The following is a 270,683-nucleotide window of genomic DNA, read 5'->3' on the forward strand; positions in this document are numbered from 1 at the left end:
TGTTGTTTGACCAAGGCAGAATCGAGTGATATTATGACTTGATCAGGAATCTATACTTCTGTTAACGCAGTCTATAATAGCAATGGCTTTTTTGCTCCTGCATCGCACTGTTGACTCATGTTAAGTTTGTGGTCCACTAAGACCCCTAGATCCTTTTCGCATGTACTACAGGCAAGCCAGGTGGTTCTTCCTGCCTAAGTATGGAACCTTACATTTGTCTCTATTGAAATTCATTTTGTTAGCCTTGGTCCTATTCTCCAATCTGCTAAGGTCATTTTGAATCCTGATTCTGTCTTCTGCAACGTTAGCTATCCCTCCCAGAGCCAGTGTGGTGTAGTGGTTAAGAGTGATAGACTCGTAATCTGGTGAACCGGGTTCGCGTCTCCGCTCCTCCACATGCAGCTGCTGGGTGACCTTGGGCTAGTCACATGTCTCTGAAGTCTCTCAGCCCCACTCACCTCACAGAGTGTTTGTTGTGGGGGAGGAAGGGAAAGGAGAAGGTTAGCTGCTTTGAGACTCCTTCGGGTAGTGATAAAGTGGGATATCAAATCCAAACTCTTTTTCTTCTTCTCCCAGTTTGGTATCACCTGCACATCCCCTCAGTTCTTTCATCCAAATCATTTATAAAGACATTGAAAAACAATGGGTCCAGGACTGAACCCTGCAGCACCCCACTTGTCACTTTTTTCCAGGATGATGAAAAATTATTAGTGGGCACTCTGGATTTCGCCAGTCAACCAACTACAAAGCTGCCTAACTGTTGCCTCATCCAGCCCACATGTTACCAGCTTCTCTGCAAGAGAATATCTTCTCTGCAAGAATATCATGGAGGACTTTGTCAAAAGCCTTACTGAAATCAAGATACACTATGTCCACAGTATTCCCCTGATCCGTCAAGCTTGTAACTCCATCAAAAAAAGACATGAGATTTGTCTGGCATGACTTGTTTTTGAGAAACCTATGCGGGGTCTTAGTCATTACAGAGTCCTTTACTAAATGTTCACATACCAACTGTTGAATTATCTGCTCTATGACCTTTCCTAGTATTGGCATCAAGCTGATGGGTTGGTAGTTACCAGGGTCTTCTTTTCTCCCCCTTTTGTGCTGGAATATTCTAAAAAGAACTTGAGAATTGGTCTTGAACAGGTTGCTAGGCAACAGAAAAATCTACCCAGCAACAGGAGACTTTGTGAAGGGCATGTGATCGACAAGAGTCAGTGTAAAGTGTCAGTGTGTAAATGAGCATGAGTCAGCATTAGGTCTCTAGCTGGATGGCTGGAAGAGGAAAGGATTACGGTATGTTATTTTATTTTTATTCGACTAGTGTAAATATTTGTAAATAATAAAGATACTCAATTAAAAGGAAGCTCTGCTGCAAGTCTATTAAAAGAAGAAAACCGAAGAATAGATGCTGCACACACATCAACATTTTGAAGACGGGGACAACATTTGCCTCCCTCCAGTCTGCAGGGACCTCCCCTGTTCTCCCAGAATTTCCAAGATTATAGACAGATTACATCCACAAGTTCCCTTGGTTGCAGCTAATCAGGCCCTGGAGATCTGAATTCATTTAAAGCAGCTAGGTGTTCCCTTAACGCCTCTTTTCCTATCTTGGGATGCAGCTCCCCCCTGGCATCATTTATTCTATTATCACCTGGTTCATCCCTGCTTTCCTTTTGGGTGAAGACAGAGGCAAAGTAGGTGTTGAGCAGTTTCACTTCTCACTGTCACCCAACGGCATTTCTCCATCTTCTCCACACAGAAAATCTACTACTTGCTTGTTCTTCCTCTTGCTTTGGACATTGCCAAAGAAACTGTTTTATTATTTTTTAACCTCTCTTGCAAGCCTCAGTTCATTCTGAGCTTTGCTGTGCCTTACCTTCTCCCTTCAACTGTTGGCTACTCGTGTATACTCTTCCATGATTTCTCCATTCTTCCATTTCTTATACATGCCCTTTTAAATTTTCAGCTCATCTGTAAACTCCTTTTGTAGCCACACTTTTGCCTCCCACTTTTCTTTATTGTTTGCATTGTCTGGATTTGCGCCTTCAGTGTTTCACCTTTAAGAAGTTCCCATCCATCTTGGACTCGCTTCTCTTTGAGTATTTCTGACCATGGGATCTCTCCCAATAGTTCTTTAAGTTTTCTGAAATCAGCCTTCTTAAAGCCCAGAGTGTGTGTCTGACTACACTCACCTTTCCCTTGCCTCTGTAACATGAAACCCAGGAGGACATGATCATTTTCTTCCAAGTTTCCCAGGACTTCTACTTCATTCATCAGTTCCTCCTTGTTAGCAAGGACCAGGTTCAAGTGAGATTACCCTATCTTTTGCACCATAACACTCACTTTTTTCCTCCTAGAAAGTAAGGGGAAATGTCTGTGCGTGTTATGGAGGGAATGCCTACGGGTGGGATGTCTATGGATTTTCCTCCTCTAAAAACTATGTTCGTGTTATGGTCGGGTGTTATAGAGCAAAAAATACAGTATCTCCTTGTTGCTTCTTCCTCCTTCTGGGAAATGAAATTATCAATGAGGCATATTGGTTTGAGTTCCAATAAATATTGAAGTCTCCTGTGGCTACTATATCTCTTCTTCTTTTTCAATGGTTGGAAATGGCTACATATTTGAAGCAAGTCCCATTAAAACTAATGGAACCAAATTCCTAGTAAAAATGTGCTTGAGGTTCCCCTGCCCACAGAAACACAGCAGCAACCTTTGTCTGGGAGAACTATAAGAGAGAACATTGCTAGTAGACACACACAGTGATGTTTTATTTTGTTAGTTGTTTTATTATCAGGCTGCCATAATATTTGTAGTTCGGAAGAGCATTCAATGTTCATAGCTTTTATTTTATTCATTTTAAGATTATGTTTTATGGATGTGGTTTGTTACTCCCTTCATTGCAGTAGGATTTGTTATTGAAACCTGGGTTTCTGTGTAAAGATGATAGATAGATAGAGGATAGATAGATAGATGATAGATAGATAGATGATAGATAGATAGATAGATAGATAGATAGATAGATAGATAGATAGATAGATGATAGATAGATAGATGATAGATAGACAGACAGACATTGGCCTTTTGTGGTCAAGATTTCTTCAGTATACCTTCTGCCAACTGATATTTATTCACAGCTGTTAAGGAGTTCTATAAATATCACTTTCACCCCACAGTTAGAAGCGTAGTGCTCCATAATACTGCCATGTTGTAGTTTTAACTTCTCCAAAATAATGACTTGGATCCACTGAGATTCTGATTTAACTTGGTCTAGAGAGAAATTAATAGTGGTGGGGAAAACTTGAAGTTACATCAAATATGTAATGGCAAAATTACAATCAGTCTTCCCCACCCACCCCCTTAAGCAATTTGGCCATGTAAAAGGCCTTACTCTGTGTTCTTTCTTTGAAGTCTGAAGGCGGGGGGGGGGGGAAATCTGGCCTTCGTTCTTTTACTTGGGGAAAACGAGTTTTGCTGTGTGCAGCAATTGTTCCCATAACACCATGGGACACTTAGGGCACATTGTGTTGTCCTAATCCAAACACTTAGCTCATGTATTGTTTTACACTAAGGACTACTCAATTGAGCCCTGAAACATTTGGAAAGGAAGCCAAAGCCACATTTAATAAGGGATTGTCCCTTCCTTAGACCTACTGCTTCCCAAAAGCTGTCTGCTTTGTGTAATGCATTATAATTATATGACAGGGGACCAGGAGAGAATATGGCATACAGTTTCCCATAGGTTTCCTTTTTCAGATAAGAAAGATAAACATTCTGCTTAGCTTCACAACAGCCTTTTTTTTTAAGACCCTCTGCAGTTTCCTGAGAAGCAACTGAATGTTGGATGATCTTTGTAACTCTTGTCCTTTAAGTGTCCAGACAATGATCTCTGGCGTATGGGGAAATTGGGTGCACAAAGTAAGGAAACCCCCTGGATTGAGGTGCATGTCCTATGCTTCCTGACAATACAGACCTTTATCTGAAAACACTCCCTGGGCTTTCACACTACATTATCAGCACAGATCAGGGAGTGAAAAAAGAGGAGAGGCTGTTTGTTTTTGTGAGTTCTCTTGTTCTATGTACAAAAGAGAGGATGCTTTTCAGTGAGGCTTATAGTGTTGCCAGTTAAAGTGAGCAGGAAGGCATAAACCATGGGGATGGGATGCAGCAAGCATCTGCTTTCCATGCAGAAGGTCCCATGTTCAATTCCAAGCATCTTCAGGTAGAGCTGGGAATGTCCTCTGTCCTAAACTCTGGAGAGTCAGTGTAGACCACCGGGAGTGGCCGCCGGGACCACATAACACCGGTTCTGAGAGATCTGCATTGGCTCCCAGTACGTTTCCGAGCACGATTCAAAGTGTTGGTGCTGACCTTTAAAGCCCTAAATGGCCTCGGTCCTGTATACCTGAAGGAGCGTCTCCACCCCCATCATTCAGCCCGGACACTGAGATCCAGCACCGAGGGCCTTCTGGCGGTTCCCTCATTGCGAGAAGTGAGGCTACAGGGAACCAGGCAGAGGGCCTTCTCGGTAGTGGCGCCCGCGCTGTGGAACGCCCTCCCATCAGATGTCAAAGAGATAAAGAATTACCTGACATTCAGAAGACATCTTAAGGCAGCCCTGTTCAGGGAAGTTTTTAATATGTAATGCTGTACTGTTTTTAACACTGATTGGGAGCCGCCCAGAGTGGCTGGGGAAACTCAGCCAGATGGGCGGGGTATAAATAATAAATTATTATTGTTGTTGTTGTTGTTGTTGTTGTTATTATTATTATTATTATTATTATTATTATTATTGTTGTTGTTGTTGTTATTATTATTATTATTATTATTGACCATAATGAGCTAGACAAGCCAGTGGTCTGACTCAGTGTAAGGCATCTTCCTGTGTTTCTAGAAATGGGGAAATCGACATTGTTTAGCAGCAATCAACTCTAAAGGTTTCAAAAGAAAATGTGGACTGTGTCCTCAAAATGCTGCGCAGAGAAGCTAGGCAGGTGGCGACTTAATGCTCAGTTTTTCTTTAACGGGATTGTGAAGTGGAGCAGGTGCCAGACTTGGACTGGGAGCACCTGAGTTCAAATCTCTGCCAGTGTGGTGTAGTGGTTAAGAGTGGTTGTCTCGTAATCTGGTGAACCGGGTTCGATTCCCCGCTCCTCCACATGCAGCTGCTGGGTGACCTTGGGCCAGTCACACTTCTTTGAAGTCTCTCAGCCTCACTCACCTCACAGAGTGTTTGTTGTGGGGGAGGAAGGGAAAGGAGAATGTTAGCCGCTTTGAGACTCCTGAAGGGGAGTGAAAGGCGGGATATCAAATCCAAACTCTTCATCTTGTCTTCTTCCTCCACAAAGTTATTTTGGTGATCTTGATAGATTCATTGTCATGCATCCTGACTTACATGGTGTAAGGAAGGGCAGGAATAAGCATCAGAATCATAACAAACGGAGGCATGGTCAAAGATGGGAGGGGCAGCACTAAATGGGTGTGTCTAAGGAAGGAAGAGGGGTGGGGCTACAAGACCTATCAGCGCCATATGTGAGAGTGAGTGGGTGTTTATGGTACCTCAGGGACAGACTTCAGTAAGATTAACAGCCATTATTATTATTATTACTTAACATTTGATGTTGCAGCTGTGATTCGACAATGGCATCCTAGTCAGGAAAGTGTTTGCTTTGGGTTGATGTCTTCAACCTAGGAACATTAAACAGCAGACACACACATGCACGCAAGTATATGCAAACACACACACAACACATGCACTTAGCAGTCAAGCTACATGGAGAATCACTTTTAATTAATAACTAAATGTGATCAAGAGGCTCTTTTCCCTCCTGCATCTATTTGCTTAAAAGGATATGCCCGTCCTTGCCTGGGGAGGTGTTGCATTTTAGCAAGGCAAAATTTTCATAAGGAGAGTTTCAAAAGTAGCTGAGGTGTGAAATTCCATATGGAAAAAGCACATGGATGAGAGAGGTACAGTACTCATTACTGTCACTGCGCCGCACTTAGCAGCACCTAACTCGTGCTATTGGTGCTTTTCTATTTATAATCTATATTGCAGCCTCCCTAAGATGTGTGGTGTACTGACATCTGCTGTGTGCTTGACTAATACAGCACAAAGATTCAAAGGTATGAAACATGTATTTACAATTTGGTTGGTAGGCTGCTTGTTGCCAGCATGCATTAGGCTGTTTTGATTGCTTAGAGGAGATACTGCTTTAAAGTACAAATTAAAAACAGACTCTCTGCTCCGAGGACCTTACAATCTAATTGTGGTTATACCATTGGAAGAAACCACAATCCTGTCGTTTTCAGATTCTAGTGAGGTATATTTTGGTAGGTGAACAGAGGAAATAAGCATATCTTTTAGTTGCATTTTATGGGTTTTAACTTTAACAAGGGTTGCTGCCTTACAATTTGCATAGTAAGGTATTGTCCTCCTGACACATCCCTTCAGTGCTGTATAATAGAAACATGTGGCCCAATTCTATGCAGGCCTACTGAGAAATAAGCCCTATTGACTTCAGTGGGTCGTTTGAACTATACAGGTTCTTTTTAGAGCAAGTGTTCAGAGCAAACATATGCAAAACTTATGCAAAACTGGTATGATAGAGTTTGGAAGGTTGCACTTGTAGACAAACAGCACAACATTGCAGAATAGTCAGAAGTGACATTACCAGTGATAAATGTTAAGATAACTTGTCTCTCTTCATTTCTTTCATTAATTCTTCACCAGACCACTAGACCACTTTATGTTCAATTTTCTTTTTGGAGATATATGCTACCCTGAACAATTAAAAAAAATACTAATTTATTACCATAGTCTATTCACTAACTCTTTGAAAGGTTCTATAATAGCCAAGTGGAATTTGAGTTTCCCCTTACATCCCACACTATTCTCAGCATTGTAACGTAAAAATAAGTTTCAAAAAATAAGTGTAATTTCACTGAAATAATTTTGGATGAATCAAATTCATTTAGGGACTGGAGAGTTTTAAAAGCTGCTTTCTTTACAATTTCATTCCAAAACAATGTTGCAAAGGTGAGTTCTTATTAGTCCTGGACCCAAATTTTCTCCCATGTTTTTAATGATAAAATAAATTGCATTTGGAAGTAATGAATGGGGAGAGAAGATTTCAGTGAAATTTTCATAGTTGGGGTGTAGGATTTTTGTCCCACTTTTGTTACTTTGGAGGGGAGTGCCTTTTCTTTCATTCTGTAAATAATCCCAACAGTGGTGTGCACTCTGCAGCCTTCCCAGGCGCCTTCACCTCAATTAAAACCCAGGGGTGAGGCATCATCAGGTAACATCATTGGGGCTGTTTTTGACAAGTGTGGGAAGCCAGGAAGGCTGCAGTGTGCTGGGTAAATGTTTCCTGGAAAGAAACACACATCCCTTCGCCCACCTTGCAATGATAGTGTGAACTCAAATAAAGAATGTTTAAAGTTCCCTGAGAATGAGGCAAGCAAATGGAAGCTTCTTTTGGATGGAAGGAAAACTTCAGAGAAATTGGAAGACCGATTTCAGCACAACACTATTTCTAACCTCAGTCTTAAATAATTCCTTCCCCAAGCAAACCAACTTGGACTCTAATCCAATTAACATAACCTACTCCAGGGTCATATCTCATTTGATAGACAAATACTGAAGACCAGACGTCAATGTATTTTACTTTTGAAGAGTTATGGCAGATGGGACCTTGTGGCTGTAATCCTTTGTATATTTTCCTGGGAGTAAGCACTATTGAACCAAGTGGGGCTTACATGCATAGCATTGCACAGCATGACACTCAAAATCTTGCAAAATATGTTTTAAGACTAGTTGTGGTTTCAGCCTTTACCAGTTCAATCTCTTTGTGTGACAGTGCACTTGAATATATGCAAGCATGCATCCAGAAAGATGGATTAAGTATAGACCACACCATTGCAATTTTTAAAAGATAAAGAAATCATTTTTTTTTCTATCATCTGCTATGTATAATCTGAAAGCTAAATTTAGCCAAAGCTTAGTTCACTGCATTAGATAATTTACCTCCTTAGTTCTAGTTACAAGTTATCTGAAGAAGTGTGCATGCACGCGAAAGCTCATACCAATAACAAACTTATTTGGTCTCTAAGGTGCTACTGGAAGGAATTTTTTTATTTTGTTTTTCCTCCTTAGAAATGCTAAGATGCTACTCTAAGATTGATAGTCATGAGCAGAACCTTAAAAACGTCTGGTGCGTTGCTATATAACGATTTAGACTGTCCTGGTTTTCTTCCTGTGCAAAGAACACTGGGAATTGTAGTGTGGTCAGTTGCAGAGAATGACCTGTTTGGTATCATAGGAACATAGGAATCTGCCTTATACCAAAGCAGACCATCGGTGCAGCTGCTGTCCAGAATTTCAGGCAGGGAAACTTTCCCAGCCCCACCTAAAAATGCTAGGTCTTGAGCAGATCCGCTCCACGTAGCAGTGGGAGGAGTTGCAGTGGACCATGTGGCCACCAACTCCCTCCAGGGGCGGGGGACTGAGTCCCGCATCACCTGGAGGCTCCCTGGCTGGGGAGGTGGGGCCGGGACCCATTTAGACAAAGGTGAAAACCAGAGAGCTTTCTCAGGATGCTTTGAGTTCCAAACTACTTTCCTCCCTGACCATTCTGGCTGTTGGGAATTGTCGTCCAAAATATATGGAGGGCACCAAGTTGGGTGAAACTGATATAGATATGTCCTAAGGCTTTTTCAGATTTTCCTGTAACATGTAGCTTGGTTTGTTTTCCTGAGTAAGCTATGTTTCACTAAGCATATGATTCCATGAGATGATCCTCCCACTCTACAATTCTATTATTCTGTTGTTTATATGGTTTATCTGCCATGGGATTCCTCAGCATCTGGATGATCAGCAGTTAGTTAGGCATGTTCTCTGTTTTAAGGTAAGGGACGTGGGTGGCGCTGTGGGTAAAACCTCAGTGCCTAGGACTTGCCGATTGTATGGTCGGCGGTTCGAATCCCCGCGGCAGGGTGAGCTCCTGTCGTTCGGTCCCAGCTCCTGCCCACCTAGCAGTTCGAAAGCACTCTTAAATGCAAGTAGATAAATAGGGACCGCTTTATAGCGGGAAGGTAAATTGTGTTTCTGTGTGCTGTGCTGGTGCTGGCTCGCCAGAGCAGCTTCGTCACGCTGGCCACGTGACCCGGAAATATCTTCGGATGGCGCCAGCTCACGGCCTCTAGAGCGAGATGAGCACGCAGCCCTAGAGTCGGACACGACTGGCCTGTACAGGCAGGGGTACCTTTACTGTTTTAAGGTAGATCGCTGGGCCCTATGAAATCATTGTTACCTTATTTACACATTGCCACAGACAGATATTCTGTAAAATGTGTTTACTGTTTCAGTGATGGCTAGGGGTTCTCCTTCAAAGAGGAAAGAATTCCTGTTTGTCAAAAATGTCACTAAGTTTGCCTCAGTATCACTGACAAGCAAAATGCTGACACAGGCAATGACATTTATCTGAATTCTTAAAATGTAGCCAAACTTTCATTTATGCAAAATTTCATTTTCTGCTCTAGAAAATGGCCATGGCTGAGCATTAATTCCTGTTTCTTGTCTTTGAAGCTGAGCCAAGCTGTCTATGTTTACAGCTTCCTAAAGGGACATCAGTTCTCTTTTGTTTCAAATGGGGAGGCTGGCCTGTTTGTTTTCATTTGCAATGTTCAGCAGCCTTGCTGTAGGCCAGTGACTGCAGGACAGCAGCAACACAGGATAATCACAGCAGCCAGTAATCCTGTAACAGCCAACTGGATGCCAATCTAACACTGCGTACACCAAGAAAGAACAACACTGTTTACATTTTATCACATGACCAATTGTGTAAATTCAGTAAGGTTTTGAGAATAAAGCTCTCCCCGCCACCCCCCGCCCGGCTGCCGCCTTGTGAGTTCAATCAGCATGCTCCTTCAGAGTATCTCTATTTTTGAATGAATGCAGGAGTACTTTTTTGTATTTTGAGACTCTTGAAAATAGGTTAGAGTTTGGAATTTTCATCTTCACGTTACTCATTTGTTCTTGTCTGCAGTGAAAGACATTCACGCAGGGGAGGATACTGTGTGGCAGAAGATGCTATTGGTTGGGGATTGGATTTGCCCCTGCCCTGAGGAATATGGGATGGACACCATTGGAGTTGAGCTGCCTTTTACAGCAAGGCAAGAGTTAATATTAATATCAAATAACATTTTGCCTTCAGAAAACTGTAGTCCTTTTGACACTTTAATTTCTTGGCTTTCTATCAATGCTAGTCATACTCAGTGTAGACCCATTGAATTTAATGGGCATGACTAACTTAGCTTCATTAATTTCAGTGGATCTTCTCTAGATGAAACTTAGTTGGATACAACCCAAGGTTTAAGATGGATCCCCTCCCTCCTGGGTTGTGTTTTTGTTTCTGGGGCATCCAACATATTTAGTTTAGTGACATTCTCAGGGTTCTGTTCTACAGCTCCCTGATCTCTGCACAGTTTCCTGGCAAAAAGGAATAACTATTCTGCAGAAAATTATAGTGTAGAGACTGTGCTGCTACCTTTCCTGTAGCATGTAACAAGTTATTGTTTTCTTGAATAATCTGTGTTTGTTTAATAAAGCACATCTCTTGTTCTCTGCTATGGGATTCCTCGGCCATTCACCTGCTTATTCCATACTAACATCCGGATGAATGTAGATAATACATGCCCTTCTCTGTTAGACTGCCAGTCCAGCCATACTTTTCTGTAAATAAGTCCCATTAAACTCACTCGGGTTACTTCTTAATGTATATAGGATTTCAGGGTTAATCATTCCTGAGAAATGTTAGAGGATTTCCACAGGGGTAGATAGACATGTTAGTTTGTTAGAACAAAAACAGGATAGCCTTGAGTCTTAAAGAAGGTTTCATAGACAAGAAATGAGACTCAATGACTTTCATGTCACTTTCACAAATTATATTTATAGAGCAGGAAAACTTTATCGGGGATTAACAGTGGGAAACAACAACCTTTGCAAAAAGACTGTGGGGAATTTGTTAAAAGCATGAGCCTTAGTGCACAATGCACAGCTCTTTGACTTCAATAGCAAAATACTCATGGACTTCAATAGATCAGATATACTAGGATATTCTCCAATGCAAAACTCAGAGAACTGAACAGTTCTCATTTCATCTGGGTGTGCATGGGGAAGCATACAGCTTATACTCACTGGAAGACATGCATTAGGTGTTTTTAAATACCCCAGCATTCCAACTGTGTGATCTGCAATGCAATTAAGCCAAGCGCTTAGACTTCTGGAGCCTGTTTAATTCCATTATGAAGTTGATAGCAAAGGCATCCCATCCCTAAGCAATTTTGCCCTGAACCAGTGACAATAATCTGGGCTCCAACTGAATCTGATTAGTGTTGGCATGTGCATTTCTACCCCATACAACCATCACACCCTACATGTAAAGCACATGGCTTCTCCCAAAGAATCCTGGGAAATTGTAATCTGCTGAGGATGCTGCAGTCCCCAAAGCCATGTGCTTTATGTATGCTTTAAATGTACAGTGTGACTACAGTAGTACAGTATGTGGGGGGAAATCCCATTGATTTCTGCTGCTGCCTATGAATTAACAGGACTTGCTCCCCCAAGAGCTAATCAACCTGAATGCAAATATATGGATTCAACAGTGATGTAGAACAAAGTTTGATTTGGATTCTGGGGGGTTGAACATTTTGACCAGGCCTGACTAAGTGCGGCTGTCCAAATGTTGGGCTCCAACTCTCATCAGCCGCAGCCAGCCTAGACAATGGTTAGGGATGATGGGAGCTGTAGTCCAACAACATTTGGAGCCACAGGTTATCAATCCCTGATTTTGCAACCAAAAAAACCCCACCCAAGTATATTGAAGTTTGCTTGGGGTTTTTTTTAATGCTCAGCTGACTAGTTCCCCTCATGTAATGCAACAATTTATGAATGACACAACTAAAGAGTAATGTTTGTTTGGGTGAGTTCAAAAATGATTCAAGGACTTCAAGAGAGTTATAGATTACTACAGGATATTCTGAAATCCATAGGCAGCAATCATATATCCATTTACCAGGCAATAAGTCCTATTGAACTCAGTGAGGTTCCTTCTGAGAAGACATACATAGGATTGCACTGTTTTGTTCTTGTTTGGTATGGGAAGCAGCTCTCAGTAATTTGGGGTGCATGGTCTGGGAGCATCTTTCTGATATGCCCCTGTTCTTTGTTCATGGCATGTTGTAAGTTTGGATTGCATAGACTGCATAGGATTGCATAGTCCTGTTCTGTAGTCAGGACTGGGTGACTGGACTTCTTTCAACTGTGTGATTTTATGGTATGTGTGTAGACACATATGAAGAAACTCACACAGTATCATAGGTGTACTACAGAACTGCAGTTAATCAAACAAATACTATATTCTGAAAAGGATTTTCAAATAAACAGCTTTTCCATTTCTATCGTTTTTGTTTACTAATGAAAGAACAAAAAGAAAGCCATTCCATCAGGCAATTTGCATAAATAAGGTTGTATCATTATATGTTTGGGAGGCCTGTTTAGGTAGGTAATAATGACACCTAGATGCACATAACATGCAAGCGTCTCAAGTGATTGTTGATTTTGGCTGATTAGATGCCTGGTTGATTAAATAAATGCACACATTGAAAATCCTCAATTAAATTACTCATCTGAGGCCTGAGCATAATTTGCATGTCAGTAACTCAATTTGAACACTCAAAATACCATTTTCAGTGTGACTGCATATTCCTTTTTGGTGTTCCTATTTATGGATCTGTCTTTACAATGCTCTGGCTATACTTCTATATGCATATACTGCCTGTTCCCCCCCACACACATGGGCAAACATGTACAATGCATCGTTTTGCATGTAATGCATACATAAATGTGTGAGCATATATGTGGGTTATAATCAAGCTTAGTCTCTTTAGGAGAACCCTAAAAGTGTGGGTATAAATAATAAACTTATTATTATTATTATTATTAATCTTGTGAAAAACCAATCTGAACCTGATGCAAAATCCCCCCTTCAAGAAAAGCTTTCCCTTCCATTTCCCACACTTTATTTCCTTTGGTCTCATTACTTTTAGAGGAAAGAACAGTGCCTAAAATGCCATGTTTATGTGTATGCCTGTTTCTTTCCCCAATTGTTATTGGAACAAATAATCCAGGATCTTTAAATAAAGCATGGCTAGTTTATAAGGGGCGGGTGGGAGAGACCGACTGTTTCAAGATAAATCAATTCTCGAAACTGTTGATGCCGCAAGCCTGCTGAAAATAGGAAATAGGGGAGGGGAGGCGGTAGGTACCGCCAAACAGCAACCCCACGGCTTTTCTTCTTGGGAACGAAGGAGATCACATTCTCCGCCGTTTCATCTTGCTGGGGGTCAATCTGTGCAAGGCTCGGTTCATTCTTAACAGATTGAGGTAGGGAACGAGGGCTTCAGAAGGGCAGGGCTCCTCTCCTCCCTCGGAATTGGTGTGAAATTGACAAGTTGCATGAAACCAGGCCGGAAAGTGGCAAGCGAGAAGTAGGTGATCGAGGGATCCGCAAACACGTTTCCCTTGGTGGAGCGGGGGTGGGGGAAGGGGAAGAGATCCAGTTACCCCACAGTCAGCTGCTTCTTCTTCCCACCCACCTCTTTTGAAATTTTCCGAGAGGATCTTGTCTTCTGTAATTAGTAGCCGCCCTTTCACAGTCTCTCTCCAACAGAAAAAAGAGAGAGAGGGAAGTATGTTTACACGCTTGTGTGTGCCTGGCAAAAGTTGAAATTGAAGTATTCTGTTTTTCTTCGAGTCGGGCCGCTTGAGGACGAGACAAATGGCTTCGGTAGGAGCTTCCGAAAATTAAACAAAAGAGGCTTGGGGGAAGCGGGCCATTGTGAAGAGAGCTCTGCAGGTTTCGGGGAGGCGACCTCTGTACTTCCCTTCATATTTATTCCGTTGGAGTCAGAATAACCTTTACGTGGAATAGAGAGAGAGGAACCGGCTTCTCTAGCTGATCGTCTGTTTAGGGCGGGAGGGGGGCAGAGCTACAACATCCACCAGCGTTAAAAGGTTAAAAAAAGAAAGATATATATGTTCCTTTCAACCTAGAATCGAAACTGTTCAGTTGATAATGATGATATAAAACAAAGACACCGGTCACCTCTGATTGGCATGTATTTTTAAAAGACAAAAATAAAACAAAATTAAGAAAAAAATAAAGCAAAGAATTTAAATGTAAAGGAATATTTCCCTGCTGAATTTCATTCTCGTATATTTCGCCTTACCAGGCAAGAGTTGGTAAGCCCGGGAAAAACTGGCTAACTTTAGCCACAAACTCAAACGTTCAAGTGCGGAAAAGATGGGACTTCTTGGCTCAGGTTGAAATATTATTTGATCCAATGGCGAAGCTAGTTGCTGTCGTTGTACCCTCTGAATTCAGATATAGATTACGTTACAGTGGTGTCGACGATCTGTTTGTTATACTCTCAGTGTCTTAGCCTTCATAAATTAAAAGAATTGTTTAAATGAGTTTATAAAAATCATTGATTTCCCCACAAGGTGAATTCATTACCATCATAAGATTTCATTTCTTTACCTGTCGAGGAATTTTGAGGATGTTCAAAGCGGGCTTGTTCTTTTCGGTAATTTCTACTATGTCCGTGTTTTCTGTCACTTAACCCGCCATGCCATCTTTTAACAAAAACATGAGATGAAAGAAATGAGATATAGTAAAGAACTTCCATTGTGCCGTAGCCGTCAATGTGTGAGAAATTTAATCTGAATGGTCCAAATTCGCTGGTTATCCTCGAAGCCACCCCTGGAAACGTGTTTATTTTTTTTATTTTTTTAAGGGCAATAGCCTCCGTTTAATAAGGAATCGATCTTAATAGGTTTTCAGGATCCTTCACGCTTTTGGTATTGTAGCCGCTTCACTTTGCCTTGCATTTCTTGAGTCTTGTCTGCAAGAACAAGAACAAAAAATTATATCCTCAGTATCTTATTTAAAATGCGCGCGCCACCTTGCAACCCTGGCATAAGATCCAGCCGAAGTTAGTCGTTTTTCAATTGCTGTCAATTGTGCGCTTAACTCTTTCTGAGACCAATGCTACTTAAACAGAGGGAACCATCGCGTATTTACTCCGAGGTAAAACCCACTGCACTCGGTGGGGCCTAGAAATTGTTGAATTGCTAGTCAACAGAAGCAAGGCAATAAATGAGCACCATTTTTAAAGAAAAAGAAAAAGAAAAGAACTGTTGTGATATTTGGGTTAAAAAAACAATGAAAACATCATAATCACCATTATCATTATTATGCTTTGTATTCCGTGGTTTTCTTCCCTTTCAAAATATTGTTTTTGTGAATACCCTGATCCAAGCCAACCATTTTACTCATCACCCTGAGTCAATCTGTGTGATTGAAAGCAATTAATATTTCCTGAGCCGGGGTCATTAAAATGAAATGAATGTGATTTTCCCCCTTGGCTACTTCCTGAATTGCCCAAGCATCTAGGCAAGATGGTTTTCCAGCTTTCTATAGCTAACAGAGCAACTCAGCATGATTTTCGTTCATCTGCCCTTCCCTCTTAAGCGCAGAAAAGGATTCACCCGTGGAAGACTGGCTATTCCTTTCAGCGGGGATGGAGACTGCGCCACGGCGACCTAGATCCTAAACTGTGACTTTGAAGAAAACGCCGTATGGGCCTTACTTCCAAGTTAAACCCGAATCCTAAACCGTTTACTTAGAAGTAAAGCTCGGTTTATTGCTGCAGAACCTTTTTTTCTGGGAACAGGAACCCTATCGTTTAGTCAAAAGAAAGATATAATCCCCTGGAAAACCTATAATCTGTGCCCTAGATTTATCCCTTCTTGATATTATCCCGATTGCCAATAAACCGTAGTATCGGCAGCCGGAGTATTTCAGGTGCTGAAGTCTTATTGGGCGTGTCCTTTTGATATCCATGTGATTGTGATTTATCCCCAACTTTACATTTCAAACCCCGCTAAGCCTGTCGCTCTACTTAACCCTGAATATGTTGAATTTCAACCGACTGGATCTAGATCCAGTTATATCTCGGATCCCGGTGCGTCGGTTTAATTTGGATAGAAAGCAGGTCATAATCTGTCTTGGAGATGCCAAGACTAAACCCTCCGTGTGGGTTTCAGTAGTTCCAGGTTAAGATCCAGATACAAACTTGTGCCTGGCAATGCGATCCTGACCGTGCCTGGCAATGCGATCCTGACCGTGTTTGCTCAGTTGGACCCTCTTCAATGGAACTTGCTGTCATTGGGACTTAACTCGCTGTTAAACTGCGTTGTAAACAGCGTGCGCAGCCTTTTCTGCAGGAATTTAGCTCCACTTCCGATTGCTTATGAATTTTAGAACTGGACCTTGTGAACCTGAATCCACTTTGGCTGAACGCAGATATACCTTCGCCTCTGTGCATTGCACACCCTTTCTAATTTCATGACGTTTTAGCCAGTGGCGTAGCGTGGGGGTGCAGGGGGGCCGCACCGGGCGCAACATCGGGGGGGGGGCGCTCGCACTCGCAGCTCTCTGCCCCTACCTGGCTCACTGAGGGTTAGGGGGCGCAAATTACTTGCCTTGCCCCGGGTGCTGACAACCCACGCTACGCCACTGGTTTTAGCCCTGAGTTTGGGGAGAAAGAAAGGGATGGAACAGTGGCATCCCTAAGAATCTAAGGGCATCTATAAGAAAAAACTGATTGCACCCCTTTTCCTTTTTTGCGGGGTGAGCCCTCCTATTCAAAGAGAAAGGTCTCACAAATCAACTCTTCAAGAAATTTATTTATGCGGAAGATGCTAAACCTGCTGATGTATACAGTTATCCCTTAGCCCTGATAAGAGTGACCTCGAAGTCAATGCCAGGGAAATTACATCTCGATCCCTGGACGCTTAATATTTACAGGCCGGATGGAGCCAGAGCAAATTAGGTACCAACCTAGATATACTTACCTGGGAGTAAGTCCTATTGACCTCAGTGTGGCTTACTCTTCAGTAGGCATGCTCAGTAGATTGTAGTGGAAGCGGTGCTTAGTTCTCCAAGAAACCTGCGGAGAAAGTCTTGTCAGTCTCGAGTTCAGCTGCAGACCTTGCTGCGCCCTGACCTGGGAGTAAGTCTAATTGGCTTCAGTGGGGCTTGCTCCTTAGTAGACATGCGCTGTCACTTCCTTCGGATCCAACCCATTCTATAAACAACTAGATTGCTTCTGGAAAAGCTAAGCTGCATGGATCCTACCATTATTATTATTTTTAATAATAATAATAATAATAATAATAATAATAATATCAATATCCTCAGGAAGGCTTGCCAAGCAGGGACTGGCTGCCAGTGTGCAGGAAAAGGAGAGGGAGCAAGGAGAGATTTTCCTTGAACGAAACAGTGACCCCCGCCAGCCCTGCGCGCTGGGCAGAGACACCCACGGCTGTCCCCTCACCTTCTTCGCCATTTCTGTCCTCCTCCTCCTGAGTTTCTGATTTCCTGTCAGATCCCACTGAAGCGTATGAGGAGAGAGAAAGAGAGACTCCCCAGAAAGCCACCCTTTGGCGAGCGCGCTTGCCTCAGTTGCCGCAGCCGCCGCCGCCTTTCCAGGCTTGGGAAGGGAGGGCTCTGCAGTCTGGCGGAGGTGATGACACACAGCACAATGCTGCCGCTACACCTGCGGAAGGAAATGCCTGCGAGCGGGGCGGGGTGGGGGAAGCAGCCCCGGCCGGCCTGGGTGGTCAGGGGGAAGGAACTGGCCCTCACTAGCTCACGCCACCGGCCTGCGAAAGAAAGAGCAGCCGCGGCTCTGAATCCCAGCAGGCGGCCGAGCGCTCGGTTTCCGTCGGGGGGCCAGGAGCTGGCCCCGTCGGATCCAGAGGCAGGGACTGCCCGCTTGCTTAGCAAAAGGGAAGCCAGGCTGCTGCAAAACCCTCGGGCCGGTTTGCTCCGGGGCAGCCCAGCTGGCCCTCGGGAATCAGACCCGCTTGAGTTCGGCGGTGCATACTTCCCAGTAAATGCGCCCACTGAGCCTCGCAGCTTATTTGGACCCACAGAGCCTTTGGGTGCGTGCTTGGCGTCCGACGTGGGAAAGAGGTTTCCCCGCCAGCTTCTCTGGGCTTAAGATTTCAGGAAGGGGCTGATCCTAAATCGGAGAGCTCACTTTAAACACCCAAGCTCCGGAAAAGCAACAGAAGGGATTCCAACAGAGATGACTCCAATAGAAATATGCACTCCATTAGAAGCACACGAAGATAGATCCTTAGCACCTCGGTTGCAAAACAAAAATAGTGCGCTTTAAAAAAAAATACTTCTGTCCCTTTATGTACCTCGTCTTAGTTGAAACATTGACTCAGGGGCTTCCTGATCTTTAACCACAGTCTCATTCTGTTCAATAAAACTTTTGGCTTTATTTTACTTCTAGGCTGTAATAGTGTTATCAGCCTATGTAAGTATACAAAGATACAGGTCTTAACGGAAAAGAGAGCAGCACTTTCCCCGGTTGCTGTTGGGAGATGCATTGTACAGACAATATGCTCTTAGGAGACTCCTGCTTCAATGTTTCAGTCCTAAGCCTACTTAATTGGAAGTAAATCCCATTAAATACATTTGGGCTTCCTTCTAAGCAAGCTTATTTTTTTCTTTTTCGATGGCTGAACAAGTCGTAAAACTTGTTTTTGGTTTTTTTACGCGTCCAATAGGAAACAGCATATATTTGAACATGTGACTTTTTAAGCTGCGAGAAACAGTCACACTTAACTTGGAAAGAAAGTTTTAGTGAAAATGATGAAATTTGGAGGTAAATGCGTTTGGGACTGTTAGTGACCTGCCACAATTTGGTCACCTCAGTCTTTAACATTTTAAATCAGGAAGATATCAAATAAACCTGATTTTATTGATTCCGACAAAGGGAACGGAACTATTGCCATGAGCGTTTATTAGAAACTAATTGTCAAACATTCCATTTTTTTTTAAAGCATCAGGTACAGTTACAAAGAAATCCAGTTGTGTGAAAGCAATAAAATAATCACAAATTACACACACACACACACACACACACACACACACACACGAAAGAGATCAGTTAGGTGCCTGTTGAGACCCATTGACACCAATGGGTTTTTCTTCTTCTTTTACAAATATTATATTCGGGGGCAGAACCAGCGTGGTGATATTTCCCATTGTATTTAGCTCTATTCTCCACTCCCCAGAATCAAGCGTGCATAATTTCCGAACAGGCTACATAAACCATGGCGGGCAAGTTACCCTGATTCAAGGGCCTACCCACCCAAGGTTAAAATCTCTACAAAGCCCCGCAGCTGAATGGCTGAACAGAGTCACAAGAGCCCTTTCCAGAAGAGAAAATTACAGAGTGCGCAAGAACTGCGTTGACAGAGCCCCTTTCTCTTCTGGAAGTGAGGGCGGCGAGGACTGTCATGCCCAGAATGAATGAAATTATGTAACAGTACATTCGAAGTGGAAATGCAAGACCTGATGGTCCCAAGTGGCCATACGAAATGAATGGCAAAGAAGGACAGTAAAAGGATCCTCCCAGGCCCGTGGCTGTTGAGAACAAGATGAGTAGTTGTTTACATGTCACGGGAACGTGGAAGTGAACCATCTCTATTGGATAAACATCAGAAAATCGAAGGCCTGGTAGCTAACTCAGTTGCTAGGCTTCGGTCCAAGGCCTCGCAGAGATCGAGGCTTCAAGGCCGGCCTGTGCGTGGGATTTGCCCGAAGGCACTGGAGCACCTGAAGGAAAGCTCGAGGAGGAGGCCCTTTCCTAGGCACCAATTAACCCAGGGAAACAGCAGCCTCCTCGAGCTCTTCCTTTCCCCCAGCTCCCCACCCTCCTCATTCATTCGCCGATTTATTTATTTGTCTCGCTGCCTCCCCCCCCCCCTCAGACCTGGAGGATGTCTCTGAAATCTAGAAACAAACAAGTGATACCTGAATGACATGTTTTTGAAAAACATCTTGTCCGGAGCCGGCAGCGAAGCGAGCTGTTAGAGGGCTTGTTTGCTTTTGTGCACGCCTAAGGTGAACTAAAAGGTTGCAAGGACAGAGCCCCAATATGCGTGGGATATTTATATTTTGATGTGTCAAGTGGGAAGGGCGCCCGACTCGATTCTAAGTAGAAATCACGCGGCTCGTTCTGTCTCTAGATGGACAAGATAGATAGGCAGAAAGAGAGGGAGAGGATTTTGACACCCCTTCTATGTATTAGCTTCCTTAAAATATATGAGCAGGGCGTGCAACTTTGTACTCTCAAACAAGGTGACAATAACAGCAACACTTCTTTGGAAAACAGGCGTTGCAGCAAGACGTTGTCACCTTTCCAAGCCGAGATCCTTCAGAACTGCCTCGCGTTCCCAGCCTAAGTTTTCCAGAGCAACCTCGCAGGACATCCCTGAGATGGTGGCTTCCGTCAGCGGCCCCCAGCCAGCCATCCATCCCGGCTCACTGAGGAGCCCCTACCTCCCCAGTCGACAGATCGCCCTTGCAAATTTGCAATCTCTTTGCAGCGTGGAAAGAAGAGAAATGTTTTCCCCAAAACCAACCCCCCCTTCTCCTCACTTGTTTTGCTCCTAAGCTGCCTCGTGCAGGAGTCGCAGAGACGCAGCTTCTTTCTTTTTCTCCTGCCGTGGATTCCTGCCCTCGCCTCTTCCCACCCCCCGCCCTTCCCTCTGCTCTGGGACCCCCAGGGGGCTCCAGCCTCCGGATTCCTCGCTGGGGTGGACTTGCGCGGTTTGACTTCGCCATGAACTCGCCCGTGCCCAGCTGGCTCCCAGGCTTGTGGGACGGGCGGGGGAGGGGGTGGCACACAGAGAGAGAGAGACGGGGGGGGGGTGCGATGGGAGAAAAGGGATCCTGACGAAAGCGGAACTCGCCGGAGCCCATACAAATCAGAGGAGAGCTCGTCCAGAAGTTGAGTGGATATCTGAGCCCGCTGATCAGAGGCTGCCTCTTGCAAGGGAGACAGAAGCGAAGAGGAGGAGGAGGAGGAGAAGTGGGTGGGGGACAGAGAGAACCAAAAAGCCCACCAGACTCAGGCAGGACTTAAAGCAGGCAGGCGGGACAGGCGCTCCCAGCAGATCGCCCTGAGAGATCGAGGGGAGCCTCCCTCGGGATCCGCAAGAGACCCCCTGAAGAAGAAGAAGGCGCCTCCGAGGGGCGCAGCCATCGCAGCAGCCGCAGGTGGTGCCATGATGGCCACCGGCTACCCAGACCCCGCGGGGCCCGAGGACGCCGTGTCTCTCCTGCAGCAGCAGCACCAGGCCATCAAGGAGCCCTGCCTGGGCGGCGAGTCGGCGGCTGCCAAGAGCGAGCTGAGCCCGGCTGCCCCGGCCAAGGCTTCCCCGGCGGGCTCGGCGTCCGCCTCGGCTGCGTCGGCGCCTGCGGAGAAGGGCGACCCGTCTCAGAAGCCCCCTTACTCGTACGTGGCGCTGATCGCCATGGCCATCCGCGAGAGCGCCGAGAAGCGCCTGACGCTGTCGGGCATCTACCAGTACATCATCGGCAAGTTCCCCTTCTACGAGAAGAACAAGAAGGGCTGGCAGAACAGCATCCGCCACAACCTGAGCCTCAACGAGTGCTTCATCAAGGTGCCGCGAGAGGGCGGCGGGGAGCGCAAAGGCAACTACTGGACGCTCGACCCGGCCTGCGAGGACATGTTCGAGAAGGGCAACTACCGCCGCCGCCGCCGCATGAAGAGGCCGTTCCGCCCGCCCGCCGGCCACTTCCAGCCGGGCAAGAGCCTCTTCGGCGCCGCGGCCGAGGCGGCCGGCTACGGTTACCTCACGGCGCCGCCCGCCAAGTACCTGCAGGCGCCTTTCCTCAACGCGGCCGCCTCCTGGTCCCTGGCGCAGCCCGCGCCGCCGCCGCCTCAGGCGCCTCAGGCGGGAGCCTACGCCGCCTGCACCATGTCGGAGGGAGCGGGCGGCTCGGGCGGGAGCGGAGGCGGCGGCTCGGTGGCGGGAGGCGGCGGTCCCCTCAGCCCCGTCGGCGGCGTCAAGGGAGTAGGCCTGGCGGCCGGGCCTGGAGGCGCCGCCGCCGCCGCCTCAGCCTACGGGCCTTACTCCCGCCTGCCGGCCATGGTGAACTCGTACAACGGCATGGCGGGCCACCACCACCACCCGCACCACGCGCACCACCCGCACCACCACCACCAGCACCACCACCACCAGCACCACCACCACGCGGCCGCGGCGGCCCAGCAGCTCGGAGCGGCGGCCGTGGCGGCGGCGGCGGCGGCGGCGGCGGCCGCCACGGCAGGGAGCGGCTCCCCGCAGGGCTCGCCCAACGGGCCGGCGGGCTTGCAGTTCGCGTGCGCCGGGCGCCAGCCGCCCGAGCTGGCCATGATGCACTGCTCCTACTGGGACCACGAGAGCAAGCACAGCGCCTTGCACTCCCGGATAGACATCTGAGCGAGGGCTGGAAGAGAGGCGGCAGGCAGGAGGAGAAGAAGCAGCAGCGCCCTCGTCCCCCACATCCCCTTCTTCATCATCATCATCATCATCATGTTGGATTTCTCTCCCTCTCCCTCTTGTAATTCCCCCTTTCCCCCCCCCCACCCGCTGCTGAAATGGGACAGTGACTCTGAGTGCCAAAACGAGAACCACGCGCGCGCAACCCCCCTTCGCCCAAGTCCTGTGTGCCTGAAATCATACAGATCCTCTCCGTGAAGGCAGCGTAAGTTCACAGGACTTCCACGCTCATCCTCATTGCTGCAGGAGCTCCGTGGGTCCTTTGGTTGTGCGTTTCTTTTTTCCCTGGGTTCTAGGGTTGGCGCGCGCACATAAAGGTGGCCGAACAGTATTTGCCTTTTGTTTCTCTTTTCCTATTTGCATTTCCTTGAAATTCATATCCCCATCATAAGCACTGTTTGGTTAGAAGTGTTGTTGGTTAGAAGTGTTGCTCACTGGTACGTAAATCTCTTTATGGTCGAGGTATTGGTCTCATTGTTTTCGCGGGGAGTTTAAAGAGAGGGAAGGTGGGGGGTTTTTATTTTTGGTGGGGGGAGAGAAAAATAGAAGAGGGGAAAGCGCTTAGTGGGTTAGGGACAGAATTCTAAACTAGAAGAGGTCTGTTTAGTTAGGGAGGGAACGTGCCGAAGCAATAAGCTGCTCTGCCGCCGGGTTGAACAAAAGCACTGAAAAATAATTCCGTTTTTTTGCAGAATTCCTGGCGCTAGCCAGAAAAAGTCAGCTGGGTTTATTGCGAAGTACATCCTATTAAAGTTAAGATGGGGCTTCAGCCGTCCAGCAAATGAGGAAGGAAGAGAAAACCCCGTTGAAATAAATTAATTTAACAATATGTCCCAGCGTTTACATCCCTTTAACTGCGGCAGGGTTTAAGCACGAATAATTTTGCAATCCACAGTCATCTGATTAATGATAATCAGATAGGATTGCATTTGATGGCATCTGCCAACCATAAATGGAATAATTTTACTAGAATATTTTTCCAGGTGAGGTGGCTATTTTAAGCATAGCACTGCGAATGAAAATTCCTTTGAAAGGATGAAGAAAAACCCAAATCACGCACACTGCATACTTGGAATTTAATTTAATTCCAAGTGTTTTTTTAGAGGTGCCAAAGACTCAGCAGTTGTTCCTTGTCAGTTTAATTCACACCTCGGATACACTTGGTCGGGGAGTTCGGCCCAAAACAGTTTCAACAATATTTAGCTCCAAAATATATTTGGGGATGAGCGAGGAAAACCGGTTCAATTCCTAGGGAATGAATTTAGGATCGGGGTCCAAACGTTCAAACTAAAGCTGAGGAAAAACTCCTTTGAAAAACTGCCTTGGGGGTGATCCCTGTATTTTGAAATTCTGCTGATGCGGAATTAAACAAGTGTAAGGCACTAACTCTTTGCCAGTCTGATCTCTGAACCGATTATTTTTATTTTAATTTCCTAAGGGGAATATTGCACTTCTTCAAAGATTTATGTTTCTATCCAAAGTAGTACTTATTTGGAGACTGTATTTGAGCAAGAACAGCCTTTTATACAGTATCTAGTAGCCATGTTGATTTGATTGTTGAAACGCGGAGGAGATTTGAGAAGAGTTGTGGGAACAATAGGTGTATATGTATATGTATTTTTTTTTTATAGAAAGCGTTCTTTCAAGATAGAGTAATTTTATACAAGACTATAATTATTCGGACAAAACAAGACTGTTTCCCGAAATTATTGTTAATAGTAATAATAATGGAGACTATTTTTCCAAATGCAATTGTTATATTTTTATTTTTATTTTTCAATGGATGTTAAGAGTGATTTTTAAATATTTTTGACCCAGACGAATCTCCGTTAGATTCTTATCATCTTCTTTTTCGAACAGAGTTGCAATCCTAAACCCTGGGAGAGCTAATGTAGAAAAAAAATGTGTTTTTAATTGGGGGAGGGGGCAGGTATTAATGATTTCCTCAGTGTCTGTGTAAACAAATAAATATTTGGTATTCTGCCACCCCGGGACCAACTTTTCTAGAATAACCTAGCACTTTTATTGTATATCGTAGCATTGTATAGTCTCCAATAAAATGTGGTTTTGTTCTCTTTTACTAGAGTTTGATTTTCCGTTTGTCAAATATTTAATAATTTAATTGGCTTATCCTCTTTCTGACACACCTTAAAAAGTGACGTTTTGGTAATTAACGTGTGGATTTTGGTGGAACGGCTGCTAACAGCATTTGGAAGGTTTTTATGGTCGTGTGTAGAATTGTCAGGCCCTCAGTCGCTGGTTAGATTATTCCTTCTCCCCGCAACGCTACCCCACCCACTACAATCGTTAAAAAACGACATGATCCAGGGAAAGAAAGACTTTAAAATACAGTCCTCTAAAAGGCTTCTCCCGCCGCTGCTTGCCCCGGTTTTTGGTCACCTGAAAATACAATGGAAATAATTTACTTTCTGTTGGGCACGCTTCAATTGTGTTAAGGCTTACTTGTTTTGAAAAATAATGATAATAACCACAGCTGGTTATCTTAAGCACCTTTATTTGGAGTATCAGTGATGCTTCCTTCCAGGTAAGTTCTGCGTAAATCACTGGGATTTATTTCCAAGTCAATGCGTTTTAAGGGCTGCGGTACCCAACAGGCCTTCTCGACCACGTTTGGTCAGAAGTAAGTCCCATTGATTACGGCGGAATTTACTGCTAAGCCATTGTTCTTATTATGAGCGCTGACCAGGTGATCTATATCCCAATGAAAGCAACAGGGCGCTCTCCCCAGGACATATGGCTGCAGAAGCACATTACCTGGCGAGGCTGGCTTTAGAAAGAGAGTTTAAGAAGGTAAAGTAAAGGTAAAGTAGAAACAGCGTATTTGGAGCCAGGTCTCATCAAACTTTTATTGTAAACTCTAATCAAGTAGCTTAAGCCCGGCGTTCCTTGTTTGGGGTGATGGTTTGCTTGCACGCTTTTAATGCTCTTTCCATTCTGGCGTCTTTGTGCGTTGAAGAAGATGCCCGTGGCGCTTTAAATACTTTTTTAATGCATAGTGGTATGAGTTTCCTTACACATTTTTGTTCACAAGAGAACAGGGATGCATGCAGAATTGCGGCTTGCCGATATCACGGAAGGCAGAGATGATAGAGATCAGAGGCGGGCGGGAGAAGTCTGCGAGTGCGAAGAAATATCAGATGCTCGCGCTGTTCTTTTTAATTTCGGAGAGCGAGGTCATTTGGGGGGAATGCCTCCTTCTTGACACGAGCACGGTGTTATTCTTAAGCTCGCTTGCAACAGCAGCCTGATCCTTAGCATGGCTACTCTGAAGTCAATTCCAGCGTGGTTCAGTGGGGACTGACTTCCTGGTGATTAGGCTTAAGAATTGCAGCCTTATTTGGAGGCAAATTCTGCGAGGATGACGAGGGCTTACTTCCAAGCAAATGTGCAGAGATGTGAATGCCCCCTTCATAATTATCCTATTTAGGGGCAGACTCTCATTTTCAGTGATCCCTGTTCGATTCTTTTAATTGTCACTCTGTTGCTGCTATGGGAGGGCCCGCCTCTTTCAGACCTTTTGCTTTGTTCGTTTGCCAAGCGGCCTTTTCTTGACCAGGGATCCTAAACGCAGCTACTTGATAGCAAGCCCCATCCATTTCAACTGAGCAGCGGGCAAGGTTTCCAGTTCTCCAGACTTCTCTTTTTTAAAAAAAACTATTCTGTGACGTTTAATGCTGTCCTTATGACAGTTTTATCAGGCTGTAATATATCAGACAGTTTTATCAGGCTGTAATATTTGGGAACTCCCCATCCCCCCGGTTAGCACACCGTCAGGGCTACCTGCAAACTTTTGATCTCAGTCCAGTTTTGCATGTGTAAGATTAGGAAAATAGGCTGACAGGACGGCGAGCAAAACTAATTGGGGAGTGGAGGGGAATTTCACAGCTCAGAAGGCTGCTTGCTGGTTTTTGAAAGGAAGGAACGATTCCGCTGACTGAGGAAGCCCGGAGAATCTGTAGTCCCTCAGTCACTACTAAAAAGGAAAGTCCCCCGTCGGATCCTGAACCCAGTTAAATCCAAAGCCCTCGGATGGAAGGCGGATTCATCCATCCAAGTCCTTCGGAACTGCGTGACTGTGGAATAGTCAATTAAGGCTGCAATCTTAACCCCGTTTACCTGAAAGTTAACCCCATTGAATTCAATAGGACTTATTTCTGATTAGTCATAGTTAAGCCGGCTCTGTAAGGCTCCCCTCGCTGACGGGGAGTGCTAAAGTTGGTCGCCCTATTCTTTCCCCTACACGTGTGTGTGTGTGTGTGTGTGTGTGTGTCGGCCAGAAGAGATGTGGTAAAGATCGAAGTGTGCAGAAAAGCAACAACCTTTAGCTAAGCATTGCACGATGGACCCTGCTCAATACTTGGCACCGGCCAATAATATACATGTGCACAGCGTTTGCATAGGCTAATTTTAAAAGTATATATGCCTTTGAGTAAATTAAGATGAGGGTGTTTGGGGCCGGACCCCCATGGTGTTTTGCAAAATACTCAGCCGTCCTTTAAGAAAAACCTTCTTTTTTTAAGTTTGTAAAAACTGAGAGGAAGGGGCAGGAGAGGAAGGGGCAGGAGAGACCCCGAGCCAAAGACGACTCCTGGTCTACCACCTAACAAGGCTCCCTTGCATTCGGCCGGGATCTTTCCTGCTCACGAGAAGGATGCCCCAGTGGAATCCACGGGGGATGTCACTCGACTTAAAATGGCTTCACTGGCTGATAGGAGAGAGAAAATAATGTTAGGGGAGAGAGCGGCCTTTGCAGAACGGAATGAAAAAGCCCGTTCCCAAGCTTTCACAACATGCAGACATATGCAGGTAGATGCCATCACACAACACTCGGAGGGAGATCGGTACGATCTGTTCCGAGGCAGGAAAGTTGAGCCCTGGGTCGCTGCCGACGCGCTGGACCCGATCCACCTCTTCGGAGCACGTGGAGGCTCCCACTATCTATCGCACTGTAGCGGGTTGGGATAGATGACCCTTTGGGACTCTTCCATGTCCACAATTCTATGATCTGCTGCCAGGCGGCTAGCGCTGCTCTGGGTGCGACGACACCGCGGCTCTTGCAAGGCTGTATTCAGTCCGCCTCGCGGGCTCCCCGCTGCCCTTCCGCCCGGATTGTCCCTGGCCAGCCTGATCCTCTGCGCGCTTCCTCCTGAATTCATTCCGATTTACTTTAACTATTCTAGACATTCCTTTGCTTGTTTCCTGGGAAGGAAGTCTCCCTGAGTTCGAGGGGACTTCACTCCCAGGGTAAGAATGCCTAGGGTTATACGCAGGACAGTTTCTTCAGAGTAATCCCGACCCTTGCCGAGCGTGTTTCCTTGCTTATCTGCTTCTATTTTTATTAAGGAGGATCTGTTCGAGGTTTTAAATGATTTTTATTGTTTTTAAGTAGGAATGTATTGTTCTATGCAGCTCTGCCATCTCTTAGGAGAGCGAGGGCGGAAGAGAAAAATGACAAATAAAATAAGCATGCATGGAATCTGTAAATGGTGATGCCTACATTTTAAAACCTTATTCCCCGGCAAACCCTTCGCTCCCTAAGCTGAACTTGAAGGGTTTGCAATCCCTCTTTCTGCAGGCTTCTTTTGGATTTGGCCGTGGGGGTTGTGTATAAATGGGAGCTTTCGGTGCGGGCCTGGACATTGGAATGAAGGCCGGGTATCCTCAGAGAAGTCTAAGTTACTTTTGGAATTGGCGGGGAGTTTGCGCCTCTGTGCAACCCTTCCTTCTCAGAGCACCGGTTCCAAAACCTGTTCCAAAACAGATTCTAACCTGCGTTGGACCCTGCATGTCTGTAACCTAGGCTACTTGCTTGATAGAAAGCCGTTCTGTACTCAGTGGGGCTAATTTCTAAACGGGCATGGATAGTATTGCGCACTGAGAATATATTTTGGGTGAATTAAGGAGGAGTTCCGTGCTCCACGCCGGAATGTTGCCAAGGAGTTCTGTGGAAGCGGGAATAGCCTTGGGCTCATTTGAATCAGTGACCCGCTTTCGAACTCATCCCTCCAACACACACACAGCTAGGACAGTTATTTAACTGCTTCCGGGTCCCGACGCCTTTGCCTGGGGGGATGAGGGAAGCAGAATTATGGTTAGGGAGACTTGCATAAGGTGCGCCTTTTAGAAACCCAGATCCTGAGCACCTTTCTTTTGTCCGATTTGTCCGCCATTCTTTTAAGCAGAGTGAGTTGACTGCTTCAAAGTAGCTCCTTGCGAGTACAATGAAAGGGCAGGAAATAGATGATGGTGATGATGATGATGATGATGATGATGATACATTAACTATTATTGTTGCGTTTTTGGAAAATTGCCAGATAAGGTGAGAGGCTCTGGTGGGAGGAGAACCTTCCGCCTCGAGTACCAAAAATCAACTATCCTTAGGGACAACTACGCACCTTGACTACAGACGGTGGCCGGGCAGTTTTGGGGTCGTCTCTGTATAAAGGAAGGCAAATTCACAGGGAATTACTCTCCCTTGCACCTCAAATTAGGCATGAAATCCCAAGCAGGCTTATTAAGAAGCAAGTCTTACGGAAAACCGTAAACATAGTTAGAAGGTCGGGATGAAAATCGAGCCGAGGCAATCCCTCCGAGGAGCGGAGGTCGGGAATAGCTTGTACTCACTTGCAAATGAAACTGACTTCAGCAAGCCGCGGTTTGTGCGTTTACAAATTACCCCCTCTCCGTATAAACTCCTCCGCCGACTTGTATCCAAACGTCCTGACTTTCCCTCTAAGTGTGCGCGGGAGCGGGGGGGGGGGGGGTACGACGACTCTGGGGCTAGGTGTGCGGAGCTAAGTGCTCGAGCTGAGGGCTTGATCCCGCAGCCCTTAAAACCAAGCGAAAATATAACACCGGCCAGCTTGTGCCAGTTCAGTTCAACTGGTTACGTTCTCAAAGCATCTCTATAGATTCCGTGTGGATTTCCTCCTGGCTTGGTATAGAAGGAGAAAACCTCAAGCAAAAAGCAAACAAAAAATTAAAACTGACGGGTTATGATTTATCGCATAGGGAGGACTAATCACATTCATAAATGTCTTCGGAAAGTCAATACATGCCTTTTTAATGTCAGGGGGAATCGAGTGTAGGAGACACCGGGAGACTTTATTTGCGCTGTATGGGAATAGAAACTCTTGCGTTTCGGCTCTGGGGCTGACTTACTTTATTTTATGTTTTTCTCCACTCTGCTGACTGTTCTTCGGTTCGCTCACAACCTCTTCCCAACTTCTAGGTCCTAGGACTTCTCTGGAGCTTTTTGGAGGAGCGGGGAGTGGAGGGAGGGCTGGAGTGGCTGCCGCGATAATGCCTGCTTCCAGAACTTAATTTTAAAAACCTTGACCCTTTAGGCAGTATTCCAGCACAGTTCAGCGTATTTTGAATGCGGGGGTGGGCGTGGGGGAGAGAATTAAGTCAATCGGACTTTTGTAAAAAAATAAAATAAATGCTGCACTTTGGCAAGATTGTGCACATTAATTTTCTGAAATGTATTTATTTCACTTTCGCTCTCCCCCTGTGTGTATGTGCAAACATTTAGAAATGAAGGCTGCAATCCTGTTCGGGTGTTTTCCTGGTAGAAAGCCCCAGCCAATTCACTGGGAAATGCTTCTGAGTAGACGTAGATAGGCGTGTGCTATAAGTCTGCAATTTATAGCGCATTTACCTCGCAGCAAGCGCCATTGGACCCCACGGGAGTTGTTTCCGAAGGAATTCCCGCTGGTCGAAGCAGCGTAGCTCTGGCTACCAGCTGCTGAGGGTCTCAGGTGGGCTTCCTGTGAGCATCTGGTTGGCAACGTTAAGAACAGGATGCTGGACCAGATGGGCCTTTGGGGGTAAAGGCACTTAGGACAGGAGGCATATGCCTTTATTAAAATGCTCGAGTCCCCCGTTCTCAAATACTATGTTCATTGGAAACAGCTATCACTTGTAAGAAACAGATGTAGCCGTGATAGTACATAAGATTCAAACCTTCCAAAATCCTCAGTTGGGCAATAGCTTTATTGAGACCAGGCAAAATGTCACAAAAGTGTGGCGAGCTACAGGCATCTCCAGAGTTCTTCCGCAGGGAAGACGTCAACACAACGCAAGGAGTGAGGAAGAGGAAGGGAGGTAACAATAAAGTACATAATGATTAGGCTGATGTTGTGTAAGCTGCGTTCCAAGCTGTATCGATTCATAAGGGTGAAAGGTAATTTCTAAATTAGCTGGGTTCTTCGTGAACCCTGGTGAGAGAGAAAGTTTTTATTTTACTTTTTACCCGAACTGTTCTAAGTGTGCTACAATATCTGTGGGGAAGATCAGCCAACATGAAATAACAGCCCGATCCTTCCTATATTTACTCGCAAGTAACTTCCACTGTGTTCGTTGGGACTTACTCTCCTGTAACTGTAATTACATCTGGCCAGGGGTACCTCTGATATCAGCTAGTAATGTAAGTGTGCGCTTGACTCCGAAATCCTATGCACACTGGATAGGAAAATAAGCCCAGTTTAAAGCATTTGAGACGGCTATTTTCCTATAAACTGCATAGGATTGGACTGCGAACCCACGGAAATGAATGTTATTTAAAAAATGTTTTAACTCTGGCTGGATAGGTACCTTAAATCTAAATACCGAGGTCACAGCCAAAGATTAGAGTTAGATTTGCTTAAACCTACTGATTTCAAGTATATGGTATGCGATTGAGACCCAAGTCCAAAACACATAGGGTTGTATTCTACTTAGTTTTACGCAGAGTACACCCATTGAAAGGAACAGGCCTAAATTAGCCATGATTATTAATTTAAATGGGTGTACTCGGAGTAACAGTTGAATGCAATCCGTGGAGCAGAAATTATATTGCTAAGTACGCCCATCTTCTTTTTGCAAAATCCCATATACTGTATAGAGAAGGCGCATTTAAATTTCATCCAGTTCAGTGTGGGGTGCATGACTGTACCGGATTGTGGATCAGATGCTTCGCAGCCGGGTCTAACACCGATCAGAATGTGTATGTGGAACAGCAGTCCGCGAAAGTTTATGCCATAATAAACTGGTGAGTCTTGAAGGTACCACAAGACTTTCTGTTGTTGTTTTCTGCAAGAGACTTAACAGGGTTACCCGGAACTCTAGAAATGTCTTGTTCTAGCACACCTCTCTATATTTTTTAAGGAAACCAAAGATTAAAAACAACAACCTGGGATTAGAGCCAGATTTAGTTACGCTTAGACCCAGTGTGATCAATGGAATTTGAGATAGACTAATTTAAGTCCTATTGATTTCAACGGATCTCGTCTATACATTTTAAGGTCTGGATCTAACTCCTAGTCAGTCTTTGAACATCCTGAGTCCAAAGGAAAAGCCTTTCTAAGAGTCAGGATGGAAACACAACCTAAAAGTAAACAATTTTAAATTGACTTGTGTAGGTTCCTCTGCTTTTCCTTTCAGTGCGCTATTTGCATTAACCGGGCATTGATTGCAGCCATATGGTACCAGCCTCAGTGCTCAGTGAAGGAGTATGGCAAAAATAGCCTTTTTCATAGATATTGGGTTAAAACATGCTAACAACCTAGGGTGTAGTCAACTACGTTTTACGCAGAGTACACCGACTGAATGTGACTAAATACCCCCATTAAATTCATTGGGCCTACCCAGATTAAAATTTAGTTGAATACCACCCCATGCGATTACTCCTGTCCAGGCTCCAGCGCTAACGCCTAGGCAGGGACAGAGACCTGCGGTGGAATCCTAAGCACGTTCCATTGATTCATTGCTGGGTCTTACTCTCTAGTAGGGACCAGGGAATCTGTGGCTCTATAGATGTTGTTGGACTCCAACTCCCATCAGCCTAGCCTGCGTGGCCAACTATTAGGGATAATGGGAGTTGTAGCACATCGGAATTTTGGGGCGCGCGCGCACAGATTCTGCAACCCAGGAAGTGCATTTAGGATTGCATTCATCTGGTCTTGTAGCACATGTTCTTGCGGTTCTTCTGAGTTTTACTTTTCAGAATTGAATCTTGTGCGTAGGGAGGGGGGGTTGTTGTTTTTAAGAAGTTATAGCACCAGTTCCCCCTGTTGTCCGGAAGGGCCTGATGAAGGGCTCACTGAACCCAGCGGAAACTGGCTGGCATTAATTAACCTGGGATCAGCCCTCCCCGAAAGCGGAGATTACGCTCGCCTCAAGATCCACAGGCTTTCCTATTTTTCCCTGCACTGTGTAACTTTAATGTGCGCAACATCCTATTGAAGTCAGTGGAACTAATTTCCAAGTTGTTGTTGTTGAATTGCTATTTATTTAGAAGGCCATTTGCATAGGCTCCACTACCTAACTCGGTTCTTTACTTCTAACATCAGACGTTTTGGTCCCTCATAACTGAAATACTTCTTTACATCCAGTGATACCAAAACGCATTAATTTCAACGGAATTAAAATCATCAGCAATGTGGTTCCAGAGCCACAAGTTCAGTAAAATTTAGCCAGTGATGCTGTGCCCCCTTTCCTGGGAGAAAGCTCCACTGAAGTCAGTGAGGCTTTCATCTGAGCAGACCTGTATGGGATTACACTGTTAACCTCTGCTGAAGTTAATGATGTTTAAGCTTTTTTACTCGGAGGTAAGAAATACGTCGTCCTGCAAGGAGGTTTGAAAAGGAAGACATATAATTTGGGGTTGACTCGATTTAAAGCGCGCTCATTCTGTTTCACTGGGCTATGAATTCCAGCTGTCAGCTCAGCTAACAACAGGGACACCCCACTCGTCACAACATTTGGAACTAAATCCCATCGAATTCGACCCCTGCATTTGAAATAGTGCTTGATCCCGTAGACGTGTTTTCTTCGTGATAGCGGTATGTATGATCCGAACCCCAGGTATTTCGGGTTCCTGGCGTTGTGTGAATGGGAGTACACAGGACAGGAGCGCTCCTTATCGATCAAAGGGAAACGTTCCTCCTCCTCCAGCGAGATGAAAGATGGTAGAAAAAGAAGCAGACCAATTGTTTCCTCTCTGTATTGATGTGCGAAGGGCATTGCTGCTCTGAATCAGATGCTTTCAATCCTGATCATTGTTTATTATTCCACGGGAGCTTTCCGGTGGCTTCCTTGCCTCCCGCCCCCACGACTCAGGTCACTTCGTGACTTTAGTGTGTACACAAATACTCCTCCATGGAACTGAGCGGAGATTTCTGAGCCGCTTGCAAGACACCCGCCTACCTTAAGAAGTCCCCAGTATTTTTAAAAAACAAAACTGGAAGGCTGCAGAGGGCTAAAACTGGGCCTTGTTAGTAGGCCACCTCATCAGAGCGATTGCTATACCTCTTGAGTTATACTTGTATCTTTACTTCCCAATGGGACAAAGGATTGCAGGAGTGGGGGTGCTTAGACACGCGCATCTTTCCCTCCGTATGATTTCGAATCAGCTCTTGCCTATCAAACACAATTACCGGTAAATAATACCGCATACAGTATAAAATTACCCAGTAGTTGTATTAGGACACAAGAGCTGCTTGGACGCCATATGGAGAGAGAAGCGTGTGCAATATTTCACCCACACGCGCACACCTGTAAAGACTACAATCCTATGCCTCCTTAAACACTGTGGACGTACTTCCAAGTAAAGAGACATAAAGACACATTGTAGCCAATGTTAGTTATTGGTTAGACCAACATTGAGCAAATCGATTGAAAGGAACCCATTTGAAGAGCCAGGGTAGTGTGGTGATTAGAGTCGCACTAAGACCAGGGTGCATATCCCCATGATGAAGCTCTCTGGGGGACCTTGGGCCAGTCACCCACACTCAGTGTAACCTACCTCATAGGGTTGTTGTGAGGATAGTGTAAGACGGGGAGGGGGAGAACTAAGTACGCCACCTTGAGCTCCTTGGAGAGAAAAAGGGTGGGTTATAAATGCAAGGAAATATACAATAAATAACAAAGATTGAAATCAACGGGCATGGCTCACTGAGGTCCATTAATTCCAGTATGTCTACCCTGAGTAAGGTAAAGGTAAAGGGACCCCTGACCGTTAGGTCTAGTCGCGGAGGACTATGGGGTAGCGTGCTCATCTCGCTCTATAGGCCGAGGAGAGCCCGCCTTTGTCCGTAGACAGTTTTTCCGAGTTATGTGGCCAGCATGACTAAGCCTTCTGACGAACCATAGCAGCGCAGGGAAAGGCCGACTGCCTTCCCGCCAGAGCGGTACCTATTTATCTACTTGCACTTTGACGTGCGTTCAAACTGCTAGGTGGGCAGGAGTAAGACTTGGCTAAATACAACCCATACATGCACAAAGGGGCACACAAACATGTGAATCACGCACCCAGCCGACCCTCAAGCAAAACAACAACCCCGCGGAGTTGAAGGAATTGCGCAAGGACCGCAGCGCAGAGTTCAAATCCCGCTGTGCCAGCAGGCTGGATGCTCCGCCAACTGTGCTGCGCTTTCCAAGCAGAAAAAAGACTTCAGGAGATGATACCAGGCAGTGCCTCTTCTGCTTTGCCGCAGATCGCTAGGAGGGGTGTGTGGCGGAGAGAGGAGCGGCCTGCCCAGATGATGTCCTCTTGGTGGCATCTCTGTCGTCTGGCAGCCTTGCGTGATAACTGTGGGACAGATTACGGCGGGGTAGAATCAAACGGCTGATCTGTTCCTGAGCATTGCTTCAATGCTGTGAACCGTAATGTCCTTTTTATATTCAAATTCCCTCCATCTGCTTGATTGATTCCTCTCTTCTGCAGTGGAGCCAGAACTGGAGAAATGCAAGGAAGGCCCCGTCTGCATTATTCATTCCGGGGCATTTTTATTATTAAAACAGGGCAGGCGCATCAGGGGGAAAAAGGGGAGCGGCTGGCTGGCTTGATATTTCTCCAAAATGTTCCAAGGAGGCTTCAGCTGGTCCCAATCAGGTCCCCGCTAGATCCTCGAAAATCTTGCATGATTGTTCCTTTTGAAATATGTCAATGCGATTACCCATGTGAAAACAACCATGGGACGCGCATTTCAAGGAGGACAACAAGGGAACAAGCACGGGGGCATTTCTGGGATGCCCTGATCGAGTGGCTGCAAAACGGAACCGTTTGCTTGGGGAAAATAAACGCCACTGAAAATATCAGTGGGATAGCTGAGCAAGCGTGGAAAAAACCCCACCCCACCCCAACACACACACACACACACACACACACACACACACTATAGTGAAGGCTGAAAGTCCCATTGAATTCAACCGGACTTACTTCCGTGTAAACCTACACAAGGAAAGGGGGTACAAATAAAAAGCTGACATTTCGGTCACTTCAGATCTACCGCAAAACATTAAATTTGTGAGCTACCAAAGTCTTTATAGGCTTGGGGAAAAACGAACGGAACGCAACAGCCTCCTCTTCCTGTCTTTGAAGTTTTGTAGTGCTCTGTGCCAGGTTTGGTGTCTTTAATATTACTATTAAGACCTCACAGGGTTGTTGTGCGGATTAATGCAGAGGAGGAGAACCATGCAAACCACCTAGAGCTCCTTGGAAGAAAAAGCAGCATATAAATGTAATAAATTTATTATTAATTATGATATGATTATTATTAGGGAAGTGCTCAGAACCATCTGCTAGATCTGCCAGGTTTGTCAGTTTGGAGAGCGAGCCAAGGGATCGAACCTGCGCCCTCCTCCCTTCGAAGGAATTGATTTCTCTCGGCGTTTATACCTATTTCAAAGTGTCCTCGTTTAGGAAGACATGATGTACGCAACACAACACCGCTCACTTGCTGATTCTCAGTAGCTCATATTCAGGGGCGTCTTGGCTCCGATATTTCCCCCTGGGTGTCTTCGCTGGTGATCACTTATTTCCGTATCAGTGGTTCAGTGAGAAAATTTGGACGTCATGCTCTTGTTTAGGGCGTCTTCGGATAGTCTCCTCCGTTCCTACAAAACACGGTCATTCAGTCCTGCTGCGATTGAGGGTCCTCCTGCTCATTCTGCCGAGTTAAACCTCATTCAACCTCTGCCTGAAAGCCCTAACCAGATCGCCCCATTGCTTAGGTAGGGGATGGGTAGCTGGGTGGGGGCAGTTACTTGACTTTTTATTTATTGGATTGATATCCCATTTTTCCTCCAAGGAGTTCATAGTGGTGTGCGTGGTTCTTTTCCTCCCCATTTTATCCTCCCAACATCCCTGCGAGGTAGGCTGGGCTGAGAGTGACTGGTCCAAGGTCCGTCAGTCAACTTCGTCTCCCAAGTCCTAGCCCAACACGCTGACTTTGCCAGGAAAGTTGGATGTGCTCGATCAGTTCTTGTATGGACCGAGTTTCTAAAATGAGAGAGAGATTATAATCACAATTTTAAACAATGTGATATGTAGAGCTGAGGGGTTGGAACTGAATTAAAAACCGAGGAAGTCGAAGGGGAAGCCAAGCCTCGTCCTTGCGGGCTGTTTCTGCACGATCAGGATAGAGTGTCAGCCTCAGCCTCGATTTCCCTGGGACTTCTGTGCGGTTTGGAAAGCAAAACACGCTCGGCCCAGCTCCATGCAGGTCCCTTCGGTGGCCCGTCCTGGAGGTGCCAGCGGAGCGCAAGGGCCCATCTGCAGCGGATTAAGATAAACCACGACCGATGATGCTGAGGCTCTGGAAGGGGCTGCGCGCGTTTGGCTTCCGTACTTTTACTTTGTTTGAAAAGTCACCCGGCTAATAATTCCCACCTTTCGGAAAGGGTTTCATTTTGCGCTTCTATCACACACGCTTAAGTCGCCGATGCCTTCCCACCCTCTTTCTTCCAATAGTATGGGGAAACTGCTGAGGTCCTTTACAGCGCAGAGCGATCCTATGCGCATCTACGCAGAAGTCGAATCCTAACTGCGTGTTCCCTGGGAGGTAAGTCCCATGAGTTCGGTTGACATGCCTAGTGCTATCAGCAGTCAAACGCTACTCAGTTCAGAGTCAAACCGGATTCGATTCTTAATTGCTGCAGGCTGCGTTCACACCAGCAGCTGCAGCTGCGCATTTCCAATCGCCATGAGACTGCGGACTCGCACACCTGCTGCTCGATCCGAGGCACGTTTACTCGGGAGGAAGCACTTCTAAATTCAGTGGTACCTACTCCTAAGTAAGTGGATCTAGGATTGCAGCTTTGAGTCTTGCTTTTGGGGGAGTGAGTTCCGTTGATCTCAACAGGAGCACTTCTTCCTCCCGAGAAAACATGCATAGGATCGGGTCGTTAACCACTATCCCCCACTGCTCGCATCAGGGACTGGGTTGCCAACACTCTCCTTCTGGTACCGGTGCAGCATGAAAACTTCAGCAGTTAAATATCTGTTTATCACGGGTTCTTAAAGGTAAATAGCGATTCTAGTGGAGGTTTTTTTAAAAAAAAATCGGGCGATCTTATTCGGAAGGCTTTTTGCTCCATATATATATGCAATAGGATATTTCCATTATTTTATAAACAGAGGCCGCAGCTGAATGTAAACAATTTCTTTCAGCGTATTAAAAAGAAAACCTCATGATGTTGCTGTTTGTTTGAACAGCACCCTTTCTTATTCACGGTAGCCCTTTAACATGTAAATAGTAGTACTTCCCCCTCGCTGTGTCCCTCAGCTCTTGGCAACAGCACAGAATAACACAGGCGAGGGGATTTTTGGACAGCTGACCATTTAAAGGATGCGTGTATGGAGATTTGGATGGTAGCCGATTTTCTATCCTCAAAGACTATCTCATTGATTTGTGTGCAACTCCCAAGTAACTCTGTTTAGGATTGAGGTGACAGGCTTTTCTCCAAAGGACTCATTGAAGCCTCTTTCCCACTGCCTGCTTTTCTTTTCATGTGAGAATGTTGGGGATGGTGGTTAGGAAGCAGAAAAGTGGCATTTTGGTCTAAAAAAATGCAAATGAAAAATGCACAGGGCAGTGGTGTAGCGTGGGGGTGCAGGGGGGGCCGGCCGCACCGGCCGCAACATCTGGGGGTTAGGGTTAGGAGGCGCAAATCCACGGGTTAGGGGGCGCAAATTACTTGCCTTGCCCCGGGTGCTGACAACCCACGCTACACCACTGGCACAGGGCATGTATGTTACATGACAGGGCTGGCAGAATACATTTTGCCACCAGAGGCAAACCCAAAAAAGTTGCCCCCTGTCCTTGCCAGGGAAGAAGGGGTGAGTGAAGATCTGCATCAGGAACAAGGGGGGGGGGGAGAAAGACCAACATCAGGATTTGCTGCCCCAGTGGACTTTGCTGCCTGAAGCAGTCGCCTCACCTGGCCTTCTGGGTGGACCAGCCTTCATTACAGGTACAAAAAGCTCTTGTTAGTGTCCTGCGTGGAAAAAGTAAGGAGCAATGGGGCAAACAGGCAATTCTGAAAAGTATCGACAGGTTGGTAACTTCATGTTTTTAAGATGAGATCTGGAATAACTATTATTACATGTCTTAGCGAGTCACTGAAATCTCAATCAATAAACTTTGGATTTAGGCTCATGGATTTGTGGATTGCAGACTGCTGAAGAACAAGGCTTTTCCTAGACCTGATCTTCAAAACTACAATCTTCCAATTACAACTCTTGTAGACTGTGATCTTAAACCCACAATCCAGTTCCTTCAATAAACATATTTAGAGCCAGGGTTTCCATTGACTTTAGCCATTGGAATGAAGAGTCTTTCACTGACTTCTTCTGCAGCAATTCAATTGATACCCATGAGATTATTTCACATAAGTGATTTGGGTATCATGGCCTTAATTAAGCTTCTCTCCCATAAATATTACAATGTGCTCTTAAACTTGTGTTTAAGATTTAAAAACACAACGGAGGGAGAAATCATGGATATATCAATACTGAAAATGCATATTGGAATTGTGGAGACTATATGTCCATTGGTTCAATGAAAATAAGTTTCAGTGGCCAAAATAATGTTTTCCCTCTATGATTTCTGCTATGACTGCTTGTTGAGCTTAGGTATGGAATGGGGAAAGTTTGGCCCTCTCAGTGTCATTGCCTCAGCTCACATCACCCACCGCTGGCATGGCCAGTGGGCAGAGATGATGGGAACTGTAGTCCAATAACATATGTAGGACCACAGGTTAGTCACTTGTGTAATGGGAAGAACCACAACCTAGCAATTCCCATGTTTTATCCTCTTTTCCTCCTACCCACCCCAATCTGAACCATATCAGTTTGTGGAGTTCTAAGTACAGTTCCTTGAAAATTTGTTTTGTTAAAACTGGGATCTCAGTGGGCAAACCCCAGGACTCCAGTATAACTAGATTCAGATTATTAAACTCAATCAGATATTGCTGGTGTATTGTTCTTTACCTTCTTTATTACAGACAGGAATGTTTGCTGGTTCCCTATACATCTGCTCCAGATTGGGCCTCTGTATGTGCAACTCTTGAATTTTCAACCATCCTAATCTATATGCCTGGACAAGCCTCTTCCGCCTCCAGCCCAAGCTGGCTGTCACTGCATTGAGCCTGGCTGGAAATCATGTTTCTAGTGAGATGTTTTCCTCTGCAAAAATTTGTAGAGAGCTGACAGAAGCTTGTTTTGTAAGGATGGGGAGGGGCTGTGAGTGACAGTAACCACACCCATGTGAGATATTTTGTAAACAGCTGGGTTGATGGGGAGGGCTTCTTGTTTGTCAAGTTCATTGTGTCGGATTGGAGCTGTTACCTATAGCCCCAGGGCAACTAATTTCACTGACAGGAATGAGGTGTCTGGAAATATTAGAAAGCTTCCTTATTGTATCATTTCAGTCAGATGCCTTGTCCATGTAGCCTAGCACTCTGATTCTCACCAACTCTTAAAGCAGGGATGAGGAACCTCAGAACTGGAGGCCAAATGTAGCCCTCTCTATCTGGCCCTTGGGACTCTGCATTGACCATGCCATCTCCCCAGGCCATCCCTTCATCTGCCCTGCTCTGTGCTCTCCTTGGGTGCATTTGCCTGACTGGACCTTCTTTTGAACCATGTAGAAAGTTCTGATTGGTGTGTTGCTGGAATGTAGGCTGCTGGACAAAAGTAAGAATCACATCCGTTGTTTCACCCACAGTTGCCATGCATGAGGCCCCTGGAAGGTTCCTCTTGAGGAAAGGTGGCCCTTAGTCCGAAAGAAAGGTCTTTTACACCAATTTTTAGGCATATAATCAAACAATAAAAGTATCTAAAACAGTTAAATGGCCAGTTCCATCCCAATGATGATGACATCCCACCTTTATCCATCATTTAATATATTTGATTGAAGTTCAGGCTCTCATGGAATAAAAAAAGTAGAAAAATAGTACCAATCCTTAGCTGGATCCTACAACTATTAAGACTGCAATCTGCTGAACTCAATGAGGCTTACTTCTGAGAATTTAAGTATAGGATTGCACAATGAGACTTCTGAAGGAGCAACAATCCTATCCATGTTTAAAGAGTGTGGATCAATAACAAACTGAGGGAGTAGATAAAATAATTCTAACAATGCTTTTGAAATTGCTGGTCATGAATGCTGGAAGGAGGTGTTTCAAACTCTTATGGGCAATTTTAAGTAGATTTAGATAGACAGGAAGAAGAATGAGGTCATTTAAAAATAATGTTATTTTGAGAGGTTACCTGAAGGGTCAGCAGGGAAGATATTAGGTTTACAGAAACATGGTTTGATGTTTTACTGGAATTATCAGAGGACAAGTCTAGGATTTGATGTGCCTTTAGATCAGTGATGGCAGCTCATGGTCCTCCTGATGCAGTTAGACCCATCACCCCCAACCAGCATGGCAGGAATAAAGCTGTAGTCCAGCAACATCTGGAGTTCCCCATTTCTGCTTCAGACTGAAATCAGGTCCTTAAAGATCTGATGAGAAACCATAATACACCTCCGACCCCAACGGAAGCCAGAAATACGGATTAATCAGCAAGTAAGCACAGCTCTTTTTATTTTTAAATATTTGCTTTTTAGCATGTAGTTGATGGTTTCCATTTATACATTTTTTCATTATATGGCTTTAAAGGTAGTTGAGGGAAGGTCATTTTAAAATGGGTTCAGAAGAGATATTGGGTTCGCTGCATAAAGAGCTCAACTTGAAATGGCCAATGGTTTTTGTAACCAAAAGGTTATTTGTTTTTGTAAAGCTAGAGACTGTAAATGAAAGATTGTAATCTTATTGTGCCTTTTGAATTTGAGTTGAAATGTTGTTTTGATAAGTGGTACATTGTTTTTTCCTCGGTATTAGTATCAGTTTATTGTGGAGTCATTTGTTTATATGTTTTAAAGTTATAAATAAACAAAAGAATAGATTCCCTCTTCCTTTACATGCACATTTCTTGGTAGGAAAAAAAAATCCAGTTCATTTTAGTGAACCAGGGGGTGCTAATTATTCTGGATTAAGGAATGAAGTGTGCTATTCTGAATTAATTGGTCTGTAATATATATCCTCTTATAAAAAGTTGGTTCCCATTTGTATTGCAAACAAAGACTCTTTTGTTAGACTGGGTGCCAAGCCACACATGTCGTTTTGGTAGGATGTACTTAATACATAATACCTGTAATTTGCTGAGATTCTCTTGTTTGGGTTCTCTCCCTAAACTCGCACTTCTGTGCAGCTTTCTCTATGTCATTTGCATTCATTTATTTGCCATCTGTCTGAACTTGTTTTTTTCCCCTTTTCTATCCTTTAATAAAACTCTCATCATCATCATTTTTTAAAGCCAGTTTTGTTGAGGACCCTCAGAACTGAGGGATGGCATGAGAAGAATTCTATAGGTCATTGGTGGCTGCCCTTTGCCACACAATATGGACTACAACTTCCATTATCCAGTATCGATAGGTGTTGAAGTCCAACATCTGGAGGGCTGCAAATTAGTCACCCTTTCGGTAGATGCTGACCATGGGTGTAATTCAGCATCATGCTATGATGAACAGTCCATCTTCACAAACATTGCTGGATGAAACAAGCCCTCTATTCTTGAGGTTCTCCCTCTCCCTTGAGCCAATTTTGGAAGGCATGTGGGGAAGGAGAGGGGGAGGAAAGACCCATTGTACAAGTGGAAGTGCTTTTGCTTAAATCCCACCCTACATCCTTAATTTAGTTGCATCGTGAAAGTGTTGCAATTAGCCATGGCTTCTTGAGAGGATGAATCCAATATGGTCAGTTTATTCTATCAGTAAAAGGGCACAATCTAGTGAACACTGTACTCTCCTCTATGCAAATATCGGGGAGGGGGGGAGCTCTAGTGTGATTTTGTTTTCTGCACCCCCAAAACACAACTAATTCAGCCATTTGCAATGGAACAACTTTTTAATAAAAAAAATGTATAATAAAAACTTGAGTCAACATTTATTAACTTTTGTTTTATCTTTTTACTTCCTTTTACTCACCAAAGTCTCTGCTGTCTCTCATTCCAAGGAAACCAAATCCACCCTAACATTCAAACCCAGGTAAGTGCCTGGAAGGCTTGGAATCTCACACGCCTCTGAGATCAGGGTGATGTGCAACATTATTATTATGCATTAAGTTCAGAGTCTAAAACAGGGGTCAGCATCCCTCAGACCATGTGGTGGGCCGAACTATATTTTGAAAAAAAATATATGAACAAATTCCTGTGCCCCACAAATAACCCAGAGATGCATTTTAAATAAAAGCACACCTTCTACTCATGTAAAAACACACTGATTCCTGGATCGTCCGTGGGCGATTGGGCTGCATCCAGCCCCCGGGCCTTAGGTTACCTACCCCTGGTCTAAAATAACCCAGGTACAATAAGCCTTTTGGACAGGGCTGGAGGTAGTATTTTTTTAAAGTGGCTTTTGTGGGTAAGTGAAAGTCTTCAGTGGGGGAAATCTTTTTCTTCCTAGCTTCTGGAACGGGGGAAGAGCAGCCCTCTTTTCTCACTCAGCACTTTCTAATTCTACTTCTTCTCTTTCCATACCCAAGTGAATGAAGTAGAATAGAACTAAGAAGGGATTTTGTCACAAGCAGTTGGAGCCAACCAGTTGGCTAAGGCTAGGGAACAATCCTGTTGTGAATTTGGGGTGGGGGTTGGGCTATATGATGCCTGAGTCCCTTTTAATTCCTGGATCCAGCAAGGGTTAAAATCTAATGGAGGATCACATTTTTTAAGTAGCCAGCAAGGGCCATAATGCCCTCTAAGAATGGATTGTTGGTATAAAAAAGGAAGATCTGTGCCAGAGGCAAAATTGGTAGTCCCCTCTCTTACCTGGCTGGTGATGAATGAGAGAGCTGGGCTAGGAGGTGGCAGAAACCAGAGAGGGAGAGCCATGCTTGATTTCTGCTTGAATCCAAGGCTGTGGCTATGGGAGAAGCGATATCTTCTGGGGTGTTACTGCTCTGAGCCCATCCATCGCAGTCTCAGATGTAAATAAGCCACATATCCTTAAGATACCACAGTTTCCACTGCCCTCATTCCAAGGAAACCAAACCCTGGGGAGGCACCTAGAACCCCTGGATTCTTGCACCACTCAGAGATTGGGGTGAGATCACCGAGATCACAATGTTATTTCACACTACCACTTCCACCCGCCTATGTACAAGAACAGTCACAGATGTCATGGTCACCTATGAGATAAGACAGCAGAGTTTCTGCCTCAGCTATTGAAGAATCATGTATATGGTGGTGCCAGATCAGAGGTGGGAAGCCTTTTTCAACCTGAGGGCTGCATTCTCTTCTGGCCAGCCTTCCAGGGACCACCCTCCAGTGGCAGGTGGGGCTAGAGGCACCAGTGGGCAGGCTAGTTTCTATATACATGCACACAACCCTGTCTATCATCCATCTGGGCATGCAAAGGACACTCTCAGAAATCAAGGACCTGTTTCAGCCAGGTGAAACCTTTGTGGAGATTGCAAAGCGGGGCCAATGGGGGGTGTGGCCTGGGGAAAGGGTGTGGTGTGGTTCAGACCCAGAGGCTTGGAGGACCACCCCTGAGGTTCCCCACCCCTGTGCTAGATATTTGTCTGATCCAATCCTCTAAAGCGGGGCTGGGGGATCTCAGGCCCAGAAGCAAAGTACATCTACTCAAGCCTTTCAGTCTGGGTGTCACAGGAGCCTGCTTGTGAGTAACCACATGGTTCAAAGACGACGTTACCTCTTTAGAAGAATTTGGATTTGATATCCCAAAGGAGTCTCAAAGTGGCTAACATTCTCCTTTCCCTTCCTCCCCCACAACAAACACTCTGTGAGGTGAGTGGGGCTGAGAGACTTCAGAGAAGTGTGACTAGCCCAAGGTCATCCAGCAGCTGCATGTGGAGGAGCGGGGAAGCGAACCCGGTTCACCAGATTACAAGTCTACCACTCTTAACCACTACACCACACTGGCTTTATTAGCAAACACACACACACACACACAATCTCTGCAATCTTGACTGAATGTCAGGCCAATGAGAAGAGCAACTCATTCCCGGTGGTCTTCCTTCATGAAAATCAGTTGCTGAGACTGAAAGTCCCTGCCTCCGCAGGGCTTTCCCCAAGAAAGTGGAAACTTCATCTGCATCATGCTGCATGCAGCCTTTTCATGTTTCTCCTGTTTCTGGGACACAAGGAGGGAAGGGGAGCTTGTTGCAGCAGGAGGGGGAGACACCTATGACCAGGGTTTCCCAAACTTGAGTCTCCAGCTGGTTTTGGACTACAATTCCCATCATCCCTGACCACTAGTCCTGCTAGTAGGGATGATGGGAGTTGTAGTCCAAAAAGAGCTGGAGGCCCAAGTTTGGGAAACTCTGCCTATGACTCTTCACCAGCCATTGCCCTTGAACTCTAAAATTGCTTCATGCTTGTCTGCATGGAGAATAGAGAGGGTCAAGTGTGTATGTGTAGAAGCAAGCTTACTATAAAATTTACATTTGTTTCTCTATCCACTTTTGCTTCTGGCCCTGCTCTCCACTGGCCTGCAACTCTCAGCCTGAAAAAAAAAAGAGTTCCTTAGCAACTACCCTAATGTCACACTTTAAACCACATGGAATTTCTCCATGGAACTTACTTGCACTGAAGAGAATTGCAATGTGTCAAAGAGGCCCTTTGTATCTCTGGGTGTTGCAAGAAAGTTCTCAACGCTCCTGGGACTGAGGTCACATCCTCTCCTATTCATCTTGGTGCCCCATGAACAAAGGAGGCCCAGAGTATCATTCAAGGTGCTGTACACCTTTCCCTTGGCCAATGTTGATGTTTGACTCAGCGTGATTCCTGGCATTCTTGTTTGTGTTTTAAGTGTCAAAGAAGCAATTTCCAGTCCCATGCTCTGGGCTTCACCTTAACCCCATTGAAAAGCAAGTGTGGGGTCAGTTCTGTTTATAATACAACTGATTAAAACAGGAAAATATGCAAAGCCTTCATTCACTGAGATCCGGGTATTGTTAAAACAAAATTCACATTTTTGTTTCTAAAATTAAAAAAGGGCATTGGTTACTTGACAGAATTTTGCTGTTTGCCTGCATCTGTAATATGTATTTCTGTCTCTTGTGTTTCACACTGTGTTGTGTTTTGGGAGTAGACACCAATGTGGTCACTGTACTCAGGATTCCTGGAAGTGTAACATGGAATGGTGAACAGAACCTCTTGGAACCAAACAGAGTTCTCATTTTATTTTTATTTCTGCCATTCTTGCTATTATTTCTCCTGTAACAGGGACACACTTGACTTCAGATACACCTGTGCCTACCAGCCGCGGTTACGTGGAAACTTACTATTTCCCAAAAGCATTTCAAGGGTTCTAGAATGATAAATGACGCACCAATTTCCCTGAAAGGCAGGTTGCACCTTATGACCAAATTCCTCTGCTGCATGTAGCTGGAGGAAAATGTTTGGGTCTTGGATATGCTTGAAGCTATATTCTCAGTTGAAGGCAAGCAACAACAATGAGATCCAGGAGCCTGTTCTCTGTACCTTGCCCAAACTGCGTGTGTGCCATACAAGAATAGAATTATGAAGCTGGCTATTACTTGTACCCTGCTCCATAATTCTATTATTGTATGGCACACATTCAGTTCAGACAGGAGACAGGGAATACCCTCATGGACCTCAGCATTGTTGCCTGCCTTCAGTTAAGACAGTCTCAAGCATACATGGTACTCCTCCTTCTGTATGTAGAATCTACAATACAGGATGCAGCTACCTACAGTGTCCCTGGTGGATGGTGAAGCAAGATCTCTGAGAGTGTTAATGCTGTGAGCCCATATACACAGATATGTATATGTGTGTAAATAAAAGAATACATCCTAAAGACATTGCAGTCTTCATTCCAAAGAAACCAACCCCTGGGTAAGTGCGGGAACCCCTGAAGTCTCTCACTGCTCAGAGACTGGGGTGCACACACCAATACCATTAGGAAATGCCTCCTGATGTTAAGTCTAACTATGCTTCCCTGTACTATAGAGACCCACTTCTGCATATCCTTTAGATGCTTGAAGACAGCTGAATGCTGTAATCCCAAACATCTGGAGGGGAAGGCTGACATAAAAGCTTTGGCTATCTAACGAGGAGCTGTAATGGGACCAGTCCAAGGCAACCATATGAAGGTTTGCACCTCCTTAATGAGATTTTGTATAAAGAATTTCACAAAATGGATCATAAGTGGCCACCGAGACCATATAACATCAGTCCTGAAAGACCTACATTGGCTCCCAGTTCATTTCCAAGCACAGTTCAAAGTGTTGGTGCTGACCTTTAAAGCCCTAAATGGCCTTAGCCTAGTATACCTGAAGGAGCATCTCCAATCCCATTGTTCTGCCCGGACACTGTGGTTCAGTGCTGAGGGCCTTCTGGTGGTTCCCTCCCTGTGAGAAGTGAGGTTACGGGGAACCAGGCAGAGGGCCTTCTCGGTAGTGGCGCCCTCACTATGGAACACCCTCCCATCAGATGTCAAGGAAATAAACAACTATCTGACTTTTAGAAGACATGAAAGCAGCCCTTTTTAGGGAAGTTTTTAATGTTTGATCTTTTATTGTGTTTTTAATATTCTGTTGGGAGCCAGAGCTAATGAGCCAGAGCTGCTGCTGCTGCTTCTTCCTCCTCCTCCTCCTCCTCCTCTTCTTCTTCTTCTTCTTCTTCCTCTTCTTCTTCTTCTTCTTCGTGTGAGAATGTCAAATTGTAGAGTTGGAGAGGGGGCCTGTAAGCCATCTTCTAGTCCAGGCACAGGCAAACTCTGTCCTCCAGATGTTTTGGGACTACAACACCCATCATCCCTAGCTAACAGGACCAGTGGTCAGGGATGATGGGAGTTGTAGTCCCAAAACATCTGGAGGGCCGAGTTTGCCTATGCCTGTTCTAGTCCAACCCCTTGCCAAATGCAGAGGGCTGCCCATGCTTTGCTTGAAGTTCCTCAGTGAAGAGAGAGCTCACCCAGTGGTGGCTGGTGAGCATCAGGAATGGTGGGGCAGAAAGCAGAGAGCTCAACAGTAGGTGGAGCCAGAGCTAATGACAGGCAGATCCAAGTGATGCTAATTTGAGCCCTGTGTACCTCCTTTCTGAGTTCTACAAGGTCAACCAGGAGGCTGGATTTCATTAAAAAGGCAGGCAGGTGGCATCTGGCTGAGGCTGACCAAGGTTGGTGAGGCAATGCTCCATTTCATCTAATGGACCAGCCACCAGTGAATACCCCTGCCTAGGTAATTGGTCCCAATGCCAAACTCTTTTTACCTTCAAGGGCGGATGCTTCTAACGTTCAGTTGAAATATGTATAGGAGACTAACATAGCCTCACGTGCTCTATGTCACCTAAAAGGACTAACAGAACATCTGGAGCTGCAAGGCACTTCTAATGGCAATCAAATAAAACTGTATGTGAACATTGCATTAGGTTTAAGGGATGGAGTTGGGGTTGACTGAGAGAAGAAAGCACAGGGACTTAGCCCACTACCTAATCCCAGTGCTGCTGTGCAACTGGGAAGGAAGTATACTCTGCGCACATTCAGAGTCCATTCCACTGTTTGCTCTGGAGCCGGGCATTCAAAGGTTCTAATGCTCAGGATATGTAAATAGCCCTTTCCCGCATGCATCTTTATGTCTGGATACAGTGGTACCTCTGGTTATGTACTTAATTCGTTCCGGAGATCCGTTCTTAACCTGAAACTGTTCTTAACCTGAGGTACCACTTTAGCTAATGGGGCCTCCCGCTCCCCTTGCCCCGCCACCGTGTGATTTCTGTTCTCATCCTGAAGTAAAGTTCTTAACCCGAGGTACTATTTCTGGGTTAGCGGAGTCTGTAACCTGAAGCGTATGTAACCTGAGGTACCACTGTACTTTAGATATTACTGTGGCTGGTGGGAAAGGGTTAATATAAAAAAGAGAAAACAATAACCCCAGCACACTGTGAAGAAATCACTGACACATTTTCCTTGAGGCTGTCCAGCTCGACGTGTACATAAGATCCCTTCTAGGAAATCTCATTATTGGGGATTTTACACTTAAGTTAATTTTTTTCTGCTGCCTACAGACAACTCCCAGCCCTTTCGCATAGGCCTTCACTCCAGTGCTGGAGGAAGCGGGGGGGGGGGGGAGAGAAGGCTGTCCAAAAGTCCAGAGAAGTCAGCCAAAGTTTGTTACAAGAAAATAAGAAAAATGCATTCACAAAAAGCCACCCTTGCAAGCAACACAATAACCAGCTTTTTGTTGTAGAGAAATTCACAGTTAAATTCAGTGGAAAGAAGAGGCTCATTGGGCCTACAATCCTATCGCACTTCCCTAGGCAGTAAGGCCCACTGGTTCTTATGTCCAAGTGGGCATGTAATGCCCTTTGACACAAGCCATTGGGATATGCTCCTCTTCAAGCCCCATTGAAATAAATGGGAGCTGCCTAACAGTACAGCATCATGCTCCTGTGCATCTTCCATTCATTTGGGTTACACCTTTGGTCGGGCATAAGATGAATAAGCTTATTTATATTTTGTTCTGTTTCCATTATCAAACTAAACACGGCTAGAGTCAATGCAAATATTCTACATTAGGGGCTCAGTCACACCACACAGTGGTACCTCGGTTTTCGAGCGTCTCCATTGGTGAACATTTCGGTTTTCAAACACCGTAAACCCAGAAGTAAATGCTTCGGTTTTCGAACATGTCTTGGAAGCCAAACATGCCACGCCTGGCTATTGGCTATTGAGTTTTGGGTTTTTGAACATTTCAGAACTTGAACGGTCTTCTGGGACGGGTTACGTTCGAAAACCGAGGTACCACTGTATATTGAAAGCACTATGATACCATTTTAAACAGTCATGGCTTCCCCCAAATAATTCTTGGAGCTGTAGTTTGTTCAGGGGGCTGGGAAATGTTAGGAGACCCCTATTTCTCCGTTCCCAGAAGCTACAATTCCCAAAGTTCCACATGAAGCAGTATTGATTGTTAAACCACTCTGACAATTGTAGTTCTGGGTGGGGCATAGGGGTCTCCTAACAACTCAGCATCTTTAACAAACTACAGCTCCCAGAATTCTTGAGGAGAAGACTTGACTGTTTCTGTGGTAGCATCATAGTGCTTTAAGTGTATGAAGGAGTCACCAGTCTGGCATCTCCAGACACATGTCCCCCCTCCCGGATGAAATTTTGCTTGGAAGATGAATTTTACAGAAACGGCTGCAGTGTGTGTGGGGTTGTGGTGTGTCTGCGGTGCCCACAACAGTTTCTTTGGTTTGCAAAAGCACCCATGGGCCCCCGAAAGGTTGGCAGCCCCTGTTCTAGAAGACCCTTGATAAACAAATTCAGATGCTTACCCAGAGTAATTATAAAGAAACCAGATGCCTTATTTTTCTTTTCAGCTCAATATTTTTGTAAAGCAGGGCAGGCTTAATTAAGTTACACTGGGAGAGTGTTAAAACTTAGCAGAAGTTAAGGAGTGCCCCTTTACTGAGGTGTTTTTTCTGGTCTCCAGGGCTCTGCTGTCAGTAAATGTTGACTCTATCAACCAGCAGAGGGCAGGGGAAAGAGTCAGCCCTAACATTTAAATTCCTGACAGCACAATCCTTTGCATGTCTACCCAGAAGTAAGTCTTAGTGACTACAATAGGCCATTCTCTCAAGTAAGCAAGAATAGAATTGGGACCACAATTTGAACAAAGTAAGATTTTGCTTTGAATTCCTTTGAATAGGGCCACTATGGGTGGCCATGAAGACAGAAGTGCCTGGCGTGCTCTGGTCCATGGGGTCATGAAGAGTCGGACACGACTAAACGACTAAACAACAACATGGGCGGCCATAGTGATTATTCGTTATATGGACACTTTCCATGTAGTTTCGAAGTATAGCAGGTGAAAAGGAAGAGATAGGGCATTGCTGGTACAGACACATTTGCAGTGCTATTTTTCTAGAAAAAGAGGTGCCAGAACTCACCATGAATACCTCCATTGTTCTCTTATAATAGCTATGGTGCCCAGAGGTGAGGCTTGCTGCTCTGGCACCTGGGGGCAGGGCTAGCCGCCCACGGGGGCAAGGCAAGCATCCCAGGGAGGTGGGGCAGCGATGTCACCCCCCTCCAGGGATGACACCCAGGATGGACTGCACCTACTGCACCCACCTTCCTCTGCCAGTGATGGTGCCCACCTGAGAGGCGAGTTCCAGCTAAAAAAGCTCTTCACATCTGTATATGTCAATTTAGATACCCTGAAAATTAGGGATGAGGAACCTGTCATCCTCTAGGTGTTAAATGGGACTCTTAACTCTCATCTTTCCTGACAACTGACCATGATGGCTGCGGTTGATAGGAGTTGGAGTTCAATAACAACTGGAATATCACGGGTTCTGCATTCTTGCTGTAAACATTTTAAAGGATGTCTCCTAATAAAATATGCTAGGGGGAAAACTTTCATGTTCTGCCTGTGGGCTCCCAGAGGCATCTATCTGCCTGACTGCTGTTGGATTTTGAAACCTAGGTGAGTGAGACCTGCAATAAAATATTGCAGTGTGGAGTGGTCCCTTTTCAGTCCCACCCCAATTTTTCTGTTTTCCCTCCCACAACTCTCAAACAGTGTTCTGTGGCCATTGAGGATAGTCTGCATTGGGCTGAGTTTAGGAAAGTTCGCCCCACTTAGAGTTTTGTTCCCATAAAGTTTTTCTTTATAGACAAACCTTAGGATTCCCTCAAACTTGCAAATGTGTGTGGGTGATGCTGTTTTGGCTTCTTATGAAATGGCACTCACTTCCCAAACGTGGGAAATAAAGGATATGTGTAGAAGCATCTTGGTTTAATCCAGTTAGGCACTTTGTAACATTTTAAAGTTGTGTAAGATATCACTTAAATCACTACTATATGGTATTTTGTTAGTTTAAGCATACTGTGCTCTACATCATTTTGGATAAACTGCATGACATTTCTTTTTTAAACTGAGATTTCTAACTGCTATTGTTCCTCTATGTCCTCATAATTTCCCCACATCCCATCTGCATTGCTCATGTGTCAGTACCTGGCATGTCCTGCTATGTTTTCATATGCAATTATTGTAAATTGCAGGCAGGGACTGTGGTAATTCTCTGTTTTGAAGAGCACATGACATGCTATTGGCAATAAAGATTCTGGGCACAATAGAGCAGGACGTTCTTCGGCTTAAATCCCATTGGAATTAATGGGGGCAGCGCAGGGCAGCTGCAGAGACCTTATGCAGCTCCCATACTTTTCAGTGGGGCTTAAGCAAAATATTGTCATGAACTGGCAGGACAGCGGAGAGGAGGAAGAGGATTCCAGCAAGGGGTGTAGCTGGGACTGGGACACACAGGGATAAGCTGGGGATGGGGAAGAAGAGGTTAGCGCAGGAAGTCCTCACAAGGTGATGGAAGATGATGAGGGGATGGGGTTCAGTGCACAGGAACCAGAGCAGCAGGACCCATCACCAGAGCCAGAGAAGCCCCTGTTTCCCTGAACACGGCAGGCTCTGAGGTGTAGGGAGCAGCAGGTGGGGCGCTCCACGAGGCTGAAGCAGGCCAGGACCCACAAACCAGCTATCTGGCTGGCCAGGTGGGGCACGCTGGCTCTGGAAGGAGGTGTGTGATTCCTCTTCTGGAGTAGGCTCAGAACCGGTGAGGGTCACATGCCTCATCAAACCCAGATGCTGCAATCAGCATAAATAGTAAAAAAAACGGCAGCAGAGATGAGGTATTGTGTCTACTCAGCTGCTCATGTTGATGGGCCTCAGTTTGGATGCTCCAGGACAGGCATAGGCCAACTCCGGCCCTCCAGATGTTTGGGACTACAATTCCCATCACCCCTAGCTAACAGGACAGGTGGTCAGAGATGATGGGAATTGTAGTCCTAAACATCTGGAGGGATGGAGTTTGCCTATGCCTGCTCCAGAATCTCTGCAGGACTGTGCTTCGGGTTTGACTCTGGAGTGTATCAGCCCACCATTTGTCATATTTTAGAAGCTACTGGTTAATATAAATAAAGTGATTTATGAACCTGCCACAAACTCCCCTGAAATGGATATGTGAACCGTTCATTTAAACACTCCCAGCCCCAGCCCCCCCAAAAACCTTAATGCCTTTTTAAATCTTGGATATTCTGGACACAAAGGGAGTAGATGGAAGAGAGAAGGAAAGTAGCATTGACTTCTCTATACACCAGAAATGTCATTAATTTTTTCCGCATCAGCATTTCTTGAGGAGCAATTTTTGAGTATATGCACCAAAGTGCACTTTTGCAACTTTGGGGGGATGCACTCTCTTAGCTTCTCTCGTGTTTTCATTTTCAAAATTGCCAGATTTGGTAGAAAAACCTCAACTGTTTCCTATTAGAGGGGGAGAGTTCTCCAATGTGTCTTTCTGATATTCACTGTTACACATTTTAGAGCTCAATGCAGAAGTACAAACTAACTAGCTGCAGTTGGCCTGAAGTGCAAACTCCTGATTACTTTATCTTTCTGAGTTCAGTGTGGAAAGAAGAGTCCAAATACTACAGAGTTGTTTTGATTGCAATTCCTCACACCTTCCTATCACTGGGACAAATTTTGTTTTCTCAGCACTCTAAACCTTTAGCTTATCTCACAATTGTTCTACCGACAGATTTTCTAAATGGCTCCCTAAAAGTGCAGCCCCCCCACTCTCCTATAACTCTACCTACATCAGGATGTCATAAGCAGTTAACAGAAAGGCCAGATTAGAAGCCTTAAGAACAGTTACTTGCAAGCAACTTTTAGGGACATAGTGAGATCTTGATCCTATTCACATTCAGAAAATGGAAGTTGCAATCAACACTAGTTGCCAAAAATGATCCCGGCAGAGTTCAACAGATGATAACAGGTTTCTGGAAAAAAGAAAGAAAACCACGCAAAGCAAATCCTATATGTTTGCTATAGGTTGGGTGAACAGACACAATTACAAATGACAGCCTGATTCTGTGCAGAATTACAGTAGCTGTGTCTTAAGCTAACTGAAAAAAATGGAACATTATTTTAAAAAAGCTACTTTTCACAACATGATTTATCCAATGTACTGAATTGTATGGAACTCCCTGGGAATGGCGCTCAATTGTGAGTTGTTTGTGATTGCTAGAAAGGGTCACAAATAGATTGCTTGAGGAGTTTAGATCCAGACCAAACATTGGGTTCAGAAGTTTGGATTCCATGCACAGCTACACAAAGAGAGATTATTTTAGAAGGCAACCATAGGCACACTTATTTGGGGAGTAAGTTCCAATGGGAATCTGTGGAATTTGCTGTCAGGTAAAGCTTATGCATACTTGGGGTCTTGAGCTAAGTGGGATTTGTTTCTAAGCTTGCTTGCTTATTTATTTAAATTTAAAATTGTAACCTGCTTCGTTCAGGTACACAAATCCAAAATGGCTTATAGTGAAATAATCTTTTAGGAAACAGATCCGGGTAACAGCTGGATTTTATTTTTCCAAAATGGGGAGGGGATATCAAGCACTGTATGTACCTTCTTCCCTGAAGTCCCAGGTGCAACTCAAACCCTGCAAAGCACCTAATAAAACACAGCACACACCCTCCCTCAAAGAACTGTCATTTAAGGGTGCTGGGAATTGTAGGTCTTTGGTGGGTACAATTCCCAGCATCCTGGAGGGTTTGTGCTTTGAGAGTTTGGTGTACACAGCAAAGTATCATTTGACTGTCTGCTTCCTCCTTCCACATTATATCTTAAGACTGAAACTAAGCACAGACGCCATCAACAGACCCCCCCAAGTGTCCCTGTTTTTCAGGAACACCCCTGATTTAGAGAAGTCTCCCTGGTTTCTAGGGACGCGGGTGGCGCTGTGGGTTAAACCACAGAGCCTAGGACTTGCCGATCAGAAGGTCGGTGGTTCGAATCCCCATGACGGGGTGAGCTCCCGTTACTTGGTCCCTGCTCCTGCCAACCTAGCAGTTTGAAAGCATGTCAAAGTACAAGTAGATAAATAGGTAACACACCGGCGGGAAGGTAAACGGCGTTTCCGTGCGCTGCTCTGGTTCGCCAGAAGCGGCTAAGTCATGCTGGCCACATGACCCAGAAGCTGTACGCCGGCTCCCTCAGCCAATAAAGTGAGATGAGTCGGCCACGACTGGACCTAATGGTCAGGGGTCCATTTATCTTCACCTTTACCCTGGTTTCTGATTTCATCTTGGAATGTCCCACTTTTCCTTTGGATGAGAAATGCTGGATGGTATGGAGTTATCTGACCCCTGAGCTGTCTGAAGGCAATCCCGTATAGGGAAGTTTTTAAAAATGGGTCATTCCACATCAAACCAACGCAAAAAACAAGGGTTTCGCCACCCACCGTCTTGGGTTTTGATGAAACTTGGTGTACACCCTTCCCTTATGGTTGAAAGAAACCCCCTAACGTTCCCCCCTCTATCTCGAACGGTTTTAATTTTATAGCACTTCAAAGTTTCGTGAAATCTGTGTTTCTGTTGCTCTTGAGATCCTCGGCCTTGTGGGCATTTTAATTTTTTTCTCCAAAACCAATGATCTTTGAAATTTTACACAGAGCTCAATAACCTGATGAGGATTTCAGGGAAAAATACACCAGCACTCAAAAGATTTTATAAATGCCTAAAAAAATGTATAAATGTAGTTTTTGTGTGTGTGGAAAAATGAGGTATAGAAAACCTAAATTTTCAGCATGAGGGCACGATGGAATCAGAAGTTTTTGATGGTGAAAATTATTGCAAAGACACGCTCTTTCTCAACAGAGAATAAAATTTATGGATCTCTTATGTCTTCTAACAAAATTTTATATTTTTTGGACATCTTGGGGAAAAAATGGCTACGGGGTACAACTTTCCTACAATGCATAGCTGTAATAGAAAAAAATTAATGAAACGAAGTTGTTCATCTTAAAATCTGAAATAATATTGGTTATTACAGAGGTTCCCCCCCAAAAGTGCAGGCTTGTTTTTCAGTTTGAGGGTATTTAAAACTATGAAAATTGGCTAGAGATAGGTAAAGTAAAGGTAAAGGTACCCCTGCCCGTACGGGCCAGTCTTGCCAGACTCTAGGGTTGTGCGCTCATCTCACTCTATAGGCCGGGAGCCAGCGCTGTCCGCAGACACTTCCGGGTCACGTGGCCAGCGTGACAAGCTGCATCTGGCGAGCCAGCGCAGCACACGGAACGCCGTTTACCTTCCCGCTGGTAAGCGGTCCCTATTTATCTACTTGCACCCGGGGGTGCTTTCGAACTGCTAGGTTGGCAGGCGCTGGGACCGAACGACGGGAGCGCACCCTGCCGTGGGGATTTGAACCGCCGACCATGCGATTGGCAAGTCCTAGGCGCTGAGATAGAGATAGAGATAGAGATAGAGATAGAGATAGAGTGGGACAATTTAAGGGGTTTTCTTTCAACCATAAGGAAAAGGTGTACACCAAGTTTCATCAAAACCCAAGACAGTGGGTGGCATGACCACGTTGAACTGATGTAGAATGACCCAAATGTTTAATGTTTTATTACGTTTTTATGTATGTTGGAAGCTGCCCAGAGTGGCTGGAGCAACCCAGGAATATGTGGGGGGTATAAATAGTGACATTATCATTAGGAATAGGTCGTCCCTATTTTCATCAGAGATGTTGGAGGGTATACATCAATGGTTCCAACATTAGCCATTTTTTATTCTCCCCACCCCCCACTCCCTGTTTAGTTTGCTATCTAGCCTGATGAAGCCTTCTGAAGAATTCAGAAGCTTGCGCGCGCACACACAAACACACACACATTTTGGTTGGCCTGATAAAGATATTGCCCTCCTGTGGATTTTGGGATGAAATAATGGTAACAGTCAAAACTTTTTTTAAAAAAGATTTAAAAAATAGTAGCATGCATATGATAGGGCTGTGTATGCCATGATCTACAATGCTGCAGTCACGCAGCATTTGACAACTCCCAGTGGCATAGCATGGGTGGTTGCTACGGATGCAAAATTGTTAGGGGCACAAAATTTCAACACCCTGTGCTGCCTCAATACAGCTGTGCACTTCCATCGCTGGGCTCTGCTGAAAATGGCCTGTCCATGTGAACCAGGAAGTGACCTCCCCAGACAATGGAGTGACTCTTCTTTTCTTATCTCTGTGGCTGTGATCTCCTGGGTGACGCTGAATGTGCAGGCGTACTCCGTCCATTTCTCTCCTTCCTTCCTACCCTCCCTCCACATGGCCCCGGATGCTGGCAACCCATGCTATGCCACCGATAACGCCTCTCATGTAAGGGCTGGTCCATCCATGCTTGTCCATCACTTGATGAGGGCCAACCTCCAGGGATCACTTGTACTCGAAAGGGAAACATTACAGACCTTTTAATATCACCTTGCATCCGTTCACACGTTCATCTGTTGCGAGTAAGCAGGCCTTGTGCAAAGATGACCAAGCGGGGCAAAACGATGTGTGTGTACACACAGACAATTCCATCCCCTCCCTCCAAGACTGGTATGGGTGGAGGTAGCAGCCTTGGGGAGCAAGTGCATCATCTGTCTGCAATGAAACCAGCACGCCTGTGCACCAGTGGACCTGACACAATGTGAGAACTATTTTTTCTATATCACTTACATTATAGCAGAAATGTGAAATGAACTCCATGTGGCAGCGGCCAATAAAAAAGAGGGGGCCGGTGAATTAAGAAGCGTTCTCCAAAAAGTTTCAGTTATCCCTTGGAGCTATATGACAACATAGACTGCCCTAATTGAAACAGTGTGAGAGCTTCCCCCGCCTCACCCCCCAAAGTTAAATCACTGCAAGTCCTTGTCCATCCCGCTCCCACCCCATCTCCCGGAAAGACAGACAGTTAATAGAAAAGGACACCCCTGCCACCTTTGATATCTATTATTTCCCTCAAGAATTTAACTGTTAAAAATAAGGAATGAGTCTTTGCCTTTCTCCTGCCTCCCCTTCCCCTCAGTCCACAGCATTAGCAGCCTCTGCCTATTCCCTCTGGAGGCCCAGACACTTGATACAAAGGGAACTGTATGGGATGTCGGCCCCTTTGGGGTTTCATGTTTTCCCTCAGCTAAAGATGACACCACATCCCTCTGCCATCCCCTCCAAAGAATTTGCCCCCAAGGGAGCCGCACTCGGAGTTAAGTTACTTGGAATAAACCTCAAGAATGAAGTCCAAGCGACTCGCATCCGTCACAATCAGGTGGGGAGTATGATCCTATGTCATGCTTACCTGGGAGTAGGCCCACTGAACACACAGCAGGATTTACTTGTGAGTAAGCATGCCGGAAGATTGACATGGTCGGTGCATTTACTTGGGCTTGCTGGGTCTGAAGTAAACAGGTGTAGACTCATGCTGTAAGCTTTCTTGAAATAATTATTCATAATAATTTTATTATTTATACGCCATCCATTTCCAAGCCACCTTCAAAGGCAGCCCCATATAGAGCACACTGCAGTAGTCCAAGCAGGAGATAACTAGGGCATCTACCACTGGTGAGACAAGGCATAGGCAGGCAGGGTTTCAGCCATTTTACCAGGTGGAATTAACCTGTGCTTCCATGGGCAGCAGTGAGTTCAAAATGACCCCAAGGCTGTGCACCCAGTGCTTTAGTGGCACAGTTTCCCCATTCAAGATCAGGGAGTCCCCCACAATACTTCTGTCTCGTCAGTCTTTCTTCAGCATGGTACGAACCTGAAAAATACTGGAAGTCCTCTAAGTAATCATGCAAAGACTGAGGATCACTTTTGAAATATCAAAAGTATTTTAAATCATGCAAAGGATCCCATCTGCTGTAGACAGATGTTCGGTTGGTTGGACTTTGAGACTTTTGTAGCCATTTTTTCTTCTGCACAGCTTTGCTAAAAGGGCATGCATTCTATTACTTCTGATATGACAAGTGCAGGAGATCTTAAGAACTTAAGAAGAGCCCTGCTGGATCAAGATTTATATATTACAGCATCCTATGGAAAGCCCACAAGCAGGTCAGGAAGTCAATAGTCTCAATGGGTAGCACTGTGCTCTAAACCATTGAGCCTCTTTGGTCTTGCCAATCAGAAGGTTGGCAGTTCGAATCCCCACGACAGAGTGAGCTCCCATTGCTCTGTCCCAGCTCATGCCAACCTAGCAGTTTCAAGGCAGACCAGTGCAAGTAGATAAATAGGTACCACTGCAGCAGGAAGGTAAACGGCATTTCAGTTTGCTCTGGTTTCTGTCACAGTGTTCCATTGCGCCAGAAGCTGCTTAGTCATGCTGACCACATGACCCGGAAAGCTGTCCCTCAGCCTGAAAGTGAGATGAGTGCCACAACCTCATAGTTGTCTTTGACTGGACTTAACCGTCCAAGGGTCCTTTACCTTTTACCTTTTTAGTCTCATTGTGCTCATGGTCACCTGTAATTGGTGTTCAGGTGCAGTCCCCTTTTGTACCTGGTGGTAGCACCTAATAACTAATCTTCATGGTGGATTATGCCTCCAGGCTTTGTTATTTCTGACTTCTGCCACCACCACTTCCTGCAGGTACACAATAACTAAAGCCTCTAGTAATCTTTACTCACCGCTAACTGGAAGTTAAACCAGTTTAGCTGCCTGGAGTTCATTGGGAATAAATTGGTTTCAATCTAAACACACTCTTAAGGGGCACAGAATTAAATGACAGAAAGTAAATAAATATCAGTAACCAAGCCTGGTATGTGGGAATAGGAAAAAAGGGAGGGGAAAATCTTTCTTCCTCTATATAAAGTAATGCATAAGTTACGAAAACATACAACTGTTGTTTTAAACGAATGGGATCAAGATGGATTATGAGGTCTTTGAAAGGGAAATCTCCTGATTTAAATGTATGCCCCGCTCTGAATTGTTTCCGTTTAGGAAGAAGAACAACTGAAATCAGAATGTCAGAAACAGTCTGAGCAGCTCCAAGACTCATTTCAAATGAAGGAAGCACCAAAAAGCGACCAAAGAATCAGTGGATGTGGACAAACTGTAGATCAGTGTGAGAACTAGACATTTCTGTGCCAAGGGCAAACAGTTCCCTGTCTGCCTCTTTTTCTGAAGCTCTCCAGGGATTGATGGACTCAGCCCATGAGCAGCATGCGAGAAATCAATATTCTTTAGGTGGGGCACTGGAATAATTGACACCAGGCATACCTGGCTCAGGAGGGTGACAAGGCTGGGCACAATTCAAAGTGTTGGTGCTGACCTTTAAAACACTAAATGGCCTTAGCCCAGTATACCTGAAGGAGCGTCTCCACCCCCATCGTTCTGCCCAGACACTGAGATCCAGCACTGAGGGCCTTCTGGTGGTTCCCTCCCTGTGAGATGTGAGGTTACAGGGAGCCAGGCAGAGGGCCTTCTCAGTGGTGGTGCCCGCCCTGTAGAATGCCCTCCCATGTCAAGGAAATAAACAACTATCTGACTTTTTGAAGACATCTGAAGGCAGCCCTGTTTATGGAAGTTTTTAATGTTTGATGTTTTATTCTGTTTTTAATCTGTTGGGAGCCGCCCAGCGTGGCTGGGGAAACCCAGCTGGATGGGTGATGTGTAAATATATCATCATCATCATCATGGCCCTGAGAGAAACAGAGGGTCCTCTGTCCCAAGAATGCTACATTTCCGTTTTACACAAAGTACCCAAGAAAATTTGATGTGACATAATGCCACAGCCCTGAGGACATCCATCTTACCTCTTACAGTATATGGCAGGCAATCTCTACCCTTGCTCAGAAGAGCTTCTGAGATATTTTTGAGTGCAGGTGTTTAGGAATAGGGGGTGTTATTCTCTACAAGCACCTCTCTATGGCAGAAGCTTCTGCCAATTTCTTCAGTATGATTCTGAAATGTGCCAACATTCCTTTTCCATTTTGGACCTTCACTTTTACCAAAGCATCAGAAATCTTTGCCTAGCAACGTTTTTCACTGCCATTCCTTGTTCCCATTATTTGGCACTGGCTGGCGCTGAGTTTGGAAGTTTCACACTCACTCACTCACTCAGCTAATTGCATGGATATTTCTTTTTAACTCCCCTGCTTGCTTCTCGAAGGCTGCCAAGCATCATGGCCAGACTGCACAAAGATGGGGTCAGCTTTGCTTTGAAGTTCTGTTGCTACTCCCCTTCAGGCAGAGCTTCAAAGGAAAATTTCAGTGCAATGCTCAACAGCACCAGGAAGCAACTGGGACTGAAAATGAAATTTTGTAGCAGAGAACCAGGCATTTTGTGGCATAAAATGCAGGGCTCAAATCGAAAGCAAAGGCCCTGAGAAAACCTGAGTGTGCAGCTGAGAATATTTCTACCGCCGAAGGTCACAATGTCAGCATGACTTCTGCAAAGTGAAATTTGCCTCGCTATTATCTTTGTGTTCTACAGGAATGTCGGTAAGCATGCAGATAGGATGAACATGTAGACACTATATGCCTGGATGTTCACATTTCCTTTTAACAAATCACTCAACAAAGTCTCCTAAGGAAACTTAGTAAGCAGTCATGGGGTAGATAAGAATGCAGGAACACAAAATGCAAAGATTAGTAACTGAGCAAGTCAGACCTGCAACAAAATGTTGCAGTGTGGAATTTTCCAGTTCAGTGCTACAACCAGTCATTTAGTCATATCTTCCACCATTATTCATCCATTTAATTATTAAATTTGTATACCTCCTTATGACCATACATCTTCATCCTACTCAGCCACAACAGTTAGTCAGCATGTAAAGGTAAAAAGGTAAAGGTAAAGGACCCCTGGATGGTTAAGTCCAGTCCAAGGAGACTATGGGGTTGCGATGCTCATCTCGCTTCAGGCCGAGGGAGCCGGCGTTTGTCCACAGATAGCTTTCTGGGTTATGTGGCCAGCATGACTAAACCACTTCTGGCACAATGGAACACAGTGACGGAAACCAGAGCACACGGAAACACCATTTACCTTTCCACCACCTATTTATCTAAAAGGTAAAGGTAAAGGTAAAGGTACCCCTGACCATTAGGTCCAGTCGCAGACGACTCTGGGGTTGCAGCGCTCATCTCGCTCTATAGGCTGAGGGAGCTGGCGTTTGTCCACAGACAGCTTCTGGGTCATGTGGCCAGCATGACTAAGCTGCTTCTGGCGAACCAGAGCAGCACACGGAAATGCTGTTTACCTTCCCGCCACTTGCACTTTGACGTGCTTTTGAACTGCTAGGTTGGCAGGAGCTGGGACCGAGCAACGGGAGCTCACCCAGTCGTGGGGATTTGAACCACCAACCTTCTGATTGGCAAGCCCAAGGGGCTCAGTGGTTTAGAACACAGCACCACCCGCATCCCAGTCAACATGTATTTACTTCTTGATATGATTACTTGTGGTGTGTGTGCATGTGTGCGTATTGCCCATTTGACATGTTGTGAGCCCTTCTGGGGACAATTTCATACAAAAGCAGCATATGAATGAATGAGAATTCCACAACCTCTGAGCATGCTTAGCTGTTACCGGGCTATTTTGGGAATTTCCTTTTTAAAAATTCTTAAGCTTTTTTTTTTTTTGTACTTCTGCAAACTTTGGGTTCTCCCAAGCCTGTTGATACCTCCCACTTTTGCATTAATGGTTCTATTTTGACCGCCTTAGGACTGCCATTTGCCTCTGAAGTTCAGAAATAGAGGAAAGGATTAAGGGAAAGGAAATGGTGGCCAAAAAAAGAGATTGTTTTCACAAGGGGTAGAGTGGATATATTATGGGACCAATGCTCTTTAATGAATATTAAGCAGATTGTAAAAGTTGTGGAGCCAGGGTAAGTAGTGAAATATCCAAACTTGTAAATGGCAGCAAATTATTCAAATGAGAATATTATTCACACAATGCACAATTAATGTAGGGCGTTCTAGCCACTTAGACAAACTCACATGCTGCAGAAGTAACCACTGAGGTAGCCTCCAGATTAAGATACAATTCCCATCAGCTGCTGCCAGCAGGGCTAATGCTCAGGGATGATGGGAGTTGTAGTCCAATGAGGCACAGCATTGGCTATCCCTGTGATGAAAGACACCCCCCCCCCCACACACACACACAGTTTCAGAGGCAGCACACTACCTAATACCAGTTACTGGAAACCAACAGTGGAAGAAGGTTTGAGGACTTCTGATAGATGTCTGGTTGATCTCAGTGGGTTGCAGAATGCTGGACCTCTGATCAGACTCAGCAGAAAGAACTCTTCGTCTGTTTTTAAAACCACTTATGAGAAGCAACTAAGTTAAGTGCAAAATGCCAAACATGTCCATATACAGAGATTCCCTGATTATCTGTTTCTGACTACAAACCATGGAAAATGGGTATATTTAGTATGTCTTACATTATACTATTTAATACATTTTGGCAACAGTGTACAGTGGTACCTCGGGTTACATATGCTTCAGGTTACATACGCTTCAGGTTACAGGCTCCGCTAACCCAGAAATAGTGCTTCAGGTTAAGAACTTTGCTTCAGGATGAGAACAGAAATCATGCGCCGGTGGCGCGGCGGCAGCAGGAGGCCCCATTAGCTAAAGTGGTGCTTCAGGTTAAGAACAGTTTCAGGTTAAGAACAGACCTCCGGAACGAATTAAGCACTTAACCCGAGGTACCACTGTATGCACATTCACCTGAGAGTGTGTTCCTTTGAACACAGTAGGGTTTCCTTCCAAGTAAGTGTTCATTATATTGCACTGTTTAATATAGTACACTCTAAACAACTTTGCAAAATCCTTTTGTTAGATATGGGCTATTATAAAGACATTCTAACTGCAGGCATATGGACAGTTGTGTATTATCTTTTTGTACCCTCAGTGTAACATGGAAGGGAAAACAAACCCACATAACAAATCTGCATGAAGCAGTATAGCAGAATTAGAGGAACTTATCTTGCATATGTTCAATGAAATGACTGAGAGCGGCACAAAACTATCCATATATCCAAGAATAAATGCATTGACAGACTAGTTGGAATTCTGTTTTGGCCACTAGGTGGGGCTAATAGCTCTTTTAAGGAACCAATGAGGCTAGTTTAGCCCTTTTCTTATGCTTATGTTGAGTATATATTGCCAACAAACTGGAAGATAGCTTAAAGATTTGTAAGGAATACTATCTGATTATCTGATTCCATAAATACTGAACCACAGTACCGAATGCTAGTCCCAAGATTAGAAGACGTCTATGAAATATCCATTCCTCATCTTACAAAGTAGTTTCCTCATTTTAAGGAATTTAATTTACATTGGGATCATACAAAATGACCACAGGAAATAAACCAATGCACCCTATAAAAAGAGTACCTGGATTTGCTGCAGCCAGCATTCAAATGATGTTCTATTTTATTTACAAAACCGCTTCCTGTTTTGTAGTAACTTTAGTCATGATAACTGTTATGGCACCCTTGGCATCAAATAGTAAGATATCCCGGGCACCCGAATTGTCACAAGTACTATTCAATTCAGTTCAGTGAAGGGGAAACATGAGGGAGCACAGTTCCATGACTTTTTAAAGAGAAGTGGTGATTACATCATCATGAAACACCAGAGTAATTGATGGACTTTCTTTGCTCTGGGAAGTATATTAGGGGATTATAAGGCTTTCAAGTTTCTTCTGTAACAATAGCATAGTGGAACTTGTAAGGTGAGGAAAAATAACCAAAAAGGGGCCGCACACTTCTTTCCTTTGATCAGGTTCCTATTTCAGGCCAATAGGAGCCAAACCTTGTCCGGATTGATAAAGTTAAATTTATAATGTACATAAAATGCTGTGTTTGAATGCTGTAAAGGGAAGTTTATCTTAGACAAGAGATTCCACTCACAGGGTGTGTCAAGGAACAAACTATGCCAGACTTCGTGGGGCAGTCAATCTGCACAGAAGAACAGCATGACTGGAAAAATATTTTTACCCATTAACAAACGTTTTCTCTCGATTCCCCGCCCCCACTCTGACAATAACCACTGGAAATTATTTAAGCTCAGCCAAATAGCTTGATGACAGATAGATGTCACAATACCAGCCACCACAGCCCTCTTATCTACTGCAGTATCTCTGCTCCTTGAGTTTGCCTTGAGTGTCTCATATTCAGATGAGCAATCATTTCTGATCTGAACTGAACTAGAAATGCAGAGATGTGGAATGCAGACATGATGTCAACTACTCCAGGATAAAACTAATTCGCCTTAGGGCAAATGATGTCACAACATGAAGAGCACAACCTGAAAGGTATGCATAACGCAGCAGGTTCTAAACCTATGAATAAAGAAGGGGACATAAGATTTTAAATTCTGGAACAGGAAAGGTTTGGGTGATTTAACACATTGGTGCTATGCTGCATTCTCTGCTGTTGTTCTTTTTAAATGATATTGCTTGCTCATATCTGACAGTACAATACATAGCTTCATTGGCCTGTTGAAAAAGAGATTATTTGTGACTCTTTCTACCATCACAAAACCAGTTACAATCCTGCATATGAGGTGGGACACGCCCAACACTTGGCTGTCAAGCCTCTGGTTGAAGATCTCCAGTAAGTGGGAGTCCATTACCCCTCTAGGTAAAGGTACCCCCTGACAGTTAAGTCCAGTCGCGGACGACTCTGGGGTTGCGGCGCTCATCTCGCTCTATAGGCCAAGGGAGCCGACATTTGTCCACAGACAGCTTCCGGGTCATGTGGCCAGCATGACTAAGCTGCTTCTGGTGAACCAGAGCAGCGCACAGAAACACCGTTTACCTTCCTGCCAGAGTGGTACCTATTTATCTACTTGCACTTTGACGTGCTTTCGAACCGCTACGTGGGCAGGAGCTGGGACCGAACAATGGGAGCTCACCCCGTTGCGGGGATTCGAACCGCCGACCTTCTGATTGGAAGCCCTAGGCTGCTCTTGTTTGCCAGAAGCGTCTTAGTCATGTTGGCCACATGACCCGGAAGCTGTATGCCAGCTCCCTCGGCCAATAAAGCGAGATGAGCGCCACAACCCCAGAGTCAGCCATGACTGGACCTAACAGTCAGGGTTCCCTTTACCTTTATCATGTCCAGTGCCACCAAGCGATGGGTGCTGTTGGTACTGATGCACTCAGTCCGCAGCCTACAAGGATCTCAGACTCTGAGCTTTCATTTTTTAAAGAAGCAATACTTCAGCTCTCCTAGAAAGGAAGTTATGGAACAAAAGGTGCAAGTACCATGCAAAGTGATTTCTGAGAGATGAGTCAGCCTGACTACTACTGCCTTTCAGTGTTTTCAGTGAATGAGTGAAGTCAGAATTGTGACGGGTGAGTGAGTTGTTTGGACACCAGGGGGTTAGGAATCCCTGTGGTCCTAAAGAGCTGCTATTTCCCCCTCCCCTTCAGTGCACTTTCCCTGCTTCTGTCTCATTTCCTAATCCTTGGAATGTCAAATTTCCCTTTTTCCTAGCAACTAGAATGCATCTTTCCTGGTTGGTTTCATCTGACACAAACCAAGAAAATAGTCTTTTCTGAGGCTTGAGAAGACTGCATATAAGCGAAACATACCTATAAGCCCAACATATGATAGTTTGAGATCAGACTTCTCAGTTGACAAGGGAACAAAACAAAAGAAAGTTAATTAGCTCCCTGCTCTACTTTCTTATCCTGCTGGAAGTTTTATAGGATAACAATTTCTAAATAGGCTCTAGGACCACCACCAGCTGGGCAATCAGCTAATTACAACTCCAGGTCTACTCGTTCAATCATTTAGTAACTCTACCCTCATTTTTCCTCTCTTGAAAAATAGTATAGTTTCATGTTGTGACTGAATCTGAACCTTTAGCTTTCCTACTGTGGTTCCACCCCTCCAGGAAACAAACCAATAGCAGATGGAGGGTGTGACAAAGTGGGGATGATATGGAAATAAGAGCCTAGCTGCTTTGAAACACAGGTGTGGTGTGAGTAGAACTTCTGCAGCTTGAGGGAAGGGTCTTCAGAAGGCTAAATGTGTAGAAGTCTGAGGTCACAAGGCGACATTCTTGGCAATTGGCACCTCAGCTTTGCAGCATACTCCACCGCTGCCACTCAGAGGTTTGGCTTGCACCAGCTATCTTTTGGCTGAAGATCTTCCTGAAGACTTGGAGTCTAATTCTGCAGAAAGGCAGGATATGAAGCCTGGGCTCCCAAGGTGGGATGGCAGTGGTGCCTCAGATTTGGAACATTATCCCCCCCCCCAAGTTTGGCTGGTATCAGCATTGTCTAACTTTTGGCATTGGCTGAAGCTTGTCCTCCTCTTTCAGTCCTCTTGATAATGAGACCTTTGATCTATGTAATATGGTGAAGTTATTTTGAAAAGCACATTTAGACCGATTTGTGTATTGTGATTTCCATGTTTTGATCTTTGCATTCTAAAGCTTTGTATCTGCCTTGAGGTCTTTTGAGGAACGGAGGAATATAAATGGCTGAAATAAATAAAATGGAAGACAAAATGCAATAGAATACCTTGATACAAGCTAAGCAAAGATTCTGCCTCCCCCCTCCCCCGCCGCCGCCGCCTCAGGGTTTCTCACTCTTAAAGTCTGTGATGCTTTTACATCTTCCATTTTGTTCTTTTTTCTGTTTTCATTGCTGCTTTAAAGTTCTTGCTGCATTGTAGCTCTGTCCGCTGCCGTGCATTGAAATAGATGTATTGAAGGATGGAGTACAGATGTACAGAGTAAATACGTTCATTTGTCTAAGATCTCCCTGTCCAAGCTGAGGTAATAATAGGAGTGAGTCAGTGTGGTATTGTAGGATGACTATAGCCTTCTGCTCTTGCACTCTAAATAAACTTTTTTTTTTGTCTGTGTGAATGGCACTTGCCCATGAGTAAGCATCCCATAATCTGTTGTTTACATCCAGAGGTCCTGGGCAGTTATTTTTAGAGAGCGTGTTTTGGTCTAAAGTAATGCTGCATCTTTATTTTGCTTCTGTGCCTTTAGGGCAATCTTCAAACGGATGGCTGCGCTCATAGATCTCTGCATATCTTTCAGGCACAGCTCAGTTGCTAAAACTATTCATCCAGCATTCTTACCTTTCTACTCATCAAAGCAGCTAAACTATTTCTTTGCTGTCCTTTGCCACTGCTCTCCTCCAGGCAGGGAAAGAGGAGGGGTTTTCTATTCCCTTCCAGTCTCCGATCGATGACTGTTTTTAGCGTTTATATCAGGGATTCAGGGTTCCTAACAGCACTTTTGTGTCTGTTTCACACAAACCTATATGGTGAAGCCCCACCCCCATTTTCTTCTTCTGTATTCCAAAATATATATACAGCAAAAGAGCTGAAAAGAAAAAAAAAGTACAGCAATCATGACTTTATAGGAAGAATGACATGCCTCTCTGTGGCTTACCTGTGTTAATGGAAACCTAACCAGAGAACCCAGAAGAAGAAACCTACAGAATCAGAACCCGGACAAAGGTAGGAACTTAAATTCTTTATTGTTTTTTTCTTTATTAACAGACCAATGCCATTTATTAACAACTGCCCCTCTCTTTATGAAGTATTGTGTCATGTGTGTGGTACTCCATGCCCTTGTCCCTTTCAGCTTCTTCTATTGGAAATTACAAACCTGCACAGGTGAAATTTAGAGAAAGATTACATATGTCTATAACAGAAATAAGGTGGGCAAAGATATTAATACTATGAATTTTTGGTGTGCAACAGGAAGAATAATACAGAGAAAAGAACAAGGCAAACTCAGTGAAGAATAACTAATAATAGACTAACTAATTTTATTAAAGATGGAGGGCACAAGGAGAAGGGGGCGACAGAGGACGAGATGGTTGGATAGTGTTTTCGAGGTTACAAGCATGAGCTTGACCAAACTGCGGGAGGCAGTGGAGGACAGAGGTGCCTGGCGTTCTCTGGTCCATGGGGACACGACTAAACAACAACAACAATTTTATTTTTCATGGACTGTGGCACACACAACAGATGCATAAATAGTTGGTAGGTGTGGATGCACATGATTTGAGAAGGGGGGGAAACTCCTGAATTAAACAGTGAAAGCTAAAAAATGCAAAAGGTACACTGTGACATTTCTCCACAGAAGGTTATACCTGATCAAATCGTTAACCAGAATCCTAACAAAATATCTGTTAAACATTAGAGAGAAAGTTACACTTTAGATAACCATTAGGTATCAAACAGCTGTGTTACTTTTGTTTTAGGAGGGGTGAAGTTCAAAGATTGGGCATAGATAGCCTGTTGCCTGAACCCAGGCTTGTGACTGAGCTCTCTCCAGACTAACTGTAAATTGTAACCAAAGTTTGTTCTTAGGCATTCACTCTAAGCCAAGGTTTGACTAAGGCTGCATTCAGGCATGGGTTTTATCCTGTTAGGTTCACTGGCTTCTGTCCCAATTTCTAACATTCCTTTTACACTGCAGTACCTGTGGCTTTTGACTGAAATAGTGCCATGTCATGGTAAATTTTAAATGGTGGGAAAGAACTGCATGCCAGGATACTGCTCCAAATTTCATCACGTGAAATTACAAAGCAAAACTCCTGTGATTTTCTGTGTCAACAGGGTTGCAAATGCATTTTTTTCCTGGAAACAATTAACATGAAAGGGAGTGCAAAACTTCCATTGGTTTTCCAGAAGTGGGTTTCACATTGTGTGAAAGGTCAGACAAAATGTGGAAATGAATCAGTAAGGAAATGTCAGGGAAATGGAATAAAGTACTGCCTGAATGCAGCCTTAGTGTGAATTGCAAACTAGGCCATTGATACACAACCCAGTGGTTGAGTCACTTAATTCAATGTTTTTCTTGTTGCTAGTCTTGCCGTACAAGACCTTCAGGGATAATGTATCTCAGGGGTGGCCAACCTTTTTGGCCAGTGAGCACATTTTGAATTTTGAAAGAGTGCTGGGGATACCAGTTACAAAATAGCTGCTGTATCTTCATGTAATTAAAAGTGCATGGAGCACTTTTGCTACAAGGGACATTGTGTCAACAGTAGCAGCCTTGTGTTTTTGCTTTGTTTTTAATTGTAGGAAGTGTGAATTTTGGGTACTGAAAATGTGAATGCACCCTCTCCAAAGTGGGAGGGAGAAAAGCAGTTTAAAAATGAGCATGGCAGGGACTTACAGTGATGTTATAGCTCAAGGCTTTCAATACTAGAGGAACGACTTGCTGCAGTTTACTAGCAACTTGGCTCAGTAGTTTGATAGTTGAGAAATCTGTGATTTTCCCTGCCATGAAAATTGATGAAATGGTGTGTTTTTAGTAACAGCTACACAGTTCCCCATTAAGTAACTTACAGCATCTGGAAAATCCCTTGAATCTCACATATTGGGTTCAGCAGGATATATACCCCATAAAACTTTAAATGTTTGTAACGTGTTACTGTATATTGTTGTAAACCACTTGGAGCTTTGCTTTTTTGCAGTCTAGCAATAGATTAATCTTATTAAAAATAAAATAAATAAAACTTCATGTATATTTTTTTATGTAAGCCATTCTGGTCTGCATGCAAATGTATTCTAAGGTGCCCTTCATACTGTTAATGCACTCCTTGCCTCTTCATGCAATAACAGCCTCCAAGGCCAGTGCTAACTGGTTTGTTTTCCTTCTGGAGCAAAAATTGCTATGGACATAATAGCATTTCTGTATTTTTTTATTGATTGATTCTGTAATATTTGAGTTTATAAATATACCAATGGAGTATAGGTGAAGATGGACAGCATAGCACAGTAATTGCATTCAGGTTCCCAGAGAGAGAGAGATGTGAAATCGGAAAGGTGCCTCCCAGTCTGCAGCTCCCTCCCTCCCTCCCTCCCTCCCTCTCTCTCTCTCTCACTCTGCCTCTCCTTGAATCATGTTACTATTGTTCTCTGTTCACAAGACCTCATGACCCACCTGTAGAGAAAGCCCAAAATGCTATCTCTTTAAAAGTCCTGGTGTACCTGGCACAATGTTCCCGTCTTCCTCACTCATATGAATCATCACATACCTGTCACATTTTACGCATCCTCCCTGTGGAGAGACTGGATTTTCCCTTCGATGGTTTCTGTCTACCAGGAAATCTTGTCCAGTTCCCACTGTTTGGTTCCATCTTTCAGGGTTGTTCTGTGTATCTGTTGGAAATGTAATGTAGTGTTGAAACTTTGGCCCTAGAGAGGTGCTCAAGACCATATAGGCATAACTGGGACGTGGGTGGTGCTGTGGTCTAAACCATTGAGCCTCTTGGGCTTGCCAATCAGAAGGTCAGCAGTTCGAATTCCCATGACGGAGTGAGCTCCCGTTTCTCTGTCCCAGCTCCTGCCAGCCTAGTAGTTTGAAAGCCCACCAGTGCAAGTAGATAAATAGGTACCGCTGTGGCGGGAAGGTAAATGGTGTTTCTGTGCACTCTGGCTTCTGTCACGGTGTTCCGTTGTGCCAGAAGCTGTTTAGTCATGCTGGCCACATGATCCGGAAAGCTGTCTGTGGACGGACAAACAGGGGCTCCCTCGGCCTAAAAACGAGATGAGCGCCGCACTCCATAGTTGCCTTTGACAGGACTTAACCGTCCAGGGGTCCTTTACCTTTACCTTTGTACCTTATAGGCATATCACTTACGATGCATGGTGGATCAGCTGAAATTGATTTGTCGGTTGCTGTTACTACTCTATTGATTTTTCGTTTTATGAATGGTTTCACTGTTTTAATATGGAAACTGTAAACCGCCTCAGGAGCCTTTGGATGAAAGTCAAAAATTAAAAAGCAGTAAATAAATACTGCTTGGATAATCCATACCCTACCAAACTCCCCATTCAATTCCACAGAGTTAAAATGGGGAAACTCAGTGGCTTTCTAGATCAGTGTTCCTCAGCCTTGTGTCCCAAGATGTTGTTGAACTACAATTCCCATCCTCTGCAGCCATCTTCGCTGACAGTCACGGATTATGCCAGATGTAGTCCAACAATAGAGGGACGCGGGTGGTGCTTTGGGTTAAACCACAGAGCCTAGGACTCGCCGATCAGAAGCTCCCGTTGCTTGGTCCCTGCTCCTGCCAACCTAGCAGTTCGAAAGCACGTCAAAGTGCAAGTAGATAAATAGGTACCGCTCTGGCGGGAAGGTAAATGGCATTTCCATGCACTGCTCTGGTTCTCTAGAAGCAGCTTAGTCATGTTGGCCACATGACCCGGAAGCTGTACGCCGGCTCCCTTGGCCAATAAAGCGAGATGAGCGCCACAACCCCAGAGCCAGCCACGACTGGACCTAATGGTCAGGGGTCCCTTTACCTTTACCTAGTCCAACAATATCTGGGGACCCAATGGGTTATACAGCCAATATTAGAAAATTTATCCAGATTATTTGGGGGGCTTGCGGGATATCGCATTGTGAAGTAAAGATCCTTGCAAGGAATCAGAGTACTTATAAAAGGATTTTGGTGAGGAGTCCTAGATTAAAATAGAAAGGTATTAAAAGCACTTGATAAATGTCAGTGTCTTATTCTCGGGATGTGGGTGTTGTATTGGTGTTTGTCCACACACACACACACACACACACACACACACACACGCTCTTAAAACTCTACCTCCTCTTTGTTATGTCTACTAGTACATGTTCTACCCCTCTGCATCATTTTCTGTGTGGGAGGAGAGAAAGTGGCAGATCCCTATTTTTCCTGGTAGGACTAGCTTCCTGGTACAAGTACTGTCCACACCTACATAGAGTTGGAAAATATGCACATGGCACACCGTCTCCTGCTTCAGCAGATTCCCTCCTACCAACCTCCTGAACTTTTTTCTTCTTCCTGCATTTAGATGGAAAGAATAAAACTGGAAATACCTATAATAATATTGGCAGTGTAACAGGCACAGGGAAGTTACAGATAGGTAGCCATGTTGGTCTGCCATAGTCAAAACAAAAAAAAATTCCTTCCAGTAGGAAGAAGTGTGCATGTACACGAAAGCTCATACCAAGAACTAACTTAGTTGGTCTTTAAGGTGCTACTGGAAGGAATTTTTTTTGTTTAGGCACAGGGAAGACCAAGGCATCATCTCAGTCACAACCACCCACTTCAATGACCTTTCCAATGATTGCGTTATTCATTCTATCTTTGATCGTGGCATTCCATTTGTCAACTGGTGAAAATTTCATTTATGCATGTTATGTATTAATAAGCCACATTTCTGGGCCATGTCTTCTTGGGCTGACCTGCTATTTTGAGTTTATTGCTTACTATCTTTAGTGTATGGCTCTGGTAAATATTTGGCATAGTGCACACTGATGTTTCAAGAAATACTGAATACCAAAGGGTCCTTCCAGGCAGCAAGATGGAATGGATATTTACCTTGATTTGTTTGAAGGGCAATTAGGTGTTTATTGAGCATTCATTCTGATTTGTTTGCAGGGAGATTATACTGTGTTGCATCAAGAAACTGTTACCCTTCACTTTCAATTGCATTTTCTTGTCGCTTTCCTTATATCAAAAAGTCTGATACTTTGGGTAGGCGCGTTGCTGTACAAGAACTCCAAATCAGTTTTGATTGTGCAACCTGAATTTGCTGGAATGTGAGGTGTAAGGTTGAATTGATGTGCCTTCCATTTTGATCTTCCTACTATCCTGTTTTCACTGTTTATTTAGGTTCCATCCAATCCTTTCCCACATCCTTCATAGCCTGGAACATGTTTAAAAAGAGCTACCCTCATCTTAATTTACAAGGCAGCAGTGCTGAAAATGGAAATGCCTGACTGCATGCTGTGCAACGAGCAGCAGTGATAAACGATTTTTGAAACCCACGTTTCCCCCACTTGTATGCACCTTCTTTGGCTCCATCTCTCCTCTCCTCCCTCCCCCAGTATTTGATGGGGATGCTTATCCCTTTTGTGACCTCTGTGGTTTTAGTAAATAATAACATGCAGACTTTTACCACATGCCTATTATGCTGAATTAGAGAGCAACTTGGTGACATCAGCCGATCACTGTGTTTCCTCCTTCAGCAGAACCAACATTTAAAGTATCGTCGTTTTCAGTTCTAGGCGCATTTGCATCCCAGCATAAGTTTTAAAGAACAACACATACAATAATGTGGTGTGGTGGTGGTGATTATGGTAGGAAACTTTTATATGCTGCCCCACTATTGATACTTGTAGATGACATGCGTTCAAAATCATCTTTTTAAGATATCCGGCACCTTACCTTCCTCTCCAGCCTCCTAATGTCTTCTTCATCTCACCTCATTTCTACCTGCATTAATCACAGGTGGTAGAGGGGAAGAGATCTAGTATAGATGTGGGGCATTGTTAAGCTTGGTGTGGAGTTCGGTTCAGGAGGGGGCACAAGGGTTGCTACATTCTCAATCATATTCATGAATTCATGTCTTTATTTATTACATTTATCTACCACCTCCCCCTGCCCGCCCGCCTGCCGGGGAGCTCAAGATGGCGTATATGGCTATCGCCTCACAACAACCCTGTGAGGTAGGCCAGGCTGAAAGACAGTGACTGGCCCAAGGTCACCCAGTGAGCTTCTTGGCTGTGTGAGTATTCAAATCCTGTTATCCAGGAGCATCGCCTCATTGGCTCTCTAAATAGACAATGTTGTGGTCCAAGGCAAGCAATTTCTCCTATTTGTTTATCTTTAAGGATGTCTCTCCTATTATATCTTGTTGCCTACACATGAAAGGTCCCCCTTTCCTCACACTTGAGGCTCACAAAACAAAAGGGATGTGGGTAGCAAAATTACTGCTGAATAAGCTCGGCCCTTTTAAACCTCAGCTTCAGAACATTAACTATGTTGACAGCTACCAGCAGAATTCAGGCAAAGAGATGTAAGGGGGAAGTGGAAAGAGCTGTATGTCTCAGTGCTTTTTCTTTAACTGAAGACCAGTTGGAACACCTCTCCTTAGCTTCAGATTGGTACTGATTTAAAGGAAAGGGGGAATGGCTGTTGCTGAAAGCAACCCATTTTTAAAGTCACAGAAGAAGGGCAAAGTTAGTGTGGGTTTAAAATGTAATATTTAAATATGGAGTTAAACAATAACACTCCTGTTGCAAAGTGCAATAAGAGTTAGATCTCCATGGAATACTTTAGGGCAATTCCTGTTCTGCTTTAGCGGAGTTACGTCAGTGCTTCGGTCTAGCAGCTTTGCTTGCATTGGTTATAGAGTAGAATGCTGCAGCTTTGAATAGGCTTGCCCTGCTTCTTGGCTGAAGTTACCACAGGTAACACACATACATAACAACGAACTCTAAATTGGAACAAATCTGAGGAAACACTGCAGCTCTGGCAGAGACCATATATGGCAGTGATAACAATGAAATCACTTGTGCTTTTGAAATGGTTCTGGAGATTCCCAGATCTCTTAGGTGGGTGACCCTAGGTTCTTGGTGACCATAGGAAGAGACTGCCTGCAGGATCAGTCCCTAGGTTTATGCAGTCCCTGAAAGCCCTCAAGCAGAACCTCAATTCGCCTCTTCTGCTGTTGTTTTCCAGAGGCTGGTAATTTCAAGGGCATGATGTCTGTGATTTTGGAAGCAATATGCAACCCTCGTGACTAGTAGCCATTGATGGCCTTATCCTCCATGAATTTGTCCAGTCCCCCTTTAAAGCTTTCTGGCTAGGTGGCTATTTCATCATCTGCTGGTAGCAAATGTACCGGTACCATGTTTTGTCTTACAATAAGATTTGTTAACCTTCTGTCTTGTAGGTTACTCAGAGGGTCATTCGGCATCTAGTGCTGCTTAGCACTGTCATTAATTACTTAGGTTTACAAAATTGGAGAAGCAGTTGCAAATGCTTCAGAGCAGGGGTTCCTAAACCATGGTTTGTCCATTAAAAACATACAGCATCTAATGCAGGACGTTGCAATGATTACGGCATTTTATTAAATTTCTTGATAGTGAATGGGGGTGGTGGAACCAAGCACACCCAGACTTCTGAACCCAATCTATCAGCCCTTCAATTCATCCAAGCCAAATCAAGGTGCTTTATGAAATGCTGAAATAATAATAATAATAATAATAATAATAATAATAATAATAATAGTTTATTTCCCCAGCCACTCTGGGCGGCTCCCAACAGAATATTCAAAACACAATAAAACATCAAACATTAAAAACTTCCCTAAAGAGGGCTGCCTTTAGATATCTTCTAAAAGTCAAATACAGTGGTACCTCAGGTTAAGGACTTAATTCATTCCGGAGGTCCGTTCTTAACCTGAAACTGTTCTTAACCTGAAGCACCACTTTAGCTAATGGGGCCTCCCACTGCCGCTGCGCCGCCGGAGCCCGATTTCTGTTCTCATCCTGAAGCAAAGTTCTTAACCCGAGGTACTATTTCTGGGTTAGCGGAGTCTGTAACCTGAAGCGTATGTAACCTCAGGTACCACTGTAGTTTATTTCCTTGACATCTGATAGGAGGGCGTTCCACACGGTGGGTGCCACCAGGCCCAGACAGAGGGGGCGCCATATGGGCCACTTGGCTCAGGCCTCCCATTCCAAAGCGGGCCTCGGTCAGCATATTTATCTACGGTATATTTTCCATTTTGTCTTTATATGCAGATACGGTTCAAGCCTTGAAATAAAATTATTTGTCAGCATAACCTTTGTGAAAATTATTTATATATTTACTTATTTCTAAGACTTCAGTTATCCCCAGGGTAAAAAAAGGGGGGCACATTATCTACCTGGCCCGGGCCTCTGCCTGGCTCTGCAAGGCCCTGGGTGCCACTACCGAGAAGGCCCTCTGCCTGGTTCTCTGTAACCTCACTTCTCACAGTGAGGGAACCACCAGAAGGCCCTTGAAGCTGGACCTCAGTGTCCAGGCAGAACAATGTGGGTGGAGACACTCCTTTAGGTATACTGGACCGAGGTCAGTTCCCAGCCTTGGAAGTGTTAATTTACTGATTTTTTTTTAAGAATAAAAAATACTGCTTTTATTTATTTTCATGGTACAGAAGATAAATTTTGAGAAAACAATTGTTACAACAGTAAACAAGTACTTGTCATGATAAAATTACTTATACCAAGAATCAAAGTTCAGCCCATCACCGGTTTTCCAACATCTGGCTATCTCAATATGCACAGCAGTCAATAGAAAGGCTAAAAGGTCATCTTTAGGATGATTATGAGCAGATGGGATCCTAAATTCAAGTAATGCTAGTGCAGGGGACATTTCAATCATTTTGTTGTGTATCAAGCTTATTTCTTTGAAGACAGCATTCAGAAGGGTTTGATGATGTCACAACACCACCACATATGGAAATATGTACCTTTGACTGCGCATCCCCTCCCAACAATTGGGATTGACTTCCTTACATATTCGGGATGCCCAATGTACAATTTAGCACACAGGTCGGTTGTTGCCCAGGAAAGAAGGAAATTGAATCATGCTGCCTTTTTGAAGGCTACCAGAAATAAATAGCAGTAAACACAGACTGTTGTGCCTCCTACATATACAGATACTATGACTCTGAGCAGATGTGATGAGTGGGAGGGTGTGTCATTGCATAATGCTCTCTGCATGTCAGAACAGCAAAATACTCTATTTAAAAACACAGCAGGAACTTGGCATCTAATTGAACACTCCCACAGAAAATACTAGTAATGGGAGGCAACAAATTCCAGTGGAAACCTGTGCGTAGTCTTACACGGAAAATAAAAGTGATGTATTTTTTCAAAGCAGCTAGTATAACAATAGCAACCATGTATACTTAAAATAGCAATTACTGTTAGGCATTCATGAAAATACTGAAGGGTGTGCTTGTGTACATTAATGTTCAGAATCATCACAAGTGCTGGGATGAATGCACTGTGTTGTAAAAGCAACAAGGGGAATTCATATCCAGCCTATACAATAAATCATGGGGAGGAAATGTGAAAGTGATGGGTTAGGAAGTGAGGGATTGGTTCAGCTTCCTGAATATCGCTTCTCCAACATTTGAAAGCACTCCCATTGGAATGAGTCACCTGTTAGGCAGTTTGTTTTGTTAGCAGAGCTAATGTAAAAGTTGAAAGGAGGGAGATGGAGAAATCGAGACATCCAAGTTCTCTCTGATACATTGCCAAAGAGAGTAGGTAAGAGTGCTCCATATTTTAATGAGATCAATCAGTAACTGGAAGGGAGAGCGGCATAGCAGCTTTAAAAATAGATGCAGGAAAGTGGGAGAAAAGCAATAACATTATTGACTGGCACTTTTTAAAGGCAATAATAGCTTCCCTCCTTGTTTAAGCTGCTACAGCTGTTGCGGTGCTACTTAGTTCAATGCAAAAAGTACCCTTTTTATAGCTGAACATCAATATATTGGACATTGCCTGTATACCTAGTAAGAGTGGCTGGACTAGACCAGAGCATTATTGGAAACCTTGGGAGTTCTGACAGCAGGGGACCCAGTGCTGATCACATGAACAAGCAAGGTATTTAATACAGTGGTATCTCGGGTTACATACGCTTCAGGTTACATATGCTTCAGGTTACAGACTCCGCTAACCCAGAAATATTACCTCAGGTTAAGAACTTTGCTTCAGGATGAGAACAGAAATCTTGCGGCGGCGGCACAGTGGCAGCAGGAGTCCCCATTAGCTAAAGTGGTGCTTCAGGTTAAGAACAGTTTTACTTTTAAGAACGGACCTCCGGAACAAATCAAGTACTTAACCTGAGGTACCACTGTACTTCTAAGACAGGGGATGAGATCCAGCAAGGCATCCCAGTAACAGCACTTAATCTAATGAGGAAACTACTGAACAGAACTAAATGCTCCCTAGTGATATTAAATAATTATTAAATCAATGGGATGCAATTATTATTGATTCTGCTTCCCTTCCTACTTAACCTTAGTTCATTAATACTTCAGAGCAGCAGTATATCAAGGCAGTAGCAGAAGGAGAGAAATAAGTGACCATGTGCAAGAAATAAGCTTGTATCTTATTTCTGTACTCTGTGCTAGGGATTATTTTATTTTACAAATCTAGCCCTTGCTCTTCAGCCAGTTACCAGGGCAGTTAAGATAATATATCTAAGAAGAGTGGTTCATGCAGGTAAGCAAACTAATGCTGTGCAAGGTTTTAAAAAACCTACATTCCACAGCTGGTGGTTGTAGATTAGAGTAATCTAATATGCCCTATCTTCTCTTTGCAATCACTTCCCTCTGAATTAAGACAGGTGCTAATATTGATGGAGCTTATGTAGCCACACTATAAGAGACTTGAGCAAGTTCATTTGAAGTTCATTTGAATTTTTAAATTATTTTTGGTGATGTTGGAAGCCATGGTGGCAAAATGGCACTGGGCATGTATAGAGAACAGCTTTAGGGCAGTGCCATCATGGGCAAGCTTGTAAAACTGCTTCATTTCCCCCCCCCACACATTTATGTTTATGTGTGGCATGGTGATTTTAAGCGGTATTGAATTTATAGAACTGAAGATTTATTCATTTAAAAATGAAATAAATCGATTGCAGGGTTTTTGTGCACTTCTAAGCAGCCCATTATAGTCAAAAGCACACAGGTCTTCCTTACAGCATGTTTGCATCATTGGTCTCACTTGTGTTACCTGAACAAAGAGTTGAACAAAGTTGAACAAAGAGATGAAGCTTTTCATCTCTGCTTATTTGATTATTGGTTTTAAATCAATATGTTCTTATGCAGGTATTAAAACTGTCTATTGCAATGTTGTTCCCCAAGATACTTTGCAGTAAACTTTGCAGTTCACTGTGTTGGCAAAGAACCAATACTGCTAAGAGCTGCTAATCTCTATGGACATCATCTGCTCTCGGTAATCAGAGACTGAAATTCGTTTGTCCAACACCTGCATTTACAGTCTGGTGCGGATGTCAGGTGAGCCGTTCTTTTTTGGTGTCCTTCTGCCTCAGTTGTGCAGCTGGAAGAAACAAAGGGAAGTTTATCACAGAGAATAGAAAGCAGGAAAAGGCTGCAGTGAAAGAACAGCTGCCTCAAACACCTCAATAGTCTATTCCTCTCGCTGCTCTAGCAACAACAAAGTGCTCACTGTACTGCTGTATGATAATTTTAGCTCTCCATCTTGGGGAAGAATGGCTTGTGGTCAGCTCTGGCATCATGAGACAGCAGCTCATAGGATCAGATGCCAGGTTCCCTGATCATAGGACTGAATAGCAAGGTCCCAGTGCCAGGGGAAGCTAGGCTAAGAGTACAGAACCTTTTCCAGCCCAGGGGCTGCATTCTCTCCTGGCTAACCGTTGGAGGTAGAGACTGTGTGTCACTGGTTGATTGGCCCACTATGCCTCCTCCTCCTATTCGCGCTCTCTCTCTCTCTCTCTCTCTCTCTCTCTCTCTCTCTCTCTCTCTCTCTCTCACACACACACACACACACACACACACACACATCCCACTATACCCCCTCCTCCTATTCTCTCTCTCTCTCTCTCTCTCTCTCACACACACACACACACACCCATTCAAAGCACATCTTTATGTAAACACGCATATATACCTAACACCAAAAATATGCTTCAGAAAAGCAGTTTAGACTTTTTACTCTACAGAGGTCACCGACAGCAACAGAGCTTTGATATAACTGGGGGGCGGGCGCACCCTAATCTTTTAAGACACTTTATCCTCTGCATAGTGTTGCCTATGCTGTATTGTTTTTAATATTCAGTTGGAAGCCGCCCAGAGTGGCTGGGGAAACCCAGCCAGATGGGCGGGGTATAAATAATAAATTATTATTATTATAATAATTATTATATTGCCATATTTCAAAAAGTGAAAATACAGACACAAAAGTTGTTGAGCTTTTTTCTTCTCTTTTTGGCAGGGTTATTGTTTGTAAGGAAAGCCCAAAACAATACTGCCGACATGGGTTACCATACACCCAGAATTTCTGCGATTTCTGCCTGGACACTGCTTCCGACTGCAGTATTCCAGCTACGTCCAGGAAATTCTGGACGTATAGCAACCCTACCCTTGTGGAGCTCCAAGAGTGCAAAAGGAAAACCTGGACAGAGTCTTAGTAGGAAAGGAATAGAGCTTAGTTCAAATCCTGTTCTCTCTGCAGTGAGAGATTGGTTGGCACTTGCAGAGTTTCTGTTACTACTTCCATACACCCTATCGTTCCTCCAAGGAGCTCAAGGTGGCCCATGTGATTCTCCCCCACCTCATTTCCCCTCACAACAACCCTGTGAGGTAGGTTAGGCTAAGAGATGATGAGTGACCCATGGTTACCCTGTGAGGATCATTCCAGCATGGGGATTTAAACCCTGGTCTTCCAGGGTCCTAGTCAAACACTCTAACCACACCTTGGGCCAAGCTGTCAGTGTTGCTGTGTTACCTCTTGTTTTCATGGCAGTGTTTTGCCTTTCCCTTTGCAGCTCAGGATTCATATTATGCCAGCTGTAGTCATGACTTGCCGATCAGAAGGTCGGTGGTTCGAATCCCTGTGATGGGGTGAGCTCCCGTTGCTCGGTCCCTGCTCCTGCCAACCTAGCAGTTCGAAAGCACCTCAAAGTGCAAGTAGATAAATAGGCACTGCTCCGGCAGAAAGGTAAACGGCATTTCCGTGCGCTGCTCTGGTTCGCCAGAAGTGGCTTAGTCATGCTGGCCACATGATCTGGAAGCTGTACGCCAGCTCCCTCAGCCAATAAAGCGAGATGAGCGCCACAACCCCAGAGTCGGCCACGACTGGATCCTAATGGTCAGGGGTCCCTTTACCTTTATCTTCCAGGGTCCTAGTCAAACACTCTAACCACTGAGCCGCACAGGGACACCTTGGGCCAAGCTGTCAGTGTTGCTGTGTTACCTCTTGTTCTCATGGCAGTGTTTTGCTTTTCCCTTTGCAGCTCAGGATTCATATTATGCCAGCTGTTGTCATGCCACAGCAACCCCGCCCCCCAGCATAGCAGTAGCATTGGACTTGTCTGCTCATCTGTGCATTAACCTTTTTTAACCCATCTGGCTATAATACAAAACTAAACTGCTTTGCTTCAAGTTTCTCAAAAGAAAACTGTGACCTGATATTTGTTTGGGGGAGGGAAAATTCATAAAGGCCCTCAGAGCTTAGATAATAAAAATGAAAATGCATAAAGCCGGAGGAAAGAGAAACAATGTAAACTAACAACACCCTTAAGCACCGAAAGGATCAGCTGCAGAAATTTCAGAGCCGTAAGCAACCTTGGTTGGCGAAATCTTGGAAGACAGCTGAGCTGCTTGCAGACTGACAATGGAAGGGCCCTCATCTTGATATCTCATAGTGCTCTGTGAAAACAGAATATGTCAATTACAAGCATCTAACATGAACAGATCCTGCTCATCTCATTGTGAAAATCCAATATAATTTGGTGCTGGGATTGGGGTTCTGGGGCCAGGTGGGTTTCTGGTTGTTGAAATGGGGGGGGGATGCAAAGCATACAGTGAGTGAGCTGATTTATGTTCTCTTGTACAAATTCCAGAAATATGGACCAGAATGCATTGCTATTAGGATCAGTGTGTCAAAGTGGGATGGAATGACAAGGGTTCTTAGGCTCAACTTTTGTCTATTTGCTAAACTATTGGACTGAAGGAATTGGGTGTGATCTCTGGGTGATTTTAAAAACAGATAGAGAACAGATTGAAAATTCACTCAATCAGAACATGATGGGAAAGGGGAAAACCTCCGTACCATTATTTGTAATTAGGTTAACAGGATTGTGGATTGGGCCGTCTGTGTATTTTTAGAAGGATTATCTTTGCTGTTAGTAGTCCAAGCAAGTTAGAGTGTGAGAATGAATATGTGTCTCCTCAGTCATCCAATAAACCTTCCAGACAAATTGTCATTCCTGGCATTTTTCAGATAAAAGAGCAGTACATAACATACCTTACAAGGTGGGTTGGGTTGGGGGAGGAGAATTGTTTGGTTTGTGTTTGTATGCTTTAAGAAATGAGCTTCATTGGCTTTGAAGTAACATAAAATCTACCTAATTCCCACTTTCCAAAACAATCTGCAAACTGAAACACAGCAATTCACGCTTCTCCAAATTTTGCAATGCAGTTCTCCGGCCAAGTAAAGTGTCCAAAATGCAGGCGTTAGGTAAATTGTACATAAAAATGCAGATATTCATGGAAATAACGTACAAAAATGGCATATTCTATGCACTGTTATTCTGGTCAAATGAAACATGATGTTTGTCATGCAATTTGTCCTAGCACGCAAGATTCTAATGAAATAGCTGAGCTGGATTTGCAGCAAGATTTGGGGTTAGTGGAATTTAACCCTGGTCCTGATTGAGCATCAAGGGAGATGTGCTCCCATCCAACTGGATGCTGTGCTGAGTGGTCGGTCAGGTAAGTAGATGGCCATGCCCTGCCCCCCCCCCCGGGCCACCACAGATTGGCTCATTGGAAGGACGGGTTAGGTGGGAACCTGTGAGCCCCTGTGGTGGCTGGAGGAGATGGGGAAACAATCTAAAATGGCACTGCGTGTCCAGGGGAGAGAGGTGGCACCACATCAGGCCGCCACCACCACTCACCAGCAAGATGGTAAGCAGCCCTTCCCATGCCTGTAATTTGCAATGAAAAGAAAGTGTTAGCAAAGTCAATTAATGATGCAGTCCAGATGGGAATGTCTTGATAGCACTTTACTGAGAAAACTGCACAAACATAGTGAATAATTTGAGGAGAAAGGGTTTTGCCTTTCTTAGTTCCGACTTTGTACATAGCAGGGAGACGTTCCGCCAAACATACACAGAAAAAAAATCCCTCAGAACTACACAGCTAGGCAGACAATGGGCTACCTCACTAGAGATCATTTCATTCTGCCTGGTTGCTGAGCAACCCCTCCGGCTGACTTTAACAGGAACAAAATTAACCTTAAGTAACAAACTGAATAGCCCCTGCCATTGCACTTCCAGCACAAAGCACAATAAATGCATTTACAAATTATCATTTCTACATGACAGCAACTATGCGTATACAATTGAGTTCACATGATATGTACAATAACCCATTTCCTCTTCTGGAGACACGGGCACTTTCTGTGAATTAGGTTTCAAATGTAACACTTGTTCCCCCGCATTAATAAACTTCCTTCAGGTGATTCCCTAACGGACTATTGTCCTCAGCACTTCCACTCTGTTCTCAGCACATTGTGCAAGAAATCACGTGGCATTCTGGGCAGGCTGAAAATACTGTGGATATTTTTATGGCAAAAGGGTAATGAGTAATACAAGGTAATGACTAATGCTTTTACTAAAAAGGAGAACTTCCACATGTTTCAGTTTCTGGGGTTTGGGTAATGCATTTCCCTCCACGTCTTTACATTAGAACTGGATCCTCTCTCGGCAGCAGGCAGAAATCAAGAGGAGATGCTTCTGCCATGCAGCTTATTCATAAAGAAAGTGATGGTCTCCTTGATTCTAATACAAGAGACATTTTGTCTGTAGCTACCATTTGTTGAAAGACTAAGGGCCTGGGAGAACCCAAGTAACAGCCAAGTTACCGATGAAAAGTTTTTTTTCCCCCAAAAAATTATTGGTTTTCACAATATATAAACAAACACACAAGATAAAACAAACATAAATCATAGCCTTATTGAAAATTACACTTATCAACTTTGTTAAGTGACTTCCAAATCCCAATTCTTATGAAATTTAACTTAAACATTAACATCCTTAAATCTTCACATTGTGGAATTAAACATATTAGTTCATCACTTAACATAAATAAAATCCTAAGCCAATTAAGTATCTGCAAGCTGTTTTCAGTTAATTTAACTTAACATATTTACCGTAACTAAATAATCATTAAATTTGATCCACTCTTCCTGATACTCCTCCTCCTTCTGGTCGCGGACTCTTCCAGTTAGGTCGGCTAGCTCCAAAAAATCCATCATCTTCATCTGCCATTCTTCTATTGTTGGTAATTCTTGGGTTTTCCACTTTTTAGCTAACAAAATACAAGCAGCAGTTGTGGCATACAAAAATAATTTAACATCTTTCTTGGGCAATTCCAAACCTGTTATTCCAAGAAGAGAGGCCTCTGGTTTCTTTATAAATGTATATTTCAACATTTTTTTCAATTCATTATAAATCTTTTCCCAGAAGTCTTTCACCTTGGGACAGGTCCACCACATATGATAAAAGGTTCCTTCCTTTTCTTTACATTTCCAACATAGATTGTCACAGTTATGATATATCTTTGCTAATTTTACAGGAGTCAAATACCATCTACATCATTTTCATTATATTTTCCTTTAACAGAGGACATACCGATGAACAGTTTAAAAGCCAAATACACTTCATTCAACAGTCTCTTCAATGCTTCAGAAATGACATGGTGATGCTGGTGCACTTTCGAAGTATGAAAGCCAACCTGTCTCTCCTCCATTCCCCTACATTATGTTAACTGCATCTTGGAACCAAATATGACCTTCTAATCCACCCTGACATACAGACTTCTTCAGTGGAGGTGGCTGTCCTGTATGGGGCAGCCATAGTCAACATGTTCAAACTTGGTACACTTAAGTGGTCTGAAGAACATGCCCTTCATGTGCAAAGGAGTTTACATCTATATCCATTATTATGCTTCTCGTCAAAGATTTTTGGTGTGCAGCTGATAGAATGAAAGCAGATTAACAGCAGCCTACAGCCCCTCATATGAACATAAGAACATCCTGACCATGCAGATCGGTTTCCTGCTCTAGCCATGTTTCTATGGGAAGGCTGTGAGCAGGACTCGGGTGCAAGAGCACTCCCTATACCGGCAATTGCTACCAACTGATACTTAAGAGACATACTGCCTCAAATAATGAGGTAGAACATAGCCATCGTGCAGAGTAGCCACTGATAGTCGTATCCTCCATTGGTTTGTCTAACCCTCTTTTAAAGCCAGCCAACCTAATGGTCATTGCTATATATTCCACAGTTTAACTATGTACTGTATGAAGCCAAAGTGGTTTTTTTGGCTGTCTAAATCTTCCAACCTTCAGCTTCAATGGAGTGTTCCAGTTCTAGTACCTCGGGTTAAGAACTTAATTCATTCTGTAGGTCTGTTCTTAACCTGAAACTGTTCTTAACCTGAGATACCACTTTAGCTAATGGGGCCTCCCGCTCCCGCTCCCGCTGCACCACCGCCACCTGATTTCTGTTCTCATCCTGAAGCAAAGTTCTTAACCCGAGGTACTATTTCTGGGTTAGCGGAGTCTGTAACCTGAAGCGTCTGTAACCCGAGGTACCACTGTATTATAAGAGGGAAGGAAAAAAAATCTTTCTCCACACCATGCAGAATGTTATACACCTCTGTCATTCCATATTCTCCATTTTCTAAACTAAAAAGCTCCAAATGTTGTAACCTTTCCTTATAAGGGAGATGCTTGAATCCCTTGGTTTAGACATCTCCCCTTTTGGTTGTCCTTTTTGAACCTTTTCTTGCTCTACAATGTCCTTTTTGAGAGGATGCAACCACAACTGTACACAATATTCAAAGTGTACAAATCCACAGATTTGTGATGGCCTCATATGCCTCCAGACCATTCCTGGAACCAAATGCAGACATTATATGCAACTTGGTCACTGTAGGTGTAGAAAGTTTCATGAGTTTTGGAGTTACCATGTCTATTGCAATGGGATGATATGCCATCTTAATCTATTGGCAACTGTATTGAAAAATGAACTCTACTATTTAAAAAAAGTGAGGTGTAAATGTATGCACCCCACCCCCCTGGAGCAGGAATCCTCTTTTGAGGGTACACCTTGGCTTCTGCCTCTCTTCTGCTTTTCTCCTCTAAGCAAGGAAAGAACCCACCCAAAGGAAATTTATTTTTCTCAGTGGTGTCTTTGGGCCAAGCTACACATGCCCCAGAACACATAACTAGCAATTGCTGCCAGCCTAAAATAAAATGAAATATAAATAATAGCAGACTCCATTCCTTCCTCCAAATTTTCATTGGGGTTGTGGTGTGTAGGAAAGGGTTGTCTCCAACCACCCTTCCCTGTGCCTTTTTAAAAGCACAGTTGGTGATTGCTGAAGATATCATCACCTTTGGCCTTCAGGGTTCCATTCTTCAAGTTTTCCCTGGAGGAAAGGCAAAGACCAAAGCATGTGTAAGACGAGGGAGCGTTCACCAAGGCATAGTGTAAGCAAATTTTGCTTCCTTCCTTCTTTCTGACCAAAACAGATGAATGAGAGGAGGAGCTGTGCTCTTGCTGACACAGCCAGCCTCCCTCTGGCTTCCTGCCCGCTTGCAGGAGCAGGCTGGGAAGCCACAGAGAATAGATCTTTCTAATGCAAGTTTTAGAGAATTGCCTGTTAGTGAGCTCTAGCTTCCCCTTCTCACAAATGAAATTTCCAGAGTTCCCATGCGAGAACTGTTGCTGTCAAGTTGGTTTAGCAGCACCATCCAGCACATGTTTACTCAGAAGTAAGTTGAATGGTAATAAGATGCAAAAGTAGAGTGGGAGCAGGGTGTTGGTTTGTTTTTGTTTTATTATGTATTTTGTGTTCTCATTTTGAATTTTTCTGTTGGGATTCGCCCTGGGATCTTCAGAGGAAGGGCAATAAACAAATGTAATACCTGCAGCAGCAAAGTGCTTTTCTAAGAGCTCACTGAAGAATCACAGTGAAAAAATATCTGACCCCATTAAGAATCAACTAGGGAGCACATGCCAAGTCTAATTAAAGATGGACAAATCTGTCAAATTTCAACTTCTTATTCAAATCTTCAGTTCAACACATTTCCACACCACATTGCAATTGTAAAATAAAAGTCCTCATAAAATTTCAGCAGAATTTATTGTGCATTTATTGTGTAATTTTGCCCATTAACACCTCCCCCAACTTACTTGGAGTACCAGGAAGTGAACAGTCTGAGAAATCTCTTCACCCCATGAGCCATTTCCATCATGAATCCTAGAAGGCACTCAACAACACAGTGACACAGCAAGTCATGTCTTCAACCATGATTGTATATAATAGCACCTGGCTACTATGATTAAGCCACCTGACAGAGTACTGAGCAAAGCCAGTTGAGCACTTCAGGTTTTCTACTACAGTTTCCAATCAGAACATGAAAAGGATTCCTTGAGTCAAGCGTACAAACTACACCTGAGTTCTATTTTAAGGAACGTGAACTTTCAGTGGTTTTGTTAGTACAATTCTACATGGAATGGAACTGGAAAGGAACATCACTGGGAGAGGATTTCTTGCCTCCCCACCCCAGAACCAAGGACAGCTTCCTGGCCATGTTGGTTTTCATAAAAGGCTTTGGTTAGGACTAGAGGCAGAGTGCACTTCTTATTCTCTGCACCTTCATATTCATAGTGCAGAGAACTAAGTCAACATGGTCTTAGCTAGGTAAAGGTAAAGGGCCCCTTACCATTAGGTCCAGTCATGACCGACTCTGGGGTTGCGGTGCTCATCTCACTTTATTGGCCGAGGGAGCCGGCGTACAGCTTCCGGGTCATGTGGCCAGTATGACTAAGCCACTTCTGGTGAACCAGAGCAGTGCACGGAAACGGCGATTAATAGTATCAAACTACTTGATGTGTTGCAATTCAGCAATTTAATGCTGGAGCCTCCAGTTGGATTATTATTTACAAATAATATTTTTATAAATACTATTTATAAATAGTAACACAAAGCTATGCTCACTTATGGAACAAAGTAATCATCTGTTTCTACTCAAGTCAATTTAAAAACACACATAAAGAAATAAAAAATTACTTCACTATAGCAGGAAATTGGCAGTCTTCCTTTATTTGGCTGCTGGTGATTTAAAAATAGACATTGATTGTTGTTGTTAAAGGTTTTGTGTTGCAACTGGCAATTGCCTTAGGACTGTTTTTGTTTTTAAAAAATCCCAATTCATTTAAGGTTCAGGATTTACTGAAGAACTAATAGGCTTTTCTAAGGAAAAGTAGTTTTCACAATAAATCTTCCTTCGGATTGCCAGTGGCCAATTCGCCAATGCTGCTATTTAAACAATGCTTCCTTTAAAAATTTATATCCTGACCTTTCGGTGCTTGTGCACATCATGGTGGCTGGCAACACTTTTACCCATCCATAAAAATGCAATACAATTCCAGATCAGCTACAATACAGCAGTGACGGACTCAAGCACAGTAAATTAAAACAAAACCACTGGATTAAAAAAAAAATTATCCCATAAAAGGAGCAAAACCTACCCCAATAATAGGAAAGTTTTTGTCCTAAGGCACTGCCCTATAATATTCCAAAAAACCTTTGTTCTAAATAACATTATATGTTCTTAATCATTTTAAAACGATGTTTATTATTATTTGATAGCTATTCCAACTTTCCTCCAAGGAGCTCAGAGTGGCATACAAGGTTTCCTCCTTCCACATTTTTTATCCTCACTAGAATCCATTGAGGTAGGTAAGCTTAAGAGGAAGTGATTGGCTGAAGTTTTGTTTCCATTGCATTGTCCTTACTACTTTGTGGTTTGCCACCCTGGGTTGCTTAGAGAGGGAGGAAGGAGGGAGGAAAGGAGGGGGGTGGGTTGGATAGAAAATTAATAAATAAATAACAATAATGTAATAGTAGAAACAACAATTAATAAAATTGTGTCATACTGAGCCTCCTATTCTATAGTTCCAGATATGTGGTTATAGAAACCATCTCGTTTATGTAGCACCCTATTTAATATTCCCCTTTTCCATTGAAGTCTTCAAACTTCCTTATGATGACAACAGACACGTTCAAAATGACAGAAAACCCAGCTCAGCTGGAGTTTGAATGTTGTCTCTGTCTGCCTCTCTTGCTCTCCTGCTCTTTCTCAAGGAGCAATTGGTAGTAGCTAACACTGCTGTAGTATGGAAGGGGGCAGGGACAGAAGGAACTTGATGTCATGTTCGTAGGCTTCCCTTCCCAGGGGTAGTTGGTGTTAAGATGATCCTGTAGAGAGGAAAGGGATAGTCCAACTGGAGTGTCCATTTGGTGCAGATGAGTCCCAAGATCAGTTGCACAACCAAGTTTTCTGGGAGTGGAAATGTTCTCCTACTAGCTCCTGAATATTGTTGTTTCTGAAGCTAGGTTTGAGCCCATTTATACAGACTTGTCTGTATTATCTAGTACAAGCATGTCCAACTCCCAAGAGACTGTGATCTACTCCCAGTTTAAAAAAACCTGGCATTGAGGAGGATCTACGGGTAAATTGCGATCTACTGGTTGGACATCCCTGATCTAGTAAAAACATTCTGTGTAGGACAACTCTTAACATTCATCCTCAGTCTGCAGTATTTCACCTTTTGAGGCAGTGTACATTCTCTTAAAACACAATGCAAAGTTCCCATTAGGTCGCTGCTTGAAAATGGCATTAAATCTTTCTCAAAGTTCAGCATGGCTCTGGGCCCAGCCTTTCCAGGAAAGTCTGAAGGGGTACACCAACATGCTTCACATTTTCCATTACGTAGTAACGGGAAAGGAGAGAAACACAGAGAGGCAGAACCAACAAGAAAATGTATCAGGCTTTGAAAAAGTCTTAGACAAAACTGATGTACGTATAGTAGTTGACCAGTTAATTGGCATCATCTCCAAACTTGTTTTTACTTGTACTGTATGTAAATTTAATAAATTGTTAAAACAGATGATTCACTAAGAATTCCTTAACTGGGACAGCCCTAAATTAAAACTGAAAGATTACTTTGTTTGCCTTAATTAAGAGTGTAGTCCTATTATTATTATTATTATTATTCATTGAATTTATATACAGCCCTATTCCTGGGCGTCTCAGGGTAGTTCACAGTCCTGTCTTTGCCAATTGATGCTGGAGGGGTTACAATGATGCAAAGATGCCTCTTCATGGGCCTCAACCAGCGCAGTGATGGAGGCCCCACCTGCCGCAGGTGGCGAGAAAGCAACCACTGGCAGTAGCAAGCAGAAAACACTAGGCAGATGTAAGAGTAATGTCAAAGAAGAAAGAACTGCATCACTGCCACTATCCACCCACTTCCTCTACTTGGGGCTGGGATGTGGTGGTGCATCTCCTGCCCTATTCCTCCTTGTCCCCCACTTGGGATTCCTCCACAGGTAGTTCTTTGAATCATATGCAGAGTGTTTTTCTCTCCTTCAGCACTGGGTAACTACAGCAATCACTGAGTCTATTAGATCATCGCTATATCTACTTCTACTATATATTTTGAAAAGTTGTCCATCTGTTCTCTATGCAGTTGGACACTTCTTGAGATAGCACCAAATTTGGCAGTGTGGTTCCTGAGATTGAGGACCAGGTCTTTGATTTTCAGACACCACTTTGAATCCAGATGGTGGATTGAATCTTTCAAAATCACACTGATTTTGACCTCACTTAAGATATCTCAACTGCCATGCCTCTGCTGGATGAATCCTGCTCAGAGAAGGACATGGTACAAACCCCAAAGCAAATGTTACAGAGCAGAAGGCTGTGTCAGTGACCAGAGAGAAATACAGTATATGGGGTATCCCAGGCCTTCAAGAGTCACAGGAATGGAGGCAGAGGGTGAGCTGCCATTGAGTCTATGGAAGCACAGGCTCTTAAAGGTGCAGTTCCAGTCAGCTGCCAGAAGTCCAAAGTGCCTGCCTGAAGAACAAAGCTCCTTGGAAGTAAGGGGCTACTCTGTATGAATCTATTTCTCATAAGCAGCCCAAACTCCTTGGGCAATCCAGATGGCCTGAATCTGTGCTCTGGGAAAGACTCTGAAGGTTCGTGAGAAAAGCATAAAAAAGGGCCACACATTTGGCAAGTTGAAAATGGTTTACTTACAAACTCTCAAAAGGTCTGTGTCATGTGCTTTTTCATACAGCATTAAGACAAAGTTGCACAGCTGTAAAGTGGTGAAAGTTTCTAACTTATTGGAGTAGGAAGAGGTTTCACACTGAGCTTCTCAGGTGGAGGGGTGGGGAAACAAAGGCTTGATTACCTGGCAGGACAGTTTACTCTGTGATCTTAATGATTTCATGCATTGATTAGACTTAAGCATATTGACTATGAGGTTGGTTATCCTTAAAAATCCTGGAATTTGGAAGAAGGCACAAGAATCTTTGTTAAAAGTTACTGATCCAATCTTAAGTACATGTAGTAGAGAGCAAGCCCCCAATGAACATTTACTTCTGAGTAAAACATGTATATGATTGTGCTGTATGTACTGTTTTGATAGCTGTGCTGATATCTGCCTCTGCTTCAGTTGAGATTAACCACCACCTCTTAGCTCTGTTCCCACAGCCTGAGGCTTATCAGTTCCTGATTAAGCATGAATTAAAACTGTGGGGGTGGGAGTGGTAGGGATGGAATTCACTCTTTATCTAGAAACCGTGTAACCCGCATTTTAACTCAAAGTTCTCATGGAGGAGAACAGCATGTAAAACACTTTGTGATCTAATACAGCAATAAAACCATCAAATGGAGAACATAATAAAAAACAGTATAATAATTACAAAAAAACATGAGCAGAACGAGTAAAGCAGCAGCCAATAAGGCTACAGTTTTTTAAAATAAATAAATCTATCCAATGAAGTAGATCTTCAGAAATGTATAGATGGGTCACCCGTTCGAAAGAGGGCAGAATCCCAAGGTTGCCCATCAAGCAGTAACCAAGAATACCCTGCCTGCAATGACAGCCACCGGACTGGAAATTTTGCCGTTGAGTTTGAGTGCGGCATCGTGGTTGAAGACTGCAGTCCAGTGCAAACGTCCTTAGTCACAAGACCCAGTGACCACAGGCGGGACGTACTCCGAGCAGAAATGCGGGGAATCCGACTGCGCGGGCGTTAATTTAACCAAGACCGGAGTTGCCTCCCCAACCCAATTGGGTGCTCTTGCGCTCGGGTCCTGCTTGCGGGCTTCAGTCGGTATCTGATCGAGCACTCTAAGGACAAGATGCTAGACTAGATGGGCCACCGGGCTGATCCAACAGGCTCTTCTGATCTTGCCCACCGCACACGAACCTCTTCCCTTCTCCACCCTCTCTCCCCTCCATGGAACAACCCGAAAGCTAAGCGATCCCTCCTGTCCAGGACGCGTCCACCCCCGGCAAAGGGTCTCCGGAGTCGTCTCCCGGGCTAACCTGCGCCGCGCGCAACCGACTCCGCATTGCCAGGGAGCCACGTCTGTTTGCGGCGGCTCGTACCAACCGAAGGGAGATTCCAACCACCTCCCTTTGGCCAAAGCCGGAGGAGGAAAGCGAAAGCACTCCTGCGGGGCCCTGGGCGTCTTTTAATTGGCCCTTCTGCCACGACCTCCCAGGAGATTGGCGGAACGAATTGGGAGGGCGGAGGAGCAGGAGGAGAAGAGGGAGGGAAGCTGTTGCCTAGGTGATGCGCTCGCCCTCCCCCTTCCCGCGCGCCGGGGAGGGAGAGTGCGCGCGCCCGGCCGCCTTTCGCCAGACAGGCACACTCGCCGCAAGGGGGCTGGCGCCGGAGCGACCTGGGCCCCGGAAGGTACCGTACGAGCAGGAGTTGCCGGTGTCAGGGGCAGGCCAGGGAAAGCCGCCGCCGCCGCCGCGTTGGTTGGCCAGAGGAGGAAGAACGAGCCTGTGGCGGCTGAGGGAAAGCAAGCGCTGCTGTGGCTGCCGCCGCCCTTGCTCGTCCAGGTGAGTGTGTGAAACGCGGGTTGCGCTTGGCTTCTGAGGGGGAAACCACTGGCGTTACCTGGACTGGTGAGGTAAGGAGAGAGAGCGAGGAAGGGTCTGAGGGGAACTTGCGGGCTTCCCGGCTTCCCTGCCCCGCCACCCGAGCGCGAGGGGATGTGAGAAGGGGTGGGTGGCTGGTTGGAATCGCCGTGTCTGCTGACGCAGCGAGCCGCCGGGCTGTGGGAGCTCTTGGTGGGGAATGTGGCGCGGAAGCCGCTGGAAATGGGCTGTTTGAAGCAGCCCCTGATTGCGGCGGCGCCTGCGCGCCAGCGCGTGCCCAGCTCCGGTCGAAACCTTCCCCGCGCGGACTTTTACGACCCGGGCGTGTTCATTTAGCAGTCAAGTCCCGCCGGCTTCTTCCTCCTTCGTGACTCTGCTGATCCGGGACTGTAGCCTGACATGGATTCTGGGGCCGTTGTCCCCAACCGAGACCTGTTTTCTTCCCTCTTACCCGCCCCCCCCGCCCCTCTCCCTCCGGGAACAGCTCACTCTTGTGTGGGACATGGCTGTGTGTTGCTGTTGTTGTTGTTGTTCCTGTTGGTGTTTCATCGTAGTAAAGGCGGCAAAGGTATTTCTCTTCGTTTTCTCCCTTTCGGTTGCAACACCGACTTGCTCAACAGGCAGCGGAGTCCGCCGTCTGCTTCTGCCTTCCTTTTAGCGGTCATGTGAAATTTAGTCACTTCTCGCTCTTTTTATCGGCCGGGGTGAGTGAAGGCTTCAGACGGAGGGGCTGGGGACGCCTCCGAAAGGGAACGATAAGCGTTTGAGCTGTGAATGTTTAAACTTAAGATGTTATCCCTCACTTGTATCTCTCCTTTTCTGCATGCAAGGCTAATCTTGCTTGACTTCATACTGCGAGGCGCAGCTCCTCCCATTTTACAGTTTAGCGACTGAGAGTAAGAATTGATTTTTGAAAACAAGTTTCTGTTTTACATTTGGGGTTCTTGTATTTAAGTACAGCTTTTGTTTTGTTGTGTATATACTTCTAGGGTGCCTTCGATTGCTCTGGCAAAAAGCTATTTCCCTCCAGCCCCGTTTCAAGTTCTTTTTTCTATTTCTGTCTCTCTCATTCAGCAGCTCCTTGCTGTTGTTTTAAAATATGTTCAAATGTTGCATAAGAATTTCCAGAACCTCGCTAGTCTTGAGAATGGAGTTAAATGGGCATTCCTAGTGTTCCACTGTTAAAGATTTAACACTTTCTGGGAGCATTGCTTTGCTGAACATACTTAACTCCTGGACTCTCTTGTTGACTGACACTAGAGATCTTTCTTCACATTGGATCCGTATTTCTAAGCAAAGTTGATCTGTTTCAAGCACTTAAATGAGGAAGGGGAAGTTGCTTGGGTCAGTTGTGTTCTCTGTTTCCAAATCCTCCTACGAGCTCATTATGAGATTTCTCTTAGCAAGCTAACAACTTCATTTCTGACAGCTTTAATGCACAGTCACTAACTTTGGTATCATATAGGGCTGGAGCTCACCTGAGTGCCTGTAGTGCATGCTGTGCTAATATTAGTGTTGTCTTTCATTACTGCTTGTAGGCGCACATAGCTGCTTAAGAGTGCAATCCTAACTCACACCCCTTGCAGGAGGGGCTACATGGAGAGGCAGAACCACAGCCCTGATGCTCATAGTGGTTCCAGCACAAGGTGTGGGATGCACTGGTGGAGGAAGAGGAGTGGGGGGGGGAGCACACTGCCCCTGGCAATGCGATCCCCAGGGTGCCATAGCGGCTGCCCCACCCACCCTGCAGGCTGCACGCCCCGCCCCCAGGATGTGCACCAGCCCCGCCCCCGCCTGCTCTCCACCCCCCCATGAAGCTCCACCATGGGTGGGATGGCAGAATAATTGGGCCTGATCTGTAGCCAATGTTGCTGCATAATGACTTTGAGACCAGCTTGGGATCCAGCACAGACTGGCTTGGGCCTCCCCTCTCCCTGAACACTCTATGTTGAGGATTTCTGCTGGTGGGGAACTGACCATTGTGCCTTCTGCATTTCTAGTGGGCATAAAGGGGAGGTTGGTGCTGACAAAGTGACGTTTGTGTCACTCTGTTGGGAGGCTGGCTGAGCCAGGGGGAGAGAGACTTCTGCTTGCAGTCAAGAAGGGGTGTGTCAGTACAGTGGTACCTTGGTTCTCATACTTAATTCGTTCCAGAAGTCCGTTCCAAAACCAAGGAGTTCCAAAACCAAGGTGCACTTTCCCATAGAAAATAATACAAAACGGATTAATCCATCCCAGACTTTTAAAAACAACCCCTAAAACAGCCATTTAACATTAATTTTCCTTTCTAACGAGGCCATTAATCCATAAAATGAAAGCAATAAACAATGTACTGCAGTCACACAATCAATCAGTAGCTGAACTGGGTTCCGCACAGTCACAAAAACAGAACAAAAAGAGTTGCAAAAACGTAAAATAAATAGCAAAAATAAACAGACCTCAGTGTAACACTCAAAACAGAAATGTGGCACTCAAAACGGAAGCATAACACTCAAGACGGAACACGTTCAGCTTCCGAAAAAAGTTCGTAAACTGGAACACTTACTTCCGGGTTTGCAGTGTTTGGGTTCCAAGTTGTTTGAGTACCAAGGCATTTGAGAACCAAGGTACTACTGTATTCTGAAATGTTGGCCTGAAAGACAAAGCATTAACCAAGATAAATAAATAATCATAATAACTTATTTCTAAACCATTTAGTTTTTGAAATGTCTTAAGTGTTGCACAAATCACCATAAAAACACAAAAGCATTACAGTAAAAACTGAGGTTAAAATACCACACATAAATCCAATGGTGGTGGTGGGAAATCCAATGATTTGGGGAAGCCTGCAGAAAAAAATGTTTGCAATACATCTGAAGCAAATAGTGGATGTGATGCTTTAACTTTAACAGAGGGGGAGGGCATTTCAAAGTTAGAGTCAATAGCAGAAAATGCTGGTTTCCTGGTCATATTCTGTAGCATGTGATGCCACAAGAAATTGTATCAGCTCCTAGTCTTACAGGGACAGATAACCTGCTTCTGAGCTATTCAGAGCTTTTTATATGTTAATCATCTGCTACCTTGAACATGGCCTGTTAACTAATCTACAGTCAGTGTGTTTCCCTCAGTGCAGCATAATACATGCATGTCCACCACTCAAAACCAGTCTGATGGGAAGCCTGTGTAGAGCAATTTCTGTAGTTTAAGCATGAGGTTGCCAACTTTGTTTTCTTTTTATAATATACTTCTGTGTGATGTGTGGTTGAATGTACATATTGTAGCTCACTGCCTGTAATTCAGTAAGAAACTAATTTTCCAGGGCAACTGCTGGAAGTGATAGGTTGTTTTGGGGGAGGGGGTACTGCTCATGTTTCAGTTGATGAAGAAACACTTCCTATGAACTGATTAGGAGAAAAGAGTTTTCATTTCAGGGATTAATGGAGACTAACTGGTATAAATTGTAGCAGCAAATGCCAACTGTAGTGGAGGGCTTCTGACTTGTGGTTTGGAAGGTCAGTTACCTGATTGCATAAACTGATCTTGGACTGCTTTGGGAGGAAGCTCAAGCTACAAATTTAATAAATACATAAATAAATCATAAAGAATAATCACAGTCCTATCGAGCTTTAGACCTGCACAGTCTCTCTCTGCTCATGTGGCAGCATTTGACAGCTATTGCTTCCAATTTCTATTAAACGTGACATGTTCTTCAGTCAGCTAAACCTGATCATTGAATATCACGATCTATTGTCACTTTCAAAACAAATCAGCTTCAAACCATGATTTCTGATGCTGGCTTGTTTAAACCAGCTGTAGTTAGTGGCCATGTTCGCACAATCAAATTGAGGCTTAATAAGCTGAGGTCCAGATGAGCTTAATGTACCTGTGCATGGCTTCATGTATTGTCTGATTGGCAAAACCATAGATAATGGCTTCCAGATGAGTCGGGATCTGGAAGCCAACTTTAAACCTTGGCATTTGTTATATTCTGGCAGCTCAGAAATAATAGGAAGCAATGGCTAGTTGTGGGTTTTGGAAATCTTTTGGGACGTATGTGTGGTGAAAAAGCAGGAGCAAAAAGGCTGTGTATGTAGGTGAGCGAAGCATATGCATGGTTGTTTGAATGCAAATGTGAACAATGATCAACGGTTTGAATGAAACAACAAGCTGATTTTAAAGGAAACTGAAATTAAATGTGGAAGTGTTCCTTGATGCATGGGAAGGGAAACAGGGAGCATGTAAGGCCAAGGGCTTGGTGCAGCTCATTCATGTAGCAGTACGTCAGGGGTGAGGAAATGCTTTCACCCAGCTGGCCAGATATATATCTCTCCTGCCCTCGCAAGCCAGCTTTGACAGGTGGGTGTGGCCACCCACCAGTCAATCATCTGACATCATACCTCTAAAAGTGATACCTCTCAAAGCACAGCGCTTCCTAAACACTCGACTTCCAGCTGTGTAAGGGGCTCTTCAAGCACTATGTGTGGTGCTTGGAAAGCGCTGAGCACAGGAATTACAAAGTGCACAGTACTTCCCAGATGCCTGTCAGTCAGCTGCTCATTGGATGCTTGGGAAGTGATGTGAAAGGGACTTTGCAGGCATTTGTCCCTTTCGGCCAAGCCCCATCTTTACCTGCCCCACATCCAGCATCATATATGATGGCAGGTGGGTGTGGCTTGGCCAAAATGACCTGCCAGGTCAAGTATGGCCTGAGGTTCTCAACCTCTGCACTAAGCCATGGTTTAATGCTGTGTCTGAACACAGCCACACAGTTGCTTGGGAATCCCATCTCTCACAGGAGCCAGATCTTTGTAGGATGAAATCTGGTAGTTGGGAAATTTCATGGCTTAGAAACATCAGGACACTTGTAAGCTGTAGGAAACATCCCATTTGAAGATTCCACAGGGTTAAGTTAGGTTGTTGCAGAAAAACCAACAGAGAGATTTTGAAATGACTTACAAATGGGCTTCCCTGGGCCAGAACTCATTTTCTAAGATGCATGAAACATAGATTGGTTGAGACAGATACTCTCTTTATGAGTGTCAGCAATAATAAAAGAAGCAGTTTTGGTGTGGGACGGAAACAGGGAGAGAGACAGAGAGCTGAAAGCTGGAAGCAACTTCAGGTGCAAGGTGTCTCTCTGGAAATCTGATAAGCACCGACCGAAGAAGGCAGGTGTTATTACGAAGTGATTGGCCCATTAATGCAAGAGGGAGGTGTGTCCTATTACAATGCAGAAGCAGTTGAATATGAAACACCTCATAGGAACAGATTATTATTACTATTTATTAAATTTATATGCTGCCCTATACCTGCAGGTCTCAGGGCGGTTACAACATAAAATCAGATAAAAGTTGGCTTTAAGAATTACAGCTAAGCATTAATTATCACCATTTCTTTATCCTGTTTCTTTAATGGGGGAAAGCTAGAGATATTAATTTGGAACTCATACTTTAAAATCTGACTCTAATCTGTGGCACTGACCTGACAACAATGTATAGAAGTTTTTCGCTACTACAGCAGCGAGGATTCTGTTGGCAAAGCACTGGAAGACACAAAATCTACCCACATTGGAAGAATGGCAGACGCAGCTGATGGACTATATGGAGTTGGCTGAAATGACTGGCAGAATTCGAGACTCGGGAGAAGAAGAAACGGAGGAAGTTTGGAAAAATTTTAAGGACTATTTGAAAAAGCATTATAAGTTGTATGAATGTTAAAAAATGCTCCTTTCTAGGAAGGTATAGCTTCAGTATCGGCAAATTTCTGAATTGATAAATAAGACACTATAAGACAGAAGTGAGGTAACGAAATATTTTTATTGTGTGGAAATTAAAAATTAATGCAATTGTATCGAAATGTTTACATCAGATAACACGATAAAATGGAAGATATATTGTTATGTACAAAACAAGTCAACAAATTGCTGAGGCTTTGGTTACACAGGGAATGCAGTGCTTGGGAGATGGGGGAAGTCCATTGGATTCATGGAAGTATGTATTTGAAAGTGGAAATTTGTTTATTAAAAACCTAATAAAATATTTATAAAAAAAAAAAAACAATGTATAGAAGTTTTTGAAAATCTTCTGATGCCTCATATTTTGGAAGAATTACATGAACAAAATGAAATGGAGTTTGAATTGGTTACTGGCGGGGGGAAGGGCATCACCCAGTTAACCATGTCTTCTGTTTTATTACCATATTACCAACACATTATAAGATTGCTGCTGATTATTGTAGGTGGACCATCACTTAAGCATCTTTCAACAGATCCCATACTGTGGTCAGGTTTTGCTTCACAGCCTGGGATCTGACTTGTTTAAAGCATTTTTATCCCACTCTTCAGCCAAAAAGGTCTTGAAAGTGGCTCACAAATCAAGGAAAGGAAGAAAAAAACCCCTCCATAGATATATTTATTTACAGAGCAATCTTAACTCCCACTAAAAGCCTGATGGGGTGGGGAGGTTTTGTGACCCCCCTCCCATGATAGCTCCATCATCATTGTCACCTGTTTGCTTGTATGCTAAAGGTAAAGGTAAAGGTACCCCTGCCCGTACGGGCCAGTCTTGACAGACTCTGGGGTTGTGCGCCCATCTCACTTAAGAGGCCAGGGGCCAGCGCTGTCCGGAGACACTTCCGGGTCACGTGGCCAGCGTGACATCGCTGCTCTGGCGAGCCAGAGCCGCACACGGAAACGCCGTTTACCTTCCCGCTGGTAAGCGGTCCCTATTTATCTACTTGCACCCGGAGGTGCTTTCGAACTGCTAGGTTGGCAGGCGCTGGGACCGAGCAGCGGGAGCGCACCCCACCGCAGGGATTCGAACTGCCAACCTTTCGATCGGCAAGTCCTAGGCGCTGAGGCTTTAACCCACAGCGCCACCTGCATCCCGGTGCTTGTATGCTACTTTCCTACAAAATTGTGCCCAAAGGGGCTCACAACATATCAGCCTGAGATGTCTGAGGATTGACCCCTTGAGAGTTCCATGCTGTTAAAGACCGTATTTCATAATGGCCCAGGATGACTGGTAGGTTCCCACTTTTTGTGTGCTAATCTTCTGAGATTGATGTGGAATGAGAAAATGATCAGAGTTTAGAAAAGGGATGCATGTAATGAAACAAAAAAGTTTTGGTATGACAGGGAAAGACCAAAGTAGAGAGCTGGAAAGTAAGCTGGTGCTTAGACACACCTTGAAATGCAGGTGCCGCCTGAGAGAGCCCTTGTGAGGTGGGAGATCTTGTGTGTGTGCCATGTGTTTCTGCTTATGTTCTGTTGTATATTTGTAAATACACCAACTTTGCAGCACTTGGTTTAAGTCTCCAGTTTCCAAAGGAAAGCAAGCCTTGGTAGCACTGCCTCTAGAATTTCTCAGCTCCTGGAGAAGTGTGGAGTCCCATAACAATATATTAGATAGCAACCTGATAACCTGCTCTCAAAGTTGAAATGCATGTGCATTGATCTCTAGCAAGGTAAAACAATGTAATGATCCTGAAATCCAATATGGACGATTGAAATGATCCTAAGGGAGCAATACTAAGTGTGAGAAGTCATAATAAATCATGTCAAATTCAGACTTGGTTCAGGAGCAGGGCTAATGCAGACAGAGCCAGTGTAAGGCTGGCATAGGGAAAACAAACCTTTTTAAAACAGAGTTTGAATTACACCACCCATTTTGCCAGCTTAATTTATGCCGGTTTCCAAGGTCACATGAGCATGCTGAATGAGTTTAGGATCTAGCCTAAGTCTCCTTCCTTTCTGTTGCACCCCCTGTCCCCTTTTCAGGGCTTAAACCAGCTTAAGATATTAATGGAAGGCAATTCTGTTGAAATGAGTTGGACTAACACTTGAGTAAACTTTGTGTTTTATTTGGATCGGTCTATATTCAGAGGTTCTGAGCAAACTACGATGCATTTGTCAATGCCTAAATTTTACTAGTGTTTCAAAATGCCATGCCTCATCATAATTTCCACCCTTTCTCATTTATTATTGCTCCATCTCGGATAGCTATAGAAGAGCCCCGTTCACAAATGGACCCTTCCACATTCCAGAGCTGGGCTGTAGTTCAGTGGTATAGATGGTCCCTACATTTCCTAAGTTTAGTTCCTAGCATTTCCAGGGCGGGTTGCGAAAGACTTTGTTCTTGGAGAGACAATTATTCAGGTAGGCTTAGGAGAGATATTCCTGCCCGAACCCCTGGAAAGCCACTGCCACTCTGTGTGGATGATGCTGAGCTTCATGGACCAGTGTTCTGATTTGGTATAAGGCAGCTTCCTATGTTCCTGATGTCATTTAAATTTGGGCTGTTGGTTAACCCTGTCTTCTGTGTTGGTTGAGTTTGTGCATATCCCTGTAGTAATGGAAGCAGGTCTGAAGAAACTGGTTGAATGGTTCCTGTACTACCTGCTTTCCATATATTAGGCCAGTACCTCAAAAAAGAGGGAATCACTTACTACTGGGCCAATGGACTAATACTTCAATGAGATTTCTATTGTTTTTCCATCTGAAATCAAGGTAGACAGTACCTTCAGATGTTGTGGACTACAATTTACATCAGCCCTAGCTTGCAGCATGAATGGTTGGGAATGATGGGAATTGTAGTCTGCAATGTCTGGATGGCACCAAGTTGGCTACCACTGCCTTATACGACACAAACTACCTGCTAAACATGTGGTGCGTTATGAGAGTGGGAAATGGAAGAACTACTTCTCTCTTATAGAGACAGAGAGAGAGGTTGCTTGGGTGGGCTGCTTTTTTCAGCTTTTGCAATTTGTAAAATTTAAAATTCATGCTCTGATTAAACTTCAATGAATTGCTTTATAATAATAATCCAACTGCACCTTTCTCAGAGCTTGTCTCATTCAGAGCAATGTATAGAATCATGGACTGCATGAAAGATGTAGCTTATTTTTCAAAGCAATCCTTAGAAGGTCAAGGTTGCCCTCTGGGAAGGAACAGTCTTGTTTCTCTGCTCTCAACTGCACTGGTGCTAAATTAATGTTTAGCAACAGCAGTAACTTCAGCTAGAGGTGTGATAAAGTATATTGCTTTAAAGCCATTAAATGTGACTTCTAAAAAATTCTTCTGGTAGTGAGTGAGCTGTTGGCAGTGGACAAAAGAGTATTGCACAGCTATTAGAGGTTTCATTTGTGTGATCTTTCCCCTGCCTGGGTGAATTTATATTGGTTCAGGTGTGCATATAATGACTTTTGTCTGCAAACTTGCATTGTTCAACAGGATGCATTTGCTCTGGAGTTCCTGGTTCCATTCACCATTGTCACAGAACCTAGCATGGCAAATATAGTTGATGGAAGTGAAGCAAACTGAACTACAGCATATGATCCTAGACAAGTAAGACACTGGTAGCTTCTTTTCTGGAAACTCTAATTTGGACAGGTTCTTAGTGGCATTGGGCAGGTTCTTAGAAAGCAGTATTAATCTGGCTTTTTAATAAATTTTAGTCCGACTATGAAAAAAAGAAACTATTTCTGTGCTGTCAAAAAGAGAGAGAGAGAGAGAGGTCCTAATCAATCAAAGGAAAATTGATGTACAGCACATGTACAAGATGTTCCACAGCCGAGTTAAATATGAATGCTTGGATTATTTTGTGCACCCTGCTTGCCATTGCTAGTAAATCTGGTCAGAGGGATCTTGACCAAGACCTTTCTTAATGAGCAAAATGTGTGGGTAAGTTCATATAGGGAAAAATCAGAATCTTCTGTTTCAGAAGATTCAGACCCCAAGCATAATTAAACATGATTGATTAATTAATTAAACATAATTAAACACGAAAACTTTGAATGGGCCCAGAAACAGCTTGGGAGCCATTGAAATATATGTTGGTGTTAGGTGATCTGACATGTGGGTGCCTGTCAGCAGTGTGGCTCTGTTTTGTACCAGCTGACTTTTTTGGCACATATCAAAGGCAGCCCCGGGCAAAACTGAACTGGATGTCACCAAGGCAGATGCAACAGTGGCAAGATTGGTTTTCTCCAGAAACAGATGCAGACTCAGGTTGTGCAAAAGCACCTTTTGCCTTGGTCATAGCAGCAAACTGGTCTTCCAGAAGCGCTCCCTGTTTTGAAGCAAGTTCCAGTGTATTCAGTGTATGTTTTTGGATACAAGAAGGTACCTCTCCCATTAGGCCTGTGATAGGATTAGTTCCTTAATAATTGGTCAAGCTGACAAAAACAACATTGGCTTGTTAGCCATTTACATTGATGCTCTTTATTTGCGAAGTCAAAGCATTACTGGCTTATAGTTTGTGTAACAAAAATATTTACTTTAAAGTTGGTTGTAGCTGGCATTGGCAACTTTGGATACTAAAAAACCCATCGGATTGACAAAGAATGTCATTGTTTATTTTATGTGTGACTATTTCTATGCAAGTGTTGCATTTAGCTCTGCAGCCAATGAATGCTTGGTACAGATGGATACAGGTGAATGCCTGATACAAATTTGCACTGAGAAAGTGTCAATTAAAAATTTCCAAGTCTTTTATGATGCTGCTCACAGACCTTGGACACTAAATTCTATCACCAGTCTCCTTTATTACTTGAGTGCTTAAGCCTAGATCATGCATGCAGTCCATCTGTGATCTGACCATCAGAGCTAACCGATGACAACGAGAGGAGGTTGAGACACCCCTCACATCTGTCCAGCTGTTTTGTGACAAAGTGCAATTTTGAAAATCCATTACCTACAGGACAGACTATTACAATTGAGTGCTCCTGCCTTGGTGCAATTCACTGAAGCTGTTTCAGAGCCTTGTGATGAGCAATAAGACTTGAAATGAACAGTTTCTGACCTCAGGCAGATAGCATTTGCTGTTTGCTTATGCAGGCGACAGCATTTACATAGTCTCTTGCATACTGTACTGCTTGCATTAGTAATCAGGAAGAGTCTAACATGTAAGAAGCTGCAATTGTGAGTGCCTTTGCATTAATTGTTTGAACTGATACATTCTTTATTCTGTTTTCCCCATCTTCTCTATGACTCTTCCGAAAATAAAATCTTATTTATAGCTTGGGTCCGCCCACATAATTACCAACAATATTTTGGATGTTCTGTAGTCACTTCAGTGAAAGTACACTAGCTGTTCAGTGACTCACAATGCCCTTGCTCCCCCAATAATAGTAACAAAAAACAAACAAACATTGGAACTGTTTTATAGATACTAGTGGTGATGTACAGGGAATTCATTATATTCAGGCTCAAGCTTTGATCCTAAAAAACAAATAAACCCCAAAAATCCAGTTTGTGCATCTGACTGATACTGGTAGCCTCAGTTCAGGTCCAAGCACCTCATTTGAATCACATCTATCAAAGGTAATATTTGAAAAATATTAAAATGTGAATGACCTGGAATTCCTGGGCATTTTTAGGTACAGACTCAAGTATGAACTGATTTTGAATCTTTAAGTTTAGATGTCCACATATGACGAAGAAAGACCATAGTGATGTAGGGAACTGGATACAATTATTATTAAATGTCAGTTTTGATAAAGATGGGCAGCTTGCATTCCAAACATCATCAAAAAGAGTGCAGAAGTAAGGGTGCAGAGGAGTATGTGCAAATATAGTTGCATATACTCAAGCTTTGTTTCAGTTGGGAGTAAGGACTAGAGGATTTGGCAACAGATTTCACAAAAGAGGCAGGTAGTTTTGAGAATGGATTTGAAGAGAAGTAGCAAGTTGTCTTTTGGGACGAGGTTCAAGCTATATGAGGTGGGACAGGACATGATGTAGTGTCCATTTAATGGAAAATGTCAGAATGGTTGAGTACATATGGAGGAACAAAGAACCCAGGTTAGGGATAGAATAGTGTTAGGAGTTCAGCCATCTTGATTACTGTAAATAAAATACCACAAATAAGGAATTTTAGCCTATTACAAAGTGAACTATATAGCAACATCTGTAGGAGGTGTGAACAGTTGCCAAGATAGACAAGTGAGATGTTTTAGCTACAGACATTTGCAACTGGAGAGTCAGTGTGGTGTAGTGGTTAAGAGCGGTAGACTCGTAATCTGGTGAACCGGGTTCGCGTCTCCGCTCCTCCACATGCAGCTGCTTGGGCCAGTCACGCTTCTTTGAAGTCTCTCAGCCCCTCACCTCACAGAGTGTTTGTTGTGGGGGAGGAAGGGAAAGGAGAATGTTAGCCGCTTTGAGACTCCTTCGGGTAGTGATAAAGTGGGATATCAAATCCAAACTCCTCTTCTTCTTCTTCAAGTGACTACTACTCACTTTAAATTAATGTAACAGGGAAAGGATGTGCTGCATTGTCCTAGAAGTATTGCATTGATGTGCACAATAGAAGAGATGAAAGAGTGCAAGCACAGTGCTTGTTTTGGGTCTGATAAACTCAGTTCATTAACTCATGAATCATACCATCTGAGTTAGGCCAGTATAGGATCTGTGGCAATTAAGTAGCATGTAACCTTGGGACGCAGGTGGTGCTGTGGGTTAAAGCCTCAGCGCCTAGGACTTGCCGATCGGAAGGTCGGCGGTTCGAATCCCTGCGGTGGGGTGCGCTCCCGCTGCTCGGTCCCAGCGCCTGCCAACCTAGCAGTTCGAAAGCACCTCTGGGTGCAAGTAGATAAATAGGGACCGCTTACCAGCGGGAAGGTAAACGGCGTGTTTCCGTGTGCGGCTCTGGCTCGCCAGAGCAGTGATGTCACGCTGGCCACGTGACCCGGAAGTGTCTCCGGACAGCGCTGGCTCCTGGCCTCTTAAGTGAGATGGGCGCACAACCCCAGAGTCTGTCAAGACTGGCCCGTACGGGCAGGGGTACCTTTACCTTTACCTTACTAACCTTGGGATTATTGCCGTATGATATGGGATTTGTAGGATGTAAGGTATATTTACACTCTGGGAAGTCTGACCTGGAATCCCAAATCCATTGCCCTCCCATTAGCCCCAACAAACAAGGTTGGTGCTCAGAAGTGTTGGGAGTTGTAATCTAAAACATCTGGGGGGCACTGAGTTGGGGAAACAAAGTTCTAGGTGGCTGATATCTATATTTTTTGTGAATTTTTCACATCACAATATAGAATGCTTGTTCCTGTAGCATGAAAATACTTGAAGCATCTTGGATGGACATCAAGTTTAAATATTGCAGTTTTCAATAAGTATGCTGCAGATGTTGAAGTACTTCACTCATTAGAGATGGACTGAACTTTATTGTTCAAGCAGAATTCTGCTGCTATTAAAACCTTGGTAGCAGCAATCATGTTTATTGAGTTACCATGGGTGACCAGGTGGCAGGACCTTTGAATGCCTCTCCCTTATCAGACAGGTCCAAGGATTGAATATCAGGAGCTCCTTCAGGTCATTTTCAAGGTCAGTTTCCTTATTTGTATAAATATCTCCTTGTTCTGAATTACTTGTGCAGACAGAGTAGTTAGCTGCTTAATCTTCATGAGTAGCAATTCTTCTTTTTACTTTTCCAGCTCATAAGATGCCAGTTCCTTATTGTGTGCATGGGAGTGTTTGTTTTGATACTTCTGGGCTATCACTGCTCATTACATAGCACTGTGGTAAATTTGGCTGAACCAGTTGTTCTTCTGGGTGGCAGAGGAAGTACTTTTATAGAAGTTAGTCAGGTGCTACTGAATGTCAAATGCAAAGGTTTCACTCAGGTCCACTTCCCAGCCTTAAATTCCAGCCGCCACAGGAGCCAGCACCTCAGCTGGAGCTGGATCCTTAGGGTTGGTGGGGGAGGGGTGTGTGGACAGGATGGAAGCCACTCATTCCACCCTCTCCAGGAAAACAGCGTATCCCACTAAAGGGATCCTAGGGAAGGTGCTTTTGTCCAGTGCCCAGAAAGGGAATTAGGGCCATAGCACTCCTCCAATGCTTCAATCCTGAGGGGTTGCATGTATTTGAGGATGTATGTCATAGGGCAATCTTCATCAAGGATTGACTCCTAACAGCAATCAGCCAGCATTCAGGCTGGGTGATTCTGTATACACCCAATGACTATCCCAAAGCCTTACATCTGTGATCAATAAATTTGTGGCCTGTTTTGATCCATGATCAGTGACCTGTGATTACTTCACCTCAGGGCTTTTTTCCCCAGCAGGAACTCACTGGAACTCCATTTCAGCACCTCTCGGGTGGGTGCTATTCCCATTATAAAAGAACAAGGGAGGGTATCACTGTTGAGTTCTGGCACCTCTTTTTCTAGAAAAATAGCACTAGTACACTTAGCTTCTGGGGCAGCAGTCTCATGGTAACTGGGTATGCAAATAGGTCCTCAGAAGTTAATAATATCCCCATCCCTACAATAAATCTTAGTTGGCTGCCTACCAACCCATATAAGAATTTAAAAAACAGTTGGGGGCAGGGGGTTTGTTCATTTGTTTCACTTTGTTTATGTCCCAGAAATGAACAAAAAAAGACAAAAAAGAGAGATTTTCAAGCTATAGGCTTGACAAGAAGATTTTCCTTTATCAAACATGAAGGGTTTGATATGAAACAAACTCATGAAAACTTTGCTGAGTGTTGCATGTGGTTTCTTTAATGTGGTTTCTTTAAAATGAAGGTTACACAGATAAATGAAGTTTGCTTGGTGCATTTCAAATGCATTCTCTCTACCGGTTTACATTTTAAACTCCACGTGTAGAAACATGGGTTTAAACAACCCAGCTGTTTGGAGGGTTACACAACTGAACAACAAATTTATGAATTCTAGTTTTTATTTTTTATTTTAATGTAACCAAACCTCCTATTTGGGTAAGAGCTTGTTAGAATGCAGGCCAGACTTGTTTCTACTACTTGGGCTCAGCCCCTAAATACATGATGTAATGTGATTTCTACACTGATAAATTGCTGTTTCTCGTTGACGAATTGTATCTTATTATCACTGAGGAATGGTAATCTCTTGCAGGCAGGCATTTTGGATGCAACTATTTAGGATGGGCTCTGCCTAAAGTAAAGGTAAAGGTACCCCTGCCCATACAGGCCAGTCTTGACAGACTCTGGGGTTGTGCGCCCATCTCACTTAAGAGGCCAGGGGCCAGCGTTGTCCGGAGACACTTCCGGGTCACGTGGCCAGCGTGACATCGCTGCTCTGGCGAGCCAGAGCCGCACACGGAAACGCCGTTTACCTTCCCGCTGGTAAGCGGTCCCTATTTATCTACTTGCACCCGGAGGTGCTTTCAAACTGCTAGGTTGGCAGGCGCTGGGACCGAGCAGCGGGAGCGCACCCCGCCGCAGGGATTCGAACCGCCGACCTTTCGATCGGCAAGTCCTAGGCGCTGAGGCGTTAACCCACAGCGCCACCTGCGTCCCAGGGCTCTGCCTACTGCTAATTTAAATTATGGTCGTGGATTTTTGAGTTGTGTATAAGCTTGATTTATAACCTGTAGCCAGTTGTAAATGTGTTTCTTTTTCACTGTTGTTGTTTGCTGTCTTCTGTATTTCACCAGAAATATGACCTATAAATAAATACACAAGAAGGTCTTACATAGATCTAAAGGAATTTCTTTCCAAAGGCAGAATTCAAAATTGGATTTCTATTATTCTTTATCACAATTTACTTAAATTATGGAGAAACGATACAATGGCACAGCTCTTCATTAAACAATGTTAATCAGTATGGTGCCTTGCAGATGTTTTGGATTACAAGTCACATTAGCCCTAGCCAGGACTTGGTTGGTGGAGGCTGTTGTAAAGCAAAGCAGTAATTCTGGTACGTGAATACATGCTTAAGGCTGTGGTCCTGTGCATGCTTTTCTGGGAGCAAGTCCTTCAAGGGGGGACATGGGACTTGCTTCTTAGTTAAATATGCGTAGTCTTGCACTGCAAATTGGGGCTGAACTGAGCATGTTTTTGGCTTTTTTTAAAAGTGGGTTTAGACTTACGTTGGTGTCAGGGAGTGTGAGACACCACCACCTGGTCACCTAGGGCAATTTGTAGTCATCAGTGGCGATGAGGACGCATTACAAGCCTGGCTTTCCAAAGTTCAGATCACTAGTCTCTAAAGTACTGTAGTGTGTATATGTGTTGTTCCTGCTGCAACCCAGCAGGAAGAAACAGGAACTTTTAATAGACAGAAACTTCTTATACCTTGAGAACTGATACAGCATGGAAAGTCCCAGGAAAAACCAGCTTTTAGCCAAAATACAGAGTTATGATACAATTATTACACAAGTTTTATGAAATACCACTCTGTGTCTGAAAGCACAGATGGAATTCCTGTGTTACTGAAGCTAGCTTTAAGAAAACATATCACTCTAGCATTCCTACATATATTTAAATACCAAATTGAATAAAAATGTGGGTTTTTGTACACTATTTTTGCCCAAGAGCACATTTTTTGTTGTATGCCCTAAAAGCGTGTCCACTGCATTACAAAACAATCCAATGAGCTGATCTCTGTGCAAAGTTGTGTACTTCTTCTTCTTCTTTAAATAAAGCAAGATAGAAGAGGGGAACTGCATAGTTGAAAGTGCAGCCACCCTAATCCTAAAGATGTGATGGCAAATGCAGCGAAGGTACAAAAATGTATTCTAACTCGTGTTTAAAATATTAAGGAGTTAACATAGAGATAAAAAAGACTTTTTAAATGTTCTTAAAAGAAGGAAGGAACAGTAAGGAAGAATGTTCCAAGACAATGTCCTGGACATGGTAGGAAACAAGAGAAAAATGGTAGATATCTGTTGGAACAAGAGATTTTGCACCTAATAAAAAGAAAGGGAATCAGTCAAGTGAAGAGCCCAGCCTTCCAATACAATGGTAAATCAAAGAGGAGCTGTAAGAATAGGTTAAGGTAATGTCAGATTGAAAAATTAGTTTAATCTGAATACAAAAATGAAGTCATGACACAAGTCAGTCAAAAAGAGTAGATGGAAATAACATAATAAGAATGAGTCACTAGTCTCTTGTGTGTTACCTTTAAGCCTAGAAAAGTGGGAAAAGATGATATTTGGACAACGTTTGATATTTGTTTGGTTTAAAGGAATTTATTGGTATCTGGAGCCTCACCCATACCCCTTTACATCGAAGTCCTGCCTTTCTCTTTGTGATGTTCCACAAAGGTTAAAATCTGAAACAGCTTTCTTAGAAATAAGAGTGAATAAAATCCCTTTCTCAGTTTAATTACTTGCTTTGTGCTCATTATATTTCACAATACTGTTTCAGCACCATGCAAGTGAGTAGAGTAAATTTATTTGACATCTGCTATTCAGCTTTCTGGTAAGTACCTGAGTAAGCACTCTTTATATTCCCTGGTAAGTTCGCTCTCTATGTTCATTTCCTTTCCAAACAAAAGTATAGTAAAGGAAAAAGTTCCAGTTCAGAAGTTGTGTGCACTCATTAAACCCATCATGATCCTAACTGGAAACATAAAAGAACATCACAGTGATATGTGTTGCTTGAAGAAGAAGAAAAGCCACGGTTTGCTTTACTAGGAATGGGATGAGAATTCAGAACAAGGGTGCTTGACATGTGCACATCACTTCTCTAATTGTTCCAAGCCAAATTGGAGGTAGACACTGCCCACCTCAGATAGATCCTCTGCCCTGATTCTGCTGGCACTCCTTATCCCTTCCAGCAGCCCTATGCTGCAAATAGATGGAGATGTCAGTTGATTTGCATAGTGGGCTACTTTGAAAGGCAGCTTGCGGCAGAACTGTTCCTGAGGGAGACAGCGTACCCCACAAGTGGAGACTTTAGGTGCGTGAGGGTCCCACATGGGGCATTAGGAGAAGACAGCTAGCACAGGGATAGGCTCCTTCTTCCATTGCTGGGATTTTTCTTTTCCTAATGATGGAAGAAGAGGAATTTTAATCTTTTCACCTACAGCTTAATTTGTCCCTGTTAGTTTTTTACCCACAATAGCTTGTATATACATCTTTTTGACTGTGAGGCTTCAACAGAACTTCCTTGCCTATTTGCGTACATTGTGAGTGGATTCAGAAGATTACTTAACGAGATGTACATATGACCTCATGGTAAATTGGTTATATTTATCATCCTTTGAAGGAATAGGTAGAATTCGCCATGTGTCAGGTACAGATGCATGGTAAGCCACTTAGATCTTGCTATGGAAATTCTTGCCTTTATCAACCCACATTACGTTTCAGGTGCAGGTTACAATAATGATTTAAATGTGGTGTTTGCTTCTCAGTAGACTGCTTTGGGCTTCTCTTTTAACTTATCTATCCTATCACTGGTTATACTCCTAATATAAGCACAACAGTCTCCCTTCTCACATCTGCTTGGGAGGCAGATCTTGTTCCATATGTGCTGAAAGGGATGAAGGTGCTATTGTGGCTGTTGCTCTCCTGCACTGGTGCACAAGCCTTTAAGTGAATGCAACTTAAGGCCACACCCACACCATACATTTAAAGCATTATTACTGTATACCAGGGGTTGCCAACTCCCAAGAGACTGTGATCTACTCACAGAATTAAAAACTGGCAGTGATCTATCCCCTTTTGGGGGGTTCAGGTCAACGTTGTTAAGCTTTTTTTAGGCAGGAGGGAGTTCCCGATTTTGAGGACTCAAGCCTAAGCTCAAGGGAAACAGCCGTTCATCAACAGATCACTAGCAAAACAAACATCCTCTCTGAGTAAACTCCATCTTATGTTCTGCGTTCTGCAGGTCATGCAACAATGGAGGGCAGGGTGAGGGGGCGGGGCTGGATTCTGTCTTACCAACACCAAGAAAAGGGACCCAGTGATCGACCACAATCCGCCAAAACCTCCCAGGGATCTACCAGTAGATCATGATCGACCTGTTGGACATCGCTGCTGTATACTGTATCTCTTTAACAGCGATGGCTTCTCCCACAAGAATCCTGGCAACTCTAGCTTGTTAAGGCTACTTGCTGAAAATTGTTATGAGACCTCTATTTCTCTTGCAGGGTGGCGCTGTGGGTAAAACCTCAGTGCCTAGGACTTGCCGATCGCATGGTCGGCGGTTCGAATCCCCGCGGCGGGGTGAGCTCCCGTCTTTTGGTCCCAGCTCCTGCCCACCTAGCATTTCGAAAGCATGCTTAAGTGCAAGTAGATAAATAAGTACCGCTTTATAGCGGGAAGGTAAACGGCGTTTCCGTGTGCTGCGCTGGTGCTGGCTCGCCAGAGCTGCTTCGTCACGCTGGCCACGTGACCCAGAAGTGTCTCCGGACAGCGCTGGCCCCCGGCCTCTTAAGTGAGATGGGTGCACAATCCTAGAGTTGGACACGACTGGCCCGTACGGGCAGGGGTAGCTTTACCTTTACTTATTGCTCTTGCAGAGCTCTAATTCCCAGGGTCCTGGGAAGAGGGATTGCTTGTTAAACCACTCTGGGAATTGTAGCTTTGTGAGGGGAACAAGGGACTCCTGTCAACTCTCAGTAACCTTAACAAACTACAGTTCCCAGGATTCTTTGGGGGAAAGCCGTGATTGTTAACATGGTATAATAATGCTTTAAATATATGGTGTGGATGTGGCCTTAACTGATCAGCAATTTGAGGAGATAAAAGCTTGATAGCAAGATTGATAGGGCAATATTTGTGACTCTCCAAGTCTGTCTGTTACTTATTTAAATGCAAACTAAAATAGTGCAGGAAATAAATAGGGAACTAGGGAAAACTGTTGCCCACAAACGATTTCAAAATGTTAACAGAAATGTAGCAGTGAATTAAGGCTCTCTGAAAGATCATGCAAGAACAGAAAATAGAAGTTTCATTCTGAAAATGTTATTAGAATTTGTAATCTTTGCAAAACTGCAGGTGAAGACAGTAAATTGATTCTGGTTATGGGGGTGTGGGTAGTTTTGGATTATTTCTGGATAAACTGTAGAGTTCTTTTTAGCTGTAGTGATGAATGTTTGTATCTCTCTCTCTCTCTCTCTCTCTCTCTCTCTGTTGCATATACAGTAATCAGTAAACAAATGCTAAAGGTGGTTAAAACAGAACCAGTGATGTGTCTTGACTATATAATGTAGTAAAATATCTTATCCATTGATTAATGCAAGTCTTTCCATTGTACAGTTTGTATGTGTATTGCAGCCAGAAAGCTAGGTATTCCTTTTTTTAAAAAAATGTAAAATAATTACTCATACGTTGACGAAAACATTCTTGGCGTATGTGAAATAGTTGTGTCTGAGTGCCCCCATTTTAAATGGTATTTCATTTTCCCTACTCTTGTGAAATGTTTATTGTTGTTTACAGAAATAATCCCTTCATATTCTAATTATATGATCTCATTGGCTGGTAAAGCAATACATTTCCTGGAACATGGATAAAGAAACTGTTGCAGCTAAAAAGCTTGAGTTTCAGACCCTTATCTTTCCTAGAATTCTTTTTTTTTTTTTTTTTAGTTGTTATGTAAGCCTCATGGAAATTGGTGGAGTTTGTGCTGAGAGCTAAAATTTCAGCCCTTAATGCTTAGTCCCTCATCTCCTGCTGGCTCTTTCAGATTTATTTTCAGTTTAACTTTCAGGATGGTTTTGTAAGGTAGAGAAGAGACTGCAGTGCTTTCTTCTTTGGCAAGGAGAAGCTAACTGTGAATTCATCCGCTGTGTTGGATTGCAGCAGAACCTATTTGTGAAAGCTTTGCTGCACTAGTTTAAAAGGGTTTTTATGGACTGGAAGCTTTTTATCCCTGTGAAAGGTAATGCAAAATAATACCAGTTCTTGCTAGATTTCAGCAATGTTTACATTTTACCTTGTAATGCAAGTATAATATTAATAGCATGCTACTGTGTTCCATAATATGATGTGTTTACTTATACGTATAGGGTTTTCTCTCTCTCTTTCTTTTGGGAAAGAATGTAGGAAATTGACAACTGATTTTACCATAGGTGTGTGTTTCCTCTTTCATACTTGAGATTTTTTGACTTGCTGGAGTATTCTGTGTTAACTGGATTATTGAGACAGATTTTGAGTGTTTGAGGATATGTGTGTGTGTGCATGCGCATGCGAGTGCTTGTGTGTGCATGCCAGTGTGGTGGAGGATGGAAACAGCAACATGTATTTCCAAACAAACCAGCACAGAGAAGATTTGTGGAGTATCATCTGCTATACATGGTCATAGCCCCTCTGTCTAAAATCTTTGACTCATACTGGACTTGTATTAGCAGTAGCAGTTGGAGATTGCGGAACTGGGAATCTTGCACCACTCTTGTGCAGATTGTAATTCAGGGATGGGGAATCCATGGCTGTCTAGATGTCCTGGGTTTGAATCCCATCAGGCTTAGCCAGCATGGTCAGCGGTTGGGGATGATGGGAACTGCAGTACAACAGTACCTGGAGGGCCACAGGTTTCCCACATCTGCTGAAACCAGTAAAGTCTGCTACTAGTTAGGTTGTTTGTTCAGTAGTACAGATCTGTGGGGGCTTCGTGTTGCATGCATACAGTTGCACAACCAACTTGTGCAATCTGCATAGTGCTTCAGGTCAGTGGAAAACTGACCCGTATAAATGGGTATTTCAGAGGGAAAAATTGTAATGTTGCTGTCTGCGTTGCATTGATTGGTAAAATGCTATATAACTATCAGTGGAATTTTTCCCTAAATGGGTGGTGTGATGCTATATAATTACTATTGATGCAGGTCTGGTTTGTGGTGGAACAGTTTGCTTTGCAACAGTGCAGACACAAGTGCAAATGCAGTCTGAGCACCTGTTATGTAAAGAATTAGGGCTGCAGTCTCGTACTCTGAGAGAAAGCACATTGAAATTGATGAAACTTGGTAGGATTCATCTGCAGATTTTATATCTACTTGGCTACCATTTGAAATCTTCACTGACTATATATTTAACAATAAATAAATGGCCTTCGCTGTTAGTGGATCAATAAGTTATCTGCTGTCTACCATTGTCATTATTGGAGATATTGGTGGTGGCACTTATAAGTAGACTCAGAGGTAATGGATTACAGCTGAAGCAGCAATTTGTACCCTAGTTCTTGTACCCTCGCTGATGATAATATATTTTTTTTTAATAGATATTTATTGGAGTTTTTAGAAAAGAAATACAATAATAATAAACAGTGTTGCTTTGTTTTTACAAAATTTCATAACATCCTTAGACTTCCTCACGTCTCCCGCTCCCACTTGCATCGTTGATAAATTTTTGTCAAGCAAATTATCATCTTATTTCCAAATTTGTAACCACTTATTTAAATACAATAAAAAAAATTCTCCTACAAATTTTGTTTCTCTTAATCTCTCTTATCATCAAATTCTGATCTATTTTAGTGATGGCCAATTATTTATAACCAAGCATCCTTCTTAACATTCCACTAAATCACAATGTTTTTGTAGATAAATCTTGAATTTCTTCCAATCTTCTTCAATCCTTTCTTCTCCCAGGTCTCGGATTCTGCCAGTCATCTCCGCCAATTGCATATAGTCCATCAGTTGCATCTGCCATTCTTCCAGTGTGGGTAGATCTTGAGTTTTCCAGTTCTTAGCGAGTAGTATCCTTGCTGCTGTTGTTGCATACATGAAAAATGTTCTATCTTTCTTTAACACCTTCTGGTCGACAATGCCCAGAAGAAAGGCCTCTGGTTTCTTGGTGAAGGTATACTTAAATACCTTTTTCAACTCATTATATATCATTTCCCAGAAGGCCTTCACTTTAGGGCAGGTCCACCAGAGGTGAAAGAATGTTCCTTCATTTTCTTTACATTTCCAACATTTATTATCAGACAAATGGTATATTTTGGCAAGTTTAACTGGGGTCATGTACCATCTGTATATCATTTTCATTACATTTTCTTTCAAAGCATTGCATGCAGTAAAGTTCAACCCAGTGGTCCACAACCTTTCCCAGTCCTCAAACATAATGTTATGCCCAATGTCCTGTGCCCATTTTATCATAGCCGACTTAACCATTTCGTCTTGTGTATTCCATTTCAGCAGCAAGTTATACATTCTTGAAAGTACCTTAGTCTTAGGTTCTAACAATTCTGTTTCCAACTTTGATTTCTCCACCTGGAACCCTAACTTCTTGTCACTTTTAAAAATGTCTTTAATCTGAGTGTAGTGTAACCAGTCTCGCACTTTATCCTTCATTTTCTCCATACTCTGCAATTTCCAATTATCTCCGTCTTTTTCTAACAGTTCCCAATATTTTGGCCAGTAGGCTTCCATATTGGGTCTTTTCCAGGCCTTAGCTTCCAAAGGTGAGAGCCACCTTGGAGTTTTATTTTCCAGTAAGTCTTTATATTTTGTCCAGACATTAAACACTGCTTTTCTGACAATATGGTTCTTAAAGGCCTTATTGATCTTAGCCTTATCATACCACAGGTATGCATGCCAACCAAATGCATTGTTATAACCTTCCAGGTCTAACACATCAGTGTCTTCGAGAAGTAGCCAATCTTTTAGCCAGCAGAAAGCTGCGGCTTCATAGTACAACCTTAAGTCTGGCAGGGCAAAGCCCCCTCTTTCCTTCGCATCTGTTAATATCTTAAACTTGATTCTGGGCTTTTTGCCCTGCCAGACAAATTTGGAAATATCTCTCTGCCACCTCCGGAAACACTCCGTTTTGTCCACAATTTGCAATGTTTGGAACAGAAACAACATCTTTGGCAATGCATTCATCTTAATAGCAGCAATTCGGCCTAACAAAGAAAGCTTCAGTTTTGCCCAGCTATCCAAGTCTCTCTTAATTTCCGACCAACATTTTTCATAATTATCCTTAAATAGACTCAGATTTTTGGCTGTTATGTTAACCCCTAGGTACTTTACCTTTTTCACCAATGATAATTCTGTTTCTCTCTGAAACCGTTCTGACTCTGTATCTGTCATATTTTTCCCTAACACCTTCGTTTTTTGTTTATTTAGCTTAAATCCCGCCACCTGACCAAAATCGTGTATCAGTTGTAATACTCTTTTCGTACTAGATTCTGGCTCCTGATGATAATAAACAATATTTGAGCCACACTGCCAAAAAATAGTGGGGAAATGTCCTTCCTTTCCTGTTAACTGATCCTGTGTATTTAATTTTATTAGCATAGGCTGAAAGGAAGTTCTTAACATCTGGTATGTTTCTTCTGATGTGTAATGACTTAGTAGAGATCTGTCATTTGAGTACACAAGTTATCTGAAGCTGACTTTGAATAGCTATACTAGGCTTGTAGTTGGCCACAAACCTAAGGCAAAGTACAGTTCCTTCCTGGGATTGCAAAGCTTTGTACTGATACAGTGTTTGTACTTCTGATACTGTAAGAGGGTGTGCAGCTGCTGCATCTTTTGCTCTTTTCAGCTGGTCATCTCCTCATCCATCCCACTGCATATTGCTGTAGTAGAACCATGTAGAGCCAAGGCAGTCATAGCAGGTGGGTGAAAGCGCCCATGAAATATCAGGGCAGGAGGCACAGTGGTTGGCTCCTACCTTTGTGTTTTAGAGCCTTTAGAACAGAAATGGGGAACCTCTGTAGACCTCTAGATGTTGTTTTACTCTAACCTCCCTCAGCAGAGCTCCAGTCAACATGGCCAATGGTAAGAGATGACGGGGGTTGTAGTTGCACAACATATGGAAGGCTAGAGGTTTTCCACTGTTGCTTTGAATGTATATGGGCATGCTCCAGGTAAGAACTTAGCAGTCCTTTTCCTTCAGGAGCATGACCTGCCAGAGCTGTCATTCAGGCTGTTTTGTAGCATTCAGTTCCTTGTGTTGAATAGTTTACTGCAGTGCCACTTATTGTCTATGCCAGAGCAAGCCTAAGGGGAGTTGGGTTCCAGCAACATCTGAAGAGCACTTTGTTGGCTTCCCTGCATCTAAGCCAATAAATTAGTGAATATATTATTACTGTTTACAGTATTATTATTATTACCACCATTATTATTATTATTAACAGTAAAATTGTGTAGATTTCACATGATGTACTGTGGAATGTTCAGGGAGAGTATTTTGGCTGGATGTGTGTTTATTAAGGGCTAATTTGGAGTTTCAGTAATTTAAAATTTCATTTCATGTAATTATTTTGAAAACATGCCGATTCCCCTTTCTTTTTCTTCTTTTCTTAAAGGCTAACTTTTGAACATCTGATAGAGCCTTCCAAGGAAACCAGGAGAAAAGATGGTTTGTACAAATAAGCTTACATAGCCAGAATGAAATTAGAAGAGTTCTCTGGGAAAAAGCAAAAATGTAAGCTCTTCCTTTTTCAAGGTACCATTCCATACTTATGCTACTTATTTATCTCTTAATAACATGTTTAGAGGAAAAGTCTAGGTAGCTGTTACTATAGATCAGCTCTTAATGCATGCTCTGTTGGAAAGAGTAGAGCTTTTAACCCTAAACTCAGTGTTTCCTCTCCAGACACACAGGGAGGGGAGCAGGTTTGCATCAGCAGGTGAAACCTTTCTTTTGTATGTTTAGACGTGGGTGGGAATGAAGCTCCTTGAACACAGACCCTTTGTGATCAGATCCCCTGATGGTATAAGTGTCTTTGTGCCTACAGCTATATGTTCATAGAGCCCTGTTTTCATCTTTGAACACTCAGGAGACAGGATTGGCTTTTCCTTCACATGTGTAGAACAAATGTGCATAAAGGACTTTTGTGTCTGTCATTTAAAAAACTTAAGATACTGGGCATATTTCTGTTATGTTAAAAATCTCGCTCAGAGCTAGAAAACCCTATGCAGTTCGTTTAGGTAAGAATAAGTCCTTAACAAATATCATTAACCACAAATGATGATGTGGAATAATGGTTTAAAGTGTAGTTGCTAACCATGGTTTACCTCTGTATCATGTATAAGGTCTTCTCCAGTGTCACTGTTTTAACTGTGGCATGCTGGCTTTGCTAGTGGCTTACTATTCTCGTCCCATGGGGACAAGTCTTATTCTGGCAAGCAAAACCATGAATTTATTACATTTTTGTAAATTTAACTCTGTTTAAGGCAAAACACCATTGTGTTAATTATCTTAAACATTTGTCTGCACTGTAACAATTTGCCCGAATTCAGTAGATCTTAGACAAAATAGAGGTTGCATGAAGAATGAAGACTCTGTCTCCCCAAGATGTTGCTGGATTATAGCTTCCATCATCCTTGATTATTGGCCAGTCTCTCTGGGTCTCATATGAGTTGTAGCCCAACAATATCTGGGGAAGGCACAGGTGTCACATTGCAAAACTCATCCAATACTTTGAGAAGAAGAAAAATAACTGCAGGGGGCTGCAGACCTCACCCAACTAAAGTTGATTTTCCACTAATTTTCTCAGTAAACAAAAATGAGACAGTTATGTGCCTGCCATGTAGCATCTGGGTTTGTGTGGACAGATGTTTGATTGCAGAAATGAACCTGGATTTCCCATTGTCACACTTTGGGGCCACTGCACAATGCAGGAAATCTCATACTGGATACCTCCATTCTTCAGGCCTAGCTAAGCAGCTGTTCCAATCTAGGCTCCTGAGATTTTCTGAGTAATTGTAAACAGGAAGTGTTCTGGAACAGTCATAGTTCCACCTACTACTTCATCCTATTAGTCATTAAAGGAACTTGATATTTATCAGGCCTGATTATTCTTGTATGGCATCTGTAAATGGGAATCTTGGGGGGGGGGAGAGATTGATTATTATATATTTTTTAATCTCACCCTTCAGTTGAAACAAAACAAAACTCACAAGGTATATAAAAGATACATAGGGGAATGTTTTTCTTCTACTTCAGGTAGGCAGGCTGCTAAGGATAAAATAAGTTTTCTGTATTGTCTTATAACTACTGCTCATACTTTTCTGCAGCTGAGTAATGAATTGCAGCTTGTTTGCTTTTTTTGGTTTGAATTCTCCATTTACCCATTTTTGTTTTTGTTTAATGCATTTTCCTCATTCAGCATTGATTTCTTTTATGGGGTACATCTGTTTATGACACTTAAAGAGCTTGAATAGAAGAGAATTCTGTGGCTCTTAATTACTGAGGACCCCCATTAAATCAGTTGGCATACTGGATACTTTTTCAATCCAGTAAATGTAGTGTTGATAGGCAAAGCTAAGAAAATACTACCTTTTAAAAAGATATACCCTTGATTTGCTTCTTGAAGGTCGGTGATTGGGCATTTGATCAGTCAAAAAGGAGTGGTCAAGTTGTTGTTTTTAAGCCTTTAAAGTTATAGAAAGAAAGATCACAAACAACAAATTTGTTACCTGTGTAAATTACAAAAACAAATTGATACTGGTAAACAGTGGGTTGCACCAATGCTAAATGCTAAACCTACTCAGTGTGAACCCATTGACGTAGATGAACTAACTTAGAGTAATTGATTTCAGTTGACCAACTATTAGGAGAATTTAGTAGCATTCTGTGACTGCCACCCCCCCCCCTTTAAATGAAATATTTTATTTCTGCCTCTGCCTGTACCTCAGGAAGCTCTAGATGGTATACATAGTTCTGACTAGCCCAACATCACCTAATGAGCAAGTGTAGATTTGTGCCTGGGTTTTGCTGGTCTTAACTCAACACGTGACTTTGCTGTGCATTGGTATTTGTCAAAAGCAATTGCTTGTGTTCCTGTTTGAAGATGTTTGAAGATGCTTGCAGTTATAACAGGCCTGTGGTAGAGATGTGAAGCTCCAGGGAGAAATGGAAAATTGGAGGGGTAAACACTACATCCCTCCATTTTTTCCTCCCCCCCCCCCCCAGTTTTTTCCCTGAAAAATTGGTTAACACTTAGGGAGAAACGGGCTGTTTCCCAGGGGTCCCCCCCCCCCGAAAAACTGAAAGAACCAGGAAAAGTATCTCTCTGTGTATATATAGCACCTGGGGATAGATGTCAGAGAGTAAAAGCTAAAGTGAAATTTGGGACCTAATACTAGACACATAAAGGAACAAAGAAATAGGAATGTTCTTGTTGGTATTCATGGTAGTTAGAACTAAATGTTGAGATATTGATTGCAACTGTCAAATTCCTGTTTATTTTTCAGTGGGTGGTATGAGAACAGAATAGACTTCATGAAAATCATTTATAAGCCATTTATGTTTTCAGTAATAGTAATACTTAGCATTTTTTTATTACTTGGAGTGTTGAGTACTCTTAATGTACTCAGAAATCCTTACACCACCATCTCCAGCCTGGGGGATCCAGATGTTTTGAACTGCAACTCCTATCAGCCTCAACTAGCATGGCTATTGGCCATCCTGTGGGTAGTGGTAGTCCAAAACATCTGGAGGGCACCAGATTTGGGGGGGCTCTCCTATAATGTAGGTAAATATTACATTGAATATTACTTCATCCTACCTAGGAGTTGAGGTGAGATTTGAGAGACAATCCCCCAGCTTGTGTTCTTGGCTACTATGCCACACCAGCTGTACACCAGCTTAATCTTTGTTAGGGAGGATAAAAATCTTTTAAATACATTCTATAAATGCATGTGGTCAAAGACAGGCTTGCACAATAAGTTATTCAGTGTTGGTTATTGCGAAATCTAAGTTTCTGGATAAAATAAAAACCATTCCTAGTGGTTGTTTTAACATCTCCAAACATTGTACTTTCACAGTTATTCAGTATAATAGATATCTTCTTCAATAAGAATTATCCTGTCCAAATATTACAAGTCTTGAAAAACATCCTTGTGGTACAGCTTCCACTGTATTTTGCTCCTGAGCGAGGTTTCGTGTATCACAGAAGCTCCAAATAAAGGGAGAAAGACAGAGTAGCCACAGACATTCAAACAATGATTTCTTGCCAGCTAACTTCACTGCTATCCAGGAAGGGGATATTCTGTGTAATGGTGCAGAAGGACCTGTCAACGGCTGTCTTTCATAGCTCAGGAAATCAAATATTCTCTCGACTACAGCAAGCTTTGCTAATATTGAACAATTCAGAGATCAGACTGAATCTGCAGTACTATGCATACTACTTTGGGAGTAAGTCCCATTGAACTCTGTGGAAATTAACATCCAAGTAAGCATGTATAGGATCAAGTTGCCCTGCAGAATTCAGCCCTGACCACAAAATCACACTGTCATTGTTCTAAGCAGCTGTGTAAAGCTTATGAAATGTAACAAGAATGAAAATATTTCATTTAAAAGTATTGAATGTCTATATTACTGTTTCCACTCTTCATTAGTGTTTGCTTATAGAAGGAGTGTGAATGTGTGGTGTAATGTTTTTAATATTATAAAAATACAAAAGAGGCACAATGTAGGAAAATACTGTAACATAGAGAAGAAATAACAAAGGTGCACCTTGTCCAGAAATTTCCAGAATATAACAAATGTGCTTCTTTAATAAATGTGTTTAATCCTGAAGATGCTATTTGGAAATTGAGGGAGCAATAGAGTTTTCCCAAATGACAGCAAAGCAATGGTGAGAATATTTATTAATAGTTCTTAATTTCAACAGCCAATTTCATCAGCAGAACAAAACTGCTTCAGGGTCTTGAAGTATTAAATAGTTAGTCACTTCATTTCATTTACCAAGAATGTACAGTATGTTTAATGTTATGTATGTTAGTTTCTCCAGGGTAGTTGTTAAAGTCTGTGATCACTTATTGAAATATCAGGGTTTGTAATGAAACATACTTGAAGCATTGATAAGGGTTGAAGGTTACTAAAGAAGAACTCCTCCTAATTACCTCTGAGGGGAACATCCTATATGAAAGCTGCTATGCTGTGGTAATAGTCCCCTATTGTAAAGAAGTTCGGCAGAGTTCACTGGGTGATAATTTGAGGGCCAAAGTAGGAATTACACGGGAGCCATGTGTCTTATCAGAGTTTGCCTTCTTCACATATATAGCTACTGGGCATGAGGATTAAGTATGTTGGAAGTTGCCTGATGCCAGGCTACCCTGTTTTCCATGTAGCCTAATATTGTCAGCAACATCTAGAGGTGCACAAGCTCCCCATGCTGACTTTAATTGTATCATTTTGTATCACCTTGTATCACCTTTACTGGAGACCCAGTCAGTCACCCACTAATTTGAATAGATGATGTATTTAACAGAAAGTATTTGCAGGCTGCATTTGATGTATTTGCAGGCTGTTTGTTCATTTGACCTCTGAAGAAGACCTTTAAATAACAAATGCCCAAAATGTGCTGTTTTGAAAACAAGGTCCTCATTTTGCCAACATCTTGAGATACTATTTCCTTTGGTCTGGGTTTGTGGGGTTTTTTTGGGTTTTTTCATATGAGACATCCTTTTTCATGGGTGGTTGTTCCGTCATGTCTTGTTCAGACCCTGAGAGGTATGGGCCCTGTACTTTTCATAGTCATGAAATTATGCCTGGTAAGAATATGCCCTTACACAACAGTAGAGATAAAATTTGTAGGCTGACCTGTGTGTGCAAGATATTTCATGTGTACAGCTGTACTTGAGATTTCATCTTTGTGTGAATGCTTGGAGATAGGCTAATCTGGTGTGCCTCCAGGTATTGTACAAAGTAGCTAAATTACCAACTGTAATTCACAGTCAGTGCAGAAAACATTTCAGGGAGGAGCCATAGGGGAGCTTGCTCCCACAGAGCCAACAGAAAGGGCCTTGCCTTCTCACCTCTTTCTCAGACGCAGCCAATATAATTTTAGGTCCTGTGGTTAACAGTTTGAACTGGGGGAAAATCAGCCGATGTTCAGTTTTTTAGGTTCACCTCTTTCTTCAGTTCTTCACTAAGACGCAAAATATCCTTAGCTCCTAGAATAGTTACTCTAATGCTCAATATTATCTACAACAAGGATCCTGAGATTTTCTGGTTGACCCAACCATTTATTGATTATGGTATTCAAACCCAGGGAAATCCTTTTCTTTTTCACACTTCCTTTGGCAGGGAGTGAGTGGGTTACAAAGATAAGAAAGAGAGACTGGTGGGGTGAATTTGCCATGGGATTGTGAATGGTCTGAGACAGAGGAATCTAAGATTTGGAGAACTTCAAGGACACTCAACTGAGAACCTGCACTGTGGTGGGAGACTTTAGAACAGAAGTGTCTTTTTTGTATGTTAAGAGACTTTTCATATCAGCAGTGTAGTAACACCTTTAAATTATCTCTAACAGTAAATCATAGATAGCAGTGATGAATGAAACAACGTAATTAGAACAAAAATCTGAAGATATGAAAAACATATATTTATCTACTTTTATGATACAAAAGAATTGGAAATCATGTGCCTCCTTTTACAGTTTTGCATCTGGGTAGAAATGTTGATAATTGAGCCCCTCTCTTCAATAGAGATGAGCTAACCCCCCCCCCCCCCGCAGTTCTGCCCCATTTTCATTCCCAGATTCTATTATGGCTTAAATTTAATTACAGTTATAAGTTGCTAGAAAAGGGGCGATACTACATTACTGACTGAGTCAGGTAGTCATGTTGAAAATTGGTACAAAGTGCCAGGAAAAGAAACCATTATTAAGATCAACTTTATAATGGATCATGTGAGTTTTTTGAGATAACGTGGGTTCTGCATGTTTGGGATAAGCATTGTGAACACTGATTCATTGACAACTTGACCCCCTGAACTGCAGTTGACCTATACAGATGCATGCTGTTCCAAAAGGCATTACAGCATCTCTTTCTATTGTATTAGAGCAAATGAGAAGTGCTACGAATTACTGAGCATGCCATGCATACTCTTAATAGAATAATTAGGAAGCAAACTAAAGAGTACTTTAAAAGGGATGTGCAGAACAAAGGCAGGGGCTTCCGCTCAATGTTAAGCCATTTTGTTTTTAATTATTTATACCCTCCTTCAGAGAAACAGTGTACAGTATACCGGTAGCTCTTCCACTGTGAAACACATAATGCCTTCCGGTAAACACACTGCATTGATGAGCCATGCTGAAGTAAAAGTCTCTTACAAACCTGATCACTTGGGGAAGGCCCATAGCTCAATAGGAGAGCATGTGCATTGCATGCAGTCAATATTTGGAATCTCCAGGTAGGGCTGGTAGAGACTCCTGCCTGAAATCCTGGAGAGCTTCTGCCAATCAACAATAAACAGTACTGAGCTAAATGTCCCAATGGCTTGGCATAATAAGTCTGCTTCCTATACCCACTAGGAACTTCTGTTGAACTGGATGGGACCTAACACTCCAGGAACTAGGCCATAGTACATATGACACAGTTCTGTGCATGTTAATTCAGAAGAAAGTCCCACTGTGTTCTGTGTGGCTTACTTCAAGGTGAGCGTATGTGGGATTGTGGCCTTGTGATCTAAGCCTTAGACCTGGCAGGGGCCAAAGATTATTCAATTCACTGTCTTAAAATGGCATTCTGTTAAATGATATTCAATATATGCCATCTTTTACCTAAGTTAACCATAAACGCTGGTGGTATGCACCCGCCACAGGATTCACGTTGTATCTGTTGTGTTACAAAACAACTTGAACTGTGTTGAATCCACTGTCTTTCTGATTTGGCTTGTTATTCAAGTCTGCATCATATGTCTTAAATCCAAAAGTCTTGTTTCTCCCATCCTATTGACTGAAACAGGTAATCTGAAAACAGAAATGGATGGAACTTGAAGGCAACAGAGCTCTTCCTGGGCCAGTCAAACTGCAGGGTTTTTGTGTGCGTGCAGGGAACCTTGACAATTTTTTCTAACCTTTACTTTTTTTCACAGAATTGGATGCAATTTGCAGGCAATTTGTTGGCCTCTCTGAAGGGATAAAGAGTTGTATCCAATGCAGGACTTTTGTTTCCTCTTATGCCCCTGCTCTCCCCAGCCCCCCAGTGCTGATTTTGAGGGTGCAGAGGGGACTGGAGGGAACAGGTGGGGAAATTATTTGTATGCAAAGAGCTGAAGCATTGGCTACATCCCAAAGTCTGCCATTTTCAGTAGAATAGGTGTAGTGGTTTTCCTACAAGGGCAGACTTTATCTTGTGGGGGTGGGTTAAATAGAAATCAGTCTGGAAACTGGTGGCAACAAGGTGGTGCCCCTGGATAATTGGGTAATGATGGGTTGGCAATGAGCAGCACAACTGGGATTGTACTTCCATAGCTGAGTATGGATCTGTGTATGTGAAGATGCAGGGACGCAGGTGGCGCTGTGGGTTAAAGCCTCAGCGCCTAGGACGTGCCGATCGAAAGGTCAGCGGTTCGAATCCCTGCGGCGGGGTGCGCTCCCGCTGCTCGGTCCCAGCGCCTGCCAACCTAGCAGTTCGAAAGCACCTCCGGGTGCAGGTAGATAAATAGGGACCGCTTACCAGCGGGAAGGTAAACGGCGTTTCCGTGTGCGGCTCTGGCTCGCCAGAGCAGCGATGTCACGCTGGCCACGTGACCCGGAAGTGTCTTCGGACAGCGCTGGCCCCTGGCCTCTTAAGTGAGATGGGCGCACAACCCCAGAGTCTGTCAAGACTGGCCCGTACGGGCAGGGGTACCTTTACCTTTACCTTTTTATGTGAAGATACTAGACCTAGAAAAGTAAGAAGACAGCTTTAATAGAAATTAATAATACTCACCAGGAAGGACTCAATGTAATGGAATCACAGGCATCTTAAAACTGGAGGCAGGAGAATGAAGCCTTGAACTAGCAAACTAAAACTGGGAGAAATAACATTTTAAATGAATGAAAAGCAACACACACGGCAGTTTGTGTGGGATGGGGACTCTAATAAAAGATTGCAGAAGCCTAAAGATAAATAAGAATGGAATAAAAAATAAGTAAATGGTATTTGTTGGAAAATAGAAAGGGACTGAAATAAAAAGGAACAAATAAATCATGTGAAAACGGAAACAGAATTGAAGTAACCTGGAACGATCCTATACAGTGGTGCCTCGCAAGACGAAATTAATTCGTTCCGCAAGTCTCTTCGTCTTGCGAGTTTTTCGTCTTGCGATGCACGGTTTTCCATAGGAATGCATTGAAAATCAATTAATGCGTTCCTATGGAAAAAGCCTTCCCCCGACCTCTTCTGGCGGGCGGCATTTTAAAATCGCCCGGGACAGCGGAGGACTTCTCCGCTGTCCGGGGCGATTTAAAAGCCCCTGGGAAGGCAGGCAGGGGGGACAAAGGCTTTCCCGCCCGGCCGCCCGGCTTCGGGACATCGTTCCGATGCCGGGCGGCTGGGGGAGGCGTTCCTGCCCCACCGCCCGGCATCGGGACGATGCCCCGAAGCCGGGCGGCGGGGGGAGGCTTCAAAAGCCGTCCGGGGGCTTTTAAATCGCCCCGGACAGTCCCGGGGCGATTTAAAAGCCCCCGGTTAGGCAGGCAGGGCCTGCCTTCAAAAGCCTGCCTGCCTTCAAAAGCCGTCCGGGATAGCGGGAAGCGCTTCCCTGCTATCCCGGACGCTTTTAAAATGCTGGCGGTGGGGAGCAAAGCCTTTCGCCCCCGCCGGCCTTCCTGGACCTCTTCTGAAGTCCGGAGGGGGGGAAAAGGCTTTTCTCCCCACCGCCAGCATTTAAAAAAAGGTCCCCGAGATTTCCCTATGGGCTTTCGTCTTGCGATGCAAGCCCATAGGGAAAATCGTCTAGCGAAGCGTCGCAAAAACCGAAAAACCCTTTCGTCTTGCGGGTTTTTCGTCTTGCGAGGCATTCGTCTAGCGGGGCACCACTGTACTGAGCTCTCTTAAAGGTTTACAAACTAAGAATGAACACAAATTGATTGAAGTATTGATTTTTTTTAACTGTTATGAAAGAGACAGTGATTCAGAAGGGCACCAACACCCTTCCCTCAAATCACTGTGTTCGGAGTGCCCTGTGAAAATAATTCACTGTGGTTAAAACATAGACCTGTTCAACAAAATGAAAGATTCCACCCCCCACCCACCCAGGCCAAACACACACGCTCCCCTACTCAAGTTTAGGGTCTTTCTCTAGTCAGTTTGGTCACTTTAAATTGAAGAAGGCAGTGGTTTGGGGCACCCGAGTTCACAGAACAACTTTAGCAAGGCCCTGATCCACCTTGAGATTCCTTATTAATGATGCAGTCACTCCTATTTGCTTCGTAATTTGTACTGCACATGAAGGTGATAGACACCCCTACCAAATACTGCAACTCACAAGCACAAATTATGTAGAAAATGTGATTATTATGTATTATGGTATCTTCAGAAAAAAGTAAAACATATATTTTTAAAGAAATACACAGTTGACTAGGAATATTTGGCAGTTTTTCAATGCAGCATCATGTAGAATACTTCTCTACTGTATTAAAATGTGAGGTGAGTTTACATCATCAAGTGCAGCAACTCAAGCAAAGTTAAAATAGAAAAGTTCCAAACTATTGTTTTATATATAAACTGTATACTATTTTGTATATAAATGCATAAACACGCAAGAAAATGTACTTGCAGAAACTACAAACATTAAAACAAACAGTTGCGTGATTCTCTGAACAAAAAGTGTGTTTCTACCAACACTTTTAAATTTACCTGTCACATTTACCTATCACATATGATATGACAACCATCTTCAGATATCTCAAGGAAGAGGGAACAAGCTTGTTTTCTCCTGCTCTGGAGGGTAGGACCCGAACCAATGGCTTCAAGTTACAAGAAAGGAGATTCCGACTAAACATCAGGAAGAACTTTCTGACAGTAAAAGCTGTTTGACAGTGAAATGGTCTCCCTCAGGAGGTTGTGGACTCTCCTTCCTTGGAGGTTTTTAAGCAGAGGTTGGATGGCCATCTGTCTTGGATGCTTCAGTTGAGATTCCTGCATTCCAGGGGGTTGGACTAGATGACCCCTGGGGTCCCTTCCAACTCTACAGTTCTACTCTACAGATTTAAATCAACTTTACAGATTTCAACTTTCTTGTTTAAAATATTTTTATACTCTCCTTCATCAAAATGATTTTGAAGTTGTATTGTTTCAAACAAACAATAGTTAAAGATAACAAAACAAGAAGCTGCAGTTAAATTATTATTATTATTTTAATGGAAGCCAAACCTGCCTATCTTCTTGCACTTGGTGGAGGAGGAAGAGAGTGTGAGAGCCAAAGGCCCACTAACATTCATTCCCATCACAGTGAACTATGGTTCATCATGATGTCTGAACTGGCTCATTAGGTATAAATAGTTGCATACAAACTTTTCCCCCCTTTTGCTGTGGGCTGTTTAAAATTCCTCTCATGTAACTATTTGCCACAGATGGATCTTTGGCATTATTTCAACTGCTGGATGTGAGGGTGTTAGTCATTCACAGGCATCGCCTTGCATTATACAGTTTGGCCTGTGATTCATTCTCATAGCAGTCTCATGGCTGTGACAAGTGCCATTTTCTGTATAAATACTTTGCACTTCTCTGACCTTTATGTTGTCCGCAAGTGGCACAAATTAGAATGGCGACTGGATGTCATTTCTGAAATAAGCTAATCTGTTTCGTTGATAAACAAAACGCTCACTCATTCCTTTCTACTGTGCAGTTGTTGTATTTGCATATTGAAAACACGCCCCCGAATGCTAGTTTGATTTCAGCGCTTGCGAATTGATCTTCACCTGGGACACTTCCTCCCTCCTGGCAGCTTCCTATTTGAATGCACAGTTTAATAATAAACCAGAAGTTTATAAAATGGTATCCACACAAAAAAGAGGAATATATTTGGTTCAGGTTTTTGTTGCTCTTCCCTTCCCCAAGCCTGTGATTTTCAGCCTGTGTACTAATTTAGTGCCCCTGACATCTGAAAAACGTTTAACCCCCTGAAACAGTTCCCAAGTCCTAAAATTGCAGGCATCAAATGTCATCTGGTGAGAGCAGGATTGCTTATAGGATTACATCTAGTTCACACATGACATTGTGACATGATCACCACTTGAAAAAAGCCATTAAATGGAAGAGAGATTGTGTGGTATGCTGTTCATGGGATTCACTTCCCACAAGGCTCCAGTGATTTTCGCCATGTCCATTGTGACATCTTTGCAAGAATGAGGTGAAAACTCCTGGGATGAGGGTAAGCTTCTGACATGAATGGCTTACTGTGTAGGGAAATTTGGGCTTACACTCTCATATCCTGTGCATCCACTGTGCTCCCACTGCTGTATTTTAAGTTGGTATTGTGTACACAGCCTTGCGCTCTGTAGCAGTTTGAAGCCACTTCCATACCTCTTTACTGCATGGGTGGACTTAGCCCTGTATACATTGCTAAACTGTTAATTGATTGTTCCTATTGAAACCCCTTTGCTTTCATGCTTCTGCAAGTATTTCTAGAACACCCAATTGCTGCTCTGCTTTTCTGATCCCTATATAAAAATAGCAGGATTTTAGAAAGCTAATATGACATTCTCCCTTTTCTAAGCTAAATATGCCTTTTTTCGAATTTTGACCCATTATGTTGCATACATGCTGGAATCCAATGGACTATGTAAAGAGGGCTTTGTACTTGAGCTTTGTAAATGTAAATTCTCAACTCGGGCTAGAACATGAATTATAAGATGTATTTTGTGCACCCAGACATTGCAAAATGGGGGTTGGGAGTTGGGGTTGGGCTGTCTTTAAACTATTGTTTCAATGACAGCAAAAAATCGACCTTCTGGGATTATTATTTACTAGTTGCACATCTCATAATCACACTTTTGTGCTTCTCTTCCCCCCCCACCCCCAAAAAATATCTGAGAAAGATATTCTAACTTGAAATTTGTATTTTCTTCTAATTTCACAGTTGGACAGTCTTTCCATTACAAAGATTTCTAATCACAGCTCAGAGCTAGCATAGCAGTCTATTGTGTGTGTTGTTTTTTGCCTTCTAGAACTCCTCACTTCCAAATGCCTACTAGACTGGAAGTTTTTTAAATGTGAAAAATACCCTTCAGAATATTGCAGTTCTTTCCTTCTTTATTCCTCCCTTACTCTACATTAGACAAACTTAAGTGAAGCTCTGACCAGAAGTCATGCCTAAAAAGGCAGTGTCTTCTCATAAACTTTGTCTATGTGAGTGTTGGTGCTACTGTTTGGTACACTTTGATGTTTGTGTAGTATTTGGTTCTGATTTAAAAGCAGTCCTATGGAAGTGAACATAGTAGATTATTCTAACTTATTTTTTCTTCTAGGACCACATGGTTATGAGATTTAAAGTCCATTATGCCTCCTGCCATGGCAGATGCCCTAGACATCTGGGCAGTAGATTCACAGATAGCAGCTGATGGCTTAATATCTGTGGACTTCCTGCTTCCCACTGGAATTTACATCAGTCTAGATGTCCCACGTGATGCCACTATCAGTCTTATAAAACAGGTAATACAGAACAGGTAAAACTGGCTTGCTCTTAAAGTGTCTATTACCTACTTCTCATTGAAATGCATTTTGTTTCTCATATAATTTAAGTGTTTAGAATAATACTCCTGAGTATGTGACCTGATTTAAATTTTGTGAAACATGACTTAGGGGTCTGGTTTGAAGGGCAGATCCCTATAAAACATTAGCTTCTACATGAACATCATCCCATTGTTGTTTTCATGCAAGGGTGCATTCTTGTAACTATGTTGGTTAGAACTAGGCTGCACTCAGACAGTATTTTATTCCATTTTTCCAGGGGTTCCTTACCTGATTTTTTGTGATCTTTTACATGGATTAAGGAACATTTATGGAAATCTATGGAAATTTTAGGGTTCAGTTCTCTGTTAATCACTTCCAGAGAAAATTCAGATGCAACCCTGGTTATCTGAAAAATCCTGTGGTGTAATTTCCCCGTGGTTTTCATCGGTCATGCCGTGTGATGAAATTTGGAGCGGCATTCCAGCATACAGTTCTTTCCCACAGTTTTCATGGGGGAATCATGGGGAAATAGAAACACACACAAACACACACAAATACACACACACACACAAACCCACACACACACAAATGATAACACAATTCAATGTAACACCAAACCCACTCGTGTGAATGAGATTTAGTGTGACATGGCAGTAGTATATCAATAAAAAAAAACCAAAACAGTTCACAACACAGCAAATATTGCAGTGTAAATGGAACTTTAGAAAGCAGGACAGAAGTGCTAGCATTATAACCAGGAAAGCTAATGGAATAATCTTCATGTCTAAATGCAGTTCTAGTCACCCCCATGGACTTTACTGGAAAGAATTCACAAGTACAGGAGGTGACCATTTTGCGCCCATCCAAATGATGTGTGACTGCCAATGTGCGGGTCCTTTTGGACCCAGAAGAGAGCAGGATGGGAATGTAATGGCACATAATGGGAGTGGAGCAGGCAGCAGCAGAGCAAGCTGATCGGGTGTCTGTGCTGCACGTGTGCCCTGCACCCAGAGGTGTTGCCAGCTGCCTGTGGGGGCAGGACGCTCCATGGGGCCTCCGAGGAGTCTGCCTGCCTCCTCCCACTCAGCCACCCTACAGCTGGGGGGGGAGAGGCAGCGGGCAGACTGTTTGGGGTAGTATGGAGCCTGTGGGCGCCAAAGCCACTGCGTCACTCTCTGCAGGCCCCGCAGTGAGTGCTGCCCAGCATTTTGTCACCCCCCTCGGTGGTGACACCTGGGTCAGCCCACCTCCACCGCACCTCCCTTTCTCCATCCCTGGGGTCAGGGCACAATGGGGCTATAATTGGGGAGATCATGCATATGCGTGCTCCGCCAACGTGGGGGGGGGCAGGAAGAGAACACCATGGAAAACGGCTGCCACCAGTAGTGTGTTATGGGGCCCTGGGAACCTTGGAATCTGCTTGCTAAATATTCTCCTACTAGTAGACATAGAAGATGGTCAGGCAGATTCTTTCCTGCTGAGATGTCATCTGTTTAACTAGCTTACTGGCTGATAGATGCAGAAATCTTAGTGGCCCATAAATTCTACAACTGGCCTGAAATTGATGTCCTTTTCAGATGCTTCGTGGCCAAAACCCTACAATAATCTTGCCAAATCAGCAGTAAAAAAAAAATGCAGAAGAACTAACTTGGGAAAGAAGTCCCACCCCACCCCTTAGCACTTGTTTTTATTACTAAAACATGAATAAAGACAGTGACAAGTGTACCTTTTTATTCTTGACACTTTGTTCCAGCACACTCTTTAGAGCAGAAAGAACCAGTTTTCTTTCAGGACCAGTGATTTTTAGTTTTAAAAAACAATGGCTGTATTAATTTAAAATACCACTATTCTCTGGCGGCTTGAGTCAGCTGTGTTTGATTGAAGGAAGTTTGTTTAAGCTGAAGTAAGGGCTTGCATGAGTGATACAGAAACACCTACCTAATGCTGTGCGTACAGTTGACAGAGGTCTTACTTTCCAGTGAGTGGGTTTTGTGAACAAAGCATTCTACTGTTACAGTCTCTGTGCTTATTTGCAGCTATTATGGAAGGAAGCACAGAGTTACCCTCTGTTTCATCTTCTTATGGAGATCGACTCCTATATGTTCTCTTGTGTGAACCAAACAGCAGTACGTGAAGAACTGGAAGATGAGACACGCAGACTCTGTGACATTAGACCATTCCTTCCTGTCCTTCAACTAATTACAAGAAGCTGCGACCCAGGGGAAAAATTGGACTCTAAAATAGGTGTCCTCATAGGAAAAGGTAAATATTGGTGTTCTTGGCTGTGGAGATGGAGATACAGCACCAAAAGAGCACTGAGGTGGATTGAAATTAGCCCGAAAGCATTAAAAGGACTGGGCTTAACTATAGTAAGATTAACCCCAAATAAAATTTAACATGACCATTTTCTGTCCTTGAATGTGTATCCCTCGTTCTAATTAACTATGAAAAAAACCCCAAATTTTAATACTTTTACATAGCATCATAATTAGAGTAAATACCATATTGAAGAACGCATTCAAAAATCAGTTGTATGTGTTTCTGTGTTAGGATGTTACAAATGTTGGATGGTAAAAATGTTCTATTAATGATGTGCATACAAGGTATGATGAATGCACATTAATATGTACATTACCCAGTAATTGGACTGTAAATAACTCCTATTAATTGGATATTCTTTCCTTAAAAACCCATTTCAATGATTTTCACCATCAGCTATAATTGAACAAGCTTATCTTGACTTAAGATAGAAATGTATTAGACACCAAACTTCTACTTCTTCCAGTGCTCCACAGGCTTGGGACAGTCTTTGTTGCCAAGACAAAAATTGTGGTTGTAAGGAGCTCTAATCTTGTGTTGCAGCTTCATGTAAGGTCAGCAACAATTCTCCGCTGTCTGTCACAGCTCAAGGTTGTTACTGAAAAGGATGGTGGGGACTTGTCTGTAGGGCTCTATGCTATTCATTCAGGGGACCTCAGCAATACAGCAGCCAAAGAATACCTTGGAACTAAGAACAGGGTGGAAACCTCTGCACACATCTGCAGCTCCCAAAATTGACAGGAAAGCTGAGGCTCACATACTTTTTAGTGATGGCAACGACACACCTGTCAGTGATCACTGGAAACACAGTACCGAAATATCTGTTTTCATATGGTTTGCAAAAGTGAAAGTAAGATTTATCGGTTTCATTGCTTTTCTCCCATGAGGAGTTGTACTTTTGTAAATGATATCCTGCCCGTGGGTAGGTTTACAGCATAACATTAAAACACATACGCACATACACATGAGAAGTTTTAAAGCCTCCACATCTATTGAATGCAATTGGGCCAAAAAGGCTGCTGACCCAATGTTTGAGTTGGAGCAATTCCTTATAACCAGGTGCTCCTCATGTTAGTGGTGGTAGTAACCAATCGCTGTGCACATGCCTTTGAAAAGAGAAGGGCAAGCCAGAGAAAATCCTCTTTTTCTACCATCTGCAGCAGACTGCATGGGAGAGGAACATCTTTGCAGCAGCATTAGCAAAGGCCGTAAAATTGCTACTTCAGCATTCGAATAACCAATATGTTTTCTATGTGTGTATTTAAAATTCTTCTGGATGTTCTGATTCAGCTGCCTTTAAGGCAGGGCTAGGGTGAACCTCAGGTCCAGGGGCTGGATACAGCCTGCAAGACCTCTCTGTTTGGGCTTTTCTACTCTTCCTTGCCACACCCTTTTACTGGCTGTGTTTTGCACCCCAAGTATTGCTCCCCCATAGCTCTTAAACTTTGATAATGCTTCTTGTTTGACCAGAGCTCAGGGATGATGGGAGTTGTAGTCCAACAACATCTGGGGGCCCACAGGTTGAGAACTGCTGGCCTAGATGGAGAGTTGAGAGGGTCATGCAAATGTTTGTAGAAACTTGCCTGTACAAAAGTAAGCTTTACATTATTTTCTCTGTTGGCTTTTGCCTCTGGTCCCACCCACCATTGGCATGCAAGTGGTTGTCTTGCCATATACAGCTAGAAATTTACTTATTGAGGAATTCAGAAACTACAAGTCATAAGAATATAAGGTGATCCTGCCGGATCATGCCAATGACCAGATGCCTGTGGGAAGGCTGCAAGATGGACCATAAGCACAACAGCACTCTGCCCACCTGCAATTCCCAGCAGCTGGTACACAGAGGCATAATGCAGTCAGTTGCTGTTGAATTTTTAACATAATAAATTTTTTCATGCTTGCAATTTGCAAAGGGAATGATGCATTTTATGTTGAAATTAAAAATAATCAATAGGCAGGCCATGCTTCCCATCAGAAACAATGGGCAGTTGTTAGTTCCTGGCACAATATCTACAAGTTCTGTTTAGCTTTCAACAGCAAACTGAACCCTAACTTGTCTACGCTGACAATGGCTTCTACTGACGCACAGAGTTCTTTTATAGATTTTTGTAACTGATTATTTCGAAAAAGAATGACTGGGCAATTTCCCCCGTTTTGAACAAAGCAAGTTCTCTGGTTCTTTGTACTTCTCAGGGTAGAATTAGTTATTCCTCTTCGAACCTGCTTGACCTGCGCTTTATGCCATGTGCTCCTCAGTGAAGGCTTGTGTTTAAACGCCCAAGACATTGGCAAATACAACTGAAGTTATTACTAAAGTATTAATGGAAAATGTAATGTTCCTCTTCCCACACCTCCTGTACTGTACTATGCATATGTAAGGTGCAATTCATAACCTTTTGAATGAGCAGCCTATATCATTTTTGCTCTTTTTGTGTCTTTTTCCTATAAAAGTCAAAATACTTATCAAAGTACTCAGTCAAAATATGATTTCATTGTTCCGTGGAAGACAAAGTAAACCTATAGCTGTGATTTACAAAAAAAATTAAAAATCTCAGACTTCCTCAGCAGAATATTCTACATGGAAAGTTCAAAATGACAGCTGTGGTAGTATCTTGAATGCTTGTGTGTGTTTGTGTGTTTAATGGAGTTAGGGTTTTTAATGGAAAATGTGGCATTGAATTGGTTTGTGTAATAACACTAAAAGAAGAAACAACTTTTTGGGCTAACTTAGCTAAGTTCAGCTAAATTTTACTCAGAGTAACCCCATTGAAATTAGTGTCTTGCCGATCAGAAGGTTGGTGGTTCAAATCCCCGCAGCAGGATGAGCTCCCGTTGCTCGGTACCTGCTCCTGCCAACCTAGCAGTTCGAAAGCACGTCAAAGTGCAAGTAGATAAATAGGCACCGCTCTGGCGGGAAGGTAAATGGCATTTCCGTGTGCTGGTCTGGTTCACCAGAAGCGGCTTAGTCATGCTGGCCACATGACCCGGAAGCTGTACGCCGGCTCTCTCAGCCAATAAAGTGAGATGAGCGCTGCAACCCCAGTCGGTCACGACTAGACCTAATGGTCAGGGGTCCCTTTACCTTTACCTTTACCTTACCCCATTGAAATTAGTGTCTATAATGGAATTAGGCCCATTAATTTCAGTGGGTCTACTCGGAGTAAACCTTAGTTGGCCATGTGGTGCAATGTGATTCTTTGCCTCTGACACTTTAACAAATATGTATTGTTTAATTAAATCATTTCAGGCCTCCATGAGTTTGATGCCCTTCAAGACCCAGAAGTCAAAGAATTCCGGATTAAAATGCGGCTAATCAGTGAAGAGAAGATGCAGTCACTTGTGGGGCTGTCTTGGATGGACTGGTTGAAGTACACTTACCCACCGCACCTAGAGCCAGCAACACAGGAAAACCTCCAAGATAAACTTTATGGTGGCAATCTAGTTGTGGCTGTTCATTTTGACAACTGCCGGGTAGGATTATTGGCCATTGTTAGAAAACACTTCCACAGCTACCTCAAGTAATTCCCACTTGCAAGTTGCAAAATGTACATTGTCAGATACTTGGAAAGTTGTCGCTGTGAGATGAATAGGTGTCTTCTAATAACTCTGAACACATTTACACACAGAGTAATGTGTGTAACATCTATCTATGTCCAGTGGCATCTGCCCTATTTAAAGTACTGTTTGTTTGCTTTATTAAGCTATTTTTATACTGTCTGTCGTGCAATCATTTCAGTGCAATTATACAAATACAATAAATATTCAGTACAGATATACAAATAAACAGTATATAAGAATATATACACTGTTAAAATCAAGTCCAATCGAGCAGTCAATAAAAAATAAACTTTATACAGTGGCAAGCTGTATTTGTAACACTTAGTTTACCATGTGGTGCAATGGCAACAATTCTTTTGTTGGGCCTAAAACAGAGTCCAAACAGAGATAATAGACATCTTGCATAGCTTTTGATGGATTATTTGAGTTGTTACGGGCTTTAAACCCTACCTTGTGCACCTTGAATGGACCCAGAAATGAGCTATCAACCAGTGCAGCAGTTTTAAAGTGGGTTATATGAGATCTAAACTGAACCTTAGTCAGTAATCTGACTGCTGAATTTTTGACCAGTTGAAGTTTCTGAGTCATCTTCCTGAAGGGTTCCAAAGCATGAGATTCAATGTATGCCATTAATCTAAAGTCTATTTTGACCTTTATACATTAGTGTTTAGAACATTTTATATATATAAAAAAAATCTATAGAAACACTGTGTTTGAGGTCTCCTTTTTTAAAAAAATTGAATTGCGAGGGTCTCTGTATCTGGCAGTTAACTTCAGGGAAAGTAGCTTTTTTGAGACAGATAACTTTTGAAACTGAGAAAATATTGAATTGATTTTGACAGACTTCTTCATTATGGCTATGATTTTCCATTGCAAGGTTTGGCTTGCTACCAGAAGGCTGCTATATAAATAGGCCTGTAGACAAAAAATATTATTCATCATAAAATGTAAAATGAAAGCAGGCATTTGTAAATAATTGCTTTTGAATTCCTGCATCTTCTTAGTGTGTTCGAAAAAATAAAAGCTCTGTATGTACTCTTATAAAAGCATTTGTGCACAACATAATAGGCTCTGTGATAAGGCTCCATGTGAAGAAATGTATTTTATCCTGCACAATTGTGTATTAAATAGTAAAATGGGTACCTACACCTACCAGATTTCTTTTTATATATAAATCAGGAAATATTCATATTAAAACCTATATGGTCCATAGACTGGGGGGTTTATTCTCTAAAGTAAAATGAATTACTTATATTCATTCATACTTGAAAGTAATATCTATTACGTCTTCTTTTTAATAGGACGTATTTAGCTTTCAGGTGTCTCCTAATATAAACCCTATCAAGCTGAATGAACTAGCAATTCGTAAACGTTTGACTATCCATGGAAGAGAAGATGAAGAAGTTGATCCTTCTGACTATGTTCTGCAAGTTAGTGGAAGACTGGAATATGTTTTTGGGGACCATCCATTAATTCAGTTCCAGGTATTCTTTTCTTTTAAAGCAATATGATTGTTTAGGAGGCGTGTCTTCAAAAAATAATCAGATATTGAGTGGGTGGAAGTTGGTGTTTTCTCCCAAGATGTCTATTTTTTTTACTTCTTTGGTAATGTCATACATGAAGAAATATATAATTGGACAATTCAGATGTGAACTCTGTGTTTTGCTCTACAATACCTATTCTAGGTGCTTTGTTGCCCAAGCAACCAAAAATATGAAACATTTTTGAAAATGAATCAAGAGTTGCTGCAAATCTTTTAAGTGTGAATGTGCTTGACTGGTTAATTGCTTTTTTGAAAGCATAAATGACCCCAAATGATTCCCCCCCTTCCTTTTTGAAGTATATATATGGACCTAAATAAAACATGCTTTAAGGACTTCATGTTTAATTTTCAACATGCAAATAACAGATTCATTGCCTCTCTTCCTTTCTCAGTATATCCATCGTTGTGTGATGAGCAGAGCCCTTCCTCAACTCACTCTTGTTGAATGCAGCACCATAAAAAAAATGTGTGATCAAGAAATGGTGGCTATAGAAGCTGCCATAAACCGAAAACCAGGCAACCCTCCTGTTCCTCTACCACCCAAAAAAACACGTGTGAGTTTTCTCATTCATTTTAAGAATTGTTGCATTCATGTCTGGAAGGTACAAGCAAATCATTTAAAAATGCAGCTTAAAGTTGGCTGTTAGTTAATGTTTGTATTGCTACCTCCATAAGCCATTCTTGGCAAAAGAGAAACATTCTTTGCAGAAGAGAGACATTAGTTGTTGATTTAGTGCAGGGCTGTTTTTTAAGCAGCATGATCTTCAAATGTATGCGTTTCTCAAAAAGCCTGGAAATCTCTCATTGCTGTTTCCTTTCTACAACAGTTGACTCAAAGTGTATGGGATATTAACAATCCTTTCAAGGTAGTCCTAGTGAATGGCAACAAGTTGAACACAGAAGAGACAGCTAAGGTAACTAAATTCCTCCCCAACACAAGTGATGTTTCTGCTGGTCGTCTTAACAAATTTTCCTTTGTTTGTCAAGGCTGCATTTGATTTGATTATTTAATAAACAAGTGCCTGATTTAAATACCAGTAGTCTAAATGACTACATGATTACAATTGGGAATCGGCTTGAACCTCTGGCTGAGCTCTAAATCAAAAGCTACAGAGTGACGCTAAATGATACTGGTCTTGAAAAATATTTAGGTAGACAGAAATATCATGACGTAAGGTGATATGTGAACTCTTAATCAATCTGCAAATTTAACTGAAACTGAAAGATATTCCTAATTTTATGGCATTAATATGTAAATGTTTTTGTAAATGTTCAGATGAATTTCCAGCTTTTAAAAGATTTGCAAGTATAATCTGGTTCCACTAAGCATTTTGCTCTGAACTTAGTTCACTGAAGATGCTGAATGTAGAAGCAAATGAAATGGTATTTCCTGTAAAAAGAATGCATTTTAAACCAAGGTTGTAACACAGGCATCCCCAAACTCGGCCCTCCAGATGTTTTGGGACTACAACTCCCATCATCCCTAGCTAAGAGGACCAATGGTCAGAGATGATGGGAGTTGTAGTCCCAAAACAACTGGAGGGATGAGTTTGGAGATGCCTGTTGTAACATGTAAGAGCTTACTGCACAAACCCCTTCCTATGCATTTTGCCTATGAAATAGAATGGCAGGCATTTTCCCTTGTTTGTTTGGCATACAGTTAAGTGAATGAATGAATTTTCAGCTGGAGAAGACAAAAAAAAAATATGAATGGGCTCATAGTGTGGCATGACTGGCATGATGTTTAAAACAATTCACTGACCTTTCAGGGCAAATTGTTTTGAACAAAAATCAGTTCAAGTTTTTATATACTGAAAGGGAGACAAATGCAGTAATTGCTAAGGAGAAGCAGAATGCTATAAAGCTATTTTTAAGAAACATGTTTTACCATTTTGCGTTTTATGTAATCTGTGTTTTTATATTGTATTTTTATGTTGTGAACCGCCCTGAGATCTACAGATGAAGGGTGGTATACAAAGTTAATTAATTAATTAATATATAATATCGTTTCCCTGTTTGTTATTTTGGATGAATATTGCAGAAATTATGCATATCTATAATCCTAGCAATCTTTTTCTTCCTGAAAACAGGAGAGAGAGAGAAAAGAGATTGTGCAATGATCTGTTTAAAAAATGGGACAATAATGTGTGCAGCAAGTTTTTGTCAACATTTTCAAAATAACCAGTGCTCAGTGCTTCATTTAAGCTGCTATTTAAGATTTTGCCACAAAGATTTGTCAGAAATAAACCACATTTAAAATCAGAGAGATTTAGCATTAGTTCTGGCTAAAACCCATTCCGTAAGCTTTGAAGGAAATCTGATTGTGAGTGACTAACTTTTTTGCTTGTATTGCTATTTTGAAAAGTGCTTTTCGGCAAAGGTACCTTAGACAGCCCCCAAAAGTTCGGTAATTATATTAAAGAGAAAGGACTACAGCTTTAGGAATACATTGTGGTTGTTGTTTTTTTAAAAAAGCTATGTTTACATAGGAATATCACTCCATTAGGACACAGTGTAGAATATTAAGGCATGTGCCAATTATATTCACTTGAAAATAATCACATACCGTACATGCATACTAATTTGCAATTCAAAAGCAAATTGAACCATTTCCCAGTTAAAATAATTGCCTCCAAAGATTCAAAGGCATACTGAATCATTTCTGTTCTATAAATATAAGCAAAAATATGTGTGTGAGGTTAGTTATGCTTCTTGTCACCATCTACTCTCCTAATTGGTAAACTTTGTGCCCAGTCATGAAAAGCAAAATGTTTACCATCAGTTTACCTTGGCAATACCCACAGATTGCTTAGATCTTCAGCGTAGCTAATTCTCTAGCATAAGAACACTAATTAGGGCAAATATTCCAAAGCTGCCTTGCCTTCTTTCTAAGCAGGAAATACTTCTAGGTAAATAATCCTTACTCTCTGGAATGTGTATGGATACTTCCCTGTCATGTCTCTCTTGCAGGTTCATGTCAGGGCTGGTCTCTTCCATGGAACTGAGCTCCTTTGTAAACCTATCGTAAGCTCAGAAATATCTGGGAGAAATGACCATGTTTGGAACGAACCCTTGGAATTTGATATCAACGTCTGTGATTTGCCAAGAATGGCTAGGCTGTGCTTTGTGGTCTATGCTGTGATGGATAAAAAGAAAAAAAATAATCCAAGCAAGACACTTAATCCGTCCAAATACCAGACCATTAGGAAAGCTGGCAAAGTGGTAATGGATTCGTTTCTTTACATTCCTGTTCGTTGTACTGGGAAGTCTCTGCATGTGTTTTGCATACTTTTCATTTCCATAGCTTTTTAAAATTCTGAACTTCAGAGTGAAAGTCAGGATATATACTGATATATACACACACATATACATATACACACGTACATAGAGAGAAAGAGAGAGAAATATATATATATACACACACACACACTTGAGTATGTACTATTAATTTTTAAACAGGGGGATAGGACCAAATAATAATAATCTTGCCTCGCTGTATTTTCTACTTGATTGTCATTTCTACCATTTCTGAATTTCACCTACTGTTCTACATTTGAATATAATAAAAGGAATAAAGGTCAATGCTTCTCTCATATATATATATATATATATATATATATATATATATATATATATATATATATGCTTTCGTAGATTTTCACGGGTACAGGAATGCAGGTTTTGGTGTCTTCGGGTGTCTTCCCGTGTAAAAGTTGGGGTGTCTAGGCGACGTTTCGACGAGGTCTCACTCGTCATCTTCAGGCTGGTGCTTTCGGCTTCTTGTTACTGGAACAGAGCAGGATCTCAGTGTTTGAGTTCCTATAAATACTGTTGAGGGGGTGTGGTGTATAGCCTCCAATGTTCTGGGCAGAGAGGAATACTCTCTGATACTCAGGATATCACTCAAGAAATCACTCAAGATATCCCTCAAGTAATTAAGGAACAAAAGAAGAAAAGGCACACTAGCCTGGGAACTTCCTCTCTGCCCAGAACATTGGAGGCTATACACCACACCCCCTCAACAGTATTTATAGGAACTCAAACACTGAGATCCTGCTCTGTTCCAGTAACAAGAAGCCGAAAGCACCAGCCTGAAGATGACGAGTGAGACCTCGTCGAAACGTCGCCTAGACACCCCAACTTTTACACGGGAAGACACCCGAGGACACCAAAACCTGCATTCCTGTACCCGTGAAAATCTACGAAAGCATATATATATATATATATATATATATATATATATATATATATTTTCTAGATTGCACAAATCATGTTCAGCCTAGTTCTCAAGAGTTTTTCCACACTGTGCATGGAAGTCAGGTTTGCTGAGGCTTTGCTTGCTTTTCCATGGTGTTTCTCATAACAAACACAATTGCACTCTACATTGTTGTGTGTGTGTTGTATGTGCTAAACTATTTTCATGACCCAGAGCAGGGTTTCCGAAACTTGAGTCTTTGGCTGTTTTTGGACTACAACTCCCATCATCCTTAGCAGCACCAGTGGTCAGGGGTTATAGGAAATGTAGTCCAAAATCAGCTGGAGGGACCCCCCTCCCTGTTTGGGAAACCCTGCTCCAGAGGAAAGAATTCACCTAATATGATGCACCTCATCCGTCATGTAGTTCTAGCATCTTATACTACAGGCGTGGCCAACTCCCAAGAGACTGCGATTTACTCACAGAGTTAAAAACTGGCAGTGATCTACACCCTTTTGGGGGAAGGAAGGCCTGTTTTGGGGGGTTCAGGTCAAAGTTGAGCTTTTTTTAGGAATGAGCATTTAGGATTTTTCCAAATCCACATCACAACTTCTTTTTCTCTGTGTGTGTTATGTGTGTGTGTTGTTCCATTGTCTTAAGGTTTTGAATCCACTATGGCCTCATCTTCAAACAGTATGATTTTTTCATTGCAGCACTACCCTGTCGCATGGGTCAATACAATGGTGTTTGATTTTAAAGGACAATTGAAAACTGGAGACCTCGTACTGTACAGCTGGTCGTCATTTCCTGGTAAGGCTTAATTTGTGATAAGAAGCGGCTTGTGCCATCAGCTATGCGGTGTTACTGCACAGCCTCCATCCATTTCAGAGGGGCTGCCTTGCTTAGGCTTCCACAAAAGCCCCTCTGAACTTGAATGAAGACTTCGTAACATCAGATCACAATCCATTCAGTACTTCCTGTAATACAGACTTCAGTGTCTCCTGAGCACATGTGACATGGACTTGGAGCAACTGTTCAGCTAAGGTGCAGCTTTGGCTGAATGCATGAAATAACTTGGTCTGGAATAGTAGCCATTCTATAGGATAATCACTGCATGACTACAGACTGAATTGGCATTATTAATTCAATGGATCCTTACCAGTTCCTGCTGACTAAACATTTTGCCTTTTTTGCAATTTGAGGTTCTTTTAAAATGCAGAACATAGCAAAAAGTGAAAGTCGGTATTTTTATAACAGATATCGTATCCCTGGAATGGAATTGCTAGCTTTTTCTCTCTTTAGAAAAAGAAACAAATCCAGCCCCAAAAGTAATCCCCACCCTCACATCAAAGTTTTAGCAGAAATTTCTGGTAAAATAGTGCCAAACCACTTCATTGACTTGTGTGTTCTCCTTGGTTTAAAGGAAAGAGTTATCTCTGTGCTGCCAGTACATTATTCCAAACCTCACTGGTCCTCAAGTCCATGAAGGCTGCAGTCTTCTGCACAGAAAGGGTAGCCCTTCAGATGTTGTTGGACCGCATCCCTAACCACATCTAGCAACAGCTGGAGGGCCCCATTGGCTACACTTGCCACGTACATTTAATTGGGAGCAAGGCCTGTTGTACTATACGTTTGGCAATAGCTTTATAACTACAGTGGAACCTCGAGTTGTGGACGTAATCCGTGATGGAGGCATGTCCGCAACCTGAAGCGTTCGCAAGCTGAAGTGCCACGTCTGTGTAGGTGCTGGCATGATTTGGCGCTTCTGCATGAGCGGCAAAACTCAGAAGTGACCTGTTCCAGTACTTCCAGGTTTCCCATGGTCCGCAACCTGAAAAAAAATAACCTGAAGCAAACGTAACATGAGGTATGACTGTACACCAGTCACCGTGTTCGATATGAAGCTAATGACATGTCCAACATCTACCACTGAAACAGGATATCAGAACTTGAAATCCAACATAGTAAGGATAATCCTGAATGGAGCTTAATTCATGTCCTCGTCACTTCTGTTATAGCAAGTCTGCTACATTTTATTATGGATTTAAAATAGAAATAGACCACTGTAGACTTTTCCAACCTCTGAGATTTGTAAACTTGTTTCTACATTGAATTAAAAGGTATCTCTTACGCCCAGATGGGAATGGTCCAGGAGTAGAAGAGCAGTTCTGTGCATCACAGTGTGATGAAATTATTGCACTTCGTTTCAGGGTGGGGGGCCATGGATGGGTAGAATGTGTGTGAGATTTCTATGAAAGTCATCAGTGGAAGTTGACCACCTCTCCCAGCTTGCCTTGCTTGCCTTGTGACTTTTAAAACCCAACCTCTAAAATTAAAATTATATAGGAAATAAAAGTTGGCTCTGCTTACTTGAGGCTCTTACTGTGGCTCTAGGAGCTTTTCTGCTAATGTGGCCTGCCTGCCTTGAATTTTGTTGAGCTATGCTACAGATTGAATGCTATTAAATATAAACACAAAATGTGTATTCTGGTTGCCTAGATGAACTTGAAGAAATGTTGAATCCAATGGGAACTGTACAGACAAATCCATACACTGAAAATGCAACAGCTTTGCAGATCAAATTTCAAGAATATTCCAAATTTCCTATTTATTACCCTCCCTTTGATAAGGTAAGATTGTTATGGGTTCTTGCATTTTCTTTTCCTCCATGCATGACCCTGAATGCATTCTCTCTAACTTTACAGAGTTGCTCCTCAGTTGTTGCTGTTGTATTCAAGTATATGAATATGTGTCTACAAAAAGTTGACTAAACTTGGAAAACATTTTGGCTAACTGCATGTACGCAGATGCACATGTGCACACACATGCACCTGCACACATACACACACTGCTCACAAAGGATTACATTCTATACACACTGCGGCTTCTGAGTAGAAGTGCATATGATTACCCTGCAAGTTAGTCACAAAAAAATCAGTGGGAATGAAGTTAGTCATGACTAACATTTCCCTTGGTTATGACTGAGTGTAATTCACTAACAGAACATTCCCAGTTCCCTGCTGCCGCCACCAAAGCTCTGCAGAGCAGCAGACCCACATCCTGGCCACTCATGGTGGCAGGGTGGGGGGCAGGCAGATCAACCCTGATTCCTGTACCCGCCTCCAGACTGGTGCAGTGATCAAGCTTGTTGCCAGCCGGTACCAGCTATAAGAGCATCTCAGGATCCAACAGATCTTGGGCTGGCTTAGCTCCCTCCTCAGGATACCCCATTTTGGGGCTTTCCACTGTTTCAGCATAACTTCCCTTCTCCTATTAGTGCTAATTTTAACCAAGGGTGATACAATGGTACCTCAGGTTACATACGCTTCAGGTTACATACGCTTCAGGTTACAGACTCCACTAACCCAGAAATAGTGCTTCAGGTTAAGAACTTTGCTTCAGGATGAGAACAGAAATCGGGCTCTGGCTGCGCTGCAGCAGCAGGAGGCCCCTTTGGCTAAAGTGGTGCTTCAGGTTAAGAACAATTTCAGGTTCAGTAAGGCTCTCTGGAATGAATTAAGTACTTAACCCAAGGTACCACTGTATATAACTCCATCTTAAGAAACAGTCAACAAACATACCCATCTTGGAGACCAGAGTATAATCTGAGCCAAGCTGATGACCCATGTCCATTTTCCTACTTCTACTTCAAATGTATCAAGGCTGTTGAACCCAAGGATTTTTTATTACAGTTCTGCCAAATGGAAAGTGTAAGAGAAATGTTTTAAACTTGGGGGATCACAGAGTGCACAATTCTAGCCAAAATAAATCTGACCTTTTGGGGACCATAGTGTTTGAGTCTACGTGCTCCTGGGCTAATTCTTTCAGTACATGAGGCTGTTTTCAGTTCTGTTGTTGTGTGTTAGAAGATGCAGTGCACTAATCCAGTCCCTGTTGAATTATGCACTTTGTTTACATAGGAGTATTGTGGCATAATGTACACACGCTTATATACTGCACTTAGCAAAAGGATTTGGGAAAGAAGAGCATAAATATTTTATTTACTTACATGACTTTTCAAACTATAGAGATCATACCGTTTGATCATCTTTAATTTCATTGTTCTCCAACATTGTCATTTAATTCCTGTCTGGTGTTTGTTGTTGCAGATACTTGAAAAGGCAGCTGAAATTGCAAGAAATAATGATAGCTCTGGTATGGCAGTAAGTATCAAAGGTGAAACAATTATCCTTCCCCCATTTAAGACTTAGAACAAGATGTATTTTTATTACCCTCCCGCTGTTTGTCCAGAAAGCATCTCTTCAAGCTGTAGTGAAGTTGTTCTGCACTTTCAAAATTACATTTTTAAAGGAAAGGGTAAACACACAAAACCTGTTCATTTCCCTACAACCCACTGAAGGCCAAATCCACATTATGGTCATATTTTTAAAATTATTGCAAATTTGGAATCCTAAACAAATTTGAACAGCTTGGTTGTCATAGCCTATAATTTTAATGTTGTGAAATTATAGCTTAAATAATATGCCACTCAGCATAGACCACAAATTCCTTACTAATGTGCAAAATAATAAGAATTAATTATATCAACAAAATATTTCATCTGAATTAATGATCTTCTAAGAACACCCCGTTCTATTTTACACAACTTGAGTGTAGATAATAAATTCACATGCTAATAGCCTCTTGAATGTAGAGACTTTATAAACAATTTTTGCCACTCGTGATATATAAAGCTCCGTTTGAAACTCACTGAAACATCTTCTGTACACGTTTAATTAATGTGGAATAGAAAGTCAGAAGAGATAGCATGTATAGTCATTTTAAAATGTTAAGTCTTTGGTGGTGGTGGTTGTTACAGTTCAATAACAGATGTTGGAAATGCAAAAGTCAGTTTTTAGCATTACCTGCAAAACTGCTTTAGTTTTAAAGTATTAGTGACTTGTTCCTCAGTTTTGGCTTTGGCTTCATGTGCTCTTTTTCATCCTTTGCATACTAGCATTTAAGTTACTAGAATTGCTCAATTTTCATCAGTTGTGTGGGTCTAGAGACATCTACAGTGCCTGTGCAGCAAATATAAGCCTCCAGCATGGCTCAGCAGAATTATTTCCCAGATTAACCGGGGAAATAGCAGTAGTGCCCTCTAGCGTTGAAGTGCACACTTGCTGAAGTTGAGTATTAAAATATATACAGGGTGAGTCCTTTAAAAGAGGCCCCGTGGATACAGAGTACACATGTTCCACGGGGCCTCTTTTAAAAGACTCACCCTGTATAATGCACATTAGTTGCTAGCAAGGAGAGTTCATGCTGTTCTAGCTTCATGCCATTTGGACATGCAGTATAGAAACAGGCACATTTGTCTCAGCGTTATATGCATAACTTGTAAACGGTAGTTCTCGACCTTTAACCAAAGGGCCGTGGTGGCAAAAAGTTCTACATTGAGCTAAAGGAGATCATGGAAAGGGACCCCTTGTCTCAGCTGTGTGAAAATGAAATGGATCTCATTTGGACTTTACGGTATGACTGTCGTGAAAACTTCCCACAATCCTTACCAAAGCTGTTGCTCTCTGTCAAATGGAACAAACTTGAAGATGTTGCTCAGGTAAGAGGAAAAAGAAATACCTGTATAGCAATAATAGTAATGCTAGGGGCAGAATGTGAGCAAATGTGGGAGATTTTATTTTAATTGCCATTAACTGCTCATCAGTGAAACCAACTGCCATTAAATGGATCTTGTTTTTCTTAGGTCTTCTAAGGTGCCACAACATTCTTCCTTGTTTTTAGTAGACTTTGCATAGCTACTGCTCTGCACCCTCTTTGTCAGCAGTGCTTGATCTGAAAAAGAAGATATTGTTTACCTACTGTTATAGATAGGGTCAACCTAATGTGAACAAGGCACTGACTCAGGGATGGGTGCCTGTGGTTTTACTGATTGCTGAACTCACACCAGCCCAAGTCAGCGTGGCCCAACCATCAGGGGTGATTAGAGTAGCAATCCACCAACTCTGGAGGGCTACAAATTCTCCATCCCTGCTCTTAACTGCTAAAGCTTGCATTTTGCCAGTTTAGGCTTGCCAGCTCCTATGGAAACACCACACACATACTAATTCCCCATATACGTATTTCCAAACAAACATGCCTTTTGTGGGTCAGTATCACCTGTCTGGTATTCCTACATATAGTAATTGTGCCACTTCATAGAAGATGCACAAGCATTGCACACAAGTAGCAGTGACTATTCCTGACTCTGCTTCTGAAATCCAGGAAGACTAGCATCTTTCTGACACTAAACAGAAGCTTCTCAGGCTCTGCCTGCCTGCCTGCCTTTGAGGAAGCCCCCCACCCCTCTGGCTCCCCTAAGGTGTGGAGGAAGAAACAGCTGAGATACATTCCAGAGTCAGACATCATGATATATCAGCATATCACAGTATTTAGCTGTTGATACATCTCATTGTTGAAAACCAGATATTACCCTGGCCAGGCCTAATGTCCACAGTTAATTAGTCCTATGCAGATAACCTTGATCAGTGCAAAAGACAGACCCTCACATTCCACATGTGGACAGCAGGTTGATGCTTATGAGAGTTTGCCATATAAAACTAGCCAGTACCCCAGGCTTTCTAGAATCTGTAATTAATTCTTCAGGGTTGAACTAAATTGCTTGCCTCCATCACAGTTGAGATCAGACAACTGTACTAAATGAATGATGCTATCAAGTGGCAACACATCATAGAAAAAGCTCCAGATAATCCTAAGTGTCTTATCTGATGCCACATCCGATTTGTTGCCCTCCCCACAAACACCTCCTTTGCCCATTTTCCCTCTGCTGCTTCATTAGCCATACTCTGATCTTTGTGCTTGTGCTGTTCTGCCCTCTGGTGGGCGGTTGTGCTGCTGCTGTTGCTGTTGCTAGAAAAGCAATGCCAGCTATTCCCGGCCTCTTTTTCCCAATTGCATTTCCACCTAGATGAAAATAGAAATGCACACTCTGAATTGCGGCTTTCTCTAAAGTCGGGGGTGGGGAAGGGTACCTGTGATTTATGCTATATAGTTGTTGAAATCTGCCCGTGGATATTCTTAAACATGTGTCTGTTTAGTCTTGCTTAGTTATGTGTGTGTTTATTTTCCTTAACAGCTTCAGGCTCTTCTCCAGATATGGTCCAAGCTGCCTCCCAGAGAAGCATTAGAGTTATTGGATTTCAATTATCCAGATCAATATGTAAGAGAATATGCCGTGGGCTGTTTAAGGCAGATGAGGTGAGTTTGCTGGCAACGTTTATTTCAACAGCTGACTCAAAGAATTAAAATGCAGCCACAATGAAAAGACTCGGTGACTTTCACCCTGCATGAAATAAATCTTACAAATTAAGGAGCAGGCAGCCTCTTCAGTGTCCAGCTGTGGGCTAGGCTGCAATCCCAGTTTACTGATCGTATCAGTGGAACAGGAGTGGGTGGTCCTCCTTTGGGAAGTGCTGTCCAGTTGAGACAGAAGAAGGCTTCCTTTGGTATCTGGGTCAAAAGCCTTAAGGAAAGCTGATGGGTTTTTAAAGGTTTTCCTAGAATATAATGCTTTCACACATTACTTAACTGAAGAACTGCTTTGCAGAACTCAGAGAAGTGCAGATTTTGAAGGAGGACAAAGCTTCAGTTTGTGCATTGTTTCAGAAAGTGTGGATTTGGTAGGTTCATCTTTAAATGTGAATTGAATCCATTTTCCCTCCTCCGTACCTATGTATGTCACTGATGTCCTCTGTCTACAGTCCTATCCAAACATCTGGGAATAAACTTCACTGAAAATTGTGAAACGTACTTTTGAGTAAGCATGCTTAAGTTTGCCATGCGTACATCCAATTTGCTTGTGGATGTTAAAAACTATGTATTTTCAAGAAGCTTCTCAGCTGTTTTTTTTTTAAATTATTATTTATCTACTTAAAATATTTATGGGCTTAATGCCATTTTTGCTCCAGGAAAGAAATGGGATATCATCAGTTGCAATGCTGCTATGCTCCTATTTTCCTTGACTTCTCAAGAGTACTTGATGTGATGTACAACATTTTTGTATTATTTTCAAGGCTAAATTGTTAACAACATATTTTGACTTCAGTAAAATGTAAACAAGGTGATTTGCTCTGTCAGGCTGGTCTAGACTTGTGTAATGAACCAGTACTGCTGATAGAGTTGTTCTTAGATTTCTTTGAATTCATTCTAGGTATATTCATTATTAACTCCTTGATGCGGTCAAATAATTGAATGCCTATGTACTGTAATTTTTGGGGGGCGGGGGATGACTTTTCATTTGACATACTTTTCAGGAGAGTAGTTTTAGGCACTGTACAATATGTTAATTTGTTTGGACATCTTTTCTTTCTTTTTTTGCTGGGCTGTAAGTAGATGAGAAGAACCCCTTAAGTTACAGTGAACTATTTGGTAGTTCAGAAGTGTTTTATTTTGTCACCTGTAATAGTTATTTCTTTTCACAAATAAATGAGTGAACAATGTTTCCTCCTTAGGTTAAAAAAACAAACAACCCATTACTTCAAATTTCATTTCAAACCCAAACAGCTGCAAACTAGCTTTAAAAAGAAAAGAAAAGAAAGAAAGATGTTGTAAGCACAGGAAAGCCAGAAAGCAGTTACTGAACTTGCCTGATGATCTTTAGGACAAATTTATATGACTGATATTGAATACTTTGTACATCTATCAGAGATACCTGCTATGATTGATAATAAATGTTGCTGCTGTTTAAATCCTTCTGGTTCATATCCTCTGCTTTTATTCAATGCACATCATCCATTTGCTTCATATATCATGAACATGTTTCTAATCTGATGCATTTCACGTTGAGAATTTCCCTCCTGTTCGTTTAATGCATCTTCCCACAACTAAGCTAGTTTCTTGGGTTTTCTTTATCTTCTTCCAGTGATGAAGAACTTTCTCAGTATCTTCTGCAGCTTGTGCAAGTATTGAAATATGAACCTTTTCTCGACTGTGCTCTCTCCAGGTTCCTGCTAGAGAAAGCTCTGGCAAATAGGAGGATAGGACAGGTGCTGTTTTGGCATTTGAGGTAAGGCTTGCTCATCTATTGACACGCAAACGTATTAATTATCTCTCTTCCACAGAACTCCTGTAGCAATTTACTGATACCATGATTTTGGTGTCCTTGAGACTAGTCTCAACCTCCCTACATTTATATGTTCTGTCAGAAAAACTGGAAAATGAAGAATCTCCTCTTCTGAGACCAAGTTTCTTAGCCCTAATAGATGTGATGAGAAACTCTTAAGGCTGAGCCAATGTCTCAGGCACCAAAAGGGATCTAGATGAATCTTCCAGCAAGGGTGTAGGAAAATTTGTAAACAGTTTTCAGGCTGTTTTGTTTGTTTGCTTGCTTTTTTACAATTAAATAGCATATAAAGTCTACAAAATAAAAGCAAAAATATCTAAAACTCCACCTAACTCCTGGCTTTAGATCAACTTCCTTCTTGCCACCTTTTGGCATATTCTCTGCCTTCAAAGAAGAAATGGTCCTAGCCTGTCTTTGTAAAATAAGAGATGCTATTAGGGAGAAGGATACAGTCTGTTGTATGGGAGGGAGAGTGCTTGAGATTTCCCTTCCAGCTATGCTCTTCCCCAGTTGTCTCACTGCCATGTTGAACAGCAGTGAAGAAGGACTTCAGAAAGATGGTAGGTGCTGCTGCGGCACTGTAACCCATCAGAAACCCATCTCTCTGGCAAGGCTCTCCAGCGTGCATTCCTTCTACTACAAAATAAGCTAACAATGTAGAAGTCAGGGGAAAACCCTCCCACATAGGAAGGTGCCTGCCAAAATGTTTGACTCCCGCTCTGTTTCCTGTATTTTTGACTGACTTCATGACAGGACTCATGTCTACTCATTGTTATTCCTTTTAGCAAGGTATGATTTGAGAGTTCAGAATGCTTCACTTGGAGCATGGGGTGGACAGCTGTTTTGCAAAGGAGTTGAGGTCACAGTTGTATCATGCTATCCCATATGAAAGGCTACATGCCCACTTGACTTTGAATTTCTTTATTTTTAAGACACTGATGTGCTATTGTTACATCCATCGTACAACTCCCTAATTATGTAGAATGACTGCGAGAGACGTATTTGTACATGGAGGGTTTTTTCCTCTTTTCTTGTAGATCAGAAGTGCACATACCTGCCATTTCAGTGCAGTTTGGTGTGATACTTGAAGCTTACTGCCGTGGAAGCATTGCTCACATGAAAGTACTTTCCAGACAGGTATTGCTTATTTTACATCCTTACCTTCAAGTCACTCCTGGAGATGCGATGATGGTCCAGGTTGCACATTGCACATCGCAGAAACAGTTTACTAGGTACATGGAGAATGCTCCCTCTTCACTGTTTCCCTATCAGACAAACCATGATACTAAACCAAAAGCAAAGTATGGCTTAATATTGTGGTTTCAGGGCATAACACTAAGACAGGGATTATGGTTTGTTGTGTCTACTCATCCTAGGAGAGGAGCCATCTCCATGTTCATAGTAAATCATTAACTATGGTTTACTGAGACATGCAAATGCTGCCTGTGAATAGGAATGAGATGAGCAGAGAGAGGATAGATGGGTACTATGATGTATAAACAGGTGTCCCGGACATAATCTGGAATTTTAGCAGTCAATCTGATTCTGCCCTTTTGTGTTAGGCTTAAACACCACCTAGCATAGCAGTGGTAATCTTTGCATGCATGCAATTAAAAAAAAGCACTGGTCTTTTCTAATGAAATAATTTTGAAACTGGTGCTATTTATAGTTTATTTGTAGGTTGGCAAAAATTTAGATGTGTGTGGGGTTTTTCCTGTGCAACCATAGTTACCTGAATTCAGCAATTCTAATGGAATCTGCATTGCAAAAGAAAATCATTTAGCTTTGGAGTATTGAAAAAGTTTTCTTTCTTACAAATGTGTTTGAATGAACTCCTAAAAGGGAATGGGGAGTCTTAAGCATATTTCAGCACTGATAGGCTTTGGGACTGTGACATTTCTGTGCACTTTCGAGGAGGAAGTGCATGTCAGTGCAATCAAAGAAGGGGCGCAAAAAATTCCCAACTGTGCAAACACGGAAGAAATACAAAGTAGAAATACTTCAAAAAGTTCCTGTTTGTGTAGCACAGGTTGCATTTTGTTCCCTTGTTGCTGATGTTTGCACAGCTCCTGGAATTGTGGAAATTAGGGAGCTTTGGGTTTTGACAGATGGCTGACCTGACAGGTCTCCACTGCCTCTCTTCTGTAATCAAACTCCATACAGCTTCCACAGCATCCTGCCAGGCATAAATCAGCTTATCTGTAAGAAAGTTTCAGCCCTTGAACTGTGCCTGATGCATTAAGGTAATTTTTACAGCAAAATAAAAACTGTAAATTTGAAAGTGAATCAGTACTGGTGGAGAGAAACCTACTCAGCCTCCTATCCCAAACTTAGTTCGCTTAATAATAAGAGAATCGATCTATGTTGGAGCTGCAGAGAGGTGCACAACACTTTTGCAGTGTTAACACTTAATTATTTTCAAGGCATCCCAGCTGCTTCCTCCTAGAAACTCCCAACAGTAAGTAGATAACAGTTGGAGATAATTGCAGCAAAGCAGAAGTTTCAGTCGGCTCTGTGTTTGTGACTGACGTTTGCCAAAAACAGAGCCTCTATTTTGGCTTGGATTTAGCATGTAAGCTTTCATCTGGGTTTCGAAGGCACAAGGGCAGAGAGAAATAGCTAAGGATGGGGAGTCTTGTGATCACATTGAAACCATCAGGCATGCATCTGAATAAATGGAATGAGCAAAATATTTTTCTGGTGACCCTGACAGATGAGATGACAGAAACATTAAGCTTTTTTTTGGGATCTAGGTCATGCACAGGCAAACTCTGGTCCTCCAGATGTTTTGAGACTACAATTCCCATCATCCCTGACCACTGGTCCTGTTAGCTAGGGATGATGGGAATTGTAGTTTCAAAACATCTGGAGGGCCAAAGTTTGCCTATGCCTGATCTAGTTACTTAAGGATCCTTTTCACATTAAAAAAGCCCCTGTGTGGAAGCTGCTTTTTCACAGCTTTATCCCATGGTGCTGACTTTGCACCAGATGGGCAGTGCAGATAATGGGGGTCCTTTAAGTGTCAATGCTGCCCAGTCAGAATCAAGGGTAATGCAGTGTTTTCTCCGAGATTGATCCCTTCCATTTTGATTGACTTAGACTTTGACCTCACAGAGATTTAGAAATTAAAATCTATTCTGCAAATTTATTTCAGGTTGAAGCACTGAATAAGATGAAGACTTTGAATAGTATAATAAAACTGAATGCTGTGAAACAAAGCAGAGCCAAAGGAAAAGATGCAATGCACACCTGTTTAAAACAAAGGACCTACAAAGAAGCCCTTTCCAATCTCCAGTCCCCGCTGAATCCTTCCGTTTTACTTTCAGAACTGTAGTAAGTGCTTTTATGTACGCTGTAGCTCTTAGGTGGAAGCAGACAGGCAGAAGGCTCTTGCTCTTTGACTTCTGTTGGCCGCATTGCTCAGCAGACGCATTGGCACACAAGGCGGCATGTCTTCATGTGGCTGACAACTCCCTCATGCTTTGACCTGGCTATGTAAGCAAATCTCTGGCTTCCTAAGGTTAAGAGGCCTGTTTTGGTTTGGACTAAAGATTTTTGTGATTGACCTTTCGTACTTAAAATGTGTTCTTACAATACTTTGAACGATAATGTGCCACCTTCAAGTCAGCAATCAGTGACTGACAAAAGATATATGAAATTATCAGAAAACCTACCAGTTTAAGGCTATCTCATGTTGGCACAAGCTCCACAAAGCCTGAAAATGCAAAGCTAAGGCTGATGCCTTGACAGACGTTCTCTGCGTTAAGCAATGTCACACATTTTCCTTCACACCCACACTTGCCCTTTGTCTTTCAGACCCTAATCCAGATAGGTAGGGAGAATGTGTGTGTGTAAAAAATGAAATATATTTTCTAAGTTAATATGGACACTTATTTACTTGCCTTGGTAGCTGCCAGATCCAAGATCTATGGGTTTCAGTGTGGAATTCAATGTACCACTAAGGAGGTTATTCCATCCATGCAAGCTTTTTTGCTTGCCTAATGGAACAAATTCCCGTCTCCTCCCCGACATACCATTCTGGAGGTTCTCCTGGCCCTCTAGATTTGGGAAAGTGGGGGAACAAGGGGACTCTGTTTATGCTAGCAGGAGACCTTGTGCTGGCTTCCACTAGTGGAGCAGTTGAGTTGACTATATATATATATGCTTTCGTAGATTTTCACGGGTACAGGAATGCAGGTTTTGGTGTCCTCGGGTGTCTTCCCGTGTAAAAGTTGGGGTGTCTAGGCGACGTTTCGACGAGGTCTCACTCGTCATCTTCAGGCTGGTGCTTTCGGCTTCTTGTTACTGGAACAGAGCAGGATCTCAGTGTTTGAGTTCCTATAAATACTGTTGAGGGGGTGTGGTGTATAGCCTCCAATGTTCTGGGCAGAGAGGAAGTTCCCAGGCTAGTGTGCCTTTTCTTCTTTTGTTCCTTAATTACTTGAGGGATATCTTGAGTGATTTCTTGAGTGATATCCTGAGTACCACTTAGGTGGGTCATTAGGTGTGGATTAGTTGCTAAAGTCTTTGTGTCTTGACCTCTTGAACTTTGTGAAGAGTTTTTCTGAGAAGATGGCTGTACTGCACTTAGTTGTGCTCTGGCTTGGCTTCGTGTATAGGGGCGAGCTGTGGTTTTGTGGCCTGTGTCAGCCAGATCCTGCTCTGTTCCAGTAACAAGAAGCCGAAAGCACCAGCCTGAAGATGACGAGTGAGACCTCGTCGAAACGTCGCCTAGACACCCCAACTTTTACACGGGAAGACACCCGAGGACACCAAAACCTGCATTCCTGTACCCGTGAAAATCTACGAAAGCATATATATATATATATATATATATATATATATATATATATATATGCAGGTTTTGGTGTCCTCGGGTGTCTTCCCGTGTAAAAGTTGGGGTGTCTAGGCGACGTTTCGACGAGGTCTCACTCGTCATCTTCAGGCTGGTGCTTTCGGCTTCTTGTTACTGGAACAGAGCAAGAAGCCGAAAGCACCAGCCTGAAGATGACGAGTGAGACCTCGTCGAAACATCGCCTAGACACCCCAACTTTTACACGGGAAGACACCCGAGGACACCAAAACCTGCATTCCTGTACCCGTGAAAATCTACGAAAGCATATATATATATATATATATGTAACATACCCTATATACAGAACATGCCAACTTGCCATATGTATATGTTGACTATATATATATGATATATGTAACATACCCTATATATAGAACATGCCAACTTGCCAGTGTACCTTATACAGTAGCAGCAAAATGAAAGTTTTTAAAGGCATTTATCCAAGTTGCAATGTTGTGTTACTGAGTTACCTTCAGAGTTAGTTTTACCCTGCTACATTTAGGGCGATTGTTCATTTCCCTTTTTAAGTCACTAACATTATTTATTACACTTTGGCCTAGTGTGGAGAAATGTAAATACATGGACTCTAAAATGAAGCCCTTATGGATCGTATACAACAACAAAGTGTTTGGGGGAGATCTGGTAGGGATCATCTTTAAAAATGGAGATGGTAAGTAAACAAAACAACTCCCCCCCCCCCCTTACTGCTATTATCTTAATTGTGCTACTGTTGCCATTGCAATCCTTTAGTTTTGTTAAGTGAAAGAGCACTGGATAAATTCTATCATTTCGGTGCTGTTTGTACCACTGTACAATCTGGGGGAAAGAGGGTTTATTCATGGCTCCATTTAACTTCACCACTGTAATTAAGGCAGGGGTTGGGGACCTGTGGCTTTCTAGATATTTCTGGACTACAGCTTCCATCATATAGCTCCCATTATTCTTCACCATTAACCATGGTGGGTGTGGCTGATTGAACATCCAGAAGGCCAAAGGTTCTCCATCCCTGAAGTAGAGGTTTGAACAAACTGCCTTGAATTAATTTGTGTTTGTTGCAATGCACATAACACTGTTGGTCTTTAATTCAAATTTCTTAGTAGCAGCTATTTGATAAAATCATGCCTTCCTGTTTTGCAGATCTACGGCAAGACATGTTAACACTTCAGATGTTACGCCTCATGGATTTACTTTGGAAAGAGGCTGGTCTAGATCTTCGGTGAGAGTGCCTGCAGTTACTAGATTTTCTGTGTTCTTGCCAAGCTCTTGCTTTTCAGAGATGTATAATTAGACTATGAACATGTTGGGCACTACATACAAATGGCAAAGAGTCTGCTTCAGATGGCTGCACTTTTTATATTATTCATTTTTAACTTCTTGGTAGGGGGTGATATTAGACCTATGGTATGTCTGCTTTATTGTATGATTCTATATTCTTCTGTTAGTATTGACAGAGCAAATAACATTTGGGTCCTGAGCTGTGTATGGCTTTATGCAGATTAATTGCTGCCCACTTTGCTATAAGGAAGTTGTGAACTGGGTTCCTCTCATCAGCAGCATCTCAGCTGCTTGAGTGTTGCATAGCAGAGCCGTCTGTGGCTTCTACTCCTCCTGGAGTTGTAGGTGTTTTTGTATGATACCATGATTTGTGCTGTCAATATTCAATCGCTAGCACGATTGTGGGACACCTTATATATTGCAAAGATATCTAGGAGACAGTATATGTCTCTGCACAGTAACAAGTTCTAGCCCTCTCCAGGATCTCTGTAAGTGAGAGCTGGACCACAGTTGCAAAAAAAGCACGCTTAGCAACAAAATAGGGCAAGACGCTACCCCTGGTAAATGGAGCAATTGCAAATACGAGTCAACTTGATTCGCCTGAATAAACAAAATAAATAAGTAAATGTCAGATTACATACAAAAGTTTAAACAAAATGCATGCACGCTTCTTGAATCCTGCTCTTGAAATTTAGTGGTTTCCACTTTTTCCACCTGCAGTCACTTCCCTCTCCAAATCATTGTTTTATTTTACTTACTAAAATAGTTGCATTCCGTTTTAAAACATAAAACCCAAATCAATCAAATTAGCATTAAAAAAACGAAAATGTAAAGACCCCAAAATATGAGCTTTGGGGAGGAGCCCTGCAACTTTCAGAAGAGATCCTAAACGTACCCTGAAACTGCAAACATAACCCTGAAGTCAACCTTTGCCTGACTTCAGAATAGCCCCAACAGAAATGAATCCTGAATAAACATCTTCCAGAAGGGAATTTCAGAGCTCCAGTGCCATTGTAAAAAGGCCCTATCATGGGCAGCAGTCTAAAGGGGTGTGGACCAGAGAATAGGAAGGGAGAGCCAGATGAGAAGTCTATTTGGTTCCCTGCTCCTGCACTAAACTGTGGTTCTTAACATTACATGAGAATAAACAATGCGGCTTCCAAACGCTCTGAAGTGCTTCTGTTGGCCATTTGTCCCATGCATGGTCCCTTGTCTCCTGGACCAGAGTCTCTTACATAGGAGTATTATTGTGCTGTAAGTTAATAGGACTCTACAATATTTGCTTATTTTACTTGCTACTGTGCATATTGTTTTACAAAGCTAGGAAGTGTATTCCTGACACACCAGATGGTGATCTTAAGCTCATATCTTAAATATTTTTTGTAGGAGTTGAACAAACAGAATGAGCTTCAGACACACAGCCATAGCCCACGCAGATAAGAGCGGCAGTTGTAAAACAGTGACCCATCAGGCAAATATGCTATTCACGAAGAGGTTCTCGTTAATTATGTCTCTGGTATCAGAAGAATTTAAATATAGATTATTTCAGGAAGTTTATTTGCTTCCTTCAGGGTAAACAGATGGGTGTTTATTTTCTCTGAAGTCATATATTGATTTACCATCTCTTTTGGTAACAGGAAAAATATTTGGAGATACTTTTCTTCCAAATAAGCAGCTTGAATTTTGCTAAGAGTTAGGGTAAGGTCTTCCTATCTGGCATATGTCAAACAATAAAAATGAGAAGGTTGAGCAGTTGTTTTGCATTTGCTGCCTCCCTAATGTAGGGTGGAGCTTATAAATCTCGCCCACATACTTTGTTGGCAATCAGCGCTGAGTTTGGAAGAGTTATTTAAAATGATTTCTCTGATTCACTCTTATCTGAGGCTGTCTTAAGGAAGTGGAGTAGGATGAGGCAGTTCAAAGGTTGCTTTTTAAATCTTCCAGGAAATGATTGACCAGCTGTTATAATAAGTGTCTTATGTGTCAATCTTTTTTCCAAATAATGTTAGGGTTTTTGTTTTGTTTTGTTTTAAAAAAAGGAATGGTAGGCTAAATGAGCTGAGATAAACTCCATCAGAAATCCTTGTGCTTATTTTTATCCCTCCTTTTAATTGCAATGTTGGAATCTGTAAGAGGAGTTTAGGTTAGCCAAAACCTACAGGAGCAACTGAATACTTTTTTTATCTAGGTTAGAGAAAATGGGGCACAGTCTGCTTCTCCTCAGACATAGAGCCTTCTGCTGGATTCCTCAGCTGCCACCCCAGTAGATGTTTGTCCAGGCTTTTCTCGGGGGGGGGGGGGAGTTGGGGAGGGTGGTCCTCATTAACAATACATCTACATTATATTGGTATCCTCCAGATTTTTTTTTACTATAGCTGCCATCAGCCAGCCAACATGCCCTAATGTTTGGGGATGGTGGTTGTTGTACTCTGAGAATATCTGACGGGCCCGGGTTGGAGAAGGTTGGTCTAAGACAGGCATCCCCAAACTCAGCCCTCCAGATGTTTTGGAACTACAACTCCCATCATCCCTAGTTAACAGGACCAGTGGTCAGGGATGTTGGGAATTGTAGTCCCAAAACATCTGGAAGGCCAAGTTTGGGGGTGCCTGGTTTAAGGCAATGACTGCATTGAAGCCCTGTTCTCCATAGAGAGAGAAGCAGAGAGCAGAATGACCAGGCCAGCCTCTGAAGATTGGAACTACGGAGTTTTACAATCTCCTGAGAAAGTGGCATACTCTAAGAATTCTCTGCCTGGGAAGCTCTGGTGCTTAAGTATTCCCCTCCAAGGGGGAAAAAGCACAAATTATGAAACTAAAGAGTCTGTCGCATAATGTCATCCTCAATGTACTGGTATATTCTCATTCTCATACTTTTGTTCAGTATCCTGCTGCATTACCAAGAGCGGTCACTGCAAGGAGGAACAGGATTCTTGTGACTCAGTCTCCAAATGCTTGGGGCTCACTTTGCTAATACCTCCAGAGCACTGGTGATCGCTATGTACCCTTTCAGAGAGAAGGTGATCTTACATGGCTTTCCATGCCTTGGGTCCCTTGGTCTGGCACTACCATATCTGCTTTCGCTCCAGTTTTGACAATGATGTCTATAAAGTGGGTACAGATGTGTGTCATCAGACTAAGTCTAATTCATAGGGTAAAAGGTAAAGGGGACCGGAGTGGCACTGTGGTCTAAACCACTGAGCCTCTTGGGTTTGCTGATCAGAAGGTCAATGATTCAAATCCGTGCAACAGGGTGAGCTCCTGTTGCTTTGTCTCAACTTCTGCCAACCTAGCAGTTTGAAAGCACACCAGTGCAAGTAGATAAATAGGTACCGCTGCAGCAGGAAGGTAAACGGTGTTTCCGTGCGCTCTGGCGTCCGTCACAGTGTTCCGTTGTGCCAGAAGTAGTTTAGTCATGCTGGCCACATAACCCAGAAAGCTGTCTGTGGACAAACACTGGCTCTTTCGGCCTGAAGCAAGATGAGCACCGCAATCCCATAGTCGCTTTTGACTGGGCTTAACCATCCAGGGGTCCTTTACCTTTACATTTACCTTTAATTAATAGGGTTGCCAACTTTTTCCTTTTTATATTGGCATTCTGTGCTTTCAACCACTGCCCCAAAGGCAAAAATTCAGCACATATGTTCTGTTAGCATGGAGATGGAAGTGGCAGGTTAAAGCTTCACCTGTTGAATTTCTGCCTGCCATGTAGCCGTTAAAGGATTGATCTTATGTTAAGGAAAAAGGGACAACAATAATAATGAGCAATAAGTTTCCTTTTTATTCTTAAAAATGTGGCATGGCTATGGAAAGGATATATTTATGGAACAAATAAAAGTGGGCAAAAGGACACCAAATCAGGGAAGAATGATACAGACAGTGGTAAATATAATACATTTAATGGGTTCTAGGGTGCTCCGATAACCAGGCCTTTGGGAAATGGCAAGAACAGCATCATGAAGTTCTGTGTAACGCAAGCAATTTACTCCTGAGCTGACTTACCCCCTCTACCCCACACTCCCAAGAATCCATGAAGGGAAGAATAAAGTTATGCATTGTGGAGGCTGATAAACAAAACTTATAGCAGACTTAGAGTTGCCATGTGTCTTCTTTTTCCACGATATGTCCTCTTTTTGATGGCTGTGTAAAATGAGAGTTGTCATAGCGATCCATAGTTAAAAGTAGAAGTCGGCAGATGTGCCCTCTTTTTTGCTTTTCAAAATATGGCAACAAGCCTGTGGTAAAATCTTGTCTTTGTTACAAAGAAGGTTATAAATTCAAAGATTAATTGTGATGTAAGAAAAGCACCAAACCACATCAAATTTATTTGAAAGAGGCAGGGCTTGAACTGATAGGTGGACCTTAGGGGGACATTGCAGAAGGAAAATAGCAGTCATTTCTCAGGGTGGCTTATAGATCTGTCAGTAGGCTATCTTTATATAGTTCTTTTATGGGGACGAAAGAATCCCTCTGACAGATGTTGAAGGCAAGGATGAGGTGGACCAGGGCCCTGGGGATTTGTCCCCAGCTTGACTCCTGTCAAGCTGTCTCTCTGACGAGGATGTTTTTTCCTCTGGTTGTGAGCCTACCATCCTCAGGGGGCTGAGCAGCTTTCATCATTGCCTGCTTTTGAAGGGGAAGTTGTTGGAAGCGTGCCCAGCGAAAACTGCAAGTAAGGGTGGGTTGAAATGTCACGAAGTGCAGCAGGCAGCAAGCGTCACACTTTAACCTCACAAAACCCGCCCAAAGATTCTCAGGTCGTAATAAGGGCTCAAATGCACTTCCTTAGATTGAGGCAGCAGGAGTTTCAGAAGTGCAGCTGCTGTGCGATCACCTAGAGTTGGTGGTGGGATTCAGCGTTATTATTATGTGGGGAAATGTTGAACTGAGCACGATGGCAGAGGCTGAGATGTTGTTTGCTGTGTTTGTTGACGTGATGGGAGGTGGAGACAAAAGTACATCTGAATGGCCAGAGGTTTGCCAGCCCTGCAGTGTAGGAAACTTAGAGCAAGTGGGGATGAGGATAGCTGGACTTCTACTCTGAGCATTTTTGAAAATGAAACTGTCCAATGAACATGGCTTGGCTGTGTTTGCATTAACATTCAGCTTCCTGATGATGGAGTAACAGCGTCTCATTATTTAACTCTGCATTGGTCATTGGTTTTAAACACATTGAACTGAACTTTGGCTTTGATGGGAATGTTCTTCAAAAGGAATGATTACAATCTGCAAAAGGTTGTTGTTTATTTGAAAAGCAAGCTGAGGTTGAGCTTTTATCCGTTTAATTCTCTTATAATGTTCTAATCCTCCACAAAAGTTGCATTATATATCCTACTCTGTAGGCTCCTGGTAATTGGTTTTTTTTTAAAAAAAAAAAAAACCTTCCTTCCACTTCAGGCAATTCTGCCATCCTTTATCCCATCCATTTAACAGAAAATCAAATTTATACCACAAACCCCAAACAAAAATCCATTCCAGTGCCATTCACAACATGAAACTATCCAGCCCCTAAAGCCTGGAGAACTTCTTCATTCAACTGCCCTATCATGTGTATCCATTTTTCAGAATCCAGATGCTTTATCCTTCTACAATTGTGTTCTAAAGTAATTGTGTTCCAAAGTAAGTAGCCTCATCTCATGAAGCTCCCCAAATGACTCTCCATGGGGCTGGTACACCAGAGGCCATTTCATGCCTTTTAAGTCCAAAGTGTGACTGATTTTAAATTGGCAAGATCCACTTGTCAGTTGCGAATGGGACACATGCATTAAAGTGACTGAATTTCCTTACAAAATCAATAAGGGTTAGGCTCTTGCTTCTGCATTCACTGGAAAGAGTCTCTCTTTTGTATTGGTGAGTTCTGCATGCTTGCTTCTTCTTCCACATAGTCCATTATGCCAACATACCATTCTAGCAGCTTGGAAGGAATAAATAAAAGAAATAGCACCATCTGTTGTCAGAATATTAGAACTTCAAGACTATGATTTTTCTCCCTCTGCTTCGAAATGCTAGAACTTGGACAACATGTTGTGTTGAGTTTCCAATAGTTGTTTTATTTTTTAACCCAGTCCTTCAAATTAACCTATACATTTGTCCCGAGAAATTGTTTTAAGCATGTTTCTGATTTGTTTATAATTTCTCCATTTTCCTCAGAATATTACCTTATGGGTGTTTAGCAACAGGAGATCATTCTGGCTTAATTGAGGTTGTTTCTACTTCTGAGACAATTGCAGACATTCAACTAAATAGTAGTAATGTTGCTGCTGCTGCTGCATTCAACAAAGATGCTCTCTTAAATTGGCTTAAAGAATACAATTCCGGGTAAGCTGTAATTTATTTATTTTTATGATGTTGGATTTTTCATAAAACATTGACATCTCACAGTTCACACGAATGACCTTTACAGTGTATTAGAGGTGAACTATCACAATTTGCATGTTGGTGGTGGGATCTAACTGTTAGCACAGGCCTTGAATACTTTCTCCAAGAAGCATATTGCAAAACAAGATATTTAACAGAAGCCATAAGCTAATGCAAGTTAGTGAATGGAATTAAATTCAGCTGAACGAAGTTACTAAGGGTGATTTAACTCATAAAAATTAAAACTGGAAACACCCTCTCTCTCTCTGCCTTCTTTTTCTTTTCTGCTAATTAAAAAGCAGCACCTCTCTGACATTATCTGCCAGGAAAATAAATCCCAAAAGATCCTCATTGTGTCAGGCTGTGTGGAACTCCTGACTTCCACCCTTGTGGAACTTTTCAACACATCCAGAATTCCATGTTGGAATCTGGTCTATCAGGCGTAAAGGATGCTCTGATCTTTCATGACATCCAGGGAGGGAGAGAGTGATCATTTCCACCCTTATAGTGTCCACCTAAAATTGTAATCAAAACCAACATTCTTCAGTAATTCTCCCCTTGAGAAATTCCTTCCCTCACTCATCCCTTTTATTAAATGGATGGCTTTGTTTGTTCTTCCTGGGATTCAGTTTCAGTCAAAGGCAAGAGAGTTGTAGCCGTGGTCCTTTCCACTAGGTCTATTTTGCTTTCCTTAGAATTTATTTTAGTCATAGTTAACTGACACAAGGCACACATGCCATATATTGCAGTGGGGTTTTGGGGTTTGTGGTGCACCTGAACTTCCCCTCCTTTTTATTTCCCTGCTCCACCCTCCCACAGGCCTCCTAAATCAGCCCTCTGGAACAGATTTGGGAGGGAGTGTGGGAAACAGAGAGGGGTGGAAACTCTATGGCATGAATGGAAATCCTTGCACCAATAGAACCCAGAGCATTGGATACCACCCATAGTTTCCAAAAAGATTGGCCACTGATGCTTTAAATGTCTCCTGTCACCGTTCCTTTCAGTGTCCTTGCTTAAAGCTACAGTCTTTCAAGCCAGGCAGGCATTCAGATCCTGAGATCCAGTTTAACTGATCCTCAGCACTGTGTTTCTGAGCAGAGTTTTGGAAGTTGCAGGCAATAATTGTGAGAGGCGTGTTCCGTGTTGTCAGCAAGGTGCTTGATGCGTTACCATTGCCAAACAATGAATATTGCCTGTTCATTGTATGTTTTCACAGTAAATCTCATAAAGGACAAGCGTAGCTCTCTACAGTGTTCTTTCTGTGAATTAAATTTGCACAGCAATTTCACATATTGGAAGGCCCCCATAAAAACACAGCTCACAATGTTTCATTATCTGGTTATATTCAAAGAGACTCTAAGGTAGATTTTGTGTTTGTCTTCTATCTAGGAAGATGCTTACCTGATGCTGTGCAAGGGGCAATTCAGGATATGCCAGTTTCTCTTCTTTAATTTTAAGCAGCATGGATTTGAACAAAATGCATTAATATATCAATAAAATCCATTTTTTCTTTTCAATTCAGAGATGATTTGGATCGAGCCATTGAGACATTTACTCTCTCTTGCGCTGGCTACTGTGTAGCTACTTACGTGCTGGGCATAGGAGACAGACATAGTGACAATATTATGGTCAGGAAGAATGGACAGGTAAGGTCATGGTAGGCAAACAACGCAGTACATAATCTTCTTGGGGAAATGTTTTGCTTGGAACCTAGTGTATTGTATGGATTTTATTTATATCCCACCCTTTGTCCCTCCTATAAATAAATCTGGTAGCACAGGTGCAAAGCTAAGCTGGGTCCAGTATGGTTTCATATTGGATGGAGGACCACATGTTGGAATTTCTGCCTTGCAGGGGGTTGGACCTGATGACCCTCAGGGTCCCTTCCAACTCTACTACAATTCTATGATTTTACGATTCATCACAAGCAAATCACACAAGCGGGTCACATTAAATTAAAAACAATACAGAAATCAGTAAAGCAATAAAATCTGAATTGCTTCAGTTGCTTCTTATGAAAATACCACATAGTTTGCTTATCTCAACTGCCATCTCCTCCAGAGGCAAGGAGGAAGACAAGGGTTTTCAGCTGGTGGCAAAAGCTGAACTATCAGCCGCACATTGGAGGGGAAGAGCATTACACAGCTGGGCTCTATCCCAAACTAACGCACGTGGGACTTCACTCAGTGATGGAACAACACTTTCAAAGTGTAATACCCTTCTAAATCATGTACCATTCTATAAATACTAAGATCCACTTTCTACATGGCATTTTCCTACACAGGTATTAAATGTAGAAAAAACTTCGTGTTTGGGGACTATGAAACCTGCTCTGTTTTGCATTTCATTAATATGTAACGGTGGCTTCTGCCTAGGGCCGTATGTCTGGTGCTGTGCTGATTTACTTGCTAATAAAGTAACTTTTAAGTCACAAACCATTTCTGAGCATTGGGGCTAGAAGAAAAATTATTCATGTTGCATTTTGGAGAAAATGCATGTAATAATGCTTTAACAATTACAGCAACAGAATTATGAAATTATTGATTTATTCACTAACTTCTCTTCCTATTCCTTTTCGCAGCTCTTTCACATAGATTTTGGCCATATTCTTGGAAACTTCAAATCCAAATTTGGAATTAAAAGGGAGCGAGTGCCTTTCATCCTTACCTATGATTTTATACATGTCATTCAGCAGGGGAAAACTGGAAACACTGAAAAATTTGGCCGGTGAGTCCTAAATTCTCAAAATAATTTCCTAAGATATTATAGTGGACCACAAAATGAAGTCATCAAACAGTAAAATAAAAACAAAGCCATAATTATGAACAAAATCACACAATATAATCTCAGTGTTGAAACTGATATTTTGTTAAAGCAATTCATTAATTTCAGTGGGTCTGCTCTGAGTAAAATTTAGTGGACTACCACCTCTACAGTCACACAGCTTATCTCTTTTCCCTTGTAAACTCTTTCTGTTTCTCTGTCATAATATGATGTACACACACACTCACAGCTTACTTGTGTTCACATGAAGGTTCTCTTTCAGTGTATCAAGTCTAATTTCTTAATCTTCCTGTTAGTAGGCTAAGAAAAACTAGGCATAGTAAACACACTGGAGAATTTAATTTTGGAAGGCATATTAAGGTACAAACACACTCAGAAACGTGTGGAATTAAGTGTAATGGTATCTTTGGAATATGTATTCCTATCACTAGGGAGCAGCTCAGACATGTTTGCTTCCAATAACAGCATATCCACAATAATTTCCAGTTTTCTGATCTTCCTTCATGGAATCACCCCAGTATGACTTTCCCTAAACTAAGTAACAGTTTCTGCTACAGTCAAGTCTTTCTTGAAGGGCCTTTACATTGCTGCTGCACCATAATCCATCGCAATCCTTTTCAAATCTTGCAAACTAGTTAACCTGGTACTTTCACGTGCGCTGCAGTATGTGTGAATCCCTCTCTCCCTCCATCCATCCATCCCTCCCTCTCCCCCTTCCTCTCCCTCCTGCATGCCATAGAACAACGCCCCATAAACCATACAGACACCACCTGTTCCTTGGCTACATTAATTTGCTTTGGCGCTGCAATACAAATGACTATATTTGGCTTCCTTCCTTCTAGCAACTGGAGTTGTGCTGCTCTTGTATTTTCTGTTGCTACGCAGGGGAAAAACAAGTGTTTGCAAGGGATCCCTTTTTTCACCTAAAGAGGGAACAGCCCTTGGTTTGTCCACGTCAATTTGCAAGATGGGTGCAGGTGATGGGTTAGCGAGTTCATTTACCTCAGATAACAGCAATGAGTCAATCCTGTTCAAACAAATGTCTCTTGAACCAGATCAGGCTGCCTGGGGTCTGGCCTATTTTTTGTTGCCCTGCTTTACAGTATGTGTTTGTTTGTGCATGTTAAAGGTTCCGCCAATGTTGTGAAGAAGCGTACTTGATTCTGCGAAAACATGGAAACCTATTTATCACTCTCTTTGCACTGATGTTAACAGCTGGGCTTCCAGAGTTAACCTCTGTTAAAGACATCCAGTATCTAAAGGTAAAACTCTGATAGGCACCTTAGGTGATATTTGTGCTTTTTCCTAACCATGTTCAAAGTTTGTTCACTGTGATGCTCCTAATGTAACTGGTGTGGTCTTCCTCATATGCTGTGAACATTAAAAGCTGAGGTCATTGGTCCCTCTAGTCTAGTTCTGTCTACTTCAAAGGACGATGGCTATCCAAGACCTCAAACAACATGGTTTGTTTTCTTTCATCTGAATACTAGATAAGTCTATACTCCATAGCAGAGGTTTTCAACCTTTTTGAGTCCACGGCTCCCTTGACCAACTACATTCTTTCTGCGGCACCTCTGTGGGGTTTAGGAGCCCAGTTATGTCACCCCTTGCTTGCACAGCTGACAGCCCCTCACCCCTTCCTTGTGGAGGGTTCCCTCAGCCTCTTCTCTTCTCCCCTCTCCTTGGGAGTCCTCTGGGTTGCAACACCTGTTCTAAGGCCTTAAATGACCATTTTAGGTTATATTTTAGTGATTAAGATTTAACTTATATATATTTTAACTGCTTCTTTATCTGTATTGTCCCTGTTATACCCAATTGCAATTTCAAATGTATCCCTGTCGTGTTTTATTATTTCCCTGATGTTGTATGTGAGCTGGAACTGGTCTGTGACCAAAATTAATAAATTCATTCATTCAGCCACAGCTGCTGCCCCTGATTTCTGAGCTGCCCCCGCTGCCCCAAAGAGAGGTGCCTTTTCATGCTGCCCCCATAGGGGCCTGGGAAGCACCCCCTGCCCAGCCCCAGAGGCACCACTTTCCTGCAGAGCTTGTAGCTAGGGCTGCTGCAACAAACAGCTGTGCAGGCCTTTGGGAGGCAGAGATACAAGAGCGCATTAGAGGAGAGAAGGAAAGAGGGACAGAGGCCAGTGTTGCCCGTGGCACCCTAGGGTGTCACAGCACACTGGTTGAAAACCACTGCTATTTAGTTCTCAAATTGGGCAGATTTATTTTTGTGTCAGACTGAAGAAACAATACTGTTCATAGAGTATAAGAAGCATATTCTTACTGTGTGCAGCAAAACAGTGGCAGTTTGCCATGGAATAGCAGTATTGGCAATTAAAGAATTCTCAAGGGTTGGTTATTCAAGGCAAATAGCAATCTTCTTAATACTACTTTTTGTTCCTAGGACTCCCTTGCCTTAGGAAAGAATGATGAAGAGGCACTAAAGCAATTTAAGCAGAAATTTGACGAAGCGCTCAGAGAAAGCTGGACTACTAAAGTGAACTGGATGGCACACACGGTCCGGAAGGATTACCGATCCTAGGTGGTTCATGAATTTGCACTAAGCTTAATGTTACCCTGACAATAAAGTATTAAAAGGGAAACAACAGACTCCTTCTCAAAACAGACCCAAGGAAATTGCCTGAACGATTTCTGATTTTATTTTGCACTCTGCTTTGGAATGCTTCCACAAGATTCGGGATTTTGTAACATTAGCAGATTCCTCAATCGCTTCTGCTGACTTTGCACGCTGAAAGCTACCACTAAGCTTTTATATTATTATTATTTTGATACATTGAGAAGCTGTAAATATTTGAGATTTTTTATGTTTGGACAGTGTTCTTTAACTTGGTCTAGATGGGTAAAGACTTTTTGAAGATCCGATTGCTAAACAGCATCAGAGATGTTTCTGATGTCTTTAATTCTGCTGCAACTGAACATTGTTGTGTGTATATATACTTTTTTCTGGCACAAACATATTTGTTCTGCTGTAAATAACTGCCAGATCATTCATTGTACAGCAGGGTGCTGCTTTATTGTCTTGAACTACTGCCAGAAGAAGAGAGGTTTCTACATTTAATAATGAAAAGAAAAATATTTAAAGAGACTCTTTTGCCCCAAGTGCTCTGTGTTGATATAACTGTATTGGAATGTATGTAGAGCATATATGTTTGGGACAACCTTTTGCTCTTGGAAATTCCACCTCAACGTTTACTGCCTTTTTGAATTTTATTGAACGTTCAGCGAAAGCCTGCAACATCTAAGCTTTTGAAGACACTTCAATAAAGAGATTGTCACTGGAAAACCAACAGGCCACCCATAACAACTATATTATCTGCACACATTTGTGTAAATCACAAAATGGAAAGCATTAAGCATCATAGTCAGGTTTTGTATATGCAGCTCAAACTAAGGGAAGTGTATGTTCAAAACCAAGAGATTGTGATTTTTTAAAAATGCTATATTATGGCATTTTTAAACAGTACTCCAGAAGGGAGTCAGACCTGTTCTTTACTACTTAAATGCCTGCAGCACTGTTTGTTTTGTCAAGGAAGTTTGTATTTTGCCTAAGTTGATACATGGGAGAAACTGGATTTATTTTAATTTATCCAATGAGGTACCATACTTTAAGGTGCTTATAACAGAAGAGTAATTCAAGTTAAAAGTGCAATAGGAACTGCTTGTTTAAAGATGTAAACATAAAATGTTTTGAAACAGTGGCGAGGTGAACTTCTAACTACTGCTTACTCGCCAAAGAACACTGGTAGTTCTTAACTTTGGTGATGATTGAATGAAAGTAATTATATATAAGGTTGTCTTTGAATCAGAACAATGATTTTAAATAGGAATTGCATTAAAGTCTATTTTACTTTGTCAGATGTGTTTGTGTTTCTCTAAAGTATACTATATTCAGTTGGATAGAGTTCTGTGTTAATAGATGCCTTATGAGGAATGGCTAAGGGAGCTGGGTATGTTTAGCCTGGAGAAGAGGAGGTTAAGGGGTGATATGATAGCTATGTTCAAATATATAAAAGGATGTCACATAGAGGAGGGAGAAAGGTTGTTTTCTGCTGCTCCAGAGAAGCGGACACGGAGCAATGGATCCAAACTACAAGAAAGAAGATTCCACCTAAACATTAGGAAGAACTTCCTGACAGTAAGAGCTGTTCGACAGCGGAATTTGCTGCCAAGGAGTGTGGTGGAGTCTCCTTCTTTGGAGGTCTTTAAGCAGAGGCTTGACAACCATATGTCAGGAGTGCTCTGATGGTGTTTCCTGCTTGGCAGGGGGTTGGACTCGATGGCCCTTGTGGTCTCTTCCAACTCTAGGATTCTTTGATTCTATGATTCTAATATTAAGCTGCAATCATGTTGGGGATTCACAATTTGTGAACATGCTAAGAGGCCAAAGCTCAATGGGGAATATGTCATAAATGTGAAATTACACTAATTATGCACAAGTGTGTGAGCATACACACAGTAGCACTGAGAAGCTTTCAATTACTCTTTCCATGATGTAAAATTTCATTTATTTCAGTATTGTCATTTACTATACTGTATCATCAGTCTGGAATCCAGCTGCTTAATTATTCCCATGTTTGTGTTTCAATGGGAGATCCAGCTTGTATTCTGGTGCCTATGACAGTGAAACATCCTATCTAAGTGGAATGAAGCTATCTATCATCTATATCTATCATCTATCTATCATCTATCTATCTATCTATCTATCTATCTATCTATCTATCTATCTATCTATATCTATCTATCATCTATCTATATCTATCATCTTCCACCTTTTCTCCAAGTATGGTGCAAATGGTTCTCAATTTTATCCTCACTAATAACCCAGTGAGATGTTAGGTTGAGAGTGTGTGTGGCTACACCTAGGTCATCTAGTAAACTTTGTGGGTAGATAACCCTGGTCTCAGCACTCTTAACTACTACGCAACACACACCATGTGCACCAGATATAGTGCTTTTCAGGCAGATTGGACAGTTTCAGTTTTATATGTAATTCCAAGAGGTGCACCTCACACCAGGTGTGCCTAACCTGTGGCTCTCCAGCTGTTGCTGGACTCCCAACTGCATGACCAGTTATCAGGGGTGATGGGAGTTTGTAGTCTAGAAAGGTTAACCATCCCCTGCCCTATCCTCTTCAGATTTGATTTTGATGGTGAGGCCCAGCTCCATTTTTCCTGCTAGTAATTTCTCTGTGTTTATATCCTTTGGGCACAAAAAATTCAAGTCTTCTGTTACTCCTCCAAAAATCAGACTTGCCAAATCTCCAACAGGATAAAGGGCCCCCCTTTTATAGATGCCATTTTTATATGTTCTCTCCCTCCTTCCCCCTTTTCATGCATTGTTTTTATACCTGTTAAGGCTGTTGGATGAGTGTTGTGATTTTTCTTTGCAATAGAAACCAATGAAAAAAAACGAATACCTAATTGCTTTTCATTTATAATTTATTCACTTGAATTCCCATTAGTTTTCCTAACAAACAAGTGGGGCTCAATGGTTTCATTTAGTTGTTCAAATGAATGCTCTTCCCTTTTGTCATAAAACGCCTATGATCACAGTTTTCTTCTGAACCCTGTCCCTCGTTTACCTTCAAAGCCAATGATAACCCTTACACTGCAGCACCTCCAAAGAACTGTGAGTGAAAGAGAAACGGATGCTAGCACTGTGTGCAAACCCTGGCAAGAGTTGTGCATCAGTTCTTGTGCTTTTGCTGGCTGAAGATGTCACACAAGAACATTTTTGCATTCAGTTTCACTGTTGCCATGCAGCACTTTAGCATGAGGTATCAAACAGTTCTACTACAGGTGGAAAGGCGTTGCTGGGATCCATTGCACATAAAGGAGGCATTGCTATGGTCATTTACAGAAAGGTAATGCCCTTCTGTTCTGCTGCAGCCCCACTCCCACCTTCACTGGAGCTAAGACCCGTGTGCCTTGAGGGGGGAGAAACAAGGAAGGCTGGGAATCACCAGTTCCTGAAGACACCATCAATAGAAAGATCTCTTAGGAGCACCACCACCACCTCCTTTCCTGAGGCATCTTCACATAGACCTGTGGGTTCCTGAGGGAAAACAGAAGTGAGGAAGCCTAGGCCCATGGAGCTTGTGGAATCTGCTCCTAAAGTTAGTCTGATAATGTTTATTACCGTTTGTGTTGAGGTTCTAAGTTGTGAGGTGCCTTGGCAGAAAGGTGGTACATAAGAGTGCTGTTGATCTGAATGCATATCCTAGTAAGGAGTTGAACATACGACATGCTGGCATGGAGAAGGCCTAGCTAGCAGATCTGAGGTGCCTGTTGATCTTCTGCTGCCTCAGAATCAGGCACCTTATGAATACAGTATTTACTAGGGGCAGAAAATTTGGCAACAAGCTTAGCCTTGCTCTCTTTATTACTAACCATATCTCCAGCTGTAATAATTAAGGCCATAATTTCCATCCTCTGTTCAGCCACTTGCACATCTAGCAGGCTACTCAGTTTTTCCCTGGCCCATAGACCTTAATCCCATCATTAACAATTAGCTGGTATTCTCAGAAATAGATCAAATGCCAATTTACTTGATAGGTCACATCTCATGTTATTTCAGAAAGTAGGAGATGCCCCAGTATGGTAGTGCCCTAGATTGTACAGAAGGAATTTATAGTGCAAGGTTTTCTGGTGCCAGCGTTATAGCAGCTCCAAGAGACGTAATGCTGAAATGGAAAGAATGTATATCCCTGGCCTGCCAACATTACCAAAGCAGTCCAGGAAAGAAGTCATGCTGCTGTGGTTTCTGTGCTGCTGAGGTAATATTGGAAGATACTGTCAAGGGCTTTGGCTGCCATTACTCTTGGATGGCTCTCCTATGCCTGTCCCAATAATTTGCTTCTTCAATGTGTGACTGGAAATGGCTTCAAATCAGAGAAGTCTCTGGTCTCATGGTAGTTCTGTGTTCAAACCCCACTCAGTATGGAAATAGTTCAGAATGCAAGCGACACCCGGGAAAACTTGTTTATTATTCTGCATGTAAAAGTTGTTATGGATTGGAGGATATTAGAGAGGGGTTGGCTTGAGATAACCCTGTTGTCATGGTCAGACCATTTTCTGTGGAGCTTTAGTCTGAAAGAGTCAACTGCTCCCTGCAGAGGAAGGAGGACGAATTAAGATGGCCTGCTCACAGAGATATATAGCAACTGAGGTGAAATGAAGTGGTAGCTAGAGGCTTTTTAAACATTAAATACTTAGGTGAAGAAGGGATCCTTCCATCACTGTCCTATTCCTCATAACACCTTTAGGCTATGGAATACAGCTTGTGAATACATCCTAGGACTAGCCCATCTCCTTTATGGTATCACTTTAGGTATGCGCTGCTTAAAGAAAAATTCAGGTATTTCTTCTCCCTCTACCAGCTATTATGGATGATGCCAATTAGCAGCTGTTATCTATGATAACTGTGTGGCTCCTCCAAGCTGGGTGAAAACAGACCAGTTTACCACATGGCTAACTTGGGAGTTTGCCTGCTGCTTACATGGGCGTTAAAATGTGCTAAAAGGAAAACAGATGACCTTGGCTGCCTTTGTGTTTGCTGTGGTTGTCATTGCTCCGCCCCTAGTTACTGACTTGTTCTATTGCTATGGAGTGAAGAGACATTTCTCTCCATGCCTTGCTGCAGTGTTTTATCACTACTTGCTGGTTCTCTGCCTTGGGAAGGTGATGGTTAATCCATTCTCACATAGTGATGCATAGTGATAGTGTTTCAAAGAGGTCAATAAAATATTCCCCCCTATTTGGAGTTGATCTCAGGAATTACTTTTTTTAAAAAAGGTTGTGCTGCTGTTTAGCTCATGGCACCCATTACTGTGTGTAATTTCACAGTTAATTCTCACACGTCCTCACAACTCTTCATTGCACTACACACAGCGATAACAATACCTTCCATGATCACAGAATCTCTCAAACAATGATGATCCGACCATCTTATTATGGGATAGGCCAAGATTCAATCCTTAGGCTTTTATTCCCCTCTACCCATTGTTCTCCAGGAAGAAACAGCCACTTTTCTTAGCCTGCAGTGGTGAAAGTCTGAGATATACATTTGAAAAATAACTCCTCTGAAAACGCAGCAGATATTTTGAGAACTGCCAAAAGCCCAAGAGAGATTTAACCATTTCAGAATATATAAACACTTCTAGGAACAGAAATCTGAAAATCTGAAAAACATAGGGGGGGAAAGCGAAGAAGATGATGTTTCTTTAAAAGTAGCTCTTGCTGGGACATTGTAGCCCAGGAGTGGCGTAGCGTGGGGGGTGCAGGGGGGGCAGGCCGCACCGGGCGCAACATCTGGGGGTTAGGGTTGGGGGCGCATATCCACGGGTTAGGGGGTGCAAATCCACGGGTTAGGGGGCACAAATTACTTGCCTTGCCCCGGGTGCTGACAACCCACGCTACGCCACTGAGCCCAGGAGAATAGTTCCCCACTTTGATATCACCTGCTTTGGGTTATTAATACAAACAAGCCCTTTTCAAACATTCTTCCCTCACATGAATACAATTGCATGAGGGGAAGCTGAGGCATGTTTATTGGCTCTGCCCTCCTACAGCATTCTCTGCACCCCATCCATGTGGGGTGGGTGAGGAAGAGCTCCGAAGGGGAGGGATCCTGTTCTAGAGATGTGGGCTCCCCACATGATTTAAATTGTCTGAGAGAGTGAGAGAGCGAGCGAGCAAGGATGCAGAGCCAGGTCAACCAAACACAGCTCTAACTTCTGAAAGGGAATACAATCAATTTACCAAGTGGTTATTGTGGGTTCATAAGGAACCCAGGCTTTAGCAAACAGTAGGTTGTTAGTGGGGTGCAGGGGGGGAGTCACACCCCAGGAAGCTGACATATACCAGGTCATACAATGGGTCCATCTAGGTCAGTATTGCTTCCACAGACTGAAGCTGATCTCCAGGGTTTTAGGCAGGGGATATTGCCAGTCCTACCTGGACATACCAAGGATTGAACCTAGAACCTTCTGCATACAAGGCAAATGATCTAACACCAGTAACCTTTCCTCAGTGCAGACTATGCAAATCTGTGGTCAAAACCAAACCTTAATATTGGGTAGCTGTTTGCCTGAATTGGATCTATGGCTCCCATGACAAGATGTGAAAGAAAAATAAGGGGTTGGGGGACACCCCCCAAAATGACTAGTGAACCTCCAGAAGCCACTGACCTAAAATGGATCTCTGGACTTACCCAGAAAGGCCATTTTGTTTCCACGTGTCCAGACAATGGCTCCATGTTGTGTGAATCCAGCTATGAAAAAGCTTGCTGCATTAGGACCTGTAACCACATAAGTAGACTGATACTTTCGGGTGCTGAGACGAGTTTGCTCATTTTCTGTTCTGCTGTGGCTAGAGATGGCAAGTCTCCAGAATGACTCCTGGTTGTCTGGATTCACCCAGAGAATGCCCTTGTCCGGTGGCTTTTAAGTAGTCTCAGTCTTTCTGTACAACCCACATACAAACACTGTTTAAAACTTCAATAAAACTTTAATATACTAGAACATCAACAAACATTTTTCTGACAACAGGTCCTAGATCAGACAATATATTTTACTGAGCTAGCCTGACTTGCCAAGATCTGCATCAATGCAACCCTATTATTTTCTCGACTGAGAAGTGAAATCAATTACTGTATGTTTCATGCAGCAGAGGGAATACAGCTTCCTGTGCTTTGTTGGTGATTTCACATACTAACCTTGCACACCGACTCGGCAATGTGCACACTACTGAGCCATTTGAAAAGAATCGATCTGGCTATTGAATGCCTGCTAGGCAGGGCAAGGAAATTTCTTCACTTTGTCTCTACAAAGTCAGGACAGAGAGAGTCGCAGTAGAGATTCGGTTTCCAATGTAGCCAGGTTACAAGACCTGCCAGGAGAGAAGGATGGTCCTGCACAGTGCTTACATACATGGTGGTCTTGGGGAAATTCAGAATCCAAGCAGCAAAATGAGTGCCTTCCTCTGTCATAGTGATCTAGCAAACTGTGAGCAATGAAGCTGCTTTCAGTATGTAGCATGTTGCACACCCTGCAAACGACAATTTCGCATTTGGGACACATTTTCCCAGAGTGAGCCTTCCCCAAGGAACACATCTCCTTCTGGGCTTTCAGCTGCATGGACTCTTTTCTTTGCACACCTCTCTTCTTGTCTTCAAGGTGCCCATTATTTTCCTGAGGACTAAAAAGCCAAGACAAAATAGTGATCTGAACAGTCAGTGGCAGCTACCATTTTCCAAAGTGCATCAGGGCAAAGGGCCTTCTCGGTGGTGGCGCCCGCCCTGTGGAATGCCCTCCCATCAGATGTCAAGGAAATAAACAGCTATCTGACTTTTAGAAGGCCTCTGAAGGCAGCCCTGTTTAGGGAAGTTTTTAATGTTTGTTTGATTATTTGTTTGTTTTTAAATAATTTTTATTAAATTTTCCATTTTAACAATCCAATCAGATCACATTAAGTGTTCCAAATTATATAAATATATATCATATGGTCCAAATATTCTGCCAAATTATAAATTTTTGTTGGGGCTTCCCATGCTTCAAGTTCAGTGGGACTCTAATCAAATGTTTGATAGTTTATTGTGCTTTTAATTCTGTTGGAACTCGGAGCCGCCCAGAGTGGCTGGGCATAAATTTATTTTTATTTTTATTTTTATTTTATTTATTTATTTATTTATTTTTTATTACCACCACTTTTCACTGCATGTATGATGAATCATAGAATTTTAGAGCTGCATAGCAGAAGGAGGCATCACACTGGTGAACTACCAAAAAAAGTAATCAAGCCATTTGAGTATTTTTTTTTTGAAGATTTAAAGGGATTTATTACCTCCTCAGCCTAATATCCTGCCACCAAACCAGGAGGGCCCTGGGAGGGATAGATCCTGGCTTTGCCTCATGGTGACCCAGCAACTGGAGGGAGCTGACAAGTTGCTCAGCCAATCAGGAGAGGGAGGGGAATTTAAGTTAATAATCAGCTGGGACTGTCAGAGAGTGCAGTCAGAGATTGTCTATGGGTTAGACAGGAACCTGGGATTGGAGACAGGGTGGGCAACTGGAATCTCTGACTATCTGAGTGGACTCTGGTAGGGTATATCTGTCAGTGGGAACAGATTTTAACTAGCTGAGGGAAATTTTAGGATTCTAGAAAGGACTGGGTGGTGTACAAAAATAACCATCCTAGAAAGAAATTATCTTTCCAAAGTCAGGTTTAAAATATGAAGTTAAGCACAATCTTAAATATTTCTGTAAAGAGTGTTTGTATGAAACAAAGTGTTGTGCCTTACAAAAGTCACCAGTGAGCTATACAGTTTGGTTTAGACAAGCCTACCCAGATATCTAGGGCGATGCGTTTTTAGTTTTTGCTGGTTTAAATTTTGTGAATGTTTTAAATAATTTTTACCAATAATTCTATTGTTATATTCCATTTTTAAACCAAGCATATTTTTTGTTACAATCAAGCATATCCTGTTTATTCCCCATTATTTCTATATATAATATTCTGGTCCAGAGTTTTCTTACCATTGTTCTTCTTTCGGTGCACAGTGCAAAAATCTACATTTTTCAGATTACACATGAAATAAAACACAGTTGATCATAGTTCATGGGAAGGACAATGTGGAAGCAGATGGTTGTAAAACAATTATGGCTTTAAAGGTAATCAGCAGCACCTTGAACTGAGCCAGTGAAAATGGCAATTTTGACTGGGGTTGCCAGCTGGTCAGCAGAGGGATGGCTGTACCTCCCCTTGTACCTTTAACAGCACCTTAATAAGCAAACAGCAGATAAACTTACAGCACTTCCAGATGAGCTGCTTATGAAGCATTCAGCCCAATTTGTTCACAGAGAGATTCAAGGACACTGGCTAGTTAACAAGCATTATTCCAAATTGCTTGCAGGTTAGATGAAGCCGCATCAAAGAAGTAATACCTCCCTCTTTCCCGTTCAATTCTCCCATCGCTTTCCTTATCACAAAACTTCCAGTATTTGGGGGGAAGTGACTTTATTGTGCAAACTCTCTAATCAGCTGTAATTGTGCATACCGAATTTGCCAATTAGTAAATGAATCCCACTCGAAAATAGCAACGGTCTGAAAGAACCCCAAGATGTTATTAATTCCTGGTGTCTGCATAGCAAGCTGCTGCTCAGGGCAATGGAGCCACCTGAAAATATGGCACTCTTTGATGTTGCCGCCCTTTGTCTGTCTCAGCTGTTTAGTTGATCAACCTTCTTTTCCCTTTCATGATTACTCAGTGTTCACAATGGCTCCGGTGTCCAATTTTAGTTCAACCCATGCCATTTTTAATTTTCATTAGAAATAAAATATTAAAAAGAGAAACACTTACATCACATTCCGTGAAGGTCCAGAAAAGAGACTGAGTGTTGAAAGCCTCTTCTTAAAGAGATGCCCATCCTTTTTCCTGCAGTGTTTTGCATCACCGATACCCTCTTCCCTTCTTGACTTATTGAAACTCCGGCCTGTCTCAATGGAAGAGCAGAATACAAAAGTATGCTCTCTGATCATCATGTTTGCAAGTAAGGAGCTTACTCCCCAAGGGAGGGTGGGATGGTCATAAGTCCAAGTTGCGTACTAACCTGCAGGCATCTTTGGAAAGCAGCGCGTCTCAGGCAATGAAAACTCCAGCTTCAGGGATCCCTAAAAAAGAAGAGATGGCCGGGTGTGCCTACTTCAACAAACCAGAAGCAGCAATGGTTGCAAAGTTTAAAAATTGCCTCTCTCCCTTTCCAAATGACCCTTACAGAGCAGTGGTAGAAGCAACAAGAGTCTCCCGTGTATGCAGAGCATGGGAAGGAGAATTCGGTTCTTGTAATGAAGCAAGCGCAAAGCCAGAAAGTGAACTGTTGCTCAGGGCGCTGCATATAAACAATTTCTTTCTCCTTTTGGTAAATCAACTGATTAGTCTTCATTTCCGCGACGTGTCACTGCATCTCCAAGACAGATCCTTTTGCCTACTCTAATTGCATTAGTCTCTCTGCTCTCCAGTTGATATTTTAGTAATTGTATTTACTTTTGGCTGATGGACTTGCCCCACAGTTTACACTTGCTCTCGGTCTCCGGTAAGTACCTTTGGCTCATCCTGGTGATTTGTCAGATCTGGAAGCATTTCCCAATAATTACTTCTAAGAACAGATAATTAAAACTAATTTTGAAAAGTAGTTGTAAAGTATTCCTATTCCTGCACTAAACTGCAGTCCCAAACTACATCATACTGACTATTCCTTAATTATAGTCTGTTTAAGAAGCTACTGAATTATAGAATAAGGGGGCCCAGTCTGACAGTGAAATTCATAGTCTTATAGGTTTGGGGTCTTCGGGCAGACTCTCTCTCTCTGTCTCTCTCTCTCTCTCTCTCTAACATTAAGAAATATATTTACCCAAAATCCAGATTGAAATCCCTTTTCAGAAACAGGGGAAGATAGTCCCATTTTCAATTCAGCCTAGAGACTTCCTCACCTTACTATTCCCATCACCTGCCAAATATCCAGATTTTACCAGCAGTAATTAAGTCCCACCCCTTTGTGACATCACCTCTGCAAATGAGAGAAAGGCTCTGTGCTTTCTGACCTGTTGGATGAAAAGCCATAGCTCAGTAGCAGAACACATGGATGCCTAAGGGTGAGGGTTCAATCTCCAAGTCGGATCAAGACAGATCCCTGCCTGAATTCATGAAGAGTTGTTCCCAGTCATTGTAGATACTGAACTAGCTAGATGGACCAGTGGTTTGACTTGATAAGGTAGCTTCCTATCAGCTATGAATACTACCTCCAATGGCTCTAAGACATAGCAGAGTGAATGAGGCAAAAAGAATTGTTGTGATTGCTCGTGCTATCGAAGCTTTCCTCTGTTGGTTTGGAGGCACTGTAGTTTGCTCAGAATGCTAACATTTTGAGGGGTAAATTACAGTGCTCAGAATTCACCAAGGGAAGGAATATGATCCAAATGCAGCCAGTGACACCCTTCTCTTCCAGTAACGATCTCCTTTTTCCTAAGGTAAAATAACTGCTTTAGGGCATCAACTGCTGTTTAAAATTTACAGTCCTATCCACATTTACTAGAGAGTAAATTCATTTAATTCATTGAGACGTACATCTGTGTAAATGTAGACAGGTATTATTGAATGTATGATCTTGTATACCTGTGGTACCTCAATAAAATTTACCTGCATACTCTTATTTATAATTATTTGTTTATTTGTAGTATTTTTTCCTTTCTCTTCAGGAACAAAATGCTTCATGGGTGGGTAGGGGGGAGCTCTGGGATTACTCAGTTGGCAGAGCATGAGAATCTCAGGGCTGTGGGTTCAAGCCCCATGTTGAGAAAAAGATTCCAGCATTGCAAGGGGTTGGACAAGGAGATCCTAAAGGTCCCTTCCAACTCTACAATTCTATGATTCTAAGATCAATAATACCAAGAGATACCCTGACCACAGGCTTGCAGTCGGAAAGACATGACACAAAATGGAAAAGAAAACAAGAAAACTCAGGCATCACTTCCTAAAGCTACATTGTAGCTTATAGTGACTGTTACAGGTATCTGGGGGATTTCTGACTTCTCTAACAGTCTTTTACTATAGAGCTTTGATACTTTTGGGAATAATATCATTGGACTTAATCATACTTGGACATTCAACACAGGGAGTCCAGTTCTAAGTGTGCTATTTAAGCACACTGCTTTACTGCAAGTAAAAAAATATTCAGAGAGCCAGTTTCTCTAGGCCTCATTGGAGTAAAGTATGCAGTTTCTGCAAATATTTGTTGGTCAAAGTAAATTCCAATGCACTTATGGATAGGAGACTGAGTTCCCTGTTCCTTTAATTGTTTGGGAGAAATTGAAGGTTCAGTCACAGCTTTTCTCATCACTGCACAATGAGCTACACCTGCCAAAATTCCTTTCTTCTTCTATACAACCATTTAAAGGCATAGGAACCTATACTCCTTTGCATCTGGTCACCAGAGATCCAAAACCTGCAATGAGAACATTGCATGAGAGAAGGTATGCTACAACTTAAGATTGACCCTTGAGTTATATATATGATAAGAGATGGAGAGGGGGCTTTTATTACTCTCTTTACATTCCTTTCTGTGTAGCTGGAGGAGATGGGTAGCAGTGACCGTGGAATGATGATGATGATGTAATTATTTGTACTCCTGCCCATTTGACTGGGTTGCTCCAGCCACTCTAGGAGGCTTCCAACAAAATATAAAAACACATTAAGGTAAAGGGACCCCTGACCATTAGGTCCAGTCATGACCGACTCTGGGGTTGCGGCGCTCATCTCGCTTTATTGACCAAGGGAGCTGGCATACAGCTTCTGGGTCATGTGGCCAGCATGACTAAGCCACTTCTGGTGAACCAGAGCAGCACACGGAAACGCCGTTTACCTTCCCGCCAGAGCGGTACCTATTAATCTACTTGCACTTTGACATGCTTTCGAACTACTAGGTGGGCAGGAGCAGGGACCGAGCAACGGGAGCTCACCCCGTCGTGGGGATTCGAACCGCCAACCTTCTGATCCACAAGTCCTAGGCTCTCTGGTTTAATCCACAGAGCCACCTGCGTCCCTTCAAAAACACATTAGGAGCAACCAAAAATTAACAAAATTGTAAGCAAGCTTTCAAGTTCTCCAGAGCTCTTCACCAATGCAGATGTTAAGCAAAATGGGGATGGGAGGGATAAAGGAGGAAAGCTCACCTGAGCAAAGTGTGGGGGGGAGACTTACAGAATTCCATCCCAAGGGCATAGCCACATGACTAATTTTTGTTGGTTTTGTTGGTTTTATTTTTACAATTCAAACTTTTACTTTATCCAATAGGCCATGCTGCCTGTCAAACTCATGATCTATCCAAGAGGTGTGACCATGGTTTATACTTGCATTCTACTCGGCAGATGGTGAACCTGTGGATCTGTAGGGAGAAGAAATCTGTGGCCCTCCAGTTGTGGTTGGACTGCAAATTCCATCAATTCAGCTAGCATGGTCAGCAAGCCTCCCTAGTAGACACATGTTTCATTTATGCCCATTCTAAGAGTCTCATGTATTAGAATCCTTGAACCATGGAAATAACATATATTGGCAGATTGAATCAATAATGTACACTTATATAGGGACAATGTTTATTGAGTACCTAAAACAAAAAATATACATGACGGTCTGGGAAATGCTTGTCACTCGGAGCCATTTCAGTGTGTTCGATGTAACATGAAGGTTTAAGCATTTTCATTCTCTTCTTAATGTTACTAGGAAACTGATTTGTAGGAGTATAGAATGGATGGTGCTTCTTGTTAGATACTGGGAGCTTACCTCCTATGGTACCTGAGAGTGCATCAAAGGGACATCTTCTGAAATGAACACATTTCAGTCCTTTAACAAAACCCCATTCAAAACTGGACCCTACACTCTCTGGGCAACCAAGTAGAATGATGGTGTAAAACTCCCTTGCTTTGATGGGCTGACCCTTCCTTTGAAGCCTATGTTGCAAGTTCTTTCTGCATCTTCCAAAGGTGAAGCTTTTCACAGCATGAAGATAAAACCACTAGTTGCTGCTGTTAAAGACACAGCAACCAGGGACTGGCCCAAAAGTTGGCAACATCACATAACAGTCATGTGCTTGTTGCACAGGACAAATAGTTGGAATTCACAAAGTGTAACTCTGCATTGCCAGGGTGCTCTACTAGTTAGACTCTAACCATTAGGCAGTGGTTCTCAACCTGTGGGTCCCCAGATGTTGTTGGACTACAACCCCCATCATCCCCCATCATCCCTGAGCTCTGGCCTTGCTAGCTAGGGGTGATGGGAGTTGTAGTTCAACAACATCTGGGGACCCAAGGTTGAGAAAGGCTGCATTAGAGCATTGTGCAGAACTGGGGGGACTCAAGTTCAAGTCCGCTCCCTGGGTGATCTAGGGCTAGTCACTGTCTCTCTCAGCCTAACCTCACAGGGTTGTTGTGAGAGAGGAATGGAGGAGCCCTGAACTCATTGGAGGAAAGATGGGATTCAAATGTAAGAAATAAAAGAGATGTTGGCTTTTCGCTGCTTAGCCCTCTTTACCAACGCTACGCAGCTGCTTGAGATTTCGTTCTTTCTTTCCAGGCAGGAGGGGGATTCAGAACCCCACCCCTGCCGGCTGCCCTGGGACTGCCACTGATACGAAGGTGGAAAGCGGCGCACTGACTCCTCGTCTTCGCGGGTGGGAGCGATGAGGTGCAGACATGCTCAGTAGCTTATGCCTTCGCCTCAGCAACAGTGCCTACAATCCTAAGAGGCTGTTTGCATCAGAAGGAGAACTGGAAAGCCATCTTTGCTGGCGACTGAGAGAGAGAAAGGGAAAGCCGAGACTATAAAAAGGGGAACAATGTGAGTATCGCCTGTTTGGTTTTGTCTTTAAAAGGTTCGCCCTACCAGCGCCGATGGGCTTTCTGTGGGGGCTCCCGAACGCGGGTGATGTCGAAGCGGCGCTCGGGCGCTGTCCGGCAGCTGTGGTGCTGAAAAACTCCGACTACTCAGCTTGAGCTATGGGCGTGTTCCTTCCTCTACAACTACAGGAGGGCTACAAGGCTTCGAGGGGTCGAGATTCCTTTGCGGGGACACTGCAAGCCCCACATAGGCTTCTGCTTGCAGTAGAAAGTGAGGAAACTTGGTCCTCTGGAGCGTTTCTATTTAGGAAAGCCAACACAATCCCCGGAAAGTTCATGCCTGCTTAGGAACCATGAAAAGTTGTGATTTGAGCTTTTGTGCGATGGCTTTTTATTCTGTATTTTGTTCTGAATAGCAGAAGGGGATTACCGTGGAACAGAGAACCTCCATTTGTGCTTTATGAGGTATAGCTGAGTGGTGAATGAGGCTGTAATAGAACTCCACTAAAGTAAAGGAGGAGCTCACCCTTGATTTAGCATTGGAACTATAGGCACTTGAAGGTAGTAATAACTGGCAGTTCAGTAGGTAATATACTTTTCTGAGATTACATTACAAGATATATGTTGGTAAAGAGAGGACTGGAAATACTCAGTATTCTGATTAAGACACATCTCCAATACATATTTCAGCTCGATGTACAGCAAAACAGTGGTCTGATGCCTTCCTTTTAGCAATGGGTGGGCCAAGTAGTCCACAATGAGGTGTGCAAAAACTTCTTACCTGCCTCCTTGTGGGCTGAAAGCTTTAAGCTAGCAGTAGGAAGGAGCAATCAGATGACCATCTTGCTTTGCAGCTGACAGTAATTTACCCAGAACCTTCCTCTCCAGGGAGAGCTGCAATGAAGTGGTCTAACACATACTTTACCTGCACAATGTCTTGGCTTCATCCTGGTCTCTGGCATATTCAGCAAAGGACTTCAATGAACCCTGGCAAACAAAAACAAAGAAAACTGCAACCATGCAGGGCAGGCAGTACTAGACAGACAGACTATTAGCCCGACTTGATATAGGTCATTTCTTTATATTATATTATTTATTATATTTACACACTGCTTTTCAGCCAAGATTGTCTCCCAAAGCAGCTTAGAATTAAAAGCCACACTGTAATATAATTAAGGGTATCAAGGCTGGGGGCAGTAGCTTTGGGCTCCTGGCAGAGGGTGATGCACTTTAGGATCCATGCTTTTCTCACCAGAGAGAAAGGGCAAAAAGACATAGGTGGTGGCTGATATTGAAGATGCCAGTTCACAAGCAGTCTGTCTGTGGACCTGCAGAGTCTTCAGACCATGGGAGTTGGTGTGTTTCTCACAAGAAGGAGGGGGAAAGGAATTGCAGATGGACTCAGGGACTTTGTATCTACTTTGTATTTCTATATCCACTGGCCTCCTGTGAATCGACCTATATCAGGGTGGAGAAACTTTTCCAGCTTGAGGGGCACATTCCCTTCTGGGCAACCCTCTGGAGGCCACATGTCAGTGGTGGGTGGGACCAGAGGCAAAAGTGGGTGGACCCACAAGTGTGAATTTTACCTTTGTGCAGTAGGTTAGTTTCTGTACATGCTCACATTCCCTCTCTATCCAGACAAGCAAGAAGAATTATCAGAGTTCAAGGTACATTCCAGCCATGCAGAGTCACTCAAGCAGGAAGCTGGGCTGGGCTGGACAGAGTCCCAAGGACTAGAATGAAAGGTTTGGAGGGTGGCATTCAATCCTCAAGCCTGAGATTACCCATCCCTGCCTTAGATGGTCATTTGTGGTGAATAATATGTTCACACTTCTGCTCAGATACAGAGTAGGATACTCATTACTATTATGGAAGCAAGACTTTATGATCTGCTCAGGTCTCTAAATCTTCAATAGCTTGCTGTGTTGTGTTTCTAACATTCTTATCTAAGCAATGTTACAGCAGGGATGTGAAGCCTGGGGCCTTCCAGATGTTGTTAAGTTCCACCTCCTATCAGAACATCCTCTATTTAAGATGTATTGAAATGTTTTGGAAAGATAGTAGGATCCCATGGCAGAGCACTTTACTGAATGATGACAGTTGTTAAATCTATTTTCTGGTTTTCACATATTTCATTCATATTATGGACATAAATATTTATAGACAGATATAAACTGGAATGAAATTATTAAGGCCAGTGAATCTGTGCAAAGCTAGCCCATATGGACACAATTGTGTTGATTGCTCCAGAACACAGGCAACATACCACTCAGTAGCACTTATCAAACCACGAAAGGATGAGTAGCCAGTTTGGCACTGTAAATATGAGTTACATTACCAGTTAGGCACATTCTGAAGCTATGGAATAAATATGAACTGGTTTTTCTCTAGGTAAAGCTCACCTGAAAATAGAACGTGGCTGCATGATGCCAGCTTTTTATTCCTAGATACCTCCAAGCTCCAGAGATTCATCTCATGCCAAGCCAAGCCAAGGCTGCCCATGGAAACATAGATCAGTGCTTGGAGCCAAGCAGATACAAAAGAACCCATTCATCAGTGGGTGTGCCCACCAGGCAGGGAGCAAGTAAAGGCTTTGGAATATTTGCAAGGTCTCCCGTGCAGGGGCTTGCTACCCTGGGCTGATTTCAAAGGTCATCAGTAAATGAGCAGGTCAAGCATATGACAGCCCTGACCTGTGCTCTTCCAGCAGTCCATTGACTGATGTGGAAGGATGATTAAGATAGAGAGAAGGAGCCCCAGAGGGAGGGAGGGAAAATGGTTTTTGCACTGGTTCTGCCCACCTCTGCTTTCTGCTCACCCTCCACTGGCATGTGGCTCCTAACAGATTATCTGAAGAAAATGAAGCCCTCCACCCCTGCTCCACAGAGTGAAGTGGATAGGGAACACCTTACCCAAGACAAGCCACTAGGCTGTAGTTGCCCCCTGTTCTTACATGAATAGCACAGGTAAGGTGCTCCCAGAAGCTATAGCCCTATTAGATTTACTTTAGAACCAAGATCGGGGATATTTTTCATTCTGAGGGCCACATGAAACCTTCCGAGGGCCACTTGCCAATTGTGGGTGGGGCCAGAGATAACTGAGCAAACCAAAAAATACATTTGTACAGTCGGCTCATTTCTACACACACAAGCAAATTTCAAGTTTGGATACCATGCTAATTCTCACAGGGCTGTAGATTTTACAAAGCTAATTGTACATATGTTTGCACAGTCTGGCTTTCAACACCCAGCCTCCTAAAATAGTGGCATGTAGTAAATACTTATGCTTGCATTTTAAGAGATTCACAGATCCTGCTGTTCTGAATAGGTACATCATAATTGAATTGTTTCACATTTACATATCATTAGAAATGCTTTCCTTCTTCCATAGGTATGGCAAGACACTGGGCATGATTCATCTAAAGTTAGTCATGCCTGAAGCTTCGCTCCTGTGCACCCATACCTTAGAGTAAGCTCCATTGAACACAACAGGACTTACTTCTCAGTAGACATGTGTAAGCTTGCTCTGCATGTCTCATAAGGAAAAAAAGCATTTAACATTATATACTGTATGTCACTGATCTATCCCCAAGGAGCTAAAGGGAAAATTTATTGCCTGTATTATGGAAGAGTAAAGCCCATTGACAGCATCCACACAAAATTTGATGTTGGCTATCAGCTCCTTCAGGCAATCAGTTTCTTAATCAATTATCCTGTATTGCTTAGACTCTATAGGATAGTTCTTATTAAACAAACACATAACTTAAGATATTTTTCTTTTTCTTTGATTTAAAATAAAACTCATTTAACTGTGTAGCTATTCTTCCCAAACACTGCTTGGTTTGATGTGGCACCTTGTATCTTTCCAGCATTTATAAACTTGCCCTGCAGTTCATGCTATTGCTGCTGTGTTGCCTAGCTGTGTGTATGCAAGTAGGCAGGATGACGTCAAATACCTTTATTTGTGTGGGCTGTTCTTTGGTGATTAATGCAACTATTTCCTGCTGCCGCATTACATAAACTGTACTAATAGGCCTTCTATATTTAACTTGCTTTGTGTGTTTTCTAGTACTTCCATATTTATTCAAAACAAAGTCACACAGAAAAACCTGAGAGGGGACTCGGGGCGGCTTACAGCTAAAATAGAAGCAGCCAAAAACATTGGGGGAGGGGAAGCAATTAAACATTAATAGAACACACACACATGCATATATATGAGCTATTAAAACAAGCAGATCATTGCAATGAAAACATCACAGCACCAGCCCTTTCCTTAAAAACAGTCTCCAGAAGCCTGCTGGAAGTAGGAAGTTCCAACGAGATATTAGATAGTAGACATTACTCTTTGGTAGAACATTAGCGTTGCATGAAGCAGATCTTCAGTTTAATCCCCAGTCTGGCCCAAGCGAGAACTAAGCTTGAACCTCTAGTTGATTTTTAGATGCCCAGCCATGGTGACTCTTGATGTCAGCCTTGGTCATAGTGACTAGGAACATTTTTTTACTGGCTTCAGTTGGTGCACCAGCTGCACACTTTCCTGGACAAGATGGACCTGGCTTTGGCCATTCATGCTGTAAGCACACGCACCCTGTATGAAACGCCTCTGAAGACAGTTTGGAAATCTGAATTGATTCAATTTGCAGCTGCCAGAATGTTGATTGGTGCTCGCAATCATACAGCTTTGAATCATCAATGAAGAGATGTCAAAATGTGTGTCTCATCCAAACACTGCTTCGAGGGGGAGAAAAAGTTAGAATGGCCATTTTGGCTACATCAGTACCGGCACTTGCCTTTGAGCATGGGAAATAGAAGGGATGACCATCTCCCTGCACCACCGCATGTTGCTTATTGGGTTGTTCTGTATGAAAGGGCAAGTCTCACATCATCAGATACCTTGATAACATCAAAGCATGTTTACAATCATTTAAAATTAGATAAAGAAACATTTGGAAGCCTTTGGGACTTCCGTAAGCAAGCCACCAACTGGAAATGTTACCATCAAAGGATCATATTGGAAATGTCATGGGTGAGTGGGAGTCAAAGATGGGTGTGCTGGGACCTGACTCAGTGCGTCACACTGGTCCCCTGTCTCACTTGACAGCATCACTGGTCACAGTCATCTCTGTTGTAAGTGCTTCCCAGGGAATGAGTCACTGATTGAATGACCTTCTGTTCCTGGCATCCTGGCCTTCTGTCATCCTGCAGATGCATTGTCTTACATTGTTACACCTGGATAACAACAGAATATTTTTCACTGGTGTGGGTTTCATGCGCTTTTAGCTTTTGCACATTGCCTGATTGCAGGGGTAAAGCAGGTTTTAATGGCAGCTTATAGATAAAATGGAACATTCTGTTGTTATAGTCTCATCCCAGGAAATGACTTACCCTCCTCCCTTTGTTTTATCTACCTGTAGAGGATGGTGAGTCAATAGTACTGATTCAACACTTACTGTTCACTACTCTTCCATTCCTGGATGTCTGTTAAGTAGTTTGCAAAAGATCGTGGACAGTGCAGATTATTCAGCCCTCAGCTTTGCAGGAGGCTTATTCTACCTCCTACACACACACCCCCCCCTACCATTAGGGTAAGCAACACAGCTGCCTCAGGCAGCAGGTACTGGAGGGTGGGAAGCCAGTGATGAAGCATAAGCATTGGAGAGCACTGCTGCGGATTCCATACAGGGGGCTGCCCAGTGCCCCCTAAGCTGCCCTCCTGCCCTCAGGTGTGTTGAAGCATGCTGTCCCATTGACAGGGTTGAAGTAAGATTCAATTACCAGTTTGGATTGAATCTGGAGGGTGTGTTGAATGGGGAAAGGGGGTGGTCCTTTGTCTCAGGCAACAGAATGTCATGGGCAGACCAACAAGGATAGCTGGCAAGGCTTGCTACTCATCATTCACTTCATAAAATCATAAGGTTGTGGAGAGGGGAAGACTTTACCAGGCCCTGCCTTGCCCCATCAGTCTCTGAAAGGTAGATCTATGCACCACAAATGGAGAAGTGATAGCAATTTCCTTTCCCAGTGCCTCTTTGGGAGTATTAATGCTTGAATGGTAAACATGTGGTGCAGGATGGATGAACAAAACAAGTAACACTAAGGCTACCATCCTATACACTAGTGGTGGGGAACATACGATGAGCCTGCTGAATCAAGTCAGTGGCTCATCTAGTTCAGCATCGTGTTCTGACTGTGGCCAACCAGATGCCTGGAGGGAACCTGCAAACTGGACCTGAGCACAAGATCATTCTCCCCTTCTGTGGTTTCCAGCAACAGGTATTCAGAAGCATTACTGCCCCTGACTGTAATCTTTGGCCTCCAGAAGTTCTTGACCTGTGTTTTTTTGTCTCCTAGTATTTTTGTGTCCCCTCCTCTCTTTTTTCACCTCCAGATATGCACCGTATGTTAAGATTTGTTAGACTTGGGAAAACAGGCATAGAAATAGAATTCCTCCTGTGTGTTTTCACACATCCTTAATTGGCAGTGTTTACTAAAAGTATGCCAAGTTTAGGGACTGGAAGTGATAAGCAAGTATCTGGTTTTATTGGTACTCTCCTGTGATTGTGGTTGGTCAGTGGTTAATGGTGTGAATAATCATTTTTAAGGAAGAAAGATCAGCAAGTACGTATCACAGATGAAAACGTTTTTACGTGCGACAACCCTTGGCGTAAATATATTCACTGTTTGTACCAACACTTTTGTTTCACAGGGACAGGAAGTCTTCGTATCACACAGTTTTTGATGACTGCATGCGCATCTTCATGAGCATAAAGATATAGTTATAAAAGGCTACTGCATGCTTCCTTGTTGCTGTTTTAAATGGCATCTGAATGCTTTTTCTCCAAACAATTTGCACTTGATTATTCTTAGCTTCTGTCCATGCCCTGGAGAATAAATCTAGAAATCGTTGATGCAAAAAGTAATTTTGTCAAATACGTATTGAAAACTACCCACATTTTCAACCCCTCGAAAGCCCACTCTTTAAATTTTGTTCCACTCACCTTTATTAGGAAAAAACCTTGGATGAAGGGTGGTATAGAAATTTAATAAATAAATAGGGCTTACATAGCTTGACTAGACTGTGTACCCTGCGGGCATATCGACACCAAATGTTTAAAGCACTCTTATATCACTTTAACAGCCATGGAAAGTCCTGGGAAGGGCTTTTTTCCAGCTGGAACTCCCCAGAACTCAGTTCCGGCACCTTTCAAATGGGCTCCATTGCCTTTGTAAGAGAACAAGGGAGGTGCTCATGGTAGAGTTCTGGCCTGTGATTTGTGGCGACCTGTACCAATCAGGATGCAAGGGGGAAGCTTCAGAGCTGGAGGGTGGAGCACAGGATGGGCTGGAAGAAGAGGAGGAAGAGGCAGGTCAGGCATGTGAAGGGCTGGGTGCTTCCCCACCCTCTCCTGCACCACTGTCTCCCAGAACCAGGAGAAAATTGAAGTGAGAAGAGCAGAGGCAACTTCCACACAGGCATAGTCTCTGGCTATACACACACAGCCCATCGGGGGGAGCAACCTAAACTGGTGGAGGGGGAGTGGCCCTGTTGCTGCAGCTGCTCCATAGAGCACAGGCCTGGGAATAGCTGCCTAGATCAAAGGTTGGCAACCTAAGGCCCATGGGCCAGAAGCGGCCCATGAGGGTCGCTTAACCGGCCCATGAGCTGCCCCCAAACTGAGCCATTCGCTCAGCTAGACCCCATGCACTGCACTAAACCGGTGCAGCACAGCACAGGGACTCTTTTCCACGGCTCTGGAAATCGCTTCTGCACATGCCCAGACGCTGGAAATCGCGCCTGCGCAGGCGCAATTTTCGGTGTCTGGGCATGCGCAGACACGATTTCCAGTGTCACGCTGCACCAGTCTGGCCCACAGAGGATCTCCGCAGGAGTGATCCAGCCCATGCCCGTTAAGCCTTGCCGACCCCTAGCCTAGATGCTAGACTGGTGTGTGTGGGTATTCGGATCCACAGGATGACTGTAAGTCACAGCTTGACAATAAAGAGTTAACTGTCTGCTGTGTGCATTCCTTTGAGTGTGGAGTGACTTTGACACCTGGCCTCCAAGGAGTGTGCCACAGCCATCGTTGCCGCCGCAGTGGCAGCAGCAGTGAGCAATGCGTTGTTTGGAGGCTGGCTCTGCTGCCCCTGTGGATCCTGCAGACTGAAACCTCACCTTGCCTCATGGGTAGGCCAGCCCTATGCATGAGCACTGGAGTCCAACAACATCGGTCAGTCTCATCCCCAGTCTAGGCAAATCTAGCTTTCCCCACCTTTATGGATTTTGTCGTTTTGCTGTAGAGACAGTTGTGCTCAGTGCTGATCGGCTGACAACGGCAATCAGTCTTATCCAGCACATGTTGCAATATTTTGCACACTGCTTGTGCTCATTTGGGACCCTGTTTTTTTATGAAAAGCGCAATCAATTTGCAAAATACTGTGAAACATTTTCGGGGAGTGGGCTATTTCCTTGGAGGGAAATAAATCCTTCTCAGCAGCGCAGTGAGAGCGCCTGCAAAGGGAAGTGGCTTTTTGCTTGCAAGTTGGAGAAAGTGGGGCCAGAGCACAATGGGGGCTGGCAGTTTGGCTCCAATGTGGCAGCCACGAGAGAGAGACAGGACCCACTTGCGGGTGTAATGCTATAACCCCTCCATTGTAGGCTCAGGTTGTATATATGTGTAAATAAACCATATATCATGAAGACAATCTCTCACTGTCCAAAAGGAAACACAGAGTCTGCTAAGCCCCTGGTACCCCTGGAATCTCTCACTATTCAGAGATTGGGGTGGCATGTAACAGTATTATTTAGCATTTATTGCAATGGTGTGGTCTCTTTGATCACGAGGTAGAAAAAGAGTTCCCATGCTTATGAGGTAGCCACAATTTACTGACCTGTGGAAAAGGTTTCAAGGAGACTTAGGCTAGTGGCAGAACAGGTGTGTTCCTCACATGGGGTCCAAGAAGATCCCGTCTGAGTAATATATTCCATCATCCAAACTATCCAACTTAAAAAGGGAAACAAATCTATGGACCTTATACCGCAATAGGTCTTCCTTCTGCTGTGTGAATATTACTAAGTGCTAAAATACAGAAGTGATTCATCTTGGTGCTTGTCAGATGTGTTCGTTGTGGATTCAAGGTGAGCAAATGCTACCTTCTGACTCAGTCTGGCTTGAAGAAAGATCTGGTAGATGGGATGGCAGGTAATAAATCTACTAGTTTAGGGAGTTGGGTCTGGATAATACAACAGGAATCTTCCACGCCTGTGATCCTGTATCTGTGAGAGTAGAGTCTATAAGAGGAAACCTGTCAGACTGGTTCTTTTATCAAGATGATGGTCTTAGCTGCTCAGCTAAGTTTCCATTATTTACATTTTGAAAGTGTGGGCTCTGTTGCCTTAAAGACAATTTTCTCCACCTCTCCTGGCGGGATGCCCATCATTGTAAGATGGAGAACAATGGGAGCTGGGGACACATGTGGTGCTCTGTGCTTGGCTTAGAGATCCCCTGGAAACCTACTGGGAAAGCAAAATCTATAGGATTCTTAATGCTATGAGGTCCCCCTCCCACCAATCCTATCCTCGCTGGGGAGGGCAGTAAATTGGGGTGCCACCACTGAGAAGACCCTTTCTATTTTATCATCATCATCATCATTTATTAATACCCTACCCACACTCTGGGTGGCTTCAAACATAATAAAAACACAGCAGATGTCAAACATTAGAAACAATCATAATGAAGGAGCTGCCCTAATGAGACACCTATTTGGAAGCAAATAATAAATTAATAGATTGCAATTTTGTGAGGAATATTCAGATCAACTTTAGAAGTCACATCTCAGAACATCACTTATTCTTTGCTGCACCACTCTATTTAAAATATTTTTTTCTTGGTAAGTCTTCTGCCGGCATGAATTGTAGACATTCTGCAGCAGGTAGGCATTCTGCAGTATGTAGGCATTCACAATTGCAGGGACGCAGGTGGCACTGTGGTCTAAACCACTGAGCCTCTTGGGCTTGCCAATCAGAAGGTCAGCGGTTCAAATTCCCATGACGGGGTGAGCTCCCATTGCTCTGTCGCAGCTCCTGCCAACCTAGCAGTTTGAAAGCACACCAGTGAAAGCAGATAAATAGGTACCACTGTGGCGGGAAGGTAAAGGGTGCTTCTGTGTGCTCTGGCACTTGTCACGGTGTTCTGTTGTGCCAGAAGCAGTTTAGTCATGCTGGCCACATGACCCAGAAAGTTGTCTGTGGACAAATGCCGGCTCCCTCGACCTGAAGTGAGATGAGCACTGCACCCCATAGTTTCCTTTGACTGGACTTAACTGTCCAGGGGTCCTTTACCTTTTACCTTTACCGAGGCATTCGCAAGCCTCTCAGCTTGCATATAAACCCACTGCAAAGCCTCTTACAAACTGATCTTCATTTCTCACAGCATGGCAATGTGTCTTTGGTAGTAGGCAGTGTTACTAATGTCGTTATATGCTGTATGATCAATCATTGCAATGTTGGCAGCCAACTGACAGACTCTGCGCTACCATAGATGGCAACCACTGTCAGTAATGAGTTATAGGCATGCAGCAGAACAATACATTCAGAGTTAAAACAATAGATTATAACAGCAACAGCACAAACAAACAGAGGGTGATAAACCACACACTTCCTGCCCCTTTGTAGTTTCCTAGGGACTATTCCTGCTCTGTGCCTATAGTTTTCAAAGTGAGAGGTAAAAGATTCCAGGAGCTCTAGAGGCACCCACTGGATGCCTTGTAATATACCCTAATAACAGACTATTAGGCTGTGTACACACCACATATTTAAAGCACATTCCTTCCTCAAAATAATTGTGGCAGCAGGGGGAGGAATCCTGCTCATCTTGGCAGAATTCCATGCAACCCCCTCCTTGATTCATGCAACCTGAATCAGTTTTCATCCCATCCCTAATCATTTGCTGTTATATGCTGTTTCATTTTTGCATTTTGCTTCATTCCCAGGGATTTCTTTGACACTTCTAGAGGAGGTTGGCTGTCTCCCTATGGGATTAAATGACGAGGGACCTTTCAGAAAGGACAGTGAGTCACAGGAGTGTGGGAGGAAGGAATCATTAGGAACTGTCAGGCCAGTGGGCGTGAGGAAGACTTGCTGGCCGATGTTCAGCCACCAGTACAGATTGGATCTGTCAGGAAACCTCCAAAGGGATGTTTTTGGTAATAAAAAACAGGCTCCTGGAAAGAAAAGACTTGCCTTGTGGATTAATTTGAACAGAAACAAATGCCAATTTCCTCTCATTCGTATATCAATGTTTCAGTTTTGTTTTCATTCTTTAGAAACCTTAGGAAGCTGACCTCGAATGTGAAATATGGATCAACGAAGGGAGGTGGTGCAGATCAATGGTTAAAGCACTAAACTTCCGGGCCTGAAACTGTGCAAATAGTTGCCTTGTGCATTCCTAGATTTATACATGGGACAGTGATGCCCTAGGACAAAGTTGAGGAACCTTTTTCAAGCACTTTCTGTTGCACCCCATGAGGGGAAATGGGATGTGATGTGCCTGGGTCCCTCCTCAGTGTGCAAAATTCTGGCTGGAATTCGTCCTTCAACTGTGAAAATGCCTCTTACTTGCCTGGATGGAAAACAATGAGTGCATGTAGAACCTCTGACTTAGGTGTGGCTGAAATATAGCCTTATCAGGCAAAAGTAAGAGTCACTTTTATTGGTACCACTACTTTCAGTCTGGCCCTGGCTACCACAGGCATCCAACCCAACCCAGCCCTGCTTCTCACCTTCCTTGAGGGATTTTTTCCCCCTTCTTCAGGCTGGACTGTGCCCTTGAACTGTGAGGGTGCCTCTTCCTTGCCCAGGCGGAGAATGGAGAGATAGATATGAATATTGTGGGGAGAGGAATAGAAACCGAAGACTTTTGTGTGGCGCGAACATAGCCTACTATACACAGGCAGAGCCTCAAATTAATTGCACCACCATATTTTTGCCTCTGGCCTTAGCCACATTTATCTATTTCCCCCCCTTACATTGATATCCTGCCTTACATTCATCCTAGAAACCAAAGTGGCCTGCATGTGGTTCCCTTCGACTTTTGAGGCATGTGGCTGAAGGCATGTGGCCAGACCCTCCAAGTGTCTCCGTTTTCCAGGGACAATCCTAGATTTACAGAAGCCATCCCGGTTCCTGATTTGATCCCAGAATGTCCCACTTTTCCTTAGGACACCCCTATTCTTATCAGAGAAATGTTGGAGGGTATGGAGTTATGCAACCCCTGAGCCAAGGAGATAAGTAACTATACAACCTTTAGAAGGCATCTGAAGGCAGCCCTGTATCGGGAGGTTTTAACATGTTTGATGTTTTATTATGTTTTTCTATATGTTGGAAGCTGCCCAGAGTGGCTGGGGCAACCCAGTCAGATGAGCGGGGTATAATGATGATGATGATGATGAAATAGGACATCCTGATTTTCATTGGATAAATATTGGAGGGTATGTGTGGCCCCCCAAAAGTTGCTAATGACACAATATGGCCCTCAAATTAAGAGAGATCTGCTGAACCATGTCATAAAGGCAGGGGCAAGGGGTGATATTCCATAGCCAGCATTCTGGGGGAAGAGAGTGGGGTTGGCTGGGTGCACTCTATGCCTTTAAAGCACATTTGAAGCACATCCTTTCCCCTAAAAGAATACTGAGCACTGTAGCTTGTTCCGAGTTTCTCAGAACTGTAACTTAGCAATCAGAGAAAAATACAACATTGCGTGATGCTCCTGCGAGTGGAACGTTGGTTAGGATGTAAGCCATATCATACAAGGGTGAAGGAATGACCTCTGGGTGTAGAACACACTTCCACCACAGATAAGCCACAGCTGTCTGAACATCATGCACTCTATCTAACCTTTGGCTTTCTCAGTGGTGTGCCGTGCCCTGTCTGTGACCTTTGTCTCCTTCATCATACATTGTTCAAGGGAGAAATGACGCGGTGGTAACTGGTGCCAAAATAACTTTGTACCACCCCTCGATCTTGGGACTGGAAGATGTGTAAAGGTGACAGTCCAAAATGTATCTGACTGGTTTTGCATATTGTGCTAATAAAAAGAGCCTCGGCAGAGTTAGCTGGCAGCTTGCTTATGCACAGCTCACCTGCATTACCAACTCCTGCCTCATGTCCTTCACTTCACAAGGCTATAAATATGTGCTGGGTTTCTGATTTAGGTCAGCAGCAACTCCTTCCCAAGGTGCAGGAGGAGCCCCCAGTCCAGGTGCAGCAGGGGCTCCGCTTCAGACCAACGTGACCAGCAATCGTAGGCTGCAGCAGACACAGGCTCAAGTGAATGAGGTGAGCTGAACACAAGTTGTCTTTGTTGAGATCTGTGGATTTCAGGGTTGTTATCTGGATCATCTGTTGAGTACCAGTTTTGAATATGCCACTCACCTAGGTTGCGCAGTCATTGACCCGAGGTGAATACTCATGTAACAAATTCTGCATTGTTGTTTATTGCGGTGGTCTACCCTTTTTCATGTTTCTTGAAGTGACTAAGGCTGCAATCATAGCCCCACTTACCTGGGAGTAAGCTGCCTGAATTCAATACTTCCAAGCGGACATGGTTAGGATTGCACTGTGAATCTATGTGTAGATTCGCAACCAGCCTGAGAAGCTCTTGTTTCTCAGGTTCTGTGCATCATCTTTTATGTCTCTCATCTACCTTAAAAGCTCTTGTATGTTTAAGGCAGAAGCTGAAGATGGAACAGGGCATAGCTGGAGCAGCTTCAGACAACACAGACAGGCATGAGAAAGCGACAGGCTCACAAACTCTCACTGCTTCATGCATCAACAGACACAAGCAGAGTCAAACACTGTCTCTCATCAATGCACAGGACACAGCTAACATCACTGAGAGTTTGTGGGAAGAAATCCACTAAAGTAGGGGTGGGGAACCTTCATCGCATGAAGCAAATCCGGCCCAACAGGAGACTTCCCCATTTGGCCCACTTGGGGTGGGCAATGATGTGTAGGTGGGTTCCCATGAGCCAAGATACAGTGATAACAGCAAGAACCTTTATTGACTACATAACTGGGTAACAGGGGCAAAGCAACTGCTTATATACATTTTTGAAAGCCACTCCTAACATGATTGGCTGTCTAAACCTCCAAGCTGCAAATCACAACTCAGAGTTCAAGGGCCAATGGCAGAGACCCAAATCCGTGAAATGCTCTGTGATTGGACATCATGTATCAAATCAGAACACAGGAGCTCAGAATCCTTAGTCCAGACAAGCTGAGGCAACACAGACCACTGAATACATAACAGGCAACCCACCTTTTTTGCACTACTGTTCTTATTATCCCTGAACTCAGAGCTCAGCCTGCCACTGCCACCCACCAGCCTCTGCAAATCTGTTGTTTGCTCCCCCCCCATGCCTGCTTGAGTCACCACTTCTGTCTCACTACTCTGCACTTGCATCCACCCTCACACATACAAGTGAATGAGCCAGTCCACCAGCCAGCCAGCCAGCAGGCCAACGTTTGCTGCTTATCGACCGCCTTCTCATCTTCTGCCACCTTCTTGCCACCATCAAAGACCAAGGAGAGAGGTGAGAGCCAATTTGCATTTCAGCCACACATGTTAACAGCAAACACCAGATTTCCACCAGCTGCCTCTTGTCCCAGAACAAACCTGCAGCCAAGCCAGTTGTGTCCCCTCCCCATCTACTTCCAAGTCAGCTGACAGCATTAAGTGGCAATGTAGGAGCAGCAGCAGGAACAGAAAAATCTGTGCTCAGTTTCCTACGAAATACTGGCATTGGTATTGGGGAAATGCAACAGTCCCACAAAAGAATCCTTTCTATTGGGGAATGCATTTGGATCTCACAGAACAAGCACATAACAGTTCTTGTCCATTTGCTGTAATTTGGAGAAGTGGGGGAGTGCATCTGAAAAGATCCTTAGAAAATGTCCATTAATATGTTGTGCCATATTAAACATATCCTCAAGGTGGCGCTAAACATCCACACCATAATAAAATCTATTACTATTACAGTTTTGGGTATTTCTGTGAAAAATGTCAAGCTGTTGAATCAGTTTGGTATTATTTGCAGCTGTCATTCACTGGAGTACTTCATTAAGAAAACTTTTCAGTCTTGAGTGTTTCACTTTCTTCACCATTAGCTGAAATTAACTAGTTGAAATTAGAATTCTTTGGTTGCTTCTTCATTTAAGATAGCTACTCTTTTCTCTCTCTAAATGGAAATAAACAGCCCTAGCCTTTGGATGTTTCCTTCAGAATTAAGTATCACTTAAGGGGCTTATTTCCTGGCAAGTGCGATTAGAAATGCAGCTGAAAACATTTACTTAAATAAAAATTTTATTGGTTTTGCATAAGGTTATACACAATAACTATAACCATTCCAAATCATAAAAAACAAGGTTCTTTCAAACCTTCAGACCTCCTTCCCCCTTCCATAGGTTCCATTTCTAAAAAAAAAAAATCCTTTCCTTTTCCCCTGCATCTTTTACCATTATCCATCTATTATATAATCATAGTAACCAAAATTCATTTCACATTGCAAGTGTCATTGTATCCCTGCCAATGATTTTAACTGTCTACAGTGGCCTTTTAAGTATACAATAAAGTTATTCCAGTCTTTTTAAAAACACTTGTTCTTCCTGGTTTCTGATCTTTCCCGTTAGTCTTGCCATTTCTGTGTATTCCATCACAGCCTAAGACATTTAAACCATCAATCCCGGCCTTGTATTTGGCTAATTCAGTTGTTCCTCTTTCCTGCACAGAGCAAATAGGCAGAGGGGTTATTGGAATTGGCAGTAGGACATCACTGCTTCCCCCAGCCCCGTACCTGACATCTGCCCATGAATTTGCCCATGGTCTGAAGATGCTTAGTCTCACCTTTTGGACGTTGCACAAGTTTGAAAATGCAGTGGAGGAGCCACAAGGATGAAGAGCATAGCTCTCTGTTTCTCCTTCCATACATTCACTCTCGGAAATGGAGGGGAAAGACCTGACTAGGCCTATAGGTCACCACCCCAGTGTTTTACAAGCTATTGATATGTCCATTTCAGGTGGTGGATATAATGCGAGTCAATGTGGACAAAGTACTAGAAAGAGACCAGAAGCTTTCGGAGTTGGATAACCGGGCGGACGCCTTGCAAGCTGGTGCCTCCCAGTTTGAAACTAGTGCAGCTAAACTGAAGAGGAAAAACTGGTGGAAAAACTGCAAGGTAAACGTTACTACCGCAAGGGTGTCATCAGGACATAGTTCCAAAAGAACGAGTGCAAAGATTAAACTAGGGGTGGCCAGACATTCAGCCTGCTGCTGCAGCCGCTGTGTTTTTATTTGAACCCCAAGATCCACCAACAAAAGTCAAGTAGAGATGGGAGGTTGTACACATCAAATTAAGGAAGAGGGCACCTTTTCAGTACTTTCATATCAAACCTCACTTCTGCATTTCTGCCTTTAGCCAGTCTGATTTTGGTGGGGGACGAGCCTAATTGTTTTAGCTATTGTTAAATGACTGGGAGTCAGAAACCCCATGGCAATCTGTTGCAAGTTGCCCAGACATCTTACGAGTAGATCATGATCTACTTTTCTTACAGCACATGTTTGTTGCCTGGGAAATCTGAAGTATCAGCTGTAGAAGGCAAATAGCCTGTCCAAATGTACAGGCAAAGCTAACCTTTCTCTGTTTTCCTCCCCTGAACTGACTCTCCCTCTCTCTCCCTCTCTAGATGATGATCATCCTGGGTATCGTATGTGCAATCATTCTCATCATAATTATAAGTGAGTGGTTCAATTCTTTGTTTTGAATTACCTTCACATTTCATTTCATGACTACTGACAAACTGTTCTGAAGGTAAAAAAAAGAGTGAACAAATAATTTTACAAGTTTGGAATTTCCCAGTGTCTCCTTCTCTTACCAACACCCCCCCCCAAAATATCACCAATGCCCCTTCTCAGTGTTTTTCTGTGGAAAAAAAATGTTTTGGGGTACTCACATTCTGTCTGAGATTCAGGAAATGAGGCCGCCATCGGGGGTAGCAACAGAACTGAAGATTCATAGTGCTAGAGAAGAAATTAAAATTTTTAAAATGTTTAGTTTCTTCTCCCATTAGATTCACAAAATGTTTAGGGGTACGCGTACCCCTGCATCCCCCAGGGGAAAAAAACACTGCTCCTTCTATAAGGAGGCACACTAAGTAATGCTTCCTTTATAGCTGGCTTGTTTTTGCTTAAGTATCCATTGTATAACTGCTTAATTTTCTCATTGCTAAAGGGACAAACCTTTTTCATGATGAAGTAGAACACTTACGTAATTATAAAAGCTCTAATCTTGGTCTTAAAATCAACAACAAAAGTCTTTCTGAATCCAGGGTCGGTCATTAAATTAGCTCAGTGCTGCAATAGCTGGACAAAGCCCTTCTGGTGGCTTGGTAGGGGTGGATTAGGAAACCTGAAACCTGGAAAGCTTGAGATGTGTTGAGATTTCATCATAACAAGGTGTATGTGTAGGACAGTAATGTATTTATTTTAATACTGTAAACCCACATTCAATGTCCTGTTAAGGAAAGCATTGTCATATTTAGAATATGGCATTGCACCTGAAATTATAGATTTATCTTGTACAATACCCATTACAGTTTTATGACACTGCAAACCTATGCACTGTGCACAGGATTGCACCTTGAAGGTAATATATTAATAACAATCTGGTTTGGTTAAAATAACCAACACTACCAATGTTTCACTGTGACTACCAGCATTTAAAAAGGGTTGCATTAAGTTAACCAGTTTTGCTATGAGCAAGAGAAGAAAAAACATGGCTTTTAAACCTACTTGCTGCATTAAAATTGCAGCATAGACACAAGCATATGACAATAATTTCATCGCCTTGTGGTAGCTATGGACAGATGGACTTCAGTTAGAAATGGGACTCAGCTTGCAGGTACTTCAGGGTCCACTGCTGTCGCTTGAGGCTCTTGTGGCCTCAGCAGCATGGAATGCCTGCCATCAGGTTGGGCTGGTACCCTATGCTCTGGTAACCTCTAGGTTAGATTACTGCAATGCATTATACGTGGAGCTGCTCTGAAGGTCATTTGGAAACTTCAGCTGCTGCAGAATTCAGCAGCCTGGTTGCTCACTGGGGCAATATGTTATGGACTTCTAATGCCAATCCAGGCCCAATTCAAAGTCCTGGTTTTGTGGAATGCACTCCCAAGGGAGACTTACCTGGTGCCTTCTTTGTGTATCTTTTCGTGCCTGGCAAAAGCACCACTATTCTCCCAGGCCTTTGGATAATTAAACAATTTATGGTCTTTCAAATTGTTTGGTAGGGTTATTGTTTTTGCTTGTTATATTGTTATGTATTTTTGTGTTTTTTATAGTAAACCACCCTGTGAACCTTAAATGAAGAGTGGTGTGTGTGTGTTTGTGTGTGTGTAATATCCCTCCTGACATCAAATGACCTTCCCCACTGCCCCATTTTTTTACTCAAGTCCTGCTAACTCCAGTACAAAACTTGGACGTAGCCGTGAATACCTTTATTTGCTTACTTCATTTCATTTCATTTTTAAATTCGCATATATAATTTTGTCACTGAATTTCTCTTTGTGTTTTGATTGGATAAGCATGCTCATTTCCCTGACTGAAATATTAAATATTTACCTTCTTCATTCTTCTTTTCTTCCAGTCTATTTCTGCAGCTGAACCACTCGTGGCAAATGGCTTGTTTCCTGATAATCTCTCAAATGAAGCCTGCTTTTTAATTCCTTGTGTCTTGGGGCTCTTAGCCTGCAACAGTATGTAAGAATTCAGTGATTCAGTGTAGTCTGATTTTGTTTCCCTTTTGGTATTATGTCACACACACACACACACACACACACACACACATAGTGTGTGTGTGTGTGTGTGTGTGTGTGTGTGTGTGTGCCAGCAAATACTGCCAACCAATGCCACTTATTGATCTCTCACTGTGTCTTCACATGTGACCATGCTGACCTTCAGAAACAAATTTTTGGAAACCATTTAATATATATATATTACATTGAGCAAGAAATGTTTTGGAGCTTGTATGTAAAGGCACCTTCCAAAACAGGTATGTGTGATTAGATATCGGGCCCATCATTCTCAAAATGTGCCTAGGAGACCTCTGTCTCAGTGATAGATGATTGTCGTGAAAGCTGAGCACCCACTAAATATGCTAAGGTCAACAAGAGCTTCATATCCACTGGGCACTTTATCAGCAAGTGTAATTTTACTATCAAAAGGAGGTATCAATCCCAATAAGACTTAGGTTCCAAAGCAATGAGAGTTTCTAAATTATTTGTATAGAAACACAAAGATGGCTTGCTTAAGCCATGTAGTCTAAACTTGGAGCATCTGGCTTAGACCTCTTTACTGGTAGGGTTCACATGGTGACATGGGAAATGCTTGATAACCCTGCCTTCCCAAGGTGAGGGGCAGTGACCTAGTGAAGCCCAACAGGACAGCTTACTCTATGGTCTTAACCCCTTCATGTATTAATTAGACTCAAGCACGTTGCTAATATGAGGCTGGATATCCCACACCACCAACAAAGGAGGGACATTTCAATGAGGACACCCTCAAACCTGAAGCCAGCTTTGTCCACCACTCTAAGCATTATACTTTACAGTGGTACCAAATGGAATCCATTCTGGAAGTCCATTCAACTTCCCAAACATTTGGGAACCAAGGCGCAGCTTCTGATTGGCTGCAGAAAGCACCTGCAGCCAATTGGAAGCTGCGTAAGCTGCGTCACACATTTGGGTTCCAAAGAAGGTTCAAAAACCGGAACAATCACTTCCAGTTTTTAATTATTCGGGAGCCAAAACATTCAACTCCCAAGGAGTTTGAAAACCAAGGTATGACTGTATTGACAGAGGTACACCACATAGGCATAGCCAAGGTTTATTTTAGGAGGGGCAGGCTTTATGCTGGGGGGGCAGAATCGAGTTATCTGTGATGCAATTGGTCAGTTAAGTATTTTTATTTATTTACTTGACTGGGGGGACAGCTGCACCCTCCAGCTACGCCTATGGTGCACCAACCCTAAGAGCATTATATTAAAAGAGGGATAGGAAGTGCTCTCTAACTCTCCCAGTGTTGTTGGACTCCCATTCCCATCTGCCCCAGCTAGCATGGCCAGGGATGATGGGAGTTGTAGTCCAACAACATGTAGAGTGTTGCAGGTTCCTCATCCTTGTATTCAAATGACTACTCATAGGGGAAATAGACAGAGAGATAGATACGCACACTTCTGGACAAATAACACATGTATGTATATTAGGAAAGAATAAGCAATGCCTAAAAAAGGTATGCAGGGAGTATATGTACCAGTGAGTGGGCATTTCCCTTTTTTCCGAAGTTTACTTAGTTTTCAGTTCCTTGGGATGTTTTCAGTGCCCTCTAACGTCAGGAGACGGGGGGCTTGAGACTCTTCCTGGCCTCTGCTCTTTGGCCTAGAGGGGGTCTTAGCTCACCATCATAGGGGAGATTTGAGAGCTTGCTTCTCTCTCTTTCCCTCCTGTGGAAAACTACTATTCTTAGTGCCTTCCTTCCTTCTCCAGTGCTCTTGCTACTAAATTTCCTTGGCCAGACCGTCGCTCTCTCGTTCTCTTCTGTTGTCCTCCTCCTCCTCAATTTTCTGAAACTTTTAAGAGTATGATTCTTTGTGATGAAAAACACATGTAACCTCTGACTTGCACCTTGCAGGATAGAACACTTCACATAATTGGCTACTTGGTAAGCAGGTGATAAAATGGAACCCACTATTCTGTTTGTTGTTGCTTTTTTAACACCCCTCCCCCCAAAAGACCCAGTCAAGTCCAGCCTTAAAAAGCCACTTTATGGTCTCCTCCTGAGTTAAGAAACTCTACTTTCAGGACAGGGAAATATCTTGAATATATAGGGCAGATCAAGAAAACACATCTCATTAGCAATGTATGCACGTACTCCTAAAAGTAGAATTTTTTTATACATGTGATATGCAGTGCATACTGTAAAGTCAATGACTATATTCTTTGCTTAGAATGAACCGAGGACCTTGAAGTAGGAAGGGAGTGTTCGTTCAGGCTCACAGTCATGTCTCCAGTTTGTACTCCAAGCAGAAAGTACCGTACATTGTTCAGCATATTAAACCCAAGCAGCAGACAGCTGTCTCTGCCTTCTTGACCTGCCACCTCTAACCAAAACCTTCTTCCTTCTCTTCTTGGTATATGTTGAAATCTTTCATTGGAGAGAGAGAGAGAGAGAGAGAGAGAGAGAGAGAGAGAGAGAGAGAGAGAACTAGGTTTGCCACATAGTTTACCAGCTCTTCATCTTTACCTTCCATAGCCACCTTTCAATACTCTACACATCTATGTTAAATCTACTTTCCTCCTTCAGGTCAGTGCTTTTACAAGATGGGAACTGAGTCTATTTTCACTCAGTCTGGCACAAAAATCTTCATTCTGTTTTCTCGATTTTCATTGTGTTCCCCACCCCCACCTTATGATGTAAATATTATCATATATACATATACACACAATATCAAGTGTAAGAATATAGAAAATATAAAAAACAAAACCTGCAATACCACACATAAAAATAATGGGGAATAAAAAGGGGAAAGGTCAATGTGGGGGGAATCTATTCTGAGGGACTGGATCCTCTGGAACAAATCTGGGGACATAAAGGAGCTTCGTGTGGGAGGAGTGGATGGGAAAGTTCCATTGCATATGTAGAAGTCAGCTTGCACTGTGCTGGACATCACCCAATACAAATAGACAAACTTTATTTGCCAGAAGCAAATTTCTATATTTCTTAATATCTAAACTGCATCCATTTGTCATTCAATTCAGTTCACAAGTTTATTGTTCTAGCCAAAGGACCATGGCAAACTTGTATTAAGCAGCAGTATTAATAAAATAATACAGAATATACATCTATAATGTAAAAATCTGCAAAGACTATGCCAAGTTGCTGAGCATTAAAACACAGTTTCCCTTGTGCATCTCTGACAGTTCCAATTCTAATCTTATTTGCCTTTTTAAAATCCAGTTTGCCAGTATTTATGGCAAAAGAGAGAAGTTACCAGAGACACCAACAAAGACAAATACGTCTTCAGATTAAACCTCTGAATCACCACAACAATTTAGTGATTTTATCTAACTCATTTTTGCTGATATATTTTTTCAGGCAGTGCATAGAGGGCCCCACTGTGTGTCATGAAGCTATTATTGTCGCTGGAAAAAAAGCTGAACCATTTCTGCCAGGGTGTGCTTGCTTGCTTGTGTAGACAACAGTTTCAGAAAGCAATCTCTTGGGTCTCTATATAAGGGTCAGGCTAACAGAATGAGTGATGTCTTCCACCAGGTTGACCACCCATACAAAGCCTTTCTGTACACTGGACCCTGCTGTAGTGGCCATCCAAGACTGCAGTTGGCATCACTTGGGAACGCAGTTCAATAAAAGCATTTCTTAAGGAAACTGGTGAGAGTTTGGTCAGATGACTATCTCTAAAATGCTCTGTTCTCAAGAGTGGTTGTTAAGGGGGAAATTTGGTGTTTTTACTTAGTTGTATGTCCTTTCTGGATATTATCCAGAAGAGCCAATTCCTTAGCTGACACTTATTCAAGGTCAAAGCAGAGCTCTTTATGAATGATGTTGTTCCCAGAATTTGTCTTCACTCTGCTCCATTACTGCTAGTCCTAATTCCTACACTGGTTTTTTGTTGTTGTTGTTGGTGGTGGTATATTCAGCTTTCTTGTTTTTGAGCAGACTCTCATATTCCAATCTACATTTCATCAAATTTTCTATGACTTCTTTTTTGGGTTTCTTATGAGAATCCCAAATTGCCTTAGCCAGAACATTCTTAGCCGCTTTGCATTGAATGTCAAAGCAACCAAGGTGTGTTGATTGTGTGTAGTTATTAATTGTACAAGTTATAAAATAGGGCCTGAGTTCTGTGACAATTTGCTGGAAGCCTTGGAGATTTGCTTATAAAAAATTGGTGCTTGTTCATCAGAGGATTACTATATAGTGTCTCTTAAATGTTGCTGCTCCATCTGTGAGACCATTTCAGCCTTTTCACACCCTTTATTTCTCCAAACATTCTTGAAGATTCAGGTATTGGTATGCATTCTGATAAAACACATGGGGTCACTGACAGCTGTTCATTCTAACACTTCAAAAATGTTCACAAAAGTGAATAGTGAAGAAGAGACTATAATTGACAGCACTTTAACCATGTTTGTTCAAATAAGTATACTGACCCCCTGTGCTCCCTGGTCAGGTTCACATAGTGGAAGAGGACAAGCAGTAGGAAGAAAATAAACAAAGAACTTTCCTAACTGATTATCATTGGAGGTGAAGGGCTGTGACCTAGCTGAGTCTAGGAAAAAAGATTACTCTACGGTCTTAACCCCTTCATGCATTAACTAGAGCTGAACATGCTAACAGAAACTTACTCTGATTTCTGCTTATCTCTTCATCTTATCAGTTCTGCAATTTAGACACTTCTACCACCTTCCATATTTTAAATGATTCTTTTAACATAGAAACAGAATGACTTCTCGATTTCTTAGCGGCCAACAGTTTTGAAAGAACCAGCAAATTCAGATCCAGAACCTGTGGAGGGTGAAGCAAGAGGCCAAGAAACATTTAAGCACCACTTTTCCTGTTCACTTCTCCCCTGTAAACCCTTGCACATATTTCTTAAAGAGAAGCAGAGGGGGATCGAATGTAGACGTGACAGCAATTTCACTAGGATAGTAAAAGCGGGTTGGTGGAGGAAGGTGATTTTCTGTAGGAAAATAGTTTAAGAGCTGATTTTTCTTTCTGTTTCCCTGCACCCACCTGTCTCCTCTGTCAAACTGCAGCCTGCTATTTCTTTCTTCTTCTTTTTTTAAAGCTATAAAAAGTATTGCAGAATGGATTTACTCATCATATGTGCCTCTGTCACAACTTTAGTCAGACTTCAACAGAGCCAGGTTTTGAGAAGCTGACAGTGTTTCATGTAGTGGGATCTGCACAGGGCATAAGAGCAATGTCAACACCTGGAAGCATCTTCTCTCTCTCTTCTCCAACTGACTCTTCCTGAAGTCCCACCTCCCATTTCTCCCCCTCCAGTGTTTTCTTTCTGTGGATGTCTCTCCTGCAATTCATTACAGCACTTCAATGCAGCTCATCTCAGGGGCTTAATTTTCCCTTTGTGAACCGGAAGGCCACTATATTAAGCACCTCTGTACACAAACAATAGGGGCTCAAGTCACTCACCACAGTTACAGCTTCCCATTGAGGTGGCATTTAAAAGGCGACATCTGTGAATGAAAAGGAAGCACAGAGGTGGTCCAATTACATGTAGCTCTGCGAGTGTAAACACCTAGTTATGCAGCAGTGAGTCATTTAGGCAGTAACCTCATTCTGTCATGAATGTTAACATGCACCATTTCTCCAGATAAGACTGAGTGAACATCTAGCATGGCTTGATGGAAAAGATAAGAACCATTATTAACAGCTATATTTGCATACAATAGTCAAGTATGTGCCAAGGCAGAACAGGAGAGACAATGTAGAATGATAGTTAAAGTAGGACTGGGAAGGCCAAGGTTCAGATCTTAGTCATGAAGTTGTCTTGGGGGTGGGGGATGTAAGTCACTCCTTCTCTCAGCCAAACATACTTCAGAGAATTATTGAGCAGTTAAAATTGTGAGCAAGGTGTGAGCTATTGACGCAGCCACCATCTTGTTGGAATGAAGGCAGGGTATGCATGTTAATAAAAAAGAATAACTCAAAAGGAAAAGGAAACAGGCTCCCCTTTGAGATAATTCAGTTGGGACAGGTGGAGACCCACAGCAAAATATTGCAGTGCATCTGTGCTTAGCCCAACCCCTAAAAGGAGTGCTCCTCTTCAGGGCTCCAACCAGCCTGGAGCAAGAGCTTTGTAGCGCCCAAAGAGGGGAGAGGTTTTTGGAGGGGAGGTGTGGGGAAAGGCAGGTGTTTCCCTTCATCTCACTTCCTGATATATGTCCATCCTTCTCACCCCAATATTACCAAACCACAAATATTCTAACCTGTTAGAGCAGCAGTGGGGAACCTTAGGCTTATGTGTCAAATATAGCGACGGGGTGAGCTCCCATTGCTCGGTCCCTGCTCTTGCCAACCTAGCAGTTCGAAAGTGCAAGTAGATAAATACCTTCCGGTGGGAAGGTGAACGGCGTTTCTGTGCGCTGCACTGGTTCGCCAGAAGTGGCTTAGCCATGCTGGCCACATGACCTGAAAGCTGTACACCAGCTCCCTCAGCCAATAAAGCGAGATGAGCGCCGCAACCCCAGAGTCAGCCACGACTGGACCTAATGGTCAGGGGTCCCTTTACCTTTACCTTTTTATAGCCCTTGAAACATCTCTATGTGAGTCTTAGGACTCTCTCCAGTCCATATCCCCTTTCTGGCCCTGCTTCATGTGTTCATGTGTTCTCTGAATGGAGAACTAGCCTACTGTATATAAAGGGGAAATTTACATTTGTTGCCCCACTCACTTTGGTTCTAGCTCCACCTACAAACAGCATGTGGCCTCCAAAAAGTTGCCCAGAAGGGAATATGTCTTTTGAAAAAGATTAGCTGCTGCTTGGGTTCTGGCTTTCTCGTTATCCCAGTCCCTATTGCAATGCAACAATAAAGGACCTTCCAAAAGCAAGGAAGCAAACAAAGCAATGTGAGTTACAAACAGGACACAGAAATAAACAAATCAAGGATGGTGAAAAAAATTCTTGGTAATCACATGGCTCTACATAAGTATGTGTTTTCAAAGGGCATTTAATGTTTTCATTCTCTCTTGCCTATTAATAGACTTCACCAAAAACATTCTTTTTAATGTACTAAAAATATTCCACATCATTTAAAGCTGAGCTGTTCACAAACCCATCATTTTTCTGGTTTTGAGTAAAGTCTATTTAAGATTACATTGCACTAGCAACCTTGGACCCAGCATTGCTTGGGAACCCTATGAAACCAAAATATCTGCACAGTTTTGAATACAGTGATTAAAATGAGTGCAGTTTTGAAAGATTCAAATTGGTGTCCATGTATCCAAATATAGATGAAAACCTGCCTTTTGGTCTCAGAAACCATTGTGTAAATTTGGTTACAACATCTTAAGAGGTGTCCAAATACACAGCAAACAAACCACTTCCCAAAATATAGAAATAATTCATTTATTGTTTGTAGCTCCATTTGATGGATTGGACACTGCCACAGTCAGCTACTTGTAGCCCTGAATTTAATTTTATTGTCTTAACCAATAAATGCTATGTGAACACTCCTAAGTGTCTCCACTCACATCCCAAAATAGTTACCATTGTTAATAAGAACTGGGACACTTGATCATGTAGAAAGTTCTGAGAAGACAGTGGAAACATTAACCAAATGAGCTAAGGTACCTGGATGTCTGAGGCAGAAATTCAGAATCCTTCCTCCTCCTTTAGGGGCAGATGAAATAACAGAGTTGACAGTTTTGTTGCCTTTTAATGTTAATCTGAAGGTCAAAATAAGATATCTCATTTCTTTCATATTTACATACGGCTTGATGGTAAGAAAAACAATATGTAAGCAGTTATATAGCTTACTGTGCCTTGTAGTTAAATTGAGGCAGTCCCCTTAGGGAGAGTGCTTTTGCTCTCGGTTGTGCTTGCACACTTCCCATGGGTATGTGATCCAGCAGGGCTCATGTTCAAATGCTAGGGGGCAGGCAGAGCAGTAAAGTTCTGAAATGTGTGTGGTGTGTGGCCAGTTCTCTGCCTCCTAAACGAGCCTGACGGCTTCAGGTATAGTGGAGGATGCTGTCCAGTCACCAGTGCTGAAGTAATATTCAGCTACCAATTTAGTTGGCTTGGGAAGATAAAAGAGGGGATGCATCTTGTGCTTTGCCTCAGGCAGCAAAATGTGTTGGGCTGGCCCCAACACCAGCAGTAGATAATCTCTAGCAAAACCAGTTCATGAGATGTGGGAATCTCAAAAGACTGCCTTGAGAATATATTATCAACCATGAGAAAGATACTGCAATAAGGTGTGTTTTTTTAGATTCCTCACCCCCCCCCCAAGTGTTCACCTAACAAAATATGCATTACTTGCAGCCACAATCCATTTCATATATATTGGGGGAAAGCGAAATATCTGAAACATAGAGTACCCATTCAGTACAATACGTTATTTCCTCAAACCCTTTTTCCCCAAGCTGTTGCTCATCTTGGCTCATGTGAACCAAGTAAATATATTTACTTTTGAGTAAAAATGCCCAGATATTACATGTTAAGCACTTATTTTGTAAGTACACTTTCTAGAGCTTCGAATCCATCGCTTTAGAGTTTCTGTGCCTTCCTCTTTATCTGGATAAAGTTTGGTGTTTTTTTTTATTATTCAAGTGAAATTTATTTTGCATAGCAGGTTCAGGATAACAAAGAATATGTTGAATTTAGCAGGAGCTTAATATGCACAGGGAATGACAGAGGGACTGGTCTTTTGTCAATCATCCATCTTCCTTTTTTACTGATGCATCCTTTAGTAGCTCAACAGAGCGTTCGGATCTCATTAGCACTTGATAATGAATATGAAATTTCCATTATCAAAGAAGATGAAATTGTAATTGCAAAGAAAAATAGTTTTCATTCTATTCCCCATCCTTTATTTCCAATTTCTCCAAACAGTATTGGTCTCCTCTCTATGCACTAAACTGGTACATATACTCCAGGTTTAATGACCAACACTGGTCACAAAGAGCCCATTCAAGAGCACAGTCCTAAGTATGTTTACTCAAAAGTCAGTGTCACTGCATTCAGTGGGGCATAAGCGGTTAATCCATTTGAAATCTCATTGATCTCAATGGGAGAGATATAACCACTGTACTTAACATCTGTTTGGTGCTAATGTGTTTCTGAAACAAAACTTGCGCTAGGTAGCACCTCTCATTCTGCACATTTTATTATGCAGAACAAAGTGTTGTGATTTACATGCCTCTACAATACATTCCAGCCACCATGTCTTAATATAGTCACTGGGGAAAGCTGTCAAGAGTCCAGCAATTTTGTTCAAGAAGGTCAGCAAAAATGCACATCTAAGTAATGAAATTCTGCATGTAAATAACTTGACTTCTTTTGATGTGCACTATTTACAAAATCTGATAGCATTATACTTTTGTGTATAGTGGAATTTTGAAGTGGTGGTGTATTTTTCAAGGCTACTGTACACATTTGTAATATGGATGTTTGCACCAATAAATTTTTCTTTTAAGAAGGTGATTGCTATAATTACATTTTTTGGAATGTGACTTTGATAAATTCAGAGATTTATTTATTAAATATAAACAGTGGATGCTATGGTGCATAAACACTGGAGCCAGGATCCAAAAGGCCCACTACTTTCACCCATTCACCAGGTGTGTTTGTGCGCATACCAATTTTCAAGTGGCAACTCTTATATTTCATAGGATGCAATTTCAGAGGTGTCTTTGGAGGGAGCTACTCCAAGAAGACGAAAACTGGAAATATACACAGCTTTTGGTATGGCTTTTGGTGTCCGAGTCAAGATAACAAGCTTTTTGGTGCTAGTATATGTGGAGACATACAAACAGATGCCACCATGAAGCCAAAGAAGTTGACAAATTCTTTAGGAAGTAATTAGCCGGCACCAGGCATCCTATTGGGAAGACCCAGTTTTCTGAGTGCATGTTCTGGAAGTTGGGTAATAGGGGCAGTACAGGATTCCTACTGGTATACTGACCTCCCCGCTGCAACAAGGATTCCCTGCCCAAGCTGCTTCAGGCTGTGGCCGATGTCCTCTTGGAGACACCTAGTTTGGTTGTCCTAGGGGATTTTAACATCCATGCTGACACCACCTTACAAGGGGTCACTCGGGACATTGTGGAAAGCGTGGCCTCCATGGGCCTGTTCCTGAATACGTTTGGCCCAACTCATAGCCATGGACATGCTTTAGGCCTGGTGTTCACCTCTATGGATGTGGGTGATCTGAAACTAAATAAAAGTGAAACAAAAGAAGTGTCATGGTTGGATCACTTCCTGGTGCAACTGAACTTCTCCACAACCCTTCCCCTCTGCAGGGAAGTGAGACCAATTTGGATGATACGCCCCTACCACTTAATGGAACCAAATGGTTTCCAGAGAGTAGTAGGGGATGTTTTATCCCATGTTGATGGCCTTTCAGTTGATTCCCTGGTGGCCCTCTGGAATGCGGAGCTAACCAGGGCTATTAACTGTCTGGCTCTGAAGCACCCTCTCCAATTGCATGGAGCCTGGATGGCCCCATGGATTTCCCCAGAGCTGAGGGTGATGAAACATAGCTGAGGCGGCTAAAGCCGGAAACTCATTCTGAATTGGACCGAACACAGAATAAGAGCTCAACATCGAGCCTAGCAAGTGGCAAAAGCGACAGTGAAGACCTAAAGGATCTTCATTGGCTCCCAGTGCATTTCTGAGCACAATTCAAAGTGTTGGTGCTGACCTTTAAAACCCTAAATAGCCTCAACCCAACATACCTGAAGGAGCATCTCCTCCCCCATCGTTCAACCCTAACACTTACGTTCGCCTTCAGGCGTCTTCTGCTGGTTCCCTCACTGCGAGAAGCAAGGTTATAAGGAACCAGGCAGAGGGCCTTCTCGGTAGTTGCACCCTCCCTGTGAAACACCCTCCCTTTAGATGTCAAGGAAATAAACAATTATCTGTTAGAAGAAATCTGAAGTTTTTAATGTTGTTAGTATGTTCTGGTATATGCTGTGAGCTGCCCAGAGTGGCTGGGGAAACCCAGCCAGATGGGTGGGGCATAATCATCAGCATCATCACCATCTACCACTTCTGTATTTCAAATTCCTGGCAAGAATATGAAAGACATTGAATTAAATTTTCTGCTGATGTACATTAGCCCAGCTTCACAGAGTGATTTTTCCTTTGCTAGCCTCTAATTCAGTTTCTACAAAACGTTTAGAAAGACAGGAGGATCACCCTACTTACATAGCCCAGTAAGGGCTAACTCTTTCATCACAAATGACAGGCTCATTCCACTACAAAATCTGACCTAGAACAAAGAGGAAATGTCAGTTTAAACTAATGGGATTTGGAAGAGGAGCCCTACAGTTTTCATCCTCTTAAGTGTTCAAAATGCTCTTCTCTTAACAAGTGTGGAATTAACCTAGGAGGGTTGTGACGGTGAAGCAGTAAGATGAAGGTAAATTGCACAGTGAGTGTATGTGTTTGTCAGAAAGACGGACTTTTATGATACATGTGCGTCTGCACCCGCACCCATGGAAAATGAAATACATAAATGCTTGTAAGCCAAATGTACCTCATATAGGATTTGGAAAGTTACTGGATGTATGAAATCCCTTTAAGATCTTTTGCCAGCCTTACTAAAATTCTGCAGACTTCCTGCAGATTTCTTCATAACGTTGGTTATGAATCACCTCCATTAGCTTTGAATTTTACTTTGGACAAAATTTTGGTGCCAACTTTTTACTGACATTCCTAGCAATTCCTTGAAATAAATGTTGGCAATAACAGTTGCTAGAACTATATTGTGGTATTTTTTGGAATGTTACACTTTACCTGCATCTGCTGGTGTTGTCACAGCTTTTAAGAGAGAAATCAGGAGCACAGAACTTCCTTTTAAAAAACGGAAGAGATCCTACATGGCAAGGAAACAGCTGTAGTGCAAATGGGCATTGCAGCTGTCTGATTTCTCCAGCATAGCTAAACATCAGTACACAGCCATGTAGTTCACACAGGTGTGATGTACAAGACAAAGCCAATGCATAATTATTTATTTAAATGTTCTTGGGCAATGAACATCAAAAATCACCATTAAATGAGACAGGATAAAAGTATTTACAGTACATAACAATAGATATATTGCCTTCAATAAAGTGTTATATTGCTGATATCAGAGTAAACATTTTACCTCTTTTAAAAGGGATAGAAAGTATGTGTAAAGAGGTCAGGCAATTTTTCTGACCTCCTGAGAATCAATGGAGAATCAATTCCACAGCTGGAGACAAAAAATGTGAAAGAAACAGAAGGCAGGCAGGTTTTAAAAACAAATAACAAGCACCAATTCCAGAAATATCTGGATTACTTTAAAATTTGCTGTTCAGGAACCCTGAATATATTTCATAATATGAAGTAATGTAATCGGGTATCTTCTGCATTTTTTTATATAAAAAAGGAAATGTGGCATTGGTGATGTGTCAAGTAGGCAAGGCAGAACTGGATTGCCCATTCCTGGTATTCTCTACCTATTCTCTCTTTTGTAAGTGGCTTTCATGGATACTGTAGTTGACTATGGAATTTTATCTCTGTGTCGTTTCCATAGGAACATCCTCCTGTGGGACCAGAAGCCTGTTTTATTATTGATCACTGAAAGCTGCCTTATCAACCATTTTTGGTTATAGAGCAGCAGCAACTTACTCCTATAGAGGGTATGAACTGTGACTTTCCTTTAAATCACTACACTGGTTGCTTTAAAAACAGATTTTTAAACATTGTTTCAGGATATCCAAACCTATCTGCGGAAAAGTCTGTGTGACTAGAGACATACTGGGTAACATTTACATGGGGCACTGATATGGCTAGTTGGGCTTCACTGTTACTCCACCGGAACTGGATTTTAGGAAGCCTGGTGGTGATGGGCAACATTCTTTCAAGGAAGTCTGTCCACCATTACTGATATTGTCACTGTAGAATCCCCAAGACACTTTGAAGTACTCTGAGGCAGAACAAAAAACGAACATACTATAATCTTTTCTACATCCTGATGTTGAAAAAATTGTAAGACAGATGAAGTGAAAGGTAACAGGCTCATCTGAGCCCATTCTTTAAAACCAGTTAGGTGCAACTTCATTACCAAACCAATGTACTTGACGCCAGAAGTAATGAATGGCTCTGCAGGGTTAGCAACTTCTGTGATGCAATAACTACATTTGTAATTATTAGTTTTACGTCGTCATCCCTCCTCTACCTTAATTACGTAAGTGTGCTTTACCCTTAATCTGGCCCTTTGCACAGAGGTGGAGAGCACTTGCTCCTAGCGGATTTCCTTATTGAAAATGTTAACATCAAATGCAGCTCATTTAATTGATGTAAAAGTGTGTGAAGGCACCAGCTAATCCAACAGGCAGAAAGAACATTTCTTCTCTTCCCTCAAAACATGTTTAGAAGTGTAGCACTAATCCACTTCCCTTTGTTTCACAATTTCTTCCATTTGGACTGTGACTTCTAGGCACAGGTCCAAAAGGTTTTAGATTTTGTCCCACTTCCCCTGGGAAAACCCAGCTTGCCACTGTAGAAGAGGAGGAGTTTGGATTTGATATCCTGCTTTATCACTACTAGAAGGAGTCTCAAAGCGGCTAACATTCTCCTTTCCCTTCCTCCCCCACTGTATCACAAAAAGTCAACTTGCAGAAAACCCAATCGACAGTTGACAGTAAACAGTAGGACATGGACCAAATGGAAATGTAGAAAAGCCCAACATTTAATTGCTTGTCCTTCTGCAGACAGATGAGGACTTTGTTTCAACAGGCTTTGGGGAACTGACTGCATTTACTGAAAGGTTTGGTGTCGTGCTTTTTATTGTAACTATTTGCATAGTTTTAACAGAATTAAATCTATCTATCTGTCTATCTATCTATAATCTACCAATGTTTAATTGCTTTTTTCTACATTTTTAGTGGTTTCTTCTTCTTCAGTGATCTTTAAGGTGCCTTGAGTCCCATCAGGGAACAAAAAGGGATATAAATTAATATATAATAACAACATACCACCCTATTGTGCTTTTTAATGTTTTTAATGTTTAAAGCAGTGGCGTCATGTGGGCTATTTAAATCAGGGCCACCCCACTGCTTATCAAAGGAACACCATCTGTCCTGTTTTCCTCGCACAGAAAGAAGGCAGACTCCCAGGGCCAGCCCAAGCTGCTCTTTCATGACACCCCCGATTTGCTGCTTCCTTGGGGTAGCTTCTCCTGCAGGCCTTCCCATCCCGCTAACCCTCCAGACACGCGGGGAAAACGTCCTCCTATGCCTAGGGCGCCGGCAATTCAGGACACCGGTCGGCTGGCCGTCCCCTTCCCCGGGCTCCTCCGAGAAGCCGCCCCTTCCTTGGCTGAAGCGAGCCGGAGAAGGCTAGCAGCGCCGCACCGAGAAACAACATCGCTCCACCCGCCGCCGCTTCAACTAGCCCACTTGCCGAAGAAACATGGAGTCACACGTGAGGCTTATGCAACTCGAGTGGCGTCCGCCGCGGCCAATAGAGGCTCCCCGAGCGGCGGCGCGGCCCACCCGGTATGCAGATGTGGCTTCGCCTCAGCCAATCCCCGCCCGCCCGAGCGGGCTCCCTCAGGCACGGTCACGTTTCTGACGGTATGAAGCCCGGAGTTTGCCGGGCTGTGAGGGAGCCGCTTCCCGGGGAAGGAAGAGGCGGCGGCGAGTGAGCCGCTGAGGGGAGAAACGAGGGAAGCTGCCGAGCGGAGGGGGTGGGCGAAGGAAGGACTGCCGGCCGCTCCCGTCCTTCTCCCCCGCCCCGTTTCCCGCCCCCGCGGAGCCCTTTCGAGGCAGGCAGCGTCACTCGTTGTATAACCGGCGGCTTCCGCCAAGCGGGTCCGCCGCTCCTCGCGCCCGCCGCCACCCCCGGGGCTGGAGCGCGGGGGGCGCGGGAGCCTCGGTCAGGGTAAGCAAGCGGCGCTGGTGGTGTTTGCGGGGCGGGGAGGCCTGGCCTTTTCCCGCCCGTCACACCCCCTTCCTGAAGGAGGAAAGGGGCGGCGGGACGGGGCAGCGCCGGTGGAGCCGAGGCTGCTTTTGTGCGCGGGAGAAAATGCCTGGGTTGGTTTGGTTTCGTGGGTGTGGGGTCTCCTGCCTATCTATCAGGTGGGATGGAGGGGCTTAACTAATCTGAACCAGGAGGAGGAGGAGGTTCCTACGTTTCCTCTTATTCTGAGGCGTTTCGTTGTGTGGCAATGGGGGCGGGTCGTCTTTCTTTCCTCTTTTTTAAATGGGATTCAAGGAAACGAGGTGCATGGGCATGAAAAGCGGCGGTATGAAGCACAGCAAGTAATGTAGCTGCGTGGCTTTTGCGACCCCCGGTGAAGGCGGGGGGGGGGGCGGGGCGGCGGCAACCGAAGGACACGTGGGGATCGGGATGCAGCGGAAGTTTTTAAGAAGTGGCCTCGCGCGTGCCTGGGTTGTGTAAGTGTGCTCCTAATAATAAGGCTGCACTACTCCTGAAATGCACGCACCGGAGCGATCCCCTTGGAGTGACAACTGGAATAAAATATTGGGGGGGGGGAGGGCCGGTGAGCCCCGCCCCGCATAATCCATCACATGATGTGGTTCGCGAACAGCATTTGAATGACTATGCCCATCAACTTGTGGAGGGGGCGGCCCCGTGAAATATTTTATGGAGGGGGGGGCGAAGGCCCCATGGAGTTGGTTCCCATGGGGGGTTGTAAGTGACTGACACTACCGGATCGCTTAGGCCACCGCTGGGTCACTGGGCTGCTTTCCGTGTGTCAGTCGTGGCCAGACTCTGCATAGGCTCCGTTGAAGGCAGTACTACACGCTTTGTACGTTTGGGGACGGGGAGGCGAGCTGTCAGGTAAGCTGCGCTGGGGTTGCCAGGGTGGCTTTCTCTAATCCTTTGAGCCTAGCGTTAGATGGTAGGATAGAATAATGGTTTACACTTAATGCTTCACTTGCGCTTTCAGTGAGCCAAGGTGTGTTTTTAATTCTAGGTGCTGTAAACCTTTCCCGTTGGCTGGTTGCATGCCTTGTTAATTTTGTTCGCCCCCTCCCTCCCCACCCCGCCTCCCAAGTTCATTGCAGAATGATGTGATGTAACTGAGATTAGTTGTGTCTTTAGCAACAAGTCCCTAGGTTTATGATTGATTATGCAAATGTTTGCTGATGCTGAATGGCTATCATTTTAGATAGTGGTTAAATTGGTCTGGATTTTTAATAGTTTTGTAGATTACAAAAGTGATACAGTATTTCGTCTTCTAGTACTCCCCTGGTAAATTCAGAGTAGTACACCTGTTATATTCCTAGATAGTGTATGGGCAGCATAAGTAAATGGGCATTGTTGAGAAGGAATGGCAAGTTACATCTTTTTTATCTCAAAAGATATATATTTTTAATTTTTTTAATTTTGCTTTTTTAAAACTAGTTTGGATAGTAAACTTTCATGTCATTCTAATCTTTAAAATATTAAAACATCCTGATACTAGTAGATGTGCAGCTGTATAGTACTTCAAGAAATACTGCATTGAGTAATTCTCATTGGTTTGGGATTTCAGAATGTTATTTGCAAGGAAAACACCTGCTGCAGGCTTTCCCAGTGATGTAAAATACGTTTAAGAACTTGTACTGTAGTCTAATCCTATACAGAAGTAACTTTCACTTTATTGATAAGGCTTTTCCCCAAGTAGATATGCATAATATTGGAGCGCTAATGGGTACATCATTTATAGCAGTTGATAGGTGGAGTTGAGATTAGTAGTTGAAACAAGGTGAGAAGTTTTTATCAGAAGTGATAATTCAAGTTTCTGCTGTGTTCCTTTAAGCAGGCGTGCTGTTTGTGTGCCTCTGACACAGTCATTTATGTAACTGTACTTGTGGCCTGGAATTACAAGGAAGAACCTTGCTGCTTTTTATGAAACACAGGAGTGGAATTTTGAAAGCTCTTTAGTAGTAGAAAGACAAACGTGGAACTGGAAACTTTTAAGATGGTGGTCAGCTCTAGTACAAAATGGGGAGCAAATGATGGGCATTTGGACTGAACAAAACTTATTCTGTTTAAGACTAGAAGGTGATATTTTCAACAACTTCAGTAAACTTGTATGACATCTTATCTATTTTTGTTGGCAATTCTTCTGTTCCTTTCTGCCAGTGCTTTTATTTTTTCCCTACCCCCTATACTTTGGGATTCATATATCCTGAATCAAAAAGAGGCAATCATGTCATGCTCTGCAATAGAGGTTCTCAGGCTGTGATCTACGAGGTCCATTCAAGTGGCCCATGGCAAGGTGGCAGAGTACTTGAGAATATCTGTACTTGGCCCTGCATTTGATTTATTTTTTCTGATGATGGAATTGAAGCTGTTCTGACCAGGCTTGGATTTTCATATACAGGCTAACAAGGCCCTGGCCTGAGGCTTGTGGTTTTCATAATAAACCACTGGTGCAGTCTACTATTCCCCCCCCCCCCTATTGATTTCCCATTAAAAGCCTGCTAGTTAGAGGTCTTTTCAGTTGCCTGACTTAGGATTCATGATTTTTTTCTGTAATTCAGAGCTGATTTTAACAATGATGTTGGTTCTGAAAGGTGGGGAAAGTTACTTTATCTTTGCTTCCCCAATTGTCAGAAGATAGTGAACCATAAGAGGACCCGGATTTTTTAAATGAAAACCTTGGTCAAATGCTGTTTGAAAGTCCATGACTAGAATGTCTGCCAAATAATTCCCATCCACATTCTTGTTGACACTGGCAAAGAACTGAAAAGTTTGGTGAAGCAGGACTATGCTTTGCAAAATCCATGCTGATTCTTCTTTTTTGGGAGGTTTGTTCTGCTATATGTGTATGCTCTCTCTCTCTCTCTCTCTCTCTCTCTCTCTCTCTCTGTGTGTGTGTGTGTGTGTATGCATATAATCTTTAAGCTAATTTGCCTGTCGTTTCCAAGACATTCTGTCTTGTGACTTTCTAATTCTTAGTTTTGTTGCCAAGTCTGAGAATTTCATCTATTGTCAGTGTTTCACTCTGCTCTTCAGATACCATTCCTGAAATAATGACTTTGAATTGTATCTTCTGCAGAGAAGACAGATGCAAATAACTCATTCAACTTCTCTGCAATGTCCCTTATCCTTAATCAATTTTTTCTCTCCCTAGTTTCCCACTCTTATCATATTTAAATGTGTTGGCCTTAATGTATAGAACACTTGCTTTCTCAGCTTTGACAGAATTTGTGGAGCCCTCTTATTTCGTCATTTGGGCAAGATTTTACACTGAAATCCAATATAATTAAGGGGTTAAAGTGTCAGATTCGGGGCAGGTCAAATAACATCTTTAATTTACCCTTTCAGCTTCCTTTTATGAAAACCCTTACCTCATTTGTAAGAATGATTCTCTTTTGAAAACAAATGTTACAATATTGGTGTTTCTTGACAGCTTTTCATTTAAACATACATTAAACATACAGAAGCATATGATAGAAAGGACAAGTAGACGATTGGTCATAGACCTATTTATGTGCAAAGATGATTTTAGTAACAAATGTAGCTTGCTCATAGCTGAGTCAGTGAAAACTTAAGCTATTATGTAAATGCGTGGCACATACCTATGACAGACTTGTTTTCATTGCCAAAAAGGCCTAGTTACTAAGTAACATAGCAACAAGCCAATTAATTCTTATAGTATCTGTAGTGAGAATCTGGAGGTGGTTATGAGACGGAAAGATGTGTCTGCTGTTGAAGGCTATTGGCAAACTGTGAGTGCAGTTCTGTTTACCAGAATTTGCTGACCTGGTTCCCCCCACATATTTTGGATTACAACTCAATTCAGCCCCAGCTAGTAAAGTTGTGCATGAGTTGTAGTACAAAACATCTGGAGGGGTCCAGGTTGGCAAAAGCTGCCATACCCACTTACCTGGAGGGAAAGCTCTTTTGAACTCAATGGGACCTATTTCTGAGCAAACATGCACGGCTTTGCACTGTTAATGATGGTTATAATGAACAGTACAGTGGTACCTCAGGTTAAGTACTTAATTCGTTCCGGAGGTCCGTACCTAACCTAAAACTGTTCTTAACCTGAAGCACCACTTTAGTTAATGGGGCCTCCTGCTACCGCTGCGCCGCCAGAGCACGATTTCTGTTCTCATCCTGAAGCAAAGTTATTAACCTGAGGTAATATTTCTAGGTTAGCGGAGTCTGTAACCTGAAGCGTATGTAACCTGAGGTACCACTGTACAGTGGAACATCGTGTTACATACCGTCCTCATTACAAATACTTCAGGTTACTAGCTCCACTAACCCGGAAATAGATGCTTCCGGTTGCGAACTTTGCCCCGGGATGCGAGTGGAAGTTGCATGCTGGCGGTGTGGCAGGAATGGGAGGTGCCACTAGCGAAAGTGCGCCTCATGTTCAGAACTGTTTCGGGTTACAAACAGACTTCCGGAACGAATTAAGTTCTTAACCGGTGGTACCATTGTACCTGGTAGGGATGCAGCCTTTGTTCTTAGGTATGACTGGGGGCAATTTAACAGATCTGTTACATCTTCACTTTATTTCTCTTGAGGAATGCAAATAAAAATGGTGGAACCATTTGAAGTTTAGAAAAGTTTAGTTTTTCTTGATTAAGCAGGAAATGGTATTAGAATATTAACTTGCATTAAATGCTTGATGTTGCGCTTGGTCAGTTCCTACAAGAGGTATGAATGCCTCTATTTAAAAAAAGTGGCATGTTAAAATGTTAGCCATGCCTGAATGTACCATGATCACTCTTACTCCTAAAAAACAAATGTTGATGCATTTATTTCTAAAATAAGGTAGGTAAAGGGACCCCTGACCATTAGATCTAGTCGTGACCGGCTCTGGGGTTGTGGCGCTCATCTTGCCGAGGGAGCTGGCGTGCAGCTTCTGGGTCATGTGGCCAGCATGACCAAGCTGCCTCTGGCAAACCAGAGCAGCACATAGAAACGCCGTTTAGCTTCCCGCCGGAGCAGTACCTATTTATTTACTTGCACTTTGACATGCTTTCGAACTGCTAGGTTGGCAGGAGCATGGACCGAGCAATGGGACCTCACCCCGTCGTGGGGATTCGAACCGCCAACCTTCTGATCGGAAAGTCCTAGGCTCTGTGGTTTAACCCACAGCGCCACCCGCGTCCCACAAATTTCTAATATGCATCCTCCTTATTTAAATCCCTGTCCCAGTAACTGGAACAAATATGGTTATGTTGTAAGGCTTGGCTGGAGGCAGTGTGTTATTTTCTGAGTTTTAGCTGGAAGCATGTAGTGGTCAGCACATTTTTAGTATAAGGTGCTGGCTAATTGTCAATTTCATAGTTGCACTGTGGTGTTAAGAAAGCAAATGTGCTGCATATAATGGTCCATATTTTATTTGAATTGTACTGTGGGACTGATTGAAAATAAATAAATCTACACCTGTTACTATAACAGAAAGTCGTCAACAGGTTTACCACACCTATCAGCCATTCCCACCACCCTTCTGAATAATACCCCTCCCCACCCTCTCACTATATATAAGGGTCTGGTGTCTTCTGTTTCAGTGTATCTGAAGAAGTGTGCATGCACATGAAAGCTCATACCAATAACAAACTTAGTTAGTCTCTAAGGTGCTACTGGAAGGAAAAAATTTTTTTTAGTGTTTGGATTTTTTCATTGCAAAAACTGCCAATTTACAACTGTCTTTGTTAATGCTACAGGTGCGACTTCTGCTCTCTTCTAAAGAACCGTTTGACTGACTTGAAGCCCGTGAAAAAGGTGTGTCCTCTAAAGCAGGTGCTTGGTATGTTTTCAATCTTTAAAATCCTTAATTCTTAATTTACTATAATAAGAACACCCACCCACCCCTCACACATACATCTGATACCTTGGTGACTGAGTAGTTTAGTGGAACTCACATCCTCTTAAAGTATGCTTAGGAATTAGTCTAAATGTTTTGAATTTTTTGTTTAATGAAAAGGTTTTCATGTATTGTAAATTTTTTCTGATTTCTTGGTTTTATCTTTTTGGAAACTGCTTTGATTTTTTTTACGATCAAGTGGTGTATAAATTTTATTAAATAAATAAAATAATTTTAGAAAATTGCTAGTGTGTGTGTTTTGGGGGGAATAAGTACTTTCCTTTGTAAGTACCACACTGGTCTTAAAATGCTATCTGCTCTTGAGCTCTGATTAATTCTATATCTGTTAGAAACTATTTTATAGTGTAACATTTTTTGGATTTCTTGGGTACTTCTGTATAAACCTAGTTTAAGTTGTAATGCCTTTTCCCCCCTTCTCATACCTTTTGTTCCAGAGTTATTAAAAAATACATCAAGAGGTTGCTTGAAAAATCCACTTGTCAGTGAAAAATCTAATTGGAAACTATGAAGGTCTAAGGACAATCAGATCTTAGTGCACTTTTGTAAATGAAAGGCTAAATAGTTATTTGTTACAGGGGTGGCATAACTGACCATCTTTGGCATTTATGTGCTTCCAAAATATTTGTAGAGAACATCATTGGGGTGGGATTCCAGGTATTTCTCTTACATTTTATAGTTCTAGAGGTGTCCGAATCCTAATGGCTGAGAATTAACATTAGAAGAGGAAGAAACAAGGTTTAAGTGCATTGCATTCTGGACCTAGGTTGTGCTTTTTGATGCTAGCTGGGAGGGACCGTGATGTATGGTACATTTATGCCAACCTTTCTTTTTAAAATATAAGGTAAGGCATGACAGTTGTCTTTCATGATGTGATCCCAGTAGCTGACCATATCTCTCAATATAGATTTATGGCTCTGCAAATACTTATATCCAATTATTTGCTTATTCCCTCTTGTTACTTGCTGCTATTTGGTTCAAGGCTGTTTCTTGGTGTAAGAGGAATAGTACAGTAAGTTTCATAATAGAAAGTATCCAAGTATGGCTAGCAGTAGTAATGTAGTTTAAAAAGGTAAAGGACTCCTGACAGTTAAGTCCAGTTGCGAACAACTCTGGGGTTGCAGCGCTCATCTCGCTTTAGTGGCCAAGGGAGCCAGCGTACAACTTCCAGGTCATGTGGCCAGCATGACTAAGCCGCTTCTGGTGAAACCAGAGCAGTGCACAGAAATGCCGTTTACCTTCCCGCCAGAGCAGTACCTATTTATCTACTTGCACTTTGACGTGCTTTTGAACTGCAAGGTTGGCAGGAGTTTAGCTTGTAGTTGGCATGTAGTTTAGCAGTGCCCATAAAGTGCAATTCCTCTTTCAACCAAAAGCAAATTATCTTGCATGCATCTCTAGATAATTGGGAAGAAGAGTGTTGCATGTTTGTGAAAGCTTGGGTCAAGATGTAAAATGTCTAGAAAATTCAGTTAGGGTATATAAACCTTTGGTTCATCAGGGTTATATTAAGTCTCCTAAATGAGACTAACTGAAAGCGCTTTTGGACAATTTCTCTAACCTTCCATCATTTATATAGAAATGGTGAGCCAGAAAATCTAAAGTGATTATGTACCATATGACCTGCAACAATATACTAATTTTGTTAATACAACCAGAATATTAACACATTTTTTCACAATTAATATTTATGGGGTTAGATGCAAACTATGTTGTATACATTTAAGATCTGCTGACTTAAGTGGTACCAAAGTGTGACTAACTTCATCTAGATTCAGCCAGTAGTTCTTTGCATGCTCAATCAACAAATGTTTTTCTTCCTCCTAGGTGAACTCAGATGTAAAATTTGAAAATGCTGAATACTGATAACAAAGATGGCTTTAAAAATATCAGAACTGTATGGCAGCTTATGCTAAGTACAGGTGTTCTGTTCTATAATGGAGGAGCTGGATTCTGAACTATATGAAACAATTTGAACTCTTTGAAAATATTTTATAACAGTCATTGACCCTGAAGTTCTTTGCTCAAAATGAGTGACTATTTGGAAATGGCAAATGCAGAAAACATGGATATTCAAATGAAGAATGAACAGAATTTGGAAGCCCTTCAGGAAGATATTGAAATGAATGGTGGATCCAGTGCAAATGATGCAAGTGAAAATTACTCCAGTGGGCATGATTCACATAGCAATGAGGGTGAAGAAAATGGGAAAGAAGCAACTATGATTATGGAATCTTTAGACTGCTATAAAAGGTAATGATGCTACATAGTATTTTTGGTTGTATGAATGAATGAGAGAGAGGGGGGGGGGAGGGAGAGAGAATATGTATATGTAACTTGCACTAATGTAGCTACAAAATCATCCAATATGGTGGCTTGGATATGCCCCACTCATCAGTCATTTATATGGAGATACTGAGAGTGTTGGTGGTTTTTAAGTCCTAACTTGAAATGTAACATGCTCACATCTTATGAGGGGGTTCGGTTCCAAGGGTAAAGTGTATATGCAAAAGTCACCTATAGTCAAAAGCATGTTTCCCTTGGAGCTGGGCTGCCACGAACAGTGAAGAGAGACCAGAGTCAGCATGCTGAACAGAAAGCAAGGCCAGAGTTTGAATGTTCTTTTCACTCTGTGTCCTCTTGGGTTACTAGGCACCAAAAGAACTTTTAAGCTCCCTACCTTGCTTCTCAGGCAAGGCCTGCTTGATGTGCTGGCTCTGGGACTAGCAGGGATGCTGTCATGAGATCTCACAGGAAGTCAGACTGACCTGTGAAATCCCACGAGGGCATCCCTACTACATTAAGAATAGGGCTTCTACTACTAGTATTGTGTAGCACTAACACCTGCTGCAGTTGGATCTCACCCATTGAAATAAAGAGACCTAAATTAGTCTTGTCCATTAATTCCATTGGGTCTTCTCTCAAGTAATCTCTTTTATATTAAATAACAGTAAATTAAGAATGATCATACCACACATCTTTTAGATCCTTATATGAACAAACACTCCATGTAAGGAAGAAATAATTATAAATCTCAATAGTCTTAAGAGCAATGTATACCCAGTCTGCATAAAGTTAATCATTTTGCTCTCTTAAGTAATAAACATTAAGAACTTGGGCTTTGCAGAATACAAAGCTACATTTAAACCAGAATTGTTTTTGTTCATGTTGTCTAGCAGCGAACTACCATCTAAATCTAAAACCCAGAAGGAATTAATAAAAACATTGCAGGAATTAAAACGGCATCTTCCTCCTGATAAAAGGATCAAAGGCAAACCTAGTATCCTGGCAACTCTGAAGTATGCACTTGGAAGCATTAAGCAAGTTAGAGGTAACTATATCAGACCTTTCTGTTGAATCAGTGAAATTTAAACCTCATTGTTGAACTACAGTAGGAAACAGCAAGAGAGATTCTGAATTAATAACTGTGTCTCTTGGTATGCTGGTTGGATTCCTGGAACATTTCATTTGTCATAACCTTCCTCTTCTTGGTCTTTACTTTCTTCAGCTAAAACGCTAGGGTGGGACTTGTTTGATATCTATTCAGTATGAACATGTATTGCAGATGAACAGTGTGAAAGCATTGCAGAGTAAAAATTTCAAATTAACTGCTCTAAAACAAGATACCACTTGCATGTTTAGACACACACTCTCTCTCTCTTGCCTTACCTGCCACCTGAGAGCTGGTGTCATAACCCAAGGTGGGGGAGGGGATTACCATCTACCTGCTTAGCAACCTGAAGATATATAGAAGAGGTTGTCTTTTCTTAATGTTTGTTTAAGCCTCTGGAAACCATGATGGTAGGATTCATATTCCTGAGCTACTTTTCTGTTCTAATTAGACTACCATGTAAACAATATAAACTTTGTTCTCCTGTAGCCAATGAAGAATATTACCAGTTGTTGATGACTAATGAAAGCTATCCATGTGGCCTTGATGTATTGTCCTATACTGTGGAAGATGTTGAAAACATTACTACAGAATACATCATGAAGAATGCAGTGAGTATCCTTGCCCATGAACACATGTGCAAATGATTTTTTAAAAGACTGAACTGGGAGTTGCAGAAATTCACGGTTGTTAATAATCACAGATTCTATATTTCTAAATCGAATAACAGCATACACTGTGTTACGTCACAGATAGTGTGGTGTGGTGGTTAAAGTGTTAAACCTGGTCTATGAAATGTAGGTTCAAATTCCCTCTTGCCTGTGAAGATCACTGATGACCCCAGGGCAGCCTGTCTTCTACACACAGTTTGTGTGAGGTTACATTGGGGGGAGCAACCCAGATCCCCATGCTGCTTTCAGCTTTTGGGAGGAAAGGCAGGATAACATTGTAGGAAATGAAAAATAAAGTCTAGGAAACCACTGCCTTCCAAGGTAAAGCATACATCTTGTCACATTGTGAACAGAGAATGCTCTTGGTCTAGTTTCAGTGATATAGGGGATCTCTGTGAATTTCCATCTTGCACTATTTTGAAGCCTTTTGAGTGCTTCCAGAGGAAATTCAGTAGCATTAGAAAAACACTTGGGGCTGATTAGACTCAACATTCATAATTGTGTAACCATGGTTAAGAGTCAAGAGTAAGCCATTGGAACCTATTCTTTCTAAGTAAATGGGAAGTCTGTCGCAGATAAGTGCAAAGGCAATCTGCAAGAAGGAGAAGAGGCAAAGAAGATTGTATTGATGAATGCTAGGAGTACTCCACACAATCTTATATGGATTTACTCTTCTGGTGTGGCATCTAAGAAAATATGCTTTAGATTACAACTGCCGCATTTTTGTTTAAAAATCATTAATAAATATGCAGGTAAATACTAATACTCTTAACAAGAAAAAAATGTAAAACCTACTATGTCTCATTACTTTAGAATATTTGTAACACAAAACTTCTGTTTAACATTTTCCCTGACTAAACTAGTTTTGACTTACTATGTATTGGGTGCTTTATTGTGTGTTTTTTTAAGGATATGTTTGCTGTAGCTGTTTCTTTGGCTACTGGGAAAATTCTGTACATCTCCGATCAGGCTGCCTCTATTCTCCACTGTAAGAAAGATGTATTTAAAAATGCCAAATTTGTGGAGTTTCTGGCACCTCAGGATGTCAGTGTGTTCTACAGCTCTACTACTCCATACAGATTGCCATCCTGGACTATTTGCAATGGAGTTGGTAAGTGTGTTTAAATTGTTGCCTCCCCCCCCCCCCCGCCACTGTTCATCCGCATTTGAGCCATTAGGATATGTCTTTGCTTAATTGCAGTTTCTTTAGTGTTTTGCTCTTTTTAATTGGCACAGTAATTTGTAGCTATTAGATACAAATATTTTATATTCTGATCTGTTTTGTCTCATTTCATCTGGCTAAATAGGATGATTAAGCACTGTACTTACATGCTCCAGAGAGGTCACTGTGTATGCCTGTTGCTGCAAAATCAACAAGGAACTTTGTGGTACCTTAAAAACAATATGAAAAAAATTATTGTGGCAGAAGCTTTCATGGGTCTGAGCTTACTTCATTGAGTTGTTTGTCTGACAAGGTGGACTCTGTGTGAGGAAAGCTTTTGTTACAGTAAGTGTATTAGTTTTTAAGGTCCCAGTTTTTAAGGTTGGTTTTGTGCATACTTCCGTTCAATTCTTTGGCAAAACTAGACTTTACTTTTGATATTATTCCAGTCCCTTCACTGGAACATCATACAGTTAATGTGAATATACTCTGTCCAGCTTTTAAAACTGTATTGTTCAGAATAGAACAACAACCTTCATGCCGTTACTTCCCAGTCTTCTGATGCCCTGAGAGATAGCAACTTTGATAAGGGAGGAGCTTCCAAATTTTAAAATATGAATTTTCTCTTATAGCTTTGAAAACCTATTTTAACAACTACATCTAGTATTAGATAAATTAGTTTGGTGCAAACACAACGTAGAGTTCACTTAACTGCACTAAAATAACAAGAAGAAAGGGGCCTTCCTCTGCCAGTTACTCTGTGTTTGCATTGTTTTCAGCTGAGTAATTACAGGGGACATCTTTCTGACTTTCAGAGTATACACTTCTTTCTGTTACTGTAGATTATAAAGTCATTTTCATACTTTTATATTTTTATAGAGTCTACCACCCAGGAGTGCATGGAGGAAAAGTCTTTTTTCTGCCGCATCAGGTGAGGCAAAATTTTAAGTCAGTGTGGGGACTAACAGATGTTTTGCTTCAATCTGTTTATGTTCATTGGTATGTGGCTTAGCCGACTTACAAAGATGAATTCCAGAATCCTCACTAAAAGCTGAATAGACCTTACAGTTTAAGATGTCACCACAAAAAGCAGTTTCTAGGCTGTTGCATATTCAGTAGTGGCAAGTGAGGTGGTGCAGGTGGGCTCTATTGCTGTCCCGGCTTCCCAAGACAGTGGGTTGCTTACCAAGAGAGTGACTCCACTACATCTCTCTCCCCATAACTTACCCCTCCCCTTCTCCCCCTCAGTAAGCGACTGTAACTCCTGTGTTGGGAAACCAGGAGAACAGCAATAGAGTCCCACCTGGCCGCTACTGTACATATTGCTTCTCACATAATAAGGCCTAATGGCCCTTGCACATAGATGGTCATGGAAAACAGGAGGTTGGCCTTTTTTCCTTGCACTTCCTAGAGTGTCACCTTGGAGAGTCTCTTGATTTTTCACCGGTGATTTTTCAGAGGATGCTTTAGTAAGAAGGAGGGTTTAAGAGTCCCCATATGTGCATGGAAGTAGCATAGTCCAAAGCCCATTGCTTAGATGCACCTACCAAATACCTTATTCTGCTTGGGGGCTTTGCAAACTGTAAGAACTCAACTGTTGTTTCTTTTAATTTTTAGTGCAGGGAAAGAGGAGCATACTAGTGAGATCTGCTACCACCCATTTCGTATGACTCCATACCTTATCAAAGTACAAGATGAAGATGATCAGCTTTGTTGTGTGTTGCTTGCAGAAAAGGTCCACTCTGGTTATGAAGGTAATAATACAGCAATTATTTTTGTGCTTGAAATAAAGCATCTTGTTCATATAAATGCTCTAGTTCTACAAACCTTGTCCTTTTTTTCCCTTTCAGCGCCCAGAATTCCTTCTAATAAAAGGATATTTACAACTACACACACCCCAAGTTGTTTGTTCCAAGATGTAGATGAAAGGTGAACTACTAAAACTATGATATGCATGGTTGTGTCTTTAGCCGTAGTATTGACTAAAATGCAAAAATAGGTAGGAAATATTGATGTGTGACTATAGTGAAATGTCCTCGGTGGGATACCTTTGCAGTTGTTTAAATAATGAGGATATTAAAAAATAATAATAGCTCTTAGTGAATCTAATTGTGAATTTGATCCATGTTTGACCCGTATTGCATTAGGGACAGGAGAGGTCTTTCTGATGCCCATTTTCTTGAAATGTTCTTCCAAACAGTGATGGGATGCATTTCTAGGATGACCTCTTAGCTCCTTTTTTCTTTATTTACTCATACTGAAATTGCATAACTTAATCTTGTTTTGATACCTTGTTCTATGTAGGAAAAGGGGGAAGATGGTCACTATAGCAGCTTGCTGGGTAGGACAGAGCTACTACGCCATCTTCCCAGTAGGTGGGTTACTCTTGTTTACCAGGAGGGAGAAAGGTGAGGCAGGGAATAGGTTGCTGTGGTGTAAATCTACTGGCATAGTCAATCTGGTGCTTCTGATGGTGCATTTTCACCATGCCACCCCCCCCCCCCACTACCTCACCCGCTACTGATAAGCAGCTGCAACCCACCTGCCAGGAAGTTGGCATACTGAATCCACCCCACCCTGCTTCTGTTTTGTATTGTATATTTTTGTCTGCACTATAAGTCCCCTAGAATCTTGCTTTGTTTTAGCATCAGTGTGTTGCTGTGCTGACCTCCCTGCCATCTCACCTGCCCCCCCCCCCCCCGATAAGCAAGATAGACTCTCCTGCCATGAAGCCAATGTAGTAGCTCTGCCCCACCTGGCAAACCACTCTGGTTTATCACAGGTGACCACAACTGCTAGAGTTACTAGACTTTTCGGAGGTTGCATGCTTCATAATTGCCTCTTACGTCCTGACAATTAGCACAGAAAAGAGTGTCGTAAATATTACACAATAATATTTAGGTTCCGCTTATTGGTTTGCAAAGTCTGTAAATGAACTTAAGGCTGTGTTTAAATGTATTTTGCTTCATGATTATTTAACCTTTTGTTGTTGTTAGAGCGGTGCCTTTGTTGGGATACTTGCCTCAGGACTTAATTGGAACTCCTGTCTTAGTACATCTTCATCCAAGTGACAGACCTTTAATGATAGCAATTCACAAAAAAAGTAGGTGACTCCTTTTGCATAGTGTGTTTTTCATGAAGGTTGGGGGCAATAAAGGATGAGGGATCCTCATATAGTTTTTGGTAACTTTTAATCAGTTCATTGCTCTTCTGATTATTAGATCATAAAAACATACACACAGTGTTTATTGTAGACTCAAGAATCATGAGCTAGATCATACAGTGGTACCTTGGTTTAAGAACAATTTAGTTTATGAACAACTTGGATTAAGAATGCAAACCCAGAAGGAGGTGTTTTGGTTTGTGAACTTTGCCTTGGAAGCAGAACATGTTTTGCTTCCTGTTGAGTGTGTGTAAATTGAGCCCCTCGCTGCTGTGGGAAAGCACACCTTGGTTTAAGAACGCTTTAGTTTAAGAACAGACTTCTGGAATGGATTAAGTTCGTAAGCCAAGGTACCACTGTATTAAATTAGGAGTAATATGTCATCAGTGCACCCATATCTTTTGTTCGATTTTTTTTTATTGTTTTAGGTTGTACATGGGTCTCCCATCCAGGTCTACATCTGCTTAGTTCTGAAACTTTTATAACATCTGGTGTTTTCAGATTATTCACTGACTCTTATACACCCACAGCCCCATTTGATTCCATGTTGATGTTAAGACCACCACAAATTCCTCTACCCCACTCAGAAATAGATAAGATTAATAATTAGGGAATAGAGTAATTCTTAGCTGTAAATTTTCAGTAGTCTTCAGTTCTCAAGCACATTTAATTTTGATACCTTTATTTAAATGTTTCAATGTGAAATCTTGGGAATTACAAATGCTTGGATCATTTAAAATGAGAAATTGTGAATATTTCTACAATAAAGCTGAAATTTGAATCAATTTTTTTTGTTACAGTTCTTCAGTGTGGTGGACAACCATTTGATTATTCACCAATCAGGTTCTGCACCAGAAATGGTGAATACATAACTCTGGATACTAGCTGGTCCAGTTTCATCAATCCCTGGAGTCGAAAGATTTCTTTTATAATTGGAAGACACAAAGTTAGAACGTAAGTAAATAAGTGGTAATAAAAATGAAGGTTCTTCTGTCATGAATTATTTGAGATTGGTCTCTTAAATACTGAAAAGAATAATGTGGAAACCCGATTTCCACAACTACCTGAATAGCAAGAACCTATTGGAAATGCTGCCCACCCCCCAAAAAAAAATCTTTAAGAGCTGATCTACACATCTTCAGAAACAGATTCCATTATATAACCAGAAGTTATGGGAATGGCTTTTTAAAAGTAAATAACAGGTGCGGAGTGCCCATTCTGGATCAAGATGCTGGCAGATATAAGGGAGACTTTAACCCTTCCCCCCCACTCCAAGTCCAGACCTGATCTGAGGTGGGGTGGGGGCTCATGTACTATTTGCATTGAAGAAACACTTCTATTGGTGTTAATGGGCACCTTTCTTCAAGTACAAAATAGCAAGTAGAGGATCTGATCCAGAGTGGGGGACAAAGGATTAAATCCTCTATTAATGCCCCTCCCCACTTCATGACAGGGTCCAAATCCAGTTCAGACTCCTGCGCCTGTTTTTATTTTTAAAAGTTATTCATGCAGTTGCAGAATGGCAGTGTGCCAATTAAATGGTTGAAACATCTGCTGCCCCTATGATGTGGATATTTCACAACTTTTGGAAAACCTTTCTACTAACAGTTGCTGGCTTTCATATTAGTAGTAGCAAGAACCACCTCCTTTCAATGTAGAACATTCATGTGATAATAATTGCGATACATTATGGCCACTGCTCAAAAATGCTTTACCGATGATAATTGGATAATATCTGACTACATTTGGGATAGTTCTGGTGTTTTTGCTTCTGTGTATTTAGTACTGGTAATTATGGAGACGTTTGTCAAATGTGTGGAGCATGCAAAGTTCACACATAAGAAAATGGAATCTATTTGCAACCATATTTCGGAACATAGATTTGTTGAGGGGGGAGGGTACACACAAAAATTGCTCTTTTAAATATGTGCTATAAAGTAAATGCTTTTAACAAGAAACTTATAAGTGCTACAGATCTTTCCAATCTTGTCAAGAATTACTTCAGAATGAAGAAGTCATGTTTGGAGTGAGTAAGCCTGAATATTTTATTAGTTTAAAAGTTTGTAGATGCAATAGAAAAACAAGGGCTGATATAACTGAAACAAATGCATTTGTCACATTCTAGATATTAATGATTTTTACAGTGGTCCCTTGAATGAAGATGTGTTTACACCTCAGTGCGCAGAAGAAAAAATCCTTCACCCTAGCATCCAAGAAATTACAGAGCAAATATATCGGTTATTATTACAGGTACACTTTCCTTACTGTGTTTTAAATCGAAATTTACCTAAACCTCTGAGGTCTCCTCTCTAGAAGACTGTTATAAGGTGAAATGTTCATAATTTTTTGTTCCAAAGTAATGTAGGCTTACTTGTTACTTGTTCTTAGAATTCTGACCTAGAAATTAACATTGGGTTTCTTTTCTCAGTTATTTAAGAAATTTATCATTACTTCAGCCACTGCAGTATTATTCACTTCAGCAGTTCTATTGACTGTAGGTTTATGGACAAGAAGGCTCAGGCGATACTAAAACTGGACTGCTCACCTTGAAATTAGTGGGATTACATCACCATAAACTAGAACAACTGGGGTTTTGTGGGTATGCTGACTCAATTTTTGCCCCATTTCTGTTCTGGAGCATGGACTTGCTGATAGTACTTGCATTTTCCCAGGTGTGTTGTGCCACCTATGCTGCGGGTGATTTGCAAAATGACATTCATTCTCTTAACTAGAATGTTGGCTTATCCTGTTATCCTGTTTTATCATGAAAATATATCCCTGCGATCATTGTCTGCCTATACAGGAGGTTGTGTCTGTGGAGATGCAGGTTCTAGGTGCAATTCTAAAATTATTTCTTGAATATGAGGAAAAACTTACAGACTTTCTTGATAGCTTGCTTGATTCTTGAACTGCTTGATTGCTTGGTTGATTCTTACTAGTTACCGTATGCAGTATATTTGCAGTATATAGACTCCAGCTGGTCATTTTCTTTTCTGTTGAAAATGTGTGTGTATATATTTATATTTAGCCTGTACATAACAGTGGCTCTAGTGGCTATGGAAGTTTGGGAAGCAATGGATCACATGAGCACCTAATGAGTGTGGCTTCATCCAGTGACAGCAATGGGAACAATAATGAAGATACCCAGAGGATACCCAAGCCTGTAAGATTTTCATTATATTATCTTAATAGATTCAGTCTAATGGGAAATTAACCCTGGGGTTTTTTCTAACAGAAGTCTAATACCTTCTTCATTCACCCCAATCAGCAATTATCGTGTATGGCTTACTGTAAGTTTTTTCAGTAACTCGTTTGTTTGTTTTAAATCTTCACTCTAGAACTCTTCTCAAGGTATTTGTAAAGATGGACGTGAGGCCAAAAATAAAGAGCATGTCTTCCTCAATTCCAGATCAAAGCTTGAAAGTGAGAAGAAATATGCAGGTATGATAGCCAAGTTAATCTGGAATCAGATTTTGGAATAACTCCAATAGTTTAGCTTTAACCAGGAATACCTTGTCCACAATGTCAAGTGTCAAGTGCACACAACCCAGCTCTGTTTGTAGTTGTCATTTTGCACAAACAGCTTTGCTGTAGACTGGACACTCTCACATGCTCATACTTAAAGCCCCCACCTATGTTCCCAAGAGTGCATTCAGCAGCTCCCTGGCTTTTGAAAGGTCCATATATAAACATTCTTGGGATGTTTCTCTTACACAGTGAAATCCAGTGACCATGTGGAAAGTGCTACTCAACCAGCAGAAAATGATGCTGTTGGAATGGCTTGTCAGAGGAGTTTGGCTGCAGAAGAACTGGCTTGGGGAGAGCAACCTGTTTATTCATATCAGCAGATCAGCTGTTTAGACAGTGTTATCAGGTGAACAACATTCCACTCCACTAAAGCAATGGCTATATGGAACTGGCAACTTTATTTCTAAGAATATCAGGGTGTGTGTTTTTAACCAAGGGTTTCTGGGGGTTTTTTTGCTTTGACTTGTAGGTATTTGGAAAGCTGCAGTGCAGGTGATGCAGTGAAGAAATCACAATCTTCCTCAAACGCTGCTTCACTGAATTCTGATATGCTTAGAGAGAAAAGGCATGACATTAAAACACCCACAGGTATTTACTGTTAACCGAATTTGTAATGCAATCCTATGCATGTTTATTCAGAAGTAAGTCCCACTCAGTGGTGGCTGGTGCCTGCTGGGAATGATGGGGTGGAAGGCATGGAGACCAACAGTAGGTGGCACCAGAGCCAATGACAGGCACAGTCATTCCCTGAATGGTTGTAAACAAGTAAGAAGACAGGCAGGTGGGGGCTGGCTGAGGGCAGACTGAGCTTGGTGGAGCAGTGCCCCATTTGCCTAACAGACCAGCCTCCGCCGCTTCCACTAATAATGCACTGTATAAAAGCTTGTCAGTCAGTATCACCTGTCATGTTAAGTAGGGGTGGGAACTGTGCTTGACTCTTCAAAGCAATTTAGTTAGACCTGAGCTGTATGCTTTACTTGCCGTCATATTTATTTTGTCTTGAGAAACTTACATTTACACGTTTCTTGTTCTTTTCTTTGTGTGTGTGTGTGTATCTCTGTGTTGTTATGTGTTGGTATTTGAGAAGAAGGTGTGCTGTCAAAATCCCACATAGGCCCTACGGAGTTGGAGATACCTGAGAAATCGAATGCTTCTGCTGTTGTTGGTGCTCACTTAACTTCTTTAACTTTGCCTGGCAAGCCAGAGAGCGTTGTATCTTTAACCAGTCAGTGCAGCTACAGCAGCACCATAGTTCATGTTGGAGACAAAAAAACACAGCCTGAACTAGGTACAGTACTGCTTTACAGTTTCTAAGAGGAATATAGACTTTTATAAATCAGATTTTAAGAATGACTATGCGCTCTCTTTTATGTAGAAGTGAACCATGGGAAGACAGATCATGCGAATTTGGAAGAACAAGTTCTGATTAGATGAAAATGAGATCAACATTTCACTTTGTTTCCCCTAAATGTTTTTGTTTGTTTTTAGAAATAATAGAAGATGGTCCCAGTGGAACAGAACCCATGGAGAGTCAGCTTATTGCTCCACAATCTACCACTACTCAAAAGAATCAAGAAAAAGAGTCATTTAAGAAATTGGGGCTTACAAAGGAAGTCCTTGCAGTGCATACACAAAAAGAAGAGCAGAGCTTTCTGACCAAATGTAAAGAAATCAAAAGGTTCCATATTTTTCAATATAATTGCAGTTACTACTTTCAAGAAAGACCCAAAGGACATCCTGGTAACCGTGGTACGACTCTCTTTGCTTATAGCCTCATAACACCATCTGAATGAAAGAAACCCATTGTCATGTTGCAAATGTGCATAGGCAGTTCAGGGTGCTTAGTTAAGTTCAGTTTTACTATCAAACCAAATTGTAGTTGGCTGACAATCGGTTGCTCCAGAAACTCAATATGCAACCTTAGAAGTATTAAGCAGGTGGATGTGGGATTAAACTCACATCATCAGTGATGCATAGTTTTCCCCTTCTCCATGATTTAAAGAGGACATGATTTGCTACTGTATACAAAAGAATTAAGGTAATTTCTTTCCTTAACATACATGTTGGGGAGCAAGGCTCACTGGGTACAGTGAGGCTTACTTCTGAGCAAGCATGCATAGGATTGTGCTATTCTTCTAGCTTAGAGGTTTGCCGTAACGTGTGGAACACAGGATTAATGAGATGGCAGAAGAGACATGATTTGTGTTGGGGCTCCCCACAGCTTAGAACTGGAACCTCATTTAAATACCAGTTCGGCCCTGGTAACTGTGAAGAAAAGAATGTCTCTCTAAATGTGTGCATAGTGTCTCTCGTCTGCTTATAAGCAGTAGCCAGTTTCCACGTATCTAGAATTTACAGGAAATAACTTTTTGGTCCAAAGATGTGTTTGAGTATTGATGTCAACCTTTTTAAAAGTTAGATGCATTGTTGAATAGATTTTCTGCCTTTCTCTCCAGGTGTTCATGGACCACGACATGGCTCTGGAGTAGATCAGTCTTGGAAGAAAAATGGGAAGAACAGGAAATCTAAGCCAAAACGACAGAAGCCACACAATTCTTCAGACAGCACAACTTCTGGTACCAAACCTCCACACAGGTTTCCCCGGCTTGTCCCAAATAGCACAGCCTGGTCTCCGTCAGATACTTCTCAAGCAAGTTATCCAGGAATGCCTTTTCCTACAGTTATGTCTACATACCCACTTCCAGTTTTTCCACCAACAGGAACTGTGCCACCAGGTCCTGAAGCGCCTCTTTCTGCTTTCAGTGAATCGCAGGACTCGGGAAATCCCTGTCACTTGCCATTATCACAGTTTCCCAACCCTCTGATGACTCCAGTGGTAGCACTTGTACTCCCCAACTACATGTATCCTCCAATGAACAATGGGATCCCCCAAGCACTTTATCCTGATCCACCTAGCTTTCCTGCTCAGCCCTCTTTCTCTTCCCAAGCAGTGTTTACAGCACAGCCTCCATTCACTGCCTCAAACACATTCCCACCTCAACCGTTCCACTATAATCCACTGGCAGGGAGTGAAAAGACCACTGTTGTAGAATCTCGAAATGAGCAATCCCGTTCATGCACTCCACAGTCTCCTGGCCCACAAGGTCAAGCCTCACCACCATTGTTCCAGTCCAGGTGCAGTTCTCCTCTACAGTTGAACCTTCTGCAATTAGAAGAAATGCCCAAAGTGGCTGAAAGTGGCGCTGCTGGTACACTAGGAAGCCATGGAACTTTAACTGATGGAGGGGTGATGAGCAAACACATGAGCTCAGATGACTGCAACAGAAAAGCATCTTCCCCTGTAAGCATTGTCTGTAACTTTCTGGGAAATATCTGCCTGGAAAAAGCCAACATTTTTATCTAATTATGCACATGGAGAGCTCTTTCAATAAGCTCAATTTTTAAACAATTCCATTTTAAAACAATTTCAAATTGTGCATGTTCCTTGGAAAGATTTGTACAAGTTAATGTTAGAGTTCTTAAATTTATGTGTTGCCCAATGTAAAGAATATCTTGGGCATTTTACAGTACAGACAAAAATATATAATGCAAAATAATTTAAAGCTTTTAAAAAACACTAATAAACAACAAACCATAATAAAACAGCCAACTATAAATGAATCTCAAGCTCTTGTTTTATCCTGTGAGCCATCCTGAGTCCTGCGGATATAAGGTGGTATACAAATGTAATACATCATGATCATCTTGTTGCATAATCTTAGATTAGGAACTGGAGTTATGAACAGCAAAAAATACCTTTTGAATTGACAGTTTGTTTTTTGTGGTTTTGTTCTTTCATTGTTCAGGTTGGATCGCCAATGGAAGTTCAAAATAGCGATGCCTTCTCTGTATCTAGTGATTTACTTGATATTTTACTCCAGGAAGATGCAAGTTCAGGCACTGGGTCTGCTTTGTCAGGAAGTGGTGTTTCAGCAGCTGCTGAGTCCTTAGGCTCAGTTTCAAATGGATGCGGCATGTCAGGCAGTGGAACAGGTAACATCATGTGTGCAGTTAAGAAATCGTGAGGCTATTTCAATGAAAAATCTGTTCTCCGTAATTAAAAGCACACCTTTTTTTATTGTTGTTTCTGAAGGAAGTAGTGAAACAAGTCATACCAGCAAATATTTTGGGAGCATTGACTCATCAGAAAACAATCAGAAAACAAAGGAATCAGAACTGGAAGAAAATGAGCAGTTCATTAAATATGTCCTCCAGGATCCCATCTGGCGGCTGATGGCAAACACAGATGACACTGTTATGATGACTTACCAGATACCCTCCCGGTAATTCAACGTTAGTTCAGACTTGAAGCAGCTTGCACTGTGAACTGCCACTTCAAGTAGATGTATACTTGAAACAGCACTAAAAAAATTCATTTCTCAGAACTTCTTTCTGTTGCCTCTTTCCTCCAATTTAACCAAACTTAATTAAAAAGTAGAAATATAATATACAGAAATATGATAAAATAGGAAAACCATCCTCTTTACAATGAAGTGAGTTAGTGTCAATTTCAAATGCCAATAATGTTTTTATATTTAAATATATATATATATATATATATACACACACACACACACACACACACATATATAAACTACAGTGGTGCCCCACAAGACGAACGCCTCGCAAGACGAAAAACTCGCTAGACGAAAGGGTTTTCCGTTTTGGAGGCGCTTCGCAAAACGAATTCCCCTATGGGGTTGCTTCGCAAGACGAAAAAAATCTTGCATCCCCCCGCGGGGTTTTTTTTCCGCCCTTTTCTTAAGCCGCTAAGCCGCTTATCAGCTGTTCCGCTGATAAACCGCTTAACAGCTGATCGCTGGAAGCCGCTTGACAGCTGTAGCGCTAATCCGCTAAGCTGTCAATGGGCTTGCTTCGCAAGACGAAAAAACCGCTATACGAAGAGCCTCACGGAACGGATTGATTTCGTCTTGCGAGGCACCACTGTACTCTGGAAACTGTAGCTCTGTAATGGAAATAGGGGTCTCCTAACAACTCTCAGCAGTCTTAACAAACTACAGCTCCCAGGATTCTTTTGGGGAAGCTACAACTGTTAAAGTGGTATGATAGTGCTTTAAATGTCTAGTACAGATGTGGCCTTAGCAAATGTTCTAAAGATGATCTTCTCCTAGTTCCCTCAACTTAATTTACCTTCTCAGACAAAATGGAATTTGGCATTTGGGTGCTTGGCATAATACCTGCAATGGCAGGAAGCCTGAGCTCCAGAATAATCACTATTTATAAAGTCTGCATGTTCAGGCAGTTGAAGACCTGAAAGGGGTTTATCTGTATATTTTACTTCAGAAACTTAGAAACTGTTTTAGAAGACGACAAACTGAAACTGAAACAAATGCAGAAGTTCCAGCCAAAATTTACGGAGGAGCAAAAGAGAGAGCTACTTGAAGTGCATCCATGGATTCAGAAGAGTGGACTCCCGGGGGCTGTTACTAATTCGGTATGTTTCAATGGTTATTTCTTCTTTCAGTATAAAAGCATTAACTTCTATTTGAGACTTAAGAGTACTCAAATCACAGAGTTGGAGCACTCAGAACCATATTTGCAGTGTAACCCTGACCATGTTTTTGCAGAATCAAGTGGCATTGTATTTAACTGGGTTTACTCCCAGGTTTGTGTGCACAAAATTTCAGACATAGTATGGGAGACGCTTTTGAAATTCATGCTGTTGGGTATTTCTAGTAACATGTCAAACTACAAGATACCACTGAGGAAGGAAATATGAGTTACTTTTTTTCTTGTTTTTTTGAAGGAGTGTATTTATTGTGAAGAAAATGTTAACAGCAGACTGTATGCACAAGATGAAGAAGAAATCCATAAAATGGAGCTTAATGAAATGAATGAAGCCATTGGGGGGGAATAGCTCAACTACCCTGAACCAAGTCAACAGTGAAAATGTTTAATCCATGAAGATCCATTTCGAACATGATCTGCTTTATAACTATTGCAGTACATCATTAGATCTTCATGGTTTTTAAGTTTGTTTCTTGTGAAATGGATCTAATTTTATATAAAGCAAATGGATTTTTTGTTCTAGAAAAAGGTCATTTGTGATTAATCTCTTTGAGAGGCTGCATCCCTCAACCAGTCATTGCTGAAGAAGTATAATATCCATTATTTAAAACTATGGAGGATATACTCGGAGCCTGAATGGATACAGCAAAGAATTTCACAAAATATTGTGCCATCCTAAAAATTTATTTCAGACTGCTTTTTTCAGTGAGACATAATTTAGAAATATATGGCATATTTTCTAGTTTTGAATGAATTTCAGGTTAGTGGATAAAATCATGCATGTTTCCCAAACCTAACTTTACCCAATCCCATCGATAGTCTAATACTTACTGTTGTTAAAAGCAACTCAAATAATTTCACCTTTTCAAGATATCAAGTCATTTGTTTAGCTTCTTTAAAAAAAGGTTGTATGCATGAAAAATCCCTGGCGGCCCGCCCACCCCACACCAGTGTTAAACCATTCCCATCCTATTTTTCAATTATCTTTGATCCAAAATTATAATAAATTATTCTTGAAATATGCATCGGTGACTTGTTTGTTAAATGTTTTAATTGATGTTTGTTCCCACGAATTCCCATATTTTATCAGCCATCAGTAATTGTCAGTTCAGAAACAATCTTGTAGAGAATCATACAAAAAACTGCTAGTATACAAAAAAACAAAAAAACAAGAACGCCAACCCTTGAAGGTTGGCGTTCTGAACCAAAGGAGCTATTTTCCCAAACGGGAGAAACTAATCTTAAGACTGATTTAGCTGGCATTATAATATTTCCATAATGAATAATAATCTGGGAGTTGCAATGATTGCATATATTTAAATAAGAGGATAAGTTATGTGAAGGAGTCCACCACTGAGGAAACATGGCTCAACATGACCAGAACACATTTCAGCTTTTAATTGCCCATCCTCTTTGCCTTCTCAAACAGCTGGCACTCTTTTACCTGCTGGATTACAGGCAATTTCCTCTCCACTGGCCCAGTAGTCACTTTAACTATACTACATTGACTATATATCATTAGCATTGTGGCCTCTTGTGGTGTGGAGGATGGTAATAAAATCATATTAGAAAGCCATCTGTAACTGGAGCGTTAATGTACATCTGATATCCGTAACTGCATTCAGTTCATTTTCAAGCTTTTTTAGATTTATCACTTTTGTTATTTGTGCCCCTAAAGTTAACTTCCAAAGACTGAAGTGTTAGTAATGTATAGAAAATGCTGTTTGTTGCTGAATAGCAGAGCTGATTTCAGGAGTTAGTCATGGCATAAAAATCATTTTTTGTAACTAGGACTGCCTCTCTCCACTTGCACTGACCCAGACCCTTCATTTATCATGAGACCCTTCTTCATGTGCTCCCTCCTCTAGAGCAGTGTTTCCCAACCTTGTGCCTCCAGCTGTTTTTGAACTACAACTCCCATCATCCCTGACTAGCAAGACCAGTGGCAAGGGATGATGGGAATTGTAGTCCACAAACAGCTGGAGGCACAAGGTTGGGAAACACTGCTCTAGAGGTCTGGAGGGCGACAACACAAGAATGGGCCTTTTCTGTAGTAGTTCCCCAGGGAGTTTGGCATAGCACCTTCATTACACATATTTAAGTGCCAGATGAAAACGTCCAGGCCTTGGGCTGATTAACATTCTATGGCCTTTTAAATGTATGGGGGGTTATTGCTTTGTTTTTCTTTTAATATGTAGTTCATGTTCTCATTTTCATGTTGGGAACAGCCCTATAATCTTTGGATGAAGGGCGGTGTAAAAATTTAATAAGTAAAATAAAATAGACATAAATGTACATATGCATACTAATCTATCTGTCCAAGAATCTTGTCATGCCATGCTTGATACCAACACGTAAGAACTGTCAGACAAGATCTGGCCAGTGGTCCTCTGAGCCAAAGATACAGTCCGACAACTTTTTGTAACCTATGCTTTAGCAAAGAGAAGTCGTCTCAGGATAATCATGGGTTCATTTATTCCTGGGTGGCTGCTGTGATGATGGTGGCTGTTTCCAAGCTTTCCTGCTAAGTCAGAAGCTTGTAGGCATTTTTGAATGTGAGTCTGCCTTCCGCAATCAGCTAGCAATCAATGCGGGTGGCGCTGTGGGTTAAACCACAGAGCCTAGGACTTGCTGATCAGAAGGTCAGCGGTTCGAATCCCCGCAACGGGGTGAGCTCCCGTTGCTCGATCCCTGCTCCTGCCAACCTAGCAGTTTGAAAGCATGTCAAAGTACAAGTAGATAAATAGGTACCGCTCTGGCGGAAGGTAAACAGTGTTTCTGTGCGCTGCTCTGGTTTCGCCAGAAGCGGCTTAGTCATTCTGGCCACATGACCCAGAAGCTGTATGCCGGCTCCCTCAGCCAATAAAGCGAGATGAGCGCCACAACCCCAGAGTCGGTCACAACTGGACCTAATGGTCAGGGGTCCCTTTACCTTTACTGCCTTCCGCAATCGGCTAGCAATCAACTTTATCTGAACCAATAAATTGTACATCTTAATTGTGAGTTGTATAAAATAAGGGTGAAATCCAACGCAGCATTAGCAGGGCTTCTCCTTCCCTCGTGTACCCCCAGAAACTGCTCAAGAGTGTTGGGGAGCACTCAGGAGTATATTGGAGGTGATTACAGAGGGGAAAGAAACCATAAGTCCCATTGTACAAGCAGATTTCAAGAGGGCAGACATCACGGGGTACCCCAGGTATCTTGATTTTCAGCTTGCTTCTGTTGTTCTGGTGCCTTCTAATTTTTGTATTTCGGGAAAGAGGTAAATAATACTCGCTTTATCTGCAACCTACTCTCAGAGCAACTTGTGGCATTATGTGCATGTAGCTATGAACCCTGCCTGATGTAGTTTTTCCTCATTGTAAACTAGGTAATTGAACTTATTAATGTTGCTCACACATCAACATGTTGTGTATATCCTGTTGCACTTAAATTGGTCATTTTTAGCATAAAGCGAGGAGGGCCATTTTGAGGAAATGAAGCTTTAACAAATGGCATGTACTTAAATTCTGATTCTGCAGTCACTTATGCACAGGCTTTACATGTAATTTTTAAATCACATGGAAAACTCTCAGTGCTTAAAAGTGTCAAAATTCAGAGTCTCATCTGATTAATTCCACACTCCACAGAATTTGTGCTTGTGACTTTAATCTTTTATAGCAGCCAGCCAATGCATGGTGAAACTACTATGAGAGCTTCAAAAGCAGCCTTGTGAAATGGCATTGAGGGTATGTTTTAAAGCACTGGAGGTGGGAGTCTCACCACACCTGCCAAGTCCTCTCTGAAGCTTACTGGTGTAACAAGTGTGGTTTAGTATTTAGTATAGGACTTATGGGTGTAAATTTGTTTTTGTAGACATCTGCAACGTGTATGTGGTCATTTTCACGACGATTTTGGAGGCCGGGGAGAAAAGTTGTTTAATCCTTTAATGGGTGGTTTCATAAAGATGTCTACATCGTTTTAAAACCTATTTTATTTACAGGAATAGTACTAAAATATTTTCCTATAAATTTTTTAAATTGCAAGCCTCTCTTTTTAGGCAACATTCTGAAACCATATTTGTTGTAGATTATTTTAGCTTAAAAATACTTGGTCACTATGAGAGAACTTCATTAATGTGCAGGTTTTCCATCTTCAAACAATGTTTTCTGTCTACTGTGCAATATTGGTTTTTTTGTCACGTGACTTATTTTTACTACATGCTTTGTAGAAAATTGGTAAATAAAGAATTTTTATTTTTAACTGTAGTCTTTCCATAATTGCTTTGTCTGGTTAAACTGTTCTACAGTGAATTGAGAAGACTTGTTATGAGAAATGTCTGCACCCAAATTGCAATGCTTAAAATGAAATCCTCGCCAGAATTTTGAATAATTGTCATTCTTGTCTTCCAGATGGGTATTGGTATAACTCTTGAGCCTGTCAACCATTTTATATCTTTGCTACAGCAATGATGAGGAACCTATGGTCTTCCAGATGATGTTGGACTCCCATCAGCACCAGCCAGCATAGTCAGTATTCAGCAATAATGAAAGTTGTAGGCCAGTAACATCTGGAGAACCATAGATTCCACATCCTTGTCCTACATTGTAATAAATTATTTTGATAGTCATTCTTTATAGATTGAACCTACACAGGCTTGCAGCCAATAATAGTCATACAGAGAGTACAGCAATTGAAATTAATGAGCTTGGCTGACTTAGGTCCATTAATTTATTTGGGTCTACTATAATTTAGCTGGATACAATCCAAAATACATTGCCAATTTTAACCAATAAGAGTGTGCTTGTAATCTCTGAAACACTGACAAACCTTTTAGTGTCACAAAACCCCACACGTACACTATATAAAATAATATGCCTTACCACCTCCCCCCCTCTTCTTCTCCAATCTTATACTGTACTCAACACTAATGTCTAACAACAAATGTACCTGATTTGTAAGAGAGACTGTACAACCTGAAAAAAGAGACAAGGCATGTACTTTTTGTTAACCAAGAAAATCTTTAATATTTAAAAAACCAAAACTTTATAGTGGCCTGTAGGTGTCACTCTTCCAACACATTTAGATATCCCTAAAACCTGTTTAGAATTTTGATGAGTATTTTACAGATACAGGATTCCATTTTTCATACAATTTTGCAGTCGCACTGTATTTTCAAGAGTCTGAATTCTGAAAGTATCAGTCAGCTGGAAAGCACTGAAGATGTGCTGGTTTTGCTATTCTTATAAATCTAATGGATTAACTAAATTAGCTAAAAGATCAACTCTTACCACCTCTGTTGAATCACTGGATCATGTCATTCTGGCTTCCTGTCACTTCCTGGTACTTATGTAGTCTATCCAGTAAGTTGTTTGTCTACTAGTGTAGTCTGCATTGCAGTATTTAGTGTTGGAAACAGCAGTTTGTCTCAAGTATCTAGTTTCTTGAGATCTGCTGTTCCTCAAGGATATTGACAGGATGTTGGGGGTGGTAAAAGCCACAACATGCAGATTGGCTAAACTCCGCTAACTGCAGCTAAATTGTCAGTATGTATAATGGAGACTGTTTTCATCAGCCGTAAAGAAAGGGCTTGTTTGTTTCTGAAAATGCCAGTTTGGGATAAGGAATATCGTATCAATTTTTCACTGGTGTGTTCTCATTTCTGACTGACGGCCTGAACAACTCCAGACATTCCTGAATAACAGATTTTATTTGAAAGGGTCAATCTGGCTTCCACCCTGGCTGTGGAACTACCTGGTGGGTTACTTGAATCTAAAGCAGGCACAGCCCACCCATGAAGCAGGGTGAAGCCACTGCCTCGGGTGGCAAAAGTCTCAAAGGTGGTGCCCCACTACCTCCTCTGCCAGCGGAAAAGTAGTACCAGCACCAATTTCTTCAGATATCTTGGAGCATGCAATGTTTTTGCTATATTTCTGCGAGTGAGGTGAGCAGCACTTCCCATTTTGCCTCAAGTGGTGGAAACTAGACATGCCAGCCCTGATCTGGAGGCTGAAAAATGATTATTTCTTTGCTGATTTTGTTAGGCCTTGCAATTTTGTTAGACCTTACAATGGTTTTTGATTCTGAATGCCCTACCTTCAACCTCTAGGTGTCTCTGGGAAGGCATTCCAATAGGTTTGTTCCTATATAATTAAAAGATGGGTTATTGTGGAGGCAATGTGTATTAGAATGTCAGAATGTCCATGTCTATGGGAAATATATGGGGTTCCACAGGGCTCAGTATTATTATGAATGCTGCTTAATATCTGCATGAAGCCTCTCTTAACAGAGATGGGTGTAGCATTGGGATTCAGCATCATGAATATGCATGAGTCCTTTATCCCGTTGGCAAGATTAATAATGACATCACTACACACTTGCATATGCTAGTGACAGTTAGCAACTGTGTGCCTTTATTTGTATAAGAAATAAAACCATGCCACTTAACTAGTGCTTTTTTCTTTTAAAAAATGTTTAGGGGTACTCATCTTGACTCAAGAAAATCACCATTTTATAGTTCAAATTGGGGGAAATAAATACAGTAAATGGACCAAAGTACAAAGATTCACAAAATGTTTAGGGGTATGCGTACCCCCAGAAAAAAAGCACTGCATATAACGGCAACAAAAAAAGCTGTATCCTTTAGATGTTTTCAGTTTATGTCTTTTCAAGGAGGGCAATTTACCCTCTAGCATACCAGTAATCTACATAAATTATAAAGATAGAAGAAGCGATTCCAGGATTTGGCAATGGAGCCCTGGGCTGCTGTTATGGGATGAGAAATAAGGTTTTACTTTTCACATCCTGTTCTGTATATACAGGTGTAGAAATAGTTCATTTAGTTATCAAAGAGATCCTAAATTCAGCCATCTTGGAGCAGCCCTGCCATATACACTCACTCTTTCCTGAACCAGTATAGAGGCTGGATGAGGGTGAATAGTTTGATACTGAAACCCAGCAAGACACATGCGATATTGGTACAGGATAGCCAGTCTCTGGAAGGACGTAGCTAGCCTATTACAGTCTCCCTGTTGACTTTGCCTGACCAGGTCAGAAGCCTTGAACTTGGCATTGCTTCTTGAGAAGTACATGGAGCGTCATTGCAGGAGTGCCTTCGTTCAAGTTTGGCAGATGAACAGACTCTCTTCCTCTCCTAAATGGATCAAACCTTGCTATGTGGATCTATGCTTCTGTTAACTTTTAGGCTTGACTTCCACAATGCACCCTACATGGTTCCAACACAACTCATACGTTTAGGGAAGAGCACTGCCTTCCAACATCATCTGGAGTGGGCACTGGTCTAATTCAAGGTACTGGTTTGAACATTTAAAAAACCTTTAACCTTTGTTCAGCCTGGTCCCATTCCTCAAGGGTCGTGGAGCCCCTTCTCTAATTGAGATCTAGTAAACAAATGTTTTCATCTGTCAAAACCTGCCTTATACTGAGTCGTACCCAGCTCAGAGTTGCCTACACTGACTACTAATGGCTCTCCAGGGTTTTAGACAGGAGTCGTTCCATGTCCTGTGTTAAGGACAGGGCATGCAACCTTCTGCATTTAAGACAAGTGCTCTGTGAATTGGTTACGATCCTCCCCCTGCCATTTCTTTTGGAAATTGGAACTGCAGTGGCTCAGAACAGGACTTTTGTGATCACTGCTGCCAAATTCTGAAAGGTCCTACCAGAAAAGGAGAAGAAAGCTACTTCTTTGCTGGCCTTTCAGAAGACCTGCCTTTTTAGCAACAAGTTCGTGTTGAAGTCCTGTTTCTGTGACTGCTCACATTTGCATTGTGTTCATTGATGAGCACCCTGCTGTTCATTACAGCAGAGTGGTATACAAGGTAAGCATCCTCTGCTTTTTCTCTGTCTTTTAGTGATGTCAAGGGCAGCCTCCAGGATCAGTGGCAGATGGCATGCCTTTGAGTGTCAGTTGATGGGAAACAACAGCAGGAGAGGGCCATCACATTCATCTCTTTGTGGGCTTCCCATTGGCATCTGGTTGGCCACTGTAGGGAAACACTTGATCAGCCTTTGGTCTGATCCATCAGGGTTCTTCTTATGCTCTTATGGCCATAAGGTGAGAAGAAATTTGCCCTGCAAATGCTGTTGACATTGAGTGAGAGTTCACAGAGAGAAAGTCCTGCAAAACCAGGAATAGCAGAGCTAGTGGTCCACTGGTGATAAATGTGGCTTTTGAGCCAATCTAATCACTGACCCCGATCGCAGGCAGACCATGTAAGCACGGCAGAGGCAATGGGATTTGTCTGTCCTCTTTTTATCCCGCATATATCTCTAATGTGCTGGCTCTTGGGGCCTGCCCCTCTATGCTTGTTTTCACAACCTTGTTTAGTTTATTTCTGACTCGTCCCAAATTCTGACAAGAGAATAGCATATTCTGTGGGACATGGCTGGCTGAGTAGAAGCACTGCTGTTAAGAGTTATCAGTTGCAAGCCCCTACAGTGGATGTTTGAATTTCATACTTTGAAGCATAGGAGAAACAATTCTCTTATTCTGTTACCCTCCTCCTCAGGTTTTCTTTTCCAAGTCATGTTCCACATTCTGTGGATACAGAGCATTCTGAGGCCTCATTGGGCAGCTGGTGTGGCAGATACTCCCTTAGGGTTTGCTCTCTTTTTTGGTTTGGCACTAGTCCTGCCAGCCCTCACCCCCTGAATTTGCAGTTAGAAGGCGTCATGGAAAGTGGTAAGAACATAAAGAAGAGCCTGCAGGATCAGGCCAGTGGCCCATCTAGTCCAGCCTCCTGTTCTCACCATGGCCAGTCAGATGCCTGTGGGAACCCTGCAAGCAAGACCCAATCACAAGGGCATTCCCTCTTGCAATTTTCAGCAACTAGTTTTCCAAAGCATTACTGCTTCCAACTGTGGAGGCAGGCCAAAGCCATCATGGCTAGTAGCCATTGATAACTGCAGCCTCCACAAAAGTGCCAATGCTCTCTTAAAGCCATCCAAGTTGGTGGCCATCACTGGGGGAGTGAGTTTCATCATTTAACTGCACTGCATGACAAAGTACTCTTATTTGTCCTGAACTAGATTGTGGCACAAGGGACGCGGGTGGCGCTGTGGGTTAAACCACAGAGCCTAGGACTTGCCAATCAAAAGGTCAGCGGTTCAAATCCCCGCGACGAGGTGAGCTCCTGTTGCTTGGTCCCTGCTCCTGCCAACCTAGCAGTTCCAAAGCATGTCAAAGTGCAAATAGATAAATAGGTACCGCTCCAGCAGGAAGGTAAACGGTGTTTCCGTACGCTGCTCAGGTTCGCCAGAAGCGGCTTAGTCATGCTGGCCACATGACCTGGAAGCTGTACGCCGGCTCCCTCGGCCAATAAAGCGAGATGAGCGCCGCAACCCCAGAGTTGGTCACGACTGGACCTAATGGTCAGGGGTCCCTGTACCTTTACCTAGATTGTGGCACAGACCAAATAAATGCAGCAAAGTTGGCAATTTAGTATGACGTGTCCTGTGCCACAGATATTGTGCACGCGCGCACACACACACACATAACCCACCCCCAGGGAATGGCTTAAGGGGAAAACACCAAAATATATTTCCTTACAGCTCCAAGGTGTAGCCTTTTGTTTCCCTGCCTGAAACTAGTTTCTCTTTCGTCCACTCTGCTTGTGGTAGCAAGAATGTTGGTGACTGTAAATGATATATCACTACAGAGCAGATGGTTTTGTTTGGCAACATCCAGGTTTTCCATTCTGGAATTGACGGCAGGAAGCTGGCCTGCAAAATTAATTGCTGCTACTGTTTTACATGCCCTGAATGACTCTCGAAAGTGGGGCTGGGGGGGTGAGGAAACCCACACGCTCTTGTGTTTGCATGAAGTGTTGTTTAAAAACCTTGCGTGGAGAAGAGGATAATAATGCCATAGGCTGGCCGCTGGGATCAAATAATGAGCGGCTCATGATGTAACCTCCATTCATTGCCGTGGGGTTTGTGCAGAAGATCACCGTAGGTGATGTCTCCTTTATTTTTGAATCTAGAAGAAAAAGAAAAGGCAGTCCAAAGCAATACAGATCTGTGTTAATAAAAACACTTTTGTTGGTGCTCTCTGCTCAGTGCTCTCTGCTAGAAATGGAACCCAAAACCCCACTTTCGTTTGTTTGCAGTTGATGTTTTTTAAAATGATGTTTTTAAAAAACAGTGAAAAGACACAGAGTAAAAAAGGGTGCTGAGACTTTCCCCAGAGCAGCAGCTGGAGCCGTGTATGTGGCAGTTGCTTTCTGAGCCGGTTTTGTTCAGCCTCTATTATCTCACTCCATGCTGCTTGCTGGCATTGTGTCCTGAAGGCCATATGTCCCATCTGCTCTGCGCAGACATTCTGTTGGCAAGGAGCAGGGTGGCTGCCTTGTGCCTGCATCTGATTTCCATCCCAGGCAGGAATCCAAACTTTTATTGACAACTCCACCTCCCATTTAGCAAAAAAAGGGGGGGGAGAAATGAAAAAGAAATGATGGGGCCATTTGATTTCAGTTTTTAAGCTGTAAAGTTTGCAATACATCTCTCATTCCACTATTGAAGAGTTGCGTTGATATAAAGCTAAGGACACGCAGGCAGATCTTCTATGTGCATTAAAAGAAGCAATGCAGCACAAAGGAAGCACGGCAACTGCATCTCCAGGTCCAGATCACGATGGGCAAACTGGTCCTATACAAAGCAAGTTTTTCATGCGTTTTTAGAATTCATGTTGTGCTTTGGTTTATGGTGTGTTCTATATCTCATGGGATTGCATCAGGTAAAATAAAAATTATCATTGAAATAATCATTAAAAAATGGACTGGAGCTTATACTACTGTTGGGTTATTTCATTTATTCCACAGGGTGAGCCCACACCTCCCTAAGTTAGGCAATTCTGGCTTAATTTTTGCTTGCACTGTACTTGTCTGGTGCATGTGCTTCTAGCAATAACATGTGACTTATTTACAGTGTACAAGAAGAATCAGGCTATAGGTGTGGCAAAGACCACAGTAAAGAGACCAGTTACATGTAGAATAATACCTATAAATGCACTTTATAAAACATTTAATGGCTGAAACAATTTCTTGCATTTTGTTCTCATGCCACAACCTTGTAGATGATCTAAATCCGAGGATGCCTTTGTTATAACTTGTGGGACAACTCAGCTGGTAGAGCATGAGACTCTTATTCTCAGGCTCTGGGTTCGAGCTTCACATTGGGTAAAAAGATTCCTACATTTCAGGGGGTTAGACTAGATGACCCACAAGGTCCCTTCCAACTCAGCAATTCTATGATTACACGTGCAAGGCGTGTGAATGATTGCAGGCTGTGGTGCAAGTTTCCATTTCCTTTTAGACATCAAATGGTTCTGAGGTTATGTGGCTTTTACACATGAATATATAGGTTTTTATGACAAAAATAGGTTGCATAAAATTAGCCCCATATAAAGTCGTGCAATCACACTCATGCACGCAAAAACACTGTCAGTCGGAATGGGGTATGAATTATCTAAAACTTGTTGCAGACAGCATGATCTTTATTTGTCTTTTTAAAATGTGCTAATGGATTTGCTGAACAAAACTGTCACAGAGGTAAGTCAAGTTGTAGAACTGTGTGTGGCGATCTTTAGCATCCTTACTCATGAGTAAGTGTACTTCAGGCTAGCATCCACTCTCTTGAGCCCTATGGAATTTGCTTCTTTTGTCACCTAATTTAGGCTGTATGGAGCCTGTGAACTTTATGGTGTCAACTTTTACTCCATTAGGCTGACAGCAGCATATTTACAGGTAAGAGTCTTTGTCGGATGCATCTGACATGATCAAAGGGTCCAAATGCTCAGGAAGTCATTGAACAACCATGCTACGTGTAGCCTTTGAAGGCTTATAGACCTAGAGGGACTCAGCAACGAAACCCAGACATAGTCGTCCTGCAAAATGCAATATAAAACCAGCCTTGTCTGAACTTTGTCTACTTTAGAGGCAGCCTGGGATGCTGGACACACTTGATAAAAAGGTGTGCTTAGAAAGATGGGGAGATAGGATTCACTGACACTGTTGATCATTGCACCAAAAAAGAGGTATTAGATAATAGTATAAAATATAATCATGATCATGTTTGTTTCTATACATTTTAATAACTCTTTAATGACGGGGGGAGGGGGAAATTGAGTGGATTTTGCATTAATTATTTGGTGTGCCACATTCCCACCCTGTCTGAGAAACACTGGAATAGAAAGAACTTGAAAAGTCAAGATTAAAATATTTTCTAGCAAAATACATTGGGCTGCAGCAAATCAGAACAACACCTCCTAGCTCTTTAAAAGGTCGCCTATCTTTTCCTTGATGGTTTTTCTTACCAGGCCTGCTGTCCCTTTTAACAGCTATGAAATTACAAAAGAATATGAGTTTGCTGCTGCCCGTCTAGAAAGTGGAGACTTTTCCCCTGAAACTTTTGAGCTCCTCAGACTCCCTGAGCTGGCGAGCCCACTGAGTTGCCGAAAGAGTTAAATCTCGATAGAGTGAGCCGCTCTGCTCTCCTCTCCCCCACCCCGCATTCTCCCACCCAAGCAAACTGAGACTCACTTTGCAGTCTGCAGACGGCTGGAGTTCAGCAGCGGCTGCTGTAGGCAATGTAAGAAGAGCAATGCCAGCAGTCCTTCAACAGTGAAATTCAGACTTTTGAAGCAAGTCTGCGTAGCAGAGCTCTCCGAAGGCAGCATTTTGGTAAAACTGGTTTTCCCCATCCTTTCCCTCCCTGCTGAATGGAATGAGGCACAGAAACCGTGCCAATTGCTCATTTGGAAAAATGCTGTCAGCCTGGTTATGATCCTGCCTGCGTGGTTAATACCTGGCTGCGTGATCTTTTGTTTATCATGGGATTTCCTCTCTTTATAACTTACACAGTAGTGGAAGCTGAGGATTATGAGGGGAAAGCTGCGAGGATGCTCTTTTGAGAAGAAGTCCACAAGCCTGAACTTCACAACGAATTTATCCACATACAGTGGTACCTCGGGTTAAGTACTTAATTCGTTCTGGAGGTCCGTTCTTAACCTGAAGCACCATTTTAGCTAATGGGGCTTCCTGCTGCTGCCGCGCCGCCGGAGCACGATTTCTGTTCTCATCCTGAAGCAAAGTTCTTAACCTGAAGCACTATTTCTGGGTTAGCAGAGTATGTAACCTGAAGCGTATGTAACCTGAAGCGTATGTAACCTGAGGTACCACTGTATAGTATTGTAGAAACTAGGGAAGGGGGTCACAATTAATGCCTCTCTTGTAATTCAAGCACCCCCTTCTACTCTGTGAGCACTTTTCTGGCACCACAGCATCCAAGCATTATGGAGTTGTGTCCTGGATCATGTTCCAAGCATGTTTTTCAGAATAAGCCACCAAAGTGGCCATCTTGGGAGGGAAGGAAGGAAAGGCACAGCCAGAACCATTGTTTTATACATGAGGGTGGTACACAAATTAAACGTCTAGGCCCACATTGTGCAGTTCAAGTGAATGGATCCGCGCAAACACTGGGCAAGCGTTTTGAAAAGGAGGACTTCTGTTGAGTGTGCAAGGTGCAAACTGTGTTGAGGGGGGAGGCAGAAAGAGTCCCTTTTTCAAGCACTGGTGAGCATTTCCAGTTCTTAGCTGAACCTACCTGCAGTTCTTGAAGAATTCCACTAGCTGCCCTCAAGATAGAAAGCCAGTGTGGTGCTGTGGTCAGAGCGTTGGGCTAGGACCTGGGAGGCCAGGGTTCAAATCCCCACTTGGCCATGAAGCTCACTGGGTCGGCCACCTACAACTTACACCATCTCTGATTGTTGGCCATGCCGATTGGGGCTTTAGAGAGCTGTCATCTAAAACTGACCAGAAGGCGTCATGTTAGGGAAAGGTGATTGTGTCCAAATGTATGCTGTCCACTGCAAAGGAACCTGTTCCTATTTTTGCAGACTAATAACTCTTGTGGGGTGGGTGGCGCTGTGGGTTAAACCACAGAGCCTAGGACTTGCCGATCAGAAGGCTGGCAGTTCGAATCCCCGCAACGGCGTGAGCTCCCGTTGCTCAGTCCCAGCTCCTGCCAACCTAGCAGTTCGAAAGCACGTCAAAGTGCAAGTAGATAAATAAGTACCGCTCCAGCGGGAAGGTAAACAGTGTTTCCGTGCGCTGCTCTGGTTCGCCAGAAGCGGCTTACTCCTGCTGGCCACATGACCCGGAAGCTGTACGCCGGCTCCCTCGGCCAATAAAGCAAGATGAGCGCCGCAACCCCAGAGTGGGCCACGACTGGACCTAATGGTCAGGGGTCCCTTTACCTTTACCTCTTGTGGGCTAACATATAAGGCGGGCATATCATCTTTATTCAGAGCAGCCAAAAGTTACAGAATAAGATCACTTGTGAGTTTCACAGAGCTCTCCTTCAGATTAGATACTATGCAAAAAGGGGAGGGGGGGAGACCTAAAGTTTCTGACAAAGGGTTAAGGCAGGGGTCAGAAACCTAAGGCCCATGGGCTACAAACGGCCCATGGGGGTCATTTAATCGGCCCATAGACCCCCACCGCCCGCTTGGTTGGCTCCTGTGTGTCGCGCTAAACTGGCACAGAGCAGAGTGGGGACCATTTCCCGCAACACTGGCCAGGTTGCCATTCGCTGCAGGAAGCTCCTGCAACCAATGGGAAGCTGCACACACCTCCTCCACGCTGGAAGGAGTGCCGGAAATAGCATTTGCACATGTGTGTGCGCGCACACACTCTGGCCCACCACAGTGTCTGCAGGACCGTGAACCGGGCCAAGCCACAAACACTTTGCTGACCCATGGGTTAATGGATTGTATTGAGTATGTGACAATCTTCAGCAAGTGATTCAGGATGCTTTTTGCAGACTAATGGTTCTTAACCTTTCTGGGGTCATGGCCCCCTTTGAGAATATGATGAAAGTTGTGGAGCCCACCTCCCACCTCAGATTTTTTTCAGAAGGGCAATTTTCAAAGTAACAGGAAATAAATTGATTTTATGCCCAGATCCCCTGAAACCCATTCCTGGACCATAGGTTAAGAACCTCTGATATAGACATGCTTCTCCCCAGCAGAGGGAAATGGTTTCTGCCCAACTTCAGTCATCTGCTGCCTCAAGTCCCTGGCTTTCATTCCAGTGTGGTTATTTACCATACTTTGGACACTTCCACAATCCACCTTTTATAAAAATCCCCTCCTCCCCAGTGTGTTTTTCATTGTAAACATTTATTCAGCACTTTTGCAGGGAAATAAACATTTTTTAAGAAGAAAAATGCTGGGGGTGGGTGAGGTTTGTAGCAGCGGCTTTGTAACTGCCACAACTATTCACTGCTTCTAAAATAGTTTGATCTCAAGCCAAAAGATCTGAGCTTTTTTTCAAAAACACACCGGGTGGAGCACGAGAGCAATTTGAAACGAAGATGTCTTTTAGAAGCTCTTTGTAGGAGCTGCTAATCTGTGAGGCTTGGAGAACATCTAAATGAGACATCCATGGGGGGAGGCAGACATGTGTGGGTCTTTTCCACAAAAGCAGGAGCATTCTGGGAAGTGGTGTGTGTAAGGACTCATTTAGCCCTGTCCACTTGACTGAATACAGAACTACTGCTCTAGCCCTGGAGGACCTCCTCTCAGGTGAGCAGCCCCCACATACCTGGGTGAATAAAGGACACCAGAAGTACCAGGTTCTCCTCTCATCTTCTGCTAATTAGACAGCAAATTTCAAAGCTGTGGAAGCTCTTCCTGTGCTTACGATAGGCTCCCTCTGTGAGGTAGAAGATTGGAAGACCAGGAGTCTAAATTACTCGGGGAACCTCCCCAAGTAGATGAGAAAACATCCTGCTTCCGGAATGCAATGGAGGTGGTGGTGGAGCGTTAACACGCTCATTCCTGCTTCCATGTTGGTTTTAAACACGAGAATACCCAAAGAGGTCATATGTCTACCTCAAATCTTGTTTATCAGAAAACACCAACCGGATTTGAGCCCACAACACATCATCCAAGTTTATCATTCGTTTCAGTAAGATTTCAGTGTACCTTTCCCTGGCCTATATATTTATTTATTTACATTCCATATAGCATATTCCATATTCACAGCTCTTCCTTGCGCCACTGGCCTTTTGACCTCTTTAAACGAAGCAACTTCTCTGGACCTCTGTGCACATATATTGTAAGTGACCTTTTCACACATCTTGCCACAGAGGGCTTTTTTCGTCTCTAAAGGTGGCTAGAATGGTGTTGAGCCACCAAGGTTAATTATCCACTATTTGGCTGCAAATGTTTTCCTGAAACTTGCTGTCATCTGGATTTTGGGCTTACAACAGGCATGGAGGAGAGGGGTTGTATGGATGACCATTTGGCACTACAAATACTCACTGTACCCAAAATATTTTCTGAGCCTTGCCCTTGCATAGCATGCCATTATGAGGGGGATGCAAGATCATCTGTAAGGCAAATACTCCCCATTGACATTTGACCCAAAGCAGTAACAAGCCCTTCTCCCAGACCCTTTTCTACTGATCTAAGTTATTTACAAGCATCACTGACCACTGTCAATGGTGTAGTGCTAATAACTACAGGGTTTTCCAACTGCATATCAAACAAATATCCCCCTTCTTATGGCATGGAGGGGTGTACCTCTTTTTACAATCTAGTACAGTAACAACCCAGCTAGGGTCTTGCTATTACTTTGAAATTGCAAAGAATAAAGGCAGTTTCTATGTAGGGGGTGGAGAGAAAAGAGAAAAAGCATGAACTTTCTTTTCAGTGTAACTGCTGGAAACCACATCCCCACCCCAATGAAAAGCTCACTCTTCCTGCCTTTATCAAGGAGGTGTCAGATCTCACACCTTTGCAGTAAGGTACAGAAATGCAAATTTTTTTGAAACCCGGTAACACCTAATGAGAGGATGTAAACTTTCTGTGAACTTAATTTGTGGATTTGTGGTGTGTGTTTTTTAAACCCCAAAATTTCTCAATGTTTCAATGCTAGTTGTACATTTCCAGACTGCACATTTTAAAAATACAGAACTTGAAGATGGTCCTTTGCGCTTTTGAAAGACAGAATGACTTCAGTTTGTTAGACCTCCTGTTTATAACCCCCTGCATGTCTGCAGGAGACAAAAAAAAAAAAAATACAAAGTGCAACTCCAGAATTACATACCTCAGAATCAGCTGTTGTATTTCCACTGACTTTCTTCTCTATTCTAGCATCAAAACTTCACTTTTAAAAAACTTTGTTTACAAGTTACAATACTTCCCCTTTTTCCGAGTTTGCAGCTACTACTACTACTAGTAGTAGTAGCTGTACCTTATCTTGTAGTACCTTATCTTCAATTAACTAAGCTTTCATCCCACAAATTCCTGTTTTGCATATTCAACAGTGAGCAATCCCTACATACGTACATACTTTGGGCTAATAGGTACATCATTGTTTTGAGAGCAGTAACATCACCCTTGACCCAACCACAATGCATACAAGAGTATTTCCATTAGCACAGGCATGTCCAATTCCCAAGAGACACTGATCTACTCCCAGTATAAAAAAACTGGTAGTGATCTACCCATTGTCATTGGCTCTTTTTAGGAGGGAAGTACCCAGAGTTGTTGAGCTTTTTGGGGGAAGGATTGCACAGAGTTTTTTTTAGCTTTCCCCCCATAACTTTTTGTACACGATAAGGATCCTGCAATCTACCAGGATCAGCCGGGGATCTACTGGTAGATAGCGATCTACTAGTTGAACACCCCTGCATTAGCAGAATTGCTTTACCAACCAAAGGAAAGGAGCATTATTGTATCATATTGCTTTGTTAAAACAGCTGTGTGGTTTCTTGTTCAAAACGGCTGCATGGCAAGCAGAACTTGAACAGGTTAAACTTCTCTGTTGCTTATGCAAGGATCCATTTAATTGGTTGAATGTGTCATATACCTGTTAAAGACGCAGAACTTTACTGGGGAAAGGGGAAAATAACTTCTCTACACTAGATGCTGCCCTCATAAAAATATGATAGTAGACTTCAGGACCGCAAGTTAGTGGGAGGGAATCCTGTGGCCTTTCAGCTGTTGTTGGACTATAACTCCCCACCTCAATCCTTGACCATCAGTCATGCCAACTGATGATGGGAGTTGGAATCCAAAATTCTCTGGATGGTCACAGGTTTCCCACCTCCGTATTAAACTAAGGAGAAGACTAATCTCCCCCCTAGAGTTTACTACATACAAGCAGCAGGAATTACATGAAGCAGCATTCAGGAATATGACAGCTCTTCCTACAGTACATAATTGTGCCACCAGAACAAACTCACATCTGGCAGGATCACAACAAAAAGTTGCAAAGACCTACCAGAGATTCTGGCGCCTTCGAAAAGTAGGCATGAATTGTACAGGTTTGTGAACAGAATATGGGGTTTTGTTTTTGCTTTTTGCACCCTCCTTTTTTTCAGTGACACTCAGAAAAACTAACATAAAGCAAAGTGACCCAAGCAATTATTGCTAAAAATTCATGACTTTAGTATTTGCTTGTTTCCATGGTTGTCACTTTGAGGCTTGCAAGTCGTATCAGGACCAAAAAAAAAAGGGTTCGTTTCTCTTTGGCTGGAGTAGTAGAATTGCCAATTACACTGGATGGGATCTGGCAGCTGCTTCCCATAATCATCATTCAGAAAGAGATGAGACTTGAATAGCAAGGGAAGGCTGAGGTCGTCTTTTTGACAAGAATGAGTTTAGCTTTCCTTTGGTCAAAGCCACCTAGGCAGAAGTTTAGAAAGCCAGAGACCTGTAAGTGAGAAAGCTACTGACACAGCAAACCTGTAGATTTGGACAGAGGTGGCTCTCTCACATACACACACGGGAAAGGGGAAATGTGAGTCTGGATGAACCATATTTTCCAGATTCCCCCTTTCATATGAACAATTCTACTAGAAGTCATGCAATTACGCACATAGTGCTTCCACAAATACGCAAAAGTCCAAGAAGGCCTACATTGAATGCACAAACCCACACCCCTAGAACTTGCTAACATTTCTGCACCACCCAAATCTTTAAACCGCTTTTGATACACCTACCCATGCCCTGTATATGCAACCTCTTCCCACACCCATCTCTAGGCGGAGGGAACCATAAACTCTTATAACAACATGTGTCCCTTTCCGTGGGGCCACAAAGCACACGGTTACAACAGTTTTTGAATTACCGTATTTTCAGCTAACAACCAGCAAGACAAAGCTGTCTGTACATTCTGTCTCCCCTCCCCACAGCAGGTTTGAGAAAACTGGCTTGGAAGAATGATACAAGGTTGGTAGGTAAAACCAGCCCTCAGGGATAGAACCAAGTCATAAGACACCTCTCAGATTTGCACCCGGGAATCAGATACATGGAATCATAGAGTTGGAAGGCACCCCAAGGCTCTCATGTAGTGTAGCCATCAGCAACACAGGAATTCCTCCCTGGGTGAGCCAGAATCACCAACCTTCTGGTTAACAGCCAGACCCACTGACCCACTTGGATAAAGAGAGTATAATCGCCCATAAGTGCAGACAGCTTAAGTACCTATATCAGGCTGCTCACAATGTGCAAAGAGCAACTCAAGGCTGGCTACAGTTTTATTTTCTCCTGAAAAACTCCTATTCATTTATTGCGTAGGTAGTCCATTATTAATGTGTGGGTACCAAGATGTACACTGCCTATTCAAGGGTCCAAGAGGGCCAGTGCAACAGTCCCTTAACCCTATGATTATGCTGCATCCTTGCTCATTAAACCTTTGTGCGATTTTGATGCATACCTTCTGCTGAGGGAATCAAACAAGAGCAGGCCAACCCAAATATTGTCAGGATGACATTTAAAGCCTCAAGCTTGAAAACCTATTTTTTCAAAACTGAAACAAGGCTGGACTTGAAGCATAACCCTGGACTACAAACCATGCTTACCTGGGAGTAAGCCCCACTCAATTCAGTAGGATTTACTTGTGAGTAGACATTCTTAGGGCGATGTTCCTCGGCATTTGATGTTGAATTGACCGCTTATAGTTATTTTGAGGTTCTCCTATTCATTGTGATTTTTTTAAAAGGTAAGATCATCTGCTAGGTCCATGTTTCCCAAACAGGGGTCTCCAGCTGTTTTCAGACTACATTTCCCATCATCCCTGACCACTGGGACTTGCTAGCTAGGGATGATGGGAGTTGTCATCCAAAAACAGCTGGAGACACAATTTGGGCTCCTACTCTGGTCTTCTACCCCACAATACTATTTTTTCCCACTTAAGAATTTGCAATAGTCTACTAAGACAAATAATAACTTGTAATATTTTAGTTCTAGTCCAGAATACCTAAGAGACTGCAGCCCTAAATACTGTTACTCAAATGCTGCTTTTAAACACAAAAAAAAATACAAGAAGGTCCTGCTCATGTTTAATGTCCCAAGTAAAAGTTTATTTGACCTCCCTGGGCCTTAACTTAAGCTGGTATTATTACAGCCTATTTCCTTTATTCCATACACACTCTCTCTAAGTCATTATGTATAGGGTGTTATTTTCACTGAAACTGTCCATACTAACGCTTAGTTTGCACATCAAAACATTCCCTGGTCTACTGTAAAAGCAAAAAAGGTCTTTACAGGGAAGACTTCCCCTTCATGGGGGGAAAAGTGGGAGGGAGAATGTGGGCCTCCCTTCTAGTTCAAAGGTAGGTGAGAATCTAGCAGTCAGAGAGAAACAGCTCTTGTGACAGGCTTGAATTACGGGACATCCAGTCCGATGGCTTAAAAGTTAGTTACAAAGCACACATCTACCAGTAAACTTTGTTTCCAATTTTATTATTCCACATGGTTAACAAAAAGGAAGATTACATAGCTAGCCCTCCAACCTTACTTTTACCCCTCCCTTTCTTTCTCTATGCTGGGACATTTTCTTGCGTTAAGGAAACTTACAGCATAGATCTATATTACAATGACAACTCTCTGGAAAGGTAACAGCACAAACAGCTCACAAATCTTAAAAAATAAAAAAACCACCTGTTTTTAAGTGGAGGAAAGCTGAAGTTGCAGTAGATCAAAGAACATCTTTCGAGTTTCTTAATTAATGGCATGTAATTCAATGTTTTCCATTCAAACCGGGAAAGTATTCAATGGTTCAAACCCTAACTAAGCCATTTGTTATTGGTTTTTACACAATTACCAATGTTGTTGCTTAAAAACAAAGGCTTAGCAATGACAGACTAAATTGGGAAGTCACGTAACCAAACGCAGGAACATATGTGTGCCAAAAACCAGAAGTATAACCACCGTGTTAGCCCAAGAATCCTGAACAAATGAAACATTCCAACTCCCCATACTTGAACAGGCAAGTTCAGTACAATAATTAAGTGCTTAATTACCAATGTTTGCACTCAAGGATACATATTTATGAATTGCTCACTTGGAACAGAATTTCTAGAACAGACGTGTCACCCACCCCCCAAAATACATGCAATCATTGGTGAATTTAGTTGCTTTTATTTTTTTATATATAAAAAGATTAAAATAAAACATTTGACAAGCTATAAAACATACCACAATAAATTCAAATGTGCTAGCTGTGCGTAAGACACGTTTCTAAAAGGCACCCTGCCACCAATATTTTAAATGCTCACCTAATTCCAGTCTGGCTCCTAGTTTCCTCTTCCTTCACTGAAGGAGAAATCCTAGACCACTAAACTCATCAAGAGACTAGCTTCACCAATCCCTTTCAGGGATTTTCCTTTTTAAAAAATAAGAGAGAGAAAAATCTATCACTAGAACATTTGAAGTTGTGCATAACTGCTTAACTTCATACATTTCACTGGTATTAAACCACCAAGTTTTCAAATGCACAAGGGTTTTCTCCTAATTGAAAAAAGGTAGTGATTCAGGGCCACTTATAAGGACCATTAAAAAAACCCCAAGGAAACAAAAAAGGTAAGTTGCAAAACACTGCTGTGCTTCAACAAAAGAGCTCTGCTTCCATACTTCCATCTCTTTTAACCCTTAATCATAAAAAGAAACCAGGACTTTCCAATATTCACCTCTCACACTCACAGATGAAATGTTAACACATTCGAGCTATTTAGCCTGTCAGGATTTGACAGTGTAAGAGTGCCCAGCTATGCAGTCCTGAAATACAGCAACATTACGACACAAATGCACCATCTGAAATCCTCACCGTCTCTATTCCAATGGCTAGAAGAACACAGTGCTCAAGTATTCTCCCTATTAGGTAGATCTTCGTTGGTTCCTGCGCAGTCTCTTTACTACCAAGGTCTCCACATAGATTTGGAAAGGCTGGAGGAAGGCACATTTTGCGTCCTAGACCTGTCCAGTCCATCCAAAGAGATGTGGCTTTGCTCAGCCTCCGTGTCTTCCACATCAGAGCAAGTCTCCTCACTGGAGGAAGGTGAAGGAAGAGGCGAATTGGGACTGGGCAGGTTCAAAGCTGCAGGCGATTCCCCAGGCGTTTGGGAGAGCCCATCGCTGCCAGGCCACTGGCTGATGGAGGGGTCTGACAAGACATCCGCTATCAGGTCCTGGAAACTGCCTTCGTTCAGAGGCATCGACTCCAGAAGGTGGTTCAAGAGCTCTGCTGCAATGGTGGAATCAATCCCCGGGCAGTTGGAGACAAACGTATGAACTTCATGCATGCACTGAATGTACCCAGCTGCAAAGCGCTCGCTGGCCTCCCGCTGCAGTTTGTCACTATCTGAGGCCACAGGCAAAGAGAGAAACACAGCAAGGGTCACAAAACATCCATTTCTCCTCTCCCCAGTAGTACTGCAGAAGGCTATCTACTCCCTTGCCCTTCAGGGCTGGCTAGATGCTAAAACTACATCCCACCCCCCACCATACCTGTCAATGCCAAACTTGAAAAATGAGGCCTGGAGGCTTCTAACTAAGGGACAATCAGGCAGCATCACTGCAAATCTGGCTGAGGATACAACTGTATGTTTCAGGGTGAAAGCCCCAGCCTTTATGCAATGAGATAAATGTTTTGGAAAAACAAGGTAGATGGGGCTGATAGATGAGGTTTTATATACCTAAATGTGACTGCTTTCTAGTAACAGTTGTATAAGAATAGTTTTAACTAGACTGAGCAAAGTTGGATTTATGCAGTCATTTCACCGCAAGTCCAATTCACAACTCAAGCAGAACTGCAATACTCTTTGGCATAAGCACAGCTCGGCCTAGGTATGTTTACTCCAAATAAAACAAGTCTCATCGTAACAATTAAGTTAGATCAAAAAAGGGATAGCAGCAGCCACTAGGTAGGGCAACAGGGAAAGAAAAAGAACATAAAGTGAAACCAGAACAGTGAAGGCCAGCAACTTTGGTTCAAACCAGAAATACTTCAGGTGTGCTCTAAGTAGCACCGGTTTTGTGTTAAACTCCCTGGTTTGTTGTGGTATCACAAGGGGCAGGGAGAAGAGACATCATGCATACAGCCCTCAATAGCAAAGAGGAGGAATCAAAATGTAATGATCGTAAGGAAGTAAAGAGAGCTGCTTACAATACAGCCCTATGGATGTCTACTTGGAAATAAGTCCTACTGAATTCAAGGGGACTCGCTCTCAGGTAAGGATATACAAGACTGCTGCCTTACTAAGGAGAACAGAAAAGATAGCTTCCCACCCCCAGAGAAATGGGAGTACAGAATGGAAACGCTTTATTGGCAAAATAAGCAAAGGATGCCATGCAATCCTTGGGTCCTGATGCTCCCTTCTTTTCTAAAAAATAATAATGAAATTTAACTCTGCACCCCCCATCCCATTTCCCTCCCTCTATCTGACAATCCCCTTTTAATTTATCTGCCCAGCAGCTTCCTCCTCCAGCCCTAATAAGGAGTAGCTCTCTAGGTAACCGAGGAAACAGCCAGGTCCCCTACGCAGGACCATGATGGAGATGGGAATGAGAGAGAAGGAAGGAAGGAAGGAAGGAAGGAAGGAAGGAAGGAAGGAAGGAAGGAAGGAAGGAAGGATGTCACAGGGCAACAGCTGAAGCCACTCACCGAGAGACCTGTTCTGCAGGATGCCTTGCACCCGCTTCACCGTCAGCTCCAACACCTCGGCGTTCTCCATCTTCGCCTGGAACTAGCAGCAAGCAAAAGGAAAGAGAGGGGGAAAGGCCACAGCAAAGAGCAGCTCGTCAGTCCCAGCCCCCTTACCGTCCTCCGCGCCCCCCCTCCGCCCGAAAGCCCTCCGCCGGCCAAGTTACCTCCGTGTCCGCCAAGATCAGCCGCAGCTCTTGCAAGCTCTCGTTGATCCGCGCCCGCCGCTTCTTCTCCACCAGCGGCTTCCTTGCCTAGCGAGGAGAGAGAGAGAGAGAGAGAAAGAAGAGGGGAGGAGCAGAGGGCGCCACTTGCAGATCGCTGCACACGCGCCCGCTTGCAAAAGCAGGCGCGCAGGTCGAGAGCGCAGCCCGCCCCAAAAGTCCACCCCCCCCAAACACCCCCCCCCGCGCAGCTCCCGCAGCTCCCTCACCTTCCTGTCTCCTCTGGCCTCGAAGAAATCCTCGTCGTCCCGGCTCGGTCGGTTCTTGCTGGGCCGAAAGGAAGGAGCCATGGCCGGATCCGGGGCGATGCGAATGGGGCAAATGCAGGACGACGGAGAGGGGACGGAGCAGTGCAGAGCAAGGGCGGCCGGGGGCGGAGGCAAGGAGGCGGAGGCCGGAAAATCGTGCAGCGAAATAAATAGATGAAGCCGCAAGGCTGCTGCCTCCGTCCCGCACTCCCCCGCCCCCTCCCGCGGCCGCCGCCCCGGCCTTATTTATAGCCTCTGATTTGCATGTCAATGAGTCTATTGGACGCGGCGCGCCGAGAGGAAGCCCGAACGTTGACTGAAGCCACCAATGGCGGGCGGGCGCTTTGTCTGGCCGGGCGCTTTCGGGGACGTTTTCCTGGTCGTAGCAGAAGCGAAAGCAGCGGCGGGGGGGCGGAGGGAAGCCGCGCTGCTGCTGGACAGGGACCGTCGCCCAACGCGCGTTGTAATGTTTGCTTGCCGTTAGTTTCTGCCTGGTGTTTTCTCAGTTGCTCGCTCGCGGGATTCGACGCGATCGTTCCGTTCTCAAGAGTTAACAGCGGGGTTTCTCGCTGGAGGAAGGGCAGTAAGGGAGCGTGTGTGTGTTAGAGAGAGAGAGATGGGAGTTGCAATAACGTGTGGAAAGGCTGTGAAAGCGACGCGCAAGTTGCTTACTGGGCTTGCTAGTGTGCAGTCTTCAACCGTCCAAATTTGCATTAGGATTTCTTACTGTGATTATTAATAACCACATGTTTGTAAGGTGGTGGTAGTGCTGTTGTTGTGACCTATCTTGTAGGGTTGCCATATTTGAAAAAGAAAAAAACAGGACACCCCGAAAGTTCTTGAGCTATTTTTTGTTTTTACAAAAATGGCAAGAAACCGCGATTTTTAAAAAATGACTTGCCTATGATCCAGGACAAACCACCGCTTTCGGGACCCGACCCCCCCCCCCATCACCACGTCAATACCGCCTTTGAAATCCCACTACCCGGACGTATGGTAGCCCTATGAATCAGACCGTGACCCAGTCCAGTGGTTACAGGCCAGCATGTTAGGTGGCTGGACATCCAAGTTCTGACAGCAAAGTTATTAAATATGTGCATACTTTGAAAGCAGCAACTACAGAAAACCAACTTTTCAGGTGTTAGATCATTGATACTACTGGAAGTGCATGTGTACAAGAGAAAGAGGCAGATGGATCTTCAAATCACAGCAGGCTCAGCAGGAACCGTCAAAATGATCTATGGTTGCAGCCTCTGAGTCATATTTTGCCTTCAGGTTTTGTTTGTTTTATATACAAGCCTTACGGAGCGCATATCTACATCTAACCTTGAAAAGGTTTTGTCAACAGAAAGATTTGGCTTTTCTCATCTCCCCAAATCATCTGAATAATTCGCAGGGAGGGGAGCAATAGCCTATCACCAGTGGAAAGAACTCTGGGAAATAACAATATTTGATACTTGGGCAATCAGTGTAATGTAGTTACAAGTCTATGCTCCACAAGAAGTAGAGTCAAAACTGCAGCAAAACAATAACTGTAGGAGGAAATACTAAGAAAACCCACAGCATACTTAACAACTCCACTACCACTGGCAAATCACAATGTGGCAATCACAATGGTGCAGAACACAGAACAATTACAACACAGAACATTACATAGGATGTAATGTAGCAATTCTATTTGGAGACTTGGATTTTCAGGAAGAAGGCACTTCCATTGCAGCCAGGCAGGTGCATTCATCAATGGTTGAAGAATGCTTTGTTTACTACAATGTGTAATATATAAAGCAAATGGGCCCTTGCTACAAAATGTAGTGCTTCTGTTTAAGGTTTCAGCCACTCAATTCCATTCTCTCATCCCAGTTTCCCTTGTCAGAATTCTGCACCCACATGCTTAGTTTGGGGAGGAGGGGTTTCAACTTGGGTCTTTTAATCTCCTTTAATTTTAGGTGATGTACAAATGACTCAGTTAATATCTCTGAGTCGCTTCCTCTCCCACCTCTTAGGAAATTGAAACACAGCTTGCCAGGAACTGACAAAAACACGTGTCTCTGCTCCTGTTCCAGCTACTCCATTCTATTCCTGCATTCCATCCAGCCCCGCCTCCTTGCCAGTTTTCCCATTCAGTCTCTTACCCTTGCATGCCAACTATTATGGAGCAGGTTTGTTTGCTTGCTTGCTTGTTTTTTATTTCCCTTCTTTTAGGTTGTTTTCTGAAGATTTTCTGTACTTGTGCATCCCTTGGTTGCTCCATTGGTTCTTCTCTCTTGTTTTTCAGGAGTGAAGTTTTAGCCGCAGAAGCATGAGGACAACGAATACTCCAGTTAGTACTGTATACAGATTTTACAGCCATTCATCTAGACCAGGCATAGGCAAACTCGGCCCTCCAGATGTTTTGGGACTACAACTCCAATCATCCCTAGCTAACAGGACCTGTGGTCAAGGATGATGGGAGTTGTAGTCCCAAAACATCTGGAGGGCCGAGTTTGCCTGTGCCTGGTCTAGATACCTTGTTCATTGTATCAGCTGAGTCCTTGGGATCCTATCTTAGAGTTCCTTGCTGTCCTTTTCGAGAGGCAGACGTCTTGGAGATGACTACCAACTCAGTCTTACAGAACTGAGTTCTAGTAAGATTGCAAAAGATTGTAACACACACCTGTGCATGGGAGCAGGGAGGGAAATCATTTTTGAGATGTTGGAAGGCAAAATTCTGAAGAATATTTAATCCTAGATACCCACACTTGTAGGTGAACAAACAAAGGAATCGGCTTACTGCCTGTATTCAAAGTGCAAGGCCAAACAGACTCTCTGATGGGAGAGAGCCACTAGCAAAGCTTAAATATCAAAGTTAAGCAGCTTAGTGAAGCATAAGAATATAGGCTATTAAACCTCCTTTATCCTGTCTCAGTTATGTGTAGCAGCAGACTTCCTTCTACCCCTCTCTGCAATAAACAGACAACACACTGCAAAGTAAGTTTTAAAATACATATTCGGAGGTCTGCTTCATGTGTTATTCACTGCAATAGCAAAAACAGCACAGGTATAGTATTATTGTGTAGAAATACAGAAAAAATAGCTTCAGACACATGTCCTCCCTCCATGACTTACATCATGAAGAAGAGAGTGAGGAAATAAAGTGAAGAAACACATTGTTTCCTTACCAAAAATGAGGGGGCATGACCTTACTGAGCCTACTCTTACAATTTGACCTCTGTGGTCCTTAACCCCTTTATATGCTAACTCGTAATCATGTGTAGTTATGTTTGACTGCAAATCTCCCACAGAACAATGCCCATATGAGTAGAAAGGGACAAAGAGATGACCAAGTAGGACAGCAAGAGTATCCATGGGAGGAAATTTACATATATTTTGTAGCCACCGTGTGGCACATCTTATCACTTAAACAGTGTGCAGTTGAAAAGAGTAACATTCTAAGGGTTAGGTGTGCCACCAAACAGACATACATTTTCTCTTATGCAGAATGTTCCAAACCAGCACCATTCATCTCATTTCATACAACTGTGTTGATTTCAGTGGGACCAATCAGTGGTTAATTTATCCAGCCCAATGTGTCTGTGTAGTCCTATATAGCTATATGAAATGAGTGAAACAGTGCTGGTCTTGACTCAGTCTCTCTAAGAAGAAATATAAGGTGCTTGCTATTTCAGAAACTGTGTCTTGAACATCACCATAATAAAATTTCACAAAGTTGCAACACAGAACATTTGAACTGGCAAAAGTTGGACTGTAATGTCAAAGCGTTTTTTCTGTTGCTGGCTCAAACCAAAAGCTTGATTTTAAAGCATTGCATTCAAGAAGCCCTTCAAGATACCCCCCAATGCCTAATAACTTCCTTTTCCTAGAATTCACTCTGTTCCTTCCAAAGCATAAGAAGAATTAAATTGCTGCCCCTGTATGCCTAACACTCATTTAAATGTTCAGCATGTTGAAAGCAACAAGAACTACTAACTTGGGGTTTGGGGACTTAGGAGTAAATTTCCATTTCCTCTATGGGAATGTGCACATTTCCAGTATATGATATGGAGCCATGCTATTGTTTCTCAACAATAGTATGTTCATCATTATGAATGGCATAGGAAGTCAGAGGTCATTAGTCATCAGAATGCAAGAAAGGCTATTAGCAGAGCGATCATTGAGGTCCGTGTTAGCTGTATCAGTGCAAAGCAGTATCCTAGGAAAATATTGCTGTTCTTCTTGCCGGTATCAAACTCCCTTACTCTTGCCCCACACATTCCACATACAGAAGCCAACTGGGCTGGCAGAGAAATCATTTCACTACTGACAACTGGACAGAGTCGTCCACCAAACCTGAGGGCAGCAGATTTGTTATGGGGGGAGACAGGGGGCTGCTGTTGCCCCTTGCATCTGCTGGCCCCTTGCACCTGCTGCCTGAGGCAGTCTCCTCGCTCTGTCTAATGTTAGGGCCAGTCCTGAATGCGTGTTGTTCAGGACATTGCATAAGTTATGGGGACCCCTCCAATTCTGATTCCAC

At 42.7% G+C, this 270,683-nt stretch overlaps 5 protein-coding genes and 3 long non-coding RNA genes across 21 annotated transcripts; 5 read left to right on the forward strand and 3 right to left on the reverse strand.

The window, feature by feature from the left end:
* Positions 1-20,973: 20,973 nt before the first annotated feature.
* Positions 20,974-23,010, forward strand: FOXL2 (forkhead box L2). The gene has a single exon (XM_081913405.1). It carries the CDS (start codon positions 21,218-21,220, stop codon positions 22,436-22,438), a length of 1,221 nt encoding a protein of 406 aa, XP_081769531.1. The 5' UTR covers positions 20,974-21,217; the 3' UTR covers positions 22,439-23,010.
* A 33,762-nt stretch (positions 23,011-56,772) lies between these two features.
* LOC309369645 lies at positions 56,773-63,666 on the forward strand. Of its 2 annotated transcripts, none has more exons than XR_014168215.1 (3): positions 56,773-57,363; positions 58,636-58,763; positions 63,562-63,666. It is a non-coding gene; the product is annotated as an uncharacterized lncRNA (long non-coding RNA). The 2 variants fall into 2 exon arrangements; XR_014168216.1 differs by lacking the exon at positions 63,562-63,666 and adding an exon at positions 59,649-59,859.
* A 4,187-nt stretch (positions 63,667-67,853) lies between these two features.
* On the forward strand, positions 67,854-171,089 carry PIK3CB (phosphatidylinositol-4,5-bisphosphate 3-kinase catalytic subunit beta). 6 transcript variants are annotated; one of them, XM_081910340.1, is made up of 24 exons: positions 67,854-68,143; positions 118,160-118,299; positions 131,045-131,228; positions 133,286-133,511; positions 136,816-137,039; positions 138,428-138,610; positions 139,062-139,223; positions 139,497-139,583; positions 141,640-141,891; positions 143,578-143,674; positions 145,364-145,494; positions 146,974-147,027; positions 148,236-148,424; positions 149,958-150,079; positions 151,743-151,886; positions 152,981-153,080; positions 155,098-155,276; positions 157,359-157,468; positions 157,936-158,014; positions 164,221-164,388; positions 165,950-166,073; positions 167,009-167,154; positions 168,341-168,473; positions 169,618-171,089. In XM_081910340.1, the coding sequence occupies exons 3-24, from the start codon at positions 131,076-131,078 to the stop codon at positions 169,753-169,755; spliced, it is 3,201 nt and encodes a 1,066-aa protein (XP_081766466.1). In that variant the 5' UTR covers positions 67,854-68,143; positions 118,160-118,299; positions 131,045-131,075; the 3' UTR covers positions 169,756-171,089. The 6 variants fall into 6 exon arrangements, with proteins under 6 accessions (XP_081766466.1, XP_081766469.1, XP_081766465.1 ...); XM_081910343.1 differs by lacking the exon at positions 67,854-68,143 and adding an exon at positions 92,956-93,183 and having other exon boundaries at positions 118,160-118,278; XM_081910339.1 differs by lacking the exon at positions 67,854-68,143 and adding an exon at positions 92,957-93,183.
* Positions 79,341-87,569, reverse strand: LOC309369655. Its single transcript, XR_014168229.1, has 3 exons — positions 87,442-87,569; positions 81,800-81,883; positions 79,341-79,532 (listed from the first exon to the last, which is right to left on the reverse strand). It is a non-coding gene; the product is annotated as an uncharacterized lncRNA (long non-coding RNA).
* A 6,123-nt stretch (positions 171,090-177,212) lies between the features above and the next one.
* Positions 177,213-179,885, reverse strand: LOC309370092. Its single transcript, XR_014168420.1, has 3 exons — positions 179,842-179,885; positions 179,592-179,724; positions 177,213-177,430 (listed from the first exon to the last, which is right to left on the reverse strand). It is a non-coding gene; the product is annotated as an uncharacterized lncRNA (long non-coding RNA).
* Positions 179,886-184,356: 4,471 nt separating this feature from the next.
* On the forward strand, positions 184,357-205,437 carry LOC309370117 (vesicle-associated membrane protein 3-like). The gene is made up of 5 exons (XM_081911521.1): positions 184,357-184,619; positions 197,830-197,953; positions 200,693-200,851; positions 201,360-201,411; positions 203,318-205,437. Coding segments are annotated over exons 1-5 (354 nt in total). The 5' UTR covers positions 184,357-184,617; the 3' UTR covers positions 203,335-205,437.
* A 12,556-nt stretch (positions 205,438-217,993) lies between these two features.
* On the forward strand, positions 217,994-242,734 carry PER2 (period circadian regulator 2). 7 transcript variants are annotated; one of them, XM_081910320.1, is made up of 23 exons: positions 217,994-218,347; positions 224,110-224,192; positions 226,095-226,520; positions 227,447-227,598; positions 228,148-228,269; positions 229,239-229,440; positions 230,371-230,422; positions 231,109-231,245; positions 231,342-231,420; positions 232,488-232,594; positions 233,455-233,608; positions 234,799-234,904; positions 235,683-235,817; positions 235,993-236,095; positions 236,372-236,528; positions 236,652-236,770; positions 237,267-237,470; positions 237,671-237,931; positions 238,639-239,483; positions 239,989-240,175; positions 240,276-240,465; positions 241,487-241,637; positions 241,950-242,734. In XM_081910320.1, the coding sequence occupies exons 3-23, from the start codon at positions 226,297-226,299 to the stop codon at positions 242,058-242,060; spliced, it is 3,798 nt and encodes a 1,265-aa protein (XP_081766446.1). In that variant the 5' UTR covers positions 217,994-218,347; positions 224,110-224,192; positions 226,095-226,296; the 3' UTR covers positions 242,061-242,734. The 7 variants fall into 7 exon arrangements, with proteins under 7 accessions (XP_081766446.1, XP_081766441.1, XP_081766442.1 ...); XM_081910315.1 differs by having other exon boundaries at positions 217,995-218,347; positions 227,444-227,598; XM_081910316.1 differs by having other exon boundaries at positions 217,995-218,347; positions 224,110-224,167; positions 227,444-227,598.
* A 19,713-nt stretch (positions 242,735-262,447) lies between these two features.
* Positions 262,448-266,410, reverse strand: LOC309369601 (transcription cofactor HES-6-like). Of its 2 annotated transcripts, none has more exons than XM_081910607.1 (4): positions 266,135-266,410; positions 265,869-265,955; positions 265,663-265,738; positions 262,448-264,360 (listed from the first exon to the last, which is right to left on the reverse strand). In XM_081910607.1, exons 1-4 carry the CDS (start codon positions 266,213-266,215, stop codon positions 263,915-263,917), a joined length of 690 nt encoding a protein of 229 aa, XP_081766733.1. In that variant the 5' UTR covers positions 266,216-266,410; the 3' UTR covers positions 262,448-263,914. The 2 variants fall into 2 exon arrangements, with proteins under 2 accessions (XP_081766733.1, XP_081766732.1); XM_081910606.1 differs by having other exon boundaries at positions 265,663-265,744; positions 266,135-266,409.
* Positions 266,411-270,683: the final 4,273 nt, after the last annotated feature.

This window comes from Podarcis melisellensis (genome assembly GCF_964234715.1).
Source record: "Podarcis melisellensis genome assembly, chromosome: 5".
In the NCBI taxonomy this organism is placed as follows: Eukaryota; Metazoa; Chordata; class Lepidosauria; order Squamata; family Lacertidae; genus Podarcis; species Podarcis melisellensis.

What these genes read in the sequence shown, in the direction of transcription:
- FOXL2 (XM_081913405.1), top strand. Translation starts at nt 21,218, where the DNA reads ATGATGGCCACCGGCTACCCAGACCCCGCGGGGCCCGAGGACGCCGTG.
- PIK3CB (XM_081910340.1), top strand. Translation starts at nt 131,076, where the DNA reads ATGCCTCCTGCCATGGCAGATGCCCTAGACATCTGGGCAGTAGATTCA. An exon ending in CTATCAGTCTTATAAAACAG is followed by an intron (nt 131,229 to 133,285) that starts GTAATACAGAAC and finishes GCTTATTTGCAG; the next exon opens with CTATTATGGAAGGAAGCACA. An exon ending in CATCTTTAAAAATGGAGATG is followed by an intron (nt 157,469 to 157,935) that starts GTAAGTAAACAA and finishes CCTGTTTTGCAG; the next exon opens with ATCTACGGCAAGACATGTTA.
- LOC309370117 (XM_081911521.1), top strand. An exon ending in CACAGGCTCAAGTGAATGAG is followed by an intron (nt 197,954 to 200,692) that starts GTGAGCTGAACA and finishes TGTCCATTTCAG; the next exon opens with GTGGTGGATATAATGCGAGT. An exon ending in ACTGGTGGAAAAACTGCAAG is followed by an intron (nt 200,852 to 201,359) that starts GTAAACGTTACT and finishes CTCCCTCTCTAG; the next exon opens with ATGATGATCATCCTGGGTAT.
- PER2 (XM_081910315.1), top strand. Translation starts at nt 226,297, where the DNA reads ATGAGTGACTATTTGGAAATGGCAAATGCAGAAAACATGGATATTCAA. An exon ending in GGTCCACTCTGGTTATGAAG is followed by an intron (nt 231,246 to 231,341) that starts GTAATAATACAG and finishes TTTCCCTTTCAG; the next exon opens with CGCCCAGAATTCCTTCTAAT. An exon ending in ACAGAAAAGCATCTTCCCCT is followed by an intron (nt 239,484 to 239,988) that starts GTAAGCATTGTC and finishes TTCATTGTTCAG; the next exon opens with GTTGGATCGCCAATGGAAGT.
- LOC309369601 (XM_081910606.1), bottom strand. Translation starts at nt 266,215, where the DNA reads ATGGCTCCTTCCTTTCGGCCCAGCAAGAACCGACCGAGCCGGGACGAC. An exon ending in AGGCCAGAGGAGACAGGAAG is followed by an intron (nt 265,956 to 266,134) that starts GTGAGGGAGCTG and finishes TCTCCTCGCTAG; the next exon opens with GCAAGGAAGCCGCTGGTGGA. An exon ending in TGATCTTGGCGGACACGGAG is followed by an intron (nt 265,745 to 265,868) that starts GTAACTTGGCCG and finishes GCTTGCTGCTAG; the next exon opens with TTCCAGGCGAAGATGGAGAA.